Source organism: Haliotis rubra, unplaced genomic scaffold (assembly GCF_003918875.1).
Source record: "Haliotis rubra isolate DU_JTF1 unplaced genomic scaffold, ASM391887v1 Scf490, whole genome shotgun sequence".
Taxonomy (NCBI): domain Eukaryota; kingdom Metazoa; phylum Mollusca; class Gastropoda; order Lepetellida; family Haliotidae; genus Haliotis; species Haliotis rubra.
This window is the reverse complement of record NW_025767180.1, coordinates 483,239-771,596: the sequence shown is the minus strand read 5'-3', so window position 1 is coordinate 771,596 and position 288,358 is coordinate 483,239. Positions and strand designations below refer to the sequence as shown.

The following is a 288,358-nucleotide window of genomic DNA, read 5'->3' as shown; positions in this document are numbered from 1 at the left end:
CTGCTGATGGAGATTCGAACCGAGGATGTGTACGAGGACATGGTAAAACACATCCATTTATACGACACCAGTGACTACCCCATGCCATGCACAGCACGGTTAACAAAAAGGTCCTCGGTAAGATGAAGGACGAGTGTGTTGGCACGCCCATAGCCGAGTACATAGGCTTGAGGCCCAAGATGTACTCTATCATGAAGGCCGACAATAGCGAGATCCGGAAGGCAAAGGGTGTCAAGAAGTACGTGGTGAAACAACACATCAAACACGCCAGATTCAAGGAAGCCCTGTTCAAGACCCGCACCTTCAGACATCAAATGAACATGCTTTGAAGCGATGGGCACAGGATATACGGACTGACTATAAACAAGACGTCCCTATCACCGATGGACACGAAGCGTTGGATAGCCATCGACGGGATCAACACGTACGTGTACGGGCATGAGAAAATGGAACCAAGAACATAGGTGTATATATACAATGTCACGGAACCAAAGAAAGTTTGAGGCTATTTACTACAGCCCGCGTGGGTACTGGAAAGGAGCTAGCGCCGTACATAAGCTGGCCAAAATGGCGCGAGTACCCCCAAATGAGGCCAAAGCGTGACTTGAAAAACAAGCCCTGTGGCAGATCTATTTACCGGCACCACGCTACGTGCCCTGAAGAAAGTTCAGCATTACCCTACCTTATAGCGTCCACCAGTCCTACCCCCTGTTCCTACCCCACAACAAGAGGCACAAGTATGCCCTAACCGTCGTTGACGTTGCCAGCCACTACAAGGAAGCCGAACCCTTGACCGCGAAGGATGCGGCCCAAGTAGCCCGCGGATTCGAACGCATATACAAACGCAGTCCGCTGACATGGCCCACAGAGCTGCAAGTCGACCCCGGGCGGTAGTTCATGGGTGCCGCATCACAACTGCTAGCCAAACACGATACCAAGGTCAGGCGATGCGCGGCTGGGGCTCATCGCAGCCAAGCCATAGTCGAGAGATTCAATCGGACTTTGGCCCCGGGGGAACACGAAGGGGACACTCGGAAACGAGCCACCGATCCGATATGGTCAGTCAAAACTTACAACATAGATAAAGTAGACATCAAAGCCGACGAGCCGAACTTGTACTACTTGAGAGATGGGCCAGGGAGAGGTTTCGTTAGAGAGGAATTATTAGTCATACCGTACGGCACAATGTTGCCACTCAAGCAAAATATTTAACACTTGCCTTGTCGGGTAATCTTAATGGTATCCTGTCAACACGACATAGAGCTATCACATGATCAGGAAGTGCTAGTTCGCGGTCATAGTGACCGGGAAGTTAACTGGGGATTCAAAAGTAGTATATACAATGGTGGCAAGATCTAAGGGCCTGATAAAAAGCTTTATTTATGAAATAAAGCTTTACAGAGGCTTTTGTTGGACTTGGTCTCGGACAATCATTGTATATACTACTCGCAGTGAAGCATGAATACCCCACTCAGACAAATTATACTGACTCCGAGCCGACCAGTCCTTGTTGTACCCATTAATGCCGAGCGCCAGGCAGGGACCAACAAGTACCATATTTTAACGTCTTTTGGTATGACGCGGTCGGGGATCGAACCCGCGACCTTCCTCTCTCCGGGCGGACGCTCTAGCCACTACACCACGGAGGCGGTCTACTGATTTGGTGGGGCGGTGTGGGTAGCCTAGTAGTTAAAGCGTTGGCTCGCCACGCCTAAGACCCGGGTTTGATTCCCTACATGAGTACAATGTGTGAAGCCCATTTCTGGTGTCCCCCCTCCTTGATATTGCCGGAATACTGCTAAAAGCGGCGTAAAACTAAACTCACTCAATCAATCAATCACTCACTCCTGATTTGGAAACATTCTGTTCAGGCGGCCGCGTAAACTGGAACAGCACAGGATATTGAAATTATATATTTATACAATTAGTATTTTTAAAAAGCCACACTAACAATATTCAAGGACAATGACTGGAACCCATAGGCAGTCAAATATGGACCAGACAATCTAATGATTCATATCATGAGCATTGATCTACGCCTTTGGGGTATGATGACAAGCAGTAATCGACACCAAACCTGACCATACGATACCATTTGATATTGAAGCATATGTGATATTGAAGAATGAATGACTGTTGTAATAATGGCGGCTAGTGAAGCTACTATACCAATGCATAAAGCGGGGACGTTGGGGTAGCCTAGTGGTTAATGCATTCGCTTTTTACTCCGAAGACCCGGGTTCGATTCTACACATGGGTACAATGTGTGAAGCCTATTTATGGTGGCCCCCGCCGTAATTTTGCGACGTAAAACTAAACTCACTCATTCACTGCTATATACCGGTTGGTATTAAAACAGTGATGGTTAATGCATCTTTAATGACTCAGTGATCGTTAAGATTTGTGAGTCACTGGTTGAAAAGATTCAGAAATATTTGCTCTTCATGCAGTAATACTTTAAGAAGATGGTACAGCTCTTGAAATAATGTCGTTATTGAAGCAATGAGAGCTATCTGAGCAATTAGGGTTATTGACGATATGAACCTGTAAAATTAATAATGGATAATAAAGCAAACATGGTTTTTAAACCAACGGTATCTGTTGAATGAGTGAGTTAATACTGCCCAATGCTGTGTCAGAAAGCACCCATCCACATCTCTTGAAGATAGTTACCCGTGAAGATATGGGTTAGAATTGATCTTCAGTCACCAATGCTTGTCGCAAGAGGCCACTAACGGGATCGGATGGTCAGGCTCGCTGACTTGGTTGACACGTCATCGTATCCCAATTGTGTAGATCGATGCTCGTGCTGTCGATCACTGGATTGTCTGGTCCAGACTCGATTATTTACAGACCGCCGCCAATATAGCTGGAATATTGCTGAGTGCGGCGTAAAACTAAACTCACTCACTCATCAGATATATATCTAATTCATTCTTTAGAAGTATAATGCAATTAACAAAAGTAGGGGATATTCCTTTTTTGTGATATCACTTGGGAACCAAGTTTGATGGTTGTACATTACTGAGTGCGGCGTAAAAACTAAACTCACTCACTCACTCTTGAAGGAAGGGTAACTATTGAACCAATGATGAAGTGGCACCGGTAATGAAGCACATTGAAACTATCAATGATAGCAATCTATATAACATAAAGCTATGCTAATTCAAAGCAAGTATAAATGCTTTGCAAACCACACTAGAGGGACACAAAACTCCCTAACATAATTAATATCCTTTGTTCAAAATACCCTCGGCAAGATTAATAACAATTTCCGGGTAACACGTTTGATGTTCATCTCTTTCTAGTGGCATTGGGCGGACAGCGTGAGACAGGATCCATTCCCTTGATGGAGAATGGCGTAAAAAGTTCAATGTGCATGCATGTACTGTTGACATATGCTCATTAATGATTAGTGCATATCTTTCCAATCATTGCCAAATGTCACCATTACGTTATACAAACATGAATCATCATCACTGATCCCGCGGCAATAGAGTCTGAACAATGGACCGGATATTACTCAGTAACGAGACTACAAGAACGAGGCAACATTGCTCTGCGAGTATCGAGGGGTGAAGTTTCCTTCGTTCAGACTATGCTAGCTACTTCAGCCTACATCTATCATCGTATTGCTAAGCAACAATGGAATGTCTTGGAGCTGGCAACGTCAGCATCAGCGTAATGTTAACTACGAATTCTTCAGTAAATAAAACCGCCTGTTACAGCGAGACCTTTGGGATTGATATCAACGTAGCCAGTAGCCAACACAAGGTTAGTACGTACAATATTTATGATAATATAACGATATTGCAAGCTGCATATCGGATTATAAGGTAGATCTGTTGTGTCCCACAGAAAGGTAATATCTTGGAAGAAGTGTCTCAGGTGTTAGGGACACAGGTAGACAAGTGGTACATTCTTGTAAGAAGTGTTACATGTGTCAGGGAAGCTGGTACCCAAGTGGTACATTGTTGTAAGAAATACCCTGGGTTTTAGGGACACAGGTAGACAAGTGGTACATTCTTGTAAGAAGTGTTACATGTGTCAGGGAAGCTAGTACCCAAGTGGAAAAATCTTGTAAGAAATACCCTGGGTGTTAGGGACAAAGATAGACAAGTGGTACATTCTTGTAAGAAATACCTTGGGCGTTAGGGACACAGATAGCCAAGTGGTACATTATTGTAAGAAGTGTTACATGTGTCAGGGAAGCTGGTACCCAAGTGGTACATTGTTGTAAGAAATAAATAACCCAAGTGGTACATTCTTGTAAGGTGTTACATGTGTCAGGTAGACAAGTGGTAAACATCTTGTAAGAAGTGTTACATGTGTCAGGGAAGCTGGTACCCAAGTGGTACATTCTTGTAAGAAATACCCTGGGCGTTAGGGACACAGGTAGACAAGTGGTACATTATTGTAAGAAGTGTTACATGTGTCAGGGAAGCTGGTACCCAAGTGGTACATTGTTGTAAGAAATAACCTGGGTGTTAGGGACACAGGTAGACAAGTGGTACATTCTTGGAAGAAGTGTTACATGTGTCAGGGAAGCTAGTAGCCATGTGGTACATTATTGTGAAAAAGTGTCGAAAGTGTTACGGGTACTAATAGCCAAGTGGTACATTATTGTAAGAAGTGTTTCAGGTGGCAGAACACAGGTAGCCAAATGGTGCATTTCTTGCAGAAAGTGTCTAAGGTGTTAGGCACACGGTTAGCCAAGTGGTACGTTCTTGTAAGAAATGTCTATAAAGTGCTAGGACACTAATATCCAAATTCTATATTTTTGGAAGATGTGTCTGAGGTGTTTGGGACACAGACAGCCAAGTGGTATATTTTTAGTAAGAAATGTCTAAACTGATAGAGACAATAATAGCCCAGTGGTATACTCTGGTAAAATATGTCTAATGTGTTAGGGACAGATCTAATCAAGTGGTGCATTCTTGTAGAATGTGGCAAATGTTAGGGAACAGGTAGCCAAGTTATACTTCTAAGATGAACTCTTATTTAACGGTGTGACTAATTTAAGTCACCAGGGTCTTGAATCCCAATCTCGTCCTGATTGTACGTCAGCCCCCGCCATATTCTGGCCAAACAGAAATACGGGTTAAGAGGCGACTGTCGGGATCGGGTGGTTAGGCTCGCTGACTTGGTTGACACATGTCATCGTATTCCAATTGCGGAGATCGATGCTCACTCACTCACGCACCTTTGACCAAAAGTGGTCCCGTCTTATTCTGAAATTATAAAGGAAGTATCTGATTTACTTCGTGATACATAAAATCACAATGTCATTTTGATTTCCTTGTATATGCACAGTGGCGATAAACCTCAAAATAGCCCAAAGTTTGTATTTGTATCCTGGAAAAAACGTTCCAATGGCATTCGGCGTTAACGTTTTTTCACGTGGAATGGGATTCAGCGAACAATAACAAGGATGCGATTTCTTGAAACAATCGTTGGAGTGAACCAAGAATATAATGACATCACAAAGGGGCTCATTAATGCAACGTTTGCAATCATCCTTACAGAGCCTACTCCGATTGACAAAATCAAATCAAGATATCAGGACTTTTAGACACAGGGAATGTTCTTTGGGTATCATTGTCAATGAAAATGACAAACGCGCAGGATCATTTACTACGACGCATGGATGCGCGTGACCATTTTATGTCTTTAAAACGGATTAAACAGTTGTTATCGTTTCAGCAGTCTGTACTCGTAATCTGGTCATGGAGATTGCATCGAGTTACAATGAATTACAAATGCAGACATCAATACGTTCATGATGTTGACGAGAATTGAAACTCCTCGTGTTTTACTTAAATGCGTCAAATCCCCAGTTTGATCGTGTCATGTGATGCAATGTATCGGGTGAGGGTAATGGTCCTTACATATTTCATCAGCAAATGTGTCCAGAGTTATGTGACAATGACGTCATACTGATATCATTCCGCCCGGATATTTACTTGTAAAACGATTTATGCTTTCATTATCTCATATTCCTTATATATTTTCAATAATAGCCAAGTCCTGTTTGTAAATGATGTCACTTCCTTTACCCCAAGTGGTCGTTTATGACATGTATGTGACCATTTTATCATTAATGGAATATGATCCCAGGCACCGAGTGATAGCATGCATAAAATGGATAGTTGTAGCTACCAAATTAATCAAACTGTTTATTTACGTGGGTGTGATCGGAAGCGTAAACAAACATATTTGGAAGATAGCCCAGATTCACATCCAAGTGTCGGTCATATTTTTCAAATTTTCCACAAAATCTGTTTTCCATAAATTTGCACATTTGACAGCTCCCGTTGCCTCATAGAGTCGAGTGAGGTGTGCGTCCAGTTGTGAGTATTTCTTGTGGGAGACATATGTTTTCAACGAAAAAAATCAAAACAAAAACATTGAACCCTTCTACCTCCATCTTCTCACTTTCGGGAAATATTCAGCGAGGCAGCCTCATCCTTGATCTGGTAGCATGATGCCCTACTTGCATCCGATATCTATATCAGTAAACAAAGCCCACATCAATGGCTGCTCGTGTTCCTGAAACGAGGGCGCCAAGTTCCACTTCTGACCTACTGAAGGTCCTATAGGATTGCAGAAGTAGAATCGTGCCCTCATTCCATCTCATGAGGTTCCAATTCTCCTGCACCCAGTCCTCTCCAAACAAATCCCAGTGACCTGAGATTGTGAAGATGTTGGTAAAGTAAACACTGATCCATATGATAATTCTGAATCGGATCTGAGGAACCGTTGTTACTCTTAGAAAGGGACCATCTCAAAAGTATAGCGATAGTTTTAGTACGATTGTATCACGTTTAGCTTTTGTTCATATGTTTGCTCTTTTGCAATTTTTCAAATCAAAATAAGTGTTCAGATGCAAGACGCAATATAATGAGGATGTACAGTCATCTTTATTTATTTATTTATTCATTCATTCATTCATTCATTCATTCATTCATTCATTCATTCATTCATTCATTTATATATTTATTTAAAATGTTATCGAATTCATTCATCCATTCATTCAAACTTTCATTCATTTATGAAATTGGAATTTTCTTGTGGACTCACTGGTGAAATATATGGCAATAAGATCATCTATTAGGATTTGTTTGGTATCGTTTTGACTGTTGGGAGTTACAGTTCTAGGTTACAAACGCCTGAAGTTAATGATTCAATAATTCGAAAACGCCATCCTGGCAATCCAAGGAATATATACAAGTCTGCAGAGCAAATAACCATTCAGAAGATCAATAAACGCGGAAACACAAAGCATCAGAACCATTAGTTGGAATTTGAACCCCGAACCAAGTTATCCTGACATGGTCCGTGTGCCATTGATAGTTCGCTATGTGTGAGTGAGTTTAGTTTTACGCTGTTTTTAGCAATATTCCAGCAATATCACGGCGGGGGACACCAGAAATGGGCTTCACACAATGTACGCATGTGGGGAATCGAACCCGGGTATTCGGCGTGACGAGCGAACGCTTTCACCACTTGGCTACCCTACCGCCCCTTTTCGCCATATGAAACTGCATCTGACCACGTGAAGAGATACAACAATGTTAAGGTGCTGCTTTTGTCGATCTTTGGTTTAGTTTGGGGCACAGGTGGATCAGTCGTCTACGGCCCTGCATTTCAAGGTGCAGGGTTGCGTCCCTTGATCACGTCAGGAGCTTATGAGCATGGGTTCGAATTCTGCATTCGCACTGAGTTGTTTCTTATTTTGTCAGCACAGACCCGCTCTCATGGGTTTTATATAAGTGGAAAACGTTTAACACCTACATGTCTTCTGGATTTCCTACAAGACCAAGCTGACACTTTGACGTTATGGAAATTTAATGCTCAAAATAGCTTCAATATAAAAAGTCGCTCTGTTTAATTTCTAATTACCTATTACCGGTGTGGTGAAAAAGCAATAACATATATTTGCTCGTAAGCTGGAAAAGGATTGAGGTAATTGATGGCATACATCACGATACAACTTTCACTGCGCATTCCAGGTGAACAGACTGAGGCTGTGATAACGAGCACCTGTCACTCGTCCATGTTAGGTACAGGCGCATCCTTCATGTCTATAGGTTAGTGCGTGTCTGAGTACTTCCTTAACTTAAACTCATCTAACACATTTTGTAAATATGTGTACGTGCTACATTTTGCAAAAAAACTAAAGTTTCGAAAAGTAATTCACTAGCATATCCGCCTAGAGCGAGTACTAACACAACCTGAAGGAAACGAGAAGGTAAGATCCGGTAACGGTTGCATTTACACATACTACAGGGAGAAGGTATTCGTTAGTCCGCCCTGATCGAGCATCCTCGCATGTAGGGATGCTGCGAAACTTGGCATCGTTCCAGGATATTCTGTAAGCACGGAACGTGTGTTCCTGTATCCATAGCACTGAAGAACATTGTCCAAAGACGCGACAGGTAAGGAGCTTTTGTCAAACAATATCTCAACAACTGACTTAAACCAAATTTAAACACTTTCATAGTCAACGAGTAAACATATGGTTGAGTGGGGAGCATATGTAAACAAACACCGTTGCTGACAGGCGGTTCGGTGTGGCTAATGCTTTAGGTATGTTGTTCTCGACAGAACAACGATATCCTTGTTTTATGAGCATGCGTCTATTTACAATATTGGTTTAGCTGTTGGTAACGTTCTGGAAACATCAACACTCATTGGAGAGATACGTCACTGTGTTTGTCTTATATAACATACCTGCTATGATCATGAGATATATTTAAGCGTGGCAGATATAATTATATAGGATCTATTCTCCTACCAGTTCTTTGTTCGGGTGTATGATCATCTGTATAATGAAGCTTAGTTGCTTCCCTTTGACGCAAGGGGATATCGTGATCATATTTGGCAGGTGTTATTCTATTTTGTACCCTGATTAGGGTTCGTACAAATTATCAGTCCATTCGTGACCAACTCGTGTTATTCCGGGACAAGCCGAATAGCGTTTACGGAAAGGGGCGAGTGGTGACGAATGATTATCAGTCATCACATTTAAGGCCTTTTTATGGGCTTTTCAAGGCATAATCAGCAGTTTTAAGGAACTATAGAAACACACGTAACACATAAGTAGTTGAATACACACAAGGGTGGTCGAATGTGGGACAGACCATCTGAGGGAAATAACTCTTAGCTACATCGCTGCACTGGGAAAGTCTTGCTTTACGATGAAGATTAATCAACACCCACTGCCATTGCAAGGTATTTGTATTATGTGTTAGTTTCCTGTAAAATCATAACTTGACATATTTTTTTCCTAAATTGAATATAGGACCTTTTAGGGTAAATAACTGACAATTAGAATCTTTTCAGGGCTAAATTGAAATTAGGGGCCTTTAAAGGTCACATGCAACGTAAAACACAACTTTGCAGATTCTGATACCTTTCGGTATGGACTTACCGAAACAAATCATCAAATATGCAAATTCAACTTATAAAGTTGAAAAATAACGCGATGAAAAAAACCGCGCGAAATCGGAGTTCAAACGATTCACTAATTTTCCCCCGACTTTTCGGGGGAAAACTGGTTTCAACAGCTGGGCTGCGCTCATAGCACGTGCGCAGTGAAATAGGTTCGCGCAACTTGGAAGCGGGCTGTCCGGTGAATACTCGGAGAAGGCTTTGGTGTGGGCTATTTTCCTAATGTTTTGTTGATATCTCACAGGCGCGAGCTTTTTATATGTTATGACAGTAAATTAACTGTTTATATATTTTCATTTGTCTATTTCACCACACGTTCTTCTTACCGAGTCACTTTCGATACTTAAAAGCAATGTCATTATTTAGCGTTGACAGAATTTCTAACTGTGATATAGATATGTCGTGTCACAGACAAACTCAATGTCTTGTTTTATTGACACCTGTGTGTCTGCCTGCCTGTCTGCTAATGACAATATTCAATACACAACTACGATCACTGACCACATGCAATTTGAACTTAACACCAATCAGGCTATACACCATAAACAAAACGCATTGATTTATGGCCCGAGTTCGGTCTCTGTCACATTATCTAATTACACAGACAGGCAGGTGTGATACTTGAACACATGACATGTTATGATGTCTGTTGATTGCAAAATGTTATACACAAAAAATGAGCATGTATTTACAAAACACAACATCTCTATATATGCACACACAATGAACGGTGAGGGCATCTGCAAATGAACCAGCCGTTACAGTTGAGTGCACACCCACCCGCTCTGACTGGGTTCGGTATCCCGGCTGCTTCGTTTCTTAGGAAGTAAACCCAAGTACACAATATTGCACTTTTGATTTGCGATTGTACGCTTATAATTTTGTTTATATGGTTTTTTTCATAACCAGCAATGTATATTATATGTCATGAATAAGTGATAATTGTGTTTTAATTATGTTTGATTTTTTGGTTGCATGTGACCTTTAAGGTAAACCTTCACTTCTTATGGTCTGCAAGGATGAACTGGGTGTGTTTAACTGCAAAATAAAAAATAAATAAATCACTGGCATAACGAAATTATTGAAAGACTACACAGCTCATATATGGATGTTCAAAACCACGATGATTTTTTTGTCAAATGACGTTTGACACAATTTGTCCCCAAGAGTCATAGAAGCGTTCATACAATATACAACATGATCACGATTTGGTGGCTGATGCAAGCAATGCCATGTATTCCTGAGCGTTGGGAGTGTCAGCAATAGATTTACTAGTTGAGAATATCATCCATCTGGGAGACTGTGTGAAATCCCAAAGGTTTAAACACCATCTTGAGTGACAGGTAGGAGCACTGAAAGTCCTAGTGGGTCCTGCTGGTTCCATTGGTTTGGTTGCTGGAAGTATATCTTCCGTGTTTTAAATAGTGATAAATACCACTGGCGTTGTTATACCACTAACGTTTTTTCAACTGATGTAATCAATAAAACTTTGTTTTTTATATGTGGACATATTTAGCAAACACGTTGCTCTGCTTCAGATACAGCTACGAAACTGTTAGCAACACTAATATGATACGTATTTTTATGTGTTTCTCACCTCCAACCTCATTCTAGAGAGGTGAGGTGAGGTGAGGTGAAATTGGGTTTAACGTCATGCTTGAGAATATTTCGCTCATATGACGACGTGCTGCTTGGACTAGCCCAGACTGAAGCTGGTTTTATAGTGCTAGCCCACTGAGATACCATGCCGCAGTGTATCATGGATACCCCACTCAGACACATTATACTGATTCCGAGCCGACCAGTCCTTGTTGTACCCATTAATGCCGATCGAGCGCCAGGTAGGGACCAACAAGTAACATATTTTTAACTTTTTTTGGTATGACGCGGTCGGGGATCGAACCCGCGACCTTCCGCTCTCCGGGCGGACGCTCTAACCACTACACCACGGAGGCGGTCCCATTCTAGAGAGCCGATTGGCAAACAAAAATGAATACACAAAATATAGAGCAATGTTTACAATCAATGTTTATTCCAGTACTCACAAGGCCAGAGACATTTTGTACAAGTCCATGTTAATACAATATAAACAATTCATAGAGCACATATTTACATTAAATGTTTTTCACTTATTGCATACTTGTTGCCATGACATTTTAGAATTTAGATGACTTGGTTATAATCTTTTAACTTATTTATGATGTCGATCCACTTGCTCATTGCTTCGGAAAAATGTAAAAATAAATATGAAGATCGAGAAAGCTTAACTGTTTTTATGTGAATGTGGAAGAGAAAAAGCATTTTTTGTTATCAGATCAAGGCGTATCTGCCGACGGCTGCAACGAAAATTGAGATAAGAAAGCTTTTCATTATTTCAAGTTGGAATGCAATTCAGGGCATACGGGAGATTGGAAATAGATAAATAAATTCATACGGACAACCTTACCTCATTTTCCAGTAAGAGTCAAGGTCATTTCCAAATCTCATGATGGAAATCTCCACACATATTACACCATTCATGATACTGCATTCTGAATGAGGAGTCGTATCTCTCGTCTGGTCCCAATCCACAACACATTCGTAGCGCTACGACATTCGTAAGCCAATGATAAACTATACAGTTACGACATGCCGTAACGTTACGAACGCTTTGTGGATCGGGGCCAAGGTCATATATACTTCCCATCAAAAGTTTAGACTCACTTAAAACACTAACTATATGTTATGTATACATATATAATTATATGGTTACATCGAAGATTGATTTCTCCACTAACTTGGGGGAACCAACTGCAAACCTTAGGCAGATGGACGAGGACCATGCATCAAATTGCTGAAAAGCATGTGCAAATATCGTGCATGTGAACAGCTGCGTTTTGGTGTAAAGTTTTGTTAAGAATTCGCCAATTTTCACTGATTTTTATCATTTATTGAACTCATACTTTAATGCCTTAAACAGCTACTGACACATTAGAGAGATACCAAACATATTTACATAAATTCTTTGATTTGGGTATCTTCACATTTGTTTAAGAGAGATATGGTACTTGGAATAAAGGATGTACGGGCTCTCTTAGTTTTCACAATCGGAATTTTGTATCGGCTGCCTGAAGGGAGAAGGTTGTATTCCGAATTTAAGTAGTGAGTACGGTCAGATATGATTTTGACAGCTTGATTCACGATTTGCCGCTCATATATTGATGATAAACATTCAAATCTGCTCATGTGTAAACAGTACCTTTAAACAGTATGGAATAGTTTGCAAAATCTAGTTTAGAACAGCTGCCTGAAGTAAGTAGCTATATTTATACTAGTGAGTCTAAACTTGTGATGGGTAGTATAGTTGAGAGTTAACTACGGTCAAGGAGTGAGAACACAAAGATACGACCACACCGCTCAACTACGGAAACAGAAGCCAGTATCCCATGTAATCGTCACCTGAGGAGTATTGATTGGAAACAATATTGTGTAGGGTTGTACAGGTTCGTGTAGCCAAACTATTCAGAAAACAGTATCCATACCAGGACCTGCGAAGATCCGGGTTAGAATTGATCTTCAGTAACCCATACTTGTCGTAAGAGGCGACTAACGTTTATAGGGCGGTCAGGCTCGCTGACTTGGTTGACACATGTCATCATATCCCAATTTTTTAGATCGATGCTCATGCTGTTGATCACTGGATTGTCTGGTCCAGACTCGATTATTTACAGAGAACCGCCATATAGCTGAAATATTACCTTGTGCGGCGTTAACAAAAGCAAAAACAAAACAAAATCCAGGACCCGCTCGAATTTGAATATACAGTCAGGCCTCGTTAATCCGAACACTTCCGTTTTTCATCCAAAACGTTCGGATGGTGAAACGTACGGACTTCTGAAACGAACTATTATGTAATCCACTACAGAGTTACTTCCCTTTGACATACCGAGACAAGAACATCAGAACGTATACATGTATCAAGTGACTTTATTACAGTTTATATACAACTCCCATACTTAGACTTAAGATAGTCGTAGTGCTAAAATGCCTTTGTGCATGTCCCCAGGCGCACAGGGGCGTGTCACGCTCAGAAACAGCGTTAGAAAGACATATAGGTACATAGACCCTACCCTAGTACTATGTATCCTTTTATATAGTACTAGGGTAGGGTCTATATACCTATATGTCTTTCTAACGCTGTTTCTAAGCGTGACACGCCCCTGTGTCCAGGCGTACTAAGTGTAATATGTTGATGTCACATGAAAAGGATGCAGCTGCAGGCTTGTAAAACTAATTTACCAGATGTTGGAATCTAGGGTTTAAGATATTGATAAAGTGTACGCTGTCAAACATAAAAGTTGATTCTATCCATTCATTATAACAAAACACCATGTTGGAATACCCTTGGTAATACAAAATAACATCATTCTGATGATCGCAAATAGACGGACGGCAACAACCGTGTCTGTGTGAATGCGGGCGGTGGGGTAGCCTAGTGGTTAAAGCGTTCGCTCGTCACGCCGAGGACCCGGGTTCGATTCCCCACATGGGTACAACGTGTGAAGCCTATCTCTGGTGTCCCAAGCCGCGATATTGCTGGAATATTGCTAAAAGCGGCGTAAAACCATACTCACTCACTCACAGTGTGAATGCATGCGTGTTATATGAGGTTGGGTAGTACGTTAGACACAAGACGACCAACAGTACAACCGCAAAATGACGGTTTTAAAAAGTGAAATGGGTATACATATATATGTGTGTAATTCTACAAGAAACACCTGTCATGTTCATCTCAGACATATGACATCAGAGACACAAACTATACTTTACAGACCATAAATACGTAAAGTTGTTTTATAATCAAAATATTGCAGGGAGTCGGGGATAGAATGTTTACCGGAGTGTTCAATCCGTATCAGATAGCTCTGCGACTGTATGTACCCCAACTTTGGGCGGTGTTCATACTATCCACCACTGTCATTTTTCGTTCAAGATTCAAGTACTGACCGGCTGTTATAACAGGTAAATTCGTACCTGTTGTATATCTGAAGAAACCCTTCAGTTGTTGGTGATCTATAGCCCGGTTTTTATATTGTTTTGTCCTGTATTGTAATACATTTTTATGCTTACATGCCAGTTTTACCTTTCTATCTGTGATAGCCTAGTTGTTTTACTGTCCTTTGTTGACAGATTTTTACAAAATAACTTTTCTTTATTATTACAGTATATATAATAATAATTATTATAGTCACGATATGGTTGCAATACTGCCGATGTGACTCTAAATCTTAACTCACTCACTCTGACCCAAACACCAATTTCGAGATGCCAGGTGTGTACTTTATACATGTAAATTCTCCCCTGTTTCACATTTTAAAAACCCCAAACCAAAATGTTTAGATGCAAGGCGTGTACATTTAACACTGGCTTCTCCGACGTCCGCGCGTCTCTCTTTTCCCCTGAGACGCCGCTCCTGTATCGTGAAGTAGATTCCGAGTGCCAGGTGTAACGCTTCCTGGCACCTTTGTCAGGTAATTCAGTGTCGGTTGTGTAATTTGACCCAGCTTCCAATACAAAACATCAACCTCTCTTCCTCTTCACCTTCATCGTAGTATTTCTGGCATGGAGCGAGCAAATTTCTTTCAGAGATTAACCTCTCCGTTTCAGATTTATTTTGGTACGCGGGTTCGCTGGGATTTAGTTCGCGAGATCTTTTCTACATGGGTGAAAGAGCGTTTTTGTTTAGACAAACAGAGGCTTATATTGTAACAGGAGATAGCTACTTGGTTGTTGACCTCCTGTAAAGTAATAATGCTATGGAGTTTTCAATAGATACAGTTTCAAAGACTTGCCGTAATCCATCCATTACTGGGAATTGCAAATATAATTAGCTAAATGTGATTGAAGTCCATGGGTCGTATCAAGTTAATTTTTGGTCAAGGGTCTGAGGCAATTTATGAGCCAATGTTTCGTGACCAGCTGCGCCAGGATCCGCTGCGCTAGGGTTCGAACTCGATTGGATGCTTTCGTAAGAGCAGCAGACGTGCGCTGGTGGGTTTTGTCAGTTTTTAAACTTCTTCGACCTCAGTTCCTTCTGTCTCAGGTTTATGCTTGGCACACTCTGACTTATCTGGAATACTGTTCAAGCAGCTTCCGTCACAACTAACTCAGTGTTTACTGATATAACATTGAGCATGGGGGATCATTATTATAGGCATCAAGTATATCAGTGATCTGCTGTCGTTCAGTAAAAATCAGATATGCAATACCGTCCACTTATTTACCCACCTGAATCAGAAATAAATGAGACTGCCGAGACAGCATCTTCTGTTTTATATTTAGATCTGTGCAAACAGACACTGAATAACAAGAAGGATGACTTCTTCTTTCCAAGGGGGCGGCTGGGTAGCCTAGTGGTTAAAGCGTTCGCTCGTCACGCCGAAGATCCGGGTTCGATTCCCCACATGGGTACAATGTGTGAAGCCCATTTCTGGTTGTCCCACGCCGTAATATTGCTGGAATATTGCTAAGAACGGCGTAAAACTAAACTCAACTCACTCTTATTTCCAAAAGACATCTTGTCGGACGATATTTTTATATTTCGCAAAGTTTCGGAGAGAAGAGCATGCGATTCAAGCATCTTATTTTGTACCTATGTTCTCGTGCCTACGTTTTTTGTATAATAAAACAGGTGGGGTGGGGTGATAATTGACTTGACTTTGCATGTGTTTGTGCCACTGGCAGAACATGACTAGCTCACATTTTTGCGGACACCTTGTATCATCGCTATTTCATATCCATGGGCAAATGCACGTCATGCAGTCGGAAACTAAGAATCGATTTTGCTGTTAACGGAGATATCTTGTAAATATGAAATTGGTTGTGCTTGTATTTCACACATCCGTAGTACAAAGAAGCGTAAAGATCACAGCCGGGGGAATGTAATTAATTGTAGCCATGTTACAAGGAGACCTTCAATCATTCACTTGACCCACAGTCGATAATGGAGCGTGACATCAACTGATTGCTTTACCCACCGTCTCCCCTCCTCGTCACCCCCGCGCGACTTGCTCCTTGCATCCATGTCCATCTTGTCTTGTCATTCAGCCAGCCTGCGAAAACCGGATCTCACAGATCTTAAGTGTATACTACATACATGACATTATTCAAAGCATTTTTTGTCACTCACAATAATAACATATTCGATGGCAAGCCAACATGTGTCTGATATAAATAATTATGCAATAACAGCGTCTTGGTTAGCAGACTTCGTTGACACATGTCATCGTCTCCCAATTGCGTAGATTGGTGCTCATGCTGTCGATCACTGGACTGTCTGGTCCAGACTCGATTATTTACAGACCGCCGCCATATAGCTGGGATATTGCTGAGTGCGGCGTAAAACTAAACTCACTCACTTACTCACTATTATCCACCACAGAGAGTATACGTATTTGGTGCACGTGTCTGCACCATGACACCACGTAGCTTACATCGATCGCTAAAGAACATGATCGCTCTCTGTAGCCATTCCGTTTTCGTGTATGCATTATATTTCAACACTAAAATAAAAACCTATATAAAAAATCAACTTACATTTCAACATGAAAGTACTTTTTTATAGCCAAGGGAATCTTATGTCTAATGTGACGCATGCTCGTGAAAAGCAAAATGATTTGAAGATAATTTTGTCACCACTTCTGAAGAAGTGTAATGTAAGAGTAAGGCTGTCCATGTTGTTTTCGTGTTTCCCATCTCCCGACTATGGAATCCTAGAAAGGACATTGTCATGTCTCATTGTCGCGCATTATAAGGCTTTTTTAGATGGGGCGACAGTGCGACAACGCGACATATTTTGACCTTGAAAATTGTTGCTATTGTCGCCCTTTGGAAGAAAAGAAAAAGGTTATTCAAAACGCGACATAGCGACAATGCGACAAATAGCCGAAATGTCGCGTTGTCGCTATGTCGCATTGTCGCGCTTTGGTTAATTTTGCCTCTTTTTGCTCGTTTTTGAGAGGGCGACAACGCGACAATGTCCGTTCTAGGATTCCATACCCGACCGACCTGAATTTTCAGTCAGAGGCGAAGTAAAAATAGAGTTTTTATCTCAATTTTCCTCGCTGCGGTGTAAATGTATGCCTTGATGTGATACAAAAATACTCTTACCCTTCCGCTTTTTTAAAAAAACATCCAGAGCATCTTGATATCTGGTCATTAATTCTTCATTTACAAAAGAAAATGTTTTTGAAGCAACTCGATCTACATTATAAAGTAATTTCAAGGAATTACGACGTGATCAAAATTTTACAATATAGCTATCATGTCTGCTTCTAATGACTAATGACAGTGGAAAGGAAGCTTTCCTGATCTGACAGAATGAGGGTGTTGGGGTAGCCTTGTGGTTAAGGCATCCGCTCGTCAAGCTGAAGCTACGAGTTCGATTCCCCACATTGGTACAATGTGTGAAGCCAATTTCTGGTGTCTCCCGCCGTGATGTTGCTGGAATATTGCTAAAATCGGCGCAAACCTATACTCACTTACTGACAGAATGACCTACATACATGTATGTTTATTGGTCTCCCTCGTCTGTTTTCGTAAGTTCATCATTCTCCCGGAATCTCTTCGATTAAACTGATGCTTTTCATTTAAATCTACAGAACTTAGATGGTTTCATATTTGTTGAAGAAATATAGATCAGGAACTCGATATCAGGCGGCCATCTTTTTTCTGAATTATCTCTCCTATAAAGCGAAAAAACGTTTTGTCTAAATTAGCCAACATGAGATGGGTTTCATGTACTTATATTTGTCTTCCTGTGTAGAAAAAGTTTTCTTGTGATCAGGCTTGTAACCACATGTCTTTGAGCGCACAGACACGTTTAGAACATCACTTTCCACCTGCTAAGTATTGATCTCAGTGGCACTGAAACCAGCTGCTGTCGACGATTACAAGCTATGATACAGCTATCTATCTATGACTTTGAATGGGCCACTATTGCATGTCTTGTCACTGAACGCCAATGGCGTAAAGGGCACTAGATATACTAATCCTAAGTCCTTTAAAAATCCAATAATGAGTGTATTTCAAGAGATACGCATGAGAAGGCATACATATGGCACTAGACTTGCACAATTCTCTAAAGTCAGAATTTATAGTTTAAATGATAATTTCTAAAAAAATGTCCGCCTATCTGCACTTGCCTCTTCGAAGGATAGAATAACTATACATCTATGGGCTCAGTATTCAGTACAGCCTATTTGTTGCACTAACGGGACATGGTGAACATGAAGTGGCTTCTATTCACATGTACGTATCAGGAAGGATACATAAATATCGTTGCTTGTCTACTACCGGTTTCTTTACATTTGTTGCATGATGGGATTAATGTTACTGTATCAAATGACTTAGGTACAGTTATCTTTGAATTGATAAACAGTTACACCGCAACACCAGCATCAGTCTCAGTGTAAATATTTTGGAGCGGCGGTGGGGTAGTCTAGTGGTTAAAGCGTTGTATCGTCACGCCGAAGACCCGGGTTCGAATCCCAACATGGGTACAATGAGTGAAGCCCATTTCTGGTGTCCCCCGCCGTGATATTGCTGGAATATTGCTAAAAGCGGCGTAAAACCAGACTCAGTCAGTCAGTCAGTCAGTAAATATTTTGGTGACTTGCCCTTCCATACGTCTGTGCGATTCATTTTGTGTAAAGCCCCGATACCTTGTTCTATGTGACCAAATGGTGTATTTACCGAAACTTATGCTTCCAAATTTGTCATTTTATTGTCATGCAATACAAATACACTTGTCAGAGTATTTTATATGATTTGTGTCAGTGGGGTCAATCAATCAATCAATCAATCAATCAATCAATCATTTCACCAGTTTTGCTTTTGACGCCAGGTGGATCAATCAAGACTAAGGGACTGTGGGGTAGCCTAATGGTTAAAGCGTCCGCTCGTCACGCCGAAGACCCTGGTTCGATTCCCCACATAGGTACAATGTGAGAAGCCTAGTTTGGTTTCCCCCGCCGTGATATTGGTGGAATGTTGCTAAAAGCTGCGTAGAAACTATACTCACTCACTCACTCACTTACACTCTGTCGTGAACGTTTTGTATTTGTTTTTGCAGTCGGCGCAAGCAAGATGTCCTGCGAGCTGTTCCGACTGAACGTCTCCGGACTAAACCTCTCACGCGAGGATGCTGAACGGATGGTGTGGGACCTGGAAAACAACGAGGCCAAGCAAAAACTAGGCGCCATATTGTTCATAGGCATCGTATTGTTAGTTGGTTTCCTTGGCAACATATTAGTATGTGTTGTATACCATCTGAAGTTTCCACCCAGCACCTCAAAGTACTTCATCATGACTCTAGCAATATTTGACCTCCTGAGCTGCTCGATAGCCTTACCAGGGGAGATTATAGACCTGAGATTTGACTACCACTTCAACATACCAACCCTTTGCAGGATAATGAGATTCACTATCACTCTCGGTACGTGTGCCTCTGTTGTTCTCCTCGTTGCTATCGCTGTGGATAGATATCGGAAAATATGTCGGCCATTTGAAAACCAGATGAGCTTTAAGGAAACAAAACTGTGGATCGGTTTGCTATAGGCTTGGCGCTATCTCTTGCACTTCCGACTGTTCTGTTATACGGAGCGAAAACAGGAACCATTGCAGGTGTTGAAACAGCAGATTGTTCCTTTGACCAAAAATACAGACATACATTATTTCCTAAAGTGTATCTTGGAATAACTGGCACGTTGTGTTTGCTTTCTTTCGTTTTACTTATAGTGTTATATGTTTTCATTGTTATAAAAGTGTGGAAACAAAAACAAAAACGGAAACGGATGCAGATGCAAAATGTGAAAGGGAATCTACCTGTGACCTCACCCACTTCATCACTGGCCGACGCCAAAGAGAAGGACCGGCTTGCTGTGAGGGTTGTAGAACCGGAGCTGCCTGAGAACGGTTCAGCTTTTGATCTTCGGTTATTGAATCCCGAAACAAAGCAAAGGTCCAAACAGCAGCAAAAGCAAACCATTAAGACAACAGTGATGTTATTTCTAGTAACACTGGTGTTTATCATAAGCTTCATTCCTCATTTCGCTTTGCAGATATTGTCGATTCTTTCTCCAGGGTACTTGATAAACATTCACTGTTCCCCGGCGGCGTTAGTTGTCTTCAAACTCTTCCTACGTTCCTACTTCATCAACTGCGCGTCAAATCCTATCATCTACAGCTTCTGTAACCCTAAGTTCAGGACCGAATGTAAAACTCTTCTCAGCAAATTGTTCTGTATGTCACCATGCTGCAACAAAGCCAACAAATAATAATTTTAAATTGTTATAATTATAAAGAGTGGGTGAGTGAGTTTAGTTTGACGCCGCACTCAGCAATATTCCAGCTATATGGCGGCGGTCTGTAAATAATCCAGTCTGGACCAGCATGAGCATCGATCAGCGCAACTGGGAACCGATGACATGTGTCAACCTAGTCAGCGAGCCTGACCACCCGATCCCGTTAGTCGCCTCTTATGACAAGCATGTGTTACTGAAGATCAATTCTAACCAGGATCTTCACGGGATGTTATAATTATAAATAGTCATATAAGTATATACATTTCACATTGTCTTTGTTTACATGTGCTTTATGCTGTATCACAATACTTGCTGACTTATACCAAATATTTTGTCCATGAAGTTTTATCATTTATGTTTCATGTTCTTATTTATTATCATTTTATTTTTTATTTTAAGCAATTATATTAAATGATTCTTCAGATTATATTTCTAATATGCAATATATTTCTTTATATGACTGACTGACTGAATTTGGTTTTACGCCGCTTTTAGCAATATTCCAGCAACATCACGGCGGGGAACACCAGAAATGGGCTTCACAAATTGTACCCATGGGGGGATTCGAACCCGGGTCTTCGGCGTGACGAGCCAACGCTTTAACCACTGGGCTACCCCACCGCCCCTTTTTATATGATGTTAATAGATTGTCTGTTTGTTTTTTAACTCCCTATACGGTTATAATCGCCATATGGCGACGATCTGTAAATAATCGAATTTGGACCAGATAAACCAGGGATCAACAGCATGAGCATCGATCTACACAATTGGGATACGTTGACATGTGTCAACCAAGTCAGCGAGTCAGTATAATGTGTCTGAGTGGGGTATTCATGCTTCTTCACTGCGGCATGGTATCTCAGTGGGCTAGCACTATGAAACCAGCTTAAGTCTGGGCTAGTACAAGCAGCCGCACATACACATACACACGCATGCACGTCGTCATATGAGCGAAATATTCTCAAGCACGACGTAAAACCCAATTTCACCTCATCTCTAACTGAACAGACCGCACCCGTAGTGTTACGGGTGGAAAGTCAGCCTGGTTCGATACCCTGGACGCATTGTATAAAAATATGTTACTTGTTGTTACCGTGCCTGGCGTCCGACATTATGAGGAACAGATTAGGACTATTAGTATACGTGGCTACAGCATGGTACCTGTACGGGGTGCCATCAGTCCAGACTAGAACACACACAGACACACATTAAACATTACTCATAGACACACGTTCACAACAACACGTCGCTATAAAAGTCCAATAAATTTGAACGCGATTTTCAACCCCATTTCAGCTGTAACCGGATAGTGTTCAACAGATATACCACAACAGGATCCAAATCTCCACCCACTCGCTACGGGATGATGCTATTACTACTTGTCTCCACTAAACATCAGTACTTTTATTATTCCAGATCACAATCGTCCGCAATGGAACTGAATCCAATTGTAAATGGAGGTAACACGTCACGAGGCATAACTCATATTTCATAGATCATTGATCACGTGTATAATAAAATCAGAGCATTCTTGTAAAGCCGCAGATACTTGTAATGGGGCTGTTCTCATTATTTACCTCCCTCTAGCGGCTTCAGATGGAATTACGTCGTCTTATACGGAGACCATTGCTGAAATTTTGACACATGTTACAGATACAACGTTCTCTGAACAAAACACTTCGTGCTGGATGTCATTTGTATGCCGGGTTTGAATTTCCTGCCATATTATCTGATGTAAGCCTTTAATGGATAATGAAACTTACGAGAAATTTAGCTGTAGCTAGTTTTTAGAACTTACAAATGTAGGCAGAATATGAATATTTTGAATATATACTATCCAAAAAAAGAAACGCATAGGCGTTTTGTATTTTTAAAAACCAATTATTACGTATTGTGTTCAAACAATCGGGAAAATATGTAACGAAAGTGTTGATAACATGATTTTACACGATTGCACAAGCAAAACATCGATGAGCATGCACTGTCTGGCTATGGAAATCCAGATTACTTACGGAAATCGGCATTCGTTTTGAAGGAGTTTCAAGGTCAAATCACTACGCCACTTCTTGACGCTGCGACACGGAACATCGCCATTGAAAGAATGCACACTTCTGATTACCAGTCTTTTGTTGCCAGGCGTCTGAATGTTAGTCTGAGCACGATATTACGGCTTGTAGCTCCTTACAACCAAACAGGTATAACAAATTACCGTCCCCGTACAGTCAGACCTCGAGTCACCACTGCAGCCCAAAATCGGTACATCCGGGTACTACATGTGCGGGATGGTACTGCCAGGGGTGAGAGCACAGCAGCCAGGGTGCCTGGACTTCGGAGGATATCCGGTCAAACTGTACGGAACAGGTTCAGAGAGATTGGTCTGAGAGCCAGGACACCCGACGTCGGGACCGTGCTACGTCGTCACCATCGCGCTCAACGTCTCCGTTATCTACAAGTATCCACTTGGTTGTATAGACATTACCTTCTTCTAAACTGATGTAAAAATTCATGCACTAAAGTCTATTTTTGGACGTGTTATGCATGTTTGAAAATACAACATTTTACACTTAATCATGATTCAACTCCTGATAACTGGACAAAGGATGATTTGACATTCTGTCTAACTGGAGGATTTTTTCGGATGATGTTGATGAGATTTTCCGACATTATGCATATTGGATATTTTGGTCCCAAGAGTGACTTTATAATGTACTTTACAAAACTGGACATCCAAACCAAACTGATTGATGTTAACAAGCACCAACCCATGTCTTGACACGGAGGCAAGGTTGACTGTTATAACCACCTGGTTTATATAGACAGGAGATCAAACGCTGAAGCGTAGCGCAAATTGATTGGCGGTAACAAGCACTATCTCATGTGTTGGGTTTGCGGCAAGTTTGTTATTAAAACAAACAGCCTGTTGCAACTGTACTGAGCAGACTTCTATTCGTGTCAAACTTTATTCAAGATCAACCCTTCAGACATTGTTTTCGAGACAACCATCACTTTTTCCTCAAGCCACTGAAGCAATGTTGCTGTTAAAATATGTGCTATAATTATTTTGTACATTTGTATGGATACGGACCAATATAGAAACGTATCTGCGGGGCGGTGGGGTAGCCTAGTGGTTAAAGCGTTCGCTCGTCACGCCGAAGACCCAGGTTCTATTCCCTACATGGGTACAAAGTGTGAAGCCCATTCCTGGTGTTCCCCGCCGTGATATTGCTGGAATATTCCTAAAAGCGAAATACAACTAAAAAACTCACTCACTCACTTGTATCTGCTCATGATTTCTGTTCAATTTATTATACCATAACTAGGTCTTTAACTACCATAGTTGGGTCTCATGATACTATAATTGGGTCTACAAGCCCCAAGGACTGATAACTGGACGGACGGATAACTGGACGCTTCAGCCAGGTCCTTCCAGTGCCTTCTTAACATGAGTAGATTGTATGTACAATGTACTATAAGTTTGGCAGGATATAAGTGATTACAGAGTCTCTGGAAATCCACAAGTGTCAACATCATTACATTCTGTGGCTCCTGTCGCAGCTGATTGTGTTTCATTTATCTACTACACATTAGCAACACGTTGTCACGTTCCAGTAGCGTAAGTCGTCATCCGGCCTTCACAATCTCAACCTTGAGTATTGATTTCTCCCAACCGACAGAATGATTAACCCACGTATTATGGTTATTGACAATCCCCGTGAACTTCAGAGGCCGTGTCCACTATTTGTCAATGTCACTTTTCTGACATTTCCTTCCAAGAACGTCTCGTTAATGATGCTCCAAGCTTTATTAATGAAACAAATTTGTCTCGATGTATTTCAATTAGACTTCGTGAGGTGTGTATACACTACCCGGGAAAAGAAATATATAGCAATGTTTGAAGATTGGTAAAAATGAAAGAGACAAAAAATTGTTATTAGATCTGTGGCACCCATCACAGACAATAGCTGTTTCACATACAGTTTGCTTACCTGATCAACTCGGGAATGTACTGTACAGATCAAAATATGGAATTGCACTAAATGGTGAGGTGAGGTCAAACGGGGTTTAACGTCGTACTTAAGAATATTTCGCTCATATGACGACGTGCATGCGTGTGTATGTGTTGCTGCTTGTACTAGCCCAGACTTAAGCTGATTTCATAGTGTGAGCTCACTGAGAAACTATGCGGGTGTTGAGCATGAATACCCTACTCAGACAACTTATATTGACTCCGAGTCGACCAGTCCATGGTGTACCCATTAATGCCGAGCGCCAGGCAGGGACTAACAAGTACCATATTTTAACCTATTTTGGTATGACGCGGCTAGGGATCGAACCCGCGACCTTCCGCTGTCCGGGCGGACGTTCTGACCTCCAGACCACGGAGGCGGTTTGCACAAAAGGAGTTACATTTGGACATGTCCTCTATACGCCTACCATAACACCTTAGGAACCTTTACTGAGGTCATGGAAACTGGTAGCCCTAACGAAGAGGCATATAATGGCGTGAAAGCATTCTTTGTGCAAACAATACGACTTTCTTAAACTGGCCACAGTAAAGCATGTTCAAGTTTCAAGTGATGTTTTTCACCTTTTGTCACACTTCCAAAACGAGTATGCATAGAAATATTAACATTTGAAAGTGAAACGTGAGACTTTTATTTGGGTTCCTTGTAGCTCCAATTAACGGACAAGGTGAAAAGAGTATGAAGCGAAGATAGGTTTCGCGTTTCGAAAGTGTTTCTCAACAATCATAAGGTTCTAGTCCTGTTTGGAAAGGTGTAAATTCCCTATTTTACGATTAAATGAATAGTTTTATTGTACATTTCCAATACTCCAACTAAAACGTTTTAAACAGAAAAGTGGCGGCCCTTGAGTTTTCTCATTATCATTTACGGATACACACAAAGAAACTGAGACCGACCACTATCTTAAGTAAAGTTGCCTCCGTCAACATACACTGGTGTGATAGGAAGAGCTATTTCAGCTGGGCCATTGCGCGAGGATGATGGTGGAAAGTATGGTCGACCCATGTGGTTAGTACAAACAAAAGCTTCATGTGACTGGATAAATCAACCAGGACCGGAGTCAGAATATAAGTTATCTGCAGGTTCCCAAGACCACACACAGGAGACACCTAACCCCTGTCTATATCTCGTTCTGTACCAACACAACTGTCACAGACTGAGATACCGGTATGCCTTTGTGGAGACAGCATGACGTATTAGGTTCTTTCAGGATTCCAACAAACCCTCTGCTGCGTGTTACGCATTTCTGTCTAAAAGCTGTCGTCTTCAATAGTAGTTGGTGATGGATGTGCCCCATTTCCCTGTCAGTGCTAGACGATTACACCGTGTCAGTGTGCCAAAAACTGTTTTGTAGTTACCACTTGTGTCACCACTGACCTCAAACACATCCGAAACACGTGTGTGCGCATCCACACTGTAATGCCAATTTTGGTGTCCAAACAGCGACTATACAGTGGACTGGGTGTAATGCTTAATGCTGCACCTGATGTAGATTTGCACCTTCGTAGGCATCATCGGTGTAATATATTCATAACTCTTAAAAAAAACCTTGTTTGTTGAAACTGGTATATGAACATTCCTCGTAACCATAGAATTTGCAGCCTCCGTAACGTTAATGCTGTAGAAGACTATTACCATTTCCTTTTCATCTGCCCCGCCTATGAAAAGCTTAGAAAGAAATATTTAACATCCTACAATTGTATCCATCAAAATGAAATAAAATCGACTATATTATTAACAAATGAAAATACTATTGAATTACAGAACCTGTCAATATATATCTATTTTGCATTTATATACATGGAAAATCTGCATTATATTTGTAATTTCTAAATATTTGACACATGCTTTTCTGCTTCTCAGTTGTAAATATTGTGTATATGAATGTACTATAGGCCTGTGGCCTTTGAAGTACAGAATAAAGATAGACTGGGAACTCTGACGCATTTGGCTTGAGACACGTTTTTATCTCTCATGTCAGGCTCCCACGACAAAAAAAATATAACTAACAATCCATTACAAAACACACAATTAGGTCTGAATAGATCGTGTTCAGTAACTTTCCTGTGTATGGAAGTTGCAATTTTACGTTGGCTTCAGGACCCGGCCGGGGCTGCGGGCCTTAAACCCCGGCTTCTATCATGGGGTTGCATATGCTCTGTATATTTCAAATTTACGTCATCTCAATATGCACCTATACTTTGACAGTAGCTTTCCAGTTTATCCGTGTATACGCCCACGTTATCTCTGATGCGTTCATGTTATCCCAGTATGTGCCCATGGTATGCCGGCGAGCATGTTCACCAGCGCTATGCGTTATGCATCACCGCTAACATTTGCATCCGCGCTATGACAAGTCCCATCCACATGCAACGTAAAACACAACTTTGCAGATTCTGATACCTTTCGGTATGGACATACCGAAACAAATCCTCAAAAATGCAAATTCAACTTATAAAGTTGAAAAATAACGCGATGAAAAAAAACGCGCGAAATCGGAGTTCAAACGTTTCAATAATTTTCCCCAGACTTTTCTGGGGAAAACGGGTTTCAACAGCTGGGCTGCGATCATAGCACGTGCGCAAGTAAATAGGTTCACGCAGCTTGGAAGCGGGTTGTCGGGTGAATACTCGGTGAAGGCTTTTGTGTGAGCTATTTTTCTAATGTTTTGTTGATATCTCACAGGCGCGAGCTTTTTTATATGTTATGACAGTAATTTAACTGTTTATATAATTTCATTTGTCTATTTCACCATACGTTCTTCTTACAGAGACACTTTCTCAGTTCGATACTTAAAAGCAATGTCATTATTTAGCGTTGACAGAATTTCTAACTGTGATATAGATATGTCGTTGTCACAGACAAAACTCAATGTCTTGTTTTATTGACACCTGTGTGTCTGCCTGCCTGTCTGCTAATGACAATATTCAATACACAGCTGCTATCACTGACCACATGCAATTTGAACTTAACACCAATCAGGCTATACACCATAAACAAAACGCATTGATTTATGGCCCGAGTTCGGTCTCTGTCACATTATGTAATTACACAGACTGGCAGGTGTGATACTTGAACACATGACATGTTATGATTGCAAAATGTTATACAAAAAAGATGAGCATGTATTTACAAAACCCAACATCTCTATATACACACACACACAATGAGCCGTGCATGAGGGCGGCATCTGCAAATGAACCAGCCGTTACACTTGAGTGCACACCCACCCTCTCTGACTGGGTTCGGTATCCCGGCTGCTTCGTTTCGAGGGAGGTAAACCCAAGTACAAAATATTGCACTTTTGATTTGCGATTATACGCTTATAATTTTGTTTATTTGTTTTTTCATAATCAGCAATGCATATTATATGTCATGAAGAAGTGATAATTGTGTTTTAATTATGTTTGATTTTTTGGTTGCATGTGACCTTTAAAGAATGCATCCACGCTGGCACTATATGCATTATCGCTTAAATGCGTATGCATCCGTGCTATCCAGAGTATGCCCCATGTGCTATTTATCCATGTTACAATCTGCAACGATGCTATTATAGTATGCATTAGTATTTATCCCACTGTTCCAGTCGCCAAAACGAATTAAAGTCATCCATCTTATGTAGGAAGTTTGCTTAATGAGTACTAATGCCTCAGAAATATGTCACCTCGCATTCATCTTATTCCATGACTTTCTAGTATTTAGCTTGGTTATACATGGACCTCCATGTCTCCTATTGTTGATTAACCTTTAATGTATTAAGTGTCTTTTTCCCCGAATCTGATTTGTTGAAAGGCGAGAGAGCATAACCAACGGTAACTCAGTTTCATCAAGTATAACCATCTTGGTGGGTGAGGAGAACCATTAATGCCGCAGGTTAAACACCCTGACGACTTGAAAACCACGAATCCGGTGCTAACCAAGGGGTACAACCGATGTGATCACGATTTGTACACTCCACACTCATACACTCGCAGCCATTAAACCATCATGATACCGTAACGCTTTTGTTCTTGAAGTTATTTCAGTATCAGGAATATCTCTGGTCATTCCCAGCGTGCATTATAATCGTGTAATTCGTAGCATATAGTGCATAAAAATAGACATAAGCTAGGTTGAGGTTTAAGTCAGAGAAATTAGTTGAGTCGGTTGATTTGTATTCGAAATTAGGATCAACACATTGTTAGTATTACTCAATTACTGACCTCAGTACTTTCTCCATACAAACAATATACATCTGAAGGTGATCGAGTGAGTGAGTGTATATGGCTTTATGGCGCAACAGCAATGTTTCAGCTATTCGCTGCGTCGTCAAAGTGATTCAGCGTGCAGAGATAACACCGGGCACAAATATAACGTAACATTGTGGATCTGCATTAAAAATTTGATCCAGTACTTTTCCTTTTCTTAAAAAAGCAAATGACATATAAACTACGTCAAGTAAAACGATCCCACGTTATCAAGTATGTAACCCAATTCTTTACTTAGGCATTTATCTGCTGCGTGTTCTAGAAAGTAAAATATCAGACTGTCGGTTGTGTCTTTAGATTAAGTTCCAGCATAGGAATGGAAAGCAGGTGAAGCTGATTGCGAGGCCAATCAATCTAAAGACAAACAGTTTGATTCTGGGAGTCGCGCCTCTCTTTTTAGATGTAAGTTGTACCTCTCCTGTTGGAGGTTGTGAGTTGTACCTCCCCTGTTGGAGGTTGTGAGTTGTACCTCCCCTGTTGGAGGTTGTGAGTTGTACCTCTCCTGTTGGGTGTTGTGAGTTGTACCTCTCCTGTTGGGTGTTGTGAGTTGTACCTCTCCTGTTGGAGGTTGTGAGTTGTACCTCTCCTGTTGGAGGTTGTGAGTTGTACTTCTCCTGTTGGGTGTTGGGAGTTGGACCTATCCTGTTGGGTGTTGTGAGTTGCACCTCTCCTGTTGGAGGTTGTGAGTTGTACCTCTCCTGTTGGAGGTTGTGAGTTGTACCTCTCCTGTTGGAGGTTGTGAGTTGTACTTCTCCTGTTGAGTGTTGTGAGTTGCACCTCTCCTGTTGGGTGTTGTAAGTTGTACCTCTCCTGTTGGGTGTTGTCATTTGTATCTCTCCTGTTGGGTGTGGTGAGATGTACCTCTCCTGTTGGGTGTGGTGAGTTGCACCTCTCCTGTTGGGTGTTGTGAGTTGCACCTCTCCTGTTGGGTGTTGTGAGTTGGACCTCTCCTGTTGAGGGTTATGAGTTGTACTCTCCTGTTGGGTGTTGTGAGTTGTACCTCTCCTGTTGGGTGTTGTGAGTTGTACCTCTCCTGTTGGGTGCTGTGAGTTGTACCTCTCCTGTTGGAGGTTGTGAGTTGTACCTCTCCTGTTCGGTGCTGTGCGTTGTACCTCTCCTGTTGGAGGTTGTGAGTTGTATCTCTCCTGTTGGGTGTTGTGAGTTGTATCTCTCCTGTTGGAGGTTGTGAGTTGTACCTCTCCTGTTGGAGGTTGTGAGTTGTACCTCTCCTGTTGGGTGCTGGTAGTTGTACCTCTCCTGTTGGGTGTTGTGAGTTGTACCTCTCCTGTTGGAGCATGTGAGTTGCACCTCTCCTGTTGAGTGTTGTGAGTTGTACCTCTCCTGTTGGGTGTTGTGAGTTGTACCTCTCCTGTTGGAGCATGTGAGTTGCACCTCTCCTGTTGGGTGTTGTGAGTTGTACCTCTCCTGTTGGAGGTTGTGAGTTGTACCTCTCCTGTTGGGTGTGGTGAGTTGTACCTCTCCTGTAGGTTGTTGTGAGTTGTACCTCTCCTGTTGGGTGTTGTGAGTTGTACCTCTCCTGTTGGAGGTTGTGAGTTGTACCTCTCCTGTTGGGTGTTGTGAGTTGCACCTCTCTTGTTGGGTGTGGTGAGTTGTACCTCTCCTGTTCGATGTTGTGAGTTGTACCTCTCCTGTTGGGTGTTGTGAGTTGCACCTCTCCTGTTGAGGGTTATGAGTTGTACCTCTCTTGTTGGGTGTGGTGAGTTGTACCTCTCCTGTTCGGTGTTGTGAGCTGTACGTCTCCTGTAGGTTGTTGTGAGTTGCACCTCTCCTGTTGAGGGTTGTGAGTTGTACCTCTCCTGTTCGGTGCTGTGAGTTGTACCTCTCCTGTTGGAGGTTGTGAGTTGTACCTCTCCTGTTGGGTGTTATGAGTTGTACCTCTCTTGTTGGGTGTGGTGAGTTGTACCTCTCCTGTTCGATGTTGTGAGTTGTACCTCTCCTGTTGGGTGTTGTGAGTTGCACCTCTCCTGTTGAGGGTTATGAGTTGTACCTCTCTTGTTGGGTGTGGTGAGTTGTACCTCTCCTGTTCGGTGTTGTGAGCTGTACGTCTCCTGTAGGTTGTTGTGAGTTGCACCTCTCCTGTTGAGGGTTGTGAGTTGTACCTCTCCTGTTCGGTGCTGTGAGTTGTACCTCTCCTGTTGGAGGTTGTGAGTTGAACCTCTCCTGTTGGGTGTTGTGAGTTGCACCTCTCCTGTTGGAGGTTGTGAGTTGTACCTCTCCTGTTGGGTGTTGTGAGTTGTACCTCTCCTGTTGGAGGTGTTGTGAGTTGTACCTCTCCTGTTGGGTGTTGTGAGTTGTACCTCTCCTGTTGGGTGTTGTGAGTTGTACCTCTCCTGTTGGGTGTTGTGAGTTGTACCTCTCCTGTTGGGTGTTGTGAGTTGTACCTCTCCTGTTGGGTGTTGTGAGTTGCACCTCTCCTGTTGGGTGTTGTGAGTTGCACCTCTCCTGTTGGAGTGTTGTGAGTTGTACCTCTCCTGTTGGAGGTTGTGAGTTGTACCTCTCCTGTTGGAGGTTGTGAGTTGCACCTCTCCTGTTGGGTGTTGTGAGTTGTACCTCTCCTGTTGGGTGTTGTGAGTTGTACCTCTCCTGTTGGGTGTTGTGAGTTGCACCTCTCTTGTTGGGTGTTGTGAGTTGTACCTCTCCTGTTGGGTGTTGTGAGTTGTACCTCTCCTGTTGGGTGTTGTGAGTTGCACCTCTCCTGTTGGAGGTTGTGAGTTGTACCTCTCCTGTTGGGTGTTGTGAGTTGTACCTCTCCTGTTGGGTGTTGTGAGTTGTACCTCTCCTGTTGGGTGTTGTGAGTTGCACCTCTCCTGTTGGAGGTTGTGAGTTGTACCTCTCCTGTTGGGTGTTGTGAGTTGTACCTCTCCTGTTGGGTGTTGTGAGTTGTACCTCTCCTGTTGGGTGTTGTGAGTTGTACCTCTCTTGTTGGGTGTTGTGAGTTGTACCTCTCCTGTTGGGTGTTGTGAGTTGTACCTCTCCTGTTGGGTGTTGTGAGTTGCACCTCTCCTGTTGGGTGTTGTGAGTTGTACCTCTCTTGTTGGGTGTTGTGAGTTGTACCTCTCCTGTTGGGTGTTGTGAGTTGTACCTCTCCTGTTGGGTGTTGTGAGTTGCACCTCTCCTGTTGAGGGTTGTGAGTTGTACCTCTCCTGTTGGAGTGTTGTGAGTTGTACCTCTCCTGTTGGGTGTTGTGAGTTGTCTCCTGTTGGGTGTTGTGAGTTGCACCTCTCCTGTTGGAGGTTGTGAGTTGTACCTCTCCTGTTGGGTGTTGTGAGTTGTACCTCTCCTGTTGGGTGTTGTGAGTTGTACCTCTCCTGTTGGGTGTTGTGAGTTGTACCTCTCCTGTTGGGTGTTGTGAGTTGTACCTCTCCTGTTGGAGGTGTTGTGAGTTGTACCTCTCCTGTTGGAGGTTGTGAGTTGTACCTCTCCTGTTGGGTGTTGTGAGTTGTACCTCTCCTGTTGGGTGTTGTGAGTTGCACCTCTCCTGTTGGAGGTTGTGAGTTGTACCTCTCCTGTTGGAGGTTGTGAGTTGTACCTCTCCTGTTGGGTGTTGTGAGTTGTACCTCCTGTTGGGTGTTGTGAGTTGCACCTCTCCTGTTGGGTGTTGTGAGTTGTACCTCTCCTGTTGGGTGTTGTGAGTTGTACCTCTCCTGTTGGAGGTTGTGAGTTGCACCTCTCCTGTTGGGTGTTGTGAGTTGTACCTCTCCTGTTGGGAGGTTGTGAGTTGTACCTCTCATGTTGGGTGTTGTGAGTTGTACCTCTCCTGTAGGTTGTTGTGAGTTGTACCTCTCCTGTTGGGTGTTGTGAGTTGTACCTCTCCTGTTGGAGGTTGTGAGTTGTACCTCTCCTGTTGGGTGTTGTGAGTTGCACCTCTCCTGTTGGGTGTTGTGAGTTGCACCTCTCCTGTTAGGGTGTTGTGAGTTGTACCTCTCCCTGTTGGAGGTTGTTGTGAGTTGTACCTCCCTCTCCTGTTGGGTGTTGTGAGTTGTACCTCTCCTGTTGGGTGTTGTGAGTTGTACCTCTCCTGTTGGGTGTTGTGAGTTGTACCTCTCCTGTTGGAGGTTGTGAGTTGTACCTCTCCTGTTGGGTGTTGTGAGTTGCACCTCTCCTGTTGGGTGTTGTGAGTTGCACCTCTCCTGTTAGGTGTTGTGAGTTGTACCTCTCCTGTTGGAGGTTGTGAGTTGCACCTCTCCTGTTGAGGGTTATGAGTTGTACCTCTCCTGTTGGATGCGGTGAGTTGTACCTCTCCTGTTCGGTGTTGTGAGCTGTACGTCTCCTGTAGGTTGTTGTGAGTTGCACCTCTCTCTGTTGAGGGTTGTGAGTTGCACCTCTCCTGTTGAGGGTTATGAGTTGTACCTCTCCTGTTGGATGCGGTGAGTTGTACCTCTCCTGTTCGGTGTTGTGAGCTGTACGTCTCCTGTAGGTTGTTGTGAGTTGCACCTCTCCTGTTGAGGGTTGTGAGTTGTACCTCTCCTGTTGGGTGCTGTGAGTTGTACCTCTCCTGTTGGAGGTTGTGAGTTGTACCTCTCCTGTTGGGTGTTGTGAGTTGTACCTCTCCTGTTGGAGGTTGTGAGTTGCACCTCTCCTGTTGGGTGTTGTGAGTTGTACCTCTCCTGTTGGGTGTTGTGAGTTGTACCTCTCCTGTTGGAGGTTGTGAGTTGTACCTCTCCTGTTCGGTGTTGTGAGTTGTACCTCTCCTGTAGGTTGTTGTGAGTTGTACCTCTCCTGTTGGAGGTTGTGAGTTGCACCTCTCCTGTTGAGGGTTGTGAGTTGTACCTCTCTTGTGGGGTGTGGTGAGTTGTACCTCTCCTGTTCGGTGTTGTGAGCTGTACCTCTCCTGTAGGTTGTTGTGAGTTGCACCTCTCCTATTGGAGGTTGGGAGTTGTACCTCTCCTGTTCGGTGTTGTGAGCTGTACCTCTCCTGTAGGTTGTTGTGAGTTGTACCTCTCCTGTTGGAGGTTGTGAGTTGCACCTCTCCTGTTGAGGGTTGTGAGTTGTACCTCTCTTGTGGGGTGTGGTGAGTTGTACCTCTCCTGTTCGGTGTTGTGAGCTGTACCTCTCCTGTAGGTTGTTGTGAGTTGCACCTCTCCTATTGGAGGTTGTGAGTTGCACCTCTCCTGTTGAGGGTTGTGAGTTGTACCTCTCCTGTTGGGTGTTGTGAGTTGCACCTCTCCTGTTGGAGGTTGTGAGAGTTGTACCCCACCTGGTCGGTGTTGCGAGTTGCACCTCTCCTGTTGGGTGCTGTCATTTGTATCTCGAGATAAAAAAGCAACGACTTCGGAATGAATTCTCTATTCTATATCCTGAACAAAAACCCACTTTGTTATGTTTGTCCTTTGAGGGAATCTGTTTTAAGTTTGGTTTATGATGTTGTTTGTCTGGAGAACGGTGCAAATAAACACAGTGTGGAATCTATTTTGTAGCTTCGTTTTGAGCAGCACAGGATACCATGAGTTGCAGGTGGAGTGCACTAAAGTAGACAGAGGCAAACACCAGTGACGACATGCATAACGGATGCAGCCGTTGTCATGTTCCCAGTGAAAGAGATATTACGCTGTTCCCTGACATGCGAACAGTACTTGGAAACAACACAATGTGACTACATTAACTGTCATAGACAAGTAGACTCAAAGCACGGTATTGGATTCTCCAGGACAGAGGTAATGAACATCTTAGCCTTGCATCAGTGTCGCCTTCAGCCCTCTACGTTAAATGTTAAGTCTGGGCATAGACGTTGGAGTTAGTGGTATCGAAGCACGGTCTGCTTCGAGTTATCATTAATTTTACATGCGTATATGACATATTTTCAATGATCCACGATCTATTCATATATTATCATTTTCACCGCTATTTTGCATTTTACTCTTTATGGAAGTTTATACCTATAACTTTATAAGTTCTCCGTTATGGTTAGGGGCGGTGGGGGTAGCCTAGGTTTTAAAGCGTTGGCTCGTCACGCCGAAGACCCGGGTTCGATTCCCCACATGGATACAATGTGCGAAGTCTATTTTTGGTGTCCCCTGCCGTGATATTGCTATAATAGTGCTAAAAGCGGCGTCAAACCAAACTCACTCATTCACTCACTCCGTTATGTTCATAACACCGATGTAATGTGCAGAAAGACACTTCTGTTGTATCTGGTCATGTGTCACGTTAGGTTTTCCAGTCTATGGGAAACACTCGGTGACTTCCTTTACAGCCACGTTCTTCATCTTCATCATGAGTGCCTTCATCTTCTATCGTATCCCCGCCATATAGCTGTAATATGCTGAGTGCGGCGTAAAACTAAACTCACTCTATCGTATCCTTTCATGGACTAATCGCTCTGCATTTGAGACGACCGTTTACCAGGCGCCACGACACCATTATTTTATATAGTAAGAATAACTCAAGTCTGTTAAGGGTTGTAGAGTCTCTCGGGGAGATGTGGGTTGTGGCAAAATTGCTCATTTTTATAAATGGTGCTATTATCAAACTGCATTATCCCCGAAGGATTTCAAGCCATTATTACAGAGTTATTTTACTATATATTTTATTCCCGCTGTGGACTGATGTGTGGTGTTATTATACACGGCAGGATTAGTGGAACACAAAACCATTCTAGTGGCGAGCTTTCTTTAAATGAGCAACAACTTTCGGCTTTGCTGACAGAAACATGCATTTTCAAATTATTACGCCAATAGCCGTCACACTGCGAAATATGATTTGAGTGCATCAGTGCCGACCTTGTGAGTATGTGAAAGAATGAAGCTGTTTAACACCCAAGTACTGACTGACTGAGTTTGGTTTTACGCCGCTTTTAGCAATATTCCAGCAACATCACGGCGGGGGACACCAGAAATGGGCTTCACACATTGTACCCATGTGGGGATTCGAACCCGGGTCTTCGGCGTGACGAGCCAACGCTTTAACCACTAGGCTACCCCACTGCCCCTAACACCCAAGTAAGCATTAATCCAGGAACAACCCCACAGCCACTGCGTGCCTGGTACCAAATGGCCAGCCATTTAAACTCAAACGCCCACTGACATTAGCACAAACAGTCAAATGCGCTTTGCCCTCAAGTTTGACACACTCATGATTGTGTTGTGTGTGTTAGAGTGCATTCATCTCCCAGTACGGTTCTACTAGTCGAAAACAGTTACATGTTATTAACGCACAACCTGCGAAAATAACAGTTGAAATGCTTGTGGGAAATCTTCTCTGGCCACCTACGTATAATTGCTTTAACATTTGGCTTTGTTCCTGATCAAATAACACTGTTCATGTACATGTACAGCGGAACCTGCATAAATTGGCATCTTTTGCAAGTTTAGTTCAACATGAGTCAGCTAACATCCCTCGAAATCCTTCGTTTTATTTGATTGCTCTGGAAAAGTCTGGAACCAGGAAAAGGTAAACTTTGATCGTTCGTAACATGGATGAAGTTACCATGGTAATTGAAAGAGCAGTGCCATTCTATAATGAGTGAGTGAGTGAGTGAGTGATCACAACCAGGGCTACAACACTGCTGGAAAACCTAAAGATGAAGGATACCGCACTATCAGTAACTGACATTCACTTAAAGAATTAGAATGTAACGGAACGAGGCAGCCCTGGTCTTATGTGAGTTTATTGTCAATTATGAGTGAGTGAGTATGGTTTTTGGCCGCTTATAGCAATATTTCAGCAATATCACTCCGGGAGACGCCAGAATTTGTCTTTACACATTGTACCAATCTGGGGATCGAACCCGGGTCTTCAGCGTGAGGAACGGTGACTTACACCATTAGGCAACCCCGCCGTCACACTTATGAACTAGTGCACGTAAGAGTGTTCTATTGGATCTGATCAGACTAAAGGAGATTATCACCTATACTGCATAATTTGTACACGTACAAAATCCATCCCTCGGTTCCTTTCACTTCATTCCTCATTCGGACATTGGACAATGTTTGAGTTTGGAGGATTGAAGAGAAGCAGGATTCTTGGGCCCTAACTTGAATGGTGTTTTACAGTGTGTGATGGGCACTTTATCAACGTGGAATTTAGCTCCCCCACCAAAATCAATTTCGTTTGGTGCACTGTTGACAGGAAACGCAACTGAAAAGACAAATCAGTCGCCGCTTTCAGGTAAGATCTTTATCTCCATTGATTAAGTCATCGGACTACAGCCTGGTTGAAAGTAGCGGGGGCCAAACAGAACACAACCTAGAGTTGCAGTTCAAAGTTTGATGTCGGATACATGTACAAATCTTCACACCTTAGGTTTTTTGGGATCGGGGGTTCAGTTTCCAGTGTACCGGATGTTGAGAGGTGACGTATGCTTCGGTCGAATTATTACGGTACTTAACGAAACTTTCTTCTCATTCGTAATGCAAGCACTAATCCTTTCCCAACTCCCCTGTGCGTAGGAAACAACATGCTATGTGTCTTCACGTGAGGACAGAATATACATGAAACCACGACTTAGCTAAGGTTGATGCCGTACATACCGACTGAAAGCTGTCACTTTCAATTATCGTTTATGATGCTGCCACATCTCATTCACGGAAGACGGAGATTTATTGGTATTTAGTTCCTGCGGGAACACATTAGGTGCGAGTTTGTGATGGAAAGGTGCGTTTATTACGACAAAAATCAGAAACACGTGCACACGTCAGACATCGTCTCAGTGCCGAGGAACATTACCTGGATAAGTCTCCTCAAAGTGGCGTCTGTATTGATGGGACGCTACCCACAATCTTTAGATTACATCTTACTTCTTATATCGATTCTCCTACATCAGCCTTTGAAGCTTGATTTAAGACTAGGTCAGAGCAACAATCGAAACATTTTACCACACCTTAGAGTTTGTATCTAGTCCTGCTTGGAAGAGACAAAACATGTTTGCATGTGTACGTTGTCTGTCGATATTGTTCAGTTCAAATTTATAGGGAAATCGAAGCATTGAGAACTGGTTGAGAATTATAGCCCTCGTGATCAAATGCTATTCTACCAATCTAAATGACTCTTTTCTGTCCGCAGCACAATTTTGAAACCTCGTAATATCGGACAAACTAGAAACTCCAAGTCTGCTGAAGGTTTCACCGTTGACATTAAACATCTTGTCTCGACGAAATGCAACGACTGATGAAAGTATAAAGATAGTCGGCCCCTGGAAGGCCGACAACAATACTGACAGATACGGTTTGAGTCAGCCGCATCACCTCAAAGATGCGTTGAGGTGTTACAGTGAGTGAGTGAGTGAGTGAGTTCGGTTTGACGCTACTTTCAACATTATTCCACTATAAACACATGCTTGTTTTCAGGTGCAGCGAACACAAATGTGATACCGTTCCATGAGGCATGGTCTCTCTGGGACATTTGTGATGGCTAGTTTGGAAAGATTAACATATGCAAAGTCTAGTCAATTGTCCATCTAAGCCAATTTATGAACGTATGATGCATGATATATCTAATTTAATATTGTCCTCCACATGTCTACCATAAAACCTTTCGAAAGCTTCACCGAGGCCGTGAATGTTGTAACCTTGATCGATCAAGAGTTGGAATATAGAGTAATATAAAAATAAGACATTAATTGGTCAGCACTATCTACTTATATTACATTTTTGAGGAAAAGGATAATCCCTAACATTTATCGTCAAAAAGTACTTATCATGTTGATATCTATATTTACTAAACATGTACTTGATACACGACCTACTTTCATAAGTATGACAAGGTACGAAAGACCCAGGACATCTTAATAGGAAATGAATATCTGTTGATTGCAATTCTAAATTATAACACACAATTACCCTCATTGCCCTGATATGTTACTGCTAATCTGATGATAGTGCATGTTATTCAAGATTACGCATGCCGTGGAGAGATGTAAACCATTTGATTCTATCACACGAAACACACGTGACTTTTCCCAAATGTTCTACACGCACAACCACCCGTACAACATGAAATGTAACTATTAATTTGACCTGCTCATTATAAAGCTTTTACTTTTACTAGTGAGTGAGAGTATGGTTTAACGCCGCTTTTAGCAATGTTTCATCAATATCCCGACGGGGGACACCTGAAATGGGCTTAACACATTGTACCCATGTGGGGAATTGAACTCGGGTGCTTTAATCATAAGACTACCCCATTGCCCCTATTTTTAGTATTAAAAGCAGTGTGTCAATAACCATTACACCAACGAAGTGACGGTTTACGACGCTGTCGGCAAATTTAACGACGACCCAGCATGAGTTTAGATTGTAACCATCTGGATGCCACAACATCAGCCACCTTATCTAGCCTTGACCATCCGATTCTCTTTAGTCGGTTCTTAACACACATGGAATACAGCTGGGGACCATTTACCGGGGCACAATACTAAAACTACAAAACCATTAATGCTTACACAATCAAACATTTTTCTGTTATGAAACATTACCAAAGTGTAATGATACCTCGTGTTTGGGAGATGCTGAGCGTATCCTGCTGCTCAGGGGGCTCAGGGGGCTCACAAACACATTCAAAGACAAGTCAAGTTTTCACCTGAAGAAAGGACGGGAACATAGTTCGTTTAAACCGTGAAATTCATCGTGTTTGCAAATATGATGAGCGTATGCTGTTCCTCAGGATTCTCCGGTCATACACACACGCTAAGGCAAGTCAAGTGTTCAGCTGAAGACCATAATTCGTTAATCAGACTTTCATCAGACATCATGAAGATATGCAACACAATATGTTGACACGCCATGGTAAAGCAGACCTAACCCAGACGAGCAATCAACCAGATTGGCTAACGTTATAATTTTACTTCATTACATTATCCATGACAACCGAAGAAAAGAAATAAAATATGTTCATAAAACAGCAATGAATGTGGTATTTGTCGATTTTGCACACTAAATATCTGTCAACAGAAATATGAATAAATTTAGCAACAAACACATTTTCGCTTGGTCCAAATAATGTGTCGGTGGGTCGAGTGTGGACCAGACAAACCATTCCAACCAGTGCGATGACACGTAGTTCAAGTTCACCAAATCACCAAGGCATTGGGATTTAATGCCGCATCCTGTGACGTGTAAACGAAGGAGATAGATAGTGTAGGTTGCTGGCAATCATGTTGTAAGCCGGGAACCTCATGGGGAACACACTAAAGTGGAGGACAAGAACATTCTCTGAGACAACATGTGCCATCAAGCCCTTCATGGGTATGGTGACCTTAATCACGTTAACTGAATCACCAAGAGCCGTTCTGCCACCGCATGTTTATCAATCAGCTTGAACAATTGAGTTTCACAGATGCGCAGAAAAAGTGACCATAAATACACGTCCCTTCAGACCAACTGGAAATTGCCCTTGTGTTTGTCTGTATCCAAACGGTTCCTATGAAATAATGAAAACATCATCTTCACGGGTTTATTCTCAAAACTTTAAATATCATTCCAGCGTGCAGGAGCTGTTAGCCACACGGACCAATGCCAGTTTCAAATGGCGGTGTTCTGCTGTTGGAGAGGTTTACTTTATATTTCTCATCCCGTTATTTATGATGTACTGCTGGAATTATCTGCCGAGAGGAAAGATCGTGAGCATGCGTCATGGCTGACGTAAACGTCCGCCTGAACCATCATTATGTTTCTGTCACTTCTCAAAGATAGGGAAATCAGTAAGGGGAAGTAATCAGTATGGCAATTATTACAACCAGATGAAAATGTGGAAAGATGAAAAAATGGAGTAAAATTAGATTTTGCAATTATTTCGTTAGAAACGAATTTCTGTTTTCGTAAATATTGCAAATATTTGCAGACATTGAATTTTGATTCAGTTATTGGTTCAGTTGCTACCATATGGTTCGTCTTCGATAATTTTTGCTGCAAAATGTTACTTAACTAGTGTAATTCACTTTGAAACGGCGATCCTTGTCCAATTATTCACTTGGAAGTGAGTTAGGTTTTAATAAAATATAATCTCAGAGTCACAAGATGAGCAGGGCATGTTATCTTCTCAGATACTCACAGAAAGTAATTAGTATCATAATGATGTTGGCATTTCGTGAGAGTTACTAGGCGGTGTACTTTACAAAGAACGATGAATTGCAGGAAGCTTAGAAGATTTCCGCACATTTTATTTTGAAAAAGGATATGAATTTGTATTGAACTCAAGCTGTAATTTTTAAATATAGTGACGCATCATGGCATTGTCATTAATCGCCTTAGAATTAATGTGATCATTAGTGTGTAATTGTTCCTTCATTATTCTCCCAAGAAATTCCAGTTAACTAGCGCTTAATTGCACAGCTATTAAACCTTTGACCAATAGTAACTGTAGCAACATCTTCAGCAAGTGCAATTCTCATATCCTCCTATATGTGGTGAGTCATGTGAATCACAGATGAAACTCCATAAAACGATAACTGTGTTTCTCTCTAACGTCTGATTGCGAGATGTCATAACACCTTGAACCATTGACCCTTGGGCTGAAATTAATTGGGATTATGTAATCATCTTTAACAAGCGCAATGTTGATATTCTATATCTTTTATTAGCCGTTATAATCACGGATCGATCATGGAACGAGAGGTACTGCGTTAACAAGACTGTGGAACCAAGGACATTGGTAATGATAGCATGTGTTTATACAAGCAGGGTGTGCAATACAGCAATAGCCTTGACGCAGTGCGCGTGGGGATCACAATGCAGATACCCATCAACATGTGCTTGTAAGAGCTGTCTGAATGGATTGGGTTGTGGGGTTCGCTGACCTGCTGATGACATGTCATCGTACAATCATCGTCGCCGACGAATCATGACTTATCTCATTTGAATCAAGATGCCTTATTTAGAATTTCCTGGTTTTTATTTCATGGATGTAACATGTCAGGCAGACGAAGTTAAGTTTGTGACGTAATTCAATCAAACTGCTATCGCCCCATACTGTGACAAAGTATTATTCTAATTCTACAGTCTCGGCGTTATGGCTCCTACAGTTTCCTACGCTCAAACGTAGCACTACTATGTCATGGCATATATTAGGCCGTATCGACGCTCGCATTAACTTGATGACGAATTAATTTGATTATCCAGAATTTAGATGAATGACATTATCTTACAATTGAACTATCTTACATTATTGGTAGATTGACTCGTTTCTAGGTCTTCTGTCCTGCCCGATATCAAAGCACATGTTACACATGTGACATCACCTTAGGCAATTGAGTTTGTTTAAAAATGCCTCTGTTCACCCAGCAGTAAATGGGTACCCGGTGGGATAAGATGGTCATATGGCTGTTAACCTTCCAGCACCTCACAGGCAGTTCGGGTTAATCAGGGTAATAATGGCTGAGCGTGTATGATAGTTAGTGAGTGAGTTTAGTTTTACGCCGCACTCAGCAATATTCCAGCTATATGGCGACGGTCTGTAAATAATCGAGTCTGGACCAGACAATCCAGTGATCAACAGCATGAGCATCGATCTGTGCAATTGGGAACCGATGACATGTGTCAACCAAGTCAGCGAGCCTGACCACCCGATCCCGTAAGTCGCCTCTTACGACAAGCATGGGTTACTGAAGATCAATATTCTAACCCGGACCTTCACGGGTAGGTGATGGTAGGGGTGCGCCAGTGGGGATTCGTGCATATTGTGCAGCTATATTTATTGATAACCTCTTTAAGGATAGACGGATGGACGCACGCACGCACTCACGCACGCACACACACACACACATACATACATACACACCACTGATAAAATGCTTCAGTCGTTCTGTCCTTGTCATTTCGTGAATTATTTCTCGCTACAAGCACACAAATTCATTTGCTAATGTACAGGCTGTCTGTGTACTACTTCGGAGATATTCAACCTGACAATATACTTCAAGATCCGTATAAGCTGTTGTTTATCAGTGTATCGCATCAACTGTCTTTAAATACTGTAACAATCTGCGATACTCTTCCCATCGATATATGCCAATAAAGATAATTAACACTGAAAGGGTTTTTTTAAAAGTTAAGACGTCTTTGTTATTCATCTGCACGCTAACGTTTTTTTGTTATTATATCTTGAAATATAAGCGACAAGACATTTTTAAAAATTTCCATATCCATTCGATATTCCCTGACACTTGTCAGCGAAAAATACATACAATGTAGGTATCGACATTTAGTAAACATTGAGGGGCGGTGGGGTAGCCTAGTGCAGTGGTTAAAGCGTTGGCTCGTCACGCCAAAGACCCGGGTTAGAATCCCCACATGGGTACAATGTGTGAAGCCCATTTCTGGTGTCCCCCGCCGTGATGTTGCTGGAATATTGCTAAAAGCGGCGTAAAACCAAACTCACTCACTCACTAGTAAACATTTACTTGATACATGATCTACTTTCATAATAGTGGACGAACAATGACTGCAGCGATATGATACTCAGGTCGTTGTTGAGCGCTTCAGTGAAGGAGTATCACACAGTGTCTTGACAGCTTAATGTAACATGTCTGGAGGGTGTAAAACAGGACTACAACTGGATATCTGTTCATTGCAATTCTAAATTCTGTCAGACAGATACCGTTGTCTCTTTATTTGTTATTTGGAATCTGATAAGATTGTATTTTAATCAAGATTACGTACATATTGTATGCCGTGAAAAGATATAGATCATTTAATTATACCACACAAAATACATGTGATTTCGCCCAAACGTAATAGACGGACAACAACATGTACAACACGAAATCTAACGATTACTTTTGACTTGCTTATTAACAGGAAGCTTTTACATGTGTGAGCAAAGACGTAATGTGCCAATAACCATTATACCAACAAAGTGAATGTTGGTTTACGAAGCAGTCGGCAAATGTAACGACGACCCAGCATGAGTTGCAGGCAATCATGTTGTAAGCCGGGAACCTCATGGGGAACACACTAAAGTGGAGGACAAGAACATTCTCTGAGACAACATGTGCCATCAAGCCCCTCATGGGTATAGTGACCTTAACCATTTTAACTGATCTTTGAAGGGCATTTAAAAGTGGAGTGAATAAGAAAGGCAAAATTTTATGGATGTCAGCTTCTTTATTGTGCATAGCAGGACGTTTCGGAGTGTGTGCGTGGTGCGTCACCTGATGAAGGAGCAAGTTACACACTACGAAGCGTTGTGTTATTCACAATAAAGAAGTTGACATCCATAAAATCTTGCCTTTCATTTTAACTGAATCACCAAGAGCATGTCACAGCATGTTTGTCAATCAACTTGAACTATTAAGTTTCACAAGTGCGTATGGAAAGTGACTATAAGACAGGTCCCTTCAGACAAGCATAACAACTGGAAATCTTACTTGTGCTTGGTTGCATCCAAACTGTCACTATTAAATAATGAAAACACCATCTTCACGTGTTTATTCTCAAAACTATGAATACCATTCCAGCGCGCAGGAGCCGTTCGCCACGGGGACCAATGCCAGTTTCAAATGTCGGTGGTCTGATGTAGGAGAAGTGAACATTTATATTTCTCACCTCGTTGTATTCGGTGTACTGCTGCAATTATCTGCAGGGACGAAAGACTGTGAGCATGCGTCATGAGAGAAATAAACGCCCTCCCGAACTGTGATGATATGTCTGTCACTTCTCACGTGAGCGGGAGTATAATTATGGCAATCATTACAACCAGATAAAATTGTGGAAAGATGAAAAAAGGGGGTAAAATTACACTTTGCAGTTATTTCGTTGGAAACAAATTTCTTTTCGTAAACATTGTAAATATTGCAGACATTGATTATTGAAAGATATTAATCCAATTGTCACCATATGCCTCGTCCTCGATTATCAGTGCTGCAATAAATGTTACTTAACTAGTGCAATTCGCTTTGAAACGGTGAGCCTTCCGAGAGGTACCGTGTTAACGAGACTTGACATACTGTGGAACCAAGGGCATTGGTAATGATGATAGCATGTGTTTGTAGAAGCAGGGTGTGCGATTCAGCAATAGCCTTGAAGCAGTGCGCGTGGGGAATCATGTAATTTGAACACACGAAATGGATTGGGTTGTGGGGCTCGCTGACCTGCTTGATGACATGTCATCGTGCAATCTTCGTCGCCGACCTGACTTATCTCATTTGAATCATGATGCCTTATTTAAATTTCCTGATCCTTATTTCATGGACGTATCAAACAGATTTGATGAAGTCGAGTTTGTGATGTTGGTATTCAATCAGTCGGCTGTCACCCCATACAGTGACAAATAATTCAAATTCTACAGATTCGGTGTTATGGATCGAGAAGAAGTAGGGCTACAATAATATTTCATGACATATTTTACTCCAGGTGTCGACACTCGCACTATTTTGGGTACCCATTAATTTCATGATACCAGAGACCATAATCTAGTATATGGTCTCTGATGATACAGTATTTAACAGAATGACATTATCTTACATTGGAACTGACAAGTATTGGCGGGGCGGTGAGGTAGCATAGTGGTTAAAGAGTTCGCTCGTCACTCCGAAGACCCGGGTTCGATTTCCCACATGGGTACAATGTGTGAAGCCCATATCTGGTGCCCTCGCCGTGATATTGCTGGAATATTGCTATCAATAGCAGCGGCGTAAAAATAATCTCTCATTCACTCACAAGTATTGGCCGCTTGACTCCTGAGGGTGTCTTCAGCACAATGAACCACGTGTGACACATGTAATCTCACTTCAGGCAGTGTGAATTTGTTCTAAATTGCCTGTGTTCACCCAGCAGTGAATGGGTACCCGGTGGGATAAGATGTCATAAGATTACCATTAACTTTAATCTAGCGCCTCACATGCAGCTCGGGTTAATCAGGGTAATATTGTCTGAGCATCTTTGATGTGGATATTAGGCGTCCTACAAATGTATTATAAAATGTATCATAAATAATAAATGAAGAGGTATTCTGGAAGCAAATGGGTCAATATCATTCAATAGATTTTGAGGGATATATATATTCTAACCCTGAATCATCGCAGTGCAACGTACAGTATTTGATGCTCCCTATGTCCCCCCGTGGGAATTCCGGTTTATAATAAACGTAAGTCTACTTAATGGGTCAGGATGTCAGTTTGGTGACGGTTGATCGGGAGTCATCGAACCCGACTGAGGGGATTACTCGGTGTATCAATAACAGAAATGGATGGTCTAGACAACAATACTTTCGGGTTCCCTCTGGAATATTGCTGAGATGGTCGCTAAACAACAAATACAAGATTGCTTGTTTCGAACTGACAGAACTCTCTGTAAGGATAATGCATGGAGAGCAGCACATTAATCTCCATGTATCGAGCTATCACAATATGTTTCACAGATGGCCGCCTTCATACAATCAAAGCGTTTGTTAGGTCAAGGCGACAGTGAAGTGCAATCTGCTGATTGCCTGTCAACCAAATATAATTGGTTTATTTATCATTTTGACAAGGTCCGTTGATCAAAGTGTTAAATGTCTGAAACATGGACTTGTAGCATTTCTCACGCCACAGACGGATATGGATACAACTCAAACCTATCACAATCACTGTTACTCGAACCAACAAGAATAGCGTCCTGACCTGACCTGACCAAAGGGACACCACTCACACATATCACATGATATAAACTCCTCTATCATTTTTTCGTCTATTCTATTCAGCAGTTACTGGTGCTTTAATGCTGCCGTTCTATAGTTTTTCAATGGTTTACGTTCAACGATGTTCAAGTTCCCAACACACATGAACACAGAACCACGGAAGAATGTTTGAATCATCAGCGTTCGTAACCCTGTATATACACTTATTCAATATCCACTAGTCATTACCCTACGTGCGCAACGGTCTCTCAGATGAGGCAGCTTCTGAATCCCCACACAAACATATCCTCAGGTCCCGGTCAGTAATGACACAGGATCATTCCATCTGCATCAAAAGACGGAGCATAAGTGGTTCAACCTCAACGACTGCTACAGCAGGTTGAGACAAATTAAGTAACGAGGCAATCCAGGTCTGTAGCCATTGATCACCTCGATAAGTGTCACTGATCATACATGCAGTTATAGAACGTACTGGTAATAAAACGTCACGAGTGAACTTGGCTTTTAGTGGGAAGAGAAATTTTATCATATCTTCTCTCTGTCATGAGGAACCTCTTATGATAACAGTTCCTGTGTCTTTTTCTTGAACCATTGACAGGCTGACCTTGATGGAAAGAATGTTTAATCAAATGGAAAGCTTGCTGTAAGATATGTATCAACTCACAATCAACAGGTTTATGCTTATTATATGACCACAACGAATTGTTTCAATCAACTGAATCTTAGCACTGTGTTGTTACAGTGTTCACAATTCAATATTTAGTATAACATAACTACACAACTGGCACTGACAAAATCCACCACGGAACTTGTAACACACGTGTACATTACATCCTGACAAAATCCACCACTGAACTTGTAACATACCTGTACATTACATCCTGACAAAATTGTCACTGGTAATAATACCATGTTTGGGTTTTGTAACCAATTTTCTCACAATCACATCTTCTTATGCCAACCTGGTGATTATGGCAATATTTTTCTTTCAGAAAAACTCTCTTTTTATCCGTCAGTGGGAACGTTAAAAAGTACCCCGTCTCCTAAAACTACAATTAATTTTTTTATCTATTATTTACTGTCTTAGTTCATTATAATAGGGGCGGTGGGGTAGCCTAATGGTTAACGCGTTCGCTTGTCACGCCGTAGCCCCGGGTTCCATTCCCCACATGGTACAACGTGTGAAGCCCATTTTTGGTGTCCCCCGCTGTGATATAGCTGGAATATTGCTAAACAGCGACGTAAAACCATACTCACTCACTCACTCACTCACTCATTATAATAGGCGGTTTAGAGCAATGTTCAGACTTTATTGATATCTTCACATGTCATTGCACCTTCACTATCATTTCCGTTAGTTTTGGTTAGTACATGTAGTATAAAATCATATACTCTAGTTGTGTAGTATGAACACATAAATCGATGACGTTAGTACACTATACATCATTTCCGGAACGTGGTGACGTATTCTTCAAACATGTTTTGCAGAGAGAAGGACATTGATGTGTCTGGCACTGAACGCCAGTCGGGTTTAGTAGGTATAAATGTCAGCTTGGCCGGAAGCTTTGACGACATCAGAAAGTAAGTCTCTGCAATAAATACTTCACAAAATTTCTATCATTTTGACGTCTTGCTCTTGCACTGCAATTTAAGAGGTTCTGGATGGAGGACTCGATCAGACGGACAGTTCTGGTAAAACGTCAAATACAACGCAGACATCTTTAGCTGATAATTGTGGAGCTATTAATTGACCCCAATTCAGTAAGAATCATTGCTCATAAACAAACCCCTCATGGTGCGTGTGGCACCACTCTTTGTAGTGTTAATCCCATGTTCTTGACCCACGGATTTTGATAGATTAAACGTAATGGAGAAATGTTGATAACAGACACATTCGAGTATTTAGATTAGTACGGATGGTCTAGTCGTCAGAGGCGCCGAAATTCGCTCTGCAGAGTTGCTTTCCTTGGGCACGCCAGAAACCTTTCATTGTGGGAAGAAATCTCGTTTTGCCCCGATCATATTGACAGGTTTGTACTTTGTATGTTGTATAGCACCACTGTCTTCCACGACTGACATCATGGGCACCTATCTCCATAACTGGGATGAGATGACACGCTTCAACCAAGTCAGTGATCCTTACCACCCAGATCCCTGGCATTGGCTGTGGAAGAACAAAGCATTCTGACCCGAATTTTCACGGGTAGGTTATCAAAGGTAAAATGGCCAGCTTAAAGTTGAACTCGAATTCATTGTCTTGTCGCGTTCTTTCGTGTTTGCAAAAGATGTTTATATCGGCGAATGTTTGACTAAAAGAATGCAATGAAAACTACTCCACTTTGGGATTTCCTAACAATGTGTCTACCACCTTTCAAAAACATTGCTTTCTTATATACATGTGTATATATATATATATATACACTTGAATCTAGTCAACACTAGTCCTAACACAGACAGTCTCATAAATATATCTGTAGACTATCAATCAAATATCAAACTACATACATGTAAACAGAAACAATATCTCCAAATCTAAATCTTCGACTTTAAACTTTAAGTCGATGGGAAAAGGTTAAATCATACCCTGAAAATGTCAGATGGCATGACAATTTGGTTTTCAGTTTCAGTGTGACATTGCCGTCAAAACCGAAAACGAATATAATATTGCCGTTCCATTGCAGGCTTTATGATGCCCACCTGCATGGATTGGTCTCCTTGCTTCAAGGTTTCAGTGCATGTAATTTCCTCTGCCAAATTGGACAATTTGGATTTACGTGATTGCGAAATACTGCGAGTATGGACAGGCAAGTTGGGGTTTGTTCTCTGTGAATATCGAATTTTTTAACCGTGAAAAGTTTTTGAAATACACAATGCCATTTTATAAAGTGGTCAATTATACTTTCTTAATAAGAAAGAATGTTTCTTGGCAGTGGGATAGCCTGGTGGTTAAGGGGTTCACTCGTCACTCCGAAGACCTGGGTTTGATTCCCCACATGGGTACAATGTGTAAAGCCCATTTCTTGTGTTCACCACCGTGATATTGCTTGAATATTGCTCAAAGCGGCGTAAAACTAAACTCACTCATGTATTGTATTGTGTTTCAGCTGAGCAACAGTCAGAGGTTGTTTCTGTCACTCTCTACAGGCTTGAACCACACGATGTGAGTATATTTACAAATCTGTACGAAAATAACCATAGCTTAATGCAATCATTATTCATTACGTACTTTAGAATGAACCTTCAACTTTCATGATTAAGTTTCATTGGTGTCGCTTCTTCAGTTGTAAACTTGATCGCTCAAGTATGTTTCTAAGTAAGAAAGTGTAATCTCAAATGTACCATATGTTACATTTGTTACATTTGACCACTTTCTAAAATGGCATTGTGTATTTCATAGCTTTCGGCCGTGGGAGCCGTGCCAATTAACACCTATCAGAGGGATACACAAAGTCCGCAGTCTAGACTACCAGTTGTCTGACTTCCATTTTCGTGGAAGCCGCTGTGGCTGACTTTATGTGCTGGCGATTAGGTGCCTGACTCTGAGGATGTGGTTCAAATCCCGGATTGGAATGAACCCCAAAAGTACTATAATCTGTACTTTACTAAGAAAGTGTAATCCCACATGAAAACACTTGGCCGTGACATGCCGATTGTGATGGCGTAATCACATGTTGTAACGTTATCATGGACATGCCTTTAATATTGACCTGAGAGGCGATATAAACACGTACAGACTCTTTTGTAAGAGCTGTGGTGTTTCCTGTTGATTTCATGTTTTAATACTTTTCAGAAACATGCATTTTATAAGGAATGTCTTGAACAATGGAGCTATTTCATGTACCAGCAGCGAAACAGAATAATGTCATTATTTCTGTTATTGAGGATTATGTGGCAATTTTTCCAGTTATTAGTGGTAAGAGGGTGAAGTACTGCAAAACTGGAAACTTTGAAACAGGCGGTTGATTGGTGTGTTGTATCCTTTACATATCCTGTCAATCTTGGACAAAAATAGGCAACGAGTGCATGTTCAAGATTTTGATATCATGTCATCAAGATCAGCAACACCTACACTAGGTTGGCGTCTATTCACGGTTTTTGCCCCTTGGTATCTAGGATAAAAGCCATTTAAGGTCAACTTGATCCGTAATATATTATTATCTGACCATCGAGGTCAATCACATATGCAATAGGTTGGTATCTAGATGGTCAACTGATGTTTGAGTCTGGCAATTGGGCCAACTGCACAGCCATGCAATAACTTAGTATCTAGCTATTGATATCAAGTGCATGGAGTCAAACTTACTTCATATGTATACGTGCAATTTGAAGGGAGGGTTACATGTTTCCTAATGAGAATGGACACAAAAGAACACTTGCTATCTATGTATTGTCACGCATACATCACTTCTCTGCAGTAGCAGCAATCATGTACGTGTAGTCGGAGCAAACCCTTGGTGCATATGTGAAGAAGAGAGGATGGTTGGGGGTGCGACAGTGGAGATTCGCAAATATTGTGCATTCACCTTTATTGATATCCTCTTTAGTCGTTCTGCCATTGTCATTTCATGAAGCTACGACTTTTTAACATCAGGTCAACAACTCGCTTGAAGCTCACAAATTCATTTGCTAATGTACAGGCTGTCTGTGTACTACTTCGGAGATATTCAACTGACTTATACTTCAGATCCTTATAAGCTGTTGTTTATCAGTGTATCAGATCAACTGTCTTTAAATACTGTAATAATCTGCGATACTCTTCCCATCGAGATTTGCGGATAAGGATAATTAACATTGAAAGGTGTTTGAAAGTTAAGGCGTCCTTGTACCTCATCTGCACGCTAACGTTTGTTATTGTATCTATATTGTGACGATAAATTTTCCATATCCATAAGAATTCAAGTAAAATTCAGACTATATCATGAGCATGTGTTTGTTTGTTTTTTGTGTTTTTTTTGTTGTTTTGTACTTTGTTTGTATTTTTCAATTATTATTTATTATGTTTTTGTTGTGTTTTGTTTCCTTTTTTTCTTGTTTTTTTAAGGGGTGTTTGTTTTTTGTTTGTTGGTTGGTTTTGGTTTTTGGGGGGTTGTTTTGGGGGGTTATTTTGTTGGTTTGTGCGGTTGTAGTTTTTTTGGATGGGGGTGTTTGTTTACTGAGGACTGAATGTTGTTACCTTGATCGAACAGCTTCTGAGCAAGAGTCGTGATATAAAGTAATATGAGCATATGGCATTAATTAGCCAGCACTCTCTACACATGTCTGTATATTAATGAAAACGATATTCACTGACAGGTGTCAGCGAAAGATACATATATAGGTATCGACATTCAGTAGACGTTTACTTGATACAAGGCCTACTTTCATAATAGTGACTGTGCTGAGATAGTGATACTCAGGATGTCTCAAATGTGTTCAGCTTTTCAGTGAAGGAGAATCACAGGGTGTGTTGGCAGCTTAATGTTACATGTCTGGAGGGTGTAAAACAGGACTACAACTGGATATAATACATTAAGTTCATTACAATTCTACATTCTATCACAAAAATACCGTTATCTCTTTGATTTGTAATTTGGGGTCTCATAATATTGTATATTAATCAAGATTACGTATGCCGTGAAAAGATGTAGATCATTTGATTATCACACTAAATAAATGGGACTTCGCCCAAACCTAATACACGCACAACGACATGTACAACACGAAATCTGACGATTACGTTTGACTTGCTTATTAACTGGAAGCTTTTACATGTGTTAGTAAAAAGTAGTGTGCTAATAATCCTTACACTAACAAAATGTCTTTTGGTTCACGACGCAAATTTAACGACGACCCAGCATGAGTTTGGATTTGAACCATCTGGATACGATGCCACAACATCAGCTACGTTACCTAGCCTTGACCACCCAATCCTCTTTACATAGCTCTTAACAAACATGGAATACAGCTGGTGACCATTTACGGTGACAAGAATTATAAAAAAGACAAAGCCATAATTTTTCCATAATCATACACACGTTACTGTTATGAATCACTATCAAATTGTAATGAAACATAGAGTTTGCAAAAATGATGAGCGTATGCTGTTTCCCCGGGTTCTCCGGTCATAAACACACGCTAAGGCAAGTCAAGTGTTCAGCTTAAGAACATAGTTCGTTAAAACCATGACTTTCATCAGACATCATTTTGATATGCAGCACAATATGTTGACGCGCCATGGTACAGCAGACTTAACCCAGACAGGCAATCAACCAGATTGGCTAACGTCATCATGTTACCTGATCACATTATCCATGCTTACAAAACAAAAGCAATAACTTGTGTTCATAAAACAGAAATGAGTGTGCTATTTTGCACACTAAATGTCAGCCATCGGAAATATGAATAGATTTTGCACCAAAAACACATTTTCGCTTGGTCGACAGAACAGTTTGTTATTGGTGACTAATCAGCCTTGGATTGCATATTGGATCATTTAGAATACAGTGTGCACTCAGCAATATTGAAAGAAATACGTCGGCGGGTCGAGTCTGGACCAGACAAACCAATCCAGGCAGTACGATGACAAGTAGTTCATGTTTATGTAGTCACAGAGTCGCCGAAAGTCGATGCCTCATCCTGTACAAATATAGAGTGTAGATTTATAGTGTAGGTTGTTGGCAATCATGTTGTCAGCCGGGAACCTCATGGGGAAAACACTCAAGTGCAGGACAAGAACGTTCTCTGAGACAACATGTGCCATCAAGCCCCTCATGGGTATGGTGACCTTAACCATTTTAACTGATCTTTGAAGGGCATTTAAAAGTGGAGTGCATAAGAAAGGCAAGATTTTATGGATGTCAGCTTCTTTATTGTGCATAGCACGACGTTTCGGAGTGTGTGCGTGCTCCATCACCTGATAAAGGAGCAAGTTACACACTACGAAACGTCGTGTTATTCACAATAAAGAAGTTGACATCCATAAAATCTTGCCTTTCATTTTAACTGAATCACCAGCAGCATGTCACAGCATGTTTGTCCATCAACTTAAACAATTACGTTTCAAACATGCGTAGAGAAAGGGACCATAAAAACACATCCCTTCAGACCAACTGGAAACCTCACTAGTGTTTGGCTGCATCCAAACGTTTACTATTAAATGATGAAAACATCATCTTCACGTGTTTATTCTCAAAACTTGAAATACCATTCCAGCTCGCAGGAGCTGTTAGCCACACGGACCAATGCCAGTTTCAAATGTCGGTGTTCTGATGTTGGAGAAGTGTTCTTTTATATTTCTCACCGCGTTATGTTCGGTTTACTGCTGGAATTATCAGCAGGAAGGAAAGACTGTGAGCATGCGTCATGCAAGAATTAAACGCCCTCCCGAACTGTGATGATCTGTCTGCCACTTCTCACAGATACCAAAATACGTGAGTGGGAGTAATCATTATGGCAATCATTACAACCAGATGAAAAACATTTAAAACTGGGGTAAAACTGGATTTGGCAATTACGTCGTTTGAAACGTATTTCTGTTTTCGTAAACATTGCAAATATTTGCAGACATTGAATTTTGAAAGATATTGGTTCAGTTGTCACCATATGCTTCGTCTTCGATTAGCAGTGCTACAAAAATGTTACTTAATTAATGTGATTCACTTTGAAAAGGTGATCCTGAACTTGTAAGCTGTTTTCAAATGATTCCCTTGGAAGCGCGTTAAGTTTGAATAAAATATAATCTCAGATTCAAAAGATGATAAGGGAGATGTTATCTTCTCAGATACTCACAGAAACTAATTAGTATCTCAATGATGTTGTATTTCATGAGAGTTACAATGCGATGCACTTTACAAAGAACGATGAATTGCAGGAAGCTCATGAGATTTCCGCATATTTCATTGAATAAGAATAAGAATTCCTATTCGACTCAAGTTGTTATTCGAAATATAATGACACATTTCTTTCATGTCATTGTTCTTAACCGCCTTAGAATTAATGTGATCATTAATTGGTAACTGTTGCTAATTCTACATTATGACATCATTATTCTCTCAAAGAATTTTGGTTAATTAACGCTTAATTGCACAGTTATTCAACCTTTGAGCAATATTAATTGTAGCAGCATCTTCAGCAAGCGCGATTCTCATATCCTCATGTATGTAGTAAGTCATGTTAATCACCACACTATAATGGTTACTGTGTCACTCTCTAATGACGGATTGCGAGATGTCACAATCACCTTGAACCATCGACCCTGGGGCTATAGAATAATTCAGATCATGTAATCATCTCTAACAAGCGCGATGCTGATAGTCTATATTTTTATTTGCCATAATAATCACGGATCGATCACGGAGAGAGAGATACTGTGTTTCTTCTCAAAGACTGATAACGAGATGTGACATACTGTAGAAGGACACTGGTAATGACAATAGCATGTGTTTATACAAGATCCAGCAATGAGCTTGACGCAGTTCACGTGGGGAACCATTATCACAAAGCAGACCCCATCAACATGTGCTTGAATCCACGAACTGGATTGGGTTGTGGGGCTCGCTGACCTGCTGATGACATGTCATCGTGCAATCTTCGTCGCCGACCAGACTTATTTCATTTGAATCATGATGCCTTATTTAGAATTTCCTAATTTTTATTTCATGGAAGTAATATCGCATGTCATGCAGACTAGGTTAAGTTTGTGATGTACTTCACTCAAACTGCTATCGCCCCATGCTGTGACAAAGAATTATTCCAATTCTTTAGTTTCGGCGTTATGGCTTGCGAAGCAGTTTCCTACCTTCAGACGTAGGGCTGCTATTTCATGACATTTTTTAAGGTCAGGGATCGCATTAAGTTGATGACCAATTCATTTGATGATACAGAATTTAGCAGAATGACATTGTCTTACAATTGAACTATCTTACATTATTGGTAGCTTGACTCGTTTCTAGGACTTCAGTCCTGCCCCACAACAAAGCACACGTTACACATGTGTGATCACCTTAGGCAAGTGTGTTTGTTGAAAAATACCCCTGTTCACCCAGCAGTGAATGGGTACTCTGTGGGATAAGAGGGTCATATGACTACTAACCCTCTGCCTAACAGAACCCGCGGCGTGCGGAAGGTCGCGGGTTCGATCCCCGACCGCGTCATACCAAATGACGTTAAAATATGGTACTTGTTGGTCCCTGCCTGGCGCTCGGCATTAATGGGTACAACAAGGACTGGTCGGCTCGGAGTCAGTATAATGTGTCGAAGTGGGGTATTCATGCTTCACTGCGGCATGGTATCTCAGTGGGCTAGCACTATAAAACCAGCTTCAGTCTGGGCTAGTACAAGCAGCCGCACATACACATACACACGCATGCACGTCGTCATATGAGCGAAATATTCTCAAGCACGACGTTAAACCCAATTCCACCACCACCATCGGGTTAACCAGGGACAGTAATGTCTGAGCTTGTATAATGAAATAAATTATAAATAATGATAATTAATAAATGCATTCTGAGAACAAATGGGTCAAGTTCAACGTACAGTATTTGATGCTCCCTATGTCCCCCACCGTGGGAATTCCGGTTTATAACACTTAATGGGTCAGGATGTCAGTTTGGTGACGGTTGATCGAATGTCATCGAACCCGACTGAGGGGATTACTCGGTGTATCAATAACGGAAATGGCTGGTCTAGACAACAATACTTTCGGGTTCCCTCTGGAATATTGCTGAGATGGTCGCTAAACAATAAATACAACATTGCTTGTTTCGAACTGACAGAACTCTCTGTAAGGATAATGCATGGGGAGCACCACATTAATCTCCATATACCGATCTATCACAATCTGTTTCACAGATGGCTGCCTTCATATAATCAAAGCGTTTGTTAGGTCAAGGCTACAGTGAAGTGCAATCTGCTGGTTGTCTGTCAACCAAATATAATTGGTATATTTATCATCCTAATAAGGTCCGTTAAAAGGCAAGGGACCACGGTGGTAGTGATTTAGGATCAGTAGGTAGTTTCATGAAAAGGTCAACTAGATTGACAACATTCTGCTTATTTCTTGGGGTACCTAGACCAAGCTTCTGAAGGATAAAGTACTTGTAGGTACAAGATCATAAATAACTGGATTATGGGTGACCCTACACCATTTCGCTGTGTAGAGTTGAGTACATGACAAAATCTTTGACTGTGGGTTCCAAGATTGTCCAGATTCACATTTGCCAACATCGCGCCCTTGTTCGCTAGATTGTTTAAAATGGTAAATATGTGAAACATGTACTTGTATCTGTCCTAACACCTCAAACTGATACCATTATAACAAATATATGTTGTAATGTTAAGCCCGTGCCAATCACTTTTCCATTACACCAAGTGATCATATATTTTATCCAAGACAATATATCGCAGTATATTTTAATTCATTTTATATTTTGTATAGTTTGTTATATATAGAACCATGCCAAAACAAAAACCAAGAGGAATTGGGAATATGACCATAACAATTCTTGTATGAGTGAGTGAATGGTCTAAAACGCCACCAGTATCCCAGATTCGAAAGCGTCTTGTCTGGACCAAACTATCAATGCTTCGTGGCAATAATGAGGAATTATTGTTGCAATATTTGTCCACACTACAGCATAGAAAGCATAGATTGTTTGACAATTGCAAGTCAATATATATAATTAACAACTGTATTCTAAAATTCACGAATACAAATAACTACAAAGGTATCAACGTGGCAGTAGAAATTCAAACACAGTGTAATACAAATACTGTGAATATAGCGATGAAGACAGAAATGGTAATATTCTCCTCACTGGAACAATGGTCAAGTCTTCAAAATAGGCTGAATGTCTGGTGTGATGAGGATTTCCACATAACTGCAGGTCTTGTAACATAAAACATAATGTGAGATGAGAGGCAAGAGTTACGTCAACTTGTATGTTACCTCTCACATAAATATCGCTTTCCGCTTGCAAGCGAGTAACATTTCAATGTACCCCGCTGTCAATGGCAACTCATTTGGTACTTCGTGGTAGTAATTCTTTATCTCGAATCACATGGAATCACGTATGATATGCGGAAATTACCGATGTTTTGCGAATGCAAATCGATGGAAGGGAGATAACTCTAAATCTGTTTTTCTTGTCAGCAAAATCTAGCGATGGCTATAAAAAGATTTGTACCGTTGCTTCAAACAATTCAAAATTAACATTAAGGTGTTCGGTAAGATAAATACGTTGTTCACTGGTCCCTCGGGGCCGATGGGTTGATATACCCTCGATGTCCCCCTCGTGACCAGTGAACAACTTATAATATACAAGTCTGACTCCAACTCCCAGGTTCAGAATATAGCGGAAAGGCCCATAGGATTGTAGTACCCTGTAGTAGCTTCCAGAACTCTATCTAAATATAGCACACCACATCGCTGAATATCACAGGTAAAATGTATTACACTTGGAACAATGTTACACAATGGAAAATGCTTCCACATAACACATATATAATTTACTGTTTGATGCATGTCTTGGGTCGAAAAGTTCGCTTAAAACATTATCTTCATTCCACTCGCTTTCCGCGTGTAACGAACATTCCAGAAACATATCCTCAGGTCCCCGTCAGTCATGATCATTCCATCTGCATCAGGAAGATGGAGCATAAGTGGTTCGCCCTCAACGACTGTTTCTGCAAGTTGAGACAAAATACGTTAGGAGGCAATCTGGGTCTGTAGCCATTGATCACCACGAGAAGTGTCAGTGATCATACATGGAGTTATAGTACATACTGGTAATTAAACCGGTCCTGGTTGGTCGAGTCTCGGAAACAGCTTTAATATTTGCAGTAATTGGACAAGAGTAAACTTGGGTTTTTAGTGGGAAGAGAAATTTCATAATAAATTCTCTCTGTTATGAGGAACTCCGACCTGTTATGATAGCAGTTCCTATGTCCAATTCGTTTTGTTAGATCATAAACACGGGTGATACATGTGATCTCACCTCTGTCTCTGTTGGACCAGCAGAAAAGGGATACCCGGTGGGATATGTCATGCAATTTACCTTTTCATATGCCAACTTGGTGATAATGGCAATGCTTTTGCTTCTGAATAATTCTTAGGGGGAACTTGAGAAAGTAATCCTTCCCTTAAAACCACAGATACGTGTTTATCTTCATTACAATTCTATTGTTTATTATCTTAGTTCAATCATATAGGGTTTGACATCAATGTTCATACCTAATTGATACCTTCACACGTCATTGCACCTTCACTATCGTTTCATCAGTTCCCTTATTGTTGGTCGGTACTATACATACTCTAGTTGTGTAGTTAGAACACATAAATCGATGACGTCAGTAAACCATACATCATTTCCGGAATTGTGGAGACGTATTCATCAAACATGTTCGGCAGACAGAAGGACATTGATGTGTCTGGCGCTGAAAGTCTGTCACTCGGGTTTAGTAGGTATAAATGTCAGCGTGGCTGGAAGCTTTGAGGACATCAAAAAGTGAGCAAAGACTGCAATAACTACTTCACAAAAATTATATGTTTTGATGTCAGGCCCATGCTCTGAAATACAAGTGGTCTATGGATGGAACAATTTCCAAATCTACAGCTTGGACTTTAAACTCCAAGCAAAAATCGATGGGAAAAGGTTAAATCATACCCTGAAAATGTCATGAGGAGGCATGACATTCTGGTTTTCAGTTTCAATGTGACATTGCCGTCCAAAACGAAAACGAATGGAATATTGCCGCTCCATTGCAGGCTTTATAATGCCCATCTGCACAGATTGGTCTCCTTCCTTCATGGTTTCAACGCTAGCAATTTCCTACGCCAAATTGACAAATTGGATTTACGTGATTGCAGAGAATATTGCGAGTATGGACAGACAGGTTTGGGATTTTTTCCTTGTGCAAATCGAGTCTTTTACCCATGAAATCACTCGGTCGTGACATGCCGATTGTGATGGCGTAATCACATGTTGTAACGTTATCACGGACATCCCTTTCATATTGACCTGAGAGGCGATATAAACACGTACAGACTCTTTTGTTAGAGCTGGGATGTTTCCTGTTGATTTCATGTTGTAATACTTTACAGAAACATGCATTTTATCAGGAATGTCTTGAACAAAGGTACCTCATGTACACGCTGCGAATCAGAACAATGTAATTATTTCCATTATTCGTGATTTTGTAACAATTTTTACAATTGACAACGTTTATTAGTGACGAGTGGGTGAAGTATTGCAAAACTGGAAACTGGCGGCTGATTGGTGTGTTGTAGCCTTTACATATCCTGTCAATCTTGGACAATAGGCAACCAGTGCCTGCTGAAGGTTTTGATCTCATGTCATCAAGATCAACAACACCTACAATGGGTTAGCGTCTACAGCTCGCCATTGTTCTCAAATGCAAAATTAACGATCGAAGCCGACTGTGGTGTCATACAATAACATATACTGTGAGTGAGTGAATGAGGTTTAGTTTTACGCCGCTTTTAGCAATATTCCAGCAATACCAAAATGGGGGACACCAAAATGGGCATCACACAGTGGGGAATCGAACCCGGGTTTTCGGTGTGACGAGCCAACGCTTTGACCGCCAGGCTACCCCCACCGCCCCTGCAATAGCTTAGTACCTAGCCATTGAGGTCAACAATATGTTTAACGGGAACATACGCGTAGTTTGTAGGGGCGTGTTCTATGTTTCTTATTAGTAATCGACACAGCAGAACACTTGTTATCTTTGTGTTGCACCACACACCACATCTCTACAGCAGCAGCAATCATGTACGTGTAGTCGGAGTAAAACACTTAGTGCATATGTAAAGAAGAGGTAGTGATTGGCAGTGGGAATTGGTGCATATTGTGCATTCACCTATATTGATATCCGCTTTAATGGCAGACGGGCACACACACACGCACACACACACACACACACACACACACACACACACACTGAATAAATTCTTCTATCATTCTGTGGAACGCCAAATAGAGTTTGTCATTTCTCTTCAAGCTCACAAACTACGCTCATACTGTTTAGGGTGTCGGGGCGGTGGGGTAGCCCAGTGGTTAAAGCGTTGGCTCGTCACGCCGAAGACCCGGGTTCGATTCCCCACATGGGCACAATGTGTGAAGCCCATTTCTGGTGTCCCCCGCCGTGATATGGCTGGAATATTGCTAAAAGCGGCGTAAAACTAAACTCAGTCAGTCAGTCTAGGGTGTCGATGTACTACTTTCGACTGACTAAGTATTTACTAAAGATCCTTACACATAAGTGTCATCATTTATGGTCAATACTATCAATATGAGCGTTCCCGGTTATATTTTCCTTTGGGATTGCCATAATTACTGCCCCTTGTCCACCAGACGGCCTTGAGAGTCTACTGTTCAGACAAATGTCCAGTCAGCAACACATACCAGCTTGTGTGTGTTGCGAGGGGACAATCGCTTAGCTCCCTTGTGTGTAAAGTTAGTAACACGACATTTATTGCTTGCCTATATTCACTAGATCTCTGTATTGGAGGGCATAGTTGAAGACCCACACTGGCTCAACATAGTGAACTACTTGCCATGACCAAATGTACTTTAGACAGTCACGTCCAGTGGCTTGAGTTTCACCTTTTACAGCTGTTCAGTTTTTTAAACGGCGTGACAACCCAGTTATCCCAACTATCATCACGTTCGTGAAACTTTCGCAGGGAGATATGCTATTTACAAACCAAAATGTACAATCGAGGCAAATTTGGTATTTGATTACGCGTGCATAGGATTCCAACACGGGACACAAATCTGTACAATTATTTGCGTCCTCATATGTGACGTCGAAACATTCACGAACATCCCCAAAACATTCACCACACACACACACACTCTCCACATTAAGTTCACAAACCTTTCTCCTCTTTGTCTCTGTGGAATAAAATGATTCAGGCTGCAAGTCTACCGTTAACTAGTGTCTCATACTTGACGGTGCCCTAGTTCTCAACACACATGAACATAGAATCCTTTATATGACTCAGCATACGATCTGCTTCGTTCAGTCATGATCATTCCATCTGTATCAGGACGACGGAGCATAAGCGGTTCGCCCTTAATCACTGCTTCAGCAGGTTGAGACAAATTAAGATACTTGGCAATCTGGGTCTGTAGCCAGCGATCACTTCGAGACGTGTCACTGATCATACATGGAGTTACAGCACATACTGGTAATTAAACCGGAGCTTTTAGAGTCTCGCGAACAGCTTATAATATTTACAGTAATTGATGGAAGACAAGAGTAAACTTGTGATTTTAGTGGGATGTAAAATTTCATGATAATTATTCTGTTATGAGGAACTCCGACCTGTTGTGACAACAGTTCTTTTCTATAGATTATTGACAGGGTGATCTGGATGAAAAGCATGTTCTCCTGAACCGGAACTGGTATACAAAATGGCCTCCAAAAGTAAATTACAGAAAAAGGACGCATTTTTTTAGAAATATAAAATTTCAGAACAGTTTATCTTTGTGCATTCATCTAATACTAATAATAATAAATAGAATGTTTAGAGAAAACATTGGTTAAGACTTTCATATGAAAAAATGAATGGATGTAAACACAACGGAAAAGATGTTGCCCGTCTTTCTAAACAACGAACTACAAAGGCAATGTTTTGAATCTGTTCCTACGACCCACATTACATCGAATATAAAGGCCGAACGGAAGCTTTTGTTATATAGATGGTTTGTCCCCTTCAGGGACCATTTGGACTGCACAAAGTAAGAACGAGACTATAGTCTGTGTCGTAGAAAGACTAATTGATGGAATGACAAACTGTAAGAGCCCACGGGAGGTAATTTAGTTTTTGATGTTTGCTTTGTAAAACGTTTGGCCAACTCAGACTCCACTTAACCAAAACAAAGATGCCTGCTAGTGATTTTGAAATTTGTAAACAAGGGCCCTGTCGAAGATTAAATTGCCGAAGATTATATGTAGCTCTCGGTATTTGATTTCATATTTTCTCTTTCTTTCGGAACACCGTTTGCGTTGCCACCGGTACGTGTATTCAGTCTTATCATCAACAATGTAGTATTAGTTGTCAAAATATCACTCTTAGTTTCTTGACTTCGTTTAATGGCACCAGTACACAACAACTGGTGACGTCACACTCTACCACCGTAGGGAGGTGACACTGGTTACACAAGTTGCCAGTACATGTGGCTGCCAAAACACTATGCTCTTGCTCACCTGATCGGCTTATCATCACATAAGTCCCTTCTTCAGTTAAACAAACACAGACCGAAAGCTGTAAGCAACTTCAGGTCTTTTGGTATCACCAATTTATAAAAGACGCTGTCAAAGCGTATGACCTCCAAACATGAAACACCACATCCCTGTTTTAAAGATTAACAAAGAGGAGTCACTTCATATTCAGAAATTCATTGGGACTGATACCCTATGATTTGCATAAATTAAAAAAATTAGAGAAAACCGAAAGCCAATGTCATCTGTAGTTTACCAAGAAAACAATGAAATGATAACCTGTTTCATTGATAACATCTTTGTATGTTTCGGGGAAAAGACATTCAGGCAAGAATTAGGCATCACCATATGCAACACTTGTGCGGACCTGTTTGTTTATGCATAAGGGTAAGAATTTCATTTCAAAACAAGGTATTTAGACCACGAAGTATGACTTAATCTTCGGGTATATCGATGATCTCATTTTATCTAATACTTTATCCATATGAATCAGAATTTCTGATTGGTAAAATACGAAAAAGGAATTAGTCCAAGAAGCTAAACTTTGGGTATCGATGATCTGATATCATTCAGTTATCGTTAAATAACCGAATTCCTTATAGTGCTTTACTGAGCTGAAATAACAGAAACCAGCGAGACTGCCTCATATCTGCATCTATGCATAAACGTTTCCCTTGACTAAAGGCTATTCCCAACACTTTATGAGGGGTGACTATCCGACAACCAACGTTCAGATCATGTCAGTGTTTCGCGTCGAGTATCTTGACCCATTGGTGTCCACATTTCACTACTTTCGAGGTAAAATCGAGCAACCCCTCGCTTCTACGAAGATTTCAAAGAACGCATGATGACTCTTGTTGAGAAGTTGTTTGATGGGGATTACAACATTCAAGGTCTCAACTTTCAAACAGCTATAGGGTATAGTGTGGAGGATATTTCCAAAGGTGGTACATCCATGGCCAAACCAATGTCCGATGCAGTTGTTCTCATATTCTCAGATCAACAATTAGCCACAGGCCCTCGTGTCTTTGCGAGGATTAAAGAAATTTAAAAATGAGATGACACCCTACTCGAAATGCTTCACAGTACAATAAATCATTTCACAGTACAATCATGATTTATTGTACTGTGGAGTATTTCGAGTAGGGTGTCATCTCAAAATGTATTTATTTCTTCAATCTTTAATCCTCGCAAAGACATGAGGGCCTGTGCAATTAGCCTATGTTTGTGATGTGCGTCATTTGCTTCATGTGCTTTGGATTATGGTGTCGGAAGCATACAGTGGATCGGCTCACAAGCATAAACGAGCCTTTGATTGACGTTCTCCCTGACATAATATTTGTACATGATAAGTCTGTTTACAATGGCCCTTTGAATTCCCAGTATAGGTAGGTCATGGCGACAAACGTACCAGACATGATCGCGCTTCACTGCATACACATCTACTCTTTTACTCGTCGAGGATATTGGGACAAAACACAGACAGCTTTCGTTTGTCATCCATGCAAGAGAAAGATATCATTCCCCACATGAAAATACACTCGCCACATGCCATATGTAATGTCGTGATTGCATTAAACCAGACATGATGGCAGTTCAGTATGAAAAAAAACTCCGGTAATGTACATTTCAAATTCATGATTTCTATCACGATTAAATTTGGAAATAGTTTTCTTCCATGGTGAAATCTGTTTATTCACCTGTTACAACCGACATGTATTATTAGTGTAATGGTGGGAGAGGTAAATATTTATCACTGTTACTGTTGTTTCGTTTAAAATGAATATTTATTTTGACGCGGTGATTTAGCTATCACAAGGATACTCATGATCGTCTGTGACGAGTTGTGGAAAACAGTAGATGCTAAATATATACTTTGAATAGTGACACTCTGAAAACGCTTGGAAGTATTGTTATCATATTCTGACGAGTCTTGCTTGTCTGTTTGATTGTTGTTTAACGCTGCACTCATCAGTATTCCATCTATGTGATGACGGCCTGTAAATAAACTGACTGACTGACTGACTGAGTTTTTAGCCGCTTTGAGCAAAATTCCAGCAATATCACGGCGGGGGACATCAGAAATGGGCTTCACACATTGTGCCCATGTGGGGATTCGAACCCGGGTCTTCGGCATGACGAGCCAACGCTTTAACCACTAGGCTACCCCACCACCCCCTGTAAATAAACGTGTCTGGGCAGAACAAGCCGATGATTGACATCATGAGCATCGATCGATGACGTCAATCTGTACCATGTCAGAGACCCGTGAAGATCCGGGTTAAAATTGGTCTTCAGTAACCCATGCTTGTCAGTTTACATTGTTTTGTATATAGTGAGGGAAGCTGAAGATTATTGCTGTCTGTCTATACACGTCTATGGTTCTCGTTCTTGTTCTAGTCCTGATACACCCGTGAAGATCCGGGTTAATATTGATCTTCAGCAACCCATGCTTGTCGTAAGAGGTGACTAATGGGATCGGGTGGTCAGGCTCGCTGACTTGGTTGACACACGTCATCGGTTCCCAATTGCGTAGATCGATGTTCATACTGTTGATCACTCGATTGTCTGGTCCAGAGTCGATTATTTACAGACCGTCGCCATTTAGCTGGAATATTGCTGAGTGCGGCGTTGAACATCAAACCAACCAACAACCAAGTCTGTGAGCTGTATCACCCGATCAGGTCACACTCCTCATACATCATAGGTTGCTGAATCTGACTACGTGAAGAATCCGATTTATGAGACGTCTTGCTGTCCGCTTTGGTCATTATTTTGTGACAATGAATAGCAACGAGTTTTGGTTTTGTACATCCACATTCTTCTCAATACAAGAAAGATTACTGACTCTTAGCTTGTAAACTCTTATAGGTAAACTGGTAAAGGTGAAAATCACCAATAACGTCATTTTGACGTAACGTCATCGGGCAGCCAATAGACACTGCAACAGAATGCCAACGAGTCACGATGAATCTAAAGACTGACGTAAACCCCAGCCTTGAATTGTTGTGGTTGAAATGATTCACAGATGGACGAACGACATTAATCACGATTACAATGTATATACGCGATATGCATAAGTCGGATATCGTGAATCTTTTAATTGTCTGTAAAATATGGACAGTAAGTGATCCATAAGTAGTATTGATTGACACAGCTTAATAACTAGTCACAGGTATTCCATGTAACCAGGTATTGCATGTAACCAGGTATTGCATGTAACCAGGTATTGCATGTAACCAGGTATTCCATGTAACCAGGTATTGCATGTAACCAGGTATTGCATGTAACCAGGTATTCCATGTAACCAGGTATTGCATGTAACCAGGTATTGCATGTAACCAGGTATTCCATGTAACCAGGTATTGCATGTAACCAGGTTTTCCATGTAACCAGGTATTGCACCACTGAAATATGATAGTCACCTTAAAGCAAACGTTAAAGTCTTATGCAAGTGCAATGAGTTCAAATACACGTGCATGTGTTGACAGCCATCACTGCACATGCAGTGGTTTGCTAGTCTGCTTAATTTGAAATATGCTTAGGTCTTTTACACATGCGATGGTTTGGTAGCTAGTGATCGATATCATCTACACGACGCCCTGTATTGTCGTTCCAGGCCGTAGTCATCAATATTAAGGCTGTTTGACTGTGGCTTATATATGCTCTTCTCTGGGCAGGATAGAGTTCCAGGTCATCTGCATGCGCAATGTGTTTGCATCTAGCATCTAGTGCTCAACTTCAGGGTGCAATGGTTCAGAACAATGCTTTAGCCATCGACGTCATCTACACGTGTAATATGTTAGCACATAGTCATCGACGTCATCTACACGTGCAATGTTTTCACCATCGAGGTCATCTCCAGGTGTAATATGTTAGCACATAGTCATCGAGGTCATCTACACGTGCAATGCTTTAGCCATCGAGGTCATCTACACGTGAAATATGTTAGCACCTAGCCATCGAGGTCATCTCCAGGACTAATATGTTAGCACCTAGCCATCGAGGTCATCTACACGTGAAATATGTTAGCACCTAGCCATCGAGATCATCTGCAGGTCTAATATTTTAGCACATAGTCATCGAGGTCATCTCTACGTGAAATATGTTAGCATCTAGCCATCGAGGTCATCTACACGTGAAATATGTTAGCATCTAGCCATCGAGGTCATCTACACGTGAAATATGTTAGCACATAGCCATCGAGGTCATCTCCAGGTGTAATATGTTAGCACATAGCCATCAAGGTCATCTCCACGTGAAATATGTTAGCATCTAGCCATCGAGGTCATCTACAGGTGAAATATGTTAGCATCTAGCCATCGAGGTCATCTACACGTGAAATATGTTAGCACATAGCCATCGAGGTCATCTCCAGGTGTAATATGTTAGCACATAGCCATCGAGGTCATCTCCACGTGAAATGCTTTAGCCATCGAGGTCATCCCCAGGTATAATATGTTTGCATTTAGCCATCGAGGCTACACGATGCAATGTTTTAGTTGCTAAAGATCTAGGCCAACGAGATGGTTGGGCAAGTTCCAAATTTTCTTATCAAGGATGGACGCACAGCAACACTTGCCACGCATACACGTGTATGCTGACACGCACAGGTGAGTTCTGCAGCTATGTTAATGATGCTCCTGTAACCTGTGTATCTGCTAGAAAGATGAAGCTGGCCTGTAGACGTGGGCTGCAACACTGAAAATAGCCCCACGGTGCACTAGACGCTGACTTCACCCCTGGCTGTAGAAAAAGCTGCTGATATGGTCCACCATTAGTTGACGGCGCTGCATGATTTGTAACATGTTGTTTACACGGGGAATAATTAAAGATATCATTGAAGATATACTTCAAGCTGATGATAACACATTATAAACAGGCCTGGTGAGAATTGATAAACAACAAACTCTTAACTCGCCTACAAAACGAACTAGTTGGATTCTAGTATTGAGTTTGACAGACATTATCTGTCCACCCACACTTTGTGATAATATGTGGGACGGTGGGGTAGCCTAGTGGTTAAAGCGTTCGTTCGTCACGCCGAAGACCCGAGTTCGATTCCCCATATGGGTACAATATGTGAAGCCTATTTCTGGTGACCCCGTGATATTGCTGGAATATTTCTAAAAGCGGCGTAAACCCATACTCACTCAGTCACTCACTCACTCATAATATGTACTTTTCAGGCTGGATGAAGTTTTGACCCTATGGTGATCAAACATAGGTGCTAATTACGTTTTTCGTTGAGATTGATGCCAAGCATATTCGAAGTATTTATGTTTGTTCTGGTACGTATAGGTATGTTGTTGGGTGTTGCCGGTGTTGACGGGTTTTCCAGCTTAAGGGGTTAACGTCTTTGCAAGACGTGCAGGATGACGTCCTGGTCAAAACCACAACAGTTGACGCATTCAAGACAGTGGTGGTGGTCATGGGGCAACCCAGCAGTTAAAGCGTTCGTCTTCATTCTCTGTGTCAATTCTCCCACGTGTGTACATAGTTTCATATTCAAGGTGTTTCAAGAGCTGTGATATTAATGAAATATTTCCGGTTTAAAATTAATGTTGTGCCGGAAACGCGGATACATACATCTCTTTCCGCCCAAAACTAAAACGAGAAGTTTGTTCCAACCTTTTTTTACCAACAAAATGTGTTTTACAAATTCTGAATCTGCAGTCAAAAACTTTTACTCTGTGGTATGGTGAATCATGATTAAGATGCCATCATCAGCTGATTCACACCCACATATGTTTAGCAGAGGCGCCGATGAGGCAAGAGGACGTATCTGTACCAGACACAGTCAACCACACACAGGGCAATATGGATTCTACAAATATCCAATTACATGGTTTCTCATTGAAGAAGTATTCCAGTGTGTGTCATTATTGGGGCGGAACGTCAGATATTAATTGTGTAAATTAGATAAGGCTGTACTGCACTGGGAGTCCAACGCTTCAAACAAATCAGCGTAATTAGGTCATGGACTTTGTGTTTAGGTAAAAGCCATCAGCACCCTTTCATGTTGATACGGTGATCAAATAGACAAGAGATGTTTAGAGTACTTACTCACTAAACCCAGGGGACTTCGGAGTATAATTTGCCCTCAGTAACCTGTGCGAGCTGCATCGTGGAATAGTTATCGTTCTTTATGTTTTTAGTCATTAATGATCCTTCACAGGCTTTCATTAAAGTGGAGGGGGCGGTGGGGTAACCGGGTTCCATCCCCATTATGGTTACAATGTGTGAAGCCCATTTCTGGTGAGGTGAAATGGGGTTCAACGTCGTACTTAAGAATATTTCGCTCATATGACGACGTGCATGCGTGTGTATGTGTGCTGTTTGTACTAGCCCAGACGTAAGCTCTCTTGGATACCATGCCGCAGTTAAGCATGAATACCCCACCCCATAATACACACATTATACTGACTGCGAGCCGACCAGTCTTTGTTGTACCCAATAATGCCGAGCGCCAGTCAAAGACCAACAAGTACCATATTTTAACGTCTTTTGCGGTCGGGGATCGAACGGCGTCTTCCATACGCAGACTTCAACCACTCATTACGGTGGAAATTCTCCCATTCCTGGTGTCCCCCGCCGTGATATTGCTGGAATATTGAAAAGCATCGTAAAACCATACGCATTAAAGTGGAAATTATCTCAGATCTGCAACTCTTTTGACAATCATCCAACATCCAGCTGTGATGTCATGTGTGACTGAAACACTGTTCAAACCGACATCGAACCAGAGTCTCTCACACTCACTTGAATCCCTACTACACAGGCTACCTCATGATTGGAGTGTCAAATTATACATTTGATGCTAGAACCCCATCTTCAGAAACTGCTAAGAATTCCTCGCCTCTTTATATCAGGATACAACAAAGCAGGCTCGCCATTCACTCACACACCGTCTTCACACGACCCAGTAACACACGACCGAAGCCTTAGATACTGGTATATTGCTAGACTAATCGTTTGCTAGAAGCTGGCTAACAACACGATTAGTATATCTCTGTCCAGGAAACGTTGTCAGACCGCTTCCTATCAGCCTTGATGTGGATTGAGGAATTTAGCGATACGGCTTCAGTCCTACAAGCGTTCTTCAGCTCGATGGTAGCGCTGTGAAATTAGTCCGCCCAGCGGAAGGATACTGAAGCGATAGGCCGTGGCTATATTGCTTGAGATAGCCGGAGTGGGATACAATGTAGAGAACGTCCGATGTGAGTATACAAACACCTTATGTTTATCATTGTTTTATTGTTTGCAATTATGTTGTGAACGGACCCACGAAATTGTCTTATTGAGTATGCATCTGTGTCCATTGAGGAAACCGAATCTAGAATGTGCCTTTGCTAGAGATGTTTTAGATTTAGAAGCGTTTTAAATGTATGTTTAGCTATACCAGGTTGTGTTCAGAAGTTACAGAATGTAAACATGAATGAAACCATTCGCTGAAAATGCACAAGTGTGATGGTAATGTTGATACAGTATTTAATGAAACTACTAACAAATGTAGGTTGTACGTGTTTATGGTATTGTATATAACTTGAGTTGGGGAAAAGGTGATGTAGACTTGCAACACGGTTACATGTTTTCTTTGCCTTCGGTTAATATACGTATTCTATACTTCAATTGTTTCACGCCTCGACATTATTATCTTGGAGACAAGTGTAGGTAACCCGGGAAAGGGGCGGCAAGGGACATGTTTAGCCTTATTCCACTGAAAGCCTACATGACAGAATTCCTACAGTTCCAGCCTTTGGTGTTTACTTTTCACATCTTTTGAGGTACAATTGTGCGTGCTCTCTTTATCAGGATTTCAAAGAGCGTCATGCCATTCTTGCTCAAAAGTTGTTTGATCAAGGGTACAACATGCAAGGCCTCAGTAAAGCTTTCAAGATGTTTTCTGGTAGACATGTAGGGGAAATTTTCCAATTTGATGACAAAAATGATGTCAGATGCAATTCCCTATTTGAACTTATACCATTATACTTTCCCGCATTATTTAAGGTGAATAATTGTCTAGACTTACCAAATGTTAATGTCGGGTGCCACCGGTGGGGCAGGATATGCTCACCTTTTCGCGAACACCTGGTATCATCACTATTTCATAGTGATTCATAAACACTCGCTCCGTCATCGTATCGCATTGGTGACAATCATTGGATTGTCTGATCCAGACGCGATTTGTTTACAAACAACATCGTACAGCTGTAATACTGCTGAAACAAATATCTAGTCACAATAAAAAGTCAGAGTTGTACAATCGCCCCTACTTTAAGCAGAGATTTCTTGTGGATGTGGAAAGGGTTTGGTCGCTTGTATCTGACCGTTGGAGTAACTAGGAGTTTAAGCATTCGTTCAGAGATCCGGATTCGTTTCCGCACACGGGTGCAATGTTTGAATTAAGCCCATTTCCGATGTTGCCCGAAAGGAAATTGACACGATATTGCTGACAATACTCACTCACTTGTCTGGTTGCAATATGCTGCAACCGTACCCCAACGGCATCTAGTGGACACCCATCTTCCCAAACTGCCAAATGCTTATCGCCAGACCGCGGCTGAAACTTGACGTAATAACCCATACCTCAAATATATAATGTACTGGTGTCAACTTTTGTCTTTGAGCTTAAATATTATTAATTGTGCTTGATTGGAATGCCCAATTTTTATTTTTCGTTTATTCAATTATTTATTACGCTTCGAAACTACACCCTCTGCATAATTTTATTTTTGGTAATTAGTTTGACAGTTCCGGATATTGTCTGTAACAACGTAGCTGACGTATTGCTATGTAAAATATAGAAGCACTCACTCATTCACTCATTATTATTATTTATTTTATTTTATTATTATATGATATTTATATAGCGCACATATCCACGCAACTAGTGCATGCTCAAGGCGCTGGTACTTTTTCCCTCCATTATTGGATGTCAATCTCAAAGGCACATCGTTTTATCAATCTCAACTCCCTGGGGAGTATACAACTCTTGCTGCCACTAGGCGCATCGAGTTATTGTGGCTTTTTCATTCTAACGAGGTACCCATTCACAGCTGGGTGGACTGGGACACATAGTCACAGTACTTTGTCCAAGTTCACTGCACGTTGCTGTACCCGCAACTAGGTGTTTGCACGTATTCATGTGGCCACCATCTGGTCATATACCAACGGATTCGTGGGTTCTTTTAAGTGCACAGGGTTGTGTACTGTACACCGGGGGTTGTGACAACACGGAAAGAGTCTGCACACAAAGTTGACTCCAAGGTTTTTACACCCGGTCACAGGTGGGGTCGATCCCGGCACCTCAACCTCACTGGATCACTAGCCTGGTGCCTTAGCCAGCTCGCCCACCGCGCCCCAACTCACTCACTCACTCCTTTGTATATAGGTCTTTGTACTCGCTAAATATCGGCGACTTTCATAATCCTGAATGTTCTTCCACTTCTACTTATAAATATAATTGATTTCTTCTGAAACGCAAGTCACATATTTTTTGGGTGTTAGTGTTTATTTATACACTGTAAGGGCGGTTATGTGCATAATGTGAAGCTGAATAGCTCCCCGCTATTGCCAGAAGGGTATACGGAATAACCTGCTGGCAAGTATGGAGGAATGCAATAGTTGAACAATTCCATGAACCAAAAGCCACAAGTTGGCCAACGAAATACCACGCGTTCATCACCCGTTTATAATCAAATATTCTGGGAAATTAAACCACTAGGTAAATGTATTTACCTACAACATATACCAAACACATTTACATATGGGCAAAGATTCTGAACCACTTGCCTAAACATTACTCCAATCGCCGGTCTTAAGGTTTCCTCACCCTCGCGCTTATCAGGAAATGCTCTTTTCACGAAGTATGTTCAGGCCACAAACATCAATCTTAAGTTTAAGTGAATTCCTCTTGACACCTCATTAACACAGTATTAGCCGTGATGATTTAGCCTTGCGTTAACATTGCACCTGGTTACAAATACGTACAGGCAGAGCGCATCCTATACACTGTAGGTACGGTCGTGCACACTGTGCTCTCCAGCTAGCAGCAGCAAATTGTTACAGTCGGCTGGACCTCAAGCTCTTTAACAGGTGGTAGAATAAACTGTTTATCCAGTTCAGACTTTTGTAAGTTGAAATGGCCGTCAGTCAAATCACGGTCAAGTATTTGAAACGGATTAATACTGTAACAGAGCGATTTTGCCGCCTTGAAAAAATAGTGACGACAGAAAGGATCATCGCATATCAAGATCTTTACACCTAAAACACTAATTTTATCCGGCATATGAAATAATGATGATAGAATCCAAATTTTACTATGGCTACACCAGCGTTCAAAACAAATGACACGAGAATGTTTGCTCTTGAGGTCAGATTTGGATGACGTATTTTGAACAAACGTCACAACGATCGCGAAGGTGAGGCGAAACGTTCGCGTCACTTTGTGCACTTCTAATCAGAATAAAGGCGGATCGGACGCGACCAAGGGAATGTTTCCATTTGAATACTAAAGCATCCGCCGTCTTTAAGGAACCCATGGACATGTACAGAATCCCGCACAGCACCCATGTCCTGCACACATCTGTGATGACGTTTATTGAGGGAGGGCGCCTTGTCTCGGCGCTTGTGAGTAGGTGATTAACTTACACGACACTTCACCCCGTGTACAGTACCACGTATTTGTTCCTGTTCCCAGACACGGGCATACTTGTCGTACCAGGTTGATAGTGTATGTCACCTAACATGATTCAATCATTCGCAATACAGTTCACAATTCATTAAAAGTAAAATAGTTACAAGAATAATATGCAGATATTCCACACTGCTTCTATTTTTGTCCTCTGGGTAAAGTGTGCCAGGTTATAAATTTAAGCTACAGTAAAGTGATTCTGATAAGGCAACTCCAACTTTCAAAAAACATGTTAACGTGCTCTTCCACAGGGACATAATATATTTCACAGCTGACATTCTCAGATACCCGTCAATTCTATATATTTTAAGTAACTCATATAGTTTCATTAGATGGAGATTTTGTTGTTTACAAACCTGATCTAATCTGGTATTATTACAACATAACAAGGCTAAAAAGATATTGTCTAAAATTGCCATGTTTTGTTTGGACAGAACCCCTTCAAGTATTTTGTCCTAGGTACATAGAATAGCATGGTGGCAGGGGTCATTGTCCTCCACACGGGTCACGAACAAGGCGAGGTAAACGTAGGTGGGTGGATGAATATGTACAATCAGATCGATTGATCGGTCAGTGTCAAGGGCTATGGTCCAGCCCTATACTGAAACACTGTCTCCTTAAGCAGAAGACTCTGTTCTGTACGCGTTCTGTAACCAGCGGGTACCCGGAAGTATGAAATGGTAATTGACTATTTTATTACCTGAAAGTGCGTCACAAGATGGATCGGTTTGTGTACTCCCAGGGAGCTGAAAATGCAAGATGAAAGTACATTGATAATAATAAACACTGGTACTTATGTAACGTCATGATGATTCACTTAGTGAATGGAATGTGGCATATTGTAAGCCTTGTTATCAACATAATTGCAAGTACTTGTGTCGCTTGTTTCACCGAAGACCCTACTTCGATTCTATACATATGCACAACGTCTGGTGCCCATCCCTGACTGCCTTTGCTGTGACATTGCGGGAATATATTTAAAAGCGGCGTAAAACCATTCATTCATTCATTCATTCATTCATTATCCCCCGCCCCGCGTTTAGCGCGAAGCGGGGGATATAGTATTAGGCTCCGTCCGTCCGTCCGTACGTACGTACGAATTGGAATATCTTAAGAACCGTTCACTAGATTCTTTTCATAATTGGTACCTAGGTTCATCACAGTATCAGAAAGGTCCAAGTCAGGTTTGGTGACCTTGACCTTAATTTCAAGGTCACAAGGGGACTTTAATGTTTTACCTGCTTGTTAAGCTATCTCAAGAACTGTTCACTAGATTTTCTTCATATTCAATCCAAAGCTTTATCTAGGGAAGGCGCATGGCCCAGTCGATTTTGGTGACCTTCACATAATTTTCAAGGTCATGGCGACACTTTGAAGATTTGTTCATGTAAACCTGCATGTTCAGCTATCTCAAGAACCGTTCACTGGATTTTCTTCATATTCAATACAAAGCTTCATCTAGTTCTCACAAATATTTATAGTTATATCTCAAATATCGTAAACAAGGTGAAATACAAAATTACATTTTGAACATTCACATTGGAATAAGTGACGGCAAACACTCTACGCAAAACGTTCAAACGGTGTCGAAATATATTAGGTTAACGAAAGATACGTACATTGTACCCTTTTCTTTTTTGTTGTTGTTTCTGTATTTTTATCATCAGCAGTATTTTCTCAATTATTCTAACGCAGCTCATCAGTCCTAGATTGTAGGACTGTCTGAATAATTCAACATCACAGGGGAATGGAAATCGTTACATGCATTAGCTGTGGCAGGTTGATATCCTCGGAAGTGTCGGGTTCTACCTGTGACGTCCGCTAGACATACCTTTGAAGCGTTGAGCTCCAGAAATGATGGCGCATATTGGTCTACGTCCTGTACGATGTGAAACGCTTCTTTTGCGTGTGGGCTTCTTTCTAATTGTGGTGAGACATTGACATCAGAGAAATTGCTCAGTTAACAAGGAAAAATTATACCTTTTGTATGAAGTTTCCAGTATGGGTTGCGCACATAACTAATCTGGCGCCAGTGGCTGCTTATGAATAGGAAGACAACGTATTAGCTACAGTTTGCTTTGTTTTGTCTGAGGTGAGGTGAGGTGAAATTGGGTTTTACGTCGTGCTTGAGAATAATTCGCTCATATGACGACGTGCATGCATGTGTATGTGTATGTGCGGCTGCTTGTACTAGCCCAGACTTAAGCTGGTTTTATAGTGCTAGCCCACTGAGATACCATGCCGCAGTGAAGCATGAATACCCCACTCACACACATTATACTGACTCCGAGCCGACCAGTCCTTGTTGTACCCATTAATGCCGAGCGCCAGGCAGGGACCAACAAGTACCATATTTAAACGTCTTTTGGTATGACGCGGTCGGGGATCGAACCCGTGACCTTCCGCTATCCGGGAGGACGCTCTAACCACTACACCACGGAGGCGGTTTGTTTTGTCTGAAGCACTTATGGATCACTTACTGATTACTGGGTCCCTCAAACACGTGTAGCCTTGCAAGTCAGGACTGACTGATGAGGTTTTGAATGCATAATAATTATATCCTTTGAACAGGCAAGTCCCGATTTCAGGACAGAAGATCTGAGGACGCCGATCGTGTATGGAGACAACATGTTTTCATTATTTCTATAATGTGGAAATTATTACTTGCTCAGATCTGATCATCACACCCCAGAACCAGGTCGGATCTTTGCGCGAGTAGTCCTTTTGACGCCACGAATTGATGACGCCAGTTGTAATTGAATACCGATAAATTGAATTGAATACAGTTTCAATTGTTATGTCTGGTCATCGTCGGGTGATTGAGGTTTTAGGGCGACCGTCTTTGTGGGGTTTAAGGCCAATTTGCACATTATGCAGGTATATATATGCGCGTCAGTTTGATGTTCGTTGAGCGTCCTAACGGATGCAGGTCGCATACGTTGACTTTGGTGAAACCTATTGATGTCTGCGATTCGAACCCATGGTCAGAACTATCTGGTCACACAACGCAACCTCACACCAATGGACCACCGACATGGGTAATACTATGAATATGCGAATCTCATGACAATAAGATCTTAGTTTAGAAGACCCCAGGACACCACGGCCAGAATGACCGAACTTGACCGACCAATGAAAGGACTGATAAGCCAATCATGAAGCAGCTTTCTCCAGCTAAACGAGACCAGGTTTAACCTAGCGACTTCCGTATCAGATTACGCTTTGAAACTATTTTGACAAAGTTCTCAATTTCAAATAGGTTTTAAGCTTCAACTTGTGTCAGTCTGCGCCACTGGTTATTCAAAGTCTGTACCGTTTAAATGCTTTTTCCAGTTGAGGCGAGAGATAGACGATGACTGTGACAGAATCAGTCGTATAGCCTGTTGTTCGGAATACCTCGTGTTACCGTCTTCGAGGTTGCATGATGAGAAAACACATTCCGATTGCCACTTTCCAGATCTGGTAAGCGACTCTCTGATTGGTCCTGCTCGGATGAGGTTGTCCTGACTTCACCCTAATGGATGTCCTAAGATCTTAGTGGAAGAGACAATTATTTTTCTGATTTTAATGACATTGATGAACATCTCTACCTGATATCTTGCGGCTAATTAGAAACTTGTTCAGCAGCATATCAAGCATAAACAGGGTATGAATTATGGAGGTACGTGCGTATCATGAGCCAGGGTGTTACACAACGAACAAATGTGCGTCCTGTACGCACAAATAATGGACGCAGAAAACCCAAAATACCGGATTAAGAGAGACGCACAAAAACACGTACTTTCAGCATATCAGGAGTATTAGTTATCTGTATCTCTTAGTTCACCCATCAGTCGTGACCACTGTCCACATGACCGCTGTCCACATGACCACTGTCCACGTGACCACTGTCCACATGACAACTGTCCACATGACCACTGATTCATGCCAGGCTCTGAAGTCATCATCTTATCGTACAGATAATAACATCATATTGCCAGCAAGGACCTGTAAAATGTATTGATAGGGGTCGCCTGGATCCCACTGTTGCAAGTCAAGGTAAAACCCTGATCATCAGCTGACTATTTGAAATTCATTCACTCCAAACATGTACACCTTCAGTACACAGTGTAGATCATTGATCTGGGTATATATCATTGATAGGCGTATAGATCACTGATCTGATTTTATTCTTGACATCAGCCGTCACAAATGCGAAAGTTATCAATCAATGTATATCTCGCAAGATTTTCAATTAACCTTTAATCTTTCGTTATGGCTGAGAACTTTCCATCAAATATAAGGATCCAAACTTGAAATTGTTACTGAGTGGATCATAGCCCCTCCGGAGAAGGTTATGAGAAGAAAACTGGATGTCATGTCTACGTCGATAGTTCTTCAAGGGGCAGCTTAACACAGTGGAAATTGGAATATAACGGAAGACAGGTGGGGGATAGTTTATGTTGGCAGGTGCAAAAAGCCATCGTAGGGAGCCAATAGAGAGAACACACGCCACGGCTGCCCATGATGTTAGTACTTCCTTTCTTCTTATGAGGTCATAAACGCCGTGGTTTATAACATGGAGACACTAAGGAATGGAGAAAATCACTGGAATGTATTGATTCCGGAACTAGGTTCAGCTTCCGGAATCAACAGGTTACAATAATGTTTCTGACTTGAACCATATCATGTTTGATCTATGTGTTATCTATAATGTTGCAAAGGGACCTATAGCTGTGACAGTTCTACTAGTTAAAACAATAAGGGAATGCCAACAAGTCACGAGGAATCTAATAACTGAGGTAAACTCCGAGCATTACACTGTTGAAATAATTCATCGATGAACGGGGGCGGTGGGGTAGCCCAGTGGTCAAAGCGTTCGCTCGTCACACCGAAGTCCCCGGTTCGAGTCTCCATATGGGTACAATGTGTGAAGTCCATTTCTGGTGTCCCCCGCCGTGATGTTGCTGGAATATTACTAAAGGCGTCGTAAACACCATACTCACTCACTCTGCTTGTTTAAACGACAATTAAAAAGGGACAGTAACTCTCTGGCTTAGAAGGTACAGCAAGAGAAAAGGTGTGACGTCATAATTCTGGTTTATTTTGTGATAAAAAGCTCTTTATCATTGATATTATTCGACAAGATGATAACATGTTTAAATTGACATATTTACAAAGTACCATTCACTCTAACCACATCACTTATTTTCTTAAAACGGTAGTTTATTAGAATGTGACATCTGTGATAAGGTAGGCGATCGATCGATACCAAAAGACTGGACATCCTGATTTACAGCGAGATTAAAATACTTGTAGGTCACAATGGCAATCATTTCTCAATGCGACATCAGCAATTATCAATGATTAACCGCGAGAGAGAACTTGATGACTATCCCTACAGTAAACAGACTTGTATTGTACAGGGTGAGTCACGGTTATGTACATAACATTTCAAAAGATATCTACTAAGTGACCTCACACCTCCGACCGCGAGTAACAGAGCATCACAGAGACCATCGATCGGAGGTTATTTCACATCTGTGAGATCAGACGAAAGTGATTCTCTATTGGCTATTTTGCAGTGGAGCTTTTCTGTTGAAGAGAGTTCAACGCATACTTACTAAGTGATACCCTGAGTCAGTTTAAACGTCGCTTAAAATATATATTCCAGTTTTATCGCGCCTTTTTAGCTTGATGTGGGAGAAGCCCCAAGTGTAGCAAGTCGTATAGTCTGTCACACGAACCACATTATTTCCCCTATTGCCCAGCCCTCCCTGCAATGTTAAAACCCTAAATGAAGTCTAGATTCCTTCAGGTTCTGAAGCTCCCATCTGACTTGGGCTCCTTTTCAATTTAAATGGCTTTATTTGTTACTATCAAAACTATATATGATCAGAGACTAAGCTTTAGTCTACAGGTCTTTGGCTTTTGGAGCTTTTAGGAACCCAAAGGCACGGGTATCGTACTGACAAACCCATAACAATATTGAGTTCGAAATGGGATTCGAACCCACGTTTATAGGTATCTGTCGTATCCAAGGGACGCAACTCTGTACCGTGACCTAGAAGTATTTATGAAAAATGACTACCATTTATGTTCCGACTGTATTTCTGTCCTGTAGTGTTTGTACCACCCTTTATGATAAGACCCGTGGAGATCCGAGTTATAATTGGTTTTCAGTAACCCATGCTTGTCGTAAGAGGCGACTAACCGAATCGCGTCGTCAGACTCGCTGACTTTGTTGACATAGACCTGGAATATTGCTGAGTGTGGCGTAAAAAAACCTCACTCACTCACTCACTCAATGCAGTAGAACTTTAGATCTGACGGAAATTATATTTAAAACAGAACCAAGGCTAAATTCTGACATGTTTGCTGGTCAGAGACAAGTAAAAGTCAGGACAGACTGATGACATTTCCTTGTAACTGGTTATTAACCCGTGAAGAACTGGCTTAGAATTGGTCAGACCGCCGCCAGATGGTAATCAGCGAGTTGATAACGGTTGCAGCAAATAGATGGTATGTATCATAACTAGTTGCAGCAAATAGATGGTATGTATCATAACTAGTTGCAGCAAATAGATGGTATGTATCATAACTAGTTGCAGCAAATAGATGGCATGTATCATAACTAGTTGCAGCAAATAGATGGCATGTATCATAACTAGTTGCAGCAAGTAGATGGCATGTATCATAACTAGTTGCAGCAAATAGATGGCATGTATCATAACTAGTTGCAGCAAATAGATGGTATGTATCATAACTAGTTGCAGCAAATAGATGGCATGTATCATAACTAGTTGCAGCAAATAGAGGGTATGTATCATAACTAGTTGCAGCAAATAGATGGTATGTATCATAACTAGTTGCAGCAAATAGATGGTATGTATCATAACTAGTTGCAGCAAATAGATGGCATGTATCATAACTAGTTGCAGCAAGTAGATGGCATGTATCATAACTTTTTGCAGCAAGTAGATGGCATGTATCATAACTAGTTGCAGCAAATAGATGGCATGTATCATAACTAGTTGCAGCAAATAGAGGGTATGTATCATAACTAGTTGCAGCAAATAGAGGGTATGTATCATAACTAGTTGCAGCAAATAGAGGGTATGTATCATAACTAGTTGCAGCAAATAGAGGGTATGTGTCATAACTAGTTGCAGCAAATAGAAGGTATGTATCATAACTAGTTGCAGCAAATAGATGGTATGTATCATAACTAGGTATAGCATATTATGCAGGCACAATAGCAATTGTTTAAATGTTTGCATGAGAGTAAACCCTGGCACCCGGCTTTGACTATTTGTAGAAACATAAACAAGAGAGTGAGTGAGTGTGGGACACCAGAAATGGGTTTCACACATTGTACCCATGTGGGGATTCGAACCCGTGACGGGCCAACGCTTTAACTGCACCGCACCGATCACATATAATATAAACGAAGGATTCCAGTTACGCTAGATGAAGTCAATATAGCTATAACTTGTCACGTGTCAGTGGCGAGATCAATAACTGCTTCAAATAAAATATTAACTTCCACAAATAACCGATATATATCTTAATTACACGTGTATCTGCGTACATGTACTGGTTCATTGCATTGTAAGAATGGATCACCAGCCGCTGTAGAGTCTGCAAGTTGGTTTAATTAGGTTCACGAAGTGTTGTATTGTTTCCTTCATTGAATAATGTATGTGTCAAATTCAATGCAGTATGAAGGAAGGAGTAATCATTCTTATTTTCCTTTGTCAGTGAGAACGATTTTCGAACATCATGAAATACTGGGGAATCATCAAATATTAATGTTAAGACCCAATGTTGGAAGAAACAGACGTTTAACGGCAAGCATCCCATCTAAGAACGGTTATGTCTGTGAAACGTAACACCAAAACACATCTTACAATTTGCACGTCCTACAAACAGTAGGACCGAGCACGTGCCTATGGCGTCATTCCTGAATTCGACTCTTTCATAAAATGTCTATTATTCTGTGTGGCCAATACTTCCTGCCAGTTCTCATCTTCTGTCGATAATGCACTTGTGATGCTACAGCATCAGACAAACTGTTTGTTATGGAATCCGAGAAGGGACATTGTCGCTATGTCGCATTGTCGCCCTCTCAAAAACAAGTAAAGTGAGGCAAAATAAACCAAAACGCGACACGCGACATCGCGACAACGCGACATTTCGCCCATTTGTCGCATTGTCGCGATGTCGCGTGTTGTCGTTTTTGAATAAGATTTTTCTATATCTCTTTTTCAAGTCAAAATATGTCGCGTTGTCGCGCGTCGCCCTATCTAAGATGTGTAAAAAGAAGCCTAAAAATTCACTAAAACGCGACAATGCGACAAATAGGCGAAATGTCGCGTTGTCGCGATGTCGCGATGTCGCGTGTCGCGTTTTGGTTAATTTTGCTTGTATTTGAGAGGGCGACAACGCGACAATGCGACAACGCGACAATGTCCCTTCCAGGATTCCATAGTTTGTTGTGATTTTACAGGAATCTTACCAGATTCATCATTTTGTACAGGTTTAATGTTGTTATTGTTTGAGGGAACACCACAATTCATTCCGATTAAACAAAGATTAAACCTTAGTCAGTGGTATGACAATTATTTATTTACAGAAGAGGTAATAACATCTAAATCCTTCGATGTCTGTAGCAGTAGTTATCTTGGACAATGACAGATAATAAATCTGACACAGTTGTTCCAAACACGTGTGTGTAATTGACATGGCACACCAGCTTGAACATTATGACATTTACCTTACAGTCTTAATCATATTTCTTTATCATCAGATGGGGAGGTGGGGTAGCCTAGTGGTTAAAGCGTTTGCTCGTCACGCCGAAGACCCGGGTTCGATTCCCCACATGGGTATAATGTCTGAAGCCCATTTCTGGTGTCCCCCGCCGAGATATTGCTGGAATATTGCTAAAAAGCGGCGAAAACCATACTCACTCACTCACTCTCTCATTCACTCCTTATCATCAGTCAGAAACTATGATCTTAAACATATCCAGTAACTCAAATATGCATCTATCATGTATAACCCAGGATATTCCATACCGTTCTAGAACCACGAAGGTCCGGGTTAGAATGAACCTTCAGTAACCCATGCTTGTCGTAAGAGGCGACTAATGGGATCTGGTGGCCAGGCTCGATGGCTTGGTTGACACATGTTACCAATTGCGCAGATCGATGTTCATGCTGTTGATCACTGGATTGTCTGGTCCAGACTCGATTATTTACAGACCGCCACCATGTAGCTGGAATATTGCTGAGTGCGGCGTAAAACTAAACTCACTCACTCATACTGTTCTAACTTGTCCTAACTACGAATTTATAATATCTGTTCTGGTGATTGGGTCTTTATCTTCTGAGTATGTACTATTCAGACAGACACTTTATTTTTCAATTCTTCAGACTCAAGGCCCTGGTACAAATGCAGATAACAAATTAACATTTGCCAGGTGATGTATATATTGAAATTTGATGACTGTTTACACATTTCTAATTGCAAAACATTTTGTTTTTAAATACAGCAACAACATGGATCAATTCTGGATTATCAGAGTTTAAAAGATGTTTCATTAGCAAGCGGTGTTTAAAGCTATCCTGCGCCTTAGAGGGAGATTTATATCTAAAATTAGAATATTTTTCACATATTAATAAAATATGATATTCGTCCTCTACTTCTCATAAAGGACAGTTTCTACACTTAGCGTCCACTATCACTATTTTTGGACCTGCGACATACGTTTACATTAAAATGATGCAGATAAATTCTGAATTTACTATAAGCCTTAACTAAACTTTGATCGATTAAACACGTTACATATCCTTCCGTTTGAAACAATGGTTTCACTTCACTATAATTACTGAGGTCGAGTGATGAAGTATGTATTATTCATCTTATATTGTTGCACGTACAACCCAGCTGTGTCGGGAAATGTTACTCCAATGCAATAATGTACTTTAGTCTGTGAAAACATATAATTACTCGATCGGCCATCAGCTGGTCGCAATTTTGGCATTGGTAAGAAAGATGAGAGCTTGTCCAATAGCCACCGGCTTCTCGCTATTCATAAACGTAATAGAAGGTCATAACGGTAATGACATTTCTGTGTTAAAAATATCTCATCGAAACTAATGACGGTAATTACCACGAAGACCTCTCGTCCACGATTCATCTGATTCTTCACTATGAATGTCATAACTTTGGAGTGAGTCATTAACTGGATGTATTTACCAGTTGATTAAACATGGCTATAAAACAGAAACAGTTATAACTGTTTTAATCAGTACGTAAATATTCTCTCAAGGCTTGTACGAGGAAGAAACCATCTATTTCGAAATAGGAATAGCTATAAATCTGCCAAAGCGGTATGGAGTCAAGTAACGAATGATCAGATTAAAGCTGTATTTCATTTTCACAGTTGGAAAATATAGTTCAATTTTATATTGGTCTCTAAACAAGTATTTAAAAGAGATGAAATGTTATCAGAAGCATCAATGGAATCTTCGAGATTGTACAGATTAATTCGTTTCAGCACTTTCAATATTCAATGAATTCCAACTCGGAAGTATTCACGAAATCAATACGCCAGATCATCCGTACATAGCAATCAAAAAGAAATATCATATTTCCGTTTCTCACGTTAACCTCTGCTTTGACCTTTGGCCGTTCTAGAGGCTTGCAGTAGTGAACGCTATCAAAATCCGATTACGGTCAACAACATACAAGCCAACGAAGCATTTATTGCACGTATAATTGGCAAACTTGGTGCCGACCGATAACAGGAATCTGAGAAACCATTCCTTGAGAACATACATCGGAAGGAGAATTGGGCGGATCATTCAGCGCCATGGACGTTGAATATGTGTGGAAATGCCCACGTGTTCAGTGGAACAACTTCAAAGCCTCACCCAACAGCACTCATGGCGATATACTAGTATGAGAAATAGGCGCATCTCCTGCCTTATAATTAATGTAATGAGAATGGTAAATGATATGAATATTTATATAAGAATCTTCTGCAACAGAATGCTACACTTTCCGAAATGGTCCATTATTGTGATCTGTGTACATTGTACTCATAGTGCAATAAGTAAATCACAACATTTCATAGTCACATTTAAGATCATTGTGTATGTGATACCATTTGTGGACGGGGGGTTTCTACGCCTTATCCTTTATTAAATTTCATTTAAAATCACTATAACGCTGTGTTACATACCAGTTCAACGTGAGGCCTGGTGTAACCGGAATACTGTTTAAAGCGGCCTCACTACTTCACTACAACCCTTGACAAGAAACCTGAAACAGGGTATTGCCGTTGGCGTATTTAAATGTAGAACCTATTGACAACTACGTGTGTATACCTGGTCATTCAGTTTCGACATCCCCATGTTTGTTTTCCTTATCTATGGAATCCTGTTCCTTCTACTCAGAGTCAGCCGCTTACTGGCTGTGTGTATCAATGGACACTTCGCTTCGAGACAAAACCACTAGCTAATATCACATGACGTTTGACTGTTGTCAGGAATTCCGAGATGGTATGGACCTAGCGCGTTATGCAGTATACAGATTAGTACGCCAGTGCCTGTCAGATACTATTTACCTCAAAGCAAGTTGTTTCAAATAGATTGAATGATGATATGCTGAATGCTGAAACGAGTTGTAGGATACATGGTACATGGCAGCCACGAGGGCAGTAGTCTGTTTCTTGCACGCCACAATATCAAACCATTTTAGCTTTATTTACCATATTTCGCCTCTTCTCAAGACCGTATCAAAGACTTATAGTCAGGAAAATAGTCCGTTATAATCTGACCTAAGGTCATCACCATGGAGTAGCCAATGGAAGCACTTGAATTCGGTCTCACAGATTTTGTTCAAATAGGTTTCTCTCCCACAGGCCCGTAAGGGTTCGATAACCTACACTGTCCGGATTAACGGGGTTTGAGTTTAAGTGAAATCGGAATTTGTACGTGTAATTCCAATGTCGATTCATCAACCTGCAGCTGAACTGAAAACAGGGCTTAAAGGAGGATTATGATATAATTAACTGGCATTTAGTTGCTCAACATCCGCATGCCACGCACATAAATGTTAAGCTTTACATTGCTACAGTCGGTAACTGTTGTATTTTGTAGGTTTTCTTCAGAATATATATTCTGTATATTGTTTTTTCTTTAAATGGTTGTAGGTTGGCACAAAGGTGGCAGTGTATGTTTGTCACGCTGCACGTCATGGCTGCACACTACGTCCTGCTTTGTTGTAACTGACTAATTGCAAAAGTCCGATGATATGGACTTGCTCACTAAATCATGAATTAATCGCAGTACACTTTACTTCTAGTACGTATACCGATGTCTACATTCGCCTACGTCTTCAAGCTTTCACAATGTACCAGAATACGTTAACACGCCATGGTATACTAGTATCTGAACTTTCTTGGCGTTTACAAACAAACAAACGAACGAACGAACGAACAAGCAAACTACTCACTCACTCACTCACTCACTCACTCACTCACTCACTCACTGAGACATCAAAAGCTCTCTCAACATCCATACCTACCGGTACGCTGTCATACAACTCCTTTCCTGGGATCTTCACCGTATATTCATTGCTGAAACCTTTACCAGATTGTCCCTGTATCTAACAGGATCACAACAGCACATGTGTATATGCAGCCTAATCAGAATGAAACTGAACCATTCAAACTGGATTACCATACATTTCAGTATGTTTCCTCGTGTTTCGTTAGTACCCAATACAGCGTTGTTCTGCATTACCCTCGGGGAGGAAGTGGATGCAAAGGCTCTTGGGTGTTGTTGAATTACATATTTGATTAAAAATTATTGAGGATTGCCTTCATTGTCTGCAAGCAGTTTTTAAATGCCACATTGACATGGCAATTTTGAGGCAACTGATATCTATTATGAATTGCACTGACGTTATCTATCCTGTTGGAGAAATGTTGTGATTAATTTCTTCACTCACGAAATGGGAAACTGAACACATGACACTCTATTCTTGTGTGAAAACTATTTGGCAATCCCCTGGATGGCATGAGTGCCCGAATTAAAGTGCTTCGAGTAACGGATATCACTGTACTTGATTCAGCTGGTTAACCCTTGTAACGTTGGCACTCATTGTAACGGTATGACGTAATAGATGCCATCAAATCATACCTACATGTACTGCCAATAATACAATATTCACACATCCACAGGGAAAGCCACCATGGTCAAGTGAATACATTATATGCCTCGACAGCAGATGGTCCATGGTCCGAGCCCCGGCCGCGTCATACCAAGAAGCGTTAAATATTGTACATGTTGTTACCCTGACTGGTGTGCGGCTTCGAGGGAACAACACAACGACTGATCGCCTCGAAGTCTGATCGGGCAAATCTGCGGCATGGTTTCCCTCTGGGTTTTCACTATAAAGCCGAAATCAATGCGGACCAGATTGCTGGTTGGTTGGTTTGTTGTTTAACACCACACTCAGCAATATTCCAGCAATATGCCGGCGGTCTGTAAATAATCAAGTCTGGACCAGACAATACCGTGATTGGCAGCATGAGCATCGATCTACGCAATTGGGATACGATGACATGTGTCAACCAAGTCAGCGAGCCTGGCCACCCGATCCTGTTAGTCACCTCTTACGACAAACATGGGTTACTGAAGACCAATTCTAACCCGGATCTTCACTGGTAGGTCAGGACTAGAACAAGCAGCAAGCATCCATATAGACGTCGCTATATGACAGCAGTAATCTTCAGCCTCCCTCAATGTACACAAAACACTGTAAACTGAAACACATCATTTCCGATCCAACCTGACCTGAAACGATACCGGTTTGTTTGCCAGACGGTCATTATTAACACCTACCATATCGTCAACATGATTAGTGTCGTGTTCATCTATATTTATTATACATCAACACATTCAGAGACTATACATGGTCTGACACATTATAACGGTGTAACGTTACTGAACGCAAGTTTGAGAATTCTGTTGATTGAATACGAACCGTCTGACCGATGGCCACTTCCCCTTTGTTAAATGACCTTCTGCTGGCTACTCTGACTGGACATCCGCGGAGGTGGTTCCGGAATAAATTCAGTTCAAACTTTACCTGTGAAATATACAGAAAATAAATATTAGTAATAAATATTTGTAATATATATTAGTAAGTATATTTAGTATAAAGTATTAAGATATATTTTAATGGGGGAATAAAATCATAGTGAAGCCAAAGCTGAGTGAAAAGAACACAGGACCGTAGTTAACTTTTATTAATAAGGGGGGCACCATCCACTTTAAAACAGTGTTGAATCAATAGTTTGATGCACAAAAATTAATCTGTTAAAAGATTCTAGGGGGGCACCTGCCCCCCTGTCCCCCTGGGCTCCCTACGGCCCTGTAATCAGTAAGATAATGTAGACTACAGTGTGTGTTTGAGGACGGACTACCGAGCAACCCAACAGTACTATAGTAATGGACACCAACGGTAAGATGAAGAGAAACCTGCAGTTCTCTTGTCTTTGCATTTAGATACTGGTCATATATTATTTAGGGTGTAGGGTTGTGTGTGTAAAAGAGGTCGAGGCAGCAAAACAACAAGGTGGGAAAAACTATATCTTTCTGACAATGAATTTGTTTTCAAGGTTTGTTCTAGTTTTGGTCAGATGCACTTATTTTTACTGCTTCTCTGACTGATGCTTAGCCCCATGTCAGGGCGGTGGGGTAGCCAAGTGGTTACAGCGTCGCTCATCACGCTGAAGACCTGGGTTCGATTCCCCACATGGGTATAATATGTGAAGCCCATTTCTGGTGTCCCCGGTCATGATATTGCTGGAATATTGCTTTAAAAACCATACTCACTCACTAACTCACTTAAATTAGTCCCATGTTGTTTGTTGACATTGTGTGGCATACAGATGGTGGCGTTTTATTCATTAGATATACTTTCTTAAGCTGCTTCAACAGACACCAACAATTTACCTATTTGGTGGTGGTCATCAGCAAACTTAGAGTAGTGGGTCAGCAAAATATGATACAGTCCTTTGACAAATCTCGCTCTTCATAATACAACAGTTAATCTGCCATCACTGATTAACTAATGACTTCAGTAATATGGACGAATCGCTTTGTCCTCGAACCTTTTAGCTACAGGGGAAAAATACGGATCCTGTGGTGACTGGTCACTGGTCCCTGAGGGGAGTGAATCATGTATATCAAAGCTTGCCAATCATCCACCCAAGTTCAGCTGGTGACAGTGTTGTCATTTCAGGATACACCGAAGTGATATCTACGCTAGACATTCTGTCAATGTAAGGAGATACGTCTAGACACTGTAATAAGTGTCATGTGTGACAGTGAGATATTGTCTCAGTGCAATTACAGCCCTTGTCCAGCCAGACCAATATGTAAAGGATAATTCATTTCCCCTTTAAATGTTTACGGGTAGGGAAAATATATATTAGGTATACATTTCATGTGCCAGGTATGGAATAGGTCATCTAGGTTGCAATAACCTAAGAATATAATTCCAACTGATGATACTACCAGGGAAATGTATCCTCTGTTATAGATACAAGACCATCTTAAAAGAGACTACAAAAGCAAAAGTGTGTGTGTGTGTGTGTGTGTGTGTGTGTGTGTGTGTGTGTGTGTGTGTGTGTGTGTGTGTGTGTGTGTGTGTGTCATAGGGTTAAAACAACATTCTAAATGTCACCTTCCATGCTTTACTATTGCTCATACCAGATTAATTGAGTCTTCATAAGTTGAAAGATGCTCCAACATCGCTGTACAATGGTTCTCAGATTCACTTCGTGAATTCATTTAATAAACCTACATCAAGAGACAGTTCGTAGATGTCAAAAGGATGTTTCTGTACCTGCAGAAGAAACGTATTATGATATTTAATAATAATAATAATACGAGACATTGCCTCAATATTTAACCAATTTTACGGTTTTGGAACCCGTAAGTACTCCTCGCACTGTTTCCGTAAGTGAAATCGAACCCTTGATTTCGGTGTGACCAGCGAACGCTTCAACAACTACCGACCCGTGAACATCCGGGGTAGAATAGGTCTTCAGCAACCCATGTGCTTGCCATAAAAGGCGACTATGCTTGTCGTAAGAGGCGACTACCGGTATCGGGTGGTCAGTTTCGCTGACTTGGTTGACACATGTCATCGGTTCCCAATTGCGCAGATCGATGCTCATGCTGTTGATCACTGGATTGTCTGGTCCAGACTCGATTATTTACAGACCGCCGCCATATAGCTGGGATATTGCTGAGTGCGGCGTAAAACTAAACTCACTCACTCACTCACTCAACAACTACCCCACCGCCCTCTTCCTTTCAAGAGGAATCCCCATGACGCAGATGTTGGGAGTAATGAAATCAGGCAGCTGCACACCGCACTGGGTCGAATTGGAGCATCTTGCACGCAGTAACACGACCCTGGCTGCGATTACTTGAACGCATCTTGATTTGATCAGCTATTCAGTGGGTTGATCTTTGGCAGTGACGGGATATTTTTAATTCTTTGCCTGCAGTGTATGTAGGCTGGGAAAGCATTCGTTGTGTGGCATCAGGCAACAAACATACACTTACTTTTGTATGCATATTGTGTAGGAGGCCAGGAAATAAGAACACCTGTCATGGCTTATTTTCAGTGGTCCATTCTTATCAGCTTCCCCTGTAGTTTCTCTTTAACGCCCAATGCAATCTGTTTCCACAGATAATCGAGACTGGGTATTCATGACATTGACGTTATATATTGGATGTTGAGATCCAATGTAAACCTAGAGACAAAACGAAAGTATAGAGTTTGTTTGTGTTTCCATGTATTTGAAACTTGGGTGTACTTTTGTTCCATTAATTATGACCATTTAACCTTCACTCATTCCTGTAACAATTTACAAAAGAAATAAACTGATTTTGTGAAGAACGGGGTAAGAAAAACTTTGCTACCACATGACCTTTACCATGTAAGAAACGTAAATTTGTGCCGAAAAAGCTCTTAAATAGAATAATGCAGTTGTAGTGAGTGAGTGAGTTTAGTTTTACGCAGCACTCAGCAATATTCCAGCTGTATGGCGGCGGTCTGTAAATAATCGATCTGCGCATTATGCAGTTGTAAACTGATACGACGTAGAATTCGTGTTGATATCTTCTTTTGCCGCTCAGTTTATTTGTTTAATTGACCTTTAGATACATGTAACAATTTATAGCTTGAAATCTCCGGAATGTGAGGTATGTGCGCTTGGTTCCTTAAAAAACTACACGTATTCAAAACTTTTAAATGTTTTAATAAATGAGTAAGTAAAAGGAAGAAGTAAGAACACGCTTTTTCCACTGGAATTTTGTGGAAAATTTAACATAATGGTATGAAATGGCTGAAAGCTAGTCCTTTATTTGTATGCGAATACTGACATGTACATTGCGCATATCTATGGCTAAAATGACCGAAAAGGTCGACGTTGTAAAATCCAGATCAGAACACACGCATATTCTTGACCTAGCATTAATATATATTCATATGTCTTCCATCCACATCTCCCATGAAAATCAGCCAGGGTCAACCACTTCCGCATTTTCAAAGATTAGATTCTTCCTATACACCCCAGCCCAAAATTAGCATCTTTGGCACATTTCATTTTTTTTCCAATGCCTGTGCATTTTGCTTTGAGTTAGTCACAAGTTATCAATTGTTTAAACTGTTAGTGGCTATTGGTTTTGATCGCCATATCCTGCCATATCACGGCACGGGACACCAGAAAAGGATTTCATGTATCATAGCCATGTAAAACAACGAACCCGTGTCTTTGGCCTGACGAGCGACCGCTTTAACCGCAAGGCCTACCATCGCCCATCTTGAAACGAAAAAAGTCCCGTTCTTATTGTTATTGTCACATCTGACCACCTTCATGACAAATTCTAAAAGGTTTGCTAAGTCCTGAACTTCCGGTAATTCTTGTGGGCGGAAACGTTTCCAGCGTACACCTTGATTCAACCTGAAACATGATGTTGATCCAACACTGCCGCTCTTGACACCAACGACATCTTGCAGTCATGTGACGTTCCTACAATCGAGGGGCAACACATTTGGGAAGCCGATGACGAACGTCTGTCCACTCTAACACCTCTAGCTAAGTGAGGCTCATCTCCACTTTAAGTGGGCGGAGGGGTAGCACAGTTGTTAAAGCGTTCGTTCGTCACGCCGACAACCCGGGTTCGATTCCCCGCATGGGTGCAATGTGTGAAGCCCCTTTCTTGTGTCCCCCGCCGTAATATTGCTGGAATATGGCTAAGAGCGACATAAAACTCACTCACTCACTCACTCCACTTTAAGAGGCACTCCACTTTAAGAGACAGTCGTTCTGATGAAACGGGTTTGTGCGCCAGTTGTTGCCACTGGTCGAACAGATCTACGTCTGACATCAAAGTTATTGGTTTCTATGGCCACTATGCTCTGTCTTCTTCGTTCATGCAGATGCACGTGGGTGTTCCAATCTGGTTTTTACCACTGAAATGTACACTAACGCACTGGCACGTTTCAGATTTCGAATTTAACCTTGACCATATTCACGCACACAACATGGCAAAGGCTTGCAAGAAATTGGCCTGTTCGCACGAAATTTACAACACGTTAATGGAATAATCCTTTTATGTAATCATGCAGACTGGATCCCAAACTGGATCCCAAAAATGGATCACCCCATACGTTTTAAATAGCATACGTATGAGCATGTTTGTTATCTACAGACAGCAAACACTCAAATTGGATGAAGGGCCATTGTGAGCATATGCCAAAAGTGCAATTATAAAAATACAGGAGCACTTCCCGTTTGCACTAAGGCGGTATTTGTTTGTTAGTTTAGTATCAACACACTAACAATCTTACCCTAAGCTTATACCAGTCTTGTGACCATAATACGTAAAACAGGTAATATCATGCGGAGTATTTTCGTTTCGTATCAGCGGTATGGATGGGTGATCTTTGCTGATACGGAATCGGATCCTCTGGGAGAAACAGATGGTTTTCATCGTCGAGCATGGCTAACCTGGATGTGACGGTAGATTAATGGTAGGAAAATGCATTTGGAATCTCAGTTGTACATGCTGTTCAGACGCGCTTTAGAACGGAAGCATGGGGTATTACCGACCCAATTATATGAGTATGTTGATGCACATCGTGTTGACTCTCTGCTCACTAAATCCAGGGTGTAAATACCGTCACTTGATGCTTTCTTGTGTAAATATTTTATCTTCCTGGGTGCATCTGTTCTATATATTACAGAAGCGTTGATGGTTTACAAACGGGAAACGTTATAAAAACCTTTAAAGATTGTTATTTTGTACGTTAAACAAGCCATGTGAGAAATGGAATGCTGAATCCTGTATGTCAGCCAATATTCCAAAGCTAAAGAATTAATGCGGCAAAATGTGCAATATGAAACGGTGCCATTTAGCCTTCTTAATACACTGCAGGTTTATCGAGCAGGATCGTAAAGTTCCTTTCAAAGTATTATGTCAATGGCTAAATTGATCCCTAAAGCCTGTTTATGCTTTGAGTCAGAGACCTGACTTGTTATCGCATTACACATGCCCCCTGCCTGACGTTTACATGTATCCAAACGCACCAAGCATGTGTCCTTTACTGCTCATTCCTAATTTAATTTCTATTCATCTATTCCTTCGCCTGTGTTCTTGTATTCATACATCCGTGTACTGCTTTCTTTACACCTGAGTATATATTTACACCTGTGTTTTTGTATTCATACACCTGTATTCTGCCAACTTTACACCTCTGTTCTGGTATTATTGCACCTGTGTTCTTACATTCCTGCACTTACGTTTTTGTATTCGAACACCTACACCTGTACACCGCCATCTTTACGCCTGAGGTCTGGTATTTTTACACCTGTGTTCTGGCATTCTACATCTGTGTCCTGGTATTTTACACTGAGTTCTGGCATTCCTACACATGTGTCGTGCTATTTTACACCTGAATTCTGATATTATACACCTGTGTCGTGCTATTTTACACCCGAGTTCTGGCATTCCTACACCCGCCTCCTGGTATTTTACACCTGAGTTCTGGCATTCCTACACCTGCGTCGTTCTATTTTACACCCGAGTTCTGGCATTCCTACACCCGCCTCCTGGTATTTTACACCTGACTTCTGGCATTCCTACACCTGTGTCGTGCTATTTTACACCTGAATTCTGATATTTTACACCTGAGTTCTGGAATTCCTACACCCGTTTTCTGCTATTTTACACCTGAGTTCTGGCATTCCTACTACTGCGTCGTGCTATTTTACACCTGAGTTCTGAAATTCCTACATCTGCGTCGTGCTATTTTACACCTGAGTTCTGATATTTTACACCTGAGTTCTGGAATTCCTACACCCCTCTCCTGGTATTTTACACTTGAGTTCTGGCATTCCTACTACTGCGTCGTGCTATTTTACACCTGAGCTCTGATATTTTACACCTGAGTTCTGAAATTCCTACAACTGCGTCGTGCTATTTTACACCTGAGCTCTGATATTTTACACCTGAGTTCTGATATTTTACACCTGACTTCTGGAATTCCTACACCCGTCTCCAGGTATTTTACACTGAGTTCTGGCATTCCTACACCTGTGTCGTGCTATTTTACACCTGAGTTCTGGCATTCCTACACCCGCCTCCTGGTATTTTACACCTGACTTCTGGCATTCCTACACCTGTGTCGTGCTATTTTACACCCGAGTTCTGGCATTCCTACACCCGCCTCCTGGTATTTTACACCTGACTTCTGGCATTCCTACACCTGTGTCGTGCTATTTTACACCTGAATTCTGATATTTTACACCTGAGTTCTGGAATTCCTACACCCATTTTCTGCTATTTTACACCTGAGTTCTGAAATTCCTACATCTGCGTCGTGCTATTTAACACCTGAGTTCTGATATTTTACACCTGAGTTCTGGAATTCCTACACCCCTCTCCTGGTATTTTACACTTGAGTTCTGGCATTCCTACTACTGCGTCGTGCTATTTTACACCTGAGTTCTGATATTTTACACCTGAGTTCTGAAATTCCTACAACTGCGTCGTGCTATTTTACACCTGAGCTCTGATATTTTACACCTGAGTTCTGAAATTCCTACAACTGCGTCGTGCTATTTTACACCTGAGTTCTGATATTTTACACTGAGTTCTGGCATTCCTACACCCGCCTCCTGGTATTTTACACCTGACTTCTGGCATTCCTACACCTGTGTCGTGCTATTTTACACCTGAATTCTGATATTTTACACCTGAGTTCTGGAATTCCTACACCCATTTTCTGCTATTTTACACCTGAGTTCTGGCATTCCTACTACTGCGTCGTGCTATTTAACACCTGAGTTCTGATATTTTACACCTGAGTTCTGGAATTCCTACACCCCTCTCCTGGTATTTTACACTTGAGTTCTGGCATTCCTACTACTGCGTCGTGCTATTTTACACCTGAGTTCTGATATTTTACACCTGAGTTCTGAAATTCCTACAACTGCGTCGTGCTATTTTACACCTGAGCTCTGGAGTTCTGAAATTCCTACAACTGCGTCGTGCTATTTTACACCTGAGTTCTGATATTTTACACTGAGTTCTGGCATTCCTACACCCATTTTCTGCTATTTTACACCTGAGATCTGGCATTCCTACTACTGCGTCGTGCTATTTTACACCTGAGTTCTGAAATTCCTACATCTGCGTCGTGCTATTTTACACCTGAGCTCTGATATTTTACACCTGAGTTCTGGAATTCCTACACCCCTCTCCTGGTATTTTACATTCCTATCGCGTCGTGCTATTTTACACCTGAGTTCTGAAATTCCTACACCTGCGTCGTGCTATTTTACACCTGAGCTCTGATATTTTACACCTGAGTTCTGGAATTCCTACACCCCTCTTCTGGTATTTTACACCTGAGTTCTGGCATTCCTACGCCTGTATTCTTGTATTTACATGCGTGTCCCCCTGTATTTCCTTGTGTTTATATGCATGTTGCCTGTCTGCTACGCGTGTGTTCCTCTATTCCTCCTAGACTCTCCTAGACGCAGTCGTGCTCCTAGATGCTCCTAGACACAGTCGTGCTCCTAGATGCTCCTAGACACAGTCGTGCTCAGGACGCTGCACGAACAACTCCCGTGAATTCGCTATGTGGGTTATACGCAAATAATCTATGCTCAAAATATGGAGTACAGATTCCCGTTAATGAGTGTATGTTTGATAAAAACGTATTTCGTAAGCGTTTAGCAAATAAATTATAGTTAACGCTTGGCGTTACTTCGATTACATGATGCCGGATGCAATTCACAAATGGTTGTATTCCGTGAACACTTGACATGCTTTTGCGTGTATTTTTGATGGGTGAAACGGTGGTGCACGATACGGTTCCATGTTCGCGAACACATAGAGTCATCACCAACTCAATGTGATTCATAAACACATATGTTTATGATATAGTCAAAATCAATGGATTTCTTTTAAAGGAGTAAATGGGTTTTGTCACATTTATTTGAAAATTGGTCCTTAATGGAAAGTGATCATTGGATTTAGGAAGTGTTTTATGAGATGAGGAAACTATGTCATTTGTCTTTTTCATCCATGATACATGAGACATATGGGAAACATCAACTCGTACTATAGGTAGTGAGTGTGTTCACCGAACACGAGTACCTCTTTCGTCATGAATGCTGGTTTTATGACAACCTCCATTCGTGAGGGTGTAAGTGTGTTTTTACGCCGCTTTTAGCAATATTCCAGCAATATCACGGCGGGGGACACAAGAATGGGTTTTCCACATTAACAAATTATCAGAAGTGGGCTTCCCACATTGTACCCATGTGGGGAATCGAACCGGGTCGTGAGCCAATCATTAGAGCAGGTGCACGGAGGTGTGAACATGGAATCGACCATGCTGAGAAATATGCTGATCTGCAAGCCGTGCTTGATATTTCGCTCATATGACATGATGCCACTAGTGAATTACTAGCTCACTGAGGCCATGCTTCCCCACTCAACACATTATACTGGCCCGAGCCGACCAGTATCCGAGAGCGCCAGGCAGGGACCAACAAATTACCATATTTTAACGTCTTTTGGTATGACGCGGTCGGGGAAACCCGCGACCTTCCGCTCTCCGGATACGTCTGCACAAATTCCAAATAACTGAGGGCGGTGAGGTAGCCTGGGCCTAGATTTTCGAAGCTCTCTTAGCGCTAAGATAGTCGTAAGTGCCATTCACTAGCATTAACTTACGACTATCTTAGCGCCAAGAGAGCTTCGAAAATCTAGGTCAGGTGGTTAAACCGTTCGCATGTCACGCTGAAGGCGGGAGTTCGATTCACCGTATGGGTACAATGTGTGAAGTTCATTTCCGATGTACCCACACCCTGATATTGCTGGAATATAGCTACAAAACGGCAGAAAACCATACTTATACACAGCAAATAAGAGGGCGTGGGCCTACTGACAAGGTCGTGTTGTTTATGCCAACTATCACATAGATCCCAAACCGACAAGCATGATAATTGGTGTAGTTTTAGTGATTGGTTATCTACACGCCACAATATATGTATCTCAGTTGTGTCAAAGCATGTGATCAGGAAAACTAACGGTGACAAGAATGCTATTGGCAGGGGCGTAGCTACCATTATGAATAAAAGCCCGGGCTTACACTTGATTTTTGCTAAAAAGGTTGGGCAAACCCTCAATACTATCTAAATATAAAGCTGTGCAACCTATCGGGCTTACACGAACAAATTGGCTTGCTGCTCGCCTGGTTAGCCTACTGGTTCAAGTGTTTGATCGTCATATCGAGGATCGGTTTCGATACCATACATGGTTCAATGTTTGAATCCGGTTTCTGGTATCCACGTCGTGATGTTGATGGGAAAATGCCCCAAAGCGGTATAAAAATATACTTGCTGTCCCCAAAGTGGCGCGCTTAGAGGCTCTCAGATTTCAAATTTAGGTGTAATGTTCCCAATATGAGTTATGTGAACCTGCATTTGATCAAATTGCAGATTTATACATAATCACAATCGCAAAGTCGCACGCGACATCAGAATGGTAAGATTCAACCCGTCAGTCTGGCATCCGGAAGTAAATACAACAACTTCCGGTGTTTCACTCTCAGGCCATTGGGGTCAAGGGATGTGTGTCCAATATGCAATCAACAGGATATGGCGACAGAGACACGTGACCACGACTGCTGCATGAACACACGAGTCCTTGTCTTCTGTCAACTCCTGGGCGTCAGAAGGGTCAGCCATATGCATCCGGGTCACCAGAACAGCCGACATAGGGTCATAGGGCCATGATGGGAGGTATTTCATAACATTCGCATAACATATAAATCATCAATTTACTAAACGGAGAGGGCGTAACAGAGATACTGATTCCTCGAATTTCGACATGTTATCTAATGGTCTGGATGCTGGAGAAAACGTCAATGGTCCATTTTATGTCTACAAAATGTTTTAAAAGGCTATATAAAATGTTTCCCATTTGCACAAATGCCCTTCAAAATGAGATGGGCTAATGGTTAAAGCGTTCGCTCGTCACGCCGAAGACACGGGTTCGATTTCCCACATGCGTACAATGTCAGCTTGGTTCTAGCAGTTCTATCAGGTCCAATGCCCGTAACAAGAAAACGAATTAGATTATGTCGACAGGTCTTTGAAAATCTACACTTAAGTTTTCATATTGATGCTTGCTTATTAGATCAGATGCATTTGTCCTTAATTGTCATCAAACTCTAGTAAAGCTTGCAGCTATAGTCTTTTGTTTCAAATCAGCAATATACCCACTGATCAGAGTGAACTGCATTGTATAAACTGGTCTTCAGTAATATTTTACGTTATACGTACTCGTGTTTCATTTCCATAGGCAGTAAAACATATTCAATACTCAACGTCTCCGATTGCCTAATTAGTTTCTGTACGTTTACATTGTACGACGTCAGATGCAAAATGTAACGAAACGTTGGCGCTGTTGATTCCGTGCCATACAATAGCGTGTGATTGCCGCTGATAGTTACACCAGGAAATGTACCAGTTGTCTGCAGGCTCCAGATTTACAGCTGTTGTCACAAACATTAACGATTACAGAATAGCCAATTAATCTCTTTCGACCTCGTTATAACGCCAAGTTTGGGATACCGATCTATATTTCTATTGCCATTTCATATTCTGTTCTACAATATGTTGACCCTAAGTCTGTTAGTTATTAAAGGCAATCCTGTCATTAAATTAATAATCTCGTTTTATTCATTGAGTGCGCTATAGCGAGGAGTTTTAACGGTAACCGTCAGTTGTCTGATTGACAGATAACAACATCTATTCTGTATGAGCAATGTACAAGTAGCGTTTTCTGGGACTGACTTGTACGCAATATGCGTTCTCTAAGAATTCAAGGGCTGCAAAAACTGCAGGTAAGATTTGAAACTGTTTTCATAGCATAGTTATAAGGTGGCTTCATCACAGTATAAATCGAAATCGAATCCGAATCTATTAAGCGTGATGACAAATACAAACGTCTTATGATTTGACCATTCGAAATAGGTAGCATCCGAATCTATATCACGAAAAATACAAACTTTTGGAAATTAACAAATTAAAACTGTACAGGGATAATGCGAATAGTTCAACCATAGTAGAAAGTCGGTCGGTGTGTCTAATAGACATATACTGATGTAATAAGGTAACACTAACGGCGAGTGATGATTGGTTGTGATGATGGCGTCACGTTGTTGATGCTGCTGTTGAGTCTGAGCCAGGAATTCGCTGGCTATTCTGAACATGCAGTGTACCATTTAAAGCTGCACAATTACAGTTAAATTATTTATAAACTATAATACGGTTTACGTGGAAGACATCACTTGAATCTGTTGATTCCGGCTGGTGAGGTAGCCTAAAGTACTGTCGGAAATGCTAGAAAAATGCTTTTTAGCCTTAATACTTTGATAAAGGTTATAAATGTACTATGTTGTCAATATATCAACTCGCCTATAGTGTACCTAATTTTTATTTTAATCGATTGAACATTCCCATGCATTTAAAGGGCAGTTTACAGGCGAGAATATGGTACCAAAACAACAATTTAGGATTTTTTCAGAGTTCAACAACAGAAATCTGAAAAAGTCTTTACATTTATGCTAATAATACAGGTGGTGTAAAAATATGAATTAACGTTTTTCTTTAACAAATAAATGTTGAATGTTTGTGTTACTTTACTTAATTATCGTTTCTTTATTGAAGAAATATTAATATAAATGTTAAGTCTTGATAAATGGGTTTCCGTCATGCATGCCCATCTTTATCACGCGTCCATTTTATGCAGTTTGTTGCATTTAAGCTTTTATTGGCGAAAAAAGACAGCGGTCCTTTCATTAGTTTAGAAAAGAGGTTTATTACAGAACTGTAGAGCTGTTGGCAGCAACAAGTTTATTAATCAGAATGGACTTGCAAAGAGTGGATTAGCTTTTGAGCCAATGTTTAAGACCTTAATATGTCTTTACCAACAAGTTTACAATAGTTAAACAAATCAGACAAGACAGGGACCTCTCAAAAGCAAAACCGGGACGTAAAACCATCCTTGCCAACTTTGAGAAAATTGCTTAGAAGGGCGGTCTAGCTTTATGTGCTAAAAGAATATATATATTCAGCTACACCAGTGACTTCGTTAAATCTTTGGCCAATGTTCACAACTAGGGTTAAACTGACCGTTACATCCATATTCGAAATATGAAATATGCTGTTGACATGCAAAACATTTATTAAAACGTTGCACATTTCCACAATCAGTCGATAAGATAACACAAGTGATAGGATTCTTTCCACTGTACAGTAATTTGTATGTTTATTTCAAAACAAACACACATACACACATACACAAATGATCCCTTACATAACCAATATGTATACTATACGCACGCATATTCAACATTTTGAAGAAAACATCTATTGAGATGACCCCTCCCCCGAACGTGTGCTCAGGTCTCAATTTCACCTGTCGATACTGTGCATGCTGATGACGTAACACAGGCAGTTAATGTTTGTATCAAATAACGTCCCACAACCCGTTCTTTTTCTAAGTTTTTGGTATTTTCATCAGTAAGAACACATTTTAGGGCATGTCTCAAAATTTATTCCCTCGGTCTACATTAGGTAGATGTTTCTTAAAGTGATATTTGTTATTTAGTAACTGTAATACCTCTGAATCCAATGTGTGAAGCCAGTTCTGCTGTTCCTCGCCGTGATATTGCTGGAATATTGTGAAAAAGCAGCGTAAAACTAAACTCACTCACTCCGGCTTATGGTTTTACCATTCCTTGTTTTCCATTGTCTCCTTGACTAAATGGACGCGGAACAAGAAAGATACATGTAGCTGGCGATTTACGTCCGTTTATACAATAACAATGCTTCAGTCAGACTGAATTGTTGTATCCACAGCAGGGTAATAATACCACGGTCTATGTGGCACGGGAACCCAGATCACATGCCTCCTCATTGAAATGTCAGAAATATCAAGTTGGCACAGTCGACACAGTTTTGAGTTGAGGTTATTATGCAACATATAGAATGCAGCGTATGAGACTTGATCGATATTCGCAAAGTTCCAAAGAGAAAGAGATACGGGAGAAGGAAGATCGCAGCCTCTGTGACGTTTCCAACTATCACAGTACCGCTTTCTTACTTTAATACAGTGGAACTCAAGGGAACGGCTACAGTTGTAGTCAGAGACAGCCTGACAGAACCGAGATTCTTGCCTGAATTGTGGATGACCAATGCGAGTGAGTGTGTTTATTTTTTACAGCACTTTTCCAGCAATATCACGACGGGGGACACCAGAAATGGGCTTCACACATTGTACCCATGTGAAACCGGATTACGGATTATCACAATTTACTGTAGAAATGCATATTATAAAATTGGCGATTTCAAACCAGATTTGAAAAGGTTGGTGAAGATGTTACAGTTATGACAGAAAAGGGTCATTGAAACTGAACATTAATTTTGTCTAAATGGTTTAAATTTGCTTCAGTTTCATTACTCAACCGTTTTTAATTCATAAAATAGAACAAATAAGGCAAATATATTTCAGGCTGGAGCTAAACTAAGGGTACGTCCTTGAAAGAAGGACACGGATGTTGGAAAGATATTCTGCAAATACTAACGCACTGTGTCAGAGACCATATATCGGGGTATGGTCCCTGACTAAACTTTGGAGAGGGCATAGATTATATATGCACTGGTTTAACTTGAGTTACTGGCTCTGTGTGTATTGGACCATGTACACGTACAAAAGAGACCTTATTTCCATACAGCTGGATTTCCAAGCAAATAGGTAAACAACAGTTTAATATTTTATTAGTTTATTACAGGTCACTTGGCCTTGTGGTTAATGCGTTCGCTCGTCACGCCGAAGACCCGGTTTTGATCCCTCACATATGTACAATGTGTGAAGCCCATTTCTGGTGTCCCCCGCCGGGATTTTGCTGGAATAGTTCTAAAAACAGCGTAAAACTAAACTCACTCACTCACTATTACAGATCTATATCAGGTGAAGTTGAGCTATAGTGTTAGCGGAATGTAGGTGGATGGATGAAAGTATGCGTCATCTTGACTCCGGGTAGTTTCTAAAGCTTTTGTCATGCCACACACAAGAACATGTGGCACATGTGGTGTCTCCTTATGTGGGGACCTTGTTCGAAATATGCATCCTTTCACCCAGCAGGAATGTGTACCAAGATTAGATGATAATGTGACTTTTAATGGGAATTAAGTTTTACGTCACCTTTAGCAATATTTCAACAATATCACGACAGGGGACACCAGAAATGGGCTTCACACATTGTACCCATATGGAGAATCGAACCCTGGTCTTCGGCGTGACGAGCGAACGCTTTAACCACTAGGATACCCCACTGCCCCATTGGAGTGAGAGGGGAAGGAAGAGTTGTAGCAGCAGTTGATCATAGCAGTAGTAGTAGTAGTAGTAGTAGTAGTAGTAGTAGTAGTAGTAGTAGCAGTAGTAGTAGTAGTAGCAGTAGTAGTAGTAGAAAATCATGACGAAATTCAGAAGACCAATTGATATTTGCCTTATAGAAATGAACTGATTTCAACAGCAGAGAAAGTTAATTCAATATGTTTTTGAAATCTAATAAGTTCCATTTAGAAACAATATCATGTGTATTTAATAACCTGCAAGGGAATACATATTCCTAATGTTATTACATTTTCCCTCAATAAGAATGTGTTTGTTGTGTAAAACGCGGGAGAAAATGTTCATTGGTGGGGCAGACATGTTAGTTTGGATATCGGATGACACTGCCCATTATTTCTGGCAGTAAAAGCCAGCGCACTTTGTTGAACAAACATATTGCCTTTCAAGTCGTATAAAGTCACGCGGTTTAATGCGTACATATCAAATTATGTATGACAAAGATGAGGTTAGAAAAGTCGTTCCTGTCTCAGTTCTGAGATATCATTTGTCTAAGTGCTTCATTCTGGTCCTGTACTGAAGTTATTAACATTACAAAATGTCAGGTCCATCTAGCAGATACAGTTTAGGTGTCTCTGTGTTTTTGTGTGTGTCTGTGTCTGTGTCTGTGTGAGAGTATGTGTGTGTATCTGTGTGCAGATGATTGGTCACCACAACAGAATCAGTTGACTGATGTTAACAATGCTCCACGCCGCCGGGAACAGACATGTAATTACTCAACGAGCCTAATACCCGATCCGTTTTGTTCATTGATCAACATTCCAGTGTCAGTCGCATTAAAGTACAAGGCTACAGTGGAGGTTACAGTCAACCAGTGCCGGATAAGGGATGTGTGTATAACCTCACATTGGCATAAATTCCCTTTCGCAGTCCCGAGATCCATCTTGTGATGTTCCCTGTATAATTGATCAAATGTTATGTGCATTGTAGTAGTAGTAGTAGTAGTAGTAGTAGTAGTAGTAGTAGTAGTAGTAGTAGTAGTAGTAGTAGTAGTAGTAGTAGTAGTAGTAGTAGTAGTAGTAGCAGTAGTAGTAGTGGTAGTAGTAGAAGTAAGTAGTAGTAGTAGTAGTAGTAGTAGTGGAAGTAGTAGTAGTAGTAAAGTAGTGGTAGTAGTAGTAGTAGTAGTGGTAGTAGTAGTAGTAGTAGTAGTAAGTGGTAGTAGTAGTAGTAGTAGTAGCAGTAGTAGTAGTTGTGAAGTGGTAGTAGTAGTAGTGAAAGTAGTAGTAGTAGTAGTAAAGTAAGTAGTAGTAGAGTAGAGTGGTAGTGAAATTAGCAGTGGTAGTTAGTGAAGTAGCAGTGGTAGTAGCAAGTGGTGAGTAGTAAGTAGGGTAGTAGTGAAAGTAGAGTGTAGTGAGAGTGAGTAGAGTAGTAAGGAGTGGTGGTAGGAAGTAGTGAGTGGTAGTAGTAGTAGTAGTAGTAGTGGTGGCAGGTAGTGGTGAGTAGTTAAGTGGGAAGTTTAGTAAGTGGTAGTAGTAAGTGAGAAGAAGTAGTGGTGAGTAGCAGTGAAGTAGTAGCAGTAGTGGTAGTAGTCAAATAAAATTAGCAAATATGTAAAAAATAATGAAATTAGTAGTAAATAAAAGTAAGTAAATAGTAAAAAGTAAGTAAAAATGGAAGTAAAGAAATATAAAAGTAAAATGTAAAAATAGTAAATATAAAATGTCTCTATAAATAAATAAATAAAATGAAAATATAGTAAAATAAATGAATTATAAGAGTAAAGTAAATTAAAATAAAAGTAAATGGTAAATGAATAAAAGTAAGAAGTAAGTAAAATAGTAAATAAAAGTAGTTAAAATAGTAAAGAAAGTAAAGTAAATGTAAAATAAGTAAAATAAATAAATAAAATATGAAAAATAAAGTAAATATGAAAAAAAAGTAAATATAAAATAATAAAGTAAGTAATTAAATGGATATGTAAGTAAATAAGTAATAAAATAGTTAGTAGAAAGTAAAAATATAATGAAATGAAAAATGAAAAATAGAGTAAATAGTAAGTGAAAAGTAAAAATAGTAAAAAGAAAATTATAGAAATAGAATTAATAGTAAATGCTGATAATTAATGTAAAATTAAGTAAATGAATTAAAATAAAAAGTAAGTAATGTAAGTAAGTAAGTAAGTAAAGTAAATAGAATTAATAATTAATAGAGTAAATATAAAGTAAAGTAAGTAAAATAGAATTAAATTAAGTAAAGTAAAATTAAAATGAAAGTAAAAAAGTAAAATAAAAGTTAATAAAATAAATAGTAAAATGAAGTAGTAAAAGTAAATGAAAGTAATGGATTAAAGTAAAAATGTAATGAAATAAAGTAAAAAGTAATATTAAATAAGTAAAACCTAAAGTAAAGTAAATGAAATAAGTAAAAGAAAATAGTAAATAATGTAGTTAAAGTAAATGCATTATTATTAATGGTAAAAATAGATTATAGTAAATGTAAAATAGAGTAAAGTAAAATAAGTAAATGAAGTAAGTAAAAAAAGTAAAAGTAAGTAAATAAAGTAAAGTAAATAAAAGTAAGTAGTAATAAGTAAATAAATAAATAAGTAAATAAGTAGTAAATAAAAGTAAATGCTGCTAAGTAAAGTAAATGGAAGTAAAAATAGTAAGTAAAGTAAATAAATAGTAAAGTAGTAAAATAGTAAATGAAAAATAGTAAATAAAAAGTAAAGTAAATAGAAGTAATGTAAATGTAAAGTAAATAAAGTAATTAAAGTAGTAAAGTAAATAAATGAAAAATGTAAATAGTAGTATTAAGTAAATAATAAATGTAAAGTAAGTAAATATAGTAAATGTAAGAAGTAGTTATGTAAAGTAAAAGTAAATAAAAGTAGTAAGTAAATGTAATAAGTAAATAGAAAATAAGTAGTAAGTCAGTAAAGTATAATGTAGTAATAGTAGTAAGTAGTTAAAGTAAAGTAAATATGAATTAAATTAAAATAGTGGAAATAAGTAAAAAGTAAGTAAAAAGTAGTAGTAAAAAGTAAGTAAAGTAAATTAACAATAGTAAATGAAAAGTAAGTAGTAAAGTTAATAAAATGAAGTGTTGTAGTAGAATGGTGAGTAAAATTAAATTAAGTAAAATGAATTAAAGTAGTAAATAATAAGTAAATAATTAGTAAGTAAATGTAAATAGTAAATAATGTAAAGTAAGTAAAGTAAATTAAATTAAAAGAAGTAAAAATTAAAATAGTAAGTAAAATGAGAAAATAGTAAGTAAGTAAAATAGTAAATTAAAATGTAAAGTAGTAAGTAAGTAGTAAAGTAAATAGTGGAAAAAAAATAGTAAGAAGTAAATGAAATAGTAAAGTAAGTAAATGTAAAAAATAAAAAAAATAAGTGAAAATAAGTAAAAAAAGTAAGTAGTCCTAATGAAAGTAAGTAAGTAAAGTAAAAAAGTGAATGTAAGTATAGTAGTAGAGTGAAAAAGTAAATAAATAAGTGAAGTAGTTAAAGTAAGTAAGTAGTAAGTAAAATGAAGTAGAAGTAAATTAATTAGTAGTAAATGTAATTAGTAAATTAAAGTGAAATAGTAGAAGTGGTAAGTAAATGAAGTAAAGTAAATGTAGCTTAGTGAAGTAGTAGTAAAGTAAGTGAGTTAATAGTAGTGTAAGATTGCAAAGTAGTAAGTGGTGAAGTAATTAAGTAAAGTAGTAAGTAGTGTAGTAGTAGTAATGTAAGTAAGTAAGTAGTAGTAGTAGTAAATGTGAAGTGAGTGAGTGGTAGTAAAAGTAGTAAGTAATGGTAAGTAAGTAATGCTAGTAAGTAGTAAAAGTAAAGTAGAAAAGTAAGTAGTAGTAGTAGTAGTAGTAGTATGTAAAGTAGCAGTAGTAAATGAAGTGGTGGTAAGTAGTAGTGGTGAGTAGTAGTGAAAGTAAGTAGTAAGTAGTAGTAATGGAAGTAGTAAAGTAGTAAGTAAGAGTAGTGGAAGTAGTAGTAGTAGCTTGAGTAGTAGTATGAAGTAAGTAGTGGTAAGTAGAAAGTAGTAGTTGTAGTAAGTAGTAGAGAAGTAGTAGTAAGTAGTAGTAGTAGTAGTAGTAGTTAGTAGTAGTTGTTGTAGTAGTAGTAGTAGTACACCCTGAACATGTCCAGGGCGTCATGGTAAATATAGTTTTTAAACTTCTTTGGAATAGGCCCATACATAGCCTCAGAAAGAATTCCTTATCTAATCCTTTTTGATAAAGCCAATGAATATATATCATTGAATTTTCTGTCCCTATTGACAGCAGCGTGATTGGCAAGATTCAGGAAAAGCATGCTAAATATGCGGACCTCGCCTTTGAAATGTCTCGCTTGCATCCCAAGTACACTGTCGCCAGGCTCCCCATTGTTCTCGGTGCCCTTGGTTTGGTACCTCCTGATCTCTTGGAGCAGATCCCAGGAGAGTGACCGGGTTCTCCACCGGGAACACAGCCCTTCTGACACTCTGGGTAATGCAGAAGGCTTCACTGTCTCCGGAAAAGTTCTTGGTGGGTTCGACAAGGCATCGCTTCCTGGGAGAAGTCCCATACGCAGTCTGGGCTGCGTGTAGAGGGGCTGATGATGAGCCTTACCAGCCTGACTGTGCCAGGATCACCCAAACCCTCTCTGCTGCATTTTGCATCTTTAATCTGTGAAATAGATAATAATGCGACCAAAACATGCGGCGCAAATATGTATATGGTTATAGGTGCGCATGCGTGGCATCGTTATAATCACAATTGTAGATAACCAAATGTACACATCAACACCCAGTCTGTTGCGAAAACAGAGCAAGGAACGCTGCTAAGGTTAATTGGTGAGAACACTATCACGTCATAAACAAACTTTACGTTGTCCTCTGTGCTTTATAATGAGACTAATGAGTGCAATAGTGACATCCAGTCCCAGCCCACGATGACGCGGCCGCCGGCAGTCAACTCGTTTAATCAGACAGGAGCTCAGTAAATCATATTAACGTAGGGGCCTGTTATGTACGTCTTGCGAACATCTGGCAGTCATTACTGTCACAGTAACTAATAATCCGTGGTTATTATAACTTATCAGTTGACAGGACACACAATATTTCATTATAGTGACATTTACATTCTCTGTTTCAGGTTGTAGTCTAACGGCCGTTACCACAACGAATCCGTTTCAAGATGGCCGCTTATGAATTGACGTATTTTAATGACACCGTCAAGGGAGATAACTCCACTCTTACTCAGGCACTGGATCCGATGATAATTTTACAATCGCTCAACCACAAGAAATCCATTCTGTTGGCACCTGCGATAGCGTACACTGTTGTGTTGATGACTATCGGGATTATTGGAAACCCAATTGCCATTTTTATCTACGCCTTTCGCTGGCCGCGAACGACCACCAAGTGCTTTTTGCTCTGCCTGGCTGTACTGGATTTATGCAACTGTCTCATCACCATGCCAACAGAGATAGCCCTAATGGTGAACTTTTATTACTTCAATAACAGCGTTATTTGTAAAATATCCCGTTTCACCACTTACACGATGAACAATGCCTCGGTTTTCGTGCTCCTTGTTGTTGCCATCGACCGGTTTATAAGGATATGTTTGCCTCATGATCAGCCAATCAGCATTAGAGGATCAAAGATTGCATGTGGCGTTTCTGTGATTGTGGGAGTGGGTGTGTCATGGCCTGCCCTCGTGATTTACGGACGGAAAAACGTGGATATTCCTATTCCCGGTGGCCCTGTAATAACAGCCGTCATGTGTCAGGTAGAACATAAATATTCCACAACGCCTTATCCCCTCGCGTTCATGATCTACCTGTGGGTGGCGTTCTGCTTGATCGCAGTCGTCATGGCGGCCATATATATTATGATAGGAAGGGAGATAATCAAGAGGAAAAGGATGAAGAAGCAGCGCGGGGTTACTACGTCATCGCATCTTAAGAAATTACGTAACGAGAGCGCAAGCACCACCAATAACGACTCCACACCAACGTCACCACTAACAACATCGCCCCAGTGTACCTTTCCCACTTCGCCGACAACGCCACCTACCAGCATTCCGAGCAATGACAGCACCAACAGCGCCGCCACGTTGCTCAAGGGCAGACTACCGGTGCTGTCGACATTCAAACTCAGTAAAGGCAAATTACGGCCAGGAAAGACAACTGTCATGTTATTCGCCATAACTATGGTCTACATCTTGAGTTTTCTCCCCTTTCTCATCATAGGGATAATTCGATTACGGATCGGGGCCAGGTTTTATCCGAACTTAAGCGGACCAGAAGAAGTGGCTGTGAACATATTTCTGAGATCCTATTTGGTGAACAACTGCGCCAATCCTGTCGTATATGGACTCTGCAACTCTCAGTTTAGAAAAGAGTTTTGTGACTTATTCAGATTCCGGTGTAAAAAACAAAGTTCCGGGTTATAATGGGAAATAGAGTGAGGGTATTTTTTCCACTGAATTAACCCACAGTAGTGAATCTCCACGTCATTAACAGCAAGGTCAATTCGTGTCACAACATATAAGTCAAACAATGCCAAGAAGCAAGAGTTGATAGTAGGCTGTGAATGGATCGTTTATATAGTCGCCATTGCCTGGCAGTATACGGTGTGAATTGTTATTTCAGCGATATGAATCTCTGGTGTCACAGAAATCAACAGGATTACCTCCCTTTATTTTGACTTCTTCGGAGCTGACTGCGGCTTCAATCTTTCCTCATTCACCAGCCAGTGCTGCAACCAGGGATAGTGACACCAGCCTCCAGAGACACAAAGTCTAAATCTTGTCCGTATTTTGTTTCACGGAGAATACAAAGACTCGACACCAGGTTAAAACTGTCGATTTCTAACACCATAGATGTTTAGTATTCTTTTTGGCTTTCTTGGTATAAAAACGATCGAAAGTGTTTTAGTGATCGCGAGTACGCGAAGATCTTAATCTTTATGTTTATTTTGTGCACATACCATAATATGTACGTTCTGAAAAAAGCCCCATTCACGTTCAGTGAAGCCCCATTAATCCGGACAGTATCAATAAAGCCCCGATAATCCGGACAGTATCAGTGAAGTCCCGTTAATCCGGACAGTATTAATGAATCCCCGTTAATTCGGACAATATCAGTGAAACCCTGTTAATCCGGACAGTATTAACGAAACCCCGTTAATCCGGACAGTATTAATGAAACCCCGTTAATTCGGACAATATCAGTGAAACCCTGTTAATCCGGACAGTATTAAAGAAACCCTGTTAATCCGGACAACATCAGTGAAACCCTGTTAATCTGGACAATATCAGTGAAACCGTCCGGATTGACCAGCCATGTTGAGTAACTCCCCATGTACCATATCTTAGTAGTAACTGCCCGACAAATGGGTTTTCCGGACTCTCAAGGTTTTTTCTGCACGACACAAGTGTTTCAATCTGTTGGCTGAAGTTGAACAGACAGAACGATGTATATAAATATATATGTGAATAAAGACATCTCTCTGCAATCGCATTGTTCTGTCCTCTCACTGTAGTGGACTGAGAGGTAACTAGTTTACACAGCACGAATGGATGATTTTGTTTTGTTATTTTGCGTCATAGTGTACACTATTTCAGCTGTATGAAGGGATACCTATATAACCAGACACATTAGTGAACGATAATCCGATGCCATCCATCAGCAAGGTCACATAATTACACGTTGCAACCTCCTGAACCAGTCCGCACAGCCCTTTTGGCTCAAAATCGGACCGATGAATTGCAATCTAACTCGAAAACAACTAAACATAGAATACTCAACGAAACACTAATCATAATAATCTTCAGACCAACCCTGTGATTTTTTTCAGAATTTATTACCTAAAAATAAAAAAGTTGTTTAACAAACTATCCTTAAAATGTTGACACAGTTTACTATTTGTTACGAGGGACAGGGAGGAACGTGAAGCACGTGCACAACAAAGACATTGATTCATTAACCTGTGCTGTGCCGTTCCCATCCTTTTTTTTTGCACACCTGGCTGTTCCTCTCTTTGCACCCCTCCCTCGTAACAAATAGTGAACTGTGTCAAGATTGTAATGATAGTTTGTTAAACAATTTTTTTTATTTTTAGGACATAAATTCTGAAAAACAAATCACAGAGTTGGTCTGATGTTTTGATTATGATCAGTGTTTCATTGAGTACTATATGTTTAGTAATTTTCGAGTTAAATTGCAATTCATCGGTCCGATTTTGAGCCAAACGGACTATAGTGAGTGAGTGAGTTAGGTTTAATGTCGTTTTGAACAGTCTTCCAGTCATACCACGGCGTAGAAACTAAACCACTTTGAAGATATCTTAAAACAATTGAAGATGTCAGTAATTTCGAAATAAATGTACCCATGCACCCGTGTTCCCAAAATGCAAAGATAATTGGATAGTTTACAGTGCTCTCTCCTATTTGTTTCTCGGCACTTTAGGCTTTCCGTACATCTTAAAAATACACATCCATTAATTTCAACTCCGGGTTCATCAACCAAATTAATGATTTTTTGCACCGCTCCAAAAGTGGTTTGTTGTTTCCTCAAGTGACACGCCATTCTCATGTGTACGTGTCAAGCCCTGGCCTTGTTTGTCACAAAGTCACGAATTGTAATTGTCACGTGTTTTGCATGCTTCACGTGCAGCACGCAATCATCAGGAAAGGTTGTTTACTTCGCTAATGGCAACTTAACATTTATGTTATAACCTCTTCAAAACACATTGTTTATGAATAATACCCTACTATCGACCAAGCCTTTACTTCTATTTGCAAAGATGTTAAGACCCCATTATAATACAACCTTTTAAGTGTAAAGAAAATACTTTCCACAGAAACAAACAATGCGAACAGTTATATATAATATATCACTCAAGGGTCATATGGTTGATTTGAACAGGTGCTTGACGTGTCACCCCGAGCCACACCTATACCCAGGAACACCTTTTAATCGATCTGTCAGATCCATTAATTAAGATCAATTCACATCAAGACAGGAACAGGATACAATTAAATATTGTTCACTTAACTGAATCTCCCTCGGGCCTCATCAGTGGGATGGGGCATAATGGGTTATGTCAGCCCTGTCTCTCACAGCTGGGCCAGTCAGCTCTGTTGGTCATCATAGAATTGTCATTATTTATAGTTGTTTGTGCCACGGACTCACGGTATCGTCGTCGTAGTAGTAGTGAATGTAGTAGTAGTAGTGGAGGTGGCTGCAGGAGCAGTGGTAGTAGAAGTAGCTGCAGGAGCAGTAGTAGTAGCAGCAGCAGCAGCAGTATGTTGTCCAGGACGAACTTGGGTGACAGAAGGAATATTTGTGCCTGTGTTTTGCTGACTATTCTTTCATGAGTTATCGCCCTTTCAGCGAGATAGAAGTTACACAAAAAAAAGCGGATTCATAGAAGGGTGCACCCCTCCTTTTCTCAATAGTGTGCACCCCACCCCTTCCCCTTTCTCAAAAAGCTTTATCCGCCCCTGCAAATATTTTCCCATTGACTTCTATAGTAACGTTATATATTTTTTTCAAATAAACTAAGATATCACCATCTATTACATGTTCGTGTGTGCAGAGTATGGCCTTAAAGAAGCCATAGAAATATAAATATAACCACCTCAGCCAACTCCCCTTTCCGAGGAAAACACTGCTTACCCGAGGCTACAAGACATCATACCGTCCTGACATCTCACCTGCCTTGGTTCTTATCACAGTCATATAATTTTATTTATTCTCAAAGATATTGTCACGGTCCTCCTTGATTTCCAAAACAACTTCAGCTGTGTTCACGTCCGGACGGTAGGATTTACAGGATCGTGCTCCTTAAACCCTTCTAGAGAGAGCTTGATCAGGATTTGGGATCAATGTCTCGCTGGAATACCCAAAACTTGTAGTGTTGGAATAACATGTCCTATTAGAGTATCAGTGCAAAGTGCAAAATGTGGTTTTGCCATTCAATATTGGTCTGTACACCTACACACTTTCATTCATGGGTAGATTTAAATATTCCCCGGGTTCCAACGGTGTAGAGTGAGTGAGTGAGTTTGATTTTACGCCGCTTTTAGCAATATTCCAGCAATATCACGCCGGGGGACACCAGAAATGGGCTTCACACATTTTACCCATTATGGGGAATCAAACCCGGGCCTTCGGTCTGACGAGCAAACGCTTCACTCACTAGGCTACCCGACCGCCCTTCCAACGGTGTAGAAGCGACACCACACGTGAAAGAAGCGTGGGATCACCCTGAACGTTTGACATGGTGATTCGGTGATACACCTCCCCACCATCATTTTGTAAAGTACTGCAAACACAAAATGTATTACACCTGTTTTCCATCTGTCAGCTCCTTGAACAACATTGAGATGACGAACTTCAGATTTAATGTACATGGGATGGAGGACATTTTCAGGAAAGACATGTTCTACTCCATGCTCCCCCTACATGTACGTAGCTTTGACGCAAGAATTCTAATTTCTTTTGTTGACAAAATCATGTTTGTTTGCTACATCTGTACTTTCTACGTTAATCGCAAATGTTAAAGTAATACACTCAAGGCGTTCCTAACACCTTAACTTACAACTGAGGGTAGGTAACCACCCCATAACAGTGAGTGAGTTAATATCTAACGTCACATCGGCACTTACAACTGAGGGTAGGTAACAACCCCATAACAGTGAGTGAGTGAGTTTAGTTTTACGCCGCACTCAGCAATATTCCAGCCATATGGCGGCGGTCTGTAAATAATCGAGTCTGGACCAGACAATCCAGTGATCAACAGCATAAACATCGATCTGCGCAGTTGGGAACCGATGACATGTGTCAACCAAGCCAGCGAGCCTGACCACCCGATCCCGTTAGTCGCCTCTTACGACAAGCATGGGTTGTTGAATGTTCATTCTAACCCGGACCTTCACGGGTGACCCCATAACAGAACATAGAGTGTTGGCGCATATGTCTGTAGTTGCACAAACTATATGATTGCTCCTATTAGCACGACACAGCATTGATGGTCGATAGCGTGTATGTTCCCACGCTGTTGTTCTATACTGTAATATGGGCCTCATCATAATGGGGTGGTTGGGTAACCTAATGGTTAAAAACGTTGGCTCGTCACGCCGAAGACACGGGTTCGATTCCCCTCATGGGTACAATGTGTGAAGCCCATTTCTTGTGTCCTCCGCCGTGATATTGCTGGAATATTGCTAAAAGCGGCGTAAAACCATACTCACCCATCACAGAGCATAGCTTTATACTTACAACAGCAAACTACCAGTGATTTTGATATGAGTCGACCGAGATCTCAAGAGTGGAGACAAAGTGTATGATTTTACGACGCTTCAATATTCCAGCAAAATACTCCCATACTCAATGAATGCTTCTCCTATTTCAAATAAAAAATAAGCAATATATATATATATATATATATATATATATATATATCGAGTGTCGCAATCAAGAGGAATATGCATCTACATCGATATGTCTGGTTTTTCCCTTGCTTCGATATCTCAAGATTTTGGAAATTATTACGTTATTTACCTTTATCCTTAAGCAAAGATTTAATGACATATTTTCATAAAACGGGCACTGTCAAATATCTTCCTCAAGATTTCTGTGTCATTATGCAAATAAATGTAATTACTTGTTCCTGAAATATATGTATCCGAACTGCAGGATAGAACTTTTAGAAGAGCTTTCTGTATAATATATTACGAATATCACTACAGAATTTTAATGTTAAGAACCTCAGAAAGAAAACTGTACATGATAAAAAAAATAGTTTATGACATTTTTGTAATGAAGTCTATGTCGAGGATGAGTTTCATGTACTTTTCATTTGTGAACATTTCCAGTTTCTTAGAAGCAGATACCTCCCCATGATCTCATCTGTGTACAAAGATGAACTAATGAAAAAACTGTTAAACTCAAGAAATATCAATGATATATTATTCAATATTCCTAAAACGATTTTGAAATTAGACGTTAATATATGAATGTAAATTTCCATGAGTCTGTGAAATGTAAAACATGTAACAACAACCCAACTGTACTATAGGTCATATGGCCTGAAATACTGAATAAACTTCTGTCTGTCTGTCTATCTGTCCATAGACCACTACCCCAAGTCTGTCTTCCAACACTAGACATTAGATTTTTTTTTTTATAAAAGATAATTCAACTCAAGTTTTTTGTAAAATGATTTACAACTCTGAATAGCCCCAAACGACAATGATATAAAATTGTTTGGGGATCCATTTGGATTATACATTTTATTTTGTTCATACATGTATGTAAATATGATAACTTTTATTCCGGAAGTAAATGTAAGTCCCGTCCAGCTCAGTTTCGCTTTCTTGCATTACCGTGTCTTCAGAATAATACAGTTGTCATATAATGGATCGGCCTCTCGAACAAAGGCCAAAGATAGAATCGGTATTCGCTTGGATCCTTCCGGATAAATATGCAAATGTGAAAGGTCAGGTAGTACTACGTCCTGCCACAAGCATATTTGCATATGAGTGAGTGAGTGAGTGAGTTTAGTTTTACGCCGCACTCAGCAATATTCCAGCTATATGGCGGCGGTCTGTAAATAATCGAGTCTGGACCAGACAATCCAGTGATCAACAGCATGAGCATCGATCTGCGCAATTGGGAACCGATGACATGTGTCAACCAAGTCAGCGAAACTGACCACCCGATCCCGTTAGTCGCCTCTTACGACAAGATAGTCGCCTTTTTTATGGCAAGCACATGGGTTGCTGAAGACCTATTCTACCCCGGATCTTCACGGGTCTGCATATGATGTAGCTGGATTTTTCTCTTCTGTTGTAAACAAATGCACAAAACCATAAATCAGAATACAGTGCGATTGCTAGTTTGGAATAAAAGAATTAAGATACCCTACTGCAATTTAGTTGTTGTAAAACGCCGCACTCAGCAATATTCCAGCTACATGGCGGCGGTCTGGACCAGACAATCCAGTGATCAACAGTATGAGCATCGATCTACTTAACTGGGATTCGATGACATGCGACCGTGAGGAGTACGGCAATATATGTGAGTGAGTGAGTTAATATTACGCCGCACTCAGCAATATTCCAGCTATATGGCGGCAGTCTGTAAATAATCGACTCAGGGCCAGGCAATCAAGTGATCAACAGCATGAGCATCGACCAACGCAATTGGGATACGATGACATGTGTCAACCAAGTCAGCGAGCCTGACCATCCCGTTAGTCGCCTCTTACAACAAGCATGGTTACTGAAGGTCAATTCTAACCCGGATTTTCACGGGTAGGCAATATATGTAATATATCATGATGAACGTATTTCTAACTATCCAAGAGGGCTGAGTGTCTACGTGTGGAACCCTACAACCAGTATAAACAAGGGATAAACACACAAGTTGAAATGCATCAGCTTAAAATCTTTTTCTCTTTTTGTAAAGTTTATTAAAATTTTGTGAAAATCAACTTTTTTGTTGCATCGAAAAATGAGGACCGCTTACAATGGGCGATAAACATGCATTTTTCTCTTTTTAATAGACTATGTAATTTGTGACAAATCTTCACATCATGCTATCCTGGGGTAAAGCTGTCAGGTTGACCACAAGGAACTTTATCATTATCTGTCTGTGTCTCTCGGCCATCGAGTCACCACTGACCAAGTACTGGGATGACTGTTGTCATTATCAGTGGAGTAGTCTAAGATAAGGTCATCTAGCAGTGTCTTGTATACGTGCTGAGATGATTATACAGTTATATAGGCCAAAATTAGTTTTAAACATTATTTATTCCTAATGCAGGACATGTATCGTCCTCAAGTCCTAAAGTTGTGTTGACAACCGACAGAGCATCGAAGAGTTAAAACAAGTCTATTTTATAAGTGAGTGAGATGAGTTAAACTCTGATTTGAACTGTAACAATATTTACAGTATATCACGGTGGGTTAGCTTAAATTAGAGAGGTGATTACAATTACGCAAGTGATGGACTTTTTCTGCAGGGCAGGAGTCGGAAGAAACAGAATGGGAGCTCGAGACTGACACACCTAGGACAGGAAACTCCGTACAGCGAATATACCCCCCGAAAACCTCGGCGTGGCGTGCGTCAAGGGAATAGAACGATGCGCCATAAAATATATCTGCAATGGGAAGCATGGACTCACTAGGCGCGAGGCGTGATGCGGCAGTCTTGTAAACAGATCAATTCGGATTGAACTAAACTAACAACTAGTCTCTGAAATGAACATATTTTACAGAAAAAAGGCTCATATTAAAAAATATATATAATATAAAAAGGAGCCCTGAGACTTTCTTCATTTTCAGAGAAGCTGTGGAACTCGAGACTTGCCACATTTTCTAGATATATTTGGATATATTTGCTTCAGGGTCTGTATGACAGACTAGGATTGAACGATATGGCATAGGTATAATATGGAGTGAGTTTTACTAATATTGCAGCAATATCACGGCGGATGACACCAGAAATGGGCTTCACATGTTGTACCAATATGGGAAATCGAACCAGGGTCTTCGGCCTGACGAGCGAACCACTAGGTTAACACACACACACACACACACACACACACACACACACACACACACACACACACACACACACACACACACACACACACCACCACCACCACCACCACCACCACCACCACCAAAACACACACACACACCACCACCACCATACACACATACACCACCACCCCTATAATATGGATAAAGTCGCCTTCAAGTGGCATTGACCAGGATATACAAAGTATGGGTTCGATGTCATACTGGTTTGCATGCTCCGAAAAGTCCTCCCAAATCATTGGCGTATATGTACATATGTCCCATCTACATTTAGACAGAGATATAAGGAAGCAATCTAGCATGTGCCACGAATTGTTCAAATGAATAACGTTACTACAATGGTTCCTGATTTGAAGGGGTCACCAGTACCCCATACAGAAAGGTGATCGATGTTCATGATGTTCACTGGATTAAACTACAAGATGGATGCCAGCAAACGGCAGTCTACACACAAGGTTAAATATGACAGTTTCCTACCGAGTCTAAACACGTGTGTCACATGTCCCCGAAGATGCTATTAAATGTACGACGTCTACTGATATTAATAAGACAATTTCATTACTTATGACATTTATGAACACAATAACAGGCATTCAACAGCATCCAGGAATGCTCTGGCGATAGAGAGGCTTTGGATCAATAGAGGAGCACCTTCTCTACATGTATCTGTGTCCGTAGTTTCACATCAGCAGGGTCGGTGGGGTAGCCTAATTAGTAAAGCGTTGGCTCGTCACGACGAAGACCTGGGTTCGATGCCCCACATGGGTACAATGTGTGAAGCCCATTTCTTGTGTCCCCTGTCGTGATATTGCTGGAATGTTGCTAAACGCCGCTCACTCACTCACTCACTCCTCTCACTCAAGCAACATGCAAATGGTCCCGCGTGTATGTTAAGGGTTCCTCGGGTGCTCCGTCAACCCAGTTTGGTTCTCACCATTGGTGCAAGGTATAAAGACCAACCCGTCATATTACTCCAATACTGCTGAAAGTTATAATCTAAGGTAGAATCGAAATATCTACATCCCATTTTGGACTTTCAAGAAACATTAAGCTGACACGCAGTGGTACAACCGAAATACAGTAGACCCACTCACACAGAACAGGGTACTCGTTGGCCTGACGAAACGGCCGAATACGTTCTAGTCTTCTTGCAAGTGTAAAGGGCGAATGGAGACGGACGGAGGGCGAAGGTTGCGCAAATTGGTGAAAAGTGATCAAGGTAGTGAGTAGTCTTGTCAGGTTGTGCAAAGGGGAAAGTGGTGACGAAGAAAGGCGAGTGTTTCTGAATGCTGCGTGAAAGTGAAGCGGTGACGAATGGAAAGGCAAGTGTTTCTGAAAGATGAGTGAAAGGGACGGTGATTGGAGAAAGCGGTGACGAAAGAAAGAATGGAAAGGCGAGTGTTTCTGAATCCTTCGTGAAAGGGAAAGTGGTGACGGAAAGGAAAGCGGTGACGAAAGTTTCTGAAAGGCAAGTGTCCTTCGTGAAAGGGAAAGTGGTGACGGGAAAGGGAAAGCGGCGACGAAAGAAATAATGGAAAGGCAAGTGTTTCTGAATGCTGCGTGAAAGGGAAAGTGGGGACGGGAAAGGGAAAGCGGTGACGAAAGAAATAATAGAAAGGCAAGTGTTTCTGAATGCTGCGTGAAAGAGAAAGCGGTGACGGGAAAGGGAAAGCGGTGACGAAAGAAATAATCGAAAGGCGAGTGTTTCTAAATGCTGCGTAATTGCGTGTTTAAAGGGAAAGTGGTGACGAATGGCAAGCGCGTCTTATTTCAGTATGCTCAAGGTGGCGTCTGGTGTCCATGCAGCAGAGCGATGACTAAATGACGTATCTTCTGGCCCAGTTACGAGTCTACAACCATTTTAATAAATACAAGCTGTACGTTATACATATATCTGCCGGGCAGCTGTGTTTAAGTTCGACATCGTGTCAGCAGGTGCCCGTCATTAGGTCTGGAAGTCATCAGATGATTGTACAAATCAACAAACCAGGAATGGTCATGGCTGACACATGTCATCGTATCCCAATTGCGTAAATCGATGTTCATGCTGTTGATCACTGGATTTTCTGGTCCAGACTCGATTACTTTCAGACCACCGCCATATTGCTGGAATATTGCTGAGTGCGGCGTTAAACAACCAACCAACCAACTAAAATCTTATGACTGGCCAGTAATAGAATTGGTCTTGCTATTGTCATGCATGGATTTTTGCTGCTCACAATTACACATTGTGGGCCTCAGGTTGTTAACTCAACAGATGCGAAAATGCAATTCCAAAAGAAAGTAAATAAACGTGTTTAAAACATATCATATTCAAGCATACAACATACAATGTGTGTGCGCGTCGAAGTCATGCCTGTTTTGTACGGGCAACTATGCGACGATGTCCCTTCTTGGATTCCGTGCCTTCATCCTCATTCGTTTCTGAAATTTCCTGTTGATGGAGACCTTCAAATCTTCTGCAACAGGTCTTTTAATCTGATGCTGAATGTGATTTAAAAATATTTAAAAACTGTAAGTTTTCCACGCTACACATTGATCGGGATATTGGTTGTCTGCTACAAACAGCGGAGGTTACTCTAAGTCAACAAAATTGCCGCTGGGTGTCTGCTGGAATCCATATAAGACTGGTACGAAATGCCGAAATGACTGATGTAGCGCGTTTGCTTGAAATGTAACCATCGTCTCACCACAGATGCCTCACTATTAAGGCGTCGATCGATCCCGGCAGTGATTGTACAGCAGATAACGGGTTTGTCTGACCCAGGCCGGGTGACATTTTACATGTCACCTATCAGCTGTTGGTGATCATGGCTGTACAGAACTAGGACTTTTTCCTCCAGTAATGTCATGTTGCCCCTGCAAAGACACTCTCGTTCATCCAGTCTATTACATGTATATACAAGATGATGATGATGATGATGATGATGATTGTACAGCGAATAACGGGATTGTCTGACCCAGGCCTGGTGACATTTTACATGTCACCTATCAGCTGTTGGTGATCATGGCTGTACAGAACTAGGCCTTTTTCCTCCGGTAATGTCATGTTGCCCCTGCAAAGACACTCTCGTTCATCCAGTCTATTACATGTATATACAAGATGATGATGATATGATAATCGTGGATGTTCCAAAGGTGGTGTATATATTTATAAATAGGACAATCAGCAAACTATGATCGAACTATGAAACATGTCTGTATATATAAATTATATATAAATCTGATTTGGGTCTGACAAACAAGTGGTTAAAAGCACAAACGTCCCAACCCATTGAGGTCGGTGACACAAAATCCCGAAAGTCAATATGACAATATGTAATAATGTACATGACATACTGGGGTCGTGTTCTGTTCTGGAATTACCATGGTGCGATAGGCTTGAGATAAACGGTTCTATTCTGCAACGGAGTACCAACCGCAAGAAAAACTGCGAGGATGCTTATTGATCCATCTTGATCCATTCAGAAAATATTTCTTCTTTTATTCCCGTTAACCACCCAGAGTTCCTTGAATAATCAATAGTCAAACTGCACCTCCATTCTCCATTAAACATGCATGCCCTGCGATATGCACTATCTATTACCCTCATAAAGTAGTCTGACATCCAGGAAATAGAAAGACAAATGAAGACATTTATTCAACTCTGACACAAATGTACATACATGTTGCCCTTTGCTTTAAAGAATACGCAGAAGAGGCATATAGCCATAAGTCTGTCTCATTCCATCAGGCAGAGAACGAGTGATGCTTTCAGCAGATGCATGGCAGTAAACACGGCAAATGAAGCCGCGACTAACTGGAAGGAAATCACCCAGGCTGCACGTTTGGTGAGCCCCTTCCTTTCCCTGCTGGCACACGCCCAAAATAATGCACTTGTGTCTGATCCCGCCTCTCCCCGCCATGAAGGAAGAGAGCGGCAGAAAGCGAATCCGGTGAAAGTTATCTCATCTTCGCCCAGCTTGACCCGCTGCCGTGTTCCAGTCGCCTCTGTCCGCTCATCAGGTCCAGCATCCCCCCTCCGACCCTCACATCAATCTTGGCGTTCTTAGTTACCTCTGCCGATAGTCTGCTCCAGAGGGTCGTCTGCTCCACCCCTCCCAGAACTTGTCGTCTGCTATACAGAACGTGTATACGTGCTCTTTTGTATAATCCTTTGGTATTACCAGGGATGCAAGGTTATTTCGAGACAATGTGAGGAGCCTTTCGATGCACGTTTGTTGCACATGCTGTTTATAGGAGTATCGGAACACAACCACAGCAGACGAGAGCAGTTCCATCCGAACCGCGGTGCCGCGAGGAGCGAGTGAGGAGGGGTGAGGGGGGCTCGCTATTTCAAAATGGCGGCTGTTGAAAGTGAAGCAGACGATAAGTTTTCAAATGTGGATGTGGATAGTATCCTGTCCCGTGTTGGCCGTCGTCCTCTAACTTTTGACAAGACCAGATCTCTTTACAAAGGTAAGTTGAGCGAGCATTCCCCCTAGTCAAATCGCAAATGCACACACGTTTGTTTACAATGTCCCATCTGTCAAACTTAGCCCAGGGGAAGCCAGATTGCCCATGCAGTTTGCTAATGGCCTTTTAAGTCGAGAGAAAGTTTCTCGTAACTTTTTATAACTTTTCTATTTTTGTTGATCATGTAAACTACAAGCTCTGTTTGTTTTATTGGTATCTACAGGGATCTGAGAGCACTTAGACTATTATCACGACAGATGATTTCTCTCAGCGGTGTGCATGGTCTGTGTCAATATATGATAGACGTTCACGAGAGTGTAAACATGTAACTATGAGATGGCCGGCTTCAGTAACCTGGAATGCGTTGAGTGGGCCTATAGCTAATTAGTTCTGTACGGCTAACATGAAATGGTTAACCTTTACATCCCACGAACCCCACACCTTCGATAGAAATGCGTACACTGATGAATGCAAATATTTTATAGATAGTTAGGTTGTTACATGGGCATGCGCCCTAATTTGTTATTTAAAGTTTGTGTTGATGGGACGAACAATGGATATATAATGCGGTACACTCGCGTAACCTTGATTCGTGGATATAAGGGAAATGCGGCGAAATTCATATTTTAAATGCATGGTTTCATTTTGTATACGCACTGATTATTTTATTCATTGATTCAGTTTATTGAAAATGCCTACTATTCCACTTGTGAATGAAACGTTTGTTTACGAAGCCATTTACAACCCATTCGTGTGCCCACAAAATGTGACGTCACCTTGTTTCGTGGATTACGTAGTCGGCATGTACGACATCCCACTGCTGTAAATATTGACACCAAGGAAAGCAGACAACGAGATGTGAGAAGGTTGGAGCTAACGGTATCTTTTTTACTTGACATTTTGTAAAAATAAAATTTGGTAATGATGGTATTTGTGATTTGGGGCTATTTATATCAATGCTGGACAATTACATTAAGTGTACTTGCGTGTAATGCAGAGATTGGGAACTTTTTGTCAGCGAGGCGTGGCATTGTACGTACATCAAAAGTACGCTTTGTAACGTCAGTCGAGACTTAATTGACGAGCTAAATTGATAATTTTTGCGATCCACGAATCAAGGTTATCCACGAATTTAGGTTACGCTTCTGTATACGCTTCTGTATATCTATATATCTACATGTACATGTTTAGAGCATATTACACATACTTCATGTATTCATTCGTCAATAGATGATTGTTTTTCATTGTGTTGGAATGTGCCCTTTATATCGTTTCTGTTTTTAATTAATTGTATTGTTGATGTTTATGTATGGTCGAATACTGTGTATCAATACCACAATGTTTATTTCCCCTCCTCATACACACGTATGTGTCAGCTTTGTGTTGATATATGATTGAATACCCTGTGTCGTTCCATCTGTTCATTTTATGTATTATATTATCTTACCTCTCCTCATACACACATGCGTATCAGGTTCGGGCGGTGGGTAGCCTAGTGGTTAAAGCGTACGCTCGTCACGCCAAAGACCCGGTTCGATTCCCCACATGGGCACAATGTGTTAAGCCTATTTCTGGTGTCCCCCGCCGTGATATTGCTGGAATATTGCTAAAAGCGGCGTAAAACTCAACTCAGTCAGTCCATCTGTTCATTTTATGTATTATATTATCTTACCTCTCCTCATACACACATGCGTATCAGGTTCGGGCGGTGGGTAGCCTAGTGGTTAAAGCGTACGCTCGTCACGCCAAAGACCCGGTTCGATTCCCCACATGGGTACAATGTGTGAAGCCCATTTCTGGCTAGCCTTGCTCCAAGGCTGTACTGAGTGCTAGGTCTATGCATGTATAGTAATTCTATCCTTGAAAGAGTCAAGTCTATATATGGGGACAGGACCCCAGTCTGTTATTTATAGAAATTAATTATCATTTAAACTATTAATTATTACCTTATAGACTTGTGCAAGTCTAATTTCTGGTGTCCTCGTCGTGATTTGCTGTAATATTGCTTAAAGCTGCGTAAAACCATGCTCACTCACTGTTGCTGTGTTCCATATCCATAATTTTAAATACAAACATGCCAAGCACGATGAAAGTTACAGATCGTAAAGTCATTAATAAGCACATTTCACATGTATTACGTAGACGTTACCGCATCTCGCTTCCAGACATTCATGATCGTTACGCGTCTCCGTGCTGGGGATAGAGCGGCCATTGTCTGTCAGATATCGTTAGAGCTAAAAGCGCTCAGTTTACTGCGCGTACCAACAATAGAACCAGTTACGTCGAGGAAACAGTTTCCAGAGACACTCGTGTTTTGATTTTGAAATAGGATATATAACTGGAACGTACCAACTAGGCGTGGTCGCACGTTAACCCTTCACATTTGTGTATATCCCGGTGTGAAAGTGTTGCGGTGTGTGTACATGATGGAGTTGTTTTAGAGACTGGCTCCGTGTTCTGTCGGATAGAGGACCTACTCGGACAGCCGAAAGTGGGTCGTTCGATGTCGATGACATCAAAACATGTTAAAAAGTGGCACTTGTTGTTACTCTGCCTGGTGCTTGTCATTATTAAATTCGAAAAGGACTGGATGGCACACTGACTTTACTGTGTCTAAATGGGCTATTCACATTAAACTGCTGCTGGGATTTTCAGTTGGTTAGCAGTGTCCATGCGTACACACAGACCCGAGGGTATAACTTGGGTGGGGTGTCGTTAGGGAACTAATTTGTTCCTGAAATAAGGGGGAAAATAATTAGTTGATTCGAATATTTGCCCCCGAATATAATCCTTGTTTTAGCAGTACCACATTCATGCAGGGGGCAAGTATGGGTTCGAATCCCAAAGTTGCCCTGAATATAATCCTTGTTTTAGCAGTACCACATTCATGCAGGGCGCAAGTATGGGTTCGAATCCCAAAGTTGCCCTGAAATATAATCCTTGTTTTAGCAGTACCATATTCATGCAGGGAGACGCAAGTATGGGTTCGAATCCCAAAGTTGCCCTGAAATATAACCCTTGTTTTATCAGTACCATATTCATGCAGGAGACAAGTGTGGGTTCGAATGCCAAAGTTACCCTGAAATATCCCTTGTTTTTATCAGTACCATATTCATGCAGGAGACAAGTGTGGGTTCCCCAAAGTTGCCCTGAAATATAACCCTTGTTTTATCAGTACCATATTCATGCAGGAGACAAGTGACTGGGTTCGAATGCCAAAGTTGCCCTGAAATATTAACCCTTGTTTTATCAGTACCATATTCATGCAGGAGACAAGTGTGGGTTCGAATCCCAAAGTTGCCCTGAAATATAACCCTTGTTTTATCAGTACCATATTCATGCAGGAGACAAGTGTGGGTTCGAATGCCAAAGTTGCCCTGAAATATAATCCTTGTTTTAGCAGTACCACATTCATGCAGGGCGCAAGTATGGGTTTGAATCCCAAAGTTGCCCTGAAATATAACCCTTGTTTTATCAGTACCATATTCATGCAGGAGACAAGTGTGGGTTCGAATGCCAAAGTTGCCCTGAAATATTAACCCTTGTTTTATCAGTACCACATTCATGCAGGAGACAAGTGTGGGTTCGAATGCCAAAGTTGCCCTGAAATATTAACCCTTGTTTTATCAGTACCATATTCATGCAGGAGACAAGTGTGGGTTCGAATCCCAAAGTTGCCCTGAAATATAACCCTTGTTTTATCAGTACCATATTCATGCAGGAGACAAGTATGGGTTCGAATCCCAAAGTTGCCCTGAAATATAATCCTTGTTTTAGCAGTACCACATTCATGCAGGGCGCAAGTATGGGTTTGAATCCCAAAGTTGCCCTGAAATATAACCCTTGTTTTATCAGTACCATATTCATGCAGGAGACAAGTGTGGGTTCGAATGCCAAAGTTGCCCTGAAATATTAACCCTTGGTTTTATCAGTACCATATTCATGCAGGAGACAAGTGTGGGTTCGAATCCCAAAGTTGTCCTGGAAATATAACCCTTGTTTTATCAGTACCATATTCATGCAGGAGACAAGTGTGGGTTCGAATGCCAAAGTTGCCCGAAATATTAACCCTTGTTTTATCAGTACCATATTCATGCAGGAGACAAGTGTGGGTTCGAATCCCAAAGTTGCCCTGAAATATAACCCTTGTTTTATCAGTACCATATTCATGCAGGGGAGACAAGTGTGGGTTCGAATCCCAAAGTTGCCCTGAAATATAACCCTTGTTTTAGCAGTACCATATTCATTCAGGAGACAAGTATGGGTTCGAATCCCAAAGTTGTCCTGAAATATAATCCTTGTTTTAGCAGTACCACACTCTTGCAGGGGGCAAGTATGGGTTCGAATCCCAAATTTGACGTGAATATAACCCTTGTTGTATCAGTACCACATTCATGCGGGAGACAAGTGTGGGTTCGAATCCCAAAGTTGCCCTGAATATAACCCTTGTTTTAGCAGTACCACACTCATGCAGCAGACAAGTATGATTGCGGGTTCGAATCTAAGATTACCCCAAATACAACCTTTGGTTTGGCTGTGCCCTATTCATACTATGACCTTCTCCAGAATTGGAAATGTCTTCAGCCTGCTTCATTTCCAACTTTACAACAACATAAAGCTGCCAAGCTTGATAAAATTATACAACTACAACATTGTTCAAAGGCTTTTCACCAAATCCACTCACCACTCTTGCACAATATGGATGTGTTTCTCCATTCCAGCAATGTCATGTCTGTCATAGATGAAACGAAGACATCCCACTGATCAGATGAAATGGATTTTTTAAGAATTGTAATCAGACTAAGGCATCAGCTGTTCCCGTATCCAGCTTGGTCTATCTGGGTGACGAATTCTGTCCCCAGGACCTGTCTACACTGGCGGAAATACAGGAGAAATCCAATTCCTTGCTTCAGAATCAATACGACTCCAGACGGGACAGAGAAATATTGGGAGGTTATGTATGGGGCACAATCTATACAATCTGCTTTTTAGGTAACCCTAAATGTGATTTGCTGAATTATTGCCACTTTTAGTGAACATGTCTTGAAATTTATGCGTTCTATCTGAGACAGAAATGCTACTGAACTTGAGTAGACAGCCGACCACTCTGCCCCAGTCTCTGATCTGTCTACTGAATATTCCTACTGGCAAAAAATATTAATATTAAATATTACTCACCGATTGCATCAGACATTTGCTCCCCTGCTTCCCCAACACACAGATGAGGTGATGTTATGAGCACTTAGGGGGCGTTGGAGTAGCCTAGTGGTTAAAGCGTTCTCTCGTCACGCCGAAGACTCGGGTTCGATTCCCCACATGGGTACAATGTGTGAAGCCCATTTCTGGTGTCCACCGCGGTGATATTGCTGGAATAGTGCAAAAAGCGGCGTAAAACTAAACTCACTCACTCACTATAGACACTTAGTTCCACGTAAAGTCAAAATTAGTTGAATGGACCTTCGTAAATACGTCGAGTTATCCGATGTTCGACACAAAAGGGTCTCTTTATAAGGTAAAGCTTTTACAGCAAGACAATCAAAGGTCGACACAGCGGTGTTTTGCTGTATCATCATTGTTGATGGTGTAGCAATGATTATGAATGTTGTTATTGTGACTGAAAATCTGTACTGCCGTAACCACAGTTACTGTTACAGTTTTTAGTTTCGTCATCCTAACTGGGTGTATTCAATATGATCTGATGTTCTTCAATATGATAACCCCCAATATCAAACACCTACGTCACCAATCAGTGTTATTTTCTCTTATTCACACGTGTCCTTTTTCCTTTGCTCATATTTTTGTCTCAGGTAATTTCATACTTATTGACCTGCCTTTGCATGTGTTTGTGACAGATGCCACCGTTCGTTACAGTATACGCTCGCCTTCTCGCGAACATTTAGTATCACCATTTGACAGTTACGTGAGATTATGGAACTGGAAAATCGCTTTAATGTTGGCGCCCATGTCTGAACATTGCAATTGTACATGTTTCATAAACCATGCTCATGATACAGTGGGAATGGTATAAAGGACTCTGCCTTTAGCCGAGATGTTTTATCGTTATGGAAAGGTTGTCGCTTTTATTTACGTTCAGCTAAAATAGCATGGCGTCAAACTCTTCCCCCTTAGGAGAATCCGTTTGCTCGGCATGAACAGACTGAGTTCGGTCTTCAGTCATTTCAAGAAACTTTCAAGTACTACTTTAAAACCAAACCACAGGTCAAACTATGTTCGTGACCCCAAGGATTGTGTGTCGATTGGCAAAGCCATGGTTCGATTACCAATGAAAATATAAAGCAAAGCATAATTATTCTCAAAGTACATTGTACATGTATTACGAGCATCAATCAAACGTGAAGATACTATAGTTCGTTTGGCTCAAAAGCGGACCGATGAATTTCAATGTAACTCGAAAACTAATAAACATATAATACAGTACTCATTGAAACGCTGATCATAATCAAAACATCAGACCAACTGTGTGATTTGTTTGCAGAATTTATGTCCTAAAATTAAAAAGTTGTTTAACAAACTATCATTAAAATTTTGACACAGTTCACTATTTGTTACGAGGGAGGAGTGCAGAGAAAGGGACAGCCAGGTGTTAGAGAGGCACGTGCACAAGTGCCGACAAAGTTATTGATTCATTAACCTGTGCTGGGCCGTCTCTATCCTTTCTCGCACACCTGGCTGTCCCTTTCTCTGCACTCCTCCCTCGTAACAAATAGTGAGCTGTGTCAATATTTTATGATAGTTTGTTAAACAACTTTGTTATTTTTAGGATATAAATTCTGCAAAAACCTCACAGAGTTGGTCTGACGTTTTCATTATGATCAGTGTTTCATTGAGTATTTTATCTTTATTAGTTTTCGAGTTAGATTGCAATTCATCGGTCCAATTTTGAGACAAACGGGCTATAGGAGGTGAATCCAGCAACAGGTCCAATCGGTAGGTTTCTTTTTTACGCCAGGTTTCATTTATTTACTACTTTCCAGATATCCATTTAAATCATTTTCATTACTTTTGTGCATTTTACATCAAATGGAATCTGATTCTTGTGTCGTTGTCAAGCAAGTATGAGTATGGGACAACGATACAAGAATCTGTATCGAAACGTCGCATCACCTGAATAAAGAAGTTGTTCAACCATAAAGTTTGACCTTATCTGACTCTCCAACCTCTAAATATGCCACTCAAACAAAATGGAATCTTTTTCAGTAGATAATCAAGATTGTTCCGTTGATGTTTTCTGTTTAATTGAACACAGCGTAAAATAGATACGTTCACAGCGAACAATCACTTGTTTCATCTCCTATCTTATCAAGACGTAATGGCGGTGTCGACGTCGACCACGTTGTCTGACACCAGTAAGTATGTACGTGAGATGAAGATGCTCCAGTCTCAGGAGATGAAGAATTGCACCTCCGCTGGTTACCCCAAGTGGCCGAAAGTGCTCGGAGACTAATTTCATCCCTTGATAATTGATGTTCCCTGAAGGAGGTGACACGTGGTGTTAAGAAACAATTGCTGGTAAGGTATATTGCTGACGCCCCTTAATCCTGCCTGATTTGGCTTGTTATTGCAGGGGTTAAATAGTGCTTGCGTGATGATATGGGTCATTTAGGTCATAAAAGTGAAATTGATTTTGGTATGCCCTCAACCGCTAGCATTACGAGATGAATGCCAAAATCGTTCGGAAATAACGCTGTATGATTAATGTGCTAGAGAGGTAAAGGACTACCTCACATAACCTATGGCTCAGCCATGCTTAACTTGATGAGGATATACTACTCAAACATAAAAGGGATAAACGTACCACTGGTCATTTGATTCATTTTTTTGTGTGTTTCTGTGGTTTGGGTTTGTTTGGGTTTTTTATTTTTGGTTGTTTTTTTTTGTGTTATTCATTTGTTATTTTCTTTTTAGTTTTAGAAACATTTCAAATAGACACATTTATCTGAATCTAATTTATAAGTTTGTTATGGTTTTAAAGTGTTCTGGTGTTCAGTGGTTAAAGCGTTCGCCGTCACCCAGAAGACATGGGTTCGAATCCCCACATGGGTACAACGTGTGAAGCCCAATTCTGGTGTCCCCGCCGTGATATTGCTAGAATATTACTAAAAGCTGCGTAAAACTTAAAACTCACTCACTCACTAAATTGGTTCGGGTGGTCTGCTGACTGGTTAATTACCTATCACCCCAACGACGGTGGACTTGTGCTCGTAATATCAATCACTGGATTGTTTCACAGATGATGTATATGCCGCCGTCATATCTATAAGAAAGCATACATGAAGCGAGTCTAGGTTTTCCTCAGGTTTAGGATCTTCAACCTCATTTTGGGGCTCTTTTTCAATTTAAACAGTGTTATGCGTTTCAATCAAACGTATATTTTCAGAGACTAAACGTAACTCCAGGATAAGGTATCTAAGGGCCATCACTGTGATGTTGTGTTGTCAGCCAATAAATCCACTGGGCTCACTTTGTACTTATCATGTACAACTGCAATCATAACGTCAATCAGAATTTTAAATGTCGAAATGTTATAGAAAACCTTTTTGTGGAACAATAATAACACCTTATTTCATGTCTATACATATGTGTTCTGCCATGACCTTAACGCGTTGCCATGGCGACGTCCTTGATATCCCTGCTTCCATCGTTGGTCTGGGAGAAAAGCGGCACTGTTACACTTCCACAATGAACAGTGTGTATAATTTGGCTCTGTCCACGCTCATGACGTTACCAGCGTTCGAAAAAGCTTTCTATCTCACGGTCATCAATGTTTCAGTTGTATTGCCAGTAGGCTACATTATCAACCAATCGACCAGCCAAACTAGTGATTGATAGCATGAGCAACGTCCTACCCCGCCGGGCCACAGTGATATGCAGTCAACCTATAGTCTAGCTCCGTGTTCACCAGATCTGTTAAGTTGTCAAACCTAGGTTGTTTAATCGGCATTCTAGAAGTTGGTGAGTCAAAAATGAAACATACAACTTTATGGATGACAACTTCTTGTATATTGTAAGACCGACGTCACTTTTAGCTTGATAACGGTGTAAGAATCTACACCGAAACGTCGCTCTATGCAAGAGGTTGTCATCAATAAAGTTGTATGTGTCATTTTCAAACCGAGGTTACTGGTACAGACTCAAACCAGGCACTCCCAAGGAGCATGACAAACATGAAAATTTCAGAATTGCAAATCCGCTCCTGCAACTTCAAATTTCCCCTTTGAAAAAACTTTAAGGTATTACATCTCAACATGTAGGTCTCCTCAAGCCCATGCCTTGTCGATCCTATAAAACGTCTCGAAACTCATTACGGTTTAATGAATACGTCACCAATGATGGCTCCCATCAACATGCTCGGCTTCATTTCCGACTGTGGACCACTGGAATTGCGTTAGAGTCTGGCCATCATGATTCCACAGCGATCGATTTCTTGCTCCCTTGTTTCAGTAACTATACGTCACATGGATGGAGACATTCTTCAGAGTCAAACTGTAAGATAGCTAATGTCTGTTTAGTGACACAATAGTTGGTGTATATTGCAAGACACTGAAGACACTTGAGTCCCAGATGTATTCAGAAAAGAAGCGCCTTGAAAATGTTGCTGTCGTATATATGTTTATGAATGAATGAATCGTCATGAATTTAAACGATTTCGTGGGCTTATAGAATTATGTAAATTCGGTTATTTTTCTTATCATATATCAAGTAATTGCTACATTCTTGAAACAGTTCGATTTTCTGTTCAGTTTTATAAAAACTACATCCACTGATAGATGATTGGATATTGGTCAATGTATGGGCGTCTTTTCGCCCAAAAGTGTATATAATTCAGGACTTATAGCAATATAATATTTATAATCAATATATACATATTCAAAAAGATCACCGCCTTCGACAATACGCAAAATACAGAAACTCAGTCAATGGTCTATCGAGCGCTTATATATGTTAGTGCATATGGGCCCTAGCGTTAAGAACGCTTGAATTTACAAGGTGAGTTTTATCACTGTTCTGTACAGGCCAGGCGATAACTAATAGGAACATACTGTTTGGGGTGAATGGACATGTTTGTTGTGTATCTTATCAGGAATCTTAATTGCTAAACGGTTTCCATGGAGACGAACCATGCTACATATGAGTGTGTATGGCCACTGTTTGGTTTATTAGTCATATTCGCGAAGGGATGTTTACCTGATCGGGTTCAAACAGCTTTCTCTTGAGGTGAAAACCATCCGTTAATACAGCTTTTTGTCATGGTTTGCACAGTCCGTTATGTAGGGCTGACTAAAATGATCGATAATCGGAAATATCGTCGATAGTAAAAATTATTAATGATTATCGATATGAAAAATGTGTTATCGTAATATCGTGCATTGACTTTTGTGATAGAAAAAAAGTTTCTCGCACAATATACAAAGTTTGGACTTTATTCACGGTCTGCTTCTAACTTATGATCAGGGCGCGGGTTTGTTAATAACCCATGCACAACCACGTCATCACATGCTAGTGATGTGAAATATATTTACTTCTTTCATCCATTTTTGGCATTTTTCATCAAAGTTACATCTCCGAAATTTACATGTAATCGATCGATATTTAGTTGACGATCACCGAGCTCAATGATCTATATCCATAGCCAGTCCTACCTTTATTTCTGTCAATGAGGATCAATCCTTTGTCGAGGTGGATCAGTCCGTTAAGACAAACATTGTGAAGGTGGATCAGTCCGTTAAGACAAACATTGTGAAGGTGGATCAGTCCGTTAAGGTACACATTGTCAAGGTGGATCAGTCCGTTAAGACACATTGTCAAGGTAGATCAGTCCGTTAAGACAAACATTGTCAAGGTGGATCAGTCCTTTAAGACAAACATTGTCAAGGTGGATCAGTCCGTTAAGGTACACATTGTGAAGGTGGATCAGTCCGTTAAGACACATTGTGAAGGTGAATCAGTCCGTTAAGGCACACAATGTGAAGGTGGATCAGTCCGTTAAGACACATTGTGAAGGTGGATCAGTCCGTTAAGGCACACAATGTGAAGGTGGATCAGTCCGTTAAGACACATTGTGAAGGTGGATCAGTCCGTTAAGGCACACATTGGATCAGTCCGTTAAGAAGGTGGATCGTCCGTTAAGGCACATTGTGAAGGTGTGAAGGTGGATCAGTCCGTTGGAAGGTTAAGGCACACATTGTGAAGGTGGATCAGTCCGTTAAGACACACATTGTGAAGGTGGATCAGTCCGTTAAGGCACACATTGTGAAGGTGGATCAGTCCGTTAAGGCACACATTGTGAAGGTGGATCAGTCCGTTAAGGATCAGTGAAGGTGGATCAGTCCGTTAAGACACACATTGTGAAAGGTGGATCAGTCCGTTAAAGGCACATTGTGAAAGGTGGATCAGTCCGTTAAGTACACATTGTGAAGGTGGATCATTCCGAAGGTGGATCAGTCCGTTAAGGCACATTGTGAAGGTGGATCAGTCCGTTAAGATCACACACACAAAGGTGGATCATACCGTTAAGACACATTGTGAAGGTGGATCAGTCCGTTAAGGCACACATTGTGAAGGTGGATCAATCAGTCCGTTATTGTGAAGGTGGATCAAGTCCGTTAAAAGGCACACATTGTGAAGGTGGATCAGTCACATTGTGAAGGTGGATCAGTCCGTTAAGGCACACATTGTGAAGGTTGTGAAGGTGGATCAGTCCGTTAAGACACATTGTGAAGGTGGATCAGTCCGTTAAGACACACATTGTGAAGGTGGATCAGTCCGTTAAGGCACACATTGTGAAGGTGGATCATTCCGTTAAGACACACATTGTGAAGGTGGATCAGTCCGTTAAGGCACATTGTGAAGGTGGATCAGTCCGTTAAGACACACATTGTGAAGGTGGATCAGTCCGTTAAGGCACACATTGTGAAGGTGGATCATTGTGAAGGTGGATCAGTCCGTTAAGACAATCCGTTAAGGTGGACAAGACACACATGTGAAGGTGGATCAGTCCAGTCCGTTAAGACACATTTGTGAAGGTGGATCAGTCCGTTAAGACACATTGTGAAGGTGGATCAGTCCGTTAAGACACACATTGTGAAGGTGGATCAGTCCGTTAAGGCACACATTGTGAAGGTGGATCAGTCCGTTAAGACACATTGTGAAGTTGTGATCAGTCCGTTAAGACACACATTGTGAAGGTGGATCATCCGTTAAGGCACACATTGTGAAGGTGGATCAGTCCGTTAAGGCACACATTGACACACATTGTGAAGGTGGATCAGTCCGTTAAGACACATTGTGAAGGTGGATCAGTCCGTTAAGACACACATTGTGAAGGTGGATCAGTCCGTTAAGACACACATTGTGAAGGTGAATCAGTCCGTTAAGACACATTGTGAAGGTGGATCAGTCCGTTAAGACACACATTGTTGTGAAGGTGGAGGTGAATCAGGTGGATCCGTTAAGACACATTGTGAAGGTGGATCAGTCCGTTAAGGCACACATTGTGAAGGTGGATCAGGCCGTTAAGGCACAATGTGAAGGTGGATCAGGCCGTTAAGACACATTGTGAAGGTGGATCAGGCCGTTAAGGCACATTGTGAAGGTGAGACAGCCTTGTGTCATGATGGGAACTGTCTTTGAAACATTCTTCTTTCAAGATGGATCAGCCTGCGTTTTTGTCAAGGTGGAGCAGTCCTTTAAGACACATCTTCTCATATAGAGTACAATCTGCTAATTTATAAAATCATTCTCTTCTGTCAAGATGGGAAAATGTACAGTCTTGCTATTTGGTGCTTGGGCACAAGAATGGTTATATAACGATGTTGTTTCTGAGCACCATGAACCATATTTCGTGTAGTTGTATCGAAATTATCAATTTCGGCTGGTAAATAAATGACATTGACTCGTATTACAAGCTGACATCTGATTGGTTATATAACCCAAGCATCGTTCACTTTAATTTAGACTTAGTCTTATTAAAACCACACTCACTCACTCATTAAATGCACAATATTGGTATAGACCGATAACTCCATTTATATCGAAAATTAGTCCCAGTGAGATGGCAGCCTAGTGGTAGTAAAAATGATATGGTTGAAGGACCTAATTAGATTAGGGGTCAAAGTTTTCACAGGGGTCTCCCACAGAGATATCCTAAGATGGAAATTGTATAAAATGTGATTTTTGTAAAGAATGCATTGGAACGTATATTTTAATACCTTTGAACAGTCACTGCTTATATTCAGATATATGAGAAAATGATGCTTATTCGGATTTATTTAGGAATATGAACTACCTGCAAGTGACAGGTATTTTGTTGAGAAAGGTAGAGGATTTAACCCCCAATTCGTGTACTGTTGATATTCTATTCCGCCTGACCTCTGTGTGTTTCGGCACTATCTTTCACCTCACCACAGCGCGTAATGAGAAAGGCGTATGATTACTAACAACACGTGAAGTGGCTCGCTGCCACTCATCGACAATCACTGTGTTGAAATAGATACCTCTGAGCACTCGCCAGGGTGTTCCGGCACACTTAATGGTTACAAGGTGAGATCCAGGGAAACGGATGGAAATAAACAGTCAAACAAATCTTTATATTGACGTACCGCAGCCCGGTGACTAGTCCTACAGTGGAACCACCTCGAGATGGAACGTATTAGGGAGACGTGTGCAAAACGACGCAATTTTCGCTTCAAAGCGGGCACACGTATGTATAATACGAGTTACATAATTCACACATTGGGGGAATTAGGGGATAATGTAGATTGAACGGTGCTCCAGCCCAACGTACAGCATGTCTTGTACATTTACCTCTGTCAGGAAACTCACCAGCAAGTGTAAGGCACTGACAAATGAAAAAGAATGGTATGATTACGTGCTCACACACCTAAAAAGGTTAGACTAACGCTTAGTCTCTGAATATATATAATTTTGATTGTATCAAATAAACCCGTTTATATTGAATAGGAGCCCCAGGGAGACCACAGATTCATTTTGTGATTGAGTGACACACTAAGTGTCATCACTGATTTTAGTGATCCTTTCAAAAGAATATAGTTTTTCCCTTTTGCACAAACGAAATTAGTTTTTGAAGATATTTAAGACTGGTTATTCTTCTAAACAGTATTTCAGTTATATTAAGCTGTAGTTACATTGATGTGAAGGAAACCGGAAAGTAATGCATGTCTAATAGAAATTTCAAAACGAAACCGGTCATCGAACCCGGAAGCCCAGGATTCTGACACGATCAAGGGCCGTAACTCTGCACAACGCACGGCGCTTTAGATGTCTGAGCCACTCGTGGATTAGTATGAGATAATCCGTTTTGGATTACTTGGCACCTCAGTTGTTCAGTCATTTCCCCTAATGTTCCATTTCCCTGGGGATGACCAGGCGGCATCTCCGAACGGGGCGGTGGGGTAGCCTTGTGGTTTAAGTGTCCGCTCGTCACGCCGAAGACCCGGGTTCGATTTCCCATATAGCCCAGCGGATAAGTGATCAATTTGTGCACTTTGTGTTACAAGCATGAAACTTGGCATGATTGTAGCTTATACCATTCTAACTGAATAAAGATCGAGAGACCTCGCAGATTTTTTATATTTTCCATAATTAGATGATACAATTACACATGATTGAGTAACCGTCCACAGATTAATGAGATAGCTACTTTGACATTGATGTTGAAATGAAATATATTTGCGTTGATTTTGATAAGTTTTCATAGGTGATCTATAGCCAATCAAGCTCATACATTATACATGTAAGTAAATCTAATGATATATTCCTTAAAATAAACTTTCGTCTGTTCTCACAATATTCTAGTTAGATAATTTATGAGGATTTAAAATTGAGTTAAAGGAACATTTTTTGGAAAATTCAATTTTTTCCCCCCAAATATAAAAAATTACAACAATCTGTGAGGCTTCTCGTATTGAATTTGCAAAGAAATGATAAAACTATTTTAGATCATGGGATGATCTCATACTTATTTTACTTATGTACTCTATATGGCGGCCATTTTGCAATGGTGTGTGAAAATTGGCGGCCATTTTTCAAAATGGCCGCCACTTTTCGCATTTTCAGGTAGTCATGATATAAATTGACTTCCGTAGACCTAACCGTTAAAGATAAAAAGACATGTATAGATGGAAAATGACCAGCTATGGATTTCCTACAATTTGATATATGACTTATGAGAATTGGAGAATTTTGTAAAAAGGTTATGACGAAAATAGTATAAAAAATTATATTTTTTCACTTTTTTCCCCCAAATTATGGAAAATATATAAAATCTGCGAGGCTTCTCGATCTTTATTCAGTTAGAATGGTATAAGCTACAATCATGCCAAGTTTCATGCTTGTAACACAAAGTGCACAATTCAGTGAAAAAAGTGCACTTATCCGCTGGGCTAATATGGGTACTTTGTGTGAAGCTCATTTCTGGGGTTCCCCAACGCGGTATTGATGGAATATTGCTAAAAGCGGCGTAAAATTAAACTCACTCACTTCTTCTGATCAGTGAACATAGCCCGAAACTTTCGGAGAGAAAGTATTTGAGAAGGCATCCGGGGAAAAAACCTGACTATTTATGCTTTGCAAAGCTAAATAAAGAATCGTGTAACAGGTATCACATTATACTCGTTAATATCCATATATATCCTGGTATATTTGGTAACAGTTGCCGAGATGCACGTATAAATATTGCGTGCGTCATGCCAGCACGGTAGCCCAACTAGACAAGTGACATCCACACTGCTTGTAATGGGCCTGGTAACCTTTAAGATTTGTCTTGGTTGCGCAACACTAATGACCTGTACTTTGCTAATTCCGACAAGAACAAACCCGAGCAGTAATAAACTCGCCACGATGGACATTAATCTCGATAGATGTCTTACGAGGGACGCACTGACGTTAGGGAACTCTGTTTACAGACCCTTGCATTACATCCACACGGTAATTGATGTGAGCTATGGTGTAACGCGTTCAGATAGGGACATATCGACAACTGGTGTCGATTTCACATGACGTAAGATGCCGAGCCACGCACGTGAGTACACAACTAACGGCTGTTTAGGTTTTAAGGCAGATATGACGCTTCCTCATTATCACGTGACTTAAGACGCCAAGCTCGTTACAGCTCCTTAAGATTATACAATGTTTTTAGCAACACGGTAACTGTCTTGTTTGTTTTTTCTAACATGATTTAATGACTCACATATAGACACGGTATCAATTCATAAGGATGATATTTTATACTGTGTAAGATATTAGACAAACTGTACATAACATATTTATTTTCAAGTAAGAAATTCAAGAGTTGAAAGAAGTTGTTTGGTAGAGACACGTTCTTCAAAAACAATCTTTTTCCACAGATTGGATCAAATTTAATAATTACTCTTTAGGTTGTGTAAAGACTAAAGCTTATTCTCAGAAAATACATAATTCTTATAGAAACCAGCATCTATATTTACATTAAAAGGAACTCCAGTGACAGGAGAGATTTAGAACCAATGATTCATTTTGGGCGACAGCATTAAAGTAAGATCTGGGCGAAAGGGAAAGCAATGTTTCAGCGTCTGTAAGCAGTCACTGAGGTGCATATTCTGGAAATCCTATTTTAACGAATCTGTCGCTGTTTCTTTTGTATCGGATTGGATCTGTAAATGACATTACTGGTTCAAGTTGCAGGGTTTCAACAAATGGAGATAAACATGAGGCCAGTGGGAGTGTCAGAGGTACGACCTTCCCCGAAGTTTCATCAGATCACATATGAGTAAAAGGTCTTTTTTTAATTAAATTGATAATTTTACATTGAAGGACATTTACAAATTAGCGACAAAAACTATGTCCGCTGCAATGGCATAGTTTGGCCAGTGCCGCACGTTCCTGTAATATTTCCAAGTGAACAATTAACTAGACTTTGCATGTGTTTGTGACGGGTGTCAAACATTGGACATTATACGCCCACGATTTAGCAAACACATTCTCATGATATTGGCGAAATCTAACAGTCGACTCTTCTCTTAGAATGATATTTTTTGCGGATGTGGAAAGGGTGTGTCGCTTTCATTTACAAGAGAGGGGCGGTGGGGTAGCCGGGTGGTAAAACGTTCGCTCGTCACGCCGAAGGCCCGGGTAAAGCCCAACTCTCACTCACTCACTCATTTACAAGAGAACAAAACCCTACAAATTGGAGTACTGCTTCAAACCAAAGTTCTTCAGGACAATAAACATGATTGTCGAAACCCATGGGCCAGGTTCACCACTGTTCAGCACCAGATGCTATCATATAACTACAGGTACCCATGAAGGTCTGGGTTAGAACTGGTTTTCAGCCGCTTATGCTTGTCGAAGAGGCGACTAACGGGATTGGGTGGTCAGGCTCGCTAACTTGGTTGACAAATGTTATCGTATCCCAGATGCGTAGATCAATGATCACGTTGATCGACAATCACTGGATTGTCTGGTTCAGATGCAATACTTGTACTGAGTACCAATACATTAGGACGGTAGTAAGGTGCCGGCAGTGCCTTAATAATGTTCAAATATACATGATAAAATCCATGCAAATTCACAATCAATATAGTTGTGATAAATTTTGACGATCTCTTTTGCTGTGGAAATCTCTGTACACGACCCCATTAATCTCACCTCTTCCCAGCCCCATCCTCGTCCCCTATAACAAATGACCAGTCCTTAAATATGACTAAACCTCGCTTCGAGGAATTCATGGGGACATCATATTTGTACATACAGAATCATATTCGTCGGAATCCCAAAAGCCTTGTTTCTTTTGCAGCTACACTTGTCTATGCATCAATCATATGAAAAAGCCAAAGAGAAGCATAACCAAACCAATAAAATTCGCCGCAAACATAAACATATGACGGACCGAACGGCTGTCCAGTAGCAGAGCAGTATTGTTTTCCTCAGCTGTGCCAGAAACCCGTGACTGTTGCTCGAATCCCAAATTCCTTGATTATGTTCCTGGGGTTGTCACCATCATGCCCGTGCTCTATGGTTTCAATATAATCGTTTGAACCGTCGTTAAAGTGTAACAATGGTTGTTGCGGCGTTTGACAATATATACTCACTACCTTTTATAAACAATTTGTAAATGAATCTTTTCTGTCTGACTATAACATGTAATCAACGTGTTATGGTCCTATTAGGCCCTCAGTCACGTAAAGTCTCGTTCCGTCACGTTCAGTCACGTAGTCGTGCTGTGCCACCACAGCTGAACCACGTCAAGTCAATAATGACCAAAGATCGAATCCCCGTCCTGTGGGAGACCACGTGTTGAATCCAACATATGGTTATCTCCATGACTGACGATGGGGGGAGAATTAATTAGATGAAATAAACAAATGGGGAAAACAGCGTGCTGGCATTGGGGTTGATGTCTGTTAAACACATGTATTAGTTTTGCATGGTGTGTTTGAAGTCTGGTGCCCGCTTATAGTTAACCGTGCAGGCAAATGGGCTTGTTTGTACTGGGCACACTGTCGTGACGTCATGTAGTTAGAAGTGCAGTGTCCATTTATAGTTACCTTATAGACAAAGGCACTAGTTAGTACTTGATACTCTGTCGTTACGCTCTACGTCATGTCGTTAAAAGTGGAGTGTACTTTTCTAGCAACCATACAGTACTTGAAACTCTGTCATTACACTCTACGTCATAGCGTTAAAAGTGCACTGTACTTTTCTAGCAACCGTACAGTACTTGGAGCTCTGTCGTTACACTATCGTTGAGACAAATGGAAGTCAGTTTTGAATGCGCGATCCGCAATTTGGGATATGAGTGCTCGCTTGATTATATCCAGTTAGACAAAACTCCTAATATCTAATTTTATTCATGCCACTTTTGGTTTATGTTTAGAAAAGTGTTTCCAGGATATATTTCAGGTAAATGCTAAATTGAGTTATCATTTTCTGTTAATAGTAATCTTGTCAACAAACCGTACTCAATGGAGTATTTGAACCTATTTTTTCTTAAATATGCACCGGAAGTCAAGTTTGAGGAAAACATGAATCGTGGTCTTATAGCCTGTTTTGCCCACTAAAGTATTGTTTGAGATTGAGGTTAGAAAGCTTTTTGTTTGTGGAAAGGAAGAGTTCGCACAAACACAACATTGCAATCGAAATGCACGTGCATCATGCATGTACTCGGGCATAAATAGCCGGCTTGAATGGCAATCGTTCACTTGTTTTCTGAACACAGCAGCTATGTCTAGGTTAACGAGAGATCAACGACAACAAGCCATTGGACGTCTAGACGCTGGTCAACGTGCTCGAGTCATTGCTAATGACTTCAATTGCAGCGTACGAACGATAGAACGTCTTAGACAGCGATACAACGCCACCAACAGCACTGATGACCGTCCACGTAGCAAACCGAAACATGAGTCTCATTAACCTATTCAGACAATGACCTACTTTTAAGCCGATCCAAATTTTCTCCTGTGAACGTGCAAAGAGACACCACAAACAACTATGGTTACACTGACTTTCAATTCCTTGTTTCATATGACAATGGTATTTACAAGTTAATTTTAATTCTAAACTTTAATAACATCGTATTTCTATATTTTATGGCGAGGTGTAGGCAGCATGACCTTAACTAAGACGTCACAGACTGCCCCTGTTTGATGAGGTCGTAAAATGATTCACAATTTCTCCTGGCCAACTGGTTACACCTGATATGTGTTCTTAGCGCTTAGTCTGTGTAGTTTTGTACCGCACAATGTGATTGATATAATATCAAGTCCGTAAAAGACCGCCAAACGTTTCTAGCGGCAGAGCCTCGTTTCGAGATTTCCACGATTTCCAGATTTCCGTTTGTCAGATCACGCTGTACGACAGAGCACGCTGCACGACGTGTTTGCAAGGATTAGAAGGAGCGTATTTTTGCAATATACAAGTGCTTAGATGTATCAGATAATACTGATTAGGATTTATGTATTCAGTTGAATGAATTGGTCTCAAAATTATGGACTGGTTATTGTTCTAAGTTGCGCAATAGGACGGAAGTCAGCAGGAAACGAGACTGTTGTGATATTGACTTGGGTCGACCCCGTGTAACAACACGTCGCCAGGACCGTCATATCGTCCATCAACACCTGCAAGACCGAGCAAGAAAGAGCTCGGGGTACCATAGGAAACCACCAGCGACCAGTCAGTGACCAAACCATTCGGTGACGTCTCCGAGCCAGGAACCTGTTTTCATTAGACCACTTTAAAACACAATCTCCAGAGACGTTTCTTTTGCCTTCGAGTAACGTGTAAACGTGTTTAAAATTATGTAGGAAAGGCTCTTGTGAGTGAGTAGTTTTGATGCTATTCGGGCAAGAAAGGCTGTTGTTGAAAACATTATTGAAAGATGCATTTTTCTTTATTGAACACTTGTTACCGTAGAAGCCCCTTTCTAGTGTTAAAAGTGGCGTAAAAGCCTAGGACTCATTAAGTTTCATTCTGAATGTAAACGTAAGTAAGTCAATGTGTTTACGCTACCACAGCAATACATGTCTACAGTATGGTCATTTAACACATGTATGACCAGATATAATCAGTTTTTCAACGTTACAAATCGAAAAGTTTTGCATGCTATATGTGTATCTTTGAAATAGAGGCAATAGTTTTCTTCCAGTATTTTAGTGAACAAAATGGATTTTTAACGTGTCTGAGATAAACTTATGACAACCCTATTTAGCTGAGGCCGAAATGACTTTACTTCGCGGAATGATGCTCACACAATCGACCACTGGTTTGTCTGACATAGATCCGATCACAATCACTATGACGTCATATTTGTAAACGATGTAAAGCCCCAAAATTATCTCCCAAATAATGTAACTCAGTTGATAGATATATCGGAAGTTAACAGAGAGTGCTTGTGACTCACCTTCCAAACAACAGCACTAGCTAGGAAGCAGGTTCCCGCTACCCCTCATCAACGAACAGCACCATCACCACATCGCACTCCCCTTCCCCCTTAATTAGGGTCGGCGAAGAGGCACGTGCAGGGTACAGATGACGGTAGTTGAAATAGCGAGCGCACTGAGCTGTTAGGTCGAGAAATAATCTTTTCAAGGAGGACATATTGAAAGCCCAACCAGAATTAAAACATAAATGCTGGCGTCATCTGAGCCCATATGGGTTTTAATGATCCAATCTAATATAGATACCCGTCTCGCTATGACATTGCCATTTAACATATAAACGAATGCGATAGGATTATGTCTTTGAATCACGACGACGTGGCTCCCTGTTGGAGACACGGCTTAAGAGGTTTCAGATTGAATTTGAAAAACTCAATTGTCGCACGAAAGGACTTGTAAACATCTTAGGTGCTATTTTTGTGTCTGAAGTCCACTACAGTTAACGTCCTTTCATTGCATAGTTCATCTGCCTAATCCATGTAACCCGACCTCCCTCTATTTCCACTATGACTGACTGACTGACTGAGTTTGGTTTTACGCCGCTTTTAGCAATATTCCAGCAACATCACGGCGGGGGACACCAGAAATGGGCTTCACACATTGTGCCCATGTGGGGATTCGAACCCGGGTCTTCGGCGTGACGAGCCAACGCTTTTACCATTAGGCTACCCCACCGCCCCATTTCCACTATGACAAAACAGTAATCATATTTAGGCCCCAGCACTTGATTAATTACAAGTTAATGTATTATAATATTAGAAATAAGTCTGAATGTTTTGTCAACTATTTATATAAGATTCCAAGGGACAGACATGATACGCACCAGGATCTGCTGTTCGTGGGTTCGAATCCCACTTTGGCGCTGAATATGTTTCTACATTGTATGTCTGTGGTTGACACCAAAGACCCGCTCTAGATCTCCAGCATAAAGCTGACCGAACGTAATCATGACCCACCGCAATACCGTTTTACCCACATGGGCTAAGAAAGGGCGATTTCGCGGTTCGGATTTGCGGGGTTTGACTGTATCCAATAGATGCAAGCAAGTCAAATATCAATATCTGGTCAGGGCTAGTGTTACTAACTGCACAACTTACCATTGCGTCCATGTGAGCATTACACAGCTGACCAAAGCCTTTCATGAATGAACATTCAGCTCAATGTGGATAGCCCACGACTGCGTTTTCAATGGATTAAGTATCTGGTGAAACAGTTTGGAATGCAGCATAGTGAAACCTTACCAATCCGAACGGTGGCGTTCCCACTGAACACGTCCGGATTAACAGGTTACCGGATTATCGGATCATGCTTTCGGAGTAATGACTCTTTGTATAGATGAAAGTATTAATAACAGATAGATGAGGTTCTTGGATTAAATGCGTCCGGACTTTCGAGGTTTCACTATTGTATAACCTCTGACTTTCTAACAGGTTAATTCATCAAAAACGCTGATAAATATTTTTTCTGGCCTCAGTATACATATTTTGTTTACAGCTCCTATACTTAGACTGAACTGTCTGTTTTGTCAGTTTGGTCTGTGGGGGTATATATATATAGAATGAAGCATCGGTATGCTGAGGGTTACACTTGATCGATGGTGTTGAGCAGCATACTATTTAAGAGAGTCATCAATATCTGTCTGCTGTCTATTTCAAGGCATGTATATTGCACGTGAAAGGTACAACAGGTGCTTAAAGAACGCTGCGTTGGCGTGAATAGGATACATGTTGTAGACTTATATATAGACAACAAATAGTGTGTACATGCTACAGCTCCGCTCACAAAACAGCACAATGGAGTCGTTGAAAAAGATTCCTTCTTGGAAGGAATCCACCATTCTTAGTAATGGTCTCCTGATGTTTACAAATGATGTCCCGGAAAGACGATGCTTAAACAAATCCACCGAACAGTTCAATTTCAACGCCCACAGGAAAGCCTGCAAATTGTCTGGAAATGAGATTAACATCTTCTTTGTGCACAAACGAAATCAGAAAAACTTCGTTATTTACAATCTTAATGGGATTATTACACAAATTTCCAATTTTAAAACTAAAATAATTTACATAAAATTAAAAAAATTGAAATAATTCATATATTAACATTAAGATGTTGTTTCTTTTACTTGTGTAAATCAGTTGCTTGTGTCAGACGTGGATGTCATCATGTAACGAAGATGAATAATCTCACTTGTCTTTAGTCACGAAATGCGTGTAAGATGACCCGTTGAAGTTATTTAATGTTACACAAAAAGCGCTGAGGGATTCAAAAACAAGTCATTAGTCTCGGCATCTGTCTTGGAGAGCGGCGTCTACAGGTAACTCTAGCTTGAGATATGTAAGAACCAAGCTCACCTGTGCTGCTTAATTAAGCATTGTCTTGAAGAACGCGGGGAATCGTAATCTTAACCTAGTTCTGAAATGAACACTGTCAGGTCAGACTAAATGTGTCTGCACGTGCAAGCAGACATAATACATTTGTACATGCATTAATCGGTGTATCATTTCCCAGCTCAGCGCGTATGTGAGATGAGGTGAGGTGAAATTGGGTTTTACGTCGTGCTTGAGAATATTTCGCTCATATGACGACGTGCATGCGTGTGTATGTGTATGTGCGGCTGCTTGTACTAGCCCAGACTGAAGCTGGTTTTATAGTGCTAGCCCACTGAGATACCATGCCGCAGTGAAGCAGGAATACCCCACTCAGACACATTATACTGACTCCGAGCCGACCAGTCCTTGTTGTACCCATTAATGCCGAGCGCCAGGCAGGGACCAACAAATACCATATTTTAAGGTCTTTTGGTGTGACGCGGTCGGGGATTGAACCCGCGACCTTCCGCTCTCCGGGCGGACGCTCTAACCACTACACCACGGAGGCGGTCTAGCGCGTATGTAAAACAGAGCGTTCTTTATTATGTGGCTTGCTGGATACAATACAGAACACAACGGTTTGTTTTAAACACCGCACTCAGCTACATTCACCCGAGCTGTCGGACAGCATATATTATTGTTTTGAAAACTGGATTTGACAACAAATAATTATAAACTGTCGCCGAAATACTGAAAATATATCAAATCAACATTGAATGCCCATTTCTTGTTTGTTCATTTTAGTCACCATCAAATGTGAAATTCAGTGTATACCATTTTCGATAGGTAGTTTATATGACGACGTCTTGTAAGTCATCGAGTCTGGGTCAGACAAACCAGTGACTGATAGAATGAACACCTTTCCATGTCACCAACGTACTGTGACAAGCAATGAACACTTTAACGACCCGAATCATTCATTCGTCTTTTACGAAACACATATATGTTGTTAGAGACCAGGGGCTCCTTTCACGAAGCAACCTTTACTAAGGTTAACCTTAACTCCCATTCTTTAACAGTGCACTAAGGTTACCTTAGTGACTTACGATCACCTTAGTGCTTCATGAAAGAAGGCCCTGCTGGTCAGGAGCGGTGGGTTAGCCGAGTGGTTAAGGCGTTCCATCGTTACGCCTAAACACCGGGTTCAGGTTGTTACCTGTTTGGGAAGCCAAATTTAGTCTTATATTGTTGTATAATGTGTATAAAGTCATACATCATACCATAGAGCACGGGGCGAAGTTGTATAAGGCTTATTTTTACAGTCCAGAGTTGCGTCCCTTAGGAGTGCAAGATACTGTGATCTTGAGTTCGAATCCTAGATTTGCCATGATAATAATACTTGGTTGTTGGTGTTATATCCGCGCTTGATGATTTCCGCCAAAGAGTTAAACGTACACGATCTACAATCGAGTTTTCCGATATATATATATATATTTGTATTACTGTTCAAAGTGCTGTTAACACACTCATTCTACTGCAAAGACAATCTCCATTATGCCGCTTGTACTCTCTTTAAGATCAAGACAACGTACTTGTCATGCTGAACATACACTTCTCTCATCATTCAAAACCTCATCATTCAAAAACACATTTCAAATACGATATGACAACATTCCCTGACGCCTAAAGTTGCCATCGATGGGATAACAAATTTGAGCAATTTCATTTCAAGCTCTTCGACGGCATGCTAAATGGGCAAATTTTATCGCCGGTTCCGGGAAAACTGGAATTTTCAAGAGAATTACCGTGTACTGAAATCGTTGTAATTCATGATGCAAGACACAAGCGATTTAACTTTGTCTACTCGCGACGTCATAAATTGTCCCCTGAGAGCGTTAGATTATCCCTTGTCAACAAACGCTCTTTCATCTCCAAGCCACGCTATTATTCCACCGCTGAACCCTTCCCCCGTCTCTGCTGAAGGAGTCGGTATTAATTCACAAAACCCTCCACTGACTTGTTCCACCCATAAACTCAATCTTTAGTGAGGGGCCGTGTCTCCGCTCTGTGTGTCGTATTGATTTGTCTTGGAAAAGTTGCTAAAACGTGCACAACAACTTACAAGTTTATACAAACGCCGCTAGTACGGTGGCGCTTTTTTGGAGTTTTAGTCGTGAATCATTCAGTCATTGATTATCAGGTAATGAGTATCTATGAATAGATCCCACAGCTGGAGAGAACATGGCCCATGTGATGGTCTGTATGGTCGGATGAAGGTGTTAGAATGGGAGACTAACATACCTTGTATTACTTATATGACTAGTCTTATACTGCTGTATATCAAGGCAACTTGTTTAGTGTTGAACCTCGGTTATTCGAACATCATAATTTTTCAATTTGCATTTCATTTGCTGAAAAATAACTAGGGCTGCTTATGGATATAGGTCATTAAGATTGATAATCGTTCTCTAAAATTAGATCGATTATCTCTAAATATCGGAGAAGTAGCTTTGAGTAAATTTGCCAAAGAAAGTCCTAAATAACTTAATATATTTCATACCACTGGTGAGTGGTGAAATGTTTGTGCATGGATTACTATAAAAAGCGTCCTCAACATAATTTAGAAGAAGCCCATAAATAAAAAACTAAATTCGCATATTGAGAGAGAAAATTGAAACTTTAAAATTGATAATTGGGATTGGTTGGGGGAGGGTGGTTTGGATATTAATATGAAGCGCATCTGGCATGTAGGAGTACGATAGAGTGAGTGAGGGAGCAATATTCCAACAATATCGAGACTGAGAACACCAGAAATAGCTTCCACACTTGGTACCATGTAGGTTATAGAACCCAAGCTATGGCTAAACGTGCCAATGCTTGTACCACAAAGCTACGCCCTTACCCAATAGGGAGACAAACAGAGACTTGACCTTTACCGAATAAGGATACACAGCGTGAACAGACACGTTATATCAGGGTATCGAACTCAGACCTGACGAACTCTGTGCGTGACCGGCCACCGCGCTGACCACTATCGAAACTGGTATATCTGTCTGAAGTGAACGTGTCGAGCGCAGACATGTGTGACAAGTTAACAGACCAACCTGTAAACTATCTGGTATGATTTGGCTGTCCCTGAACCACATTATCTTCCCATCTGCCCAGACCTTCCTGCATTGCTAAAGCTCCGAATGAAGCAAGTCTAGATCTCAGGTTCTGAATCCCCAATCTCACTGGGGCACCTTTTCAATTTACCTCGACGGTAAGGTGGTTCCTCAACTGTCAGCCCCAGAACGATCCAGAGACTATCAGACTGCAGCCCTACCTGTTCCTGGAGAGCGTATTGAGCCTCGCTCATCCATCGTCTACATTAGCATCTATATTACTGTGATCAGTGACACTGTCTCTGGTTTAACGTGGAAATGCCAACCCTTTTTGTCTTTCCATTACACTCAGCCTCTGCATATTGCATGTCGTTCCACGGGCAAGTTTGGAACAGGCAGGTTGTTAACCCACGTGGTCTGAATGTAACATTACATGTACTCCGACTTTGGTCCCACAGTTTAGGTTTTTAAAACTTCAAGTTGTTCAGTAGTAAACCATTTCGAAAGATTAAATGTTATTTTGAGATGAATAAAGCTTTTTTACGTTTCCGTTGAGTGAGTTAGCGAAGGAGTGAACGAGTTGATGTTGTTTACACAGGAGAGTATATTACAGCTAGAGACATCACACAAAACATAAACTGTTGACGCTGAATACACACACACACACACACACACACACACACACACACACACACACACACTTTTATAGTAGGTATAATATGTAAAAGAACATCCGAACATCCACATAACGTTGTATAGCTAATGTCGTCTCGGCTGAACAAATATATGGATTTTATGACGCACATGATGAGCGGATTGTACAATTGTTATGCAAATCTAGTAGGTGTAATTGTTGCATTTTGTTTGTTTGTTTGTTGCTTACGGCGTCCTGCAAATACCCGAGCCTTGACCGTCCAGTCTAGTGATCAACACCGTGAACATCGATCTTCGCAACTGATATATGATGACGTGTGTCAACGAGCCTGACCACCCGATCCCGGTAGTCGCCTCTTACGACAAGCATGGGTTGCTGAAGACCAATTCTAACCCGGATCTTCACGGGTCTGGTACTGCAGAGGCTGTTGTTACTAATACGAGCCTCTCTCTCATCTCAACAATCATAAACCCGTGATGATGACACATGTCATCGTATCCCAACTGCGTAGGTTGATGTTCATGCTGTTGATCACAGGCTTGTCTGGTCCAGATCCGATTATTTACAGACAGCCGCCATATAGCTGGAATATTTCTGAGTGCGGCGTAACACTAAACTCACTCACTCACTCACTCTGCAGTACCTTACATCCATGCTGGTGTCATGGGAAAGCGTTTGAATACAGAGATCTGGAAAAAGAAAGGTTCCTGCATTTATTGTCTGAAGTAATATTCATTGTGTTATTGAGAAAATTCTTCTCTGTAATAATTCCGTCTATTTAGACGCACACAGTCGACACATTTCTGAGGCACGTCCAACTTATATTGCCGGTATTGCCCGACTGTTGAAGATCCCCATAGGTGGCGCTGTCGGAAATGTCGGAATCTGGGTTCTCACAAACGAACAATGGGAATACAAAATTGAACTCGACAGATTTCTTCTTGAGAAAAACATGTTGGAGACGAAATGGCGAGTTCCTATTTTATGAGCGTTGTCTAAAGGAAAATAGACGTTATCAGTTTCAATAGGAATTACAACAGGACAGGGGGTGGGGGGTTGATTCATATCCTGATGTTAGATAGTCTGTCTCACAGTCCCAGGACCATGTTATTTTCCCTTCCGCTCAGCCCTTCCGGTAATACTTTCCTCTGGTTCTAGTCTTGAATTTCCCATCTCCCTTGAGAATAATATGTTTCTCTCCTGTTTATATTACGTTTTCAGAGAATATGCATTTTCGAGTTCTTTACACAATGAGAGTACGTCTGGGAGTTTGACGTTGATGTCAGCTATAACTGTTTAATCACAACGTCACAGATGATGAGCTTGGTCCTTGGTTTTAATAGTGGTTGATAGTGTGATTATCCGTCGATGCTGATAGGATTTTCTTTCACAAGAACCCTACGCCTGGTCGCAGAGAGAGGTTTTGATGGGTTTCGCGTTCGGTCTCTTGAATTGACTCCTGAGAGTTGTTGGGTTTGGTCTATGCCACACTGAAGCACATGAAGCACCATGAAGTGAGTTTGTTCAAATTATGACCCTCTTCTACAAGCAGTAGATGGGTACCCGATAAATGAGATGGTAGTCCTTCTGAGCCTGTATCCTACAGGCAGATTGGAATGTATACTCGCCCTGAGAATACAAATCCTGTGCCCACTGATGCACTGACCACTTCCACTGATGCACTGACCACTTCCACTGATGCACTGACCACTTCCACTGATGCACTGACCGCTTACACTGATGCACTGACCGCTTCCACTGATGCACTGACCGCTTCCACTGATGCACTTGATGCACTGACCGCTTCCACTGATGCACTGACCGCTTCCACTGATGCACTGACCACTTCCACTGATGCACTGACCGCTTCCACTGATGCACTGACCACTTCCACTGATGCACTGACCGCTTCCACTGATGCACTGACCGCTTCCACTGATGCACTGACCACTTCCACTGATGCACTGACCACTTCCACTGATGCACTGACCACTTCCACTGATGCACTGCACTGACCGCTTCCACTGATGCACTGACCGCTTCCACTGATGCACTGACCACTTCCACTGATGCACTGACCACTTCCACTGATGCACTGACCACTTCCACTGATGCACTGACCACTTCCACTGATGCACTGACCGCTTCCACTGATGCACTGACCACTTCCACTGATGCACTGACCACTTCCACTGATGCACTGACCGCTTCCACTAATGCACTGACCGCTTCCACTGATGCACTTACCGCTTCCAACACGCTTTAGGTTATAGACTATTTGCGGGGCGGTGGGGTAGCCTAATGGTTAAAGCGTTGGCTCGTCACGCCGAAGATCCGGGTTCGAATCCCCACATGGGTGCAATGTGTGAAGCCCATTTCTGGTGTGCTAAAAGCGGCGTAAAACCAAACTCAGTCAGTCAGTCAGTATAGACTATTTGCATTATAAATATACATTCTTTTAACGAAAGTAAATTCTTTGGCAGAGCATTTCAGCAAAGAGCATTTAATGTCTTGAAACTGATCAGCGACTTTCTGTCTCTCACGAACGGTCACAGTCTCAAGGTAACGAATGATGTAATGATTAATCTTACAATGAATGACCTCTAAATCATGTTCGGCTCATAACATGATTCAAACTCGTTAATATCTCATGTTTTTCGAGTTGATGGAACCAATAAAATAATCCACTGCCGCGACTGCAAATAGTTTAGCTGACGAAACTGTATGTTTACAGTTAAATTAGAACCGTATTGATGTCATTCGTTGCTAAGCAATTTTATTTTCCAGTTGAACATCTATTCCCATTTAATCGCTTCATTAGATTTTACCTGCTAAACGAAGTATGGAATAAAACCGTGTGTAATGATACAAAGTGGCAAGTAATCAATGCCTGACTGTCGGATATCTTCGTAAACAAGCCGTGGTTTACTCACAACATCTGACGGCGCTGTCAGGAGCTTATGACGTCTGATAGCGCTGTGCAGTGGCCATCATGAAACACGTTTATTATGTGATGCATTAAGAGTTATGTTTTCTCTGACAGACAGAGGTTTTGACGGAACAGTTTTATCTCGCATTGCGGCTGCACTAACTTAAGATGTTCCGGGAACATAAATATGGCTTCTTTTGATGTTTAATTTATCAGTTGATGGATCGTTGCTCTTTACGGATGGCACTGTCTTGCAGGTGTTATTATTTTAGTTCATAACGAGCGGTGCAGTTGGTATCTGAGTCATAGTAATTGTTGTATTTAATTTTTCTAATGCAAGAGGCTGGATTTTGGTGATTTGTTTTCAAATATGATCTTACATTATGTTTTAGTCAATTAACGTCATAGCATGCCAAGTTCCAAGGCTATACGGGTCGGTGGGGTAGCCTTGTGGTTAAAGTGTTCGCTCGTCACGCCGAAGACCCAGGTTCGATTCCCCACATGGATACAATATGTGAAGCCTTTGCCGGTGTCCCTCGCCGTGCTATTACTGGAATATTGCTAAAAGCGGCGTAATACTAAAGTCACTTACACCAAGACTGTACTGAATGCTGAGCCCATGGATGTATTGAAATTCTATCCTTTAAAGAGGCAAATCTAGATAACGGACACCAGTCTGTTAGAGGGGCAATGTGTTCTTTTTTATAGTTTTTTTAGAATGTACCATTTAAACTATTAATTATTACCTCAGAAACTTGTGCAAGTCTGACCATGTATTTCAGCCTGCCGCCAGGACTTAGCTCAAAGGTTGTACTGAATGCTGAGCCCATGAATCTGAATCCTATAAAGAGGCAAGTCTAGATAAGTGGACCGTACAGCCTCTAAGGAGACCAGTCTGTTAGGAGGATATTTATATCTTTTATAAATTATCATTTCAACTATTAATAATTACCTTAGAGACTTGTGCAAGTCTACCAGACCCTAAAGAATAATTATATTGAACAAGGAGTCCAACTTTTGTGAAGAATGAGCGGGCAAGTGTATATTGCCTCAGCTGTAAGCTGAAATCAGGAAATGTTCTTCGCTTTTCTTGTATGTTATTCCTTTGTCTCCTTTGTAGATACGACCCGTGAAGGTCCTGGTTAGATCCGGGTTAGATTGATCTTCAGTAACCCATGCTTGTCGTAAGAGGCGACTAACGGGATGGTCAGGCTCGCTGACTTGGTTGACACATGTCATCGGTTCCCAATTGCGCAGGTCGATGCTCATGCAGTTGATCACTGGATTGTCTGGGTCCAGACTCGATTATTTACAGACCGCCGCCATATAGCTGGAATACTGTTCGGCGTGAAACTAAACTAACTCAATCACTTTGTAGATACTGTAAACAGTTACTACGTTTATAACGAACGTGCTTATAACGGATGTAACGAACTGATTTTTTTGGCAACGGCCACCTACTTCATAGATTAGTCGAAATGCTTATAACGAACTCTCGTTGTAACGAATTGTGGTTATAACGAACTAAATTAAGTGGTCCATTTGAGTTCGTTATAACCGTAGTTTTATATATATTTTTTCAATATTTTGTGTATCTTTCGGAATATTATCATCCTTAGTTATTTTCATAGGAAGTAAACAATCAGTCTTCGCTGGAATTACATGTAGAAGACGGATAAACGTCTAAGACAGAGTGAGTGAAGGAAATTCAGTAAGGCCAAATTCTCTATGGTCTGGGAGAGAGACTAGCATTACCACTTGGCGTGCTATTCGGTGCATCACTACCTGCGCTTATCAACAGGGGAACCAGTTCACCTTGGCAGCGCCCTAGTTCCAGGCAGCTAACGGTGGTGGTTTGACAACAGAGTGACAGCTGCCTTATGGGTAATCAAAATAACAGAGATTTCAGTCATTATGATTGATGGCAATTAGTGAGCCAAAAGGCACAAGCACACTGCTCGGAACATATGGGTCTGGTTGTGTAGATCATCGTTGGGGTTTGACCATCGGGAGTCGGCTTAATGGCTGCCTTCTCTTGACTGACTGAATTATCTTATCACCCCATACACACAGACCTTTCAAGGGGAACTGTCTCTCCTCTCAACAATCAACAATAGGTATGTGTCATATTTCAGTGAAAAACACAAGTGATGCAAAATCAACCATCAAAACCACTTCCTCACCGGGGCGGTGGGGTAGCCCAGTGGTTAAAGCGTTCGCTCGTCATGCCGCAGACCCGAGTTTAATTCCCCACATGGGTACAATGTGTGAAGGCCATTTTTGGTGTCACTCGCCGTGATATTGCTGGAATATTGCTAAAAGAGGCGTAAAACTAAATTCACTCACTCACTCACTCAAACCACCCAAAACCACTTCCTCATCGGAGTGGTGGTGTAGCCCAGTGGTTAAAGCGTTCGCCCGTCACGCCAAAGACCCGGGTTTAATTCCCAACATGGGTGCAATGTGTGAAGTCCATTTCTGGTGTCCCCGCCGTGATATTGCTGGAATATTGCTAAAAGCGGCGTAAAACTAAACCTCACTCACTCCTATATGATGGGGATTCAGAGGTTGAACAGCTCCATGCAAACCAGGACAAACCGAACACAAACCAAACGCTCCCAGCATTATGCATAGGTCAAGGTCAGACGTACGGTTGACCCACTGAGATACTGCCAAACACATACCGGGCAGGCCGACGAGTCTGTATCAATGACTAAACATCTGGCCAGGATCAAACAAGTATTAGGAGAAGAGGGCAAGACGAACTGTTTTCAGATGGTACAAGGGTTATCGGAATACCTTTCTGGAATACCTGGGGATGCTGGCATCAAACTGTCTCAATTGATTATGCACACGTGAATGGCGTCTAAATTGGTTTGGGAGATCGGGTGGTTGGTTGATTGCCTGTCACTCACCGACGGTAGACATGTGCTCGTAATATCAATCACTGGATTGTTTTCCAGATGATGGACATGCAGCCGTCATGTAGCGACGGGGTTACAGATCAAATAGTGAGTGAGTTTAGTTTTACGCCGCTTTTAGCAATATTCCAGCAATATCACGGCGAGGGACACCGGCAATGGGCTTCACATATTGTACCCATGTGGGGAATCGAACTTTGGGTCCTCGGCGTGACGAGCGAACGCTTTAACCACTAGGCTACCTCACCGCCCCTGAAGATCAAAGAAACATACAGATCAGATTAACTGACATCTAGGCGTCAAATGGAGGATAGGGATAATGTTTGGCTTCGTATCTTATTATTTCATTCTTATCCGAAGATTTTACTAAGAGTTCAGTTTACAGGTGCATCACTAAAGTCCGTCGGAAAATTTCGAGTTCAATCACCAGATTCATGCACGTTTATCATAAACTTGAACTAACGATTTTCGCCCATTATATCAGAACCTACCAGAAGTATCTCATCCACTCTATATCATTAACATAAATAAGATATTTAGCTGTCCTGCGTAGTCAGATTGAAATACACGCTATAAACATCCACATGCCCGCTCCTGAATATTTAACTTGGACGAGAACTAAAGTCATTTGTTTTTTGTGGAGCATTTACGTCAGGGTCGCTGGGTGTAAAGTGCACAGATTTATCAAACTCCCAGGCATCTGCGAGATGCTTCTCCACTGACTCACTCACTGAGCAAAATAACAACATAGCCAGCTTGGTTTTCATTGAGATTAAGTTTATAAGGAGTTGATTACAGTGCTGATCATTATCATTGTTATTATTGTTGTTGAATTATGGGTTCATTGGTACGGAACACAGATAACCTTGGACCTTATGAAAAAGACTTCATTTTGACCACTCTGTTAGTTCAATAAAATGGTCACCAAACTGAAACAATAATGATCAGTGGATCATTTTGTTTTCTCCCTTGGGGTAACACAGTCCATGCCGCCAAGACGGTACAATAGTCACATTACTACCTACCTGGTACCCATTCACTGCTGGGTGAACAGAGGCATATGTACACATGTATACACTTCCTTTCCCGATCACCTATAACAGTGTCAGCGTATGATTAGCAGTCCTCTCCGGCTCAGCAAATGGCATGCTTCCTGTAATTTGTTTGTTTGTTGTTTAATGCCACGCCCAGCAATATTCCAGCTATATGGCGGCGGTCTGTAAATAATCGAGGAGACAATCTAGTGATCAACAGCATGAGCATCGGTCTACGCAATTGGGATACGATGACATATGTCAGCGAGTCTGACCACCCGATCCTGTTAGTCGCCTCTTACGACAAGCGTTGGTTGCTGAAGACCAATTGTAACCCGGATGTACACGGGTCTGCTTCCTGTAGCGATATTCCTTGTTCCTTGTATATACATATATATCTTCATATCTTCAATATGATTAGCGCTGTAAGGACGTTTGATTATTCAAGAAGTCTGGAAACTTCCCCCCTGCTGAGCGTTACAGTCAAACTAAGTTGCAACTAAATAAGAACACCTGGTGTTACAGTCAACTAAGTTGCAACTAAATAAGAACACCTGGTGTTACAGTCAAACTAAGTTGCAACTAAATAAGAACACCTGGTGTTACAGTCAAACTAAGTTGCAACTAAATAAGAACACCTGGTGTTACAGTCAAACTAAGTTGAACTAAATAAGAACACCTGGTGTTACAGTCAAACTAAGTTGCAACTAAATAAGAACACCTGGTGTTACAGTCAAACTAAGTTGCACTAAATAAGAACACCTGGTGTTACAGTCAAAACTAAGTTGCAACTAATAAGAACACCTGGTGTTACAGTCAAATCTAAGTTGCAACTAATAAGAAACACCTGGTGTAACAGTCAAAAGCTAAGTTGCAACTAATAAGAACACCTGGTGTTACAGTCAAAGCTATGAGCTAAATAAGAACACCTGGTGTTACAATCAACCTAAGTTGCAACTAAATAAGAACACCTGGTGTTACAGTCAAACTAAGTTGCAACTAAATAAGAACACCTGGTGTTACAGTCAAACTAAGTTGCAACTAAATAAGAACACCTGGTGTTACAGTCAAACTAAGTTGCAACTAAATAAGAACACCTGGTGTTACAGTCAAACTAAGTGCAACTAAATAAGAACACCTGGTGTTACAGTCAAACTAAGTTGAAACTAAATAAGAACACCTGGTGTTACAGTCAAACTAAGTTGCTACTAAATAAGAACACCTGGTGTCATCACTGCTTTCGGTGATCCATTCACATGTTTTTGCCAACGCTTCACTAAGTGTATCTACTGCGCACTGTGGAATTGGTTTCGACGGATAACTGCAACTAGTTATGCTCTGGTTTTAACGTTTTATATTCTATTACACACGCCATGTAACGTGACTCACGCCATACGCTGGGATAATCGCAAATAGAAGTTGGAAGTTGTTTGACCACGAACTGTTTTCAACTCCAACTGCGCAAACTAATGGCCATGTCGATCCCCTTCATTAACCAGTGTCATTAGGAACAAGTAATGTTTTCTCGGTTTAAATTCCACCAATGCAAAATATTGACCGAATCAACGTGGTTTTATTTAGGTTAATGCAAAAAACGTTTCATCGTATTGAGACTAACCTTCACAGCGTGCTCCCAGATGATGGTACTTGGATGAAAACTACCTGAGACTCGGGAGTTAGGACATCTTTATAACATGTGGTGATGATTGGGTTCTTCGTACTGAGCATCCAGCTAGGTGTTTATTTCTTATTTAATGCAAGTAGTCGTGAGGTAAGTACTATGGCCTGTTCTCATCACGCTGCAGCTAATGACGTGTCACGCTTTGGGGGAACTTCCTTGCATCAAGTTTATATTAGCGTTGCCTGAACTGCGATGTTCATTAAATGTCAAGTAATAGGGATTATTGCTGCCACAAAGTACAGCGTACATCACCGTTTGTACTACAATAAAGGTAACGTGAAACAACGTCATAACGTTCTGAGTATGTAACGTTAATTGTTAGTCGTGATCAGTTCGTTTTATAAAAAGAATTAGTGACCTGAATCAACCTCATTTGCAGCTTGAGAACCAATATTTATCAATGATAATGTGCGATAGTACCCGAAATAGAATGCATAACATGCAACCCCAGATGTTGCACAAAGCACCTTCTAGGAGAATCACACCAGTCACGAATATTGCTAAAACACACAGTGAGCAGAGGTTAACCAGGTTTTCATTGCTGGAAGCTGCCATTGTACTTTTTCTTTCAAAAATGACAAGAAATTCACAATAACATCGAACACAAATGCAAATCTTCATCGGAATTCATGTTATTGAATCTTTATTATTTTCAACTGTCAAATATGAGTAATATACTATGCGTAACAGTTCATGCGGTGCGATTTTTGTTTGTTTTCTATATTTGTTTTTCATTGAAATGCTTGTATTACTGCCTGTAGTATTAATGTCGTAGTACATACGTGTAACAAATGATTTACTTTAACGATGACGTCGCTATTAAATGGAGTATTTGGCCCGATCCGCAAAGCGTTCGTAACGTTACGACCTATCGTTACTCTATACTACATCACTGACTTACGAATGTCGTAAAGCTACGAAGGCTATGTGGATAGGGTCCCAGCGTCCAATGAGTTCAGCAAAGATGGGCAACTGTTGTCGAAAAGGTATAACGTAAGTCACTACCAACATTGGTCAGCCATGGCCAAGAGAAGCTCGGTCAGTACGGCTTCGCGTGGGTCGTGTAGGGTTTTACAATCGTACGCAATCAGTGATTTCCTGTTACTGTAAAACTGGGACGTACTTCAGCGATACTCGTAATTATTTCGGAAACTGTAAAATCTCGTTTAAAAGACAAGAACGTTGTTTGCGTGCAGCGGTCTCGGGTTGCATTAACATAAGACCTCAAAATAGGAATCGGCTTGAAGAAACATGGCGAAGAGGTACTTTCGTTGTAAATGCATTAAGCCTGGGTACTTGTTTCCCAAACTCTAAACAAAGTTTCAAATATGTGGGTATATTAATGGCACTGGATCCAACAGGTTCTGTTCCATCCACGGCAAGAATGACACGTTGCTAAATAAACACAAGGTCGTCATGGTAACGGTTGCAGACACGCCTTCATATTTGGTCGAACTGGGCAAGACCCAATGCCAGCTTGTCCTTCGTGAGTATACGGTCTATAGCCACTTGACGCTTTAATCGGAGCACACCAAGACTCATCCCCTATGTTTAGGGGTTTGCTTACCTGTATACAATAAATGGGATTGTTATAGATGCTGACAAATATATAGACCCCTTGTTTAGAGGCAAAGCCTCTCTTTTGTAAGTTGTCTCAGCGGCTCCCGAGTTTTTGTTTGCTTGTTTGTATGTTGTTAAACGTCGCACTCAGCAATATTCCAACTAAACGGATGCAGTCTGTAGATAATCGAGTTTGGACCAGACAATCAAGTGATCAACATCATGAACATCGACCATGTGTCAACCAAGTCATCGAGCCTGACCACCCGATTCCGTTAGTCGCCTCTTTACACGACTGGAACACGATGACATGTGTCAACCAAGTCAGACAGCCCGACGAGTCGATCCCGTTAGTCGCCTCATACGTCAAGCATGGGTTGCAGAAGATCAATTCAAATCCGGATCTTCACGGGTGCGCCAGAGTTGAAATAACCATGCGCTGGCAATGACTTAATCAACCCATTACGCGTGTTTTGTTCAAGGGAAGAGGTCGCAGGAACTCCGTCGATAAACGCTTATCGTAATTATGTACAAAAAGGGACAAACATACCCAACCAGTGTATGAAATAAGGCCCGTCCGACTGCCCGAGACGGGCTAGATTTCTCACGGACGGTCAAAATTTACAGCTAGTCAGCCCGATGGTCTGATAAATTTTTTTAGATAACATGTTCCATACATCTGAGTAAATTCACGATATCTTAAAATCTATATTTCAATTTGAGCGTTACATTTAGACTTGACAATTACTGTCGGATTTCTCTGAAAATGACAGTTGTAAATAGACTGTTAGACACTCTATGCATGTCTCAGGTTCATTAAATTATTCAATTGAACTCAAAGTTGAGACATTTTCTTTGGATTGTCTGGTCTAGTTAAATCCAATTTGGGCTGGTAACATTTTGAAGTGACCAGCCTTGATGTCTGGCTGGGGTTTTGGCTTATTTCATACACTGACTCAATTATGATGACCTACTGGTGCAAGTACTGGTGCCCTTTCTGGGATTAAATCTGTCACTGATACATTGAAACATAATAGTATCATTATGATAAGGAGTGCGGAAGAGAGACACCTTTTGCCTCGTCTTTCAGAACAATGATAAGGTTATATGAAGATAATAAATTATTTTACCTTTTCTCCATGAGTGGGTACTAACATGATATATTACATTATGTAGTGAGGCTGGGGATCGCTTATCATTTTAAGACACTCAACAGGTCCAGTGATTTCATTACGAGGATCTATGAATGCTGATCCATCATCGCGCGTTGGGGTAGCCTAGTTGTTAAAGCGTTGGCTCGTCACGCCGAAGACCCGGGTTCGAATCCCCACATGGGTACAATGTGTGAAGCCCATTTCTGGTGTCCCCCGCCGTGATGTTGCTGGAATATTGCTAAAAGCGGCGTAAAACCAAACTCAGTCAGTCAGTGATCCATCATCAGTTGTTGAGCGTTCCTTCAAAATCGTGCCCACTTTGGGATTCATGATGTCAACCTACGATTCCTACGATTGAGGCAACATAATGGATCGGGCGGTTGTGTATGGTATTCCGTAGGCGCGGGTCGTTTTTCATTCTGAGAATCCCGATAATTCTCCGACCGCCGTTTTACAGCTGGAATATTTTTTTCTGTGGTGTTACAAACACACACAAAAACAAAAGCTTAAACGATGTCAGGTGTTTGATATTCGATATCGACGATCTATATTTGTATCGCTATCCCTCGTCTGAACTCGGTTGGTGGGGGTAGCCGAGTGGTTATGGTTTTCGCTCGTCACGTCAAAGACCCGGGTTCGATTCCCCACACGTGTACCATGTGTGAAGCATATTTATTGTGACCCCCCGCAGTGATCTTGCAGGATTATATTTGCTAAAAGCGGCGTAAAACCATACTCACATACTTCAATTGAAGGAATATAACGGTAACATGTACAGACTAGAAGGGAATACCTGATGGTTGCTTTCGCAACCGGCCAATAAATGGCCTATATAATGCAAACTTGTAATAATGATTTATAGGGTCATGTGTATTTGTAAGTTTGTTGGCTTACACTGCAAAAAAGTAGTCCACGTCTCAGATACCAACAGAGCCTATTAGAGTGAGTGAGTGAGTTTAGTTTTACGCCGCACTCAGCAATATGGCGGCGGTCTGTAAATAATCGAGTCTGGACCAGACAATCCAGTGATCAACATGATGAGCATCGATCTACGCAATTGGGAACCGATGACATGTGTCAACCAAGCCAGCGAGCCTGGCCACCCGATCCCGTTAGTCGCCTCTTACGACAAGCATGGGTTACTGAAGATCAATATTCTAACCCGGACCTTCACGGGTAGAGCCTATTAGACACTGTAACAGATTTGTTATGTATAATTATAGTAACAGCAATTCTTATATATGAATTGGTATTATACAGTTTATATGGTATATCATTACGTATATTTTTGTTTCCTCAAGGTGTTTCTCACAGGAAGATTCACACAGACCATGTTTATAAACACATCTGTACTGACAGGCAATATTAAGGGGAAGTTTATACACGGTCGCGCGCACGCAGACACGCTTACAAACGCACATGCATTGATGCACTCATGCACTATCTTCAGTGCCCAGACGCTTATACGGAGTTGATGAAGGTGTTGATGTGAAGACTTCAGTGCAGATTACGTCATATTCCAGAAATACGTTCTTATCAACACGGGATTAAAATACATGTTTCTGCATGTAATATGATACTCCTGATCTCGCGAGAGTGGGTGAGAATACGACGATGTTTATGGACCAGTTTATGAAAGCCTTGATGATGAGAGAAAAAGTGTTGTTGGTAAACAAACATAAAAACACGACCTGATAGCGGAAATAATCACAACCAGAAGCCAGCTTTCGGTGGGCAAATGCGTAAACAATTGCTAACACGTTGTTTACCAGTACGTTTGGCTGATTTCCACGAGCTTAGAGTGTTTGTGTTCAGTATAATGCCTGGCCGGCCTCAAGTAATGTAATGGACTAACCCACATCATTCGTAACAATTCGTGTCTTCCCGGAACAAGCCGAATGACGCATTCGTAAACCACTCGGCCCTTTCCGTAACATCTAAGAATAACCAATAAGTTGGTTACGAATGCGAATGACGGTGACGAAAATGGGCCACAGATTGGTAATGCCAAGTTTCTCTGGCTCTCATACACACATCCGAAGATGCGTGGGGGTACCTGTTGTGCAACTGGTGTAATTAGGTCACAGTGACCTTGTAGTGGGTGGGTATTTTTGTAAATTTGGCGCATAATAATGAGGACAGCATGTTGAAGGTATTTGAATCGGGCATTTCATCCGTTTTAAAGGGGCGCTTATGTTGAGCACTAACCTAGCGTTTCCAAGCCTGGGTACAGTCCAGGTACTCTTGTACCTGCCACAGTATACCAAGCAGGGAATGTTGCTCGTGTTATCAACCACTGGTTTAACTCAGTTATGCTCAGAAAGCTGTGTTAATGATCCAGTATATCTGTCTCCGGCGTAAAACACACCAACGCAGTCACATGATCGACCGGGCTGCATGTGTGCCAATTTATCCCGAAGCCAAGACTCTTGCTTCATGCTATCGTCTTTTACTCTTTTCATGACTTGAATTTTGTCATCATCTTCTTTAGCATTATAGCTTGGTGGTTAAAGGCTCAGATTTCAGGTAGTGATATTTCATGATGATTATACTTTAAAATTTGTTTTATCACTATTATCCTTGACGTTCGCTTATCGTGTAAGATATCTGTACGCAGAGCATCAACGATATGACAAGTTTATGGGGCAATTTTCGAAAACTGGTATGGCTCATGGTGTATTTTACGAACGCTTCTCAAAGGATGTGATCCTAAAAATATCTGTAGTTGGTTTGCACCAACCATATTGTCTCTGCTTGGACCAAAGCTTTTCAGTGTGCAAATTGTAAATGTTTATATAACTGGCCATGACAGCGTGCTGATGTTGACCGGTTGGCTATCCATAACGCCATTAGGCTGCAATTGTTGTCCTGAATGTCGAGATTGGGAAATGTTCACTTCACTTTGACCACGTATTTCATTTTGAGTGTAATTATGTTAGATAAGGTTTAAACAGCTTTAGCATAAATATATTTTATGCATATGTATACAAGATAACAATTTTCTTTCATCTGTTTATGTCTTTTTATGTTTATCTGTTGATAATTTAAAACTAATTCCAATCCTCTATGTCTTTAAGGGCGGTGGGGTAACCTGGTGGTTAAAGCGTCCGCTCGTCACGCGTAGGACCCGGGTTCGAGTCCCCATATGTGTACAATGTGTGAAGCCCATTTCTGGTGTCCCCCGCCGTGATATTGCTGGAATGCCGCTAAATGCGTCGTAAAACCATACTCACTCACTTTAGTGACATGCAGGTGTTGTAGTACCGTGAAGACAGGGCTGAGCCGGGGAGGCGTTCTATTCACTTTTCTCCCGGTTTCTTGCTTTGTTCCCTGTATGTTTCATCCCGATTTGTGGTCACATACTTAATATAGCTGCCAGCACCTGACACGCCGGGTAAATTACGTTGCATAGCGTTTAATCCGATATCAACAAATCAGTGTAAGCCTTGTTGCATAAGTACATCTCTATGATTAGATTCAAAAGCAGGCTATCGTTCAAATAAACACGAGAATCACTGTCTGTATATATTCTGCTGAAGGTCACGCTGACCTTGGTTTGTCCTAAATGTTTTGTGATAAATAATTTCTTTTGCCAGTTTTCCCCGCCGCTGTTGAAATTTATACCTCGATGTGATAAAAGAATACTCTTTAACTGGCACATTCATGGAAAATTCATCTTGAGCTTTCTTCCTCTATATTAATACTCCATCTATAATTAAATATGGTATGATATTATATGATATAAAGACCTAAGATCTAAATTTTAATATTTCATAAAATAAGTAACACAATAGTGAACAGGTAGGGTTTTTATTTGTATATTATATATAGCTGAGATTGGAGCTGAGCTTAGGTTTTATGCTTGCTGAAGTTGGAGATGAAAACACGTGAAAAATACGGTTGGCTTCAATGTAAGGAGGAACTGACAGACTATTGGCAGCTGCCAACGGAATACATATTACACTTATCTTTGTGACCCTGGAGCCAAGTGGGTAATTTACAGAATATCATCAGTTATTATCAATAATAAATGAATAATGCGGGGAAATCGAAACTGGGTAAAAACGTTGTGTTCGGGATTGTTCCCTTCTCATGCTACCCTACTGAGTTATGTTGCCGCATTTCAACACGGACCCCGCCTTTAGACACAGTGCAATGACTCCGAGACGACCAGCCCTTGAGTTATCAACATAACGGCAAATACGATGCAAGGTAACAGCAAGTACCGTCTGTTAACGCCTTACCGGGGCTCGTACCACAGAACTTAGGCTGTCCGGTCAGGCGCTCTATACACTAGACGCGGCGAGGGTTACTCATTGAATTACGTCCCATTTAAAAACGTTCAATCACGAATGACAGTCACTTTTGAATTCCCCAAGTCGAATAAGTTTCTTCTATTACAAATATGATTTGTAAGGAAGATTATTATTACTCGTTACATACCTTGATTTACCTGTTGCGGTCTGCGAGAACCCTATACATTGTCTGGCCATTCTGCCCTAATGGAACGTGAACTGGGAGCATACAGATTGTTCTGTATTTTATTGTAACATTTAATCGAACTGAGGGGACGGTTGGTTAGCCTATTGGTTAAAGCGTTCGCTCGTCACGCCAAAGATCCGGGTTCGATTCCCCACATGGGTACAATGTGTGAAGCCCATTTCTGGTGTCCTCCGCCGTGATATTGCTGGAATATTGCTAAAAGCGGCGTAAAACAACACTCATTCTCTAATCGAACGGAGTACAAATATCTGTATATACCTCAGCCAAACTTTATCAGTTAAATCACTAAATAAACTACACAGGTTTAAATTTGTATTTTATTATCAGCAGAAGCGGTAGACCTGGATCCCTCACATTTAACTGACACACCTTTTTATCATAAAACTCTTGTTGAAAACGACGCTAGACGTAAACCACAAACTCCACAGCTTGTGACTAGCGTTGTTTAAAACCATTCCAGGCTGTGACGTGGCTGGCATTGTACAACAAGCTTTGTTTTCCCTTAAGAACTGAAAGGACCTTTCTCACCTTTTTTGAAAGTCAATAGACAAGCTGTTAAAATATAATTCCACAGTTTAAATTATTTATCATTTCGTAAACAAAACCCTCATTCTTCCTGTCAGTATTTACATAGTCTCGTTGTGTCTTCGCTCTATTCAATCATGCTGCTGGCCATGGACTCCCATGGGCATATATCCAGCTCATAACTCACACAATATATTCGATGTCTGAAGCCTTAAATATGCGAGAGCTATGCAATATTTAATGTGTATTGTTTCTTGAGTACAGTATTATATTTACATATGACTCAGGCAACCTTTGACAATATACATCATCCTCGTGTCTGACAATGTATGAAGTCACTTCACTGGAAAGTGAACGTTTTTGTTTCACTGAATTATATTTTACCGCTCAGCAAATGTTGTTTATGCTGCTGAACAAAGTGAAGACTTCTATTAAAAAATAATCAGTATATTTTTCTGATCAATTGTTAATTTTCGTGTAGTGACACATGGGACATTTGACGAACAGCTTTTCTTTTCAGTGTTTCGGGATTTGTCATTCCTTTTCAGTATCCATGAATATATCCAGAACTGAAAAGCATATTTCGCCACGAACTTCTATACTAACAACACAACACTGTAGAACAATATATTGTTGTCTTTGAAAGGCATTTAGAAGTGATACACATGGGGAGGGGTGGGATGGGGGTGTCCTATGATTAGTGGTGTTCCGATGATCGAAAATAATCGAAAATCGATCGAAAGAAGGATTAAAAATAATTATCGATTGTAAAAAAACATATTTTCGATTAATCTGAATTTTGTTGTTTTAGTATGACACACTTGAATGAAGTAAACTAACCATTAAATTTGACGAATATTCGCGAACAAACATGCGCTCAACAGCATAAAGCTAAGTACATTGTATTCATAGTTCCGTATTCATCACTACGGTAAATATTACTGTAACCTGTCTATGAATAAATGTTGCATCTATTTTGAACGTAATGAGATATACTAATAAATATGCGTTTAATAAATAAACAGAATAATTACATTAATATTAATTAGAAAAAAACTGTGGAAAACCCTTAAAATTGCTGATTACATTAAAAATGTAAATATTTCGATTATGATCGATAATCGCTCACCATAAATCCTCCGACAATCGATAGTGGATTTGGTTTCCGATTCCCAACACAACCTAAGATGTATTTCTACTGCTCCGGTAAAAGCCAACTGCCAATACCTATGGTACTGATACATATGTTTATATAAATATTGTGAAGACTTATATTATATATACATATGCCCCTATTACGTATAGATCACCACACCAACACATCGTATCCTAATTGCGTAGAACGACGTTAAACAACAAACCAACCACCTAACAAACCACACCAACCATTAACCCTCAGATCCGCATGACCCGAGTGGTTCGACCCACTTAAACCACGACCAACCATCAAATGACCTTAGAAACTGAAATGTTTAAAACAACTTTGTTATGGATTATATTGAAGAAATCTCTACTACGCTGTAAAAACACTGAGTGAGTCGTTTATGAGTGGTTAACGATGAATACTCCCTGCTCCTCTCAAGTCGTTAAAGCGTTGGCGCCGAAGACCCGGGTTCGATTCCCCACATGGGTACAATTTGTGAAGCCCATTTCTGGTGTCTCCCGCCGTGATATTGGTGGAATATTGCTAAAAGCGGCGTAAAACCATACTCACTCACTCACTCCTCTCTAGTCACTGTTTGGCACGTCAAGCATGCGAATATCTCAAAGGGACGCAACCCATGACAGCAAATTGAAGCGTGTTAAATCTCCAGGCTTACAGTGGCCGATGAGATGTAGAATTGAAAACCAATTTCGAAATTTCTGATCCTGTGTGGAATCCGCGTTTTGAACATAATCAAATGACAAAAATATCCCTGCACATGTTTTGTTTGAAAAGTGCGATAAAGTATTTGGGGTTTTTTTCACACCTATAACAGACAAAACGTGCAGCCTTCACTCTTCCGGCGAAGCTCTCCCCATTCCCGTGATACGGCATTCAATACCCTCCTCCTCAGCGACAGCCTCATCGACGACGATGAGGACACCGCACGAGATAGGATTCTTGTTAATTACCTTTCATCGGAATTAAACCCGCCAAATACCTCGTAGTCATATTAATTTCACGATCAAACGATTTTGTTCTGTCCTGCGTCAAAATGATTCAATTTGGCGTTCGAGTTGTCTTGGCAAAACACCGTCAATTTTCCTTTTTTGCTGCAATGGGAGTGAGCGCCCCTCAAAATTAGAAATAAATCGATGGTCTATTAAATTGCCATTGAGCTGTGTGCAAAGCTAGGTCAGACCTCATCTATTCGTTTGATGAAGTAGATTTAGAGTTATCGGACCTGACACAGGAACTCTCGCCTATAGGGGGCGTACTGATGATAATCCCGAAAGTGAAGCTTTTCAATCATGCACTTTGATAAAGTCTTTTAAGGATGTAATAGGCTGGATGTAACGAAAATGAAAATTGAATTCGACACGTGTGCTCAGGAACTTCAAAAAAGCACTATTATTGGAAAATATGGCGTGGGCAAAATTCCATCAGTTTTCGGAAATAGAACTTGCATCGTATATTAGATGTTGTCTGATGGTAAAATTGGACGTAATTTACATTTTTCTTAAATCAGAGATGAAACAAGCGTACGTGTAGGGCAGTAGGAAACTATAACACTATTCATTGCCTATTTTATCATGTGCCTTCTCGACATTTGTTTCCGTTTTGAATCGTTATTGTGAAATCTTACGAGATGTGTTAACAAGCCCTCTCCCGCTATTGCACTAAAGTACTGTCGGAAATGCTAGAAAAATGTTTTTTTAGCCTTAATATCTTTATAAAGGTGATAAATGTACTATGTTGTCAATATATCAACTCGCCTATTGTCTACCTAATTTTTATTTCAATCGATTTAACATTCCCATGCATTTAAAGGGCAGTTTACAGGAGAGAATTTGGTACCAAAACAGCAACTTAAGATTTTTTCAGAGTTCAACAACAGAAATCTGAAATAGTCTTTACATTTATGCTAATAATACAGGTGGTGTAAAAATATGAATTAACGTTTATCCTAAACAAATAAATGTTGAATGTTTGTGTTACTTCACTAAAGTATCGTTTTCTTTATTGAAGAAATATTAATATAAATGTTAAGTCTTGATAAATAAGTTTCCCGTCATGCATGCACATCTTTATCACAGCGTCCACTATGGCCAACGATTTGCAGTCGATTGTTGCAAAGGTTTATAGGTTTTTTCTGCTTAAAAAAGTCAGAGGTAAACCTTTCATTAGTTTAGAAAGGGTTTATTACAGAACTTGTAGAGCTGTTGGCATGTCTTACCAACAAGTTTCCAATATTGTAAACAAATGAGACAAGACAGGGACCGTCTCAAATGCAAAACCGGGAAGTAAAACCATCCTTGACATCTTTGACAAGGGAGTGCTTAGACGGGCGGTCTACAAACTTTATGAGAAGAAAAATATATATATTCTAAAGAAGCTACACCAGTGACTTCGTTAAATCTTTGGCCAATGTTCACAACTAGATTAAACTGACCGAATTACATCCATATTTTTTCAATGAAATATACTGTTGACAAGCAAAACATTTATTAAAACGTTGCACATTTCTACAAGCAGTCGATAAGATAACACAAGTGATAGGATTCTTTCCAATGTACAGTAATTCGTATGTTTATTTCAAAACAAACACACATACACAAATGATCCCTTACATAACTGATACGTATACTATACGTACACATATTCAACATTTTGCAGAAAACAACTATTGAGGTGACCCCTCGCCCCGATCGTGTGCTCAGGTGTCAATTTCACCTGTCGATACCGTGCATGCTGATGACGTAACACAGGCAGTTAATGTTTGTTTCAAATAACGTCCAACTACCCCTTATTTTTCTAAGTTTTTTGTATTTTCATCAGTAAAAACACATTTTAGAGCATGTCTCAAAATTTATTCCCTCGGTCTACATTAGGTAGATGTTTCTTGAAGTGATATTTGTTATTTAAGTAACTGTAATACCTCTGAATTTTAAATATAAGTCAAAAAAGCATTTTTCTAGCATTTCCGACAGTACTATAGTACTGAGAATCAAGCACAAAACATAGGTTTTCATCAAATCTGAGAAATATATCAGTTTCAAACAGAGATATTTAAGACATATATTTAAGACACTACAAAAGAAGTGTATTTAAAGAGTTTTATAAATGCTGTCAGAAAATCACAGGTCTTGTGGGAGACTCATAGTCTATCGGTGGATGTAAACAGCAGGCCAATGAGGCGAGAGAAAACATATGAGCTCATTCCAAAGTGTCATGGCCGCACTCGGAACTTCGTAAGCCATCGATACTGACTTTGGCTACATAGACTTTCATGTTAACATCTGAATATAATGTATTTAGCCATATCAGCGTGTAGGTACCATATTATTAGTTATTTTGATATTCGTTTGTATTTTATGATTACGAGTTTCTTATTCGAGCGAAATTTGTGACGCCATTTGTTATATGTCAATGGTTCACTTATTCGTATCAATATAGACATAACTTCGATTTTTGGACAACAGTATATGGATGTTTCATCTACTACAGCTGTGTTTGCACATGGTTTCATGCATGTAGTCATGTTCATGTTGAGTGTTACAATGGAAAGGGTCCATGATAGTAGACCTCATCCAGTTAGTTGAATGGGTACCCGGAAGTTGACGAACTTTTCCGTTACTGCTTGGAAACGCTCCATTTCATGTCAGGAAGAAGCCAATGACCCATGACACATATTCTTCTGTAAATGATTTAAACAATTATTTTAGGGTTGACAACGGCGAAAATTTCATTCTTTTACTTTTTAAAGCAACTTATGTTGTTTTATTCAAGAATAGAATGCAGGTATTATGGCTGTGAACTTCAAAAATTGATGATTTCGCTTTGATATAACTGAAATATGCTTTAAAAAGCGGCGTAAAAACAATCTACTCACTCACCCAAGACAGCACCTATTTAGGGGAACCATTTTAGCTGTACTGATGTGTTCACATTATCGAAAAATGTTTTATGGAATAGAAATTCGATTACTTTAATGCCGATTATTTACAGATATAGTATGCCTTACAGTACATAAAACCACATGTTTATGCATGTGCTCTTGTCCTTTGAAATGTCAAATTATCTCATTTTTAACATTGGAAACAAAACTCGTAATGAGAGACAACTTCCTTCATCTTCGCGTAGATAATAACAACCTGTCAACATGTGTGTCAACTTTAACATGATATTGATGCGGTGGATTCCAGAAAGTCAAACACAAACAACAGTTATCGGTACTAATTGACCATTTTGGTGCCAAGAGCAATATCCCAGTATCCATGGAATCGAATCAGGGATAGATAATTCAGTGACTGACATGATGGATCTATGTATGGGTCTATTCTGTTGGATGACCATAGTTCGTTTCCTAAAAATTGTAAAAAAATTGTGTTTTTACCCTACCAGAAGTGGAAACATCAACTCTGTGAATGCATAGTTGGGATTAACATTTAGCCGCTTGTTAAGTCAAAGACATTCGTTGATGTTAATGTTGCTATTTACCTCTTGGCAAACAATGAAACAATTGACCTGAACAATCCAACAGGTAGGAAGCAATCATTATACATGTATATCTAAGTTAGAAACTTACTGAAAATAATCCTTCCCCTTGATAACGTGCTGTTGTTGTTTTTCTCGCCAGCCCCGGAGTTTACGAAGAGGTTAAGGGGTGAAGAGACGGTAAACGAGGGGGCGACGGTGCAGTTGGAGACGAAGTTGATCGGGTTCCCGAGGCCGGTGCTTAGGTGGTATAAGGACGATGAGGAGGTTCTAGACCACCCACGCATCCACATCGAATCTAACGGTGACGGCGTGTACGTCTTTACCGTCGAGAACGTCAACAAAGGCGACGAGGCTGCGTACAAATGTCGAGCTGAGAATGAAGAAGGTTCAACGACTTCCTGTTTTTACCTTCATGTTAAAGGTAAGCTTCACCATCACACTTCATTATGCTAAGTCATATTTCGCCAGTGTATCTAATTTCATATTCTTTTCACAGTATAATATGTGCGAAGCATAGTCAGCATATGTTCCACCACTAGAATACTTAGTTTCGTTTTCTTTGTTAATTCCTGCCATCCTCTTTTGGCGTTGTGGACCATCGGTTCGGGACAAAACCTCCGGTTCTCGGTTCGCGGAATGTTTTTGCTTTGTTTCCTTTGGATACGTACCTATTAGTACATGTGGGACATCGGAAATTTTGAAGAGTTGCGTCCCTTAGCCTTTCTAGGATCCGCCAGTTGACGTTCGAATCCCAGATTCGATCGGATTATTATTCTTAATGATAATAAAATGGCTTCTTAATGACTTCTTCCAATCATCCTTAAATACAAACTCAAACCTCATTCTCTGATCTTCATCTGAACCCATTTATTGGTACACGCTATCCAAGTTCTTCACAGAAACTACCAGTTTCAATCACTTCTTCACAATGGGAAGATGAAATCGGAAACTCACTGTTCCACATCAATCATTACCCGCACAGAAGGGATGAGTGATGGCCAATTGGATGTTGACATGTACAATAATCTAAAAAGTGATTAGTTTTTTAAACATTCCCAAAACGTCCGGTCAGTCTTTATGCCGACATCTATCCGCTGTTTTGCTACACGCAACGGGGGGTTCCATCTAAGCCTAGCGTAAGAAGCTGCTGTCGCTTGAATCCCGTAATGCTGTCAATTCCCAGTCATTACCCTCTGTGATGGCACCCTGACCGGCCATGATGAAAGAGCATGCGGAGGCCAGATTCAGTTTGACCTCGAGTACACTCAGAAGGCGATCCATCTTCAACTGAGATCGGCCCGAGATCCAGTTCGCCAGGCGTGTGTTCATTGTTTTTGTGTTCTTTGGTTTCGTACTTATTGCATTATTTGCTAAATGTTTTGTCTTATACCAAGAATCGATCCTGTGTCTTTTTTTATGACTGAGAATAATACCCATGGCTCCATTGTAGGTTTTGTGTAATATAAATGAGTTCCCAATGATCTAGATTCGTAGACTATTGTACGCCAAATGCTTTAGTATATATACTACAATACGGTCATCACAAGTGTTTTAATAAGAAAATGGACTTGTTACAAGCCCTTCAGGACATATAATTCCCCAGCGAATCTTTTTCGGATAAATTTTACAAGATTAGGAAGAGCTTCAGCACAATTTCAATGCATCTCTCAAACACTTGTGACTGAGGTAGGCAGGTGCAGCTGGAGGATTGGGAATTGATTGAAGATGGGTTCCATCCCACTCAACAAAAATGGATATTTATCGATTATCTCAACAAGTGATAATGCTACTCGTGAAACACTATCAACGTTTACCTGCTATGTTAATTATATGAATCAATTAATAGAATATGAACACTGAAATATAGTTGCAGCCGCTCCGAAAATAGATTTGCAGGAGGGGCCTGTGGTCTGTCGATGTAAAAAAAAACTACATTCATTTATGTATTTCATCATTACTTCAAAAGATTGTCTCGATGTTATGTTTACGAAATACCGATTAGTGGGACTTTGTACTTACGGCAGGCGTAGCGCTACGATCGTTTAGTGGGACTTTGTACTTACGGCAGGTGTAGAGCTACGATCGTTTAATGGGACGTTGTACTTACGGCAGGCGTAACGCTGCGATCATTTAGTGGGACTTTGGACTGGCGGGAGGCGTAGCGCTACGATCGTTTAGTGGGACTTTGAACTTACAGTAGGCGTAGCGCTGCGATCGTTTAGTGGGACTTTGTACTTACGGCAGGCGTAGCGCTACGATCATTTAGTGGGACTTTGTACTTACGGCAGGCGTAGCGCTACGATCATTTAGTGGGACTTTGTACTTACGGCAGGCGTAGCGCTACGATCGTTTAGTGGGACTTTGTACTTACAGTAGGCGTAGCGCTGCGATCGTTTAGTGGGACTTTGTACTTACGGCAGGCGTAGCACTACGATCGTTTAATGGGACTTTGTACTTACGGCAGGCGTAGCGCTGCGATCTTTTAGTGGGACATTGTACTTACGGCAGGCGTAGCGCTACGATCGTTTAGTGGGACTTTGTACTTACGGCAGGCGTAGCGCTGCGATCATTTAGTGGGACTTTGTACTTACGGCAGGCGTAGCGCTACGATCGTTTAGTGGGACTTTGAGACTACTGACTCTTGTGGTCGTCAGGGTTATACCTTGATACCCTCTTAGGCAAATCAGGATTTTTGTTGTCGTACAGCGTGCTCTGACAAACGGAAATCTGGAAATAGTGGAAATCTCAAAACGAGGCTTGGCCGCTAGAAAAGTTTGGCGGTCTGGTACGGACTTGATATTATATCACATTGTACGTTACAAAAATACACTTAATAAACGCAAAGAACACATAACAGGTGTTATAGAAATATAGAAATACGACCTTTTTACACTTCAAAATTAAAATTAATTTGTAAGTACCATTTTCTTATGTAACAAGGAATTGGAATTTAGTGTAACCATAGTTGTTTGTAGTGTCTCTTTTCACTTTCACACGAGAAAAGTCGGATCGGCTGAAAAGTAGGTCATTGTCTGAATTGGTTAATGAGACTCATGTTTCTGGTTTGTGAATTCATTAGTTCCTTAGAATGACCGGTGTTTCGTCTGTAAAACCAATTACACCAAACTGTTAAAGTGTATTTACGTCGAATCATATAAACAACGCCATAGACAGCTTGATTATCTGCCGAAACAGAATCCACCGGGCGTAAAAGGCAAAAGATGAATAGATCACAGAAACTCCGCGATAGTCCAGTTGTTTGTTAATAAGGTAAGCCAATAGACGGTCTCTCGGTTTCAAGTGACGCAAGAGGTTACCGCGGCATGAGTCGAAAATGGTCGGGGCCTGCTTGGCCGGTAAATGACGTCTCCTCAATTCTCGCGATGAGCTATTGTCACGCGAGAGTAACGTTTATCACCATTTTGTATTTTCTTTCCCAAGAGCGCATTTCATACTGCCTGAAACATAAGGAATGGCCACGAGAAGAGTATCTTCAAGAGAAATTTATGCTGTCTGTATACATAATTATCTTTTAATTTTGCAATCTTCTTTGAAGTCAAATCACAATCTATATCAAAACATAATTTGGGTTATATCTAAAGAAGCTGTCCTTGTTTAATGTGAAGTGCGCCTTCCATATCAGAGTGGTTCGTCAATGACATTGGAACAGGCGGCGTTTCTGACTTGTTACAGTTATAAACTGTCCCTGTGGTTGGCGAAACACTCAAGCCCGAAGAACCGTTCTCTATATATTTGGGGTGTTTGATAAGTTCTTTGATATTTGTTATCTTTTCTCCAAATTTCACTCCGCAATTCCCGAGATGTTGGATGTAATTAGCAGTGACTGTGTTCCTGGCCTTGTCAAACGAATGCCAAGATTTACCAATCAATCCGGCAGCAAAGATGTTCCTGATCTATTTATCTAGAACCAATGACATCGGGGACATTAAGTCCGTCTGGGTCAACTGGAATCTTACGTAAGGTGCTGATTAAAATATTGCTGCCTTATCAACAGAGATTACATCGTGCTGTCGTTAGAAAGGGGCCTGTAATGATTAAAAAAACATGCACAAAGTTAAGGTTACGGGTTTGAATAAAAGACAGGAACACGTAACACTTTCTCCGTGTATATCGTTGCTAATGAAAGTGGCATCTACCTTCTCTGAGATTATTCCTCCCCTTTGTAATAGTCATCAATCAAAGGTCAAGGCCATCTATCGGACATCGTTTATATAACATCGACAGTTGCTGGGACACTGTATACTCTAAAGGAATGGGACGTGATATTAACATGCATCCTGTCAGGTCCGACCAAAGGTCAAGGTCACTGTGAAAGTCATGGGGCCGCACTATGCTAGGGACCGAGCATTAGGGATGTTACAGGGGAGAGTGGTATGAAAATATTTTCCCTACAACCGCAAATGTGGTTTAATTCGAACTCACACAATGTAGTTTTGTAAACTTCATTACATTTTTTATGGAAGACAGTATATTTCAACGGCGTGGGTTTGTATTTTCAAGCAATGTCTCGGCAATTTTACCAGCAGATCTCCCTTCAAATATCGGCCCCTTATCAATTACTATTGACCGCTTACTTTCACAATCAGGACGTTTTGAAGTTGCTGCATTTTACTGTCTCAGAATAAGATCAATGTCAAGACCACAACAAGGCAAGGGTCTTTATTAAACAATCAGTAATGTCTTGCCTGTGGTTGTGTGATAGTTTAGTAATTACAACGAACGATGCCATACCAGCACACCAGCTGTTGTTGTCCCCATTCCTGGACAAGACTTGACCTCAAAATTAGGTTGTCCGTATAACATTTTAGAACGTAGTTATGCCAGAGACATATTCCCGGTAGACACACAGAACATACGTGTAACCCCGTTACCTAATTAGCCTGGATGGAGGCATCCAACTGCCTGTTTTGAACATTTACAGCGTTGCAATTATGTTTTCACAGACAAGAAATAAGAATTGGTAATAAGATAGGAAACTTATTTTGGTCCCTTATAGGGATACCTGGAGGCTTTATACTATTCTGTTTGAGCATGTTCTGTAGTTGAGTAATTGAAATCGACATCAGCTGACTGAAACTTACTATACTACTCAAAGAGTTCAAGAACACACAATTCTTTCTTATCAGTACAGTTAAGCTGCCTTGCCATGACTGGTGAAGTATGTGGGACGAATCGGGGATGCCTAACATATTTTGAGTAGTATACACGTAATGACATGATTTTGGACTTTCTTAGACTTGTCTCTAAGGTAATAATTAATAGTTAAATGATAATTTCTAAAAGAATGTAAATAACAGACTTGGGTCCTTGTACTGTCCCCTTATCTAGACTTGCGTCTTTAAAGGATAGAATTACTATACATTCATGGGCTTAGAACTCAGTACAGCTTTGGAGCAAGGCTAGGACTTTGTGAAATGACCGCGATATTTCAAAGACCTTTAAGTACACTGATATTATGTCTTTTATTTGCATGTTTGAATCCATTTTCAAGCCAAATTTAACCCTCCAACACAGGTTTCTTTGACACTACACTATTACAAAGCTTCAACAATATCGCCATGACATCCGCTCCTATCTTCTTCAAGGTTGTTCCTGTCGCCGAATCTACATATAATGGATCTTGCTTTGGTCGTAATTTCGTCAACATGTGTCTGGAACCTGTTGGAATGACTTATTAGCGGACGTCTGACCGCTCAGGGCGGGGGGGCTGGTCATCTATCCCACATTTCTCTGACCCCCATATCGTCTCTATATCCTTCTCTATGATGACGTTTACACTGAGAACTCCAAATTACGCTGCGGGTTATATGTCATGCTAATTGAGCTCCGATTCCCCACAGCGACAAAGCGATTCCTATACAGGCCTTGAACACATTATCACTATTAATGGACTGAAAGGAAATCTTGAATTAGCTTCATGACAAAGCGGGCGCTATTCATCAAGGTGTTGTTTACTCAAATGTTCCTTGGTATTATTGCCCTATACGTTCAGTCTTTGGCTCGATGAAGAGTACTTTAAATGAAACGGACATATTCGGGTGAAAATGAGCCTGGCGTGGACTAGATGCTGCAGCGGATTGGTTTGTTTGTTTTTGTTTTATATCACCCTTTGGTTGTTGTGTTTTTTTGGTTTAGGGTGTTTTTATTTATTTATTTATTTGTTTATTTATTTATTTATTTATTTATTTATTTATTTATTTATTTATTTATTTATTTGCGGCTTATTTATTTATTTATTTATTTATTTGTTTGTTTATTTATTTATTTAAGGGTTATTTATTTATTTATTTATTTATTTAAATTTATTTAAATTTATTTAACCTGTATTAGTAGACAGGGTCGCCAAATGTCGGTTCGAATGATAGAGTCGCCCAACTGAGATCCTTGGTGCCTGTATTTTTGGTATTCACTCTCACATCAGTCACACATGTCATGATGCCGTAGCAATTGTCTCCAAAACGGCCTTAATCCCAACTCACAATACTAATCACAATAAATATAAAAGGCTATCGAGATTATATAATAACAGAACCAGAATGTATGCTACCAGCTCGTATTCCTTCTATGTGAATGTTATGTGTAAATAGACCATCCGTCAATAGCCGATGGAGATTGAAAAAGCGTATTTCCGTGCCGACATGGTGTGCTTCGATCATGCAGATGATAATGTTATTCGGATCCGGATACAGATAACGTTAATCCCATCTCCGGTACGTCGTCGTGTGCATCGTCTACATCATGTAAACTGCAGTCACCGCCAGGCAGTTCCCGGTGTAGGTTTAATAAGATTCTCCGAGAGACAACAGCATATTGGCAAATGACATATTGGTAAGTAGTGCGTTGTATATACATGATACTGATAGGTAGTGTATTGCCCTTTGCAGGAATACTGACTTGCAGTAATTTTAACATGGAGTCAGTGACAGTGTCATTTTTTTGTGGGGAATGACCTAGTATTGATGCAGCGTCAGCATCTGTCGTCAGTTATCAGATGTTTAGGTTTTTATCATTTTACTGTTGACATTATCTCATACGTTGAATATTTATTGTGGCGCATTGTTGATATGCATTACAGTGACAAAATATGCATTTAAATAGTGTTGTAACTGCCCTAGTGTCAACCAGAGATTTGTACGTGATCTCAACAAACTGGTATAGCCAGAAATGGGTAGATGGTTGTTATTGAGTTTCTCCATGTCGTTATGTACAGCGTATGATGTCCATGTCTGGAAGACGAACACTAAGTCTCTGAATATATGTTAGTTTGAGTCTTACAAATCAACCCATTTAAATTGTAAAGGAGTCCCATGGAGACCGGAGATTCAGAACCTGAACCTGGTGAAATCTAGACTTGATTCTTTTAGCATTGCAGGGAGGGCTAGGCCGTAAGGAAAGTGTTATGGTTCAGGGACTGTGAGGCAGACTAAGGGCCTATTCGATTATGCTAAACAGATTTTGGTTTCTGGAAAACCATGCACTCGATTATGTCGAAACCTAAAACTGGGTTCTGAAACTTCGAAACCATCTCCGAGGCAGGTTTCGCGGTTTCGGTTTCGCGTTCTCTAACAACAGACATTGCGGAAGCGAAGTTCAGATGATCTTGGTGGCAAAATATGAGCAGCAGTTTTTGTAACCAAAATAATGATTAAAGTCAAGTGAGAACTAGGAAAATATTATTTAAACCCCCAGCCTATTGAACATGACTATTTTATGTAACTTGTTAACATATAATTACTTGTAACAGTATTATTACATATACGCAAATATTTACCTCCAAAGGCATCTCATCTCTTTATTATTTGTTAATTCCCTGAAAAAATGACAAAAAATTATTACCTTCGGCAATGCTGTCATTCAATTCGTTCCACATATATAGTAGCTGAGACATTTTTTGTATCCATTTTGAAACCGGATGGTGAAACCATCCACTCGTGTATAGAACTAGAAACTGGTTTCACTTTTAAACCATGTATCCGAAACTGAACCCTCGTTTATAACAGGAGAAACCAGTTTCATAAACCAAAACCAGTTTCGCAATAATCGAACAGGCCCTAATTTCCGGGGTTCCCCGCTTGATATTGCTGTAATGTTGCTCAAAGCGGCCTAAAGCCGCACCCACCCACTTCCTTGTACAGGGTCTCCCTCCAAATCCTTTCGATCAAAATGCGACCTGATTAGTATTGAATGTACATTTATATTCTTTGTTATCTTTTCTATCATTACAGAGGTGTATATGTTTTACATCGTTCACAGACAGCGGTCATACATATAGTTGTATATATCGCCTAGTTGTTTATTATTGAATATTTTCACCATGGTATAGAACAGAAGCTCTGGAGTAGACTCTGAACCTATACTGTAACCTGTGTATACTAAACACCCCTTAATGATGCTAGTGTTCAGTAGTCTGTTTGTGATGTCGCAGTTCTAGGACATTATACTGAGCATTCTCTTCATTCTCTTGTTTAAGGGACGGTGGGGTATCCTAGTGTTTAAAGCGTTTTCTCGTCACGCCGAAGACCAGGGTTCGATTCCCCACATGGGTACAACGTGTGAAACCCATTTCGAAATTTTCTTGAATATTGCTAAAAGCGGCGTAAAACCAAACTCACTCACTCCTGTCACAGATTTATATCTTAGTTTCTCACTTCGAACTGTTCAGTCAGCAAATTCCCTTGTGATCCGTGAAGATCCGGGTTAGAATTGATTTTGAGCACCTCAGGCATGTCTTAAGAGACGGATGTGGTGGTCACACTCCTGACGTGGTTGACACATATCCCTATTGCGTAGATCGATGTTCATGTTGTTGATCACTGGATTGTTTGGTCTAGACTCGATTATTTACAGACCGCAGCTATTATTACTTAGTGAGGCGTTAAACAACAACCAACCAACCCTTGTATCTAACGAACTACTGCGAAATCATGCAAGGCCAGTTCCGTTTTTTCAGTCAGTTCAAGGACATGAGAAAGGGAGATAATGCTACCTGAGACATGAGTAAACACAGCTGAAAACTGTCAATACAGTATCATTGTTTCCTTTTTGTAATTAATTTTCGTCCACGCTTCCATCAACTATTCACATATTAATTATATCCAAGCCCAGATGACCAGCATCTGTGTCAGTAATAAGCCTAGCAGTTCCCGTAAGCCCATCTTCTTCCGAGTGTTCAGACTCCGATAATTTACTTTGAAGACAAGAAATGAAACTTCAGTTATGAAAACTTTTAACATTTTCATCTTATCGATTTCAAGCTCAGGTAGTATTCCCAAAGGTTAATAAACTTACAGGCCACAGATCGTTCTTTCGATATGGGTTTTTAAACCCGTTGTCTCCGTTTACGGAGACTCGGGTGTTCAACTGAACTTTGCCATTCCGGCGCCAGTTTGGACATATCGTTAAGACATATCGTTGATTATCAAGGGTTGCATTTGATTGTGGATGTTGCCTGCTTTTTAGCGGAACTGTGCGTGACTTTCATCAAGTGAAGAACAAATAATGGCCAGGATGTCTTTGGCGTGGACCGGTACATCCTTGAACACAAAACACTGGTGACTTTACGGGCACTTGACCTTTTGCTCAACGAATTTGAAGTGTCGCTAATGGATTGGATGGCCACGTGTTGCAGGTTGTAATATTTCGGTCAAGGACGGGATTAATAAATTGGAGGTTGGACGGTGATCTGTTGGATGATTGATAGATCAGTGAATTAATTAATGGAATTATAGAACGTAAAATGAGAGGGATAGGTAATGATTGGACGAGTGGGGAGATTGGTCAGGTTTTTAGATTAGAAGGAGCGATGGTAAAAAATTATAGATGGTTCAAATGGCATAGATAATCGGATACTGAATAGTGGTTGGTAACTGATGCATAACAGACTGGACTTGGTTTGGTTGTTGTTTAATGCCGCGGTCTGTAAATAATCGAGTCAGACAATCCAGTGATCAGCATCATGAGCATCAATTTACGCCATTAGGATACGATGACGTGTCAGCGAGTCTGACCACCCGATCCCGTTAGTCGCCTCTTACAACAAGCATGGGTTGTTGAAGACCAAATCTAACCCTGATCTTCACGGGTTTACAGGTTGGGAGGAGAGTTGTGTTGATAATTTGACAAATGGACGGTAGATAAATAGATAATGATTATTCGACAAAAAGGTAGTTGGTTCTTGCGTGGCGGATGGAAGGGTGAGATGGAGGGATGGGTGAATGTAGGTGCTGATATGGTGTGATGGATGGATGGAGTGAGTGAGTATGGTTTTACGCCGCTTTTGGCAATATCCCAGCGATATCTCGGCGGGGAACACCAGAAATGGGCTTCACACTTTGTACCCATGTGGGGAATCGAACCCGGGTCTTCGGTGTGGAGAGCGAACGCTGTAACCCTGATGGATGGATGGGACTGATTTCAAAGGTGGGTGATGGTCAGGTGCGGGTTGGAAGAATTCATCAAAGGATCCATGAAGGAATAGAAACAATATCAAGATAAATTCACAGAAGGGAATTTAGGCCAAGGAGTAAAAGTTAACTCCGTCGTATTGACCAACTAAAGAAGTTGATTTCAAAACAATCTTTGAGTGAAATATCAATATTGGACATTAGATACATAGAATACCGACACGCGTGGAAAGGTTTTAGACAAACAACACATTTTCCTTAAAATCAATTTGGCTGAAAGAGCCAACACCTCGACCTTTCTGGATCACTTGTCGTTTGAAGTTAGCGGCGGTGAACCAATAAACAGCATAAAAATACATCTAACAGCCTACAAAAGGGTTCTTCGTGATTTGTTGCATATTTGAGGGCGAAATGACTTTTCTAAATTTGTACAGACAATAGGGAGAATGGCATTTCTGCATATAAGCAGATTACTCCCATTGATTGCAGTATGGCTATTTCTGTGTTACAGTCTAACCGGGCCCCGATGTCTCGTAATTTCAACCAGGGCTAGTGACTATGCAGATGTAGCCCCGACTGGGGATGATATACCTCGGAGTGTTTGTTTGACTGTAATTAAATTCTTCTCCTGCTAATACTCATCAAGTATGACATCGTCAAAGATCATTAACTTCCAGGCTATGTATCAAGGATCAGTCTCCTCAATGGCGTAACTTTCGACCGGAAACAGATGAAAGACGCTTTGAAATGATTTTGCAAAAGGAACTTAATAGTTTCTAGCGCATTGCTACTAATCGCGAACAGCTCCGAACCATTTCTGTATTGGTGATTGATACACTTTTGAAGAATGTTTTTTGTGAACGCAAAACATATGATCTAGATGACACACCAGCCTGAGGGTTGGCCTATTTGTGAAGCCGCTTGCTCGACACACCGAAACCCTGTTTCGATTCCAAACATTGGTGTACAATGTAAAAACATTCTTATTGCCATTCTGCATGGCTTGAATCACGCTAAATACGGCGTTATTGTAAAGTCGCTCACACTTACCCGAGTAAGGGCCCACACAATTAGTAGAATTACTCACTTCACGTCATCGACTATTCAATATATAACAGGCGCTTCCTACAAGTGCTAATTTCTCACTAAATAACTCTGTGTGCAGGAGGAGTGAGCGAGTGAGTTTAGTTTTACGCCAAACTCAGAAATATTCCAGCTATATGGTGGCTGTCTGTAAATAATCGAATTCGGACCAGACAATCCAGTGATCAACAGCATGAGCATCGATCTACGCAGTTGGAATACGATGAATCGTGTCAACTAAGCCAGCGAGTAGCACCTTCCCTGAGCCACGTCGTAAGGACTACTAGTATTTCCATCTCACTAACATGACTGAGGTTTTAAAAACTGTCTGTTTCCTCACCTCTTTTATGAAGCCTTAAGAAATGACCATTTATATTTTGATCTTCATTTATATTTTGCAACTACTCTAAAATCTAAACTGGGAAAACAGTTATATGATGACGTTACAAAATCACGCAAGATATTGCTGGGCGTCATGACGGATTTCATCAAAATGTGCAATTTCGGAATGAAAAATGAATCGGGACTGAATTCAGCCTGCGATAAACATCCAAAGCTTAAAGGTCGGGTGAAATTTGAGAGTTGGTTTATGAGAAATAAGAACATTGTGTGGACTAATAGCCTTTTTAGCTAGTCATTTGACCTCCACCGTCCACTGCGGCATCATTCGCCATATTACAAAATGGCATTCTTCCGGAATGGGAAAAAAACGATCATAGCATGGTAATTCCACCAGTGCCACTGATTAATAGCGTGCAAGCAGTAAATAGTGCTTGATTAAGAACAGAAAGGAGCCAGATACGGAAATTATACCACCACAGTGATTCGCTGCAGCCTATATGTAAGTAGCTATCATTTTATTGGAGATCACTTAGCGGTTTCCAGTTACAAGTCACGTTTCGGTTAGTCAGGTAAGTTGTTATTCATGTTTAGGGTCGATGTGATTAACCCTGGGTGTTATTCATGTTTAGGGGCGAAAGGATGTCATTTATTACAATCACAGTGAATATCTGTTGTTGCTATCATCATTTGATGATGTGAATATATACCACGAAAATTCTATTCGAACCCTGCGTTTTGTAAGTATAATATTTTTGGCTTCTATTGATGAAGCCACTGTTCAGGTTTGTTGGTTTATTGTTTGGTTTTGTTTTTTGTTTTGTTTTTGTTTATTTATAAAGTAGATTCGTTGCGATAGAGTAAATTACTTAATATTGTATAGTATACACTGAAAGTATAACTGTGATTACAGTAATGTATATGCTAAATGAAAGGCTGGGAGATGCAGAGTTAATTCTCAGCGTTTGTCTTGTAGCCAGGGTCTAGTAGGTTCATTTTCAAATAACTTTAAAGCGTTTTCATTTGAGATATAACTACATTCCACGTCCTTACTGTTTCCACATATATTACATAAATATGTTTCAGCTGGTTTAACCACTGTTCAAAACACTATTACTACCATGACTTGTATTGCAGTGCACTTGCGACTGGTGTAATTTACTTATATCTGTTCATATTCTGCATTATAGTTCTCTCACACTGTACATAACGTATTCTCTGTAATATGGACTTGGTTCATGGCCTCCAATGTTTGAGATGATTAATAAACTAGCATATTATTCATAGCCTGTCTCTAATTTAGCTTTTATTTGTCCTGTGACAGTGATAATGTAATGACACACATTCATGGAGTCCCGGTACCAAGAGGCAACCTCGTTAAACCGGATCGTCTTGTTCCTAGTGAAGTCGTCATGATGAAATAAGTTCCAGATTACTGAAACGCGAGCGCTTTGAACCTATTAGGTTCAGGCAAAATTGGGGCTGTGGGGTAGCCTAGTGGTTGAAGCGTTCGCTCGTCGCGCCGAAGAAAAGGGTTCGATTCCCCACATGGGTACAATGTGTGAAGCCCATTTCTGGTGTCCCCAGCCGTGATATTGCTGGAATATTGCTAAAAGTGGCGTAAAGCTAAACTCACTCACTCAATCAGGGAAAATGACCACGTCAACAGTTGGTGTTACTCAGCACTATATTTATATACGTGTCTAATCTCAAGGGAGTAATTCAGTCTGTTAACTTGCCACAAAGGGGTCTAATTAATGCGTATGCCAGCATAATGAGTCATAATTTGTAACTGTGTAATGAAAAGGAATCATTAGTGTTTTTGGAGCTAATTATTAATCATTACGTCATGATCAGTGCCGCAGAGATTGTGATGACAGTGCTATGTACCTGTTTGCGGACGACGTTCAAGGCTGTAAGAAGTATACTTCTAAATACATCGAGGCACATGCTCAGAACGTCATCACCGGCCGACGTCGATGTTTGTTTGATTTGTTGCTTAACGCCGCACTCAACCGTTGACATCGAACTCCATTCTGTATCCTGAAAAGCCGAAGTACTCTGATCGTATGAATTTGTCGATAAATAAATGTTGCTATGTCTTGTAGATGACCACGAGTCAAACGAGTTTACTGCTTTTATCAATATCCTCTGTTAAACTATGAAAGGCCACATTTATCCAAATTAACCTCAGTACGGAGGTAAATGTTGAAATATATACATTAGGGTTTCGTGTTTCTTAATAAAAGTAACAAAACCATTTACATGATATGTATAAGAAATCCCGATTGTACGATTCCAATAATATCCTGAGCATGTGTCCTGGAATCACTGACCGCCTCCGTGGTGTAGTGGTTAGAGCGTCCGCCCGGAGAGCGGAAGGTCGCGGGTTCGATCCCCGACCGCGTCATACCAAAAGACGTTAAAATATGGTACTTGGTGGTCCCTGCCTGGTGCTCGGCATTAATGGGTACAACAAGGACTGGTCGGCTCGGAGTCAGTTTAATGTGTCTGAGTGGGGTATTCATGCTTCACTGCGGCATGGTATCTCAGTGGTCTAGCACTATAAAACCAGCTTCAGTCTGGGCTAGTACAAGCAGCCGCACATACACATGCACACGCATGCACGTCGTCATATGAGCGAAATATTCTCAAGCACGACGTTAAACCCAATTTCACCTCACCTCACCTCACCTCACCTCACCTTGAATCACTAGGATTTAAATTGAAGATAAACAACACCCTTAAACCGTAAACGACGTTAAAATGTATATAACCATGAAACGTTACTGAACGTCACTCCATCCTAACGTTTTCCTGCACGAAACTAAGTGATACATAAGTTATTCCGCGGCTGCAGAGGTTACTGAACGTCACACATCCATCCTAACGTTTTTCCTGCACGAAACTAAGGTGATATATGATAAGTTATTCATATACTTTAGGGTAGTAGCCTTGCAGTTCTGACATATCGGCTTATTGGAAATTTGTCATCGGTTCCATTGCGTAGATAGATGCTCATGCTGTTCAGGATTGTCTGGTCCGTACTCGATTATTAACAGACCGCCACCATACAGATGAAATATTGCTTAGTGCGGCGTAAATGTAAACTCACCCACTATTTTAAAATGTGTCCCCACATTGTAAGTGTTCACACATTTGTCGTACACTGAAACACGAGAAGTATTTATCGATGGTGTATGCAACGCCATTACTAATGTATACTGGATGCCATGCACTGTGGGAATGAATGATTAGTAAGTCGATACATATACCAACAGACTGATACTGAAATCGATATGAGAGTCATACAAATGTCCCCCACGTCAATAAATAAGTCACGAGCGTTCTACAAACGATGTAAGTAACGGCCCCAGCAGCGTCAATATTTGCTAGTCAGGAATATTCACCTGGGGATTTAATGTACTTTATCACTCCATTCCGTCATATTATTGCTGGTTTTTATCATACATTATGGTCTTGGAATCGGTCTTCAGTGGGTGAGTTTTGTTTTATGCCGCTGTACCACAGCGGTCCATAAGCATGTGTGAGTGAGTTTGGTTTTACGCCAATATATATTCAAGCAATATCACTGCGGGGCACACCAGGAATGGGCTTCACAGATTGTACCCATATGGGGAATCGAACCCGGGTCTTCGGCGTGAAGAGCGAACGCTTTAACCACTATGCTAGCCCACTGCCACCGGTCTATAAGCAATCGAGGGACATAAAATCCTGTGGTTGCTATTAGAAACATTGTCTCAGAGCGCCAGGAGATGGTGATGTGCAATCTACCAGGTCACCAAACCTGACTGCCCGATGGAGTTACGTCGCCTCGTGAAGATCCGATCTCGATTGTAAAGTAACCAACGCTTGTCGTTATGAGGCGGTTGATGTTGAAGGTCAAGGTCGCTAACATGGTTGATGCAGTCGATCGTATCCCGTAAGGCGTAGATCGATGATGACTATGTCAGTCACGTGTCTGTTTAGTCTAGTGTGCATTGTTTACAGACAACCATCATGTTATTGGAATACTGTGTGCGGCATTACTGGGACTAATTTTAACACAGTCGGTGAAATAGGTTCTGTAGCTCACCTTGAAAAGTAGAATTAGAGATGTAAGGAATACGGAGACATGTCAATACTCCCGAAAACTCAAACGTTCTGAAAGACAATAACTATACGTACTCGAGATTCAATTAGCCGGATATTTATCATTTGAAAATCCGGATGAAGGCTCAGAAACGGAAACATCCGAATCAATGGACTTTCTCATTCGGGAAGTCTCGGAGGGACTCGCACTCACTTCTTTTTGTGTGAAGTTTCTTTATCGCATAAAAGAACACGAAACATATGTTTGTTTTTTGGAGAAAACTGATCACCATATGCGGCTTCGTTTTATCCATAAACAATTCGGTGGGGTAAAAGGGTGGTGGGTTCAGCTCCCCGCTTGGGCACAATATATGTACAATGCCTGATGCCTGGCGTCACCCGCCGATATTGCATGTACAAACTAAAAACGGCGTAAAACCATACTCGCTTACTTCAGTTTGTTATATATGAAGGCAACTGCGTTACGACTCACACTACTTTAGACGGGTGGTTTCAGGTCGAAAAGGAAACCAGATTTGATTACGTTAACCATTCACAATTTCACACTTGGTTATTCACGGAATACTATTCTGATGGGTGAATAGTATGAGAGATGATTGACGGGGGATATGAAATATAGACTCGAATCTGTAATCGTTCTCCATTTTTGTCTGCAAGACTGCTAGTCCGGCCCAATGCTATAGCAACTTACTCAGTCACTTATTTCGACTTTAAACTACATGTACTCTAAAACTACACAGGAACTTAACTTCGTAATTTAACGATTTAATTAAACGACATGAACTTCTGTAGAAGGCAATGATAGTTCTGTACTAACAACAAATGAGTTAGGACCCCCACAGAGGAATTATTGTGGTTTACTGTGTGTATCTTTTCGACTACACCTTCGAAGAATCCCGTCATCTGCCCTTTCCCCATCACTTTCTCCAAGTCCCTTCCCCTTTCCCTGTCACTTTCCTCAAGTACCTTCCCTGTTCCCGCTTCCTACCCCTTTCCTGTCCCATTCCCACAATAAGCTGAAACGCCCTGTAAGCTACTGTCTTAACCGTTAAACACAACTCACTCACTCATGCTGTCAGGCACACATTTCGATTATTTAAGGCGACAATATTACTAATGTCAGTATAAAACTCTCCCTTACTCGCATTATTTCCGTCATCTCCAAACTGTCATCCCGCACATGGCTGTGTTGCTGCGCTGATTGCGGTCTGTACAAATAGACACATTTTGTCTGATAACGGTTGGTTTGCTTTCGTTATCGGTATCAATCGAATCCCGATACAATCACGACTTGCAGTCATCTATGTATTAATGACATTACCAGCAACGATTGATTATATCATACAAACAGTTGTCCCAAATTACCGACATAACCAGCACGTCACCGGCCGTCGACATTGTAGGGTCACTACGAGTTACGGTGGTCCAAGCCCCGCACCAGAGTGATGGCTTCACATACACCGTTTCCAAGTCTGGCCTCATTTGTGTTCATTGATTCGCCAGAAATGCCCCAAATCGATGGCTCCAGGGAAGAAGAATACAAAGCGATCTGGATACGTTGGTTTTAGTTATTCAGGATGGAACATCCAATAGGGTCTCAATGTGGAGAGCCCCGAAGCCCGATGAGAGGTGTGGGTGATGATTGACCTAACAATTGGAGTTTCTATTGATCCAAGACTTGATGGTATTGTAGATGGGTCTACCGCTCACTGGTCCTCGCAAGTGTCCTCATATCCTCAGCATCAAGGAAGCTCGCTCCCAACTGTTTACTTATTCTCAGACTCGAAGCTGGGCTGCATGTCTTGCTGGATCTAAGAAGATATCCTTTACTCGGAAACTAAACCCACAGTGTTGCTTTAATCCATCAATTGCTTCCTGGTGTACGGATGTGATGAATGTTCCAAATTCCAAATTGATCTGACAAAGTTATTGGGGCTAAAGAAAACTTTTAGATCTATTCTTAGCTATAATTTATTCATGAATCATGAATATTGTGGACTTAATGACTGCTTTGGGTAGATTCTGATTTTAACGAAATATTGTTTGTGTGGTGTAATCATCACTTCCGAATTCAGGCGTTGTCAAGAAATACGAATCGTCAGCAGTTCGTGATGGAGGACTTGGGTTAATAATTATCTGAAACAGGTGGTTAGTGTTTAAATTGCTAGTGTTTAGTATTCAGGTACTCTGTTCCTCGCTAATCGATGGTACAATACACTGTTGTTAACTGTGTCGTCAGAAGCTGTAATGGTCATTTGATTAAGTGCAACTTCGGGATCAATGTGATCCATCTCATCTCGAGTAGCAGGGAACAGATGAAATGTAACAATTGTGTACCATTTGGATCAGACGTCTCTTATTGTAAAGCAGACGACAACATTTGAGAAGCAGACGACATCTTTTGTTGCGAAGAAGTCAGGATTTTGGGGGCAGGCGTCATGTTTAGAGACGCAGCCGACAGCTGGTAATATTGACAATCTCCGCCTGCCGCCATATGTGAAATATTCATTGTTCATTTCGGACCCAGTGTGAGGCGTCTTTTATTGAAGGCTGATTGGTTTTATCTACGTTCGATCGACACAGACCTCATTTCCACTCTAAATACTCCTCTGAATAAACGATTTCTCAAAGTAAACTTGATGCCTTTTCGTTAAAAGCTGATTCCTCCACCATTTGAGGTTGGCTAAAATATATGTTAAGAACAGACCTATGGAACAAAGATTCCTTTGTAAAATAGATGTATGAATTGGATACGTACGACTCGCTGATATGCACGGTTGAATTTCTTTGCGCCAACCTTCCTGTTATATACACCGACATTGTGATTGAAAACCTGATTCTTCATCAGTGCAGACAACCAATAGTCCGACGTCAAGAACATTATGATGTATAACTACGTACTTACTTTTCAAAGACAAGGCCTATTGAGCAGTCTCAAGAGTCCCTTTCAGGAAACACAGCTGGAGACCATAATTTGGTGAAGATCATAATTCAATGCAAATTGGCTGCCTACACCACTATAGGAAAATGCGGGAATATTGATTAAGTTCTGCTGTTTTTAGACCCCATGCTGGATTCTCCAGACTTGCTCAACCTCCTGTGTTGCAACTTTACCACGACCCAGACTCGGTCTCAGCCGATTTTGTCGATTTCATGCTGGTTTGCTGCTCTCATAGCATCTAATCTATCTGGTGGAGATTTCAGAAAGTATCAATTTTGCCGGGAGACAGGAGAGTCGTTGAAAAAGGCCACTTGCATCAGATTTCATCGATCCTCTGGTTTCATCTGTATATCGTTGCCGAGAAGAAATTTTATCATCAGTTGTTTGTTGGATTGGCACTAGATTGGCGTTGGCACAAGCATGTGAAATATCAACGTTGATTTGGACACGTGTCGTACTTGATTTTCCATCGGCGATATTCATAAACACTCTCTCTTCAAACGGCGCTTCTGCTGGCTGGACGAAGGGACACTTTCATCGCCACGGTCCTCGGACAGTCACCTGAGAATTTATGACGTCAGGATGTAACGACGTAATGCATTCTTTTTGAAGTGCTGAAGGTCTGAGCCAATCTGGAACCAGAAGTGGTCGTTGATGACCTTGCAAGCTAACAGTCCCTGTTACCGTTAGTATATGTGTTATTGATTTTGGTGAGCAGTCATTGCCTGATAACTGACTTACAGCATCCGACTGCCTTCATAAACACATGGCACTTCTGTTGGTTTAGCAGTCTTCATAGACGTCCACGCACAGAAGCTTGACAACTTTCGATTTTATGTGACTGTGAGCCTGGGGGATATTGGCTGAGGGGGACAGTCCGTTCCTAATGGGCACATTCAGGAGGTTTACAAGGCTTTCGCTCTTACAGTGTATTCGAACGGAGCTGACGTCCATTTAGAATTCCAGGTCTTCTTCGGATAGGGATAGTCCCACTTGCAATGAGGTGAGTTGATAACTGGAAGCTTTTGATGTATAACGGGGGTACTTTGAGTGAGAGGAAGATTTGATGAAGATATAACGTTCTGTAGTGTGATATTGTAGACAGGGTAACTACGAACTGAGCCGGACATGTCATTTGGTTTCATAGCTTTATGAATAGGACAGGCGTATATTGGAACACTCGTCCAAAGCAATGACTGGTTTATGATATCAATCGGATAAGATAAGTTACACTGAAAGATAGAATTATGTGTTGATGTGACTATGTCCCAGTGGCATTCTGTTTCTTGTGATCATTGTACCAAGACTAGTAAACACTAGTGTAGTGAAGTATTGCATTCATGCTAAGGTAGACACTAAGACAAGAAGTTCCCACAGGAAATATATACAAATCACAGTTGATCTCGAACCCTATGACCAATCATTCTAGTTAAAATGTCCTCCTCTGGACATGTTCTGCATCTTATCCTTCATGAGTGGTCTATATTATTATAAATATTTTGTTCATGGTTTTAGTATTATAAAAGGCAATCACACGGTTGACGTGTTAATGCATTATTATATCCGCAAATGCATGTATTGCTCAGTTATCTGGATTAACAAGTGTCCATTCTAGTGGCACTGTTTTCAAAACGCACTGGATGTGGGTGTTGCAGCCTGGGTACAACACACGAGGTCCCATGGAGCTCTCTGCAAAGGTCGGCCTCTAATTGAGATGCAATTAGAAGGGCGTTCTGTTGTGTCGCGGTAACACGCGGCATTTCGATAAACATCCCTATGTGGGATATGGAGTATTGCCACATTACGAGGAACTGGTTCATATCCATCAGAGTCCAGTATTGTACCGACACAAAACGTATTGTATAATGTTGGTTGTATATGTGGCCTGTCCTGAAGAACAGCGCGCGTTCAGATAGGTCAGCCATTCAGTCAATCGATGGATGTGTTTGTATGTGGGAAGATGGGTACACAGTTTTATCTTGTGTTTGAGGATGAGATGATGGGATATTGGACGATGGGTACACATGGATCTGTGTTATAGGTGTGTTTGAGGGTGAGATGATAAGATATAGGACGTTGAGTAGACGTGGATCGGTGTGTTTGTGTTTGAGAGTGAGATGATGAGATATAGGACGATGTGTAGACGTGGATCTGTGTGAATGTGTCATGGTTTGTGTTTGAGGGTGAGATGATAAGATATAGGACGTTGAGTAGACGTGGATCTGTGTGTTTGTGTTTGAGAGTGAGATGATGAGATATAGGACGATGTGTAGACGTGGATCTGTGTGAATGTGTCATGGTTTGTGTTTGAGGGTGAGATGACGAGATACAGGACGATGTGTAGACGTAGATCTGTGTGAATGTGTCATGGTTTGTGTTTGAGGGTGAGATGATGAGATATAGGACGATGTGTAGACGTGGATCTGTGTGAATGTGTCATGGTTTGTGTTTGAGGGTGAGATGATAAGATATAGGACGATGTGTAGACGTGGATCTGTATGAATGTGTCATGGTTTGTGTTTGAGGGTGAGATGATGAGATATAGGACGATGTGTAGACGTGGATCTGTGTGAATGTGTCATGGTTTGTGTTTGAGGGTGAGATGATGAGATATAGGACGATGTGTAGACGTGGATCTGTGTGAATGTGTCATGGTTTGTGTTTGAGGGTGAGATGATAAGATATAGGACGTTGAGTAGACGTGGATCTGTGTGTTTGTGTTTGAGAGTGAGATGATGAGATATAGGACGATGTGTAGACGTGGATCTGTGTGAATGTGTCATGGTTTGTGTTTGAGGGTGAGATGACGAGATACAGGACGATGTGTAGACGTAGATCTGTGTGAATGTGTCATGGTTTGTGTTTGAGGGTGAGATGATGAGATATAGGACGATGTGTAGACGTGGATCTGTGTGAATGTGTCATGGTTTGTGTTTGAGGGTGAGATGATAAGATATAGGACGATGTGTAGACGTGGATCTGTATGAATGTGTCATGGTTTGTGTTTGAGGGTGAGATGATGAGATATAGGACGATGTGTAGACGTGGATCTGTGTGAATGTGTCATGGTTTGTGTTTGAGGGTGAGATGATGAGATATAGGACGATGTGTAGACGTGGATCTGTGTGAATGTGTCATGGTTTGTGTTTGAGGGTGAGATGATAAGATATAGGACGTTGAGTAGACGATGGATCTGTGTGTTGTGTGTTTGAGAGTGAGATGATGAGATATAGGACGATGTGTAGACGTGGATCTGTGTGAATGTGTCATGGTTTGTGTTTGAGGGTGAGATGACGAGATACAGGACGATGTGTAGGGCAATAGATCTGTGTGAATGTGTCATGGTTTGTGTTTGAGGGTGAGATGATGAGATATAGGACGATGTGTAGACGTGGATCTGTGTGAATGTGTCATGGTTTGTGTTTGAGGGTGAGATGATAAGATATAGGACGATGTGTAGACGTGGATCTGTATGAATGTGTCATGGTTTGTGTTTGAGGGTGAGATGATGAGATATAGGACGATGTGTAGACGTGGATCTGTGTGAATGTGTCATGGTTTGTGTTTGAGGGTGAGATGATGAGATATAGGACGATGTGTAGACGTGGATCTGTGTGAATGTGTGTTTGTGATTGAGGGTGAGATGATGAGATATAGGACGTTGAGTGGACTTGGATCCGTGTGAATGTGTCATGGTTTGTGTTTGAGGGTGAGATGATGAGGTATAGGACGTTGAGTAGACGTGGATCTGTGTGTTTGTGTTTGAGAGTGAGATGATGAGATATAGGACGATGTGTAGACGTGGATCTGTATGAATGTGTCATGGTTTGTGTTTGAGGGTGAGATGATGAGATATAGGACGTTGAGTGGACTTGGATCCGTGTGAATGTGTCATGGTTTGTGTTTGAGGGTGAGATGATGAGATATAGGACGATGTGTAGACGTGGATCTGTGTGAATGTGTCATGGTTTGTGTTTGAGGGTGAGATGACGAGATATAGGACGTTGTGTAGACGTGGATCTTTGTGAATGTGTCATGGTTTGTGTTTGAGGGTGAGATGACGAGATATAGGACGATGTGTAGACGTGGATCTGTGTGAATGTGTCATGGTTTGTGTTTGAGGGTGAGATGATGAGATATAGGACGATGTGTAGACGTGTATCTGTGTGAATGTGTCATGGTTTGTGTTTGAGGGTGAGATGACGAGATGTAGGACGATGTGTAGACGTGGATCTGTGTGAATGTGTCATGGTTTGTGTTTGAGGGTGAGATGATGAGATATAGGACGATGTGTAGACGTGTATCTGTGTGAATGTGTCATGGTTTGTGTTTGAGGGTGAGATGACGAGATATAGGACGATGTATAGACGTGTATCTGTGTGAATGTGTCATGGTTTGTGTTTGAGGGTGAGATGATGAGATACAGGACGATGTGTAGACGTAGATCTATGTGAATGTGTCATGGTTTGTCTTTGAAGGTGAGATGGTGAGATATAGGACGATGTGTAGACGTGTATCTGTGTGAATATGTCATGGTTTGTGTTTGAGGGTGAGATGACGAGATATAGGACGATGTGTAGACGTGTATCTGTGTGAATGTGTCATGGTTTGTGTTTGAGGGTGAGATGACGAGATGTATATGAGTAATCAGCTTGTATCTATTTTCGCATGGCGGTATCTACGTGTGCCAAGAGAGCATCACTGTTAGTCAACGGTATATGTTTGTGTCAAGCCAGAATCAATGGTAAATGTGAGTGCTCTGTGAGTATCAATGCTTGCATGACAGTAGATGTGAGTGTCCTGTGAGTATCAATGCTTGCATGGCAGTAGATGTGAGTGCTCTGTGAGTATCAATGCTTGCATGACAGTAGATGTGAGTTCACTGTGAGTATCAATGCTTGCATGAATGTAGATGTGAGTGCCCAGTAAGGGTCAGCGTTTGTAATTTTGTGAATGACCAGCGAGCATCACAATGTGCAAGTCCCGAAGGAAACATACATTTGTGCGACAGTTTATGCGTGTGAGCAATAACACTAACTTAGCCCACCAAGACTGCTATGTGAACCGATCTAATGTATTTCCAAATTCGTCAGAGTTTATTAAATGGTAAAATGCATTCTGCAGGCGTCGCGTTGAAATGAACCCGTCACCCAGAAACGAACACAAGATAACAGAAACGAGATCTGCCGTAAACATTGAGCAATAAATCAGAACAACACAAGAAACATGGTTATATTTCACTCCTCCTTGCTTAAGATGGCTTCTGTCGGCCAAAAAACTTTGTTTATTGCAATACATTTGTGCCATAAGACACATGGACTCCTGGCAAGAGTCGGCTTGAGTAGAAATCTTCTTCTATTTGGATGAAGCCGACTGTTTAACCCGCTAATCACAGCGCACCGCTAGTGGAATCGATGGCCAATCTTGGACTCTTTATTCCACTGATGTGCACACACGTTAGCGTGGTCGTAATAGAAATACCAGTAGAGCAAGCAGAACTTCACCCGACTATCAGTGATAATGTCTTAAGGTTGTTATTATTCTTAACCAAGACGCTCAGCGATTGCTGAAAATAAATGATATTTTTAAATGGCGTTGTTGCCCATAATGTTTCCATGCTATCGGAGGAATGCCAAGTGAGGTCATGTTTACGCCATACGGTGGAAATATGCTGAATCCAATAATCACAGTCAAAGGTTTTCATGCGAAAACAGAGAACATAGCTCTGAGGTCATTTGACATTTCTTTTTATCAAAGGAGCACATTAATCAGTGCTGTTTGACTGGTTATTTAGTTGGGGTGTTTTTTGTTTTCTGTTTAATATTCCAGCTATATGAAGGTGCCCTGTAAATAGATGGCCTGGACTAGACAATCCAGTGATTGACATCATGATCATCGGTCTACGCAAATAGGTTATGATGACATGCACCAACCAAGTCATCTAACCTGAAAACCTAATGCCATTAGTCGCCTCTTACGACAAGCATGGGTTGCTGAAGATCAATTCTAACCCGGATCTTCACGGGTATAACAGTCCAGTCCAGCAAGTGTCAGTAATTACCGTACACCTCGTCATGACTAGAATCAGTATAATAGTTGATTGACTGCATGCCATCGTACCCCGACGTTCTTAATACCGGTAATAACTGCTTCGTTTTATCAAGACTTTAAAGAAACTACCAATAACAAACAAACTATGACGTTTCACTCGTGGTCTAAAATACCTTAACCAGCTGTGAAGAGATTCCCTTCCAATCCTCAAATCACGGGTTTCCATGCCCTGCTTGTTCTGGTTATGACTCTTGCCCGTTATCAACTTTCAGTTCTGTCCTTGTGCCCGTTGCATAAAGTCATCTTAGTGCTTAGAAGATAATAATTTCTTTTTTTTCTCCAGTCATCGCATTTAGATCTCTTTGCGCCACCGGGGCTTATGTCACGTTTGTCTGTTGTTTTGATGAATATACTTATCGGTACTAGTGCAACGTGCAACGACGTCGTCATATAACTGCAACACCGTTCAAAAACGTCGTTAATCCCAACTCAGTCATTTTTAAACGCTTCAGCTGAATTGTGCCATGTTTTTTCTCGATATGACTTCCGATATGCCATATGATATTCAGGATTATGTATAAATGGCAGTTTTTCTAACCTAATGGCGCCATGTCGAAGAGTACCCCTTTCTCATTATAAAGCACATGTATCTAGTAATGAGCACGGATTCTACATGAAAACCTTTTAAAAGCCTACGCACTGCCCCTAAAAACGAAATCCATTTCATTCCTAATATTTTTTTAAAATTTCAAATCCATTCGACTCATAATTAAATCAGTTTCGTGTATAAAACAGTTTTGTGTAATATGATAGTGCATAGGCAGGTCCACTCTGAGCCGTTAGGTTGGCGTCAATGCGTCACTAATCCGTTTGTCACGCTTTGGTAGCCTAGGGAATACATTTGATATCTATGCACTTTCCTGCAGAAGGAAGGTATCGTCATAAACAGTGTCAACTTAAAGTTCGCACGCCTGAAGGAGAAGTGCAGTTGACATGTTTTAACAAATTGGTTTCCTAGTCTTCTCCCAATACAGATTATTGTGATACACCACGTTATACAGAGCTAGGAGTTGGACTGGTGAAGTCCGGATTTAAATCTCCTGTTTTGTACGCCGATTGACCTGAAGGCATGAATACTTAATTTGATATCGCCCGGATAAACAATATCCGGTTTTATTCTTGATTGTACGGAATAGTTTCCTTAGTGTGCATGCGCGCGCGCACGCACGCACACACACACTCATAAACGTAGACGTTGCATACGGTGTGTCGAGAGGCAGGTCTCCGTATAGAAGGGGTTTCACTATACATTTATTGCTAACAAACTGCAGTATAAAACTGTTCATACTCCAATCGATTATGCAGCCTGTAAGTCTCGCGAGGCGCTACTTCCGGTACTAAAGTGGTTCCCGCCAACACGCGTTATGTAGACGGGGCCCAGCTTACTTCCGGGAAAAGATTTCCGGTGACAAGCGTATATTCAAGAACCAATTCTGGTTCCATATTGCGCGAATGCCAAATATGATTTTACTAGACCGGACCAAGTGTACGGCCATGCTTAGTTAGTAAAAATCAGTCAACATTTATTCTTAACAAAGACAACGTGACCTTGTTACTGAGGATCTCAGGACACATCGGTTTCCTTCGTTCATGATAAGAAAGCATAGGGAGGTTAGCACTTGATATTGTACTGAACTTGTCGGACTGTATTTCCAAGTAAACAACCATCAATAAGTTATAATTCTACTGAAAATAAGATAAGAGATGGCATTTCATATATTTTCATAACATTACGACTGACTGACTGAGTTTGGTTTTACGCCGCTTTTAGCAATATTCCAGCAACATCACGGCGGGGGACACCAGAAATCGAACCCGGGTCTTCGGCGTGACGAGCCAACGCTTTAACCACTAGGCTACCCCACCGCCCTCATAACATTAATTATGCTTGAAAGACAGTTTGCGTAATTAATTCAAAGAATGTGTTTTCCGCTTTCCGATATCGTGTACTAAAGTGTTCTTTGTGGCCATCATCGCGAGGCCTCCAGTTCTGTGATAGTATAACCTACATGCCAGGATCCGATAGTCATAGGTTCGAATCCCAGATTGATAATGTTCCTCCGTATGCCACCAACATGTCCATGTTCCAGCTCTGGTGGCTCCACAAAGCATTAACACTATCGCTGAACGCCTTGGAAGGCGTCATTACTAATGGTCGGACGATGATCTTCTTGCACGTTAAGTCCAGTGATAACATGTGCACCCATTGTGAAATCAGTTGAATAAATTGTCCGAGCTTGGTCATGGTTTCTCCCGGTGGCCCTGGCAGGTTTGAAATACTGTCAAAATTGGTGTTAAAACATATCACTATACTGACACGTTCCTGAACTTCGACTGTTCAGTTTTTAGTCTGTGAAACCTCCAGCAATATCTTAACCTCTAACCTTTATCCCAGAAATGGGTGACAGCACTTTTGTTAAAGCAGTCATGTTACGAAAATGGCTCAGGTCTTAATTGTACAATTGTACCAATCCCTTGCATCGGTTTTATAGTGAACGAACACAAAGGGAATGACATTTTGGGTGTATTTTTCTAAAACCGTGTGCTCAGTCTGCAGTGCAAAAACATATCCCAAAAAATATTCATGATCCAGAACTATTTTCGTTTAGTACAATGAAAGCGATCTTTTAGGATTGCAAGTCGTGATTTTTGTTATTAGTTTACAAGCCTTGCATATTCACGGTGATATTTGCATAAGATGAGGGCACTTAGAAATACACCTGATAACACTGGTACTCGTTATAAGTGGCAGGTATTGTCTCGCTAACCAGGAAAGGGCTTTGGGCGCTTCCAATCATCGTCTTATCTTAACAAGCTTGTTATTGTATCCAAAATGGGTCAAGAGAGCCCTGTGTTGGTCGCCAATGGTCACCTCCATCGAGACAGGTTGTTTATTGCAGTTCAGTCCCATCAGACGTGCCATTTGTTGTAGAGCGTGCTCTAGCAGTGAATGTTCGCTTAATGTCAGCCATTCACTCTTATGTAGTAAGTAATTTGCCGAGTTAGGTGCTGTGTCAGACGAAGGTGATATAACGGTCAGTACTGGGGTTAGCTGTAAGATAGGGGTCTGTTTTGTAACCGAACGTCTTCACTTAGCCATTTCACGTCTTCATACCCTAACCACTACGCCACGTGCGCTAGCCACCACACATCTTGCTTACCCTAGCTATAACACGTCTTGCTTACCCAAAGCCACCAAACCGCTGACTGACCCTGGCTGCAACAAGACGTGCTTACCCATGCTGAAACACGCCTTGTTTATCCCAGCCACCAAACCGCTGACTGACCCTGGCTGCAACAAGACGTGCTTACCCAAACTAAAACACGTCTTGCTTATCCCAGCCACCAAACTGCTGACTGACCCTGGCTGCAACAAGACGTGCTTACCCAAGCTAGAACATGCCTTGCTTATCCCAGCCACCAAACTGCTGACTGACCCTGGCTGTAACAAGACGTGCTTACCCACGCTAAAACATGCCTTGCTTATCCCAGCCACCAAACTGCTGACTGACCCTGGCTGCAACAAGACGTGCTTACCCAAACTAAAACACGTCTTGCTTATCCCAGCCACCAAACTGCTGACTGACCCTGGCTGCAACAAGACGTGCTTACCCAAGCTAGAACATGCCTTGCTTATCCCAGCCACCAAACTGCTGACTGACCCTGGCTGTAACAAGACGTGCTTACCCACGCTAAAACATGCCTTGCTTATCCCAGCCACCAAACTGCTGACTGACCCTGGCTGTAACAAGACATGCTTACCCATGCTGAAACAAGTGTTGCTTACCCAAGCCACCACACCGCTTGCTGGCCCCTTGTTGCAATAAAACGTGGTCACCCTACTACACGACTACGTAACTACTTTCAACGGGGCTTGCTTACCCTTGCCATGACACGCCTTACCCTAACAACTACAGGTTTTGCTTACCCAAGGTTCACTTAGGATCGCTTGATTAGCCAACTGCGACACGTCTGTCTCATTCAAACCACCACTTGTCCAAGCTGCAAAACATTTTGTCTTCCCTATATCGACAACACATCCTGTCTACTTCAACCACTACACGCCAGACGAGAGATCCTTAGCAAACTCTTGCATGGTCATGTCTTGCTGACGTCTTTCTTATCTTAGACATGCTTACAATAACCTTTACTCAAGATCACGCGTCATGCTTAATATAAGTGTCATTCACCCAAAAAGTCTGATGCCTTGTTCCGCGCATTACTTGCCAAAAACCACCACTTCTCTCGTTCTGGAGAATACTAGCTGTCCAATCAGAGAACTCGGCTTGTCAAATGCTCTTGTCAAGACGGAATGTAATATTGCCACTGTGTCTCTCTTGTCTTTCCGAGACATGCTGAATGTAATCACGGAATATAACGAGTAGTGATGAGTGTCTCTGATACAGCACGACAAGCCCAAGCCACCCAACAACCTGGTAGCACTGAGTGCATTTGCTTTCGTCAAACACGCCTAGGATATAATTTCAAACAGACCCCGCACAGGGATAATAAATCTTAATCACCAAGCATAAAATCCTTTAAGTGTCCATTGATCGCGTTATGGGTTTAATTACATTTGATTGTTCTCTTTTCTTGGGTCTCGCGTCTACCATTCTAACAACGTTCGTCCCAACATTCCCCCAAACACCGCCGATGTCATCCCTTGCTAATGAACCAATGTCTTGCGTGAGTGTTATCAAGCACGGATTCTCCCCCGAGTCGATTGAACACACACACTTCTGGTCGTCAGCGGTCAGGGCCAATTTGTTTACTTCAAGAGATCCAGGCTTTACTAATCGATAACTAATAAACGCTCACAGCCTTCTGTCATTTTGTTTTATTCCTGTAATAGAAGGCCATTCCAATCGATCATTAATTGGCATCATGCCAGCGGCCCTACCAAAAACTCAATATGCCTCCACGTCCGACTGCGACGCGTTGCCTTCAGTTCTGGTCTCGAATACGAGAAAATTGGTCGTAATTTGAGGTTTCAAATGAAATTACTGAACTTTGTAATTGTAGCCTGTGTGTTGCACGCATTTGGTTAACGGATTTGAATCATTAATACATCTCGCAAGGGTGCACGTAATCTGAAAGGTAATGTTTTCCTGAATGCCACGCTAGCTGTTGTTTTTCGTAAGAGTGTAGCCAAAGAGATGCGGTGCGTGGCATTGTGATGTTTATAATGGCACCTTTTTTGCAATCACTGGTGTGTAAAACGTTGGCGTAAATAATTTTATAACCTACGAGGGCGAAAATATCGGGGTTCATATTTTCATACGATGCCCTAGGGCAAAATATCACTTTGACATGGTGACGTGACGTCATGAACAATGTTAGGACGTCACGTTTTTTCTCTAACGTTGCGTTCTACATGCGGCGACGGCGGGTAGCCAGCCTATGTTTGAAAGTAGATTTGGGTCTATTTTCCTCAAATTTGACGACTTCGGTAATAAACAGAATATTATATTCGTGCCCATATCATACTATGGTTACGAAACTCGTGCCTAAATATCGGTATATCCCTCGCTCTCGCTCGGGAAATACCAACATTTAGGGACTCATGTCGTAAACATAATATGACATGGGCACGAATATAATCTCCTCTATGTATTTCGGTTATTTCACGGCATTATAAGCAAATTTTAGATGTTCACCACTTGAACGCGCAACCTTAAACTGAAGTTAAATTATCATACGTGGGACAATAATTGGATTCCATCACAGTACCAGTAAATCTTGGTAATGCAAAGGGAGTGGATTCTGTAAGTGATCGAATATTTGATATGACCATGAATATCAGGTGTTACCTTAAGGATCACAATAAATGCCATACTGTCTTCCTACCCAGGAGGGAGTTGTGGGATAGCCTAGTGGTTAAAGCGTTCGCTCGTCACGCCTAAGGCCCGTGTTCGATTCCTCACATGGGCACAATGTGTGAAGCCCATTTCTGGTGTCCCCGCCGTGATGTTGCTGGAATATTGCTAACAGCGGCGTAAAACCATGCCTACTCACTCACTCCTCCCCAGGGCCATTAAATCCTGGCATCGCTAAGGGATGTAACTCTGTGAGGGAGCGTGTCATTCGTTTGCCCTTTACATGTAGTTTGACTTTACTACTGTCGGCGGTTACCATGGTTTTAGCTGATGATCAATTTTCAATTAGTCATAAAAAATATTTTCATTTCTTCATAGGGCCGTCGGCATAACATACTTCGCTACATGATGTACATAATATCTTTCAATGTACCTTGTTGGTTGGATATACATGTATTTGTCTACCGCATGTACTCCATGAACTAACCCAGAAAATGAAATGCTTTTCCTTGCGCTCATCGCAAAATACATGGATAACGATAAATGTCCCTTCGTTAGACATGTTTTATTTGCACTCCCTGTGGGTTCCTGTTTAGAAGGGGCGGTGTGGTAGCCACGTGGTTAAAGCGTTTGCTCGTCACGCCGAAGACCCGGGTTCGATTCCCCACATGGGTACAATGTGTGAAGCTCATCTCTGGTGTCCCCCGCCGTGATATTCCTGGAATATTGCTAAAATCGGCGTAAAACCAAACTCAATCACTCACTGGTTAGAATGGGTCCCAAACTTACCGCTTGTAGTCCACATGAGCCGAATTGCATGTCATCTACATTGGCGTTGTTCATGGTATCAATCTCTGGTTCGCTTGGTCCAGACACTTTTTTTCACAAACCGGCGTCTTACAGCAGGAATATTGCCGAGTGCGATTTTCAGCAAAAAAGGTGCCAATTTACCACTCTTTTACAATTTGAAACCCGTTTTGTTTCTGTGTGCTCTTAACTCTAGCAAGTATCACGTGTGTTATCGCGCAGTTGCTGACAACGCACATTCTCGTGAAGATCCGGATACGAACTGAACAGTCGTTAGAGGCTGCTGGAGGAACGGGTGGTCAGAATGGCTAAATTTCGCTTGTGCATGTCATCGTATCCGAGCTGCGTAGATCGATGCTCATTATGTCAATCACTGGATTGTCTGATACAGACTCAATGGTATACACGCCATACAGCTGGATAAACGCTTTGCGGGGCTATACAACAAACAAATTACAGCTAATATTTACATGTGTGTGTATATATATTACTGCCAATTTTCATGACTTGTCATTGATAGCGTTTCAAATCGATTTTTTTTTATTAAATGCAATGCTGCGTTAAAAATATAACCAAGAAACAAAACTGACAACATGCACGGTGTCAGAAAGTCCGCACTAAGACACCTTGACCTGACCAAAGTAACTAAGCTTCTTACAGAGGCCTGTCTGGGAGAACGTCCTTCAATCCCTTGTACAGTTTAGCCCTGTTGTTAAGGAATAGCATGCAGACCCGGGCAACGCCGTCTGTCGAAGCAACGCGAACTGCCAGCCTAATGCAAGGTAAACAAATCGCGGTACCCAATCAGATTTGACAGTGCTGGCAAAATGGTTATTCCCCAAAATAACGTTAGATTATTTAAAATATATATCTTCAAATATATTCTAAGTGGAGTTAAAAAATGATTCTTGACTTAGATTCATATGTTTAATATTTCTCTTGGGTCTGGCGGTCAGACCAACAAAATGGCTGTGCATCCCTTTTTACAGTTCACACTGTCTCGGACTGTCATTTTGCACTGGAGAGAAAATGAAACACCGTTCAAAGGCGTTTAAACCATCTACCAACCCTTTCTCATCAACCCTATCGTCCTTCCCAATATATCATGCATCTTCAAACCCCAGACCATACGATATTGTTCATTACGGACCCCAGCACACACACACACACACACACGCACATGTCGATGTTAATGGGTTACAATCTGAGAAGTGTAAGAGACAAGTTCGTGTATTAGGTCATGAAGTTTCTGCACAGATTTAGAACATAAACAAAACTCTCCTTTACAGAATTATCCTTTTAACGGTAATCCTCTGTGACCTTCCCAGGCAGGAACTCCTTCGATCTATTTCCCCGCTTTCTTCCAGCCAAAAAATTACTCTGATTAAAAGAAACACACACTCAGCTATCTATAAAACACAAACAACCTTGGATGCCTGAATCACATCCTAAACAGATTACGTCCCTAGACTATAATCTAACGGACCTGCAACAGCAAAAAATAGCTGACATTCTAAAACGTTACTGAGCGGGTTAGGCAACGACCGTTAATGCACCTGACCTACTTAATGGCTGGAACACTCTGAACCCAGCCGATGGTTGCGATACTTTCATCAAACATTCAGATAATACATTTGCATGTTCCGAGTACTTTAACCTGATTTATGAGTAATAAAGACTCTTCTAGCTGTGGTTTAAAGTATTTCGTGCAATTTGATAAGGTTACTTTGAGTGGGTGATATTAGGTTGAATTTAAATTTACTGCCACTCCATCTCAGAACGTTGGCACAAGACTCTCATTTAAGTATTGATCTTTGTTCGTTGTGGAGCTGATAGAACTTGTAGAAGGTCTGGCTGCTTTGTATCTCTAAGAGTGAGTGAGTGACCCGCAACAACCAGCGTCCCCACCAGACAACTACAAGACGCCAAAGGTTCCTGCTCTCTTACACATGTGCCATGCATGCACCTATTACAGAGGGGGTGGTGGGGTAGTCTAGTGGTTGAAGTGTTCGCTCGTCACGCCGAAGCCCCGGGTTCGATTCCCCACATGGGTACAATGTGTGAAGCCAATTTCTGGTGTACCCCGCTATGATATTGCTGGAATATTGGTAAAAGCGGCGTAAAACTAAACTCACTCGTTCACTTAATACTGATCGTAATTTTAAACTTTCAACAATCACAGTACATTCGGTTGGCTCGAGAATTAAATGTTTAGCCTTAATAGTAGTAGAATTACTAGTGTAGTGGTTCAAGTGTTGGCTCGTCGCGCCGGAGAGCAGGGTCGAATTCCCAAAATATATAAGTTTATAAGTGAAGCCCATTATTGCGCTTCTTGGCGTGACATAGCTGGAATATAATCATAAGCGGCAGAAAAGCATAGTTAGTTACTCACTCACTCACTCGAGGATAATGTATCTTCGTTACAATAACAATATTAACAAAATTGCTGTTTGAAGTCAAAGAGGGCACAGGTAGTTCGTTTTACTATCCATGTCAACATATATATCCATATAAGTATTAGCATCTCCTATTGTTCTTTTTAGCATTAAGTCAAATGGTTGTCTGTCGAAACCTGTCCTCCACAAATACATGCGAAAAGGACATTACACCAAGAGAGAGTGAGCGAACATGATTTTACACCGCCCTTTAGCGTTATTACAGCTGTATCACGGCGGGGGGCACCAAAGATGGATTTCCCACATTGTACCCATGTGAGGAATCGAACCCTGATTCTTGGGGTGACGAGCGAACGCATTTCCCACTAGTCTACTCAACTGCCCCTTTCGCCTGGAGACAAATGTGGACACGTATCTTCATTCCCACTAAATACTGTTTCAATATGTCAGTCTACCAGTTGATAACAATTGGACTCCTATGATATGTCACCGATCTAACGTTCTAGAAATTTAGGGGCGGTGGGGTAGCCCAATGTGTTAGAGCGTTTGCTCGTCACGCCGAAGCCCCGAGTTCGATTCCCCACATGGGTACTTCGTGTGAAGCCCATTTTCGGTGTCCCCCGCCGTGACATTGCTGTAATAAAATTTATTTCAAAAGCGACGTAAAACCCAACTCACTCACTCTAGCAATTAAGCGTCCTTATGGTCCCCTCGATCGCGACCATTGCGCGAAATCCTCTCACAGGAGACGCGGTCGTTGGTACGTAATTTCGGCAAATAGGGCATAATTGTTTGAAAAAACGTCTCGTTGTCGCGAACCCTTTGTAATTACGGGGAAGTTTGTTTTCACTGGCAATGTACTGGTGTTAAACGAATTATGAACGTCGTGGTTTCTTTAGCTTGACTGACAATCTGTTCAAAACAGTCTTCCACACGATCGTGACTTGTTCGCTTGGAGTTCGCGCCACTTTAGCGATGTTGGGGATGTTTGTTTTCACTGTAAGTGTAATGCGATACAGCAAATATCATCAATACACGATTAGCATTAACATACACGGCCACAGCTGTAGCAAATTTCAGTGACGCCAATCAATACACGTGGAGGGAAAACTGGCTGTGCAAATATCTTTGATGCCAATATGTTTGAAGAATTCTTTGATCCAGTCTTTGAAAAAAACGTACCACATGATGCGAGCCCTTCATTGGTCGTTTGAATCTGAAATGAACATGAAATGCCATAAGCTGGCATTAGAACGGACTGTAGGATAACGGTCAGGTTTATCCGTTGACAAAACAGAGTGATTATGGCTTTACGCCGCTTTTAGCAATATTCCAACAATAGGCCAAAAATGGGCTTCAAACATTGTACCCGTGATGGGAATCGAACACGGGTCTTCGGGGGTGACAAGCGAACACTTTAACCATTAGGCTACCCCACCACCCCCTAAATTTGGTTGCGAAACAGAGTTACTGGTGCCATTGAGGCAAGTGGGGTTATTAGGCGATACTGTTGATACTAGATTCTTGTATCGTTATTAGAAGCCAGTGTCGATGTTAGGTCATAAGTGTCAGGGGCGGTGGGGTAGCCTAGTGGTTAAAGCGTTCGCTCGTCACGCCGAAACCCCGGGTTGATTCCCCACATGGGTACAATGAATGAAGCCCATTATCGGTGTACCCCGCCGTGATATTGTTGGAATATTGCTAAAAGCGGCGTAAAACCACACTCGCTCACACACTCTTAGTTTCAGTGTAAGACATCCGGTGTCGATATAAGACTTTGGAGTTGATAATAGATCATAGCCTGATCCTAGTGTCGACATATAAGGCCATCGTATTGCTAGCGGGGCGGTGGGGTAGCCTAGTGGTTAAAGCGTGCGCTCGTCACGCAGAAGATAGGGGTTCGATTCCCCACATGGGCACAATATGTGAAGCCCATTTCTAGTGTCCCCCGGCGTGATATTGCTGGAATATTGCTAAAAGCTGCGTAAACCTAAACCACTCACTCGTATTGCTAACAGACAATAGCCCCGGAACGATAATGGAGAGTGGTCATAAAGTTATATTGAGTTAAGGGTCTCCTAACGACGTGTCACTGTACAGCTTATGTTGGATTGTGTCATTTGAACAGCATAGCGTTAAAACAACCATTATGCAATGCACAGATATAACTGTCAGGGGGCAGGAAATAAAACAACTACTTCAAATGGTTAACACTCAAAATGTACTTAAAGGGGAAGCGTGTCTTTCCAAATGCTAGCTATAGGCCATTCGAATCAGAATGCATGGTTTTCAAACACATTAGACACTTAATATCATAAATTAAGATGTTCCGCGTTGATGTTCAGACAGCTTCATTCTACACTCCCAGTTTGCAAGAACACTCTCTACCACATGATGAACACCGGCGATCGATCAAATCATATGACCACTCCATGAAGCATTGGTATCGTCTCCTCGTGGTTGCTTTGTACAATATTGTTGCAATCAATGCACCGCCAGCACACTGTGTGGAGCCTAGAACCCTAGAAGCATCTTTATACGTACACGTCCCCAGAGGGGGACCATCCATTGCACTGTCAGAATGTGTTTGTGTAGTCAGGCCATGAGTGATCACAGCTCCAGACAGGGTAAACAACGCCGACAGAGCGATTCCTCGGCAGATGAAAATTGTGTTACAATACGAAACTGTACAGAGTGTCAGAGTTTGTGAAAGATCTCGCTGTGTAGACAGATCGTGGTGGAGCGTTGGACACAAAGTGAGTGAGTTAGTGAGTGGGTTATGGATGGGTAGTTGGGTGATGGAACTGGTTAGTGAGTGCTGGTATTTTCCGCCTTGGTCACTGTGCGACTTGTATGCCTTAAGGGGGCGGTGCCGTAGTCAAACGGTTAAAGCGGTGGTCGTCACGCCAAAGGTTCGGGTTTGATTCCTTGGTTTGATGCAATGTGTACCGCCGCCAATCCTGCCGCATCCATCTGCAGCGATATGAATGCAGAATGAATTAGTGAGGTTCGATCCAACTATATCACGACACTGAACCTCAACCTGAACCTTCACGCATTCCAGAGATTCTGGTCAGTAGGTCCTAAATAATCCAATTTCACCATTCCATATATCTTCCTCAACAACCTGTGAAGATTGGGTTAGAATTGATCTTCAGTAGCCCATGCTTGTCGTAAGAGGCGACTAATAGGGTCTGGTTTTCGGGCTCGATGACGTGATTGACACATGTCATCGTATCCCAATTGCGTAGATCGAGGCTCATGCTGTTGATCACTGGATTGTCTGGTCCAGACTGTTGCCGTGTGCGGTGTAAAACTAAACTAACTCATCGCACCTCCTCAAAATGAAACCGTTTTTAAGATAACAGGTAATAATTACAGCATTTTAACTAATATATTATAGCGACTGCAAACATTTTTTATGTACATTTTACCTTTTTATACTTTAGACTGCTTATACTATCACAATATGTTGACATAGCAACTTTTGTTGGATTCATGAACCACGTTTGAAAGATGTCTGGCCTGAACAGTTCCCAGTACCATTAAACACGGTCATGTTGCCCAAAGCTAAGTAGAAGTATCTTTTACCACACAATGTGTCTCGGCAGGGTGCAACCACTGATTGCAGTGACGTGAAGCCAACAGCATCAGGAAGATGATTAAAGAATCAATAACTGCGATTCCTTCTCTTGCTGTACCATTATCAATATTTATTTATACGCGATTGTCTGAATGGGAACGGAACGGTCTTGCTGTCCAGTTGAAGGTTGCTCTTGATTTAATAGAATATTCATAATTCTCGTAATTCCTGCATTACCGATTCCGAGTATTGATATATCAATGTCATGCCATAACTCGCACCGATTCCACAATTTCTGTATTGTAGAAACCGCAATTTGGTATTCACTGCTTTAGTCGACTGGGGAGGCGAGAACATCATTATTGAAGAGACCTTTTTTGTTGAACTGACAATAACATAACAACAGGAGATATGACTTTCGAATTTGGTCTTTAAACATTCCCCTGACGTCAGGTGAAATTGCGATTGTTCTTTTTCGAGTTGCATGTGCGTAGCCTTCGTTAACTCGAACTCAACAAATAACCATGACTCCTTGCAGTATAACTATCAACTACAATGACGGTGCCCATCAGTCCGTAGGGTGACCTTTAGTCCAAGAAATAAAACTATTTCATAAAAATATGATTTTGAAAAATATATTTATCTACAAATCAAATCCAAATGGAGCCCATAACAGCCCTTAGGCTGTAGCTATATCTAGCTACCTAGATCATTCTAGACTTGAGCTGTACTCCTATTTCATTTTGTTATCTGTATGAGTGAGTGAGTTATTTTACGCCGCTTGTAGCAATATTCCAGCAATATCACCACGGGGGACAGCAGAAATGGGCTCAACATCTTGTACCCATGTGGGGAATCGAACCCGAGTCTTCGGTGTGACGAGCAAACGCTTTAACCACTGGGCTACTCCACCGCCCCTTTTGTTCTCTGGGGTCTGGTGGACGGATTAATCAGTCCGATTAAAAGAGGTATCTCATTACAATGTCATTTCTTTGCAAGGCAATATTAAAAACAAATGTTCATTGTCGACACATTTTAAAGAGTCTCAAACGCAGTCCCAGTCAGACTATTCCAGCTTGGGCCTTTGCAGTACCGTCATAGGTCCAACGGTGGGATTTCAAAATGGCGGAGTTTGTCAGACATGTCGAGTTTGGATTAAACTGCACGTCAGTTTCTTGGGAGTTGTAGTGAATGTCGTGACAGCGGCAACATTGACAGCGTAACTATCACCCTTTGATGTCATGGTATTACGTAAACATGCATGCATAGTGATCTATTGATGTGACATAACGTTAAGAGGTTCAGATATCATGTCGATTAGAAATGACATTTGACTGGGCCAATCTCAACATGTCTTCCCCACAAACATGAACATATTGAGTGTTTATAAACTCATTTGCGTAACTGAAAGGAAAATGACAAAGCCGGTGTGTTAACTCCAGTAAGATATGTTTCTATTTCGGTTTGCAATAGACATGGTTACATGTGACGAGATTTAGAAAAATACTCCAGATTTAGTCATAATTACAGCGTGTGCTTTGTTTGTTATGTTTGGCCTTTCTTGCGGCAGTTGTTGGCAGATTAATTCAAGCAATCGCATCTATAGGATAATTATCCTGTTTTGAAACATCCAACCTTCACAAAAGAAAAAGGTTGTAATTTAGGATAATGTCTTTGTTGATTTGTTGTTTTGTACACTGATTGCTGTAGTTCCTAATGCACCAATGACGTCACGAGGAGTATATCCATATGGATTTGATGAATTTACAGAAGACGTCAACACGTTTTGCAAATGGTGCACTGTATTTTAAAGAGGATTTTGCTCGAATAAAATATGGCTGCACGATCATTTGAATTAAGTGATGGCAAGAACAAATATAACTGGGAAGCGATTCGATTCGCCATGTCGATCTGCGTCCGCAAATCGTGATGCAAGAATCATTTGGAATAGTACGAACCAATGTCTCCACAACTATATCTGGATTCCTGGGATTCACTAAAGTGGTGAGACATGCGTGGAATAAACGGACACGCCGGACTTGGCGTGATGAGGGAATGCTTGAACCCTATCGCCCCTCCTAGTTAGAGACTGACTGACTGAGTTTGGTTTTACGCCGCTTTTAGCAATATTCCAGCAACATCACGACACCAAAAATGGGCTTCACACATTGTGCCCATGTGGGGATTCGAACCCGGGTCTTCGGCGTGACGAGCCAACGCTTTAACCATTAGACTACCCCCACCGCCCCTCCTAGTTAAAGAAGCAGGATCATATGGAAAATAGGTTTCTTTCGACTCATGGATGCATTTATAATGTACATTTTTCTCTCCTTTTCAGTCAAATCCCGCAGCCCTAAACGAAAGTGCCAGACCAAACGAAGCGTGTCCTACCCACCGATGTTCCCCACTATAATTGAGAAGGTTGAGGAGGAGGAGAAAGAGGGCAAGGAGACAGCCCGCTCTCCCCCATCACCCCTCACACAGTTGTATGATGGACTCACCCTTCAGACGCGGCACACGTGGCCCAAGTTTCTTGGAGACTGGGCTTACGCCGACAATGCGCATCGCAATGGAGGTGCGTATCTTACGTTCGTGAGCATGGTTTTCTCTTGTTCCTTAACATTGTTGTGAGATTGTTGGGATTTAAGTAATTTTCGAATTGTTACTTTATGGTTTTTTTACGGAGAAACTACGACAATCGAAATGTCGAACTTTTAGAAGAGGAACAGAAGTATTTCCGTCAACAAATGTTTAAATAGTGACAACAACTTTCTTATGACATTTTCAAGCTTCTACATTTTCAACCGTAGCACTTTGAAATATTTGAACTGTTTTGAACTTCAAAGCATATTTAAAACGCAGCTATATCAAATTTCCCTCCTCTCGTTGAAATGTTCATGTACTCTGATCAACATCGCTAGGGCCTTTGGGAAAGTGGCAAATGTTTGTTAAAATGAAACGAAAGATGAGCCCATAAAAAGTGGAAGTAACAGAATCGTCAACCTAGAGCCACTGTGAGGATTGCTGGTATTTCGAAAGCAATTAATGTTATAAAGTGGAATGTCGTTAGCTCAAAGGCACATTGACAAAGTGTCGGGTTATCAGAAGTTCGAATACCGATAGTAGATGAAGCCCAGGTGAAGGTCATATGGATAGTGTCTCCCTGTAAGTTTAAGCTTCGCCGATGGCTACCTTTAAGCGGAATGTAGAGTTAATTATTCCTTGTTTACCAAGTATTGATGTATATTTATGTACATAGGAACATAAGACGTACAATCTACAACTTATTGCGTTTGGAATGAGAACAAATATATATACTGATAATGTTTTGATCTATTATTATTGTTAGCTAATTTTTAAATTTACATATATAAATGTATAGTATTAAAAATACTCTTAGCTTTAAACACTTTAGACAATATGTACATAATAGGTATCTAATTGAAAAGAATAAAAGCAAAGAAGATAAGTTTTATGAAAAGTGGATGTCATACCATGATTTTGCCAATTCTAAGTGATCTTTTTGATTCCTTCTTCTTGTAATCATGTAATTAGTCTTGATAATGTTGAACCCCCAAAATGTATTGTAAATGTGTGAATATTCTATGAATGTTTGGTGAATGAATGTGCTGTAGTGTGTTGTAGCGTGTTTCGTTTTTTAGAACAAATTACTGTATTCCACTTTTCAAACTCTCCTCCATAACGATTTTGTATAAGACTTTACAGTCCCCTGGCTGTATCGTCTTATTTGCAACAGGGCGTCAGGAAATTAAAAAAATAAATTAAAATAGATAATACGTACATGTAGCTCCACATAATTATAATGATATCGTGTATATGATTATTTATTACCCTAAACAGTGTAATTAGGAACGGTCTTCAAATCTGGGATATAAACATATACTGGTTGTTTTAATCGTGTTACTGTGGAACTGTTGTATATATTTCTTCACTCCTACGCCCATGCACCGTTTGGTTTTACTGTGAAATCTTTGCTTTTTTAAATGGTCTTTTTTTGTTGAATTCTGGGTTTTTTTATTGTGTGGCCTTGTCTTCTCATGTTCTCTCCTGTCTATGTTTGATCTTCACTCACCTTGACCTTTCAGGGTGCGTGGTACCAATTCAGTGCTCATTTTAAATATTTGTAAGTTGTTTAGTTTCGAGCCATTTGCTTTAGTTTGCTGACTTGCATAATGCCATGTGCAGCACACATAGTGAGTGAGAAACCCTTGAACTACACCGCATAGTGCGCATTTGCTTGGGTGTAGTGTAACCAGTTTAAGCACTATGCAACATATGTGCAAAATATGCTCTTGGTAAATAACAGCTGTTCATTCAATTTGATATTATTATTCGGTCGTTTGTATTTTATTGATAAATAAAAGGCAAAACACAGTACAATATCTTTCAGTAAAAGGTTAAATAAGTATCATATGTGAAATATGCACAGTACTGGAATACAATATTGGATTTTCTTATACGGAATTATATCACCAAGTATATTATATTATTGTTAAAAATGTATAGTTAACATGCAGTAAATTGTATGGAAAGATTTCAGTATCATTCCGATACAAACCGAGAATGCGTGTGTTTCTGTACACTTCTGCAATGAATTCAAATTTTCGATTTTTATGCATAAATAGTTTGTAGGCTTGATTGATTTTTCAGTGAAATGGCATATTTCATTTTGTATTACGCCGGGCACTGTGTTTGTATAATAAATGCACCAATAGATGGAGGCTTTCTCTGACAAGAGCATGGAATCATACCATTTTTCATTTTCCTCTATACCACTCAACTTTGACTAGGATAATCAGCAAAATGTGACATATATTTACACATACACTTGAGATTATGAGAACCAAGTTATTTTATCATAGAAAGATAATAAATATATCCATCAAAGGTGAGTTAAAGTATTTACTTAACCATTGAGCCTGACACGCGGACGGTTAGTCAGCCGTTGGAATGGGATTATGCAAGTCATCCAGAAACTAATGATTAGGAACAGTCAATGTTGTCTCATTTATGTTGCTATGCAACAGATCGAAGGCGGGCTTATTAATTTCATTGGCTTTTTCCCTTTCTGTAATTCTGTTACTTTATTTGCCGTTGTTCTTGCATGGTAGATGATGTTTCAATTGTCATAATTGCATACGTAGTATTTCGGTTTTCTTCATCCTGGGACCTTGAAGTTCACTAACAATGTGTTTCTTTAAACTGGTGCAAGTAGTTGTACGCCGACTGTATATCGGTACCAGCACCAGACTCGGTTGTCCGTTCTTGCTGGTTTTAGTAGTAGTAAAGTGGTTGGGTATTATGAGGGTCGTATTGGGTTATGTAATATCCTCGGTATGGTGTTGGAGTAGTATTGGTTCTGGTGGTATGGGGTTGGGTAATATATGCTAGTGAGGTGATATGGGTTTGGGCAATATGCTTGTTATGTAGTATGGGGTTGGGTATCATGCTTGTTATGTAGTATGGGGTTGGATACCATGCTTGTTATGTAGTATGGGGTTGGGTATCATGCTTGTTATGTAGTATGGGGTTGGGTATCATGCTTGTTATGTAAGTATGGGGTTGGGTATCATGCTTGTTATGTAGTATGGGGTTGGGTATCATGCTTGTTATGTAGTATGGGGTTGGGTATCATGCTTGTTATATCATCATGCTTGTTATGTAGTATGGGGTTGGGTATCATGCTTGTTATGTAGTATGGGGTTGGGTATCATGCTTGTTATGTAGTATGGGGTTGGGTATCATGCGTGTTATGTAGTATGGGGTTGGGTATCATGCTTGTTATGTAGTATGGGGTTGGGTATCATGCGTGTTATGTAGTATGGGGTTGGGTATCATGCTTGTTATGTAGTATGGGGTTGGGTATCATGCTTGTTATGTAGTATGGGGTTGGGTATCATGCTTGTTATTTAGTATGGGGTTGGGTATCATGCTTGTTATGTAGTATAGGGTTGGATATCATGCTTGTTATGAAGTATGAACACAGACCACAGATCACAGAACACAGACAGACACAACTGAGGACCAGAAAGACACAGACCAAGGAACAGAATCACAGACACAGGAAGGAACAGACCACACATAATCACACACATGAATCACAGAATCATGAGACACATGACACAGAAGGAAATAGACAGAGAGACAGAATCACAAGGAAGGAAGACACAGACAGACAGAAAGACAATCAGAACACACGAACATGTAGTATAATAAGACCACACAGAATCAGAAAAGAAAATAATCAACAGGAAGGACCACAAACAGACAGAATCAGAACAGGCATGGAAGACAGACATGGAAGCACACAGACACATGGACAGACCACACAGAAGCACAGACAGGCATGGAATCACACATGGACAGAATATGGACAGACAGAATCACAGAATGAAGAGAACACATGGACACAGACACAGAATCACATGTAGCATGGACAGAATCACAGACACATGGAGACAGAATCACAGCATGACCACATGGACAGAATCACATGACCACACAGTGAACACAGTAGTATGGAGACACAATCACAAACATGCATGGAATAATCAGAAAATATAGTATGACCACAGACACAGACAGAATCACACAGTATGAAAGACAGACAGAATCACAGACACAGAATCATGAAGAAGTATGGAGACCAGACAGAACACACAGAATCATGAAAGAATAATCATGAAAATATGTAGTATGGATCATGAAAAGGAATATGGACATGACCAGAATCACGAGACCACATGCACACAGAATCACACAGACACAGACCACCCAGCACAATCACAGAACATGTAGCATGAGACCACAGCATGGACAGAATCACACATGGGACAGACCAGCCCAGTAGCATGGACACACATGCATGGACAGAATCACATGTAGCATGGAATCACACATGGAAAATCACCACAAGGAAGGACATGGACAGAATCACACATAGCATGGCTGGACAACCACACAGGACCACAGGAATGTGCTAGTTGGGTAATATGCTTGTTAGGTAGTGTGTGATGGGTGGGTAATATGCTAGTTGGGTAATATGCTTGTTAGGTAGTGTGTGATGGGTGGGTAATGTGCTAGTTGGGTAATATGCTTGTTAGGTAGTGTGTGATGGGTGGGTAATGTGCTAGTTGGGTAATATGCTTGTTAGGTAATATGCTTGTTAGGTAGTGTGTGATGGGTGGGTAATGCTAGTTGGGTAATATGATGTTAGGTGTTAGTAGGTAGTGTGTGATGGGTGGGTAATATGCTAGTTAGGTAATATGCTTGTTAGGTAGTGTGTGATGGGTGGGTAATGTGCTAGTTGGGTAATATGCTTGTTAGGTAGTGTGTGATGGGTGGGTAATATGCTAGTTGGGTAATATGCTTGTTAGGTAGTGTGTGATGGGCGGGTAATGTGCTAGTTGGGTAATATGCTTGTTAGGTAGTGTGTGATGGGTGGGTAATATGCTAGTTAGGGTAATATGCTTGTTAGGTAGCGTGGGATTGGGTAATATGCTTGTTAGGTAGCGTGGGATTGGGTAATATGCTTTAGGTAGGATGGGGTTAGGGTCAACATGATGTTACGTTTTACTTGTAGTAAAACTTTTCTTGCTATTATGAGACTATCGTGAAGCTAGTCCAGGTCATTCCTCGTACTGATGCACCGCTGTACTCGTATGAAAGTCAGCAGATCTACTATTGTGACCACCGTAGTTGTCCATTTTCACCTAGAGTGAGTCAGTGGACACTGGGAGACATTTTGGGACAGTTATCAAGTGTGGATGTACTCATCTCAAGCGTCCTCACGCCAGTCACTGTTATTTTCTTGACAACGGGTTATGCGATGTTTAATGCTTTCAATGTTGTATGAAAATGTTCTATTCTAATTTATTCTAACCTTTTTTTCTTAAATCTATCACCCTCGAAGTCATTCTTTTGTCCATAGAGAACACTTTCCTCACAGTGACCAGTGACTAGGATCTGAAGTTACCGAATCATTTCATCAATTCGATTATATTTCTTAGTTACCACTGCTGCGGAACAAGCTCGACATTGTTATCGTCAGATGTCATATACTGTTACGACATTTCCCAACTAATCATCGTTATGACTAATCATATACAGACAATCTGCTCTATTGTTTATAGTTTATATGAGGGGAACATCTGTTTCATACTTTTTATCGTCCATTCGAGGTCAATGAATGTTTAAAATTTTCTTATGAGCTGTAGTTATGACATGACCGTCCTGTTTATTGTGATTTATCCTTTATGCGCGGTCATCTTGTGACAATTACGATTTATCCTTTATGCAAGAGCATCATTAGCTTATTTCGAGTTGTCATGTGTACTCGGTTACTTTGTGTTTCTTACGATGTTCATACATGGTGTTTATTTCGATTTATTGTTTCTGCAAAGTCATCATGTGTATATTGCAATGTTCCTACATGGCTGCCATGCGTTTTGTTGGTTGGCTGGTTGGTTTGTTGTTTTACGCCGCACTCATGAGTATTCCAGTTGTATGGCGTCGGTATGTAAATGATCGAGTCTGGACCAGACAATCCTATGATCAACAGCATGAGTATCGCTCATGAGCAACAACATGGAATACGATGACACGTGTCAACCAAGACAGCGAGCCAGACCTCCCGATTCGCTTTGTACGACACGCATGGGTTGCTGAAGACCAGGGCCCCGTTCCTCAAAGCGATCGTAGCGCTAAGATGATCGTGACTCCCATACTTTAACATAGACTTACGACAGTCGTAGCGCTACAATCGCTTTGAGGAACAGGGCCCAGTTCTAACTCGGCTCTTCACGGGTCACTATATGTTTAATACCATTTACCGTTCGTGCATATGCAGCACGTGTCTATTACGATTCCCAGTTCATACGTGGTGACCTTGTGTCTATTACTAATTATAGTTTAAACGAGGCCGCCATTTGTTTATTACTGTTTACCTTAATACTAATTCAACCTGTGTTTGTTACCATTTATCGTTTACAAAAAGGCCACCATTTGTATATTTAAACCTGTGTCTATTACTATTTATCTTTATACAAGGCCACCTTGTGTGTATTACGACTCCATTCAAGGCCGCCTTTCATATATTACGATTTATCGTTATGCAGCCTCAATATGTCTGTTATCATTTATCGTATATACAAGCCCCAAGTTTAAAAAAATGTAGCTACGATTTATCGTCCTTGCACAAAACATCTAATTACTGTAGTTGCAACTTAACTATTTGAAATGAATGTTGTGTCATCATCCTGATTGATGCCTCGACGTTGCCATGGCTAACCTGACACTGATGTGTTGCAAGATGTGTTTCCGTTGCAGATAATTATAAGGAAGAAGAGCACACGGATCTCTCCCAAATATAACATCTGGCTACTTTCAGCTTTGCTCGATCTATTATTATTCTAATGTTTTATTGATTTTGTTTTAGACATAACGTTATGAAAACGCGCTTCTGTTTTTTAGTTCTGCATAGTTTGCTTTTTAAACTTGTTTCGGGAACGGAACATTTCGAAGGCTTGTTTTTTTATTTGTTTATAGATACCGAGCGTTTGATAATGAGCTTTCCCAATCGTTAACCAGTAGAAAAAGGCCTGCTCTACTGACATGTATTTTTACAAACTGCAAACTGAAGAATTGCTGTAGTAATTAAATTTATCTCAAGTCTATTGTGTATACATTGACAGTAATCATCCACAGCTAAATATTTACTGTTTTGTTAAACAGCCCCAATCGTGGATACAAAAATTCAGCCCGTGATAATACTTTCGACATCAATGTTGAAATTGAATATTACAAGATTCAAGAATATGCTTTTTAAGGCATTTTCAATCTGAACACGAGAGCTTTTGCTATTTAAAGGATTTTGTGTCTAGGATCGCATGTTGATTCGATAATAAATTTATTTTTGTTCTGCTTGCAGGGTCTTTTGGAAGCGAATCCGACTCCGAGGTCGGTGACGGTCATTCGCTTGAAAGCATAGAACATGACGACGACGTCTTCTCAGAGGAGAGCAGTGAAAAATCAAGTGAAGACGGACCGGGTAGTGCTTCGTTTTACGTTAGTAGTGAAGAGGCTTCACCGGAATCTCCCGAGTGTTTAATTAGGGATCTGAGTGGGGACAGCACTAAGGTTTCCGGGGAAACTAAACTTGAAAACATTGTTGTTAAAATGAACCTAACAACAACGAGCCTAAGGTTGCTAAACGAGATATGCATTTGCCCCTAACAAATGGACTTGTTTCTAATACAACGGCGCCGCTTTCAGAGTCAAGGGCAAAGGAAGCCAAAAAGTCAGACTCCAAAGTTTCTTCAAAGAAAAAAGATAAGGACTCTAGTGCCAAAAAGAGTGACGAAAAGAAGAAGGGTGAGAGAGCAAAAGAATCTAAAAAGAACGATGAAGATAAATCAGACAATTCTTTGAAAAAATTGGATTCAAAAGAAAAAACCGTGAAGAAATCCGACTCGAAAGAGAAAGTTGTGAAGAAAGAAAATACGGGTGTTAAGAAAACGGATCAGAAAGATGAATCCAAAATTAAAACAAAACGAAAGACGCCACAAAATCGTCAAAGGAAGGCACTAAAGTCTCCTCGGAAAAGAAATCTGTGAAAAAATCGGATATCAAAGACAAAAAGATAGGTTCCCCTAAAAAGAAGTCAGAAAGCAAAGAAAAGAAAACGAAAGCAGATTATATCACAAATCCAGACCCTCCCATATTGGGGGGAAGTCGCCCGCTCGTTTTGACAAATTTGAGCAGCAAAATTGCGGCCTGCGCATGCACGAACGGAAGTGATGAGGACAGCCAATCACTAGATGGCGGTGATGTATATACTAAAGCTAGTATCCAACCAGAGCAGAGCAAGCAGTGCAAGGATATTAGTGACGAGGTAGTGCGTTACCACGGCAACAAGGAACTTGCAATAGCACGACCGCCTGTTCCGGACGTTCCGTTTGGGCGGTTTTTCGAAGAATTTATATTCGTGGTGTGCTTGTTTACATTTCTGGCGCTATGCATCGGAATACCATCAGAAACCTTCGTACTAGTCGTCCTAGGGATGCACTTCTTCTACTCAATGGTTACCATTCTTGGACTGTGTTGAATACTAGATCAAGATTTGTGTTTGAAACTACATAGTGCAAACAGTCGATCTATACCTTTCAAAGTGTCTGTGTGGTGTTTGTACATAAAGAAATCAAGAAGATGGGTGTAAGCACATCTCCCCGTCATACTCCACCATCTGTGAACACGTGTCATAATAAATAACATCACTATCATATCAGAAGACTTTGCTAGCACAACCTTTAGTGAAGCTGCAATCGCACCAGAAAATCCTCAATGAGGGTCAGGTATTTTTGTAGACAGGCCCTGATCAGTGATTACGGACTTTATTTTGTAGATTTTGGCACAGGTAACGCTGAGTACGACTGTTCTTCCTTTATTCAATAATGACACAAATATAAATAGCTGACACTTTCCGTCGGTTATTGCTTTCAAACTACCTCCAACTAACTTCCTTGCGTTGTACGTACTCTAGGAAAACAGTTTCGATGGGCTTAACCAGGGAGACTATATAATGTTGTAGATTATCCCTGGCTTAACGCAAACACGAAAGCCCGCACTTGTACATAATAACACTGCCTCAACATATTTTAATTCAACACAATGATTTATTGGTTACTGTGATGGTTATCGTTGATTACACAATTCTGAATATGCAGAACACAGTCTTAGGTGCAGAGTCTATTCACTAAACTGTCAGTGAAGTGGTCGTAGATATGTGTTCTGTGAATAAGCCGTTTACGCAATGCCTCTCGTGTACGGGTGCACAGAGTCATTCTGACGTCAAATAAAACGAAACGTCAGGTAAAATAAGAACTGGATGTGACAACAATTTGATAAAAAAAAACTAAGGACAAAACAATGTTCAGCTACAACGATTCTAGATCAAGCAAATGTAAGTCACTTTTGTACTTCACTGGTAAATGAAACATTGACATTTGGTGGTCATACTTAGTTTATATGTTTGATGTCCGTTATTGACGGAATTATAATATTCAAATTTCATTGGGATTAGGCAACTGTAATGCAGATGATAACCGACTGTGATACCTTGAGTAACGGCGTATTCAGTGTATTTGTGTGAACCAATCATGGCAACTGTGAAAGACAAATGTATACTGAATGTTTGGGACATGTGTCAACCATGGCATGTTTGGGTTCCCAATCACAGCCTAAGGCCAAAAGCACATTCTTGTGTTTCAGGTAAAGACAAATGTATACTGAATGTTTGGGACATGTGTCAACCATGGCATGTGGGGTCCTCTGTTCCCTTTACACATCGTTCCCAATCACAGCCTAAGGCCAAAAGCACATTCTTGTGTTTCAGGTAAAGACAAATGTATACTGAATGTTTGGGACATGTGTCAACCATGGCATGTGGGGTCCTCTGTTCCCTTTACACATCGTTCCCAATCACAGCCTAAGGCCAAAAGCACATTCTTGTGTTTCAGGTAATGATTTCAAAAATATGTGATTAAATATTCGGAAGATCAGTTAAAAACGTTAAACAAACGTCTTGATCGGTTTTCTAGATTTGTTACTTATGTGATAAAATATATTCAAGTGACAATACGTCACCAGGAATATAAGTAATGTGTTTCTGTCTACCTAGTATTTACAGTGTCATCCCGAACAGTAAGGAGAAACTTTATGTTAAATGCAGTGTTATACGTCCTGTTCATCATAGTTCCACATGGTTAATAAATTTGAATGTTTACACTGTTACTCGACATTTACACCTGCATTTAGCATTCATTTCCCAAAAATGACTGTTTAGATATAAGTGTCTGCATTAACGTATGAATCGTACGATATTTTTAAATTCAGTGAAAATGAACAATTCTAGAAACTAATAGTGATGATTATTTATATTATTTATATAAATATATATATTATTATAATTCATTTGTGGGTAATAAGGGTTCTCATATTTTCATGCAATAAAGTCAAAACACTGTTTGATATTATTTTCGTCTTAGAATTAAACACATTATACATTTTTATTTCATGGTTTACGGATATAGCCTATTAGTTTCGGTTGACGGAAATAGAAACAGGGTTGTGTAGATCATTAAACCAGGCTTTCCATGGGGCGTTTTGGTTGTTGTCGAAGAAGAAATGAATTTAGTGTTGTAGGATTATTTAATGTTAATGTTTGAATGCAGGCTATTTATTGGGATAACAGTAATATGCATGTTCCTGTTCAGTCAAAGAATGAGTTAGGGCATTTAGTGTAATACCGCTAAGGAAATCAGTCCAAGACGTTCTCATTAGTGGATTCGAGTTGTCAAATGCTATATACAAATGTATCCTATCAAAAATTATAAAACAGATAACAGTTACTTTTTCGTCAATGATAAATCGATTTCTGGTCAAAATATTGTTAATCATTATTGTAGCTTTGTTTCAAATCCGTAAACCGGAAAATAAAAACAGCCTCGCCTTAAAGAAAAGTTCAAAAGGCAGCTAATCTTCTAATTTTCACTTGTTTGCTATTTGCACCGTCAGTTTGTATAACTGTACTATCAGCTAGTAAACAGGCATTACGTATCCCCAGAATAATTATTTGTTACGGTGTCACATTTAGCGTTGTTGATATATTTATTTACTTTGTTCTGTATATTTGTATATTTCACTGTGTGAAAAGGTGCAGCTATACACTCACTGGAATACTGTTGTTTAGTTGGTAAAACTAATAACATGGTACTTATCGATTGTCCGGTATTCGTTCGCATAGCATTATCATGGTAGGCCCAATTGCCACATCGTCAACAGGACTATTTTAGGAAATTAGAAATATTTTGAATATTCTGACAATGTTTCAAACAAGGAATATTAAGAAGTTAGAAAACTGATATTTTGAATGACATTGTATGTTGCAATTTGTACATGTATTTGAATATTATTGACATCACAAATCACGCATCTTGAATTCCTATTCAAAATGTGTTGCAAATGTCGTGAAAAGAAGTGTTTTTAAACTGTTTCAGGTACATGTGATGAAACAAAAATGCATTTGTTGCGTTTCTTTTTGTCGTCAGTATATACAACATTGTAGCATATGGTGTGGAGTAAAGGGTGGTGTGTTGTACATACTGCAAATATAGACTGATAAGTAGTTGTGCCGTCGGGTGGAAAACAGTATCCGAACTGCCAAAATGTACAACAGTTGTACATTTTGTTTCACCGTTGAAATTAACACTGTTCGTTTTTTAAATATAAATTTATTTGTTGACGAGGTCAACGTAATACTAATCCTTATTGTACAGAGAGAGATAAAACAAGCTATTAAAACTCGAAAATACCAACTCTGTCTCAATTGTTATTATTTCATCACATTTACTGAACATGGCCCACAAGGATCTAATAAAGCCCGAGTGAACCATCCTCGTTTATGCAGGGTAAGTTTTTCCATTACATTAGGATAAACACCCTTGTTTCACCACCAAAGCTTTGTTTCGAGAGTGCCATCGCCATCTCGCGTGACTTCACACTACCATTCTCTCTCACACGAGAGTTATTTGGCTGGACAAATAGTTTTCGTCGGGTCAGTCGAACTGGTCTCAAAACAATGTTTCACAAGTGGCAGAGTTCAGGCGGTTAATCATAAAAAGGGGAGATAATTAAATATGTATTGGGAAGCGTGGAATCTGTTTGTCTTGGTATCCCAAGGGAAAAGTATAGTATAACCAGAAATTATTGAGAATTTTAGGAATATGTTTAATTGGATTTCTAGTACAAACAACTTTGACCAGCTATCAAGTGCTTGGTTTCATTCAAGAGAGACAACTCCGTTAATCCTTTTTCATTAGTTTGTGAAGAGTTATCCCCCTTTGTTTACTTGCTAGCAGACGACATTTTCAGTGATCCTCAGTATGGATGATTTAGAGAATAGGAAGTTGATTTTAGAGTATTATAACAAGGACATCAGATCAGCTAAAGTGATTTCAAGTAGAACAGGCATTTCTTTGTCCACTGTTTATCGTGTTTTGATAAAATATTGCAAATGGATATGGCATTGAGCACCAGGGAGGCGCAGGTAGGCCCAGAAAATTGACTGTCGGTGACAGGAGGCGGCTTGGTATTCTTGTTTCTAAAAATAAACGAAGGAGTTTAGAAAACTTAGGGCTGGATATGATTGATAGAGGAACTGTGGCTGTCTGTAAGGAGACAATTAGAACTGAGCTGCATGCAATGGCCATGGGTTGGCAGAAAAATCGAGGAATTCCATCACGGATCATGAAACCTGAACAAAAAGAGCGAATGTTGAACTGGTGTTTACAGCATAGAAATTTTAACTGGGGCAATGTGATTTTGTCAGATGAAAGTTCTGTATGGCTGTTTCCTAATACACTGAACTTCTGGACCAAACAAACTGAAAAACCTTTGTATCAGCGCCCAAAGTACAGTCCGAAATTTAACGTGCGGGGTGGCATATCTGTGTTAGGGGCAACGCCCCTCTGTGTATTTGAAGGGAATATGAACAGTGAGCGGTACACAGATATTCTCGAGGGACATTTACTTCCATCTGCTCACGTGTTCTAAGGAAATGTTTGGATTTTCCAGCAGGACAACGACCCAAAACATCGTTCAAAGCATTCACAGGCCTGGTTTCGGACCCAAAATATGACATTATTAGATTGGCCAAGCTATAGCCCTGACCTAAATCCAATAGAAAATGTTTGGGGACTTATGAAGTAAAGCGTCAATAAGAAAAATCTGACAAATATTGCTGAAATGAAAGAAGAGGTGGTTCGATATTGGGACAGCATGGACCACGACTTTCTAACTTCTTTGATCAGTAGTATGCCCCGCCGCATTGAAGCCTGCATTGCTGCCCATGGTGACTTGACAAAATACTAACTGTTCACCTGTCTTTGAATCTGCAGTTATGTTCTTCTAATATTCACATTTAATACGTGAGTAATGAGTGAATTTTCTTTTTAAAAATACAATCTTTAAATTCTCAATAATTTCTGGTTGTACTGTACTGAAAGTTAACATACGGCATAGCTACTTCCTAGGAGATTTATGGGCGCTTTATCACACAACTGTATTTTGTAAAAGTCAGTGTTACTCAGAAATGTCAAATATATTATGCACAGAAAACAATGAAATATTGACATGTAATGTATTAGATGCATTCGGATTGCTGACAGCTTAAGCTGTTGTTTTGTACGTTCAAGTTTTGATTCTTGCCATGTGTTTAAACGTGCTAAAATGAGGTTAATAGGTCCAGAAGTCTACGTATGAGCACATTTGTCACATTTGTTGAGGAGTATTCAAATTAGGTTTGTCAACATGTTTCAGGTGAATCGTGTGGGTCATAGCTTTACTCATATGCAAGATTAATTACTGAAAGCCCCTCTTCAACAAAAATAGCCGTATCTATACTAGTTTTAGGATTAACGTGCAATGGGTAAAGTGAAAAATGGTTGGTTCTCATTCATAATTATGAACACGGTTGGTAACTTTCAGAATATTTCAAGAATTATATGGATTTTGTTGACCATATGTAGCTTCTACTTTTTAGCCATCGCCATTTTTATGCACATCTAGTCACATTGCCACGCCCCTAACACTGCACTATATGAAGTGAAAGAGTGAGTGATTTGTTCGGCGCCTGAAACAGCGTCGTGTGATCATTTCCCCTCCCGTTACAACAATAAATGGATAAGTGACATGATGATCGTGATACATGTATATCAAATCTATGACAAACAAACATTTGGAGGGGACTTGTCCCAGATTAATGTGACTCAGTCCGATGTGCGGACCTAACATGTTTCAGTCAATTCATTCCACTCTGCAAACTCAAATGTTATAAGATGTACGAAAATGTGTTTGTGTTCACGTCAATCTCAGCAGCATTCCAGCTACATGACGTCACTCCGTAAATAACAGAGTCTGTACCATCGACTCCTGTGATGTACATCGATGCATTACAATATAATGCGAGTGAGTGTGGTTTTACGCCGCTTTTAGCAATATTCCATCAATACCACGGCAGGGGACACCAGAAATGGGCTTCACACATTGTACCCATGTGGGGAATCGAATCCAGGTCTTCGGCGTGACGAGCGAACGCTTTAACCACTAGGCTACCCACCGCCCCACAATCGGATACGATGGCACATATCACCAAAATCAGTGAGCAATTCCACCCGCTATCATTAGTCGCTTCCTACAACAAGCATGGCTTGCAAAATGCTAATTCTAACCCGGATCTGCACATCAGACAATCGTGGTTTGCTGATGACTAAATCAGAGTCTTAACGCACACAATTGTTGGTTGCTTCAGACCAAATTTAGCCCGGATCTTCACACAGACATGCATAGTTTGCTGTTGACCAAGTCTAATCTGGATCTTCATGGCCGACAAGAATTGTTTGCTGATTACCACATCTAACCCGAGTCTTCACGCAGAAAGGTTTGGTTGAACCTGGATCTAACCTGGATATTCATGGCCGACAAAAATTGTTTGCTGAACACCAAATCTAACAGTGATCTTCACATCAGACAAGCGTGATTTCCTGCAGACCAAACCTAACCCGGGTCTTCACGCAGACAACCATTTGTTGCTGATGACCAAATTTAACCCGGATCTTCGCGACTAACAGGCATAGTTTCCTGATGGCCAAATCTAACCCGGATCTTCAAACAGACAAGCATGGTTTGATGATGACCAAATCTAACCCATGTGTTAACGCAGACAATCATTAGTGGCTGCAGACCAAATCTAACCCATCAGGTGACGAGAACCCTAATTACAAAACAAAGTTACCTCAACACTAAACACAGAGTCTCAAACTAGACAGCCCTGGACACCAAATCGTCAGGCAGATTTTGGGCCCCTTTTAACCTTTAACCAAACCGGTCATGAAATTTGGTCTGCTTTGTGCTCAAGTATGTGCGTATATATAGCTCGTAAAAGAAACAGACACGGTTGAACGAACGACGAGCCATTGTAAATTCAAAGTTAACTGTTCAACGAGAAAGCTCATCTATAAACCAGGAAGCACACATTCACAAACATTCCCGCCTGTATTTTGTATTTCTTGAATAATACATGCGAACTTTGTTGGAAAATTACATCAAGAAAATAATCGAGTGGTGAAACCGACATTGCCGTGAAATGGGGACTGCACAATCTCGCCATCTTTAAAATTGATCTCATTCTGTTATTTCATTATCCATCACTTGTTTAAAGGTCTCGCTGGGGAAATGGCAAAAACAGGATTCGTCTGTAAATGGGCTGATAAATTATTCATACAGGAGGACGATGATAATTACACCTCGAGAGCAAACACTTCCTTTCCGAGCAGACAGCGGGCATGTTCAGCCGGGTTTGGGGAACTCGGGCACTGGCAAGTCTGATGCTCAGGATAAATGTGGGGATTTTAAATATGTACAGCACAGCATGATGTAATGAGCTGTGAGATATCTTTGTGAATAAACACAAGAGAAACTTGCATAAACATAATAAATTCGTCAGAATAAATCCATATTTAGACATTTTATACATGGTGTACATGTGCACATGTGCAGCCCATGCACATGAACCAGCATTCGTGAGAAACACTGGCTTAATTTCAGTGCATGACATATGATTAAAGCTAGTGTCTGATGAGTGAGTGATTCAGTCAGTGATTTAGGTTTAACGCCCCTTTCAACATTATTGGATCCTTGGTTCCACTGCCAGGTGGGGAAGAGATGATAGTACTTCAGGGGATGTAATACAATTCTTTTACTCCACGGCCGCTATTCAAATAGAGTTGTTGTTGTCTATTCCTCTTTTTCGTCCAAACTGTAAGAGATTATGTTTGAAAGACATTTGCATGAGGAGCAGTGCATATAAAAGAAACTCACAGATCATGAAACTAAAGTCAGATAATTCCACATTTATTCATTTTAAACGAAATAAACTCTTCAAAGAAATAAACGTATAGGCCAAACATAAGGAAATGTATTAAACGTATTTAAGCATACATAAATCGATTAAGTTTGAACATTGATGAAGGAAATTCGACACACGGATGAACATATGTGTTGTTGTCACTGTCAGCATTAATTCAGTTTACTCACTGCATATGTGTGGACACAAGGGGGCGTTCAGGTCAGTACCTGTGGCACCACCCCTTGCAGCCGTCACTGCTCGACACCGCCTAGGAAGGGTTTGCACAAGTCGTCGGATTTTTGCTTGGGGAATTCTTCGCCATTCCTCCTGCAACGCGGTGACAAGTTCTGCAAGTGTCTGAGGACGATGGTGACGTCGATTAAGTTCGTCTCATAGATGTTCGATCGGGTTCAGATTAGGCAATTTAAAAGGTCAGGGAAGGAAGGACATTGAATACTGCATTGGCGAGATAGGCACCTGTTACACGAGCTGTGTGGGGTCGAGCGTTGTCGAGTACAGCTCCCTCTGGCGGTTAAAAAGCGGGAGGACAAGAGGTCGCAGGATTTGGTCGATGTAGCGATTTGCAGTAAGATTCCCATGAACCACCACTAGCTCTGATCTACTCGTGTAGGACATGGCGCCCCACACCATGACCCTCTCTAAACCAAATCTGTCCACCTGTCGAACGCAGTTCGGCGCAAAACGTTCGTGTCGCCGTCGATAGACACGTTGTCTCCCATCCCGTCGTTGCAGGAAGAAACGCGATTCATTGCTGAACCAAACGCGTCTCCAGTTGCCCGTGTTCCATGCCTGTACCCATTGATCACTTATGACTGCTCTGTACACACGCTTATCCATTTCTGACCTTACAATAGGGGTACATGTGATTAGATGTCACGTGACTGGAAACTAGCGGCATGTGCATGTCAATGTGAATGATATAAACCATTCGTCAATATCATACAGTTATGTTTATCATGCACGCATCAGAAGTGTTTTTGGCTCAAACCTTTTTGATAGCCCCTCGTATGTCGATTCATTCATAGTGTCAAAGCTAAAGGAACTAGAGCCAGCGAAATAGGGGGCACTTCCTTTCAACAACAATTTTAAAGGATCATGGCCCCTGTGATCACGATGCTTTATGGTTCGGAATACATATCTGATTCACAGTCAATCTGCTTAGAATTACCTTGCAGATACGGGTTGAAGACGCTGGCAGAATTAACAAGGGTATGCGATAATGTTCTTTTCCACACACTCTCCGTACACGACAGGAAAGACATTAAACGAGAATTGTACAGCATATTTTATTGTCGCTTCATTAACTGACTGGCCCTTGGAGATATTCAATGAAACGTAAATAAAATATGTTAAATGTTAGCCGTGTTTGCAGTCGACCAGGGAACGTTGCCAACAAACAAAAGAAGCGTCAATAACATCTGGAAAATGTCTCTACTATCCGTGCTTAAATTGTTACAATCGTTCAATGCCGTCGGTTATTAACAATTTGAAGGTATATAAATTACTGTCAAAAAAGATAATAGAAGAAGTGAGAAAGCTATAAGCGAAAGTATATCTAAGGTAGAGCTGATCGTGCTTGAGTGATGGGAGTTTCTGGAAAACACGTTTATTGTGGCCGGACATCAATACATAAAGTTCCACCACAATATAAACGCGGTCTCAAGACGTTGGAAATGTGTTTAACAGGCAGTATTAATGTCTTTGCTAATACGACTTTCATTTCAAATGCAGTTTTATTCAGTAAGCCCTTTTCTGAGAAGTGACACAAACCGAAAGAACTTACAACGTAGTTTCTAAGTAAGCTACAGCCATGGTTGAATTAATACATGTAGGTTTCCAAAATTCTATGGACTATGTACAGCCTGAAATATCAGAGCAAATCTGTTTTAATGAAGCAAGCATGTGCATCTGGTAAATAAGTGCATTTTGCCACCCGAAACGGGGAGTAACTCAATAATAACCAAAGGCATTTGTATATTACGTCTAGTTGAAACGACAGTACTCAATTGGGCTGCAGTGTCGGACATAAATGTGGAATGTAATGGAGTTCCATATTAAGGTATCTGGTCTCTGTCGTGTTTAATCGAGGAAATTCGGCAAATGAATCGGATGGTCATGTTCTGTTTGTCATCCTACTTTTTCATTTCACACGCTGACCTTGAAATTTCTATTACAAATATGTGTCAGAGCATAGTACGATCTCGACAGTTATTCTGTGGCTGATTAATGTAAGGGAGATAATCAATTTCTCAAACTGGGTCCCTTACAACGATCAACGCATGCTAATGATGAAACCAGTTCAAATGCTTTCAAAGGGAGATAACAAGTTGTTTACTTCCGACTGTGTGACAGATGTGTTACAAACACTAGAGAATACTGCTACATATTCGGTCGATACTTAAATGTTCGGGTATTATTGACGTGTGATCACATAACTTTACAAATGGAACTTGGCCCAACTACAATGGACGGACCAGCAGGTCATGGTGAGGAAACAATTCACTGACATTTTGAGGATTTTAGCAGATGCGTGTACATTTGTAATGTTCCTACTTTGGTAAAGCTCTGACACAGTGTGAGTCGACATTGAACGATATGATAAATAATAGTGTATACCAGCGACTATCGGTATGCGGTTCTGCTATATGTCTATATTCACGACATTTTTAGAACACGAGGTGTCGATCAGATGGGGAAATATTTGAAACAAAAGCCTGAGAAAGTTGGGGGAGTGTATGTAGATTAACATATTTGGGTAATTTGTAACATTCCCCGTAAAGGTAAGAATAAAACGATTTGAAAGAACCCGAAATAATTAAGGAATCCTCATCTCTCTAATTTTCCCTTTAGGTGAAAGATGATGTACAAAGGTTGAGTGACTTTTGGGTACAGTTTTACTCTCCTTTTAACAGTATTCCATCAGTATCGCAGCCAGTGACAATAGGAATAGGCTTCACACCATTACCTGTGTTGGATATTGGTCTGCAAGATGAATACTCCTTTATTGCTAGGCTCCACCACAGCCCTACTTGAGCTTAGAAGGGATTATACATCGTAATGGGGCTGGATGTTTTTATCAAATATATGCCCTTGGGTTGTTCCTGGGATTCCACTTGACCTTCAGTTGCCACTGGATTTGTATATCCCTTCCTCGTCAGCTGATAGTAAAACAATGAACACATGAGCCTGAACAAGGTTGTATTATGATTAGTGTTGGGAATTAATTAAAATCTCATAATTGATGATTGGTCCATTACAACCAATCAATCATCGAAAATAATTGGCTAGCGTCATTTATCAAATGTTCCTATTATCTTTGTTAATGCACACAAAAAAATAAAGAAAAAACATGTAGTAATTTGGGTTGTTTTACAAATTGCACAAAATCAATTTGCAAATTTCGCATATTTAAAAGATGATTAGTATGTTAGGAACACAGAGTTCCTGGATTCTTTCAGATAAATTCAATCATGACTTGGAACGAGCTTGTAGTGCTTATGAAATGTAAATTAAATGACACAGACAAAACCAACCTTGTGAAACAAGTGTTCCAAGCTTGGTTGCATTTGATTATGAGAAAACATGTTCGATTGCTTGGTCGTTTAGTCACTGTGACCAATCTTCAATTATTTCAATTAATCGGAACACAACTAATTATGATATGACTCTGCTTGCATTGATGTGGATGGAAATCATTACAGCTTGAAATTGAATGACAGTAATATCAAAGCTAATGGATATCAACATTAAAAATTACTCAGAAGTAGAAGCTCTATAACAGGGTGCTGCAGCCTCCCCAGTGACATACATGATCAAAACCCCATTTCAACGTACATGTATCTTTCATTAATGTTTTAGCAAAATGCTTACTGGCAAAGGCATTTATTTAACTCTCATGTAGGCAGGAGAAGTCTCCAAATCCCCTGTTATTTCATGAGGCAGTTATGAATGGCATCAGTAATGCTAGGGTAAAAGCTTGTGCACATTCCTTAGCAATATTTTTGAACAAGTCCTGCAAATAATATTCCGATAGTCAACAAGAGACACTGAATGATGTCAACCATGCAATGCCTGATACGGTTCCCAATTGCACAGATCGATGCTCATGCTGTTGATCACTGGATTGTCTGGTCTAGACTCGTTTATTTACCAACCGACATATAGCTGGAATATTGCTGAGTGTGGCATAAAACTCAGCTCACTCACTCACTCAATACCTGATAATACAAGTGCTGCATGATTGAGATGATACCTTTGAGTATCCAAAGTTCATGACCTGAAGCATTAGGCAGCCATTGTCTTGTGAATGAAAAAGGCACTAATCAGGTAGTCAGATGTGGAATTGGCACAAGCTAGTGGCATGGGATGCCTCCTTAACTATGTTAACAACCCCAGCTACTTGCATGGGTCAAGTGTTTCCAAATCTGAAAATGAAACACAATTTCTAAAAAAAATATCTGTAAAATAATAACAATAATGTTTAATTCACAGCACCATATAAGCATGTTTATCCATTTGTTTTCTTTTGTATAAGCAATCTATATTTGTGCTTATTCTAAAGTTTACCATGTTTATTGCAGTTCTTTGCGGAGTATTGGGCAATGTTGGTCCAGAACAAAACCTGATCATAAAACTACAAGAACATCTTATAAAACCCTGTCTTCTGTTAAGATATTAATGAAAATATAGTGAAATATCTGTTGATAGTGTTGCCTGGTTTAACAGTTTCAGAAACAACAGCAACACAACATAAACATTCCTACAAATGTATGATGTCAAGCTTAATCATGTTAATTGGGATGACTGAAAGCAACGCTATAAGCATGATAAAACAATGCAAATAAGGAATAACGATCTCATTAGTATCTGGCTATGTAGTTGATGGAATAGTAACATGGATTTTATACATTAAAATGATATTGCAGACTAGCATAAAGTCTGCAGAATCCTTCACACAAAGGTCAGTTGAATCTTCCTTCACCCACTGTAATTGGGTCTTTTCTGTGATATTTCAACAACAGGTTGTTATCCAAACAACCTGCCATTTACACATATATTCATGGCAGAGGTACAGATAAGCTGGTATCTGCGTAAATTACGCAAATATTTATGTGAAAACTCAATTCCTATTAAGTCTATTGCGTACAAGTACGCTTGAAGTTTTGTAAATACTCAATAAATGTGATCTTACATGCATACACACAAAAATGTCAAATCTTAGCTTGTGTACCGGTGGATAGATAAAATAACTGAATTATATTGAGAGGTTCTATTTCAGGACATGAACTTGACAACTTGCAGTCTTTCTTTTCATTTCCCATATTACAGATCAAATGTAAATCACAAACACTAACATTTAAACTTTATTATATTTTTTAAATTAATGAAAAATGGCAAAATACCCAATTGAGTTTGAGTAAGGTGAGTACAATTAATTTTGTTACACAAAGGAAAATTAGAATACCCAATTGAGATGAAGACAAGGGAGTACATAACTCAATGACCCAAAAGTTATCTGTAGCTCTGTCATGCCCTTTATTAATCAAACATAAAGAAATCTGGCAGACCATCAGCAGTGATTAAAGTCGACTGTCCAAGACAAAATCTGCTTATCTTCTTCAGCATGTTATTAAGAACTCATTTGATCAAAGAACAACTCAATTATTAATTAACATGTCCAGCAGTTGATATTTTCTTGAAATGTTTTAACACAGTAGGTTAAACATTTATCCCTGGTTGAAGTAGTAGTATTGGAGTCTATCTCAACTCGACTATGGTGATATCAATATTTGATCAACATGATCAAGTATAACTATATGAAATGAATGACAGGAAAACTTTTGATGTAATGCATCAACATGGCAGCAAACAGTTTGTATATACATGTATTTAATTGTGTTTGCATTACAATATTTTCACCAAAATATTTATTCAATGTAATTACATTTGAAAGAATATGTCAGTGTTCACGAATAGCGTCTGACCCTCTGACAAATCCGGCAGATTCGCCAACGGTCAGACAGAAGTCTACAACCCGCCGGCCCCAGTGTCTGACTGTATATTTCACAATGACTTTGACTGAAGTTGTTTAATGTGACATGTGACACTTGTTTGCTGTTTATAAATCTTATGTTTGTTAATAATTTCAATGTCAATTATAAGAAATATTAAATCTGAAATGTGTGTATATTTTTATTCCATGGGTCCTGTGCATTTTAAAGGGTCAGACAGACATCTGAAACTTACAGGACCCTATGTCCTTTGACTTTGAAACACCATTCGTGAACACTGATATGTACAATATTGGTTTCAGTTCATTTCATGTTTTAATATCAAACCGTTTTGTCTACTTTTTTGCAATTACAATCAGAGACCATATAATAGATTATATTATTATATGGTCTCTGTTACAACATACATAATGTACCTCCCTTACACACTGAAGTTGATAAACAATGTCTTTCACAGTAAATGATAGCAGTAGCCTGTTGAGGTAAGAACTGATTCAAGTCATGTTTAGCTAGAGATGAAGTGGGACATTGGCAGTTCAAACTAAATCTGATGAACTGATACAGTTTTAAGAACTGCTTGACCAAATGCTTTGCGACAACGTGAAGAGCGTTATTGTGAGGGATGACTGTATTCAGGAACTATTGCAAATAGAAAAATAATTATTATTCAGAATGTTATATGAAACCAGACACATTTATAAGAAAAAAATCAATTTGTTTGTGTGCATTATTCATTCACAAGTTCTACATATATATGTTTCACAATTGTCTAGCCTCTGTGTGCAGTTATCTCCCTTAGATACTGAATAAAAGGGACGGTGGGGTAGTCTAGTGGTTAAAGTGTTGGCTCGTCACGCCGAAGACCCGGGTTCGAATCCCCACATTGGTACAATGAGTGAAGCCCATTTCTGGTGTCCCCGGCCGTGAAATTGCTGGAATATTGCTAAAAGCGGCGTAAAACCAAACTCGTCAGTCAGCTGAATAAAAGAGCTATGTTGGAACCCTGAGGAATAGGCACAGTTTCCCTTTCCTTATTGCAGCAAATCTTCAAATACATTTTATGAAATTATAGGTTTAGTTACTATTAATCTAAACTACTAACAACATTACAGGAATGTGTAAAATACACATACCAAAAATGACTGACTGACTGAGTTTGGTTTTACGCCGCTTTTAGCAATATTCCAGCAACATCACGGCGGGGGACACAAGAAATGGGCTTCACACATTGTACCCATGTGGGGATTCGAACCCGGGTCTTCGGCGTGACGAGCCAACGCTTTAACCATTAGGCTACCCCACCGTCCCTCAAAAATGAATTCAGACAGAGATAAAATATTGAAATGCATTGATATCCTATATAATTGCATTTATTCCCATGTCCCAACAGACTTGGAACAGAACTGTTACAAATAGGCGCCAGCAGCATGACCAAAGTGGAATTATTTTGAAACTTTTATTCAGAATCAAGCCTCTGAACTAAATTTTGAATAAACAGACAGTTCTTCACCACAAACATTGCATTATTTACAGATTGCCACCATAGAGTTATATTGCTGAGTGTGGCGTTAAACAACAACCAACAAACAAACCACAAACATGGCAGAACAGTTTTAGTGCTTTTATTAAGATGCTTTCTTAAACCTAATGCTTACAGTGTTCACGAATGGTGTTTCAAAGTAACAAGACATTGGGTCCTGTAAGTTTCAGATGTCTGTCTGACCCATTGAAAATTCACAGGACCCATAGAATAAAATTAAATAAACATTTCAGATTTAACATTTTTCATAATTGGCATTGAAATTATTAACAAACATAAGATTTATAAACAGCAAACAAGTCCCATATGTCACATATAACAACTTCAGTCAAAGTCACTGTGAAATATACAGTCAGACACTGGGGCTGGCGGGATGTAGACTTCTATCAGACCGTTGGCGAATCTGCCGGATTTGTGAGAGGGTCAGACGCTATTCGTGAACACTTATATACTCATGGAAATAAATAAGGGAACACATGAAAGTACAAGAGTTCCTTTATTCGTTTCCAGGTTTCTTCACAAGGTATGTATTGTCCTGTGGGTGAATTTCTGGAAATAGATAAAGGAACACTTGTACTTCCATGTGTTTCCTTATCCGTTTCCATGAGTATAATGTGTCCAGTATATTTGGAATGGAACTGGTTTCAGAGTTTCATCAGAGATGTGTAATGATACTTTTTCCAGTAGATTGTAAACCTTGTTAAAACAGGGTGCTCATTTTCAATAAATGTCATGCAAGCATGGGATGCCACTCCTAAAACCTCCCTAATCTGCACAACTGTCTTAACCATAGCATTGTTTCATCCCCAAGTGTGTTTAGTCCAGGGTTTTACACAGACTTTTAAAAATGGGAGGCATGGTGACTCACAATATTTATTTTTGGGAGTCATTTTCAAGATTTGGGAGTCATGAAAAGTTTAATATTTCTTTGTGTTAATCATTCTCAGTATGTAAATGTATGTCACACCACCAAATGAAACTACAGCATTGTTCAATTCAAACAGCCAGGATTACTGTCTCCTCTGAGTTCTCTGGAACAATCTGACAATATCATTGTTTGCTTATGAAATCAACTTTATTGAACTGAGTTGTGAGGGTCACCCATAAAACTTGCGTCAAGTTTGACTCCTGTATGATAATATTTTGAGAGTTAGGAATAACGTGTCATGTAAAACCCTGGTTTAGTCAGCATAGTGGTAAAAAAACAATTGCATGATATTGTGCACATGAAATGTAAATAATACTGAATATTCAGTATTTTCATCAGATAATCACAATACTATTACTAAGCATTGTTTTCACATGATTGAGTAATTCCTTTAGTTATGGGATAACGTGGATGAGCTGTGTTTATATGCCATACAACATTTAATAAAATAATCATGATATTAGAAGCAATAATTACATTTCCTGTCCTTTGAGAGTGAGTTTCACTTTTTATGTGCCATTTAGCCAACTGTTGGTGAAATATTGATTTTGATACCATAAACACAAAATACCATCTAATGCATAATGTATTATGATAATGTTTGTTCAACATGTGTATGATCTGCTCAATATGTGCATAGGCTCAAGGGTGAGTCAAGTTGCATATTTACATTCTGTTACCATGGTTACATTGCCAGTGTATGAAATTAACCATGAAAATCAACCAGGTTCCTCTCATTACCCTGATGTTAAAACATCAACAAAAATCAAGAAAAAGTAGGCATGAAACCCTTTTCCTCCCTGTTGACTTAACAAATTTATGCAAACCCATCTCACTCACTTTGTACATATATTTAAAATTGCTCTTGAGTAACTTTAAAATTGCACATGTAAAATCACTCGGTAATTTGATCACTGGCACATGTAAAATCACTTAATTATTCCACTGGATACCGTACAGTGTGATATACATTTTCTGCCCGGTGATTAAACAAACAACAATTAACACTGAAAGTCAGCTGGACGCGGGTACAGTGTGATATACAAATTTGCTTGCCCGACAGAAAAGAACATTGGACTGGGACGTCGGGCAATGGGTTATTTCCACCCCTGAATTAACACTGGAAAGTCAGCTGGACACCGTATAGTGTGATATACAAATTTTCTTGCCCAACAGAAAAATACACTGGACTGGATAGGGTTATTTCCATCACTGACAACTGGGCACCGGTACAGCGTGTGATATACAAATTTTCTTGCCCGACAGAAAAATATGGACTGGGAAATGGGTTATTATTATAAACAATTTGCAGTTGCTAACGATATTAAATTATTTGCATTAGTGTTATGATCTCTCAATGTTTGAGGCTAAATAAGTGTGTCTTACACTTCCCCACAGACAATACTAGTATTACTACCAGCTGTTGTGTCTGATTGTCTGGTGAAAGAGATTCTGTTTCTCCAAATGATGATTAACAAACAATCATGGATGAATACCAAACAGTTGTAGCCGTCTGATAAAACCTGGTGATACCACACATCTGTCTATGGTTTCATGTACTACTGCGACTGTATGCCTCTGTGTCACTTTGTCAGGTCTATCACATATTTCGTATCTGTTGTAGATCTTGCCGCAGTATGCTATTCCAGCTGATGAGTAATGCAGATATGACCTAGGTGGTGCCATGAGTATATACACAGCACTACACATTGATCATATTACCTTAAAGGGCCACTGATCCAGAACGATTAAGGTTTCCAGCCAACAGTGTCGGCCCATAAGGTTTTTTCCAGGCAATCAAACTTGCATGCAATACAGCGATTACTACTCTCTTGCTGTAACCCTTGTTTGGTGGCATAAACCTACACATGTTATTTGTCATCATTCACTTTATGGTCAGTTAATGAATTTATGACAGGTATAATTAGTGATAACACCACTCAGATTACCCGACAAAGGTTCCCATGTGGCATTTCTTGTGTCTGGAGTAAATACTCATCTGATGTGGCAAATGTATTACATCTTATGTAATATGCGCATGGAAGCGCAGTTAGAGGAATTATCAGCTGAGTTACAAAACAAACATCGATTAAAGGATTAACCGATAACACGCTGATTGATTAATTGCTTTATCCTGCACAGCGGATTTGTCAAAAGGTAGTGTTTATGTATGTAGATTTACTAATCTATACTGAATACATCCTGTCGTAATGGCTCTTTGTAAAAAAAAATGTCCTTCCGTCAAAGGATTAACCGCCAATACATTGATTGCTCATTATTGGCTAACTAAATTACTTTGTTAAAGAATGGCGGACATCATGCAATTAGTTGTCAGGTGGGCTATCTTGGGTGACCAATGGGACTATACACCAATGTGAAAAACCTGAAACAATAGATCACTTTTTCGCATATTAGACTGTTAAATGACACATGACATGGAACAGGATACTTTGTTAGCTGCAGATGAATGGCATCTCATTCCTTTATGTGGATATTGATGGATACATTCCCCGGACAAGGTAATAGCCTGATATTGTTGCTATAAGTTTAGTCTGTTTTAATTTTAATATATGCATTTTGTTTTTATTTATTTGTTATGGCATTCAACAGAATCTTTTCTTTTTTGACGTGAAGTGTAATGAGACCAACAACATACACTAGGTCGCACTCAGGGTGTGTGTGTGAAATATGATACATGTTGGCAATCTATAAGATGTCTAGATATTATAGACATGTTATAAATTCACTAAGTATAAGCAGATCGTGTGCATTTTATTAAGTTTCAAAATGCATACAAATATGATAATGAACTAATTAGGATTATAAGACAAAATATAAAGACGTACATTCACTTCATTATTTCAGTCCTAACATTTTTTACCACTGTCAGATGGTTAAACGTAAAATGTTTTCATTTGTTATCAAAATAATGCCATTCAATACAACATTCAGATTGACTAGTAGTGAACCCAAGCTCACAACTCTCCCCAAGACTCCCCATGTACTTTGTTAGCCTTACTTTCAAAACAATGTTATTATATCAAGCTTGTCACCAAATTCAAGGTCAAACTATTTCTTAAATCAAATTCTACATCCATTTACGTTAACATTTTTATAAAGTCAACATTACATCAAAATCAGCATTTTTATCAAAGTGAATATTTTTTTATAAGAAACCAAATTATTCATCAAAGTCTGCATAATTTTACAACAAAATCAACATAAGATTATCGAGTAAAAATATTTCATCTTTGTTGATCAGTCTATACTTATACTATCAATTGCGCATGAGGATGACGCAGCAGAGGTAACAAACCAGTCATGAATTCTGGGATATCATCCGGGTACTCACTGGAGAATAATAATAACAAAAGCAACAGCCAGTCCACGGAAATTGCTCTGGATCAGTGGCCCTTTAATCATGTTAATGGTGCAAAAAGTACACATACAACTCCACACAGTGACCATATGACCTAAGTGGTGCCATGAGTATATACACAGCACTACACATTGATCATATTACTTTTATCATGTTAATGGTGCAAAGAGTACACATACAACTCCACACAGTGACCATATGACCTAAGTGGTGCCATGAGTATATACACAGCACTACACATTGATCATATTACTTTAATCATACAACTCCACACAGTGACCATATGACCTAAGTGGTGCCATGAGTATATGCACAGCACTACACATTGATCATATTACTTTAATCATGTTAATGGTGCAAAGAGTACACATACAACTCCACACTGTGACCATATGACCTAAGTGGTGCCATGAGTATATACACAGCACTACACATTGATCATATTACTTTAATCATGTTAATGGTGCAAAGAGTACACAAACAACTCCACACAGTGACCATATGACCTAAGTGGTGCCATGAGTATATACACAGCACTACACATTGATCATATTACTTTAATCATGTTAATGGTGCAAAGAGTACACATACAACTCCACACAGTGACCATATGACCTAAGTGGTGCCATGAGTATATATACACAGCACTACATTTGATCATATTACTTTAATCATACAACTCCACACAGTGACCATATGACCTAAGTGGTGCCATGAGTATATACACAGCACTACACATTGATCATATTACTTTAATCATACAACTCCACACAGTGACCATATGACCTAAGTGGTGCCATGAGTATATACACAGCACTACACATTGATCATATGACTTTAATCATGTTAATGGTGCAAAGAGTACACATACAACTCCACACAGTGACCATATGACCTAAGTGGTGCCATGAGTATATATACACAGCACTACACATTGATCATATTACTTTAATCATGTTAATGGTGCAAAGAGTACACATACAACTCCACACAGTGACCATATGACCTAAGTGGTGCCATGAGTATATATACACAGCACTACACATTGATCATATTACTTTAATCATACAACTCCACACAGTGACCATATGACCTAAGTGGTGCCATGAGTATATACACAGCACTACACATTGATCATATTACTTTAATCATACAACTCCATACAGTGACCATATGACCTAAGTGGTGCCATGAGTATATACACAGCACTACACATTGATCATATTACTTTAATCATGTTAATGGTGCAAAGAGTACACATACAACTCCACACAGTGACCATATGACCTAAGTGGTGCCATGAGTATATACACAGCACTACACATTGATCATATTACTTTAATCATACAACTCCATACAGTGACCATATGACCTAAGTGGTGCCATGAGTATATACACAGCACTACACATTGATCATATTACTTTAATCATGTTAATGGTGCAAAGAGTACACATACAACTCACACAGTGACCATATGACCTAAGTGGTGCCATGAGTATATACACAGCACTACACATTGATCATATTACTTTAATCATGTTAATGGTGCAAAGAGCACACATACAACTCCACACAGTGACCATATGACCTAAGTGGTGCCATGAGTATATACACAGCACTACACATTGATCATATTACTTTAATCATGTTAATGGTGCAAAGAGTACACATACAACTCCACACAGTGACCATATGACCTAAGTGGTGCCATGAGTATATACACAGCACTACACATTGATCATATTACTTTTAATCATGTTAATGGTGCAAAGAGCACACATACAACTCCACACAGTGACCATATGACCTAAGTGGTGCCATGAGTATATGCACAGCACTACACATTGATCATATTACTTTAATCATGTTAATGGTGCAAAGAGTACACATACAACTCCACACAGTGACCATATGACCTAAGTGGTGCCATGAGTATATACACAGCACTACACATTGATCATATTACTTTAATCATGTTAATGGTGCTGAGAGTACACATACAACTCCACACAGTGACCATATGACCTAAGTGGTGCCATGAGTATATACACAGCACTACACATTGATCATATTACTTTTATCATGTTAATGGTGCAAAGAGTACACATACAACTCCACACAGTGACCATATGACCTAAGTGGTGCCATGAGTATATACACAGCACTACACATTGATCATATTACTTTAATCATGTTAATGGTGCAAAGAGTACACATACAACTCCACACAGTGACCATATGACCTAAGTGGTGCCATGAGTATATATACACAGCACTACACATTGATCATATTACTTTAATCATACAACTCCACACAGTGACCATATGACCTAAGTGGTGCCATGAGTATATACACAGCACTACACATTGATCATATTACTTTAATCATACAACTCCACACAGTGACCATATGACCTAAGTGGTGCCATGAGTATATACACAGCACTACACATTGATCATATGACTTTAATCATGTTAATGGTGCAAAGAGTACACATACAACTCCACACAGTGACCATATGACCTAAGTGGTGCCATGAGTATATATACACAGCACTACACATTGATCATATTACTTTAATCATGTTAATGGTGCAAAGAGTACACATACAACTCCACACAGTGACCATATGACCTAAGTGGTGCCATGAGTATATATACACAGCACTACACATTGATCATATTACTTTAATCATACAACTCCACACAGTGACCATATGACCTAAGTGGTGCCATGAGTATATACACAGCACTACACATTGATCATATTACTTTAATCATACAACTCCATACAGTGACCATATGACCTAAGTGGTGCCATGAGTATATACACAGCACTACACATTGATCATATTACTTTAATCATGTTAATGGTGCAAAGAGTACACATACAACTCCACACAGTGACCATATGACCTAAGTGGTGCCATGAGTATATACACAGCACTACACATTGATCATATTACTTTAATCATACAACTCCATACAGTGACCATATGACCTAAGTGGTGCCATGAGTATATACACAGCACTACACATTGATCATATTACTTTAATCATGTTAATGGTGCAAAGAGTACACATACAACTCCACACAGTGACCATATGACCTAAGTGGTGCCATGAGTATATACACAGCACTACACATTGATCATATTACTTTAATCATGTTAATGGTGCAAAGAGTACACATACAACTCCACACAGTGACCATATGACCTAAGTGGTGCCATGAGTATATACACAGCACTACACATTGATCATATTACTTTAATCATGTTAATGGTGCAAAGAGCACACATACAACTCCACACAGTGACCATATGACCTAAGTGGTGCCATGAGTATATACACAGCACTACACATTGATCATATTACTTTAATCATGTTAATGGTGCTAAGAGTACACATACAACTCCACACAGTGACCATATGACCTAAGTGGTGCCATGAGTATATACACAGCACTACACATTGATCATATTACTTTTAATCATGTTAATGGTGCAAAGAGCACACATACAACTCCACACAGTGACCATATGACCTAAGTGGTGCCATGAGTATATGCACAGCACTACACATTGATCATATTACTTTAATCATGTTAATGGTGCAAAGAGTACACATACAACTCCACACAGTGACCATATGACCTAAGTGGTGCCATGAGTATATACACAGCACTACACATTGATCATATTACTTTAATCATGTTAATGGTGCTGAGAGTACACATACAACTCACACAGTGACCATATGACCTAAGTGGTGCCATGAGTATATACACAGCACTACACATTGATCATATTACTTTTATCATGTTAATGGTGCAAAGAGTACACATACAACTCCACACAGTGACCATATGACCTAAGTGGTGCCATGAGTATACACAGCACTACACATTGATCATATTACTTTAATCATGTTAATGGTGCAAAGAGCACACATACAACTCCACACAGTGACCATATGACCTAAGTGGTGCCATGAGTATATACACAGCACTACACATTGATCATATTACTTTAATCATGTTAATGGTGCAAAGAGTACACATACAACTCCACACAGTGACCATATGACCTAAGTGGTGCCATGAGTATATACACAGCACTACACAGTGACCATATATTACCTACTGGCTAACAAGGATAAGTTGAGCACAGACCTGACAATTGACCTGTATTAGCATGTATGAGTGCCGCCCACTGGCGGTTGCCATTGTTAGTGAAGGGGCCTCAGGTTGTCCGCGATCAAGTGTAGTGCAATGGGTGAAGCAAGGCGTGTGCAGCTACCCGCGCGGAATCAATTTCATCGTCATGCAATGCACGTGCACTAGCCTACATCTGCTCTACCTTTCACAAACCAAATGGGTTTCCTCATTGCCGTTCACCGCCTACTTCTCGTAAACACTTTTTCTGCGCTGGTCCAGCTTATCCTTGTTTGCCAGTAAGTGGTGCAAAGAGTGCCTACACAACTCCACACAGTGATCGTGTCACCTGAGTGGTGCCATGAGTATACATACAGCACCAGATGGTGATCATGAACTAAGCACACCTTCCAGCATACTAACCTTGCCACAGGCAGCTGCCATATGACAATTCATCTCATCTTACACTGTCTAATCAAGATTTAACATTACGTTTTCCATCTGATTCATATTTTATGAGCCTACTCATCTAAGTAAACATCTGTTTATAGAATGATTTACATTCTTTGAGAAAAGATCTTTACCTAAAATGTGAAACATTATTTCGTTTTCCGTAGTTATCCATTGTTTACGTTGGTTGTTGGTCTCCATGCACTGTTGTCAAAGTGTTATGGAGAGCAGAGGTACATATAAGCTGCTTATCTGTAAATTACGCAAATATTTATTTGAAAACTCAATTTCTATTAAGTCTATTGCGTACAAGTATGCTTGAATTTTGGTAAAGACTTAAAAAATTTGATCTTACATGTGTACACACAAAATAGATATAATAACTGAAGCATATTGAGAGGTTCTATTTCAGCACATGAACTTGGCAACTTGCAGTCTTTCTTATTGTTTCTCATATTACAGATTAAATATAAATAACAAGCATGTAAGCCAGCATTTAAACTTTATTATATTGTTATAATTAATGGAAAATAGCAAAATACCCAATTGAGTTTGTTTGAGGTAGGTACAATTTATTTGGTTACTTCAAGGAAAATTAGTATACCCAATAGAGATGAACACAAGCGAGTACATAACTCAATGACCCAAAAAGTTATCTGTAGCTCAGGGAGAAGTAGTGATACAAACACACTGATTTGTAAATATGTATTGTCATCCAACTCACCAGTCGAAGTAAACTTAGGCTCAGTATTATTCGTTACACTGCTATACTGAGTCTAACAAACCCTAGTAGAAGGTCGCATCAGCTAACCTTTTGGACTGACCAATCAGAACACAGCTAACCAAATCGTGAAAGGTAACATTTATAGCAGTGTAACGAATAATACTGAGCCTAAGTTTACTTAGACTGTCCAACTCACCATCCAAATATGAAGAGTGCTCCTAAAAAGTTTGCATTTCGTCATCACTTCTGATTTCAGAATGACCGTGATTGTTTACAAATAATATAAAAGTGCAGTCACGTGATATGCAAATTACTGTGGCAGTGATGTTATGCTAAGTCATCACTAAATGGTGCCAAGAGTATGTACTCAACACCATGCAGTGATCATGGCCAAAGTGGTCAAACTTTCAACAACAATAGGTTGCTGGGATTGCTATAGTTTTTTCTGGATTCAAATATATTGAATTAGTAAACTCAGTCAGAAGTCACACTCACTTACTATATTTTCTTGTATATCTCTCACAAACCCCATCCTATGTTTTGGTGGAACTTGCTATCAGTTTGATTACACATATAATGTTTAGTCAAAAACTGCATCATATTGCATCAGTTTGTTTATGCCGCACTCAGTATTCCAGTATTCCAGCTAACTGGTGGCGGTCTGTAAATAATCAAGTCAGAACCAATCCAGTGATCGGCATAATTGTTTGTGTTCGATTATGAGAAAACATGATCAATTGCTTTGTCGTTTAGTCACTGCGACCAATCTTCGATTATTTCAATTACTTGGACCACCCCTAATGAGCATCAATATATTGGGATACGATTACATGTGTCAACTAAGTCAGCGGGCCTGACCACCCGATCCTGTTAGTTGCCTCTTTCGACAAGCATGGGTTGCCTAAGACCAGTTCTAACCCGGATCTTCACGAGTCAGCCTTTGGGAAAACAGATTAATGTTGTCCATTTTATTGATGTATCATAAGTATATTTTCCACATTATTCACAGCTGCATTATTTTGAAACAGTGTGCACAAGGAAATCTATATTCTGGTAATGATTATGTAATTGTTGATGTACAGGAGACAAGGTTGGTCTCATCAATGATGATCCTCCGAAGCGGACGACGAAGAAGGAGTCGACAGACAGTGACAGTACCCGGGCAGAGTCCTCACCACTGCATAAAGGCAATGCAGGGGAAAACCAGGATGGGCAGAAGAGCACGTAAGTGATCAGTAGTAAGTGCACCATCTATTCCTGAAACAAAGAAGTTGACATCCATGAAAAATTCTCTTCCTCATGTGTATCACTTCTAAATGCCATTCAAAGCACATCTAGTTTGTCTTTTCTTCCAAACTAGTGTCAGAAATACAACCACTTAGGTCTGGAAACCCTGCCATCAGACAGTCTTGTGATACACATGATACACAACTCATTGTGTGATGTAGTGGAACAAATATATCATATGATGCTGAAAATTTACTGAACATGATTGTCTTATTTCCTGATATTGTAGGAGTTTATCGAGTAGGGGACAATATATGGCCCCAAATCTGGTGGGGCAGCCTAGTGGTTGAAGCGTCTGCTCATCACGCCGAAGACCAGGGTTCGATTCCTCATATGGGCACAATGTGTGAAGCCCATTTCTGGTGTCCCCTGCTGTGATATTGATGGAATATTGCTAAAAGTGGCGTAAAACCAAACCCACTCACTCACTCTAATCATGCTAGGTTGGTGGGGTAGTCTATTGGTTAAAGTGTTGGCTTGTCACACCAAAGACCCGGGTTCGATTCCCCACATGGGTGCAATGTGTGAAGCCCATTTCTGGTGTCCCCTGCTGTGATGTTGCTGGAATATTGCTAAAAGCGGCGTAAAACCATACTCACTACTCTAATCAGGCTAATGTTATGGCTCTTGTATAGAGGGAAAAGCTTACTTTAACATTACTGCAATGAATGCAGTCTTAAATCTAATGGTAAAATACATTTGGATTTATAATAATAACGACTTAAGTTAAAATCCCAATTTTGTGCAAAATATCAACTTTTCCCACTTTACCTGCCAAATGTACTTAGTTTAGAATCTTAGGTACCTGTGTGCTTTTATATTATGGAGGATTCTCTCTATGGCTTTCTGCTGTTGTTAAGGCAACTTCTCCTGGGGTCATCTGCCCTAGAATTCTCTCTATTTTCAAGGAATGTGTCCTAATATTTTTATCCTGTCTTGAACTATGCATTTATCCTTCTTCTTCAATTCATGTTTGGAAAGAGTTGTAAAACAAGGTTTCCAGCTTCAAAACCATGGTCACAACCCTAAACACGAGATCAAGTATCTGTGACAGCAACCTAACCTTTGATCAGTACATGATGGTACATGATCAGTAGGTCCCATGTCATCTCTCCTGTCCCCTCTGCTGTGGTCGCCCCACTTGAGTGATCTCTGCTAACATCGTTCTCTTTACAAGCCATCTCCGGACATCAATCGTAGTCTCTGGACACTCATCGTAGTGCACAGAGTGAAAGTCACTAGTATCTAGCATCCAGGTATCAATACTCGTGGGTGAACTGATGGATCAACTTACATCGACTGATCTACACAGATTAACTGATGGATCAACTTACATCGACTGATCTACACAGATCAACTGACTGACCAGCATCAGTCAATGATGCATCAGTGAACTGAGGAATCAACTTACATCGACTGATCTACACAGATCAACTGACTGACCAGCATCAGTCAATGATGCATCAGTGAACTGATGGATCAACTTACATCGACTGATCTACACAGATCAACTAACTGACCAGCATCAATGAAAGAGCCATCAATGGATTGACGTGACTTGATGGTTCGACATGACTGACTGATCAGTAAATGATGTATCAAAGTGGGATTGATCAAGCATCAATCGATCAACCATCAATGGATATATATGTACATCAAACAAGGAATCAACATACATTGACAGATCAACATACAGTGGAAACCTGATAAGTAAAATTTCAAGGGACTCGCCAAAATTGTTTACTTATCAGGTATTTTACTTATCCAAACTTATAAAAACCTGCAAATGACAACCATATGCATGTATATGTATGCATATGTAACAATGAACAACTTATCAGGGCTGGCCTCCAGTTGTCAGTGTATTGTCAACTGCTTGACGCCAGTGAGCTGTAAGTAGGATGTTTGTTTGACTGGATATTGACACGACTGTTCCTCCTGTCGGATTATGTGGTGATCGCTAATTTAGTTATCCAGTCTCTTTTGTTAAGTAATTTACTTCCAGGGACCGTGAGAAGACGTTTAGTTAAGAGGTATTGTTTACTTATCCGAGTTTAGTTAACCGGACTCTAATAGTGATAATTAATGAAGAAATTTGCCGGGACCAAAGAAAAGTGTTTACTTATCAGGTCTGTTTAGTTAAGTGGTCTTTACTTAGGCGGTTTCCACTATATATTGACAAACATTGATATCTCTCCTGTACTCCATACTTCATTGGATCACCACAAGTCAGTACTGAAAGGTGTCAGCCCTTGTTGAATCGACCCCTGTCGTTGGATCGACAGGAACACTAACCTCTCAGAGATAGACTTTAACACATAATTTTTAAAGCAAACTTTCAAGTGCTTTTCGAAATCTATAGATTGTAGAATTACCATCCACCTTCATATCTTAGTGTAGGTTGAATTGTTAATTCATTCTTTTAATTATGTTATCTGGGACAGAGAATAACCTCCTAACCACCTCAGAATCACTGTAGATCAGACCTCCCATGACTTCCCTGATATGTAACTAAGATGGTGACCAGGGTGGTTACCATTGTGGTCAATTGGATGTGTTTTTGAAGCTGGAAGCTTAGTTCTAGAATCATTTCCCACTCCTGGATTGAAAAAGGATAAAATGCATAGTTGACTAAAAACATATAAATGTACAATTTATTGTAATTTTTTTCAATTTTCCTATTTTGTATTTGACAGCCTACAGTCCTTCAGCCTGCGTGTGATCATCGTCTCCGCTATAGTGTTTGCCGTTGCTGTCACCGTCTCCCTCATCCTCACCATCTACCTCGGCCCACCACAGGTATGACCAACTCACTTATCTCAGCCTGTACCGTTACCATGCAGATCCGGGTTACAATTGGCCTTCAGTAACCCATGCTTGTCATAAGAAACGACTAAAAGAATCAGGTGGTCAGGCATGCTGACTTGTGTGACACATCTCATCATATCCCAGTTGCGTAGATCAATGCACATGTTGTTGATCACTGGATTGTGTGGTCCAGTCCCAATTATTTACAGATCACCGTCATATAGCTGGAATATTGCAGCATTAAAGAAACAACCAAACTTACTGTAATCACTGTAACATCACATTTGTGGTTGCAGTTTAATATAACAAATGTTTAATATGCCAATCACTCCAAACCCTTTCATTTGATGGGGATGAGTGTATGTATGGACATGTGATCTTGTCTGTTAGAATTGTACATGTGACATACATCCTACCTCTTTCATATGATCTAGATTGGTGAACACGCTGCTGTGGCCTCCGATGTTGGCGTCTGCTCAGATATGGGCCTGGTGATCCTCAAGAAGGGAGGTAATGCTGTTGATGCTGCTGTTACAACGCTGTTGTGTCTGGGCGTGGTCAACTCCCACAGCTCAGGGCTTGGAGGGTGAGTCACTAGACAAAGGCATGGATACTTGCAAGGGAGGTTAAGGATATGTTCAATGTCGGTTCAGCAAGTCCAAGAACCAATGGCAATATGCAGATCTGTGATTGTAGAAGTTGCAATTTCAGCTTCTGCGCAACATGTAGTCATTATTATGAAGTTCAAACTCATTTCTTTTACTCCTGTTGAATACCTCTCTGCTTGAAGATCTGATTAAACAAAACCAGCGTGAAGGCTTCATGCCTTAGATATCATTTCCTTATCTCAATAACAAACAAAAAGACCTCAGTTCGAATGTATATGGATTGTTAAGGCTTTGCCCTTATAGTACTTTTATGCAGTCTTGTAGTCCCTAAGCACCATGACACCTACACCCAAAAGAGAACACCTTTGGAAAATATTTGTGTTCTGTGTGTGTATTTTTTGCATTTTTATTAAAAATCTTAAGACTTCGGACTTTGGTGGTACAGAAATGAATCTGAAATGTCACAGGAATTCTTATTTCCGCAAAAAAGTCTAGCATCTTTAAGATTTCCTAGTCGAAGTTCTTCACACAGAGTCATACCATATGAGAGTTAAAGGTCTGATTTTAATGCGGTCTGATCATGATAATGCAGTGGGTCAAGGTCAAGGTCAATGTGGGGTTTGAGTTGCTACCATATCTGTATTATGGATGTAGACATGCAGTTGGTCAAGGTCAAGGCAGTTTGAATGTGAGTTTAACAATCTTGAGTTGCTACAATATCTGTATTATCAGGCCTACCAAAGAAAACTTTCCCACTGTGCAGAAAAACGCAGAAAAGCCCACATTAATCGTGGAAATAGCATACTGTGCATGGGCATTCTGATCCTGGCTTCTTTCCAATTTCCGAGCAACCGTGAATCGCCTCGCATATAAAAAGTATTAAATATGTCAAAATAGTTGCTGTCAATTGTTTCATACGAATGGAAAGTAAACTAAACAAGTATGCACACAAGTATCATAATGATAATGCCAAATAACACAACAGAAAAACTTAAAAAGGAATGTTACTTTTGTTCAGTCTGGAAAATGTCAACATGCGGTCAAGATTTCCTTTTCCATGTGCACATGCGCAAAATCGAAGTTGTGGGCTCCTCTTTTTATGATGCAGTGTTAGCGATTTAAAGTTGCCGTTTTAACTGTTTCAGTAGCGAGGTATTATGTTTATGTTGCTATTTCCACGATTAATGTGGGCTTTTCTGCGTTTTTCAGCACAGTGGGAAAGTTTTCTTTGGTAGGCCTGATTACGGAAAGAGACATTATCTGTCCAGAGTGAATTCAGTTTTGTAAGTCACGCCCTTTCATAATATTGCTGGCATTTCAGCAGAGTAAACGCATACATTTGAAACATGGATTTCAGTCTCAGGCATGGCTGTATTTTGAGCATGCTAAAAGAGAGACAGTGATCTAAGGATATTGTCTTATGTTTTGTATTTATTCATGTTTTTCACCACCTCTATATTGTTTTACCATAGTTACAGTTTTATTTGACTTAATTTCAGTGGTGGTTTTATGCTTGTATATGACCACAAGATAAAGCAGTCAACTGCCTATGACTTCCGTGAAACAGCACCCAGAGCAGCCAAAGATTCCCTCTTCCCGACAAGAGCATCAACAATGACGGTCAGTCCTGCATATGTGTCGTTTTACACTTCTGTTTGATCTCTGGTAGCTTTACAATGGTTCTGACTTTACTGTTTATAGGGGTGAAACGATATATTGCGGTATTAGTAGAACTGTGGTATTTATCTTCAGTTCGGTATATTGATATGAATTCAGTATTTTCGGTTTTCATACCATCATTTCTAGCAAGTCATAAAATGACATTCTTTTTTATATATTCCTCCTTGGGGTACTTATAAGCATTTAAATGTCCATTTAAAATCCCTACAACAGTTGTAACAATATTTGAATAAAAAATATTTACAAAACAAAAACTACGTTTTGTCTTGTGAGACTACCCTTACAGGGCCCTCCGGCCCCCTACAGCCAAGAGCAGGTAACTCTAGACCATAACCTCGTACCTCACTTTCCATGCTGTCGTTTCACTGGCAAGACGTGGGTCCACTTCGAAGAAGTTTAATTTCCTAAGCGACTATGAGTGTCTCAGAAACAGCTACTGTATGTATGGTTCTCTTTTTTCCCTGCATGGGCGATTTGGAGACTTGTTCTGAACATTTTCATTCATCTTTTTTGGTTGTAACTTGGTCCCTGTCGCTGTTAAACTCGGTGCGTGGTCAAGATGGCGGACAGGTCCCTTAAGCTAGCCTCACTGTTCATTGGCTTCCCATGTGGTTTTCAATGTTTCGTGTGGTTATAGTGTTTTTTATTTGTATGTTATTACATGTAGGGCGTTATTTCCGCTGCTAGCATTTTCTATCTTTACGCTACAGTCGTAATTGTTAGTTATGTTGCAGTGTGTCTTACTTGTTATTGTCAACTTCATGCTTACATTATCGCATTAGTTGTGGTCGCCCATGCGTGTTTTTTCATATATTTATGTATGTATGGGGTAGGTTACTGCACGGGTTTTTTACTTATTGCAGTTGTCCCGTTTGACTCATTAACTACTCTTTTTCAGGAACAGATGTCGTCTGTGAAATCCCTGATTGACACGGCGTTGTCTGGGTTCCGTAAGGAGCTCAGCGCGCCTGTCGTCGGGGGTGGATCAGATGCGTCTGGGGGAGTTAGCTGCGGCCCGAGCTCGGCTCGGAGCCTCGGAGCAGCAGCTTCCCCATCAGCTGGCTTCGTCCGTGGTGATAGTGTGCCTTCGGCGCCTTGTGGCGACCTAGCTTCAGGCTCAGGTTCGTCACAGGCGCCTGGCGCCGGCGATGCAGGGTTCTCCCTGTCTTCGCCTGGTGCCCTGACTGGCGGTCGCCTCGGCGCCGACCAGCTCGGGGACACCTCGGTGCCTGGCAGTCAGTCTGGGCTGCCCGGGAAACCTGTCGCGGCAGGTTCCTCTTGGGCACCTCGGCGCCCCGGTCTGGGTTCCACCCGGCAGGGCGACTCGTCCCTTCTGGCTCCTCTCGACCTTTTGAGCCCTTCATGTTCAGCCTCTGTGGTACCCTCGGCGGTCTCTCTTGAGTATGAGAGTACGGCAGCCGAGGATTGTACCGAGGTTGATATGGAGGAGGATGAAGGGAGGGAGGAGTTGGAGGTTGGAGTCCCGTACTCCTTTGGGTCATCCCTGCGGCAGGTTCGCAATAAGATCGCTGAAGTCCTGCCCCAGGTGGCTGTCCCCGTGCAGGCGCCCGATCCCGCTGAGTTTCTGCTCGGAGAGCGAGGCTTCAGCCCAGCCGGTCGCCGAGGTTCGCTCTCCGCATTTTGCCATCACTGGTGGTGAGGTGGTTAATCCTCTCCTTACTGGTGCCCGTACGCGGTTTGATTTACCCGACGTCGGCAAAAGGTACCAGTTGGGAGAGGATGCGCTATTTGAGCCGCCAGTGGTGGACGAATGTGTTTTCGCTTCCATTACTCTAGGGGGGTGGTCCACGTCTTCCCTGGCCTCGGCCAGGCAGGGCAGGCGGCTCCCCCCTTTTCCTAACAATGCGCCTACGCTGAGGTCTGCGTACCGGTCATTTGAGTTAAAAGTGGCCGTCCACTCAGCTTACCTGTCGGCGTTACAGGGTCAGCTGGTGGATCAGAGCGCTTGTGGTGCCGACTAGTCGGCGCCGGTGCTCGCGCATGAGCTAACGGGTGTTCATTCTCATCTGGCTCGGGACAGTATTCAGTGCTGCGCCAGCCAGATGATGGGTGCCGTTATGGGCTTGCGTCGGCTATGGTTATCTGTGGCGCGCTATTCGCCAGCCACGCAAAAGGCGCTCCTGTCTCTGCCTTACACAATGGGGTCCTCCCTGTTCCCTGGGGCATTGCAGGTTGTACGGGAGGCCGCGGAGGCTGTGTCTACCTTCAAAGACTCTAAGCCTTTGTTGGAACAGCCCTCCATTCCTTGCCAACGGCCTTCCCCTCTTACTGCCGCATATCCTTCTGCCCTGGAGTAAGAGAGCAAAAGGCAAGGGCAGGCCTGCTCAGTCGCAGCAGCCTTTTTGGGGCAGGGGGAAGCCAGCCCCGGAGACTTGCCGACTGTGGGGGTGCATTGCCTCATGCCAAACGTCCCTGTCGGCGGCCGGTTGTCCCTATTCCTTCGGGAGTGGGAGGCAGCCACCACAAATCCCTGGGTCCTGTCCACGCTCAGGGATGGCCATTTGCCACAGTGGAGGCGAGATCCACTGTCCTTCTCTGGGGTTCGGCACACTCCCGTGCCGACTTCCCGGGTGATGGCGGACGTACTCCGTGCCGAAGTTCAGTCCTTACTGGACAAGGCAGCCATCGAGGTGGTTCCTGTGGGTCAGCAAGGAGAGGGGTTTTATTCCACTTACTTCCTAGTGACCAAGAAGGACAGAGGGTTCAGACCCATTCTGAATCTCAGAGGGCTGAACAAGTTACTAGAGGTGCCGTCTTTCAGGATGGAGACACTCAGGTCAGTGATCTCCTCCGTCGAGACAGGGGATTGGCTTAGGTCAATCGATCTCAAAGACGCGTACCTCCATGTTCCAATGCACCCCGAGTTCAAGAAGTACCTCCGGTTCTCCTTCAACAGGACGTGCTACCAGTTTCGCGTGCTCCCCTTCGGCATCTCTACGGCGCCAAGGCTGTTCACCATACTTATGCTACTCCCAGCTCTCAGGGCAGGTGTTGTTACCCGTACCTGGACGATTGGCTTCTCAGGGCGTTAGGTCCTCAGTTAAGCAGTGCTTCCACACTGTGTGTGATGGATACTCTGGTGTCACTGGGCTGGATTATCAACCTCAAGAAATCAGACCTCGTTCCGACGCAGGATCTGGTATTCTTGGGGGCAAGATTCAACACGGAGCTGGGGATTGTTTCCCTCGCTCCGGACCGTATCGTCAAAGTCCAGAGGTCTGTGTTACAGTTTCTCCAGTCGCCCTATGCGTCGGCCCCAACATGGCTTCGGTTGCTGGGCAACATGGCGGCGACAGTTCCTCACTTGCAGTGGGAGACGGACGTCGGGAATTTGACACCTAGACACCCCGACACCTTCCCTCTCAGTTCAGACGGACGCCTCCCTCACAGGGGGGGGGGGGGTTGTGTGTGTGTGTGTGTCCTGGGCGAACACTCAGTCTCAGGCCTCTGGTCGGAGCGGGAAGTCAGCCTGCACATCAATGTGTTAGAACTGAGAGCAGTCCGCCGGGTGTTCGAGAGCTTTCGGGTGTTTGTTCAGGGCCGTGTGGTTCGTCTAGAGATGGACAATCAAACGGCCATGTCTTACATCCTCAAGCAAGGCGGCACAGTGTCTCGTCCACTCCTTCAGGAGGCGTGGCAGTTTCTACTCTGGTGCGATCAGTTCAACATTCGGGTTTTGCCTGTTTATCTCCGGGGTAGACAGCGTCACGTCGCGGATGCTCTCTCATGGCGTATACTAGCCCCACAGTGGCTGCTCTCGACCGGAGATATTCGGGATTATCTCCCAGTTGTTGAGGGTTGTTCCAGGTGGATCTGTTGGTTTTGGAGTGACGAACCAGATTCCTGTGTTTTGCTCTCGATTCGGATCGAGAGCTAATAACGGCATTTCAGCTAGATTGGACGGGCAGGGTACTGTGGGCATTCCCCCCGATACCACTGATTCCCAGGGTCCTGTCTCAGCTGACCGCACACCCAGCTCGGCTACTTGTGCTTCTTGCACCCCTTTGGTCTGCGCAAAGTTGGTTTCCGGTAATTCTCAGGTTTCTGGCTCGGCCTCCTGTTCTATTACCCTTTTGACCGGACCTCCTATCCCAGAGCGGGCCCACCACGAATCCCAGGATTCAGTGGGTGGCAATTGCTGTCGTTAGATCACGCCCGAAGCGAGGCGGAATTCCTGCACCAGTTGCAGACACAATTCTGGCTTCCCGGAGGGATTAAACAAACGTTCAATATGAGGATAGATGGGCCTGTTATTATTGGCTGGTGGTGTGTCAACAGGGGATTCTTGATCCCTTTTCTGCAGATTTAGTCTCTGTCTTAGAATTCCTCCAGTCTCGGTTGGATGCCGGTCTAGCGGCTTCAACTGTTCGAGGATATTCTATGGCTATTTCTGCGTTTCATATTCCTGTTGACGGTTCTCTCTTGGGGCAGCACCCTCTTGTGCAGCGTTTTTTAGCGGGCGTGGACAGAATCCGTCCGGTTGTCCGGCGGATTAGTCCCCCGTGGGACTTGCCAATCGTTCTTGATTTCACTATTTCACAATCTGTCGGCTCTTTCACTCCAGCTGTTAACGTGGAAGACGGCTTTTCTTGTGGCGGTAACTTCAGGCAGGCGGGTTGGCGATATTCACGCCATGTCGGCCGATCCCGCGCTCACTGTTTTTCATAAAGGCAGAGTTAGCATACGGCTGCCTGATACTTACCGTCCTAAGAAGGATAGTGCCTTTCATGTGACGGCGCCTATTGAGCTCCCGGCTTTCACTCAGCCTTCCCTGCCCGGTACCTCTCTACGACGTGCTCACATCTTAGATGTCCCTAAGACCCTTAAAGAGCAAGTGTACACGAAAATAAACCTTTTTGTCTTGCACTTTTTCATCATGAAAAATGTTTGTCAAGTAGTTTTATATCCAAACCCATACATATATCAGAAGTAACCAATTTATTTATTTTTCCTTATCCTGACTCATGCTCTTTTGCTTGTCTTCTTCTTCTTGCGAACATAGTGGAACACTTGTATCTCCTTATTTGAAGCTCCCTTCAAAATAAAATCACTAATTGGTACTCACCACGAGTTGCTCCCCTTTGTCTCCCCTGGCGGGAAAAGGTGTCGCCACCCTCTGGCCATGTGCTTCACTCTCTCCTTCTTCGCCCAGTGAGCAGGATGTGAGAACGCCTTGTGTCTCCTTACACACATATCCTTTGATAATCTCTTAGTTTTTACCTCTCATAGGTTACTATAGAGGTATAGCTAGTATCCTTTACTATTTGTATTGATTAATTATCATTATTTCTTACTGTTTATTCACGTGTATTACGTGATTGTTCAGCTAGCTTTACGTTCATGAAAATCTGTACGATTTGTAGATTACGTTTTCTGCCTCCGATCCACATGTAATATGCCCTAGTTGTTCTACGCCGTGTAATGCGTTTAATTCCGTTGCAGTTACTGCATTAATTTATCTCATTCTGCATTTAATAAATATCATCTTTGCGTCTTAAGGCGTGCATGCAGATAGATCACGCAAAACAAGGGCAAAACATGGCAGAGAGTCAGATATTCCTTCCAGTCAGCTGCTAGCGATCGACCCTCTCCCGTCTGGTGTTCTGCTAGAGACCCCTGCGGCAGAAGAGGGGACGCAGTCCGTTACCTCGAAGAAGCGACCGCCCTCCCCAGACATCCCGTCATTGCAGACTAAGTCTAAGAGGGCCTCATCGTTAGTCTCAGCGCAGATTGAGGACACCCAGGGCAGCGCCAGACTTCCAAAGGAAATCTACGAAGACAGCAAGAACTTTCTCAGCCGAGATCGTTCCAGCAGCAGTTGGTTGGGCCTCGATGATCAGCCGATAATCATCCCGACTTACGGCAGAAGAAGCGATCGGTGTCAGCGACTGTGACTTCTGCAGAGATCTCCATGCAGCCTGATGCCTCTACACGGCGTCAGGCGTCATTGATGTGAACCCCATCGCAGAAAAGACGCCGGCGACTTCCGTCTACAGATCATCCCAGAAGACATGATGCGGCGAATTATGAACATCATGGAGGACCACTACAAACTGCGCAAGCGAAGTCCGAGCCTTCGCCGAAGGCTCCAACGTAGACAGCACCCCAGAGGCACCCCGTCCAACGTAGCAGCCAAGACGATGTCACCTTCGCGAAGGAAGTCCCGCACCACCTTGACGAAGGACCTAGATGTACAGCCTTTCGCGAAGGCTCTTCACGGGCGGAGAGATCATCACCATCTTGATTTCATCTCTAGATATGGACTCAGACCATCAGACATCACGGAAGCCTTCAGCGAAGGTCATATCATCGATCCCCGGACCGACGCAAATGAAGCTTCAAGAGCATTCATGCGCTGAGGACATATGATTCCAGATCTTCATCGTCTAGAAGAACATCGAGGGACTGCCGAAGAGCTTCAGCGAAGCTATCAACATTCACCTCACAAGTCTCGAGAAGATCATCCCATAGACGATCTCCACTCCGTTCATCACCAGGTCGATCACCCATCAGATCTCCACATAGAAGCGGCGCACAAGTCAACTAGATCGCCACAAACCTCATCAGATATACAGACAGCTACACGCAGTCCCTAAGAGCATCTACAATTTATTAATGATGATGGTTTTGAGGATGATGGAGGAATCATATTTTCTGATGCAGAGATACGGTATTGGATGGTCAATAACCTAGATCTCACATCACCATCTAAAGGTGGCAATACAGCTCAGGCGTATTTGATGAAGGAAGATGATCCAGATGCAATCACTCTACCCCGATCGACCCGATTGCGGCAGTGCCACAGAATCTAGATGCAGCTTTCCAGAAAGCTATGAAAGTTCAGATACCACATCTGCCCAACTTTCAAGCCAAGAAGTTCTCCACGCGCCAACATGGACTCCTTCTACAAGGCCCAGGACATCGATGAGAACTATAAGATCATCAGCGATGTAAAGAACAAGATTTACAAGATGGATGATCGCAAGTTGGCTCATATAGAAACCATGACGAGGCATTATGTTCTTTGGGTTAAATAGATCTAGGACGATCAATGAGACTCTTATTACTAGATTCGGATCCACGACGGAAGATGATAGAATGATTTATTCTGCCTTACTTATGCAAAAAGAAAGATCAGCAGTTTTAACGGATCATCTTACATCTGTTTCAGCAGCACTGACCTTAGCTCGTCGTCAAGGCCTCCTGCGCCTCCTGTAATTGGGGAGAACTTTACAGCCCCACTTTATACAGCCCCGTGGTCGACAACAGCCATCTTTGACGGAGAAATCGACAAAGGTCGCCAAGGAAGTCTCTAAGGATCCCAGGAAGTCCTTATGATTAGATCGATGGACACACTAGCCAGCGTCATTCGTCAGACTTCACAAAGATACTCAGGCAGATCTAAGTTCACGGGCCTACAAAGAGCAAGAGACAGGAAGATAGCCAGCTCTAGAGGTAAAGATTCTTTTCAATTAGCCCATATGGCAACTATAGAGGAGGATCAGGAAGAGGCAGGACACCCAGAGGTTCCCGCAATTATAGGCGCTGCTGAAACACAGGTTCGAACGACTGGAGTCTTCCACCCCAGCCGTTCCAGTACAACCAGCTCAAGTGGGTGGACGCCTCCAACTACACTGGGAAAACTGGGGAATACTGCAAGACCCTTACGTCTCCAACATTATTCAACACGGTTTGTCAGATCCCTCTACAGGCCAAGCCTCCGCTGACAATCAAACCCCCAAGTTCGTTTACAAGCGCAACAACTACCAAAGATAAAAGAGGCTGTTTCATCACTCCTATCCAAACAGGCCATAGAAGTAATAGATCAAGCAAAACGTCGAACCAGGTTTCTACTCCCCAGTTTTCCTAGTTCCCAAGAAAAACTCCACGGGAGAAATACAGACTCATCTACAACATGAGCTTTTTCAACAAGAACTATCTACGCCAAACCACCGAAGTTTCGCGATGATACATTTACCTCAGTTACGCCAGATGATTCGTCCTATGGACTACATGGGCAGCATAGATCTACAGGATGCCTACTTGCACATCCCCATTCATCCCGATTCCAGGAAATACCTACGATTTACTCTAGAAGGGCTACATTACCAGTGGAAAGTACTCCCATTCGGAATATCATCAGCCCCCTGGCTATTCACGAGGATAACGAAACCGATTATCAAATTTCTACATCGTCAAGGGCTACGCAGTGCGTTTTACCTCGACGACGGGATACAAGTAGATCAAGATCCACTGCGTCTCAAACTACAGTTAAATTACATCATAAAGCTACTAACACAACTAGGTTGGTTAGTAAACTTACGCAAGTCGGACCTAGTACCATCGCAAGACCTACAGTTCCTAGGTATTCGATTCATCACAAATCGCAACCGTATTATGGTACCAGAAGACCGTTGGCTCAAGATACAACAGACCATTCCACCAGCTCTACTCTCTCCGTTACCACTCAGCGCAATGGCAGAGCCTACTAGGTCTTCTCACATCAGCCCAAGACATGACTGTCACAGGCAGATTACAGTTACGTCCCCTACAGGTCCTCATCAACGACATCTCAGCGATGTACAACCATTCAGTCTACCGAAACATCTCAGACCACATCTACTATGGTGGACCAAGAAATCGAATGTCATAGCGAAGGGATTTGTTTAGCAGAGCAGGAATACAAAACCCATCTGTATGTAGGCCGCTGTCACTCCAAGGTTGGGGAGCTCATCTCACCAACCACACGATATCAGGGTTATGGAATCAGCAAGAATGCAAACTCCATATAAACAGTCTAGAAATGAAAGCTGTAATCAACGCCATTCTACATTGGAGCACATTTCTACAAAATGCCGCCTAATGATCCATACAGACAATTCGACAGTGGCGTTCTACATAAACAAGCAAGGCTCAACGAGATCGATGAACCTTTTGAACCTAAGCTTTCAACTGTTCGATTTAATACAAGATCTAAATCTACATGTCAGAGCAGTGCACATTCCGAGCCAGAAATATACTAGCAGACGCTCTCTCGGCCTCATCTACCATCACCGACAGAGTGGATGATCAACAGGAAATTTTTGCACAGATAATCAAGCAATTAGGAGCGCCGGCTAATAGACCTATTCGCCACGCCGATTCAACAATCAGCTACCGACATTCGGTGTCACCAGTCCCAGACCCCCAAGCTTGGGCAACGGACGGCTCTAAGTCTATCATGGAAGGCCTCAATGCGACGCTGCTTTCCGCCCAGCAATAATACCCCAAGTATTACAGAAAATCAGACAAACACAGAGCCTACAACTCACTTTGGTCGCCGCCCTACTGGCCGGCCAGAACGCGTGGTTTCCATACTAATTCAAGAAATCGGTCAACCAACACTGGAGCTACCCAAGCCGCCAAACCTGTTAATTCATCCCTCACACCAAACAAGTGCACGGAAACCCAGCAATGTTCCAACTACACGTATGGACTGTATACAAATGTGTTTAAACAAGAGAGGATATTCTGCCAGGGCGGCAAAAGCAGTCACGCTTTGCCTTACGCTACTCAACTCGAACTTTGTACGACGACAAGTGGCACAGTTTCAAAAATTATGCAACAAAGAAAGGGTTTACAGCAAGAGAGGCTTCACAACCTCAAGTGGCAGACTATTTGTGTTACCTACGCCAAAACAAACATTTAAAAGGTTCAACGATATCAACATATCTTGCGGCTTTAGCTCTGTAATCACCATGAGAACGGGTGTCAAGTTGACAAGATCTCCAGAGTTACTGGCCTTTACTCACGAGCTTTCGATTGGAGGACCAAAGCGGAAGTTCCACTTCCAGCTTGGGATCTGAATGTAGTGTTACAACACCTCACGAGTGAGGTCTATGAACCTTGGAATCGACAAACTTTGAATTTCTCTCACAGAAAACATTGTTTCTGCTATCGCTAGCCACAGCAGCAAGAATGTCTGAAATTCACGCTCTGGATTACGAGGGATACAGTTTGATGACAATCATAACACAGCACACCTCGGGGATTAAGATGGGATTTCATTGCAAAAAATCAACTGCCAGGTCAACCAGACAGATTATTCCACATCCCGCTATCCTCTATTCTCGGATCACAAGATACACAAGACCTATCACTGTGTCCGTAAGAGCTAAAAGTTTATTTTCACTGACGATCCAAAACAAGGAGAAGATTTCTCAAACGTTTATTCATCCCCTTAAGCCCACTTAATCAAACAGAAGTGTCACGGACCACAATATCTATTTGGATAAGGACTGTCATTCTCCGTGCCTACAAGGCAGCAGGCTTGGACCCACCAACAGCATCAAATCCACATGAGATCAGGGCACTGGCCTCTACCCTCAGCCTCTACACGGTAACTGTTCCTTGAACACGATTATGGAAGGATGCTATTGGAAATCTAACATGGTATTTGCTAATCACTACCTAAGAGACATCACTACAGAAGATGTCTCTGGCATTCACCATTTCGGACCACTGGTCTCGGCTCAGCAACTGACAGTCCCTCGTGGCGTTAAAATATTATCCTCACAAGATTAATATATACTTTATACATACTCATCTAGCTTATAACTCTACACGGAGTTTTAGGGCTATGTATATATGTTCAGCTTAAGTATTCAACCTTAAGCATATACTTGGATATAGTCATTTCAATTGCCTCTATCAGAGTCACCTATATATATATATATATAATTTATATGTATTGTTCAATATATTCATAATGTAATTCCCCTTTAATGGCTTTATATAACCTATGGTTTCTTTATACAGAAACATCCTAAATCTAAGCCTTCATGAAGTTCCCGTGAGGAGGATATTACAGTATATCTATACAAAATCACTAATTATAAATCAAAGTATTCTGTTACCCACCTCCGTTCCGTGAGGATGCTACAAACAAGAGAGCATGAGTCAGGATAAGGAAAAATATGTAATTTTTAGAGTAAAATTGATATTTTATACTTATCCTGACTCATGAGGTTAGCCCTCCCATCCTCCCCACATAACACTTTGGATTTCCCTGTAAATTCAAGTGTTGGGCTCGCTAAATCAGGAGAGAGTGGAGCACATGGCCAGAGGGTGGCGACACCTTTTCCCGCCAGGGGAGACAAAGGGGAGCAACTCGTGGTGAGTACCAATTAGTGATTTTATTTTGAAGGGAGCTTCAAATAAGGAGATACAAGTGTTCCACTATGTTCGCAAGAAGAAGAAGACAAGCAAAAGAGCATGAGTCAGGATAAGTATAAAATATCAATTTTACTCTAAAAATTACATTTTGCGTTATATCAATTCATATTTTCAACATTTACCGAGAGTTCTGTGTCCACAATAAACACACCATGGCTTATGTCCCTTGGAAATGACGTCATTGGTGCCCAAATGATAAACGAATGACATCGTTAGACCTTATTAGACCCATTTCACGTGGTGCAGGTATAGGTGCGGTTTTTGTGTCTCGATGCGCAGGCTACTGTTTTAATCCACCTGTTGCCTGGCCGTCAGCTGGCTATGTCATCAGTTCTACACTGTAATTACGTTGCATTTTGAAAAAATGTATACATTGTACTAAATGTGTTACCACGTAACCAAATTGTATAACATTCAACCAGTGTTGGTCGCCTTTTCAACGGTATCTTTTTTCACAAAAACTAAAATGTGCACTACATCTAGCTTGCCATCGGCGAATGTGCCGGCATTCTACGTTTGTTACTAAAATTACAATATGTCCCTCCTCTTCCACTTTCACTTTGATATCGATACCATATCCATCCACATATCACGAAAATAAATGCAATTTGCACTTTTGAACTCTGTTTGAAATTCGTTTTTGTATATCATCCGCTCATTGTAGATCAAATATACTGAAAATTACATGCATCGTAAATCTCGCCAGTTTTGACACATTACTACATCACCATTCACTGCTTTTATGTGTCTTAATTCAAATGTCAAATTTACTGGGAAAATTGAATTTAAAAGAAAAGACCTATCATTGTGATCAGCGGTAGTTTTGTTGTTGTGTGATCAAATCACTAATGCTCGTTCTGAAACATTGTAGATGAACCGAGAATCGCTGAGAATATTTTGGAAAATACGCTTGCAAACACAATTAATTTTCAATACATTTTACAGAGTGTTTATAAAATCACGCCACATGTATGTCGGCTATATTTAAGCCCATAAAACCAATTGTATATAGTTCAACACCATCTTCCTGACACGAATCCCTGAATTTTTCATACAGTTCAAAATAAACTGACAAATGGACTTTGTCACCAATTCTAAGTGTTTCAGTGAAATCAAACGAAATATATCAGATGCCGCGCTGGGAAAGGACCACTTGTTTGAAATGTAAACAAAGCCAATCTCAGATTTTACACTGTGTATCCGGTCCCCTACTTGTTGCATACACTTGCTCATTATTTTAGAACATGCATGGGAAAGGTATTGTAGCAAGCTTATAGTTAAATAAAATAGGTGTATTCCCATGATTTTCTAGATTCATCACAACATATTATAGTTTCTGAAAGCATGACGCCATGACTGACGCAAACTCCGCACAACGATGACGGTACTTCTCTTAATTTCTGACTATTTCCCTTGGTCACAATGAAAACAAGAAGAAAATAACAACCAGCAGACTGACAGAATTTTCGGACTACTTACATGTCACATTTATGCATATACATTGCTTGAAACAACGAAAATTTCTTTGACAACTCCGGCGTACCCGTGTCAGTGAACACGCCATTTTGAAAAAGTCGCTTCCCGATAGTGATGTCATACGCACATCAACATTGTTATACATATTTGGTATTTTCATTGAGGTGAGGTTATGAATGAAAACAAACACGATCAATCTGTCCTGCTGCTTACATTTTCTGTTCTTATGCTTCTTTCGAATTTTCACAAACTTTTTTCATGTGATTAATTTCAGTATTATTATCTTTTGACTTGGGACTAGACAGTAGACCAGTTTAAAATCAAGTGGCACCAATTACGTCATAATCAAAGGGCGGTAACCCTCGCCTGTTTAGCTCGGCAAACAAAGGCTTCATATTGGCATAACATTTCAGCACTTATTTTGAGGGTTATACTTACATTGTAAGAAAAATGAGTGTATATTTTCAAACATTGGTATTAACTAATTAAAACAGTTCACTTTGATTCACAGAAGAATAAATGTGATTTATTCGTGTACACTTCCCCTTTAAGGCTTATATCATTAATTCGCGAACAAGGGGTATCCGTAAGGATAACCAATTGTTTTGTTGTTATGGCGGGGTCAAGGCTGGTCTTCCGGCGACCAAGCAAACCATTTCTCGGTGGCATGTCTCTGCCATACATATGAGCTATACTCACACAGGGCGTATCCCGCCTGTAGGTTTGAAAGCTCATTCCGGTTCGGGTTTGCGCAGTTTGCTATCGAGCATTGCAGCCCTGCCCATTGAGGAGATCTGCTCCGGCGGCTATTTGAGCTGACCGAAAGAGCGCTCATCCGTCATTACCAACTTGACAGACTCTCCAGTGAGCGTGCTCGGTTCGGTCAGCGGTCAGTTCTCCCAGTGGGCATGGTTCCACCTCTCTGTACCACATTGAGCTTCGAGGATTTTATGACATGGACCATTCTCTGACCAGGGGTACAGGTGCTGCACAGATGCCATATGACTGTTGTCCCTATAGATGGAGGTCTGTGGCACAGATGCCATATGACTGTTGTCCTATAGATGGAATAGTATGCAGTGTTAAACCACAGACAAGCAGGATATGTTGATGATGTACTGTGTTGGTTACCAGACGCGGCAGGTCTCTGTGGCACAGATGCCATATAACTGTTGTCCTATAGATGGAATAGTATGCAGTGTGTAAACCACAGACAAGCAGGATATGTTGATGATGTACTGTGTTGGTTGCAGGTATGCGCAGGTCTGTGGCACAGATGCCATATAACTGTTGTCCTATAGATGGAATAGTATGCAGTGTTAAACCACAGACAAGCAGGATATGTTGATGATGTACTGTGTTGGTTGCAGGGCGGCAGGTCTGTGGCACAGATGCCATATAACTGTTGTCCTATAGATGGAATAGTATGCAGTGTTAAACCACAGACAAGCAGGATATGTTGATGATGTACTGTGTTGTTGTTGTACTGTGTTGGTTACAGGGCGGCAGGTCTGTGCACAGATGCCATATAACTGTTGTCCTATAGATGGAATAGTATGCAGTGTTAAACCACAGACAAGCAGGATATGTTGATGATGTACTGTGTTGGTTACAGGGCGGCAGGTCTGTGGCACAGATGCCATATAACTGTTGTCCTATAGATGGAATAGTATGCAGTGTTAAACCACAGACAAGCAGGATATGTTGATGATGTACTGTGTTGGTTGCAGGGCGGCAGGTCTGTGGCACAGATGCCATATGACTGTTGTCCTATAGATGGAATAGTATGCAGTGTTAAACCACAGACAAGCAGGATATGTTGATGATGTACTGTGTTGGTTGCAGGGCGGCAGGTCTGTGGCACAGATGCCATATAACTGTTGTCCTATAGATGGAATAGTATGCAGTGTTAAACCACAGACAAGCAGGATATGTTGATGATGTACTGTGTTGGTTACAGGGCGGCAGGTCTGTGGCACAGATGCCATATGACTGTTGTCCTATAGATGGAATAGTATGCAGTGTTAAACCACAGACAAGCAGGATATGTTGATGATGTACTGTGTTGGTTACAGGGCGGCAGGTCTGTGGCACAGATGCCATATAACTGTTGTCCTATAGATGGAATAGTATGCAGTGTTAAACCACAGACAAGCAGGATATGTTGATGATGTACTGTGTGTTGGTTGCAGGCGGCGGTCGGTGATGTACTGTTGTCCTATAGATGGAATAGTATGCAGTGTTAAACCAGGACAAGCAGGTCTGTGTTGGTTACAGGGCTGCAGTATGCACCAGATGCCATATAACTGTTGTCCTATAGATGGAATAGTATGCAGTGTTAAACCACAGACAAGCAGGATATGTTGATGATGTACTGTGTTGGTTACAGGGCGGCAGGTCTGTGGCACAGATGCCATATAACTGTTGTCCTATAGATGGAATAGTATGCAGTGTTAAACCACAGACAAGCAGGATATGTTGATGATGTACTGTGTTGGTTACAGGGTGGCAGGTCTGTGGCACAGATGCCATATAACTGTTGTCCTATAGATGGAATAGTATGCAGTGTTAAACCACAGACAAGCAGGATATGTTGATGATGTACTGTGTTGGTTGCAGGGCGGCAGGTCTGTGGCACAGGTGCCATATGACTGTTGTCCTATAGATGGAATATTATGCAGTGTTAAACCACAGACAAGCATATGTTGATGATGTACTGTGTTGGTTGCAGTAGCTGGCAGGTCTGTGGCACAGGTGCCATATAACTGTTGTCCTATAGATGGAATATTATGCAGTGTTAAACCACAGACAAGCAGGATATGTTGATGATGTACTGTGTTGGTTGCAGGGCGGCAGGTCTGTGGCACAGATGCCATATAACTGTTGTCCTATAGATGGAATAGTATGCAGTGTTAAACCACAGACAAGCAGGATATGTTGATGATGTACTGTGTTGGTTGCAGGGTGGCAGGTCTGTGGCACAGATGCCATATAACTGTTGTCCCTATAGATGGAATAGTATGCAGTGTTAAACCACAGACAAGCAGGATATGTTGATGATGTAATGTGTTGGTTGCAGGTAGGGCGCAGGTCTGTAGCACAGATGCCATATAACTGTTGTCCTATAGATGGAATGGTATGCAGTGTTAAACCACAGACAAGCAAGATATGTTGATGATGTACTGTGTTGGTTACAGGGCGGCAGGTCTGTGGCTGTCCCGGGAGAACTCCGGGGTCTGGAGATGGCCCACAAAGATTTTGAGCAGAAGTAATGGTTACGGACAACATGACAACACGAAACTTAATACTCTGCATCACATCACTGAGAGTTACATACAGCTAGTTTTTGCAATTTTCACAAATGCCAGTTAACATGGTTAATATTCATAAAGAAAAATAATTTTGATATTTTATGCTACATATAATTACATTTTTGCATAGAATTGTTCCATTCCTATGCTACATATTATTACATTTTTGCATTGGAATTGTTCCATGGGCAGTTTCAGATGTTTAAGTTTGACTGTTGGAGCTGTAACTGAGCTGACTGTTAAGTGTCTTGAAATTGCTTGTTTGGAATACATGCAAGCCTGTTATGCTTTATTGAGAATTTAAAGAATTATGATTCTTATGGAAAATCAAATCAATGAAGTGCTCACTGTCTCATGGTGAGGTGAGGTGAAATTGGGTTTAACGTCGTGCTTGAAAATATTTCGCTCATATGACGACGTGCATGTGTGTGTATGTGTATGTGCGGCTGCTTGTACTAGCCCAGACTTAAGCTGGTTTTATAGTGCTAGCCCACTGAGATACCATGTCGCAGTGAAGCATCAATATGCCACTCAGACACATTATACTGACTCCGAGCCGACCAGTCCTTGTTGTACCCATTAATGCCGAGCGCCAGGCAGGGACCAACAAGTACCCTATTTTAACGTCTTTTGGTATGACGCGGTCGGGGATCAAACCCGTGACCTTCCGCTCTCCGGGCGGACACTCTAACCACTACACCACGGAGGCGGTCACACTGTCTCATGGTAGCTGTCATGGTCATAAATAGTGAGTGAGTGAGTTTAGTTTTATGCCGCTGTTAGCAATATTCCTGCAATATAACAGTAGAGAACACCAGAAATGGGCTTCACGCATTGTACCCATCTGGGGAAACAAACCTGGGACTTCGGCGTGACGAGCAAATGCTTTAACCACTAGACTACCCCACTGCCAGCAAGTCGTAAGAGGCGCCAATTGGATCAGGTTGTCAGGCTTATTGACTTGTTGATTGCGAGCTACCTTGAGTCATGCAGTTGTTTCAGTGTAATAGTTTCATGGTGTTCTTGAAGAAAGTGATGATATGGCTTCTTCTTACTTGATCTGTCATCCATGTGCCCCTAGTTGATGACACAGAGAAGATCACCTCAGTGAATATCTCTGCGACACTTTACGACACTTTGTTCCCTTAGGTTGACCTGGAGTGAGGTAGTGCTGCCAGCTGCTGACCTTGCAAGGAAAGGATTCAACGTCACCCGATATGGGTAGGTGCTGATAGTAGGGATGAGTTTCATCACTGAGTTTTATTATGAAATGTCAAACTTCATCTTTTGCAGCCAATACAGACTTTACCTGAATTTCAAAGTAAAGTTTGCACACTTACCATTCAAGCCTATTTTTCTTAGCTTAGGTATGAATTGGCTGTAACAGACATGTCAATAGTTCCATTAGCCAAGTTAGTATCAATGTTCTTTCAATGTTGCTCAAGCTCATATATTTGAGTGCAAACTTCACTGTTCACTGTCAAACAACTGAATGCTCATCACAATGACTGAAACGCAGTGCTAATTTTTAGACACCACTACCACCCACCACCCACTCCCCTAACCTACTACCCCCCCCCTACTACAGCATGGAGGCTGAAGCAGTGTCACTTGCTACTGTGAAAGATGTATGTCTTGGATACGGTGTAGTGTGTAGTCTCACTAATCCACATGCCTCTGTTTTTGAAAGACTGACTGACTGAGTTTGGTTTTACGCCTCTTTTAGCAATATTCCAGCAACATCACGGCGGGGGAGACCAGAAATGGGCTTCACACATTGTACCCATGTGGGGATTCGAACCCGGGTCTTCAGCGTGACGAGCCAACGCTTTAACCATTAGGCTACCCCACGGCCCCGTTTTTGAAAGAATGGGTTGTAGCAGTAATCAGTATCTTTACTGTGGTTATCTGTTATTTTGTTTGTCTGAAGGGAGTGAAATTATTGAAATTATTTTTGTTATCTGATTTACCTGCTATGGTAGTCCTCTTTATGAAAAGCAGTCTGAGTGGATGTCGCATTTTCATAACTTGACACACAATTTGTGTTCTATGGTGAGTTGGGCCACTATAAGGCCAGAAAAGGAATCGTGAAACAGCAATGGTAGAAAGTTGGCTTTGATGTAGGTTAGTATACGCTTTTGCCTCAGGAAGATGTCCATGCATTTGAAACTGTATACTCAGTATGTTTCGGGATACATTATTTTTGGACACATGACAACAAATGACATTCACCGTCATTCCCTCACAGCTAACACGCTGAAACACAAGTTCAAGGTCGATGACTTTAAAGGGACACTACTGGGACAGCTGTATGTGAGAAACAATCAGTTTGTGACTGAGGGAACGTTCATCGTGAGACCGGACCTAGCTAACACTCTGGATGCCATAGCAGAGAAGGGTGCTGACGAATTCTACAAGGGAGAAATTGCAAAATCTATCGTCAAGGCTGTAAGCACTCAAACCATAATAACTTCATAATAACAAAATAAATAATATGATAATATTAATGATATTTATTTATAAATGAAAGTTTACATATGTGCACATGCACATACCTAACTTGTAGCAGTTTTGTACTGGGCCATTTATTCTATATTACCACTTAAATTATGAATAACAGTAAGGTATATCGGGGTAGGTCAAGAATGTGTATCCAATCTTTTGAGTTAGCTTCTCAGAACTAAATTTGAATGAACAATCTAATGGTGTTTGATTATTTGTATTAATGATGCATTTAATGATAATTCGATATTATAGCATTTAGGTTCATCATTCAATAATGCAACATTTACCATTATCGAAACTTCTGAGACACACAATGTCAACACTTGACAGATCACTCTTCTTGATATAAAAAGTAATGAATGATCTAAAAGCATCACCACCTACAAAGACACAGCCTACTCTTGTTGCAGGTGAAGGCTCATGGCGGAGTGATGACCATGGCTGACATGGTCAACTACCAGGTGATGAAGAGACAGGTCCTGACGACCTCCTTCAGAGGTAACTACACCACATGGCTACACTGTCTTCTTATGTAACACTGTCACCTCATGTAACACTTGTCACATGTAACACTGTCATCTCATGTAACACTTGTCACATGTAACACTGTCATCTCATGTAACACTTGTCACATGTAACAGTGTCATCATGTAACACTTGTCACATGTAACACTGTCATCTCATGTAACACTTGTCACATGTAACGCTGTGTAACACTGTCATCTCATGTAACACTGACTGTCATCACCTCATGTAACACTTGTCACATGTAACACTGTCACCTCATGTAACACTTGTCACATGTAACACTGTCACCTCATGTAACACTTGTCACATGTAACACTGTCATCTCATGTAACACTTAACACTTGTCACATGTAACACTGTCATCTCATGTAACACTTGTCACATGTAACACATGTCAACACTGTAACACTCTCATGTAATGTAAGACTTGTCACATGTAACACTGTCATCACATGTAACACTGTCATATGTAACACTGTCATCTCATGTAACACTGTCATCTCATGTAACACTTGTCACATGTAACACTGTCATCTCATGTAACACTTGTCACATGTAACACTGTCATCTCATGTAACACTTGTCACATGTAACACTGTCATCTCATGTAACACTTGTCACATGTAACACTGTCATCTCATGTAACACTTGTCACATGTAACACTTGTCACATGTAACACTGTCATCTCATGTAACACTTGTCACATGTAACAGTGTCATCTCATGCAACACTGTAGTCTCATATAGCACTGTCATTCCATGTAACACTGTTGTTTCAATTAACACTGTTGTCCCATGAAACACTGCCATCTCATTTAACACTTATTATCCCCCGCCGCGCGTTTAGAGTGAAGCGGGGGCATATAGTATTAGGCTCCGTCCGTCTGTACGTACGTACGGATTGGAATATCTTAAGAATCGTTGACTAGATTCTTTTCATATTTGGTATCTAGGTTCATTACAGTATAAGCATGAGTGAGTGAGTGAGTATGGTTTTACGCTGCTTTGAGCAATATTCCAGCAATATCACGGCGGGGGACACCAGAAATGGGCTTCACACATTGTGCCCATGTGGGGATTCGAACCCGGGTCTTCGGCGTGACGAGCGAACGCTTTAACCACCTGTCTACCCCACCGCCCCTACAGTATAAGAAAGGTCCCAGTCAGGTTTGGTGACCATAACCTTCATTTCAAGGTCACAAGGGGACTTTAGCGTTTTATTCTTGTCAGCGAGTTATCTCAAGAACCGTTCACTAGATTTTCTTCATATTCAACACCAAGCTTTATCTAGGGAAGGCGCAGGGCCCAGTCAGTTTGGTGACCTTCACATAATTTTCAAGGTCATTGCAACACTTTGAAGATTTCAGCATGTTAAATTGCATGTTAAGATAGTCAGCAAGATATCGCAATAAACATTCACTGGATTTTTTCATGTTTGACACCAAGCTTCATCTAATGAAGGCGCAGGGTCCAGTCAATTTTGGTCCTTCACCAGGTCACTGCGACACTTTGAAGATTTCAGCAGGTTAACCTGAATTCACTGGATTTTCTTCATAGACTTTCAAGACTTCCCTTCTTTAGTACCATTATTGCATATTTCATGCACTCTGACATTCATGTCAAGGTCAAAGTCAGTCTTGAAAATATTTGTGTGTTTGAACAACTAAAGAGGTAGATATCAAGAGAGGTTGACTGGTCATGTTTTGGTTGACATTTAACTTCATCTTAAACTTTCATTACTTTATAAGTTTGATTTGATAATTTGCAGCGGGGATTATTGAGATTGTTTCAAGCTAACCTCAACCATCCCCTTTAACACTCATCCAACAGTCATCTTATGCAAACAACTCTGTCATGTGATGCAACTCTGTCATGTGATGCAGCAACTCTGTCATGTGATGCAACTCTGTCAGCTCATATAACAGCGTCTTATTATGCAACTTCCCACAACTACACATATCTATGTATGTTTATGTTGAACACATTCCAGTCCACTTTTCAGAAATTACAATACTAAAGCCAACACGGCACTAACTCATGGTAATCTCTATGTGTCACTATGCCATTCAGGTCTGTTGGTTGTGTATTCGTGTCTTCAAATCTGGGAGGGAGGAGAGGATACTGGGTGAAACAAATAAAGTTTTAGTCTGCCGAAAAGTCATTCTGATGGAATTATCTCTAACAGTAACTATGTTGTTACAGGAAGCACAGTGGTGACGCTGCCTGCGCCCACGTCGGGGCCGATACTGCTGCTCATGTTGAACATGATGGAGAGGTTTAACTGGACCCAGGCCAACATCAGCGATGCATCAACGTACCACAACATGACAGAGGTACAGTGTGGTATAGACACATGCAGATGATATACACCATCCTACCACAACATGACAGAGGTACAGTGTGGTATAGACACATGCAGATGATATACACCGACCTACCACAACATGACAGAGGTACAGTGTGGTATAGACACATGCAGATGATATACCATGATATACACCGACCTACCACAACATGACAGAGGTACAGTGTGGTATAGACACAATTCAATGATATACACCGACCACAACATGACAGAGGTACAGTGTGGTATAGACACATGCAGATGATATACACCGATATACCGACCTACAACATGACAGAGGTACAGTGTGGTATAGACACAGATGATATACAACATACACCGACCTACCACAACATGACAGAGGTACAGTGTGGTATAGACACATGCAGATGATATACCATGATATACACCGACCTACCACAACATGACAGAGTACAGTGTGGTATAGACACATGTAGATGATATATCATGATATACACCGACCTACCACAACATGACAGAGGTACAGTGTGGTATAGACACATGTGGATGATATACACCGACCTACCACAACATGTCAGAGGTACGGTGTGGTATAGACACATGCAGATGATATACACCGACCTACCACAACATGACAGAGGTACAGTGTGGTATAGACACATGTAGATGATATATCATGATATACACCGACCTACCACAACATGATAGAGATACAGTGTAGTATAGACACATGCAGATGATATACCACGATTAAATACACCGTCCTACCACAACATGTCAGAGGTACAGTGTGGTATAGACACGTGTAGATGATATACACCGACCTACCACAACATGACAGAGGTACAGTGTGGTATAGACACATGTAGATGATATACTATGATATACACCGACCTACCACAACATGACAGAGGTACAGTGTGGTATAGACACATGTAGATGATATACCATGATATACACCGACCTACCACAAAATGACAGAGGTACAGTGTGGTATAGACACGTGTAGATGATATACTATGATATACACCGTCCTACCACAACATGTCAGAGATACAGTGTGGTATAGACACATGCAGATTGTATCCCAATTGCATGGTACGATGCTCATGCTGTTGATCACAGGATTGTCTGGTCCAGACCCGATTGTTTTCACACAGCCGCCATATAGCTTGAATATTGCTGAGTGTGGTGTTAAATATCAATCAATCAATCAATCAATCGGTCAATCAATCAATTGGTCAATCAATCAGTCAATCTTTGCTCATGAATATCATAAGGACATATTATAAACTAAGTAAAATATCTCCTCCTTGACATTCACACTTATCTCATCATGCAAGGACAGTGTCCAACACAGTTGTAGTGCAATGGTTCAACTTGTTTTTCAGATATTTAAATACTCCTATGCCCACCAAGGTCTACTGGGAGATCCCGACTTTGTTCCAAATATGAGGAACACTTCCTTGAATATTATTGCGTAAGCATAGTTTTTGTACTACAGCTTGATTTAATTATATCTGAATCAGAAACAATGATATCCCTTAACGAGCATGAGGTTTTACAAACTGAAGGACTAAAATAGTAGTTTGTTTGATATTTTGTATAAAAAATATTTTTTCTGTTCGTAATGTTTTTATAACTTGTTTTACAGAAAAAAATATGCCATTGAGCTGGCCAATCTTGTTGACAATGAAACCCACCCAATATCCCACTACCATCCTCTGTATGCTCCGGAGGTGAACAAAGGCACAACGCATCTATCTGTTGTGGACACATCAGAACTCATGGTCTCCGTTACATCGTGAGTATTTTATATCACTCTGTATAAGGCGACCTCATGTATAAGGTGACCCATGTATAAGGCGACTCCATGTATAAGGCGACCTCATGTATAAGGCTCCCCGACCCCATGTATAAGGCAACCCCATGTATGACTCCATGTATAAGGTGACCCATGTATAAGGCTGACCCCATGTATAAGGCTAAGCGACCCCATGTATAATGCAACCCCATATATAATGCGACACCATGTATAAGGTGACCCCATGTATAAGGCGTCCCCGACTCCATGTATAAGGCAACCCATGTATAAGGCAACCCCATATATAAGGCGACCCCCATGTATAAGGCGACCCCATGTATAAGGCGACCCCATGTATAAAGATCCCCGACCCCATGTATAAAGATCCCCGACCCCATGTATAAGGCGACCCCATGTATAAGGCGTCCCCGACCCTATGTGTAAGGCGACCCCATGTATAAGGTGACCCATGTATAAGGTGACCCCATGTATAAGGTGACCCCATGTATAAGGCATCCCCGACTCCATGTATAAGGCGACCCCATGTGTAAGGCGACCCCATGTATAAGGCAACCCCATGTATAAGGTGACCCCATGTATAAGGTGACCCCATGTATAAGGTGACCCATGTATAAGGCAACCCCATGTATAAGGCGACCCCATGTATAAGGCAACCCCATATATAAGGCGACCCCATGTATAAGGTGACCCCATGTATAAGGTGACCCCATGTATAAGGTGACCCATGTATAAGGCGACCCCATGTATAATGCAACCCCATATATAAGGCGACCCCATGTGTAAGGCAACCCCATGTATAATGCAACCCCATATATAATGCGACACCATGTATAAGGTGACCCCATGTATAAAGGCGTCCCGACTCCATATAAGAGCAACCCATAAGGCAACCCCATGTATAAGGCGAATCCCATATATAAAGACGACCCCATGTATAAAGGCGACCCCATGTATAAGGCTTACCCCATGTATAAAAGGCGACCCCGTAATAAGACCCCATGTATAAGGCAACCCCATGTATAATGCAACCCCATATATAATGCGACACCATGTATAAGGTGACCCCATGTATAAGGGGTCCCCGACTCCATGTATAAGGCAACCCCATGTATAAGGCAACCCATATATGACCCCCATCCATGTAAAGGCATCCCCCACTCCATGTATAAGGCGACCCCATGTATAAGGCGACCCCCCACTCCCCCCATGTATAAAGGCGACCCCACATATAAGGCTGTATAAGGTGACCCCCGTATGTATAAGGCGACCCCATGTATAATGCACCCCATGTATATGGCGATGGGCAGACCCCGACCCCATGTATAAGGTAACCCCATATATATAAGGCGACCCCATGTATAAGGCATGTCGGCCCCACTCCATGTATAAGGCCATGTATAAAGGCATCCCCCACCCCATGTATATAAGCATCCCCCATGTATAAGGCAACCCCCACTCCATGTATAAGGCGACCCCATGTATAAGGCATCCATCCCCACTCCATGTATAAGGCATCCCCACCCATGTATAAGGCACCCCATGTATAAGGCATCCCCCACTCCATGTATAAGGCGACCCCATGTATAAGGGCATCCCCACTCCATGTATAAGGCGACCCCATGTATAAGGCATCCCCCACTCCATGTATAAGGCGACCCCATGTATAAGGCATCCCCCACTCCATGTATAAGGCGACCCCATGTATAAGGCATCCCCCACTCCATGTATAAGGCGACCCCATGTATAAGGCATCCCCACTCCATGTATAAATGACCCCATGTATAAGGCGACCCCCATGTATAAGGCTTACATGTATAAGGCATCCCCACTCCATGTATATAGGCACCCCCATGTATAAGGCTGACCCCATGTATAAGGCATCCACCCATGTATAAGGCGACCCCATGTATAAAAGGCGATCCCCACCCCCATGTATAAGGCGACCCCCTCCATGTATAAGGCGACCCCATGTATAAAGGGCTGACCCCATGTATAAGGCCCCCATGACCCCATGTATAAGGCGACCCCATGTATAAGTATGCAGGCCCACTCACATGTATAAGGCGACCCCCCATGTATAAGGCGACCCCATGTATGGGCGACCCCATGTATAAATGTATAATGCAACCCCATGTATAAATGCAACCCCATGTATAAGGCCCCATGTATAAGACCCATGTATAAGGCATCCCCCACTCCATGTATAACCCCATGTATAAGGTGACTCCATGTATAACCCCATGTATAAGGCATCCCCACTCCATGTATAATGCAACCCCATGTATAAGGCATCCCCCACTCCATGTATAAGGCGACCCCCCATATGCTGACTCCATGTATCATGCATGTATAAGGCATCCCCACTCCATGTATAATGCAACCCCATGTATAAGGCATCCCCCACTCCATGTATAATGCAACCCCATGTATAAGGCATCCCCCACTCCATGTATAATGCAACCCCATGTATAAGGCATCCCCCACTCCATGTATAAGGCAACTCCATGTATAAGGCATCCCCCATTCCATGTATAAGGCGACCCCATGTATAAGGCGACTCCATGTATAAGGCGACCCTGTAAAGATCTGGGTTAGAATTCATCATCTGTAACCCATGCTTGATGTAAGAGGTGACTAACGGGATCAGGTGGTAAGGAACGCTGACTTGGTTGACACATGTCATCGTATCCCAGTTGCATAGATTGATGCTCATGCTGTTGATCACTGGATTGTCTGGTCCAGACTCTCCCATACATTGGCATCAGAAGATGAGAAAGTGAAGTCTGGCCATATTATAATGATGAAAAGGAAATTCGAAATTTTCTGTAATGAATGTGTTTAAATCTCTGTGAACATGTGGCAGATCTTACAGTGAGTATGTAAAAAGACCCCAAATATATAGTATTGAACAACCAAATGCAAGAATTACAAATGAAATGTTAATGATTTTGATATGTTCAAGGACAATCAACGAATTCTTTGGGTCGAAGGTCACTACAACAACGGGTATTTTACTGAACAATGAAATGGCTGACTTTTCCTTCCCCAACTTCACTCGTATCAAGGACCTTCCTCCAAATAAGGTAAGTTACGATGTCAGCAGTAGTGTGAGTTACATGATCAAATGACTCACTCTCAGACACAGGAACCATGTTGTCTCTGAGTGTGTCTGGTATTGTATACTAGAAGACATGACTATCTCTAAGGGATTCGAGGTCTTGCCCAGCTGGGGCGGTGGGGTAGCCTAGTGGTTAAAGCGTTGGCTCGTCACGCCGAAGACCGGGTTTCAAATCCCCACATGGGTAAAATGTGTGAAGCCCATTTCTGGTGTCCCCTCCGTGATGTTGCTGGAATATTGCTAAAAGCGGCGTAAAACCAAACTCAGTCAGTCAGTCTTGCCCAGCTATGAAAACAGTCACTCAACAATCCTGTTCAATTCCTTTGTGGCTTAAGATAAATACATGAACATTAAAAGTTTTGGAGTCAGTTAAGGTGCACTTGAGGTCACTAACTCAATGTATGATGATTGTGTGAAATTGTCCCTTGTGAATGTCTTGTAATCAGTTCCGAGGAGTATTGTTGGCACTCTGTGGAGACTTCATAATTTAAGTGAGTGAGTGAGTGAGTATGGTTTTACGCCGCTTTTTAGCAATATTCCAGCAATATCACGGCGGGGGACACCAGAAATGGGCTTCACAAATTGTACCCATGTGGGGAATCGAACCCGGGTCTTCGGCGTGACGACCGAACGCTTTAACCACTAGGCTACCCCACCGCCCCTCATAATCTAAGACAGCTATAGCTTGTAACAAGTAATGTTCTCACATGTGACAGAATCATGTAAGAGGTCAACATAACTCAACATAGACATCACAGAAAACCTTTGTATACAAATTTCCTTGGGACTTCTTACTGAAATTTGATGTCACTTTATAAACATGATCTCTAAGCTGTTAATGGCTGAAATTGATGGTTGAGGTCATTCAACTAAAACTGCCTGCATCTTTGTTGTTTAGTTATCCAGACTGACTGACTGAGTTTGGATTTTACGCCGCTTTTAGCAATATTCCAGCAACATCACTGCGGGGGACACCAGAAATAGTTATCGAGATACAATGATAGATGACGCTGCTTCTGCTTTTCCATGAATCGCAAACACACCTATCAAGTTTCTTCACTCAATCACCTATTCATTCCTTCAAATGTGCTGACCCACTCATTCCTTCATTCATTCACTAACTCTGCACTTTCATTCAGCCAAAGGTGGCTCTAAAGCCTGGCCAGGAACCATTGGCTTAAAATCCCAGAATCACTCTCATTTGATTTGTATTCTGATAGCTCTATGAAACTGTATCACTTTGGTCTTTCCTGTGACCGGAAGCTGTGGCATAACTTAGTTGCTGAAGATCCGGGTTAGAATTAGTCTTCTGTAACCCAAGGTTGTAAGAGGCGACTAACGGGATCGGGTGGTCAGGCTCACTGACTTGGTTGACACATGTTATCGTATCCCAGTTCCGTAGATCAAAGAACAATGCTCATGCTGTTGATCTCGGGATTGTCTGGTCCAGACTCGATTATTTACAGCTACAGCTGGAATATTGCTGAGTTTGGCATAAAACTAAACTCACTCCGTCACTCACTCACTAAAGACTGGCGAGGAACCATTGGGTTAAAATTCCCAGATTCACTCTCTTTTTGATTTATATTCTGAACCTGAACATGTGTCACTTTGGTCTTTCCTGTGGTTTAATTTAGTTCACAATGTAATCTTGGCAACCAATAAAAAAATATATATATACAAAAAAATTAAAATAAAAAAAAAAAATTTAGTTGCTGAAGTTGAACCGTGACTCGTCCGTGAGTGTTATGAAGAGAGAGCTCAGAAAGTGTACATTTGTTTGCAGAATAATTTTCTTGAGCCAGGCGAACCAAAGCGTCCTCTGTCTTCCATGGTGCCAACTATCATCTACAACCCAGGCTACCCCTGTGCACTAAGGATGGCTATCGGTGGATCAAATGGAAGAAGGATCATTGCAGGTGGAGACAACTATTCACTTAAAAAATCACAATAATTATATTCAGTGATTGAACTAGCAGACTAATAGATGGCTCCTAAAACCTCTGATAGCTGGGTGGCGGTGGCAAGTCATAGTGGTAGTAGTGTTTGTTTGTTGTTGAACGCCACACAGCATTATGGTGGTAGTAGTAGTAGTAGTAGTAGTAGTAGTAGTAGTAGTAGTAGTAGTAGTAGTAGTAGTAGTGTTGGGAATTGGTTATAATCTCATAATTGATGATTGGTTCCTTACAATCGATCAATAAACATGTAGTTCTTTTGGGTGTTTTGGCAAAATTTCACATCTTTAAAGGATGACTAGTATGTCAGGAACATAAATTTCTTGGAGTCTTTAAGATAAATTCAATCATGACTTGAAACTAGCTGTAGTGCTTATGAAATGTAACAGACAAAACAAACCTTGTGAACAATATTGTTTATGAAAACAAGTGTTCCAGAATTGTTTGTGTTCGATTATGAGAAAACATGATCGATTGCTTGGTCGTTTAGTCACTGCGACCAATCTTCGATTATTTCAATAAATCGGACCACCACTAAGTAGTAGTAGTAGTAGTAGTAGTAGTAGTAGTAGTAGTAGTAGTAACAACAAATATGAAATTCCTGCTTATGAAAATCATAAAATATTATCAATAATTTTCATATAATATTTTAAATTTTGATGTTAGAAAGCAAGTTCATTAAAAGGACCATATTACGTCCTCTGAACATTTCCTTACCTGGTTTAGCATATCTTTTCACAAATGTGATGTTACAAATTTATTAAACCTTTGACAGATGACTACAAAACCAATTTCAATTGTCATGAAGAGAAACAACATGAGTCTTAAACTTCTAAAAACACCAATCTTACTACTTTGGAAAAAGCCATTAATTACATGATAAAAAAGAGACATCTAAAAGCAATGAATTTCCAGGTATGAATAGCCACTAATTATACCAGTGTTGATGTAAAATAATTCATTCTTTTAAGCTTGGCAGGCCACATGTTAAAATCAAAATTTGTTGAAATAATGCAAGGCCATGTTATGGCTGGTAAAATGTCGTCTTAACAGGGAGTCTAAGCATGATCATAGGAAGGGGGATAACTCTTGTTGCCATAACGTACTTGCTGACATCAGAATAGGTACACCCAGTTGGACTGTGTTGGACTGTCAGTAGCTATGATAATGTGCACATAATTATTTTGAAAGTGTATCATAATATCAATCACTGGAGTGCCATGTCAAGATTCAATTGTTTAAGAGACCATATTGGTTGAATATTGATGAAGATGGCTTTCGACTGCCAAAAGTAAGAGCTCAAGTAACAAGTCAATTCTTAAGACCAAAAAACACTATATTTTCATTATATATGAGATTTTCAAATATTTCACATAATGTACTAGATTTTAAAGGGAATATGGGTACTTGATAGACGACCAAATATATTTTGGGACTCTTTTTCAATGTATACTTTTGTCATTGGAGAAACTGAGTGTCCAGTGTGTATTGTTTGGCTGACTTGTTATAATCGGATTTAATTGTGGATTGTGATTGCAGGTGTTGCTGAGACAATTGCCAATGTGATGGCATTTGGAATGGGTCAGGATATAGCTCGTTCTATTGAGAGACCAAGGATATATGACGATCTGTATTCAAACAGAACAGAGTATGAAGGTAAGATTGCTATACAATGCTATACAGAGTCCAGGTATTCATGGTTGTGCTATATAGAGCTGATGGATTCATATTGGTTCCGTTCCGTATGTAGCCCAAGTATTCATGATGTTTCTATCCAGATGCCAAGGATTCAAGATGATAACTTGGTAAATATTCGGAAATCTCTGATCTTCCTTTTGATCTTGTAAGCCAAGTCGATGATAGCCACCATGTTCCAAATACAACCTGCAAACGTTATACCAAACCACAAGTTAAAGCTTGTAGATTGAAAAGGCTTTTGGTAGAGATTAATGTTCAGTGCTTGTTGTGTGGGTGAGCAAGCAAGTGTGTGAAGGGGAGGTAACTCCTGTTGCCTTAGCATCCACATTTGTTATGTAAACAAGTTCCATGCATGGTTTGTGTTAGAAATAGATGTCATGGTTTCAAGTGATATTCAGAATCTGGTTCTGGAATTAGGATATTGTTGTCCTACTGTTTTTAAGAGTACCTGCATATCATGAATTTTCTCATTTGTGGAGAGATTGAGTAGTAAGGTTCCTACCAGCTTATGTTGATGGTAAGACACACCATCAGTGCACATTGACACACCATCGGTGCACATTGATGCACCATCGGTTGCACATTGACACACGGGTGCACATTGACACAACATCGGTGCACATTGACACATTGATGCACACACTGATTGGTGCACATACACAAACTACTTTCAGTAATAAGTTGTGAGATAAAACATGATACATGACCCGTGCTCATCGTCTTTTAAACCTTGGTTTTTCAGCATCATGTTCGCAGTTTTACGAACCTGTAGTAGCATTTAGCCATAGCTGCCCACCCACTGTACCAGGATACAGCTTAGAGGACAGTTCTCATTAAATATTTGTGATTGTGATCTCTGTTGCAGCATTGTTCCTAGTGTCTGTTGTGGACGACATGAAGAAGATGGGTCACAACATGGTCAAGGTCAGTGAGGGTCTCAGCGTCGTCCAAGCTGTTGCCAAGGTCAATGATGCAATTTTTGCCCACTCAGACTCCCGCAAGGGTGGGAAGGCAGCTCTGTTTTAATAAGGAATTGGATTTGTGAAATATTTCTGTTTATCATTCCAATTGTTTGAAATGAGAGGTGTGGTAAGGGTTTTGATGAAAAATATACTAATTGAGGGGACGGTTTTTTATCCTGTTTTTTCCCCTATTTTTCATTTTATCAGCTATTAACTTTAAAGTTTGGAATTAGGTTTGGTATTTTGATCCAAGAAATCATGAATTGTGTAATTTATGTCCATGCTGACAGTTATATTTACTTTATGATTTGCAGATATATTTGAAGATATATATAATATAAGACATTTTTGTCTATGTTATGCATAGTATATTGGTGATAGGATCATGAAATAGAGGTGTTCGGCTGTGGAGGTGCAGAAGAATGAGTTTGTTTGCAACTTGTCATGTAAGTTTAGGATACAGAACTTCTTTCTGTTTATCTTCATAGTTTGTGCCTCATTTTGTAATGGTGCAAGAAGTATGGAATCTCGTATTATTTCTTAATATGGAGTGGTGGGGTAGCATAGTGGTTAAAGCGTTCGCTCATTACGCCGAGGACCCTGGTTTGATTCCCCACATGGGTACAATGTGTGAAGCCCATTTCTGGTTTCTCCGCCGTCATATTGCTGGAATATTGGTAAACTAAACTCACTCACTCACACTCAATCATTTCCTAATATTCTTAAATTGTGGATGTTCAAACAGTTGTTTATTTGTCAGGGGAAAATGGATGGAAAATTTGCAGAATAACTTTTAGAATTCTGAAATATTTCAGGTTTAAAATTCACATTAGTGTTGGAGGCATTGGCCAGAGATGATCCACTGTAGCATAATAAGTAGTGTTTTGTTTTATTGAGGGCTAGAGGTAATCAGAGGTGTGTCCCTTTTATGAGACAGGTCATAGGTTTGAACCCCAAATATCTTTCTGATTATGATTTGAACTTTTGTGAAATGGGGTTCTACAGGGTATGTTGGTTAACACTGAAATTTGTTAGCCTGCAGCCCAGAGTTATGTCCTTCAGTGGCACCAGGATCTGCTGCTATGCTGGTTGTGGGTTCAAATCAGTTCACCTTGATTACAATTCTACCTGTTCTCATGGGTTTCAGTGATAAACACCCATGATCTGATTCACGTCCACCAACATAAAGCTGATAGACCTTCATAAATATGAAATACTGTTTAAAGTCGAGTAGAATTTGTGATTGATTGATATTTATGATTAACAGGCAGCTTATCAGTCATTCATTTATTTTATTTAGTGTTTATATATGATATAAGCCGTTAGAGCACCATAGTGTGCTTGTGGATTTCAGCTGTGCTAAACGTGCTTGACATGTGTCACTGTTGCTAGGGTTGGATCTGCCGAAACAATTCACTCACTCACTCAATACAGTGTGTTTCACCAACCTGTTCTTCCAACAAATGTGTTTAGTTTTGATGTTTGTAGATTTGTGAGCATAAGAAAATGTGTTTAAATTATTTCAAGCACAATATTATATAAGTTGCATTTTGGGAGATTTGTCAAAAAACATGTGGTATTTAAACTTTCTGTGTGCAATATTATGCCAATGTTGTGAACATTCTCTAATATACAAATTGTTAAGGAACATGTTTATCCTACTATCCACTGAGTTGTAGTGAATAATGTGGAATAACTGAAACAATTTGTTTCCTTCATCATTTCCACTTCGTTATTTCAACATTATTATTTCCACCTGTGTATTTACTCTTGGTTTACACCTATTGGTGACCTTGACACATGCTCAATTCCAGTTTAATATCTTCAGGGTCCAGCGCTACAAAGCACTCACAGTGCTACGACATTTGTAAGCTTGTGATAAACTACAGAGTCACAATACGTCGTAACACTGCAAATGCTTTGTGATCGGTACCAGAACCTTATTAGTACTGTTACTGCAGATATGGACCCCATGCTGAAATGTACTCAGTAGAAATACACAGATGTACCAACCTGGGTGCCGTTATACAAAGGGATGTAAGGTGACCGTAACTTCCATACCTTAACATAGACTTAACATAGGTGCATCCATAGGGTGTGTGCAAGGGTCGCAACCCCCTTTTTGTCCTGAAAGTTTATTAAATGACCATTAAAACTCTCATGAAAATGACGTGTGAACCCGTCCTTTGTCAAGAGTGTGCACACTCTTTCTCAAAAAGCTGTATCCGCCCCTGCTTAAGGTAGTCATAGCACTATGGTTGTTTTGTACAATGGCACCCTTGTATGCTTGGAGCAGGCTATTCCACATGTGACTAGGTTGTAGATTACAACACTAGAAAGTGCATAAAGGAAGCAGTCCACACATTGTGGAATAGTCATTAGTGTGTCATCTTGTCCATGTGTAGGCTTCTTTCTGCATCTGGGACAGCCAGTTGTATCTTACAGCTATAACTAGTCCAAACTGAAGTGTAGATTAGTTAAATTTACTTGCCTGCCCCTGACATAACTATATCACTGTTATGATTCATTTGATGCACCATATTATTTGTTAGTTATTTCCTCAGACAGATAGCAGTGAAACTCTTGAAGCAAACCACTGGATTGATCAGTTCTGCTTTCTCCACTGTTGTCCTGGTTACACCCGAATCTAGATGGAATTGAATCTATGTCCAGATAAGGTTCTCCACATTCTTTGTGTTCATGTCCTCGACAGTATTATTTTTCCTTAAAGTATTTGTTTGTTTGTCGTCACAGTTGTCATTTGCATAATATTGTGTTGTCATAGTTACCGGGGTACAACTGATAATGATTTAGTTTACTTTTCAGTAAGGCCAGACCAATATTATTCCTTGTTTTACAGATTTTTTCCTCAGAAAACCTAAAGGCATGAGGGGGAAAAAATAAAATTAAATCACCTGTCAAAGTAATATTCCTTCTAAATACTCAAAGTATGGTACTTTGGGCAATTTATGAAGTGTATATGGGGCAAAAACAATCTAAAACAATTTTGAAGTGTATCTTGTATTTCTTGTTTACATTTTCGGCCTATAAAAACATTAGGATTTTATTTTTTTTTGTGAGCAGGGAAAATTAATTTTTATTTTTATTCTTATTCTTGAAAAAATATGACAGGCGGATCTGTGAATCAAGAAATAAAATTGGTCTGGCTTAATGAAATTATGAACTTGGAATGATTGTACTTACTGTCGATAATGTATGCCACTCAACTTTTGATAGGAAATTTTCAGATATGTTATTCTGATTGAATATAAACCACCTCACATATTGTAAGAATCATGTTTATGTGTCATGGGAATAATTAAAATGTCCCTGGCAAAGTGGAGTAGTATATCTTGGATATAGGTGTAACGTAAATGGCAACTACTATTTATGAAACCTGTGCCTGCTGGTTCTTATATTAATATTACCTGATGAGATTCGACATTATTTACAGGATTCTGTGATGTATGTGGAATATTGCTGATTAGCGAAAACAACATTTACTTAACAATTAGCCAGATCTTCTACTGACGTGTCCTCATATTCACACACAGGGATGTCGTCACGATATGGCTGAAATATTGCCGATGTGACGTTAAATTTTAACTCACTCACTCACTCACACACAGGGATGATGATCGGAGTAAAGATCTGACTTTAGGGAGATTGGTTGTGACAGATAATCTGTGATACTCGTAGCTCATTGGCTGCTCTCTAATTATGCTGAAGTCAGCAGTATTCCAGCTTTAGCAGTGGCCTCACTGATTGTATAAAGGACTCAACAGACATCAATACATTATTTCATATTACTAAAGGGGCGGTGGGGTAGCTTAGTGGTTAAAGCAGTGGCTCGTCACGCGGAAGACCCAGGTTCTGTTCCCCACATGGGTACAATATGTGAAGCCCATTTCTGGTGTCCCCGCCGTGATATTGCTGGAATATTGCTAACAGCGGCCGAAAACCATAAACCATACTCATGTAACTATTGTGTCATGTTATAGTTTGCTCGTGATGTTGATCACTGAATTATTTAGTCCAGATTTGAATGTGTACAGACCTCCGCCATACAGCTTGAATACTGCTGAGTGTGGGGTTAAACAACAAACACAATCATATTATATTTGATATGTTGTGCCATACCTAAAACTCAAAATATACAATAAGCATGCACAATTGTTTAATATTTCTATAATACACCTGTCATTCCTTGTATGCTACTCCAGGTTAGAATATTGTTCTTCAGTAACTCATGCTTGTCGTAAGAGGCGACTAACAGGATCGGGTGGTCAGGCTCGCTGACTTGGTTGACACAGGTCATCAGTTCCCAATTGCGCAGAGCGATGTTTATGCTGTTGATCACTGGATTGTTTAGTCCAGACTCGATTATTTACAGACCGCCGTCATATAGCTGGAATATTGCTGAGTCCGGCGTAAAACTAAACTCACTCACTCACTCACTTGTATGCTACTCAAAATAAGTTAAGCACACTTTATTCTTTCATGTTGCTATAGTTTGCCATGTATACGTCTCAAATATGTAGAAGCACACACAATTATTACAGTTAGTCCATGTACACTACTCGGAGGAAATTTAAACTCACTCAGGTCATTCAAATCACTATGATTAGTTTGTCATGCTAAACCACAAGCCTTGATAGCTGGACTAATAATTTAGAAGATTTTAGGGTGTTTTTTAAGCAATATGAATCCGGGCCAGACAAAGAAAAATAAATATTTTGGAAATTCCTATCTCTGTAGTCAAGATTTCAATATTTCAGTGGTGAGGATTTGGGTCTTTTATAGACACCGATTGATAGTTCATGGTTGATGTCGTCATCTTCGTATTCGTCTGTATGGCTTGATGTGGTATGTTGTATCTCCCAGCTAGAATGATTTCTGTAAATATTTTGGCTATTAAAGTGGTGCTATAGAAATATATTAAACCATTTTCAAATTGTTATGAAAGTTATCAGATGTACTTTTTCTGTGTATCCCTTTCAGGTATTGGGAGTTCAAGGACTGCAGGAGAAATTATAACACTTAGCAAATGCTTGACCCATCATAACTTTGCTGTTTTATATATTCTGTAGGGTTGTTGCCATCTGAAAAAATCATGTACAAAGGAGAAAAACTTACCAAGAAAACACCAAAATCAGCTGGGTCTCCATTGTCATAAGTCTAATACATGTAAATGAAGAAATGACTCAACTGATAACTTTCGTAACTGTGTCTCCCTATTGTCCCCTGTTCTGTCCCCAAACTTAAGTTTTTACTCAAATTTCAAACTGAGTTTGACAATTTGAAACAGCTAATTTTGAACTCAACTGCATTTTTAAAATAAAAGAGCCCAAAATAACTTAAGTAATCTAAACACCAAACTCCATGGGAATGCAGATCAGCTATGACCAAGTCGGAGAGGTTATATCCCCTCTAGATAGCAAAAGGCAGAGAAGAAATTGACTTGATTTCCTCATTTCTTAAAATTTTTCTTATCTTGAGGGGTTCAGATCTGTTTTGGGGCAGTGGGGCTGGCCTAGTGGTTGAAAAATTCAGCTTCACTCATCAAATTTGCCAAAGAGATCCCTAATGGTTAAAGGTTTGAATTCCAACATGGGTACAATGTGTGAAGCCCATTTCTGGTGTCCCCCGCCGTGATATTGCTGGAATATTGCAAAAAGCAGCGTAAAACCATACTCACTCACTCACTCAAATCTGTTATTATCGGTCTATGGCCGTCTATTCTTGGATAACTCAAAGATACGATCCAAATATTTGAAGCAAAAGAATAAGATTAGACCAGCTCTCAATTAGCTTACATTAACACACAATATTTAGATTAACTTTGTAGACGTAGATGTTTGGTGACATGTTTTCGGAAGGTGACTGGTGTTCTTAGATAATATTTTACATATTTGTTCATCCTACTTTTTGGGTAAATACTGTTTGAGTAATTTTTGGTGCTTTCAGAAGTTGACAATCGATGCCCTTTTTAAAAATATTTTGTACCCATCCTGTTCCTGTATTTATGAGAAGTATGTGACGACAGGATAGGTTGTCATGGAAACTGCACTGAGCATCATGCTCATGAGTCAAGGCAACTCTGTTTTCTTTGCGAGTCCCTTCCTTGGAGGTGCCAGCTTCAGCAGGTTGGAATCCCATTTCCTTCCGATTATAGGTCCAGGTGTGTCAGCACCAATGTGGTATAGGTGTATCATCTGTTTAACCTTTCCTCTAATATTGAACTATAGGCGGATCCAGAGGGGGGATGCAGGGTGCACCCCCCAACCCCCTGCCTTTTTGTCCTGTATGTTTATAAAATGACCATTGAAACTCTCGTGAAAATGAAGTGTGCACCCCACCTTTCTCAAAAAGCTGTATCCGCCCCTGTTGAGCTGACCTTCTGTGATAAAACCATAATACTGATAACCAACATTTTAATGTATTTTGTCTTATAATGCTGTTTATTGTTTGTTCCTTGTTAGATCTATGTATGTATTCTTTGTGTCTAACGCTCCTTGAACTGTGACAGTGATGCTAATGGTATGAAGTATTTGACCACACTAAACCACCCCTTGCCAGTGAAGAGCTGAAAATAATCTAAACAATGGAAAATTTTAATTTTGAACAAACACTACAC

The 288,358-nt window shown here is 40.9% G+C and overlaps 4 protein-coding genes and 2 long non-coding RNA genes across 9 annotated transcripts; 5 read left to right on the top strand and 1 right to left on the bottom strand.

Annotated features, from left to right (window-relative positions):
* Positions 1-3,568: 3,568 nt before the first annotated feature.
* LOC124291408 (orexin receptor type 2-like) lies at positions 3,569-20,850 on the top strand. Its single transcript, XM_046728393.1, is given in 3 exon segments — positions 3,569-3,774; positions 19,565-20,014; positions 20,017-20,850. Coding segments are annotated over 2 exon segments (1,188 nt in total). The 5' UTR covers positions 3,569-3,774; positions 19,565-19,578; the 3' UTR covers positions 20,769-20,850.
* Positions 20,851-69,767: 48,917 nt separating this feature from the next.
* LOC124291414 (G-protein coupled receptor 84-like) lies at positions 69,768-109,507 on the top strand. Of its 3 annotated transcripts, none has more exons than XM_046728401.1 (2): positions 69,768-70,082; positions 107,708-109,507. In XM_046728401.1, the coding sequence occupies exon 2, from the start codon at positions 107,750-107,752 to the stop codon at positions 109,007-109,009; it is 1,260 nt and encodes a 419-aa protein (XP_046584357.1). In that variant the 5' UTR covers positions 69,768-70,082; positions 107,708-107,749; the 3' UTR covers positions 109,010-109,507. The 3 variants fall into 3 exon arrangements, with proteins under 3 accessions (XP_046584357.1, XP_046584358.1, XP_046584359.1); XM_046728402.1 differs by lacking the exon at positions 69,768-70,082 and adding an exon at positions 98,977-99,058; XM_046728403.1 differs by lacking the exon at positions 69,768-70,082 and adding an exon at positions 101,033-101,419.
* An 11,719-nt stretch (positions 109,508-121,226) lies between these two features.
* Positions 121,227-218,545, top strand: LOC124291398 (myopalladin-like). Of its 2 annotated transcripts, XM_046728385.1 has the most exons (5): positions 121,227-121,627; positions 170,734-171,015; positions 210,546-210,782; positions 212,314-212,351; positions 218,157-218,252. In XM_046728385.1, exons 1-4 carry the CDS (start codon positions 121,510-121,512, stop codon positions 212,343-212,345), a joined length of 669 nt encoding a protein of 222 aa, XP_046584341.1. In that variant the 5' UTR covers positions 121,227-121,509; the 3' UTR covers positions 212,346-212,351; positions 218,157-218,252. The 2 variants fall into 2 exon arrangements, with proteins under 2 accessions (XP_046584341.1, XP_046584340.1); XM_046728384.1 differs by lacking the exon at positions 212,314-212,351 and having other exon boundaries at positions 218,157-218,545.
* On the bottom strand, positions 146,385-159,453 carry LOC124291400. Its single transcript, XR_006902206.1, has 3 exons — positions 159,311-159,453; positions 156,966-156,968; positions 146,385-146,398 (listed from the first exon to the last, which is right to left on the bottom strand). It is a non-coding gene; the product is annotated as an uncharacterized LOC124291400 (long non-coding RNA).
* Positions 218,546-220,481: 1,936 nt separating the features above from the next.
* Positions 220,482-222,600, top strand: LOC124291399. The gene is made up of 2 exons (XR_006902205.1): positions 220,482-220,619; positions 220,744-222,600. It is a non-coding gene; the product is annotated as an uncharacterized LOC124291399 (long non-coding RNA).
* A 6,945-nt stretch (positions 222,601-229,545) lies between these two features.
* On the top strand, positions 229,546-284,546 carry LOC124291404 (glutathione hydrolase 1 proenzyme-like). The gene is made up of 18 exons (XM_046728388.1): positions 229,546-229,696; positions 245,482-245,623; positions 248,383-248,485; positions 248,929-249,080; positions 250,602-250,722; positions 266,691-266,761; positions 267,954-268,025; positions 268,167-268,171; positions 269,053-269,252; positions 269,720-269,807; positions 272,040-272,170; positions 273,555-273,643; positions 273,818-273,967; positions 276,951-277,071; positions 278,893-279,025; positions 280,601-280,717; positions 281,625-282,010; positions 284,536-284,546. The coding sequence occupies exons 1-17, from the start codon at positions 229,654-229,656 to the stop codon at positions 281,783-281,785; spliced, it is 1,899 nt and encodes a 632-aa protein (XP_046584344.1). The 5' UTR covers positions 229,546-229,653; the 3' UTR covers positions 281,786-282,010; positions 284,536-284,546.
* The last annotated feature ends 3,812 nt before the right edge of the window (positions 284,547-288,358 follow it).

Coding starts and splice junctions, on each gene's coding strand:
- LOC124291414 (XM_046728401.1), top strand. CDS start 107,750: ATGGCCGCTTATGAATTGACGTATTTTAATGACACCGTCAAGGGAGAT.
- LOC124291398 (XM_046728384.1), top strand. CDS start 121,510: ATGGCGGCTGTTGAAAGTGAAGCAGACGATAAGTTTTCAAATGTGGAT. Junction 121,628..170,733: donor GACCAGATCTCTTTACAAAG/GTAAGTTGAGCG, acceptor TTTTCTCGCCAG/CCCCGGAGTTTACGAAGAGG. Junction 210,783..218,156: donor CAATGCGCATCGCAATGGAG/GTGCGTATCTTA, acceptor TTCTGCTTGCAG/GGTCTTTTGGAAGCGAATCC.
- LOC124291404 (XM_046728388.1), top strand. CDS start 229,654: ATGGAACTTGGCCCAACTACAATGGACGGACCAGCAGGTCATG. Junction 269,253..269,719: donor CAAAATCTATCGTCAAGGCT/GTAAGCACTCAA, acceptor CTCTTGTTGCAG/GTGAAGGCTCATGGCGGAGT. Junction 269,808..272,039: donor CCTGACGACCTCCTTCAGAG/GTAACTACACCA, acceptor ATGTTGTTACAG/GAAGCACAGTGGTGACGCTG.